Below are 281,657 nucleotides of genomic sequence, written 5' to 3'. Positions count from 1 at the left end.
AGGGATGGTTTACAACATTGGCCCTATTGGATGGAGGAAAATCTGTGAATTCCAATCATCCATGCCAACCCCATACCTCATGACCATTAGCACTGAGATTGGAAAACTCATAGACAAACTACATTATTTGCTGCAAATTTGGAAACTCAGATGATACTTAAGGACCTGAGAAACCAAATATTGTCTGTGGATTGGTACAGCCATGGAAGAGCATGTACGTCAAGATACCCCCAGGATCCACAGAAAGAGGCTGAATCTGGATCAGGAGAGACAAGCCCAGGCCCAGGTCATGAAATAAAAGCAGGATGGACTTGCTTTTGCTCCTTCTTGAATTTCAAAGACAGTGTCATTCAGAGATCCAATAAGCTCTCAAATGCCATTAACTAAGGAATCAAGCTGAACTGACTTGACCCAATGACCTGGTGTGTTGGCACGAGAGAGAGGAGAGGAGCTTAAGAAAGGCAGGTGATGGATAAAATGCAAGAAATACAGTTTCTTTCCCTTTTTAAATCAGAGTTTTTCTCAAATCCAGCCAGCTCAGCACTGGAGTTCTTTTTATTAGTAAGAAAGGAAGTGTAGGGACACCCAGCTGTCAGAGATGCTGTCTGGCCAGGACCAATCTTGGAGACAAGGAATTCAAGCCAATTTTGCTTTCTCTCCTTTCTTTCTTTACCTTGCACATTACATTGCCTTAGAGCTCACAAAGCAGCAAGGGGCCCTGGATTAGAAATTGACTTTTTCCCAGATACCCTTGTTCCAGGAATGTGGTCTGAGATTCTAATCCATTGACACCTTTTCAAGTATACTGATCTAGCTGGCAAAATACCGTACAATCACTATGGGAAAAGAATGAACTCTAATGATTAAAAAGAAACTTGGAACTTCAGGGTATACCTCCACAAGGGGGCATCTGTGTGTAAGGCAACGTAAAACTCTGAAGTTGACATTGGAACTCACTTGAAGAGCCCTGACCTGTAAAATGGGAAATGGAATAGATTAGTCATTTGTAGATATATATTTTCTTTTTTTTAAAAAAATCAATGGAACTGTTTCTTCGAATTTTAATTGGAAGCCTAAATAAATAAAAATAACTTAAAAAATGAATTGTTCTGTTTAAAAATTGGGCAAAAGTCTTGAATAGACATTTCCCAAGAGATGTTTCTAGTTTTCCAGTATTTTTAAGAAAACTGTTACGAAGATCTTTATGCAAAACTATTTGTTCACTTGACTGATCATTTTCTAAGATAGATTCCTAGCTGTGGAATTGCTGAGTCAAATGTTATGCAGATTTTAAACTTTTGACATAGTTTGCACACGGTCCTTCAGAAAAAAATTTTTTTTCATTTTATTGAGATGTAATTGACAAACAGCACAGTATATGTTTAAGGTGTACAGCGTAATGACTTGACTTATACATGTTGTGAAATGATTACCACAATAAGTTTAGTTAATATCCATCATCTTATCTAAATGCAAAAAAGAAAGAAAAGGTTATTTTCCTTGTGATGAGAACTTTTAGGATCTACTCACTTAACAACTTTTTTTTTAAATTGAGGTATAATTGTCATATAGCATTATATAGTTTCAGGTGTACAACATAATGATTTGATATTTGTATGCATTGTGAAATGATCGCCACAATAAGTCTAGTTAACATTTGTCACCATACATAGTTACGAATTTTTTTTCTTGTCATGAAAACTTTTAAGATCTACTGTCTTAGCAACTTTCAAATATGCAATACAGTGTTATTAACTGTAGTCACCATCCTGTACATTACATCACTAGGAATTATTTTTCTTTTAACTGGAAGTTCGTACCTTTTGATCCCCTTAACCCATTTCGCCCACCTGCCACCCACTGCCTCTGGCAACCACGAATCTGTTCTCTGTATCTATGAATTCATTTTTTGTCAATGTGTGTTTGTTTTGCTTTTTAGATTTCACATGTAAGTGAGATCATACAGTATTTGTCATTCTCTGTCTGACTTAGTTCACTTAGCATAATTCCCTCATGTTCCATCCATGTTATTGCAACTGTCAAGATTTCGTTCTTTTTTATGGTTGAATAACATTCCATTGTATACATATGTACCACACATTCTTTATTCATTGATCCACCGATGGATACTTAGGTTATTTCCACATCTTGGCTATTGTAAACAGTGCTGCAATGAACATGGGGGTGCATTTATCTTTTCGAGTTAGTGTTTTTGTTTTCTTTAGATAAATACCCAGAAGTGGAAATGCTGGATCATATAGTAGTCATATTTTTAGTGTTTTAAGGAAACTTTATATTGTTTTCCATGGTGGCTGCACCAATTTACATTCCCATCAACAGTGCATAAGTATTCTGTTTTCTCCACATCCTCGCCAACACTTAAATTACTTGTCTTTTTGATGATACCCATTCTAACAGGTATGAGGGGATATCTCATTGTGGTTTTGATTTGCATTTCCCTGATGGTTAGTGATGTTGAGCATCTTTTCATGTACCTGTTAGCCATCTGTATGGCTTCTTTGGAAGACGTCAACTTAGATCTTCTGCCCATTTTTTAATTGGATTGTGTGGAGGTTTTTTGCTGTTGAGTTGTATGAATTCTTTATGTCTTTTGAATACTAACCACTATCAGATGTATGATTTGTTAATATTTTCTCCCATTCAGCAGATTGCCTTTTCATTTTGTTGATGATTTCCTTTGCTGTGCAGAAGATTTTTAGTAAGACGTAGTCCCACTTATTTAGTTTTTCTTTTGTTACTTTTGCTTTTGGTGTCAGATTCAAAAAATCATAGCCAAGACTTATGTCAGGAAGCATACTGCCTATGTTTTCTTCAAGAAGTTTTATAGTTTCGGGTCTTACATTAAAGTCTTTAATCAATTTTGAGTTAATTTTTGTGTATGGTATAAGATAGTGGTCCAGTTTCATTCTTTTGCTTGTGGCTGTCCAGTTTTCCCAACACCATTTATTGAAGAGATTGTCCTCTCCCCATTATTTGTTGTAAGTTAATTGGCCATATATGCCTTGCTTATTTCTAGGCTCTCTGTTCTTTTCCATTGATCTATGTATCTTTTTTTGTGCCAGTATCATATGAATTTGATTACTATAGCTTTGTAATATAGTTTGAAATCAGGGAACATAATGCGTCCAGCAACTTTCAAAAATGCCATACAACAGTGCTGGCTATAGTCATTGTGTTGTATATCACATCTCTAGTACTTATTTATCTTAGGAAGTTTGTAACTTTTTAAAATAAATTTATATTTCCGTCAATATTTTATGAGATGTCCCTAATCCCAAAGTCTGCCCAACACATACTAAAGAGTAATTCTCTTTAATCCCTTTATAAATATGAGAGGCATAAAAAGTCTTTTAATGTTATTTAAGGAAATTTCTTAACATACAGATATTTTTAATTGTTATGAAGTTAAATCAAATTTTTACTTCATGTGTCAGATTTAGCACAAGATTAGGAAAATATTTACTTATTTCCTCTGTAAAATTTCAAATGCAAAATATAAAATTAAAACCTTCATTGACACCCCTCCACTCCCAGTTTCTTTCCTGGAAGTAACTACCATTGTCAATTTAGTATTCTTTCATGACATTCTTCACGTTTTATATTTAAATCTTTAAGCCATCCGGAATTTATTTTGTTATATATTTTAAATTAGGAAGCTTAGCCTCCCCCCAAAACACTCTGTGGGGTATAATACTAACCCATCTCCTACCCGTGGATCAGAAATGCCCATTTGCATCATATTTTAAATTCTCATACGTAGTCTAGTGGTTAAGATTCAGCGCTCTCACCACCGCTGCCATGCGGATTCATTTCTTGGTGAGGGAACCACACCACCTGTCTGTCTGTCAGTTATCATACTGTGGTGGCTGCATGTTGCTGTGATGCTGGAAGCTGTGCCACTGGTATTTCAAATAGCAGCAGAGTCACCCGTGGTGGACAGGCTTCAGCAGAGCTTCCAGATTGACAGACTGGGAGGAAGGACCTGGCCACCCACTTCTGAAAAAATTGGCCAGGAAAACTCTATGAATAGCAGCAGAGCGTTGTCTGATGTAGGGCCAGAGGTGAGAGGATGTGCAGAAAGACAAGGCAGAGTTCTGCTGTGCTGTACACAGGGTCACTAGGAGTTGGAATCAACTGAATGGCACTAACAAATTCTTATATTTGCTTGTATCTTTCTCTGGACATTAAATTCCATTCCTTCTTTGGATACAAATTCTGCTCCATTAATTAGGCTCTCATTCATTTACTTCCAATTTATATTGAGTGACCACTGTATGGCAGGCGTGGGGCTACTTCAGTGAAACAGACAGCCATCTCTCATCTCATGGAATTCCGTTGTATGTTCATATGGTTGTTTAAGATATAATTATGCAAACAATTACTTAAATACAAAATCATCAGTACTAAGAAGTAAGTATAGGGCACTAGGAGAATTAGTTTTCTTAGTAATACGAACATGATATTTTCTTTTTTTTAACTTCTTTTTTTATTTTATTGCAGTAACATTGGATTATAACATTAAATAGCTTTCAGATGTACATCATAATATATTTCAAATTCTGTGTAGATTACATCATGTTCACCACTCAAAAACTAATTATAGTCCATCACCTCTCATGTGAGCCTAATCACCCCTTTTGCCCTCTCCCCCCCGCCCCTTTGGTAACCACCAATCCAATCTCCATTACTATGTGTTTGTTTGTTGTTGTTTTTATCTTCTACTTATGAGTCAGATCATATGGTATTTGACTTTCTCCCTCTGACTTATTTCACTTAGCGTAATACCTTCAAGGTCCATCCATGTTGTCACAAAGGGCTGGATGTCATCAATATTGTTTTATGATATTTTATTTTGAATATTGCATATTATTGATATTTTATTATGATGATGATTAAACTTTATTTAATATTTTAACGCCTAGGAGAATAAGTCTTCCCTTATTAAGCTTTTTTCAGAAATGTTCTGGTTTATCATGAACATGAAAATGTTTGTTTATCATGTTTATTCTTTTTTTTAATGCGTTTTGGTGAGGAAGATTGGCCCTGAGTTAACATCTGTTGCCAATTTTCCTCTTTTTTAAAATTCTCCCTAAAGCCCCAGTACATAGTTGTATATCCTAGTTGTAGATCATTCTAGTTCTTCTATGTGGGATGCAGTCACAGCATGGCTTGATGAGCTGTGTATAGGTCCATGCCCAGGATCCAAACTGGTGAATCCCTGGCTGCCAAAGCAGAGTGCATGAATTTAACCATATGCCACTGGGCCAGCCACATGTTTATTCTTTCTTTTTGCCTAGACATTCTTACCTTCATTTTAAATGAAGGGTTATGTATCAGCCCAGGGCAGTGGTTTGCCAGGGTCTGGTTCTACAGCTCCTGGCAACCAACGATGTACATCTCTCCCCAAGTCCAATTCAGTGACATCACACGAGTAGCTTGAAATCATCCATGATGGGAATACTTACATCATGCAAACTTGCAACAAGCACAATCAGAGTTCCTTCTTCCCTTCTCAGAAAGCCAGTTTACCACCACACCACTGGCCCAGGGACATGTATAAACCTACTAAAATGTGTAGCTAAGGCTTGAGCTCAGGTCTTCTGACTAAAAATCTGTGAATTACTTAATTTCAGCAATTTCCAGAGGTCCCTCCTGGCTTATGGTTCCAGGCTATGAAAAACATAAGCATACAGAATCCATATCAGACACTGATCCCAAATAGTGTATGTATAAGCTGAATTTTAAAAAGTAATTTGAAAAACACATTAAAGTCTTACAAATACTCTATATATGAATTGGTCAATATTTTAACTTCTAGCACTCTATGCTGAGAAAATAATTCCCAAAATGGAAAAACATTTGTGGACATAGTTCATATTCAACTTTTAGTTGGGTCCTCAGGAGACAAAGAAGCAGATAGTAGGAGAGAGAGCTGGTTAATATGCAGGCGATCCTCTTCTAAATGTTAGATTATCTACTTTTGTGATGATTCCAGGTGTTTGGGGTCATTCACATGTATAATCCCTTTAATGGAGAGTCTATCAAAGAGAACTTTGTTTTGGAGAACACTAACTGAAGGGCATTTGTACAGCAGGAATGTAGACTCAGCATTATTTATAAATGAATCCTGAAATTGTTTTTCTCTGTTTACCATTGTCTCTGTTTTTATGTATATTTAAATGCTAACTGAATTAGAAAGTGTGTAGATGAGTCAAGTCAAATGGGAGCACTCAGGAAAAGCTTCCAGAATAAGGCAAAACATGTGGGCAGTGATTTCAGGAGAAGAGACAGATGGTTTAGCAGGGAAGAAAAGGGGAAGACTTTCCAGAATAGAGGGAAGACCTGGACTCCTCTCCTCCCACAGACACACCAGTGGTACAGCTAAACACAGAGCAATTATCTCAAAAGAAATTCAGAAACTAGCTGAGAGACTCCTACACATTGGGCAAATGGGAAATACTCTCCCTGAAATGGGTAGGAAAGGCTGAGCTACACTCTCACTATAAACCCCATCCCTGGCACAGCACCATATAATTGGGAGGGAACTCCCAACTCCCAGCTGCTCCCTGAGGAGCGAAGAGTTTGAACCTCACATTTAGTGCTCAAACTTTAAGACTCCCACCTGAGGGACAGGTTCCCCAAAACATTTATCTCTGAAAGTCAAGGAGGCTTGTGTCCAAGAGACCCATAAGACTATAGCAAACAAAGGAAGAGTTGTTAATAGCACAAGCAGTCATCATGGTCTTCCCGGAGGGTCACTGCAGAGGGAGCAGGAAAAATCGCCCATATCCCAGTCTTTCCCTGAAAGTGGTCTATCTGTAACTTTAAAAGCTGCCGCCTGAGGGTCAGGTTTCTAATTTAGAACGCATCTAGGGGTTGGCTTTGATCTTCCCCACAGACTGGGTAGCTGACAGACACCTCCCCTGCTGTCTCCCTGTAGCTTGCTCCAAGTCTCCAGTTTCTCCCTGAAAAACGCTTGTACACGTGCCTGCACCCAAGCTTTTGCAGCTGCTGCCTAAGAAGCGGGTCCCTGGTGCCTGACTCTGTTAGCCAACGTGGCTTCCATCCAGGAGTCCCACAGGACTGCACCAATCAAGAAGGAGCTTAATCAGCTATCCCCCAGGGCTGAGCACAGAGAGAACAGACAAAAGTGCCCATCTCCCAGTATTCCCCTAAAAAGACTTCATCTGCATACTTTAACAGCTGCGGCCTGAGCATCAGACTTCTAATTTATCACACATCTAGACGCTGGCTTTGATCTTCGTCAGGGACTGGGGATGCCAGTGGACACCTCCACCACCATCTCCCTGTAGCCTGCTTCAAGTTGTCAGTTTCTCCCTGAAAGGAGCTTATACATGTGTCTGCACTCCAGTTTTTTCAGCTGCCACCCAAGAGATGGGTTCTTGGATCACCTGGTTATGCTAGCCAACAGGACTTCCATTCATGAGTCCCATAAATCAGCAGAAATCAAAGAAGCAGTTCTTAATGGGTGCAAGAGCACCTGTCCCACAGCTACACACCTAGTCTCAGTACTGAAGGACAGGGCAAAACTGCCATCTCCCAGTTTCTCTCTGGAAGAGGCTTAACTACATACTTTCCCAGCTGCTGCCTGAGGGTCTGGCTTCCAATCAGCCTGCTTCTAGGCACTAAAGGTGACCCTCTACTTTGAGACACTGATGGGTCTTGGCACAACCTCAAAAACTAGGAGCTGCTAAGAGCAAAAACAGTGACCTGGACAATCACAAAGGTTTGAGAGACTACCAAGAGCTCAGGGTGGGCTGATTGATGAGGTTCATAACCTACATGAGACCACTGTGTCAAGACTGGGAGAGGTGGCTGTTTTATCTAACACACAGGAACCAATACAGAGAGTCAAGGGAAATGAAGAACACAGCAATCTGTTCCAAACAAAGGGATAAGATAAATCTCCAGAAACAGATCTTAATGAAATGGAGATAAGTGATTTACTTGATAGACCATCAAAATATTGCTCATAAAAATGCTAATTGTGATTAGAAGAGCAATGCATGAACAAAGTGGGAATTTCAACAAAGACATAGAAAATACAAAAAAAAAGTATAAGAAATCATAGAGCTGAACAAAACAATAACTCAACTGAAAAATTCAATAGAGGGGTTCAACAGCAGATTAGATCAAGTGGAAGAAAGGATCAGGGAACACAATGACAGGGCAGTGGAATTCATCAAGTCAGAGTAACAAAATGTAAAAAGAATGCAAAAGAGTAATGATAGCTTAAGGAACTTATTGGACACCATCAGATGGACCAATAAACACATTATTGGTATCCCAGAAGGAGAAGAGAAACAGAGGAAGGAAGCTTATTCAAAGAAATAATGGCTGAAAACTTCCCTAACCTGGGAAAAGAAACAGATATCCAGATCCAGGAATCCCAGAAAGTACTAATTAAGATAAAGCCAAATAGACCCACACCAAGTTGTATTATAATTAAATTGTCAAAAGTGAAAGACAAGGAGAGACTCTAAAAAGCAGCAAGAGAAAAACAACTTGTTATGTACAAGGGAACTCCTGTAAAACTATCAGCAGATTTTTCAGCACAAACTTTTCAGGACAGAAGGGAGTGGAATGATATAGTCAAAGTGCTGATAGAAAAAAGCTGCTAACCAAGAATACCTGGCACAGTTGTTCTTGAGAATTAAAGACAAAATAAAGAGTTATCCAGGCAAACAAAAGTTGAAACAGTTGATCACCACTAGCTCAGCCTTATAAGAAATGTTCAAGGGAATTCATCAAGCTGAAATGACAGAACACTAATTAGTAACATGGAAACACATGAAAGTATAAAACACTGGTCAAAGTAAGTAAACAGTTAAATTCAGAATACTCTAAGTTGTAATGATGGCAGGTAAGTCACTTACAAGTCTAGTATGAAGATTAAAAGAAAAAAGTATTAAAAATAACTACTACTACAATAATTTTTAAATGGTCAAGCAATATAAAAAGATGTAAATTATGACATCAAAAACATAAAATGTGATGGAGAGTGTAAAAATGTAGGGTTTTTTTTCTTTTTTAAGATTGGCACCTGGGCTAACAACAGTTGCCAATCTTTTTTTTTTTTCTGCCTTATCTCCCCAAACCCCCCAATACATAGTTGTGTATCTTAGTTGCAGGTCCTCCTTGTTGTGGGATGTGGGATGCCACCTCAACTTGGCCTGTCAAGGGGTGCCATGTCCACACCCAGGATCCGAACCCTGGGCCGCCGCAGCGGAGCGCGCGAACGTAACCACTCGGCCACAGAGCCAGCCCCTGTAGAGCTTTTATATACATTCAAAATTAAGTTATCAGCCTAAAATAGACAAATAATTATAAGATTTTTTTATATAAGCCTTATGGTAGCCACAAAGCAAAAACCTATGGCAGATACATAAAAATAAAGGAATCAAAGCATACCACTACAGAAAAATCATCAAATCACAAAGAAACTGAGCAAGAGAGGGAGAAAAGAGCTACAAAAGATCCAGAAAGCAATTAACATATGGAAATAGTAAGTCCATTCTAATCAATAACTACTTTAAATGTAAATGGATTAAATTTTCCAATCAAAAGACATCAAGTGGCTGAATGGATAAAAAAACACACACACAGAGCAAGATCCAACTATATGCTGCCTATAAGAGACTCATTTTAGCTTAAAGACACACACAGACTGAAAATGAAGGTATGGAAAAAGATGGTTCTTACAAATGGAAACAAAAGAGAGCTGGGGTAGCTATACTTACATCAGACAAAATAGACTTTAAGCCAAAAACTGTAACAAGAAAGAGACAAAGAAGGTCATTATATAATGATTTAAAAAATCACTTTATGAAGAGGGTGTAACAATTATAAATATTTGTGCACCCAACATAGGAGCACCTAAATATATAAAGCAAATATTAATAAATCCAAAAGGAGAAATAGACAGCAATAGAATAATAGTAGAGGATTCCAATATCCCACTTTTAACAATGGATAGATCATGCAAACAGAAAATCAATAAAGAAACATTGGACTTAAACTACACATGAACTGAAACACCCTAACAAACATATACAGAACCTTCCATCCAACAACACCAGAATACACATTATTCTTAAGTGCACATGGAACATTCTCCAGGACTGATCATATGTTAAGCCACAAAACAAGTGAGTAAATTTAAGAAGACTGAAAATATATCAAGCATCATTTCCAATGACATTGGTATGAAGCTAAACATTAATTATAAGAAGAAAAATATAAAATTCACAAATATGTGATTAAACAACATCCTCCTAAACAACATGTGGGCCAAAGATGACATCAAAAGAGACATCAAAAAATATCTTGAGACAAATAAAAATGGAACACAACATACTGAAAGTTATGAGATGCAGTGATTAGCAGACATTTATTCCTATCCAAAATGTCCATAAGACATTCGTTCCATAAGACATTTGGTCTATGCCACAAAGATTCTTGAGACTTGCAAGGCCATTTGGTCTTGCCAAAAATGTTTGTAAGACATTTGGTCCACATGAAAACATCCTTGATGTTTGGTCATGTTTGATCTTGTCCAAAACATCCATGGATACATTTGGGCCATGTCAAAAGGTCCTTGATATTTGGTCCTGTCCAAAACCATTTGGCATGGACCAAATATGATCATGGACATTTTAGACAGGACCAAATGTCAACGACCTTTTGGCATGGGCCAAATGTGTTATGGACCAAATGTCTTATATATCAAATTCTTATGGAGCAAATGTCTTATGAATATTTTGGGCAGGACCAAATGTCCTGCAATGGAGGCAGCAAGAGCAATTCTAAGAGGGAAGTTTATAGCAACAAAGGCCTACATTAAGAAAAAACTGAAATAAATAACCCAACTTTGCACCTCAGGGAACTAGATACTAGAAGAACAAACTAAGCCCAAAGTTAGGAGAAGGAAGGAAATAACAAAGATCAGAATGGAAATAAACAAAATAGAGAGTAAAAAGACACTAGAAAAGAACAGCAAAACTAAGCTCTTTTTTTTAAAAAAAAATAAACAAAATAGAAAAATCTTTAGGTAGGCTTACTGAGAAAAAAAATAGAAAGATCTCAAATAAATAAAGTTTTAAATCAAGGGACATTACAATTGATACCATACAAATACAAAATATTGTAAGAGACTACTATGAACAATTATATGCTAACAAGATGGAAAACCTAGAATGGATAAATTCCTAAAAACATACAACTTACAAAGACTAATCATGAAGAAATAGAAAATCTGAACAGAACAATTACTAGACCCAAAAAACAACAGCCCAAAACCAGATGGCTTCATTAGTGAATTCTACCAAACATTTAAAGAAAAACTAGCACCAATTATTCTCACACTTCCAAAAAAATAGAATAGGAAGGAACACTTCCAAAGCCATTTTTTGAGGCCAGGATTAGCGGCTACCAAAGCCAGAAGAGGACACTACAAGAAAATAAAAGTACAGGCCAATATCCCTGATGAACATAGATGCAAAAATCCCCAAGAAAATATTAGCAAACTGAATTCAACAGTACATCAAAAGGATCATACACCATGGTCAAGTGCTATTTATTCCAGGGATACAAGGATGGTTTAACACCCACAAATCAATCAGTGTAATACACCACATTGACAAAATGAAGGACAAAAATCATACGGTCATCTCAATAGATGCAGAAAAAGCATTCAACAAAATTCAACATGTTTTCATGATAAATACTCTTAACAAACTGGGAATAGAATAATATACCTCAACATTATAGTGATCATGTATGACAAGTCCACAGCTTACATCATACTCAATGGTAAAAAGCTGAAAGCTTTTCCTCTATGATCAAGAACAAACCAAGGATGCCAACTTTTGCCATTTTCAATCAAGGTAGCACTGGAATTTCTAGCCAGATCAATTATGTAAGAAAACGAAATAGAATTCACTCAAATTGGAAAGGAAGAAGCAAAACTGTCTCTATTCACATATGGCATGATATTATATATAAAAAATCTTAAAGAATCCACCAAAAACCATTAGAAATAATAAACAATTTCAGTAAAGCTGCAGGATACAAAATCAATGTACAAAAATCAGTTTTGTTTCTATACACTATTAGAAACTATTATAAAAAGAAAATAAGAAAATAATCCCATTTATAATAGCATTGAAAAGAATAAAATACATAGGAATAAATTTAACAAAGGCAGTAAAAGATCTATACCCTGAAAACTATAAGAAATTGATGAAAGAAATTGAGGAAGACAGAAGTAAATGAAAAGATATTCTATGCTAGTGGATTGGAAGAATTAATATTGTTAAAATGTTCCTACTACCCAAATCCATCTGCAGATTCAATGCAATCCTTATCAAAATTCCAATGATATTTGGAATTTCATAGGCACAGAAAAAAAGTCCAAAAATTTGTATGAAACGACAAAAGACACCAAATAGCCAAAGCAATTTTGAGAAAGAAGAACAAAGCTGCAGTCATCATATGTCCTGATTTCAAATTATATTATGAAACTATAGTAATCAAAGCAGTATGATATTGGCATAAATACAGACACACAGGTCAATGGAACATAATATAGAGACCAGAAATAAACCCACGCATATATGGTCAATTAATTTTTGACAAAGGAGCCAAGAATATACAAGGGAGAAATGATAGTCTCTTCAACATAGGATGCTGAGAATAATGGATTGCAACATACCAAAAAATCAAACTGGACCCCTGTCTTGTACCACTCACAAAAATCAACTCACAATAGATTAAAGACTTGAATGTAAGACTTGAAATCATAAAAGTCCTAGAAGAAAATATAGAAGGTAAGCTTCTTGACACTGGTCTTGGCAATTACATTTTTGGATTTGACACCAAAAGCAAAGATAACAAAAGTAAAAACGAACAAGTGGAACACATCCAACTAAAAGTTCTTCTCAGTAAGGAAACCATCAACAATATGAAAAGGCAGCCTATGGAATGGGAGAAAATATTTTCAAACCACATATCTAAGGAATTAATATCCAAAATACACCAGGAATTCATACACTTGAATAGCAAAACCCAAATACCTAATTAAAAAATGGTCAAAAGACCTGAGTAGGGGCTGGCCCCATGGCCAAGTGGTTAAGTTCACGTGCTCCACTTTGGTGGCCCAGGGTTCACTGGTTCAGATCCTGGGTGCAGACCTACACACTGCTCATCAGGCCATGTTGTGGCGGCATCCCATGTAGACGAACTAGAATGACCTACAACTAGGTTGTACAACAATGTACTGGGGTTTTGGGGAGAGAAAAAAAGAGGAAGATTGGCAACAGATGTTAGCTCAGGGTCAATCTTCCTCAAAAAGAAAAAAAAAAGACCTGAGTAGACATTTGTCCAAAGAAGACATACAAATGGCAAGCAAGTACATGATAGTGTGCTCAGCATAACTAATCATCAGGGAAATGCAAACCAAAACTACAGTGAGCTATCACCTCACACTTGTTAGGAAGGCTGTTTTCAAAAATACAAGCAAAAACAAATGCTGGTGAGGATTGGAGAAAAGGGAACCCTTGTGCACTGTTGGCGGGAATGTAAACTGGTACAGCCACTATGGAAAACAGTATGGAGGTTCCTCAAAAGATTAAAAATAGAGGGGCCGGCCTGGTGGCATAGAGGGTAAGTTCTCATGCTCTGCTTTGGTGGCCTGGGCTTTGCTGGTTTGGATCCTGGGTGCAAACCTACATACTGCTCATCAAGCCTCATTGTGGCAGACATCTCACATATAAAATAGAGGAAAATGGGCATGGATGTTAGCTCAGGGCCAATCTTCATAAAAAAAATTAAAAATAGAGGTACTATATGATACAGTAAACCCACCTCTGGCTATATATCTAAAGGAAATGAACCATCATCTTTAATAGATAGTGTTCATTTCAGCATTATTCACAATAACCAATATATAGAATAAGTGTCTGTCAATGGGTGAGTGGATCAAGAAAATATGGTATATATACATGCAATGGAATATTATTCATCCATAAAAAGGAAATCCTGCCATTTGCAACAATATGAATGAACCTGGAGGGCATAATGCTAAGTAGGCATTAAGCCATAAAGAGAAAGACAAATGCTGTGCATGGCGTACAGTATTACTTACATGTGGAACCTAAAAAAACAATGATAATGTTGTGGACAAGTAGAGTATCATGGTGGTTGCTAGAGACTGGGACTCAGGAAAATTGAGAGATCTATATTTACATCAAAGTTATAAGATGAATAAGTTCTGGGGAGCTAATGTATAGCATGGTGACTCTAGTTAATAACATGGTATTGTAATTGTATACTTGAAATTTGCTGAAAGTTGATCTTAAGTGTTCTCACCACAAACACAAAAAAGTTAACTATGTGAGGTGATGGGTGTGTTAATTAATGTGATCATGGTAATCATTTCACAATGTATCTGAGTATCAAATCATTACATTGTGCACTTTAAATAGATACAATTTTATTTATCAGTTATTTCTCAATAAAGCTGGAAAAAATGCTCATATCAGTTAGCCAATATATTAACTTCTGGCATGCTATGCTGAGAAAATAATCCAAGCAATTGAAAAATAATGTGTACATAGTTCATATCCAACTTTGATATGTTCCAACTACAGTGTTTTAATGTGACAAATTAGGAAAAGTAAAAATGTTCAGCCATAGAAGATTGGCAGGTGAATTATGATACATGCCCTCTGAGTAATAGTGTTCAGTCATTACAATTAATTTTATTAAGACTTCAGTATGGTAAATGCACATACAGTTTGGTAACAGCTATACAAAAAAGAAAACAAAAACCTAGGACTTGCAAAACAATACATATAATTTCTTCCCTAGGCATAAGGATGTTTGGTTACTTTCCCTCCTATTTGTTTTTAAATTTTCATTACATATTTCTTCAAAATGAAAATAACTATTTTATTTGTTTTTCATATCCAAGAGATAGGGGATATAGGTGCTGGGCAGAAGCTTTGAGTTTTAGAAAAGGCCAAAATTTTTTAAATATTTAGATATTTGATGAATTTTATATACTTACAATTGTCATTCAAATTTTCTATAAATAAAAAATAATTTGAGCAATGTCAGCATCATGGTGTAATAAGATGTCCCTTGTTTTTTGTACCCCCTCCAAACAAAAATAATTCAGGATCCATTCATGGACAAAAGTCCCTTTTTGGGAGTGGTGGGATCTAGTAGCATACACTAAGGGAACCAGGAGGAGTCTTGTCCACCTCTGCATTGGGTAATACACATATAGACCTCAATCCCACCTGTGGAACCTTCAGTGACCCATGAACCAGTCCCTGCCCCTCTTGGCTGCAGTCAAAGAGCCCCTGGGAAACACTGTCTTAGACAATCATCCTTTGATAAGAGAGCCTTTGTGGAAGTCCAGGTTTCCAGAGGAGAAGCTCTAGCACACCTGTTGGAGCAAAAAAAAAATATGAGTTTGGACATATTGGAGAGTGCAGTCAGTAAAGACTCCAGGAGGTGAATGCTACTTCAAATGTGAAGACAGCAATGCAAAATTTCAAGGAACATGAAAAATCAAGTCAACATGACATTACCAAATGATCACAATAATCTTATAATAACCTACCCTGAAGACATGGATATCTGCAATTTACCCAATGAATAATTTAAAAGAGTGGTTTTGAATTTGAAAGAGGAAACTTTGGAAAGAGAAAACCCAGTGACATACAAGAAAACACAGAAAGATAATTCAATGATATCAGGAAAACAAGAAATGAAAAAAATGAGAAGTTTAACAAAGAGATGGAAATCATAAAAAGGACAAAACAGAAATTCTGGAGTGAAGAATGAAATGGGGAGAAAAATGCAATAGAGAGCATTAACAGCAGAATGAATCAAGCAGAAAAAAGAATCTGTGGGATAGAAGACAGGAACTTAGAAATTATCCAGTCAGAGGAGAACAAAAGAAAAAGAATGAAAAAGAATGAAGTAAGTGTATGTGATCTGTGGGACCACTGAGTGAATCTATTTGTGAATTATTGGAGTTCCAGAAGGAGAAGAGAGGGAGAAGGGGGTAGAAAGCCTATTTAAAGAAATAATACTGAAAACTTCTCAAATCTGGAGAGAGATTTGGACATCCAAGCTCCTGAAGCTCATAGGTCACCAAACAAAATCAACTTAAAGAGATCTTCTCCAAGACACGTTATACTAAAACTGTGAAAAGCCAAAGTCAGAGAGAGAATCTTAAAAGCTGCAAGAGAAGAAAAATGTTTCTAATTTACAAGGGAAATCTCATACGTTTATCAGTGGATTCCTCAGTAGAAATCTGACGTGCCAGGAGAGATTGGGGTAATATATTCAAAGTACTAAAAGAGAAAAACTGCCAACCAAGAATACACTATCCAGCAAAGTTATCCTCCAGAAATGAAGGAGAGATAAAGACTTTCCAAGAAAAACCAAAGCTGGGGGAATTCATCACCACTAGACCTGCCTTACAAGAAACATGGAAAGGAGTTCTTCAAGCTGAAATAAAAGGACAATTAAAACTTGAACACATATGAAAATATACAACATGTTGGTAAAGGTGAGTATATAGTCAAATTCAGAATACTCTAATACTGTAATATAGTGGCATGTTAACCACTTAACTCAAGTATAAAGGTTTAAGGACAAGGGTATTAAAAATAATTACAGCTATAATAATTTGTTAATGAACACATAATATAACAATAGGTAAGTTGTGACATTAAAAACATAAAAGGGGGCAGTAAAAGTGTAGAGTTTTTGTCAAAGTTGTTATCAGCATAAAACAGACTGCTATATCTATAAGATGTTTTATATAAGCCTCATAGTAACTACAAAGCAAAAACCTGAAATATTCACAAAAGGCAAAGAGAAAGGAATTCAAAACATACAGAAAGTCATCAATTCACAAAGGAAGGCAGCAAGAGAGGAAGAAAGAAAGAAGGGAACTACAAAACAGCTAGAAAACAATTAATAAGATGGCATTAACAAGTCCTTACCAATCAATAATTACTCTAAATGTAAAGGGATTAGATTCTCCAACCAAAAGGCATAGTGTGGCAGGATGGAATTTTAAAAAGACTCAATTATATGCTGCCTCCAAGAGAATCACTTCAGCTTTGAAGACACACATAGGCTCAAAGTGAAAAGACGGAAAAAATATATTCCATCCAAAAGACACTGGAAGTAACTATACTCTTATCAGACAAAATAGACATAAGCCAAAAATGATAAGAAGAGACAAAGAAAGTCATTATATAAAGGAAAAGGGGTCAATTCATCAAGAAGATATAACATTAGAAAATATTTATGCACCTAACATAGGAACACCTAAATATATAAAGTAAATACTAACAGATTCTAAGGGAGAAATAAACAATGGTACAATAACAATAGAGAAATTCACTACCCCACTTTCAACAATGGACGGATCATTCAGACAGGAAATTAACGAGGAAACATTGGAGTTGTACAATACTTTAGAACAAGTGTATCAAACAAACATACATAGAACACTCCATCCAACAGCAGCAGAATACACATTCTCCTCAAGCACAAATGGAACATTCTCCAGAATAGATCATGATAGGTTACAAAAGAATTCTTAGCAAATTTACGGAGACTGAAATCATACCAAGTTTCTTTTCTGGCAACAATGGTATGAAACTACAAATTCTAACAAAAGGAAACCTGGGAAATTCACAAATATGTGGAAATTAAAGAATACGTTCCTGAACAACCAATGAGTCAAAGGAGATATCAAAAGGGAAGTAAAAAAATATTATGAAACAAATGAAAATGGAAACGCAACATACTAAAACCTATAGGAGGCAGCAAAAACAGTTCTGAGAGGAAGTTTATAGCAATAAACGCCTACATTAAGAAAAAAGATCTCAAATAAACAATGTAACTTTACATCTCAAGAAACTGGAAAAAGACCAAACTAAGCCCAAAGTTAGCAGGAGGATGGAAATAGCAAAGAGCAGAGCAGAAATAGTGAATTAAAGACCAGAAATATAATAGAAAGGATCAACAAAATTATGAGCTGGTGTTTAGAAAAGATAAACAAAATTGACGAAAGTTTAGCTAGACTAAGAAAAAAAGAGAGGAGACTTAGATATAATCAAAACTGAAAGAGGAGACATTACAACTGATGCCACAGAAATATAAAGGACCATAAGAGATAACTACGAACAATTACACACCAACAAATTGGATAACCTAGAGGAAATGGATAAATTCTTAGAAACATGCAACCTATCAAGACTGAATCATGAAGAGATAGAAAATCTAAACAGATCAATAATGATTAAGGAGGTTGAATCAGTAGTCAAAAATCTCCCAAATAGGAAAAGCCCAGGACCTGGTTAATTCACTGGTGATTTCTACCAAACATTTAAAAAGGAACTACTGTCAATCCTTTTCTAATTCTTCCAAAATATTTAAGAGCGAGGGGCTGGGGGCTAGAGGAAATGGGGACATATTAGTCAAAGGGTACAAACTTTCAGTTATAAACTGAATAAGTTTTGGAGACTACGTACAGCATGGTAATTATAGTTAACAATACTGTATTGTATACTTGAAAGTTGGTAGGAGAGTAGATCTTATATATTCTCACCACAAAAAAGAAAAAAGTAATTATGTGAGTTGATGGAAGTGTTAGCTAACACTATGGTGGTAATCTGTTCACAATATATAAGTGTATCATATAAACACGTTGTACATCTTACACTTAGACAATCTTATATGTCAATTATATCTCAATAAAACCGGAAAAAATAATTTTATACAAGAAAAAATTTAATTGATACTTTTATTGATTTAATTTAACTATATTCTATAAATAATGGTACATTTATACAATGGAATATTGTATAGCCATTCACATATACAGACACATGTACAACATTTAACAACACTGGGAAATGCTCATGATATAATGTGGAGTAAAAGAAAAAAATCATAATTGTATAGAGAGTACTATCTAAATAATTCTGTTTGAAAAGCACAAATAAAATCAGGCCAAGCTCATAAGGGTAAAGTTGTATAGAACAAAGATTGGACAGAAATATTTAAAAATATAATCTCTGGTTATCTCTAAATGGTGGTGTTATGAGTAACTTTTATTTTCTTCTACAGTCCTTCTGTATTTTCCAAATTGTTCATAAAGCATGTACATTATCCTTAAAATTAATGAAAAGATATTTTAAAAAATATTTTGCCTCTATAGAAAACAGTATGGTGGTTACCCAAAAAATTGAATATATGCTGCTAAGACTGATGTCAAAGAGCAGACTGCCTATGTTTTCATCTTGAAGTTTCATGGTTTTAGGTCTTGCTTTCAAGACTTTAATTCATTTTGAGGTAATTTTTGTGTGTGGTGTAAGATAATTTCATTCTTTACATGTGGCTGTCCAGTTTTCCCAACACCATTTATTGAAGAGACTTTCCTTTTTCCATTGTATGTTCTTGGCTCCTTTGTTGAAAATTAGTTGTTCGTAGATGTATGGGTTTATTTCTGTACTCTTGATTCCGTTCCATTGATCTGTGTATCTGTTTTTGTGCTAGTACCATGCTTTTTTGGTTGCAAGACCTTTGTAGTATATTTTGAAATCAGGCATTGTGATGCCTCTAGCTTTGTTCTTTTTTTCTCAAGATTCCTTTGGCTATTCGGGTTCTTTCATTGTTCCATATAAATTTTGGGATTCTTTGTTCTATTTCTGTGAAAATATTGTTGGAACTTTGATCAAGTACCATGTCTGACTGGACAAGGGAAACAGTAGAAAAAATGAGCAAACGGAACTACATCAAACTGAAAATGAAACCATCAAGACGAAAAGATAACCTAAAAATTGGGAGAAGCTATTTGCAAACCATATATCTAATAAGGGATTAATATCTAAAATATACAAAGAACCCATACATCTCAATTAAAAAAAAACCTAACAACCCAACTGAAAAATAGGCAAAAGGTTTGAACAGACATTTCTCCAAAGAAGATATACAGATGGCCAATAGGCACATGAAAAGGTGTTCAATATCATTAATTATCAGAAAAATGCAAATCAAAACTACAAGTGATATCACCTTACTCCCGTCAGAATGGCTATAATAACAAGACAGAAAACAGCAAGTGTTGGAAAGAATATGGAGAGAAGGAAACTCTCACATACTGCTGGTAGGACTGCAAACTGGTGCAGCCACTATGGAAAACAGTATGGGGATTCCTAAACACCTTAAGAATAGAACTATCATACCATCCAGCTATTCCACTGCTGAATATTTATCCAAAGAACATGAAAACACAAATGCGCAAAGATACGTGCACCCCTACGTTCGTCACAGCATTAGTCACAATAGCCAAGATTCAAGGGATGAATGGATAAAGAAGATGTGGTATATATATACACACACACACACAATAGAATACTACTCAGCCACAAGAAACAATGAAATCCGGCCATTTGTGACAACATGGATGGACCTTGAGGGTATTATGCTAAGCGAAGTAAGTCAGAGGGAGAAAGTCAAATACCATATGATCTCACTCATAAGTAGAAGATGATGACAATGACACACAAACACATAGAAACAGAGATTGGATTGGTGTTTATCAGAGGGGAAGTGGGGAGGGAGGAGGGCGAAAGGTTGTGTGGCACACGTGTGGTGATGGATTGTAATTAGTCTTTGAGTGGTGAACATGATGTAATCTACCTAGGAACTGAAATATAATGATATACACCCAAAATTTATATAATGTTATAAACCAATGTTATCACACAATAAAAATCAAATATAGTCATTTTACATATTACATATATTTTTTCTATAGTTTAACGACAGGGACGCATTCTGAGAAATGTATTGTTAGGTGACTTTGTCATTGTGCAAACAATAGAGAGTGTACTTACACAAACCGACCTGGTATAGCCTACTACACACCTAGGCTACATGGCACTAATCTTACAGGACCACCATTGTACACGTGGTCCATCGTTGACCAAAATGTCATTATGACTGTATAAACTTACCATATAATCCAGTAATTCCATTCTAGGTATATGCCCAAAAGAATTGAAAGCAGGGCCTCAGATGTTAGTACACCATGTGCATAGCAACATTATTCACCATAGTCAAAAAGTGGAAGCAACCCAAGTGTCTATCGATGTATGAATGGATAAACAAAATGTAATACATACCTACAATAGGATATTATTCAGCCTTTAAAGGGAAGGAAGTTCTGACAAATGTTACAACATGAATGAACCTTGAGGACATTATGCAAAGTGAAATAAGCCAGTCACAAAAGGACAAATACTATACGATTCCACTTATAAGAGGTACCTCGAATAGCTAAACTCACAGAGACAGAAAGTAAAATGGTGGTTACCAGGAACTGAGGGAGAGGGCAATGGGGAGTCAATCTTTAATGGGGACAGAGTTTCAGTTTTATAAGATGAAAAGAGTTCTGGAGATGGATGGTAGCGATGGTTGCATTGCCATATGAATGTACTTAATGTGACAGAACTGTACACTTAAAAATGGTTAAAATGGTAAATTTTATGTTATGTAGATTTTACCACAATTAAAAACAATATTTTCATGTTATTTGAATTAAAATCCAGGAGCTGGCCAGGTGGCATAGCAGTTAAGTTCAAGCACTCTGCTTCCATGGCTCTGGGTTTGCCGGTTCAGATACTGGGCACGGTGCTACACTCTGCTTATCAAGCCATGCTGTGGCAGGCATCCCACATGTAAAGTAGAGGAAGATGGGCACGGTTGTTAGCTCAGGGCTAATATTCCTCCAAAAAAAAAAATCCAGATAATGCTAGGGTCACAGATACAGTGATAAAGTTAGAAGGCAGTGGGCCTAATTGTGGAGGGCCTGGAAAGCCCAGCTGAGCTGTTAAGTAAGAGGAGCCATGGGCAAGAGCGGTGGAGAGAGCAGCACTACAGGAGAACTAGTGTGGCAGCCACGCTGGGGATGAACCGAGCAGGGGTAGCAGGAGAGGGGAAGGAAGCCAAAAGTTATCAGAAGCCTCTTACACCCTGGATGCTCTATGTCTGCCTCTATATTGGTGGAGATAAAGGCTAGGAGAAGTGACTTGCCCAGGGTCCCAGAGCTAGTAGGTGGCAGATCCCTGTCTTGAGCTCAGATGTCTAACTGCACATCTCTGCTCTTTTCTTCGTGCCATTCTACCTCCCTTTATTATAGGTGAAAGAAAGGAGGAAGAATGGTTGGAGGAGAGAAGAAGACAGAAGGACTGGGAAGAAAGTAGAAAAAGAAAGAAAAGGAATGCCAGGAGAAGATGAGATTCAAAACTGCAAAGAAGAATAAACTTTTAAATAAGGCCCTGAGTCTGCAATGAACTTTGGACAACTATGGTCTGTCAGCATGGTAACTGATTCAGAATTATTTTATGGGAGTTTAGCAACTCTATATGTAACTGGCTTAGAGCAGTTGCAGAGTTGTTAATTCTGAATGTTTATTACCCAGCATTCAATAAACAGCTTAATAAATCTAAAGAAATCCAATTTATGGGGATGGTTATGGCATGCTATTCAAATTCCAAGGAATTACAATAAAACCATGTCTATTGAGGGTAATGCAGTTTTCTTTTTAAGTTTGATATTGGAGGATGCTGGAACTTGACATCCCTTTGAGCTATTTTTGCCTGAGCCACAGGAGGCCAGGACAGGACAGAGGTCAGAAGCTATCTCTGGGTTGCTGTCTGCCAAGGCAATGGAGTGAGATGGGACACAGGCTTCACATTTTCCATGATGTTTAGGGATCTAGGTTCCTGGTGATGGTGACATTTCAGGGCTGCTTCGTTCCCTGTTCAAGGCTCAGCTCTGACCCTGGTGTGGTAGAGTACGCCATGGCCCATGTTGGGTGGGCTTTGGGCATCTTCTAGAAGGTGACTGATTTGGGAAGGAGTGATGGCTTCATTCTTCATAGCTCCTGTCAAGATCAGGGACTTCCCAGCTCACTTCCAGGAGCCCAATGCAGCCACACAGAGGGCGGTAGGTAGAATAGAAAGGAGACACACACACACACACACACTTCATGGTATTACTTATCCATTGGCCCGTGGATTTCCTCTTACTCCCTGACACTTTGTCTGCCATTGTCTCCCATTAGGGAAGCAACTGGTTGAAGGTGATACAAAGAGAGAGCAGAGAAAGAGAGACTCAAATGGGAAAGATACTGGCCTAAAAAAGAATGGATCTGTCAGTAGCCATCCTGTGGTGATGGCTCACATAGAAGAACAAGAAGGACCTAAAATCAGAATACACAACTATGTACTGGGGCTTTTGGGGAGAAAAAAAAGAGAGAGAGGAATATTGGCAACAGATGTTAGCTCAGGGCAAAACTTTCCCAGCCAAAAAAAAAAAAATATATATATATATATATAGATGAATAGACATTGACCAGTGAGAAAGTGGAGGAAAGGAACCCCAGGTTAAGGGAACAGAGAAGATGAAGGAGCCTAGAATGGCATTCATTCACCTGCATAATGCCAGGAATTGTTGGAGGCACTGGAGATACAGTAATAACTAGGATCAAGTCTCTGATTTCGTGGAGCTTACACACAAGCAGGTAGGGACAAGTTTTAAACAGTCAAACATAGAAATGAATAAGTTGGTCTTAGGAAATGGACAATCCTGTGTGCCTGAAGTGTGGGGTGCATGATGAGGAAAAACTGGGCATAAGCTTGAAAAGATTCAAACTTAAAAGATTGTGGAGGGTCTTTAGTGCAGCACTTAGGGGTTTGCATTTTGTCCTTTAGGGAGTGGGTAACTAACACAGATTTTTAGTGGAGCAACATTACTAGGCTTATGTTTTAGAACTAAAACCAAGTAAAGAATATATTAGTGGGAAAGAAACTGGATGCTGAGAAAGTGATTAGAATGTTATTACTATAATCTAAGAAAAAGATGATAAGAACGGATGTAGGTCCGTATCTGTGGGAATGAAGACAGAGAGAGATTTGAAAGGCATTTCAGAGGTACAAACAAGATCTGGAGACATGAGCAATGAACGAGAAAGAGGCAAAGATGATATGTTGACAGACTGAGTGACCTGGAAAATATTTACACCATTCTTGAAGATAAGGAATACGGGAGAAATAGGAGGTTAAAGGAACCCATGCAGTTGAATTTGAGAAGCCTATGGGACAGCTAGTAAGCTGATAATTAGAAATGTCAGCTAGGATCTCATCAGATAAGTCCAGGCTGGAGCTAGTGATTGGGGAATCTTCAGTCAAGATGTATAAATTGAAGCCACGAGAATGCATGAGGCCTCTTAGAAAAAGACTGAAGAACATTAAGCCACCCTGATGAAACTCATGCAGAAGGGGATAAGTGAAGAAATTTAGGATAAACGTCTCAGGGAGAATGATGTCCTAGAATCAAGGAAAGAAGTAAAAACATGAAGGGGTTTATAGGGCAAATGCTGCCTGAAGGCCAACCAAAAGCAGGAAAAAAGGAGGCTGTTTAATAGTTCAGCAATGAGAAGGCTGTTGGAGACTTTGAGTTAAGCCATTTTATTGATGTGATGGGAGCAGAATGTATTTTGTACAAGATTATCAGGAAACAAAATCCCAGAAAGTAGAGAAATGAAGCATAGAAAACACTCTGAAAGAGCATTCCAGCAAAGAAAGACTTGGAATAATTGGATCTTACAGTCATGACATTCATTCTTTCATTCAATAAATATTTTTCAAGCTCCTGACACATTCCAGGTACTGAGCTGGAAGTTATTGTAAGAGACCAGTAAGATATAATTCCCACCTTCAAGAGCAGAATAGATATTCTCAAGCGCACCTGGGATATTCTCCAGGATAGACCATATGTTAGGTCATAAGACCAGGCTCAATAAATTTAAAAGGTTTGAAATCATGCAAAGTATATTATCCATCCACAATGGGATAAAATTAGAATTTAATAGCAGAAGGAAATTTGAGAAATTCACAAATATGTGGAAATTAAAGAACACAATCCAAAATAACTGACTCAAAGAAGAAATCACGAGGAAAATTAGAAAATAGTTTGAGAACAATTAAAATGAAGACATAATTTTCTAAAACTTATGGCATACAGCAAAAGCAGTCTTAAGAGGAAAATTTGTAACTGTAAAGCACTATGTTAAAAAAAGAAGACAGATTTCAAAACAAAACCCTAAACTTCTACCTTAATTACTCTTAAAAAATAAGAGTAAACTAAATCCAAAGCAAGCAGAAAGATGGAAATAATAATGATTAGAATGGAAATAAATGAAATATAGAATAGAATAACAATATAGAAAATAAAATCAAAAGTTTGTTCTCCAAAAAAATCAACAAAATTGATTAATCTTTAACCAGATTGATTTTGAAAAAGACTCAAATTACTAAAATTAGGGGAAAATGGGGACACTACTATTGACCTTATAATAAACAGGATTGTAGGAGACTACTATGAACAACTGTAGGCCAACAAACTAAATGACGTAGATAAAATGCACATGTATCTAGAAAGATACACACTGACTCAAGAAGAAATAGCAAATCTTAATAGACCTATAACAAGTAAACAGTGAATTAGTAATCAAAAAACTGCCCATAAAGGAAAGCCCAGGACTAAGTGGCTTCACTGGTGAAATCTACCAAAGTTTTAAAGAAGAATTTGCACTAATCCTTTCACAAGCTCTTCCAAAAAATAGAGGGAAATTGGAACCCTCATAAATTATTGGTGGGAATGTAAAATGATGTGGTTTCTTTGGAAAAGAACTAGTTTGGCAATTTCTCAAAAGTTAAACAGAGTTAGCATATGATCCAGCAGTTACACTCCTAAGTATAGACCCCAGAGGAATGAAAACATATGTTTGCACATAAACTTGTATATGAACGTTCGTAGCAGCACTGTTCACAATACCCACAGGTGGAAGCAACCCAAATGTCCATCTCCTGATGAATGAATAAACATAATGGAATATTCATATCCATACTTTAGAATATACATACAATGGCATATCCATATCCATACCCATACAATGGACTATGGAGCCATAAAAAGAAGTGAAGTTTTGATACGTGCTACAACATGGATGGACCTCGAAAACATGTGAAGTGAACGAAGCAGACAAAAGGCCATATATTGTATGATTTCACTTATATAAAAAGTCAAGAATGGGAAAATCCATAGGGACAGAAAGCAGATTTGTGGTTGTCAGGGACTAGGGGAAGAGGACAATGAGGAGTGACTGGTGGTGGGTACGGTGTTTCTTCAGGGTGATGAATATGTTCTGGAATTAGATAGTGGTGATAGTTGAACAACCTTGTGAATATACTAAAAACCAATGAATTGTACACTTAAAAAGGTATATAGTATGCAAATTATATCTCAACAAATAATTTAGTTTATGCATTTTGGCAAAAAAGATATAACAAAGATAATAGACAAACAATAGATCCATTAAAATGTTTGTAATTCAGATGGTAGATGAAGGGCTAATTTCTCTATTGTGGAGAGAGGAATTACAAATTGACAAAAAGACTCAATCACAATAAATAGAACAAATTATATCAAAATACAATTCATAGAAGGGCATATGCAAATGACACAAAATACCCTCAATTCATGGATAGTCACAGAAGTCTAAATTAAAATAACAATGTGATATCTTTTTGCACCCATCAGACTGGCAAAAATTTAAAAAGGCTATCATATCTATTGCTGGCAGGGATGTGGGGAAGGAATAAAGGGTGATCTCATACATTGCTGGTTAGGATAGTGATATAGTTATAGCTCTTTTGGAAGCTAGCAAGCCACAATTATTAATATTCAAAGTACATATATCCTTTGACCTAGCAATCCCACTTCTATGAACGTAGCCTATATAAATAAAAAGAATCGTTTCTAAGGACATGGACACAGGTAAAACCATACATATATGTTTTTTTGCTGAATTGGTTATTGGTGTTTATAGATAAATATAAACTGAGTAGACTGTTACACCTATACTGTGGAATACTGTGTAACCACAAAAAAATACGAACTGGACAACTGCTAGAAGACTTACAGGAATTCTATGGGTTTTATTGGATGAGAAAAGAAAAATAAAGAAAAGTATGTATAATATAATCAATCCCTTTCTAATAAAAATAATTACAAAGAACAACATATGTATATATGCATATATTGAATACATAAATCTATATATGATTATACTTTTAATATGCCTATGAAAACAAAGGGGTAAAAGATCACTTTGGTGGTAGTGGTGGGGTAGTGGTGGGGAAGATACTTGAAAGGAAGCAAAAATGAATGGTACAGAGACCAGTTGGGAGGCTCCTGGGATAGTCCAGGAAAGACAAGATGAAGACCTTGACTAGAATAACGTCAGAGCCCAGAGGATTGAGGATCTCTCAAAAGTTCTGCTGGAACATCCTCTCTGGGGCTTTCTTTTGGAGTCCCTGCTTGCCTTTTCTCCTGCAGACTAGTGACAGGCCTGCTGGTTTCTTGCTCCACTGCCAACATCCATTCCTCCATCTTGGGTTCTGTTCTTTCCACGAGGCCAGTGCTGAATGAAAGCATCTTCACAGCTTCTCCCAACCCCTACTCTTGCCCCAGTTATTGTCTGAACAGGCCTTCACATCCTTCTGATAATCTCCATAAATTTGGACCATGGAATCCAAACAAAAACCAGACAGGGTCAATAAGACATCCAAAAATGATATCTTAACGGCCTTTTCCCGTTATTTATCCTTGGTCTATATGCATAATCAAGACATCCAGCTGTCGCTTTCCTTTACCTCTGTCTGCCCGCTGAATGTTTTCTGTATTCATCCTTCTAGGAGCCAATTCCACTCCTTTTTTCACTGCCTACAGCTTCTGAGTTCTCCCTCCTCCCTTCTATCCCAACTCCCTTTTCTTCAGACCTCTACTAGAGATTCTCGTGTTGGGGGTAGGTTAGTATATCAGAATCCTGAGGGGAAAGCTTTTCAAAATACACATGTCTGCCACTCTCTAGCCTGCTCCCCTCCTCTATGTGCCGTAGGTTCTGGAAAAATGAGCTCCTTTTTTTTGTGAGGAAGATTGGCCTCGAGCTAACATCTCTTGCCAAGCTTCCTCTATTTTATGTGGGATGCCACCACAGTGTGGCTTGACCAGTGGTACTAGGTTCATGGCTGGGATCTGAACCTGTGAACACTGGGTTGTGAAAGTGGAGCCTGCAGACTTCACTATGCCACTGGGCTGGCCCCATGAGCTTTTTTTTTCATGGTAATATTAAGATGGTATTCACTGTCTCCATTTTGCAGATTAGAAAACTAAGGACCAGTGAGATTAAGTGATATCCCTAGGCTCTTCTGACTCTAGAGCACATACTATTTTTATTGCAGTCCCAGCTTTGTAGGGGAATTCGCCAAGGGCTCTGAGGAGGTGACTTTTTCTTCTCAGAGGAACCCTTGGGAGTCTAATGCCCAATAGCTTGTTTTTTCGTTTTCACTTTTCTGCAAACAGTTGAACTTCTGATATGTGCCAGCCATTAGGGTAGGTGCTTGGAACTTGGAGTAAGGAAGGTGGAGGAGAGATATGGAAATATAAAGATGAACAAAAGAGAGCATCTGCCTTTGATGAGCTCACAGCAAGTGGGAGAGTAGATCAGTAAAAAGAGGCGCTTAGAATCAATGTGATCGTTACCTTTACAGGCTAGAGTAATTTGGGATTTAGCCTACCTGTGAAGGCTCCCAGTGAGAAGGTGTTTAAGATCCTCTTAAAGTAAATGGGTCTGTTTAGACTTACCTGTCTCTAAAAGAGAGTAATACTGTCCCTCTGTCTGAACTTGTAAAGCCTACCTCCTTTAAGCCCATTATGTTTCACCCCTAGCTTGGGAGCGACCTAAAGTAGAACAGTCTCCTATTTCCCCAAGATTTCTGAGGGCTCTACATGAACCAGGCTGCCATGAGCTTTTGCTAACAAGGTCTTCGAACACTTCCCAGCCTCAGGAAGACAAAACAAATGCACGAACAAACACCTGCAGCGGGTGAGCCTTTACAGTGTTTTTTAAGAAGTGAGTGTGATCTTATAGGAAAGAATAGAGGTGAAGAAAAAGGAAGAGAAGAGAGTTCTGAACAGACGGAGGAGTATGAGCAGAAACAAAAGCTCAAAATACTTTTTGCGTCATAGATCATGGACTATGGCGCTAGACCCCCTGGGTCTGAACCCCGGCTCTGCCAGCTCTGCCACTCCCTAGCTGTGTGGTCTTGGACCACTTATCCAGAAGGGCAGGACATTTCTGGTTCTGAAACAGAGAGAAATGTCGGGAGGTGCTGAAATTGTAGGTTGGTCCAGAATGTAAGTGATCTTACCTGAGTTTGGGCTTTAGTAGGGGGAAATTGGGAGCTAGAGCAGATTTTTTTTTTTTATTAAAGATTTTTTTTTTAATTTTTTCCTTTTTCTCCCCAAAGCCCCCCAGTACATAGTTGTACACTCTTCGTTGTGGGTCCTTCTAGTTGTAGCATGTGGGATGCTGCCTCAGCGTGGTTTGACGAGCAGTGCCATGTCCGCGCCCAGGATTCGAACCAACGAAACACTGGGCCGCCTGCAGCAGAGCGCACGGACTTAACCACTCGGCCACGGGGCCAGCCCCTAGAGCAGATTTTTAAGGTGAATGTTACAAGGTCAAAAAAATTATTTTTGATCATTTCTTCATGTCTCCCCGGTGGTTTTCCTACCTGGCAGGGATTTCCGTAAAGCATTTGAAGAATGCCTGTGAACGGAATCAGCTACAGAGCAATGGCAGAGAAACACACATCTGACACGCACTGAATTGCCTATCTCTTCAAAGCAGAGTGGAACCCCGAGAGGGAGGGAGGTACCCCAGGGTGAGAGAGTGGAAGGGGGACTGCAAAGGCAAACGCTTGTGCTGCTTCTGCCTTTCAGGACCAAGAACTTCTGAAACATCTGCTTTTCCTCTGTGCTTTCAACCTATAAAAACTGCCTCTTTGATCTAAAAGAAAAAGAACGAATTCAGCCTTTAGCTTAATGCTGTTGGCTAAGTATTTCAGAGAGGCTGCATGACTTAAGCATGAGCAGAGAACCAGGCATTGGAAGAAGCAGCTGTGGAAATAAAGGCAATCCACTTAACTTGCATGAATCACAGTGTTCTCCTCGGTAAAACAGGGGATGTAACCCTTGTCTCACATTCCTCCCGAGGAGGGGACACAGGAGGTCATGTAAGGCAAGTTTCTTCAGCAGATATCTGTTGACACATTAGTGACGCTTAACAAATCCCTGAAAACCACAACGGCATACCACAGTAAACACTGGATTAGCTCATGAGTCTGGGGTCCAGCGGATCTAGGCTTGGCTGCGCCTGACTGTGCTTGTCCAGGTGACTGTGCTCAGCCGAGGTCACCTGAATGGCTCTGCTGATATGAGCTGGGCTCCTTCATATGCCTGCGATTGGCTAGCTATTGCTGATTAGTATGGCATTGGGGCAACTGGGATGCCTGGTCTCTGTTCCACAGGGATGTTCTTCTAGTGGAGATGGCAGAGAGCAAGGATGCGTGGAAACACACAAGTGCTTTTCAACCTCTGCTTATGTCACATCTTCTAGTATCACGTTAACCAAAACAAATCACACGGTTAAGCCCAGCATCAGAGTGGGAGGGCATTGCAAAGTTACAATGGCACACGGCGAGGATGCAGGGAATGGTGAAGAATTGGGGCCATTTTTGTCATCTACCACAGCCTCCATAAAGTGCAAGCTATGCAAAAAACTGTAAGGTAATATCACTATCCAAAGGCAATTTGATCAGTGCATGCTTGTTGAATTGATTTACATGAGCATTGGCCTGTTTCAGACCTGATTATTTTCACAAGTTCTTCCAATTGCCCCACAGTTTTTCACAGCTAGAATAAAACTCCATTTACAAACTATCTGTAAATTTTTCTTGGACAGCTGAAGTTCTCTGCTTCTCTCCACCTGATATTATAGCATGTGTGTATGTGTGTGTGGAGGCAGAGGTGGATGTTAGCGGTGATTTTCTGTTTCCATTTAGCTTGAGTTATCAGCGATAACTTTAACTTGGCAGTTTCATCAGGGCTTTTTCTAAATGTGCTGACATTTCAATTAAATGTCAGTGGCATCATTCTGTTTACCAGCTGGAAGATTTGTAATAGGGAATATTGGTAGTGCCAGGGACTAGAGATTTCCATTTGGTGAAATGCCAGCCAATGTCTTTTGTCTCTACTATATACCCTAAGGGTCCTCCGCACACGTGTTTTGACAGACTCATTGTCCCTTCAAAATGTCCCTGGTGCTTTAGGTCAGGAATTTTCAAACTGTTCCCTGAATTCTAATGGGGGTGTGTCAGGGGTTAGGTTATTTATTTTTTGTTAGAACATGGAATAAAACTTCTTCTGCCCTCTCAGTTTAATTAAAGAATAGCCTGAAGTTTGCAGTGCAGGCAATTAAAAAGTTATGATTTACAATTACGCATTTATATATGTTAACCTTTTCATTGGAAGCAGCAAAAAGAAATAGTTATTCCAATCATGGACTGTGGGGCTAGACTGTCTAGGTTTGAACCCCAGCTCTGGCCACTCCCTAGCTGTGTCATGTTGGGCCACTTATCCAGGTCTCTGGGCCTCCAATTCCTCATGTGGGAATGATAATATTATCTGTTAGAGTTCTGAGGCTTAAATGAGTTAAAATGTTTGAAGCACTCAGAGTGGTGCTGAAGTATTAGTTATTATGCGTTATTAATACAATGCAACCAAAATAAAATACAGATATAAATCAGACACTCAAGCTTGATATAAAAAATGCAACTGTCACCAATGGTTCCTGGTTTAATCTTGTTTATCAAAACAACATTGGAGAAATACAACATAGAGAAGGACATGGCGACCCATATTATGAAGGAGTTTGACAAGAAGTGCAGCTCCACCTGGCACTGCTTTGTAGGGAGGAACTTCAGTAGTTAACGTGACACATGGAACCAAATCCTCCATCTACTTCCACCTGGGCCAAGTGTTCAAATCTGGTTAAAAGAATGGACTCTGACACACACCCAGTGGTCCATCCAAAACTAAGGACTGCAGCCTAAATGTTAAATACAAGAACCCAAAATCTATAGTGTTACCTAAGAGCACCCCTCGATCTCTGACCCTTTATTGTACTGTTTTGTGCAGAGGGCATTCCCTGTACCAGTTTGTTGTGGTTATAAAACAATTAGCAAAAAAGCTTACATTTGTATTTATTTTCTATTCCATACCTCTCTGCCCCATGTTTTTTTCCCTCAAAATCCATTTCTTTAAAAATCTTTTGGAGAAGCAAAAAACGTTTTTAATTATTGTCGTTATTGTCCGTGGTTGACTTTCTAAAAAGTAAATATTATTAATTAGAAATTATAAAGTAAAGACATAAGTTCCAGATGAGATTTCATTTATGGGAAAATAGATTCTGCTGCTTAAAAATTTTGAAAGCCACTGTTTTCAGCCATCCTACATGATTCTGTAATTCAGAATTATTCAGGGGCTTAAAAAGCAAATCAGATAAAGATCCAGCTTCCAACATATATGGCTCTGAAGGACAGATTCCAGGTTGGGTGTTTGAGCCTAGTACTGTGGAGCTGAAATCATTCCGCAATGGTTCCCACTAGCATATCCAGTTGAACCAAACAATTTGTAAGAGCATTTGGTGACAATAATCTTCTATGGAAAAAGTAATTGCCTTGTGTGCAGACCAGGGTCTGGAAACAGTCCTCTGAATGGTTGCTAACGCATGAGAGGCCGCTAAGGTATGTGTGGTTATTACCATCATTGCCGTTAGGCCTGGTTCTAATATTCTGGTTCAGCAGAATCCACAAATATGCAGGACTCCAAGGGGAGCCATGGCAGGTCCCTGCCTCTCCACTTCTGTCACCGTGTGGACACATCGGTGCAGATCAGTTTGATTCAAGTTGAGGAAGAGCCTGGTGGACCAGCAAGTCCAAACAGCAGTGGTCGGCCCCCTCCTGTGCCAGAATGCTACGTGCTGCCCTCACTCTCCCTGTGCTTGGAGAAAGCCCTGAATGACGTTGCTTCCTCATCAAGTGAGCAGCAAGGAGAGATACTCTAGTGGGAGTGCTACCAGCTACCAGTCATGCTCAACACAGCTCCCTACAGAGGCTAGAATCCTCCCCACTTTACAGATGGGCATACTGAAGTCTCAGTGACCCAGGAGGGCCCTGAACTAATGGTTTCTGACTCCAAGTCCATTGTGGTTTTTACTCTCCCAGCTACCCTTGGGGTCTACTTCAAGGATGAGCTGGCAAATACTGGAAACTTTAACTTATAAATTAATGCAAAGCTTGATTAACTCACATTATCACTCTTTTTGTTGTTATTGTTACAGGACCTTATTCAGCCATCTCCAGTTTTGCTCAATGCTCTATATGCCCAGGAAGCCTCAGAGAGATAGAATCTATTCTCTTTTAGCTATTTCCAGTGTGAGGAGCCAAATGCTCCCATGTCAAGGGCTCCTACTGCCATTTTAGTGACTTTATACTAATCTACAGAATAGAAACACTTTATTCTTAACATTTGTTATGGTTGACCATGTATGTTGTTTATACTTTTCACTGTAATATATATTGCTGTAATAAACATCTTTGCGCTTAATGCTGAAACATCTTTGTTGGTATACAGGTATGTAGCTTGTTTTTATACGTATTTTTTATAATGGCATGAAGAAAAGCTCAATTCTGAAAGTGAAGAAGGAGCACAAACTGGGCTGGGCTTGCTCAGCCACCTCCTTTGACTGAGTGGGGAAGGGGGTTGGTACTGGGAAGCTTGGTACTAAATTGTGGAGGGGTTTGAATGGCAAATGAAGGTATTTTCACTTTTTTTCTAGGAAAGGGGTTTTGCTAAAGAGGAAGGGAGGGTGATATGTACAAGCCAAGTGTGGGACTGTAAATCTGAGGTCAAAGGATAGAGTTGAATGGAGCAAAAAGACATGAGGCAGGGACAGAAGTCAGGCCCTCAGAGCTATGGTCGTTATGGCTATCTGGGTCCCTGTTTCCTTGTCCATGAAATGACCAGAAAGCTTAGAGTACAGAGGAAGAGTTCCAGCCTTGGAGCCAGATAGACCTTGATGTAAATTCTAGCTCAGCTACTTACCCCTCTGTAAAATGGAGAGAATTTTACATGCCCCATAGTAATCCTATGGTGTTGACTACAATTATGCTGTAGAGAACATGGTCCAGTGGTTGCCCAAGCTTGGATAAGCAGTAACTATTTCGTTCTCATCAATTTTATGGACTGGAGGTTGCTTAAGCTGTCTTCCAGCTCAGATGTGCTGTGGTTCTACTACGTGATGAAAAAACAATTTAGAAGAATGAAGGCCTAGAAATTAAATCACTTGCTAATGGATTCATGGTTTAATCTAAAAAAAGAAAAAAAAGAGTCCTCTCCTGGCAAGGATGCAAAGGAAAATAATAGTAAAGATCCAAACATTTAGCTGAGAAAAAATGATATTGACTAGAGAGGTTTTCTTTAAAGTGTGTTTAATTTACATCACTTGATGCTGTCTGGGCCTTACAGGTCAGTTTCTCCCAGTTCCCAGGAGAGGAATGGAACGACATGAGGAATATACCTTGAAATTCTTGGATGATAAAAAAGGATTAAAAATCAATAGCTTTTCTGCTTCAACTCTTTCAATTTTGTTTTCATCTCCCTTCTGTAGAAAGAAGCCCTGCTATTGAAGAATGACTGGTGTATTTTTGGTGTGTTTTATCAAGGGATATAGGAAAGTTTCTCCAAGTGCCATCGCCAACTGCAAACTTCCACTCCATCAATGTTTGGCAGAGGTCGTAGTGCTGGATCTTGGGGAAGATAAAATGCTAGAACTGTGCTGTTCAACATGGTAGCCATTAGTCACGAGAATTAAAAACTCAGCTCTTCAGTCATACTAGCCACATTCCAAGTGCTCAATAGCCACCTGTGACTAGTGGCTACTGTATTAGACAGTGCAGGTAAAGTATTTCCATTCTTATAGAAAGTTCTATTGGACAGCACTGGTCTAGAGACTAATTTGCTGATCCAGAATCTGAGTCTCCAAACATTAGAGAGCACAGAGGAATATTAGAGATTGTCTAGTCTTTCCCCAAACCACACTAGGAGGCAGAAGACCAAGTTCCAGTCCTATCTCTGCCATAACTTATACATTGTCTTGGTCTATCAACTAAGGATCACATGCCTTGGTTTTCTCATCTATAAAATGGATTTAATCATTCTTCAGTCTGTCCACTAATTATTTTTTGAATATCTACTAAGATTAGGCATTTTGCCACAGATGATGCACATGAAGACAGGTTCTGTTGGATTTCTAGCAGCATCCCTCAGAGCTGATTGAAACACAACAATGTATCACAGCAGGGAGAACCATCGAGATAATGTACACTGAGGCCTCCATTGGGCCTGGCACACAGAAGGGGCTCATTGTGCTAGCTGTGCTGTCAGAAGCCACAGGAGATAAAGAGGGCTTTTCATAGAACTGTTTTCAGGTTCTCCCTTCACATTTTGTTGGTCTTTTACACATTCTTGCAAGCTGAAAATGGCTGAGAGAAGAGATAGAGCAGGGATACAGAAGCTGTGTGTTTGGGCAAGGTGTGGCCTTAATTCCAGGCCACCTCCTCACCCTCCTGCTCCTGCCCAGGGAGGTCACAAGCTCTAGGAACCAATGGAAAGAAGCAGTCAGAGGGGCTCCCATTCTGCTCAGATGAACCTGGAGTACCTGCTCTGGAGGGAGAAGCTGCAGGAACTGCCTCCAATGTTCATCTTCACTCTATCGCGTCTTAGCCTTACTAGCATTGCCTATTTATAGGACATAGGCAAGGAGATAGATGGAGGAACTGAAGCCTAGACAGGATAGAAGACTCACTCACACTCACAGTTACTGGTACTCAGGTAGTACCAGTATGGGCCCTGAGGACCATGTTTCAGCTGCTAATTACTGTCTGTCCCTCCCTGCCCCCATCAGAGCTGTCTGTGTCTCCATCATGTGTATGTGTAGGTGAGGACACCTCAGCCCTGCAGCTCAGTGCTTCCAGAGAGTGTTCTGGGCTAGAGGAAAGGTGACTGGAGGTTGTGTCTCAGCCCTACCATCAACTTGGCTGTGTGTTGTTAGGCAAGGCGACCAACCTCTCAAGCTCATGCATCAATAAATGACCATGATGGCTGTGTCTTGTGTGTGGGTTCTAATAAGAACTAAAACTTGAAAGCTAAAAGGAAAGAGTATGCACAAATTAAAGCCCACGCAAGGGTATTCATATTTTTTGACTAGGCTGGGTACTTTGGAGATCTGCTGATGCCCAGTGCAACATCCCATGTAAAGAATTGAGGCTTCAGGAACATGGAGAAAAAGCAAAGAGCTAGGATGAAGCTCTCAAAGCCTTCCTCTATTGCTAGTCTGAAGCCTGCTCTAACACCCCAGCTTCCTTCTCTGGCCATCTATAGCCACAGAATCTCAGGGACAATCGGGTCCCAACTTTTACCTGTGATCAAATTCTCTAAACAGCATCTTTGTACATGGGTCATGTAGCCTGTATTTGGACACCACCAGTAACTGAGAGCTCACTACTTCCTAAGCCTGCACATTTCACCTTTGGGCAGTCCTAGCTGATAGAACAGAAGGATGAAAGGTTCTTTTGAGAGTTGTATAATTTACTGTTAATGACTTCCTGGATGACCAAGTTAAGGAGGATGCTGATGCTGTCCAGGCTCAGTGGTAGAATGATTGATCAGTTGGTCTGCCATTGGTATCAAAAGGAGAAGCTGTGGAACAGATGCAGCATATCTGCCCCCCAGTGCTAGAAGCACTTCTTTCTGTGAGTCAACTCTGCTTCTACCTAATGGTTCTTGTTTTTCCTTATAGTGGACATGGTTGGCGACCTTGACAAATATCAACCCATCTTTCTTCCTTCCCAACAGAGGCCAATATTTCTCAGGTTGCCACTCTTCCCTCATGAAATCTCAAGAGGAGCTGACCTGTAGCAGCTCCAACTTTGATCATGACTAGTCTTAAAGAACCAGAGTAATCTCATCTTCTGTACCACAATAATTAATTTAGAAATGAACACGTGATCCAATTCCAGCCAGCGAGATGTGATTGAAGATGTTTGCTGAGGGCTTCTAAGAGCTTTCTTCATTTTTCTGAGAGTTATGGGAAATCAGTTCTTGCTTTCCTATTAGACATGAACAAGAGAGCGTGTAGCCCTTGTTGCTACTGGTGGCCATCATGAGCACTCTAGAGTAACCAATTTAGGATAAGGCTGACACTGTGGGTAGCGGAGTGGAGGAATGGGAAGAACCTGAGACCTTGATTATATCATTGAGCCCCTGAATCAACCAGCCCTGAGGTCCATCTACCTCTGGACCTCTAGTTATGCAAACTAGTAAACGCTCTAGTTATTTAAACCTGTTGGACTAGGGTGTTCTGTTGTCTGCCCTAATTAATTCATCCTCCTTGAGCCTTGTAGATGTAACAAGTCTAATTCATCTTGGAATGTCTAGAGATGCTCCCGTGTCTTCTCTTCTCCAGGTTCAACTTCTTTGGTTCCTTCAATGTCCTCATATAGGAGAGCTAGAAGTAATTCAGTATTTTGGAGGCTTTCTTCTAAGAACATTCAAATTGTTTCAAGTAACTCTATAACAGCTGAGAACAGTTTCTGTTTTCCACATCTAGGCATCTGGCGAGGCCAGTAGAAAAGTGAGCACCAACTGTGTACTCTGCCCCCTTCCTCCTGACACAGCTCCAGGAATCCGTATGCTGCTAGTGGTCATACGGAATTTCTCTTTCCTCAGCTTGGCCGAGGCAACCACGTTCTTCCTGGCTTCTGGGTAAATAACTCATGTTCTCGTCACTGCGCGTCACAGATAGAGAGTTTTCAGTGGGGTTCAATGTAATTGCTACCATCTATCACTTTAATAGCCTAATGAAGGTGAGATGTAATTAGAAAGGGTGTCAGTGGAATATGGAGTTTGTTTTACAATTATCTATACAGCCGGGGGGACCATCAGCACAGAACATTGCCTTTTAAAAGCCCAAGAAACATGCGGCATAAATGTTCATCCCTGAATGACTTAAAGGGACCCATGGTCAAATTCTACTGTGTTTTCTCTTAGCTCCTTTGAATACTGATGCAGGCTTGTTTGCATCGGGCAAGAGGTGGCTCTGAAGAAAGCTGCAGTTTTTGTAAATCAAATCCTCATTTCCTATTGACGTACATTAACATTGCAGAGCTGTTTCTCTTCTCTTGTCATCTCCTGAGTGTCTTCGGCTGCCCCTTATTTGACGAGCAGTTAATGATTTCTAAACAAACATTATAATCATCCTGGACTTGCTAGTGGAAGGAACTCTGGTAGCATAACATTCCTCTTCTTCAAGTGAAGAATTTCTCCCTGAGGGTTTTTTTATTGCAGTGAAATACACATAACATAAAATTTACATTTTAAGTGTACAATTTAATGGCATTAAGTATATTCATAATGTTGCAAGACCATCACCACTATCTATTTCCAGAACTTTTCATCATCCCAAACACAAGCTCTGTACCCACAAGACAGTCACCCCATTTCCCCCTCCCCTCAGTCCCTGGTAACCTCCATGCTCCTTTCTGTCTCTGTGAATGTGACTACTCTAGGTACTTTATACAAGTGGAGTCACACAGTATTTGTCCTTTGATGTCTGGCTTTTCTCACTTAGCATAATGTCCTCAAAGTTCATCCATGTTGTAGCATGTATCCAAATTTCCTTCCTTTTCAAGGCTGAATAATACTCCATTGTAGGAATATACCACATTTTGTTTATCAGTTCCTCCATCAATGGACTCTTGAGTTGCTTCCACCTTTGGGATATTGTGAATAATGCTACTATGAACATGAGTATACGAATGTCTGTTTCAGTCCCTGCTTTTAATTCTTTTGGTTATATACCCAGAAGTGGAATTGCTGAATCATACTGTAATTCTATGTTTAACTTTTTGAGAAACTGTGATACTATTTTCTACAGCAGCTACATCATTTTATATTCCCACCAGCAATGCGTAAGAGTTCTAATTTGTCCACATTTTCACCTACACTTGTTATTTTCCATTTTTTGTTTGACAATAACCATCCTAATGGGTGTGAAGTGGTATCTCATTGTGTTTTTGATTTGCATTTCCCCCTGGGGTTTTAAATATCCAAATCCCTCAAGAGGAGTTTACCTGTCCTGGTACCCGGTGGTAGCAAGCCTCCAGGGGCAGAGCAGAATCTATGCCCAGGAGCCTCCCAGAGCCTCAGCTGCCTGGGATGTGAGCCAGGGATTTTCACTCCTCTGGAAGAGACAGGTTAAAGCACCAGATTTTATTCTAGTTGGGATGGGGCAGAGGGCCTTGGACCTGGGAATAAACAGAGATGGCCTTCATCACTATCTTGTCCATGGGTTGATCTTGGGTGAGTCATTCTACCTCTCCAAATTGCAGGTTTTTTTCATCTGTAAAGTGAGCACATCCTCTGCTCAGAATAGTTATGGAGTGTTAAATAATATAATGATGCACAAGTACCTGGCACAGTTTAGCACATGTCAGCCTGTCAATAAATATGATCCAACTAAAGAGTTATTCATGATTGTACCTTGGCTTCTATTGGGCTCAATTTGTCCCAATATGAACCTTATAAATCCCATGAGGGCACACAGACTAGTTCAGATATTCCTCTTGAATCCCCATAGCCTAGTACAGCCTCAGCCATATAGGACTCTCTATTAGTTGACTGACTCATTATTTGGACTGTAGCTTTCAACCTAAAACCAAAAGAGAACGAATGCCAGCTTCTAAGTCAGCAAGACTGGGAGGGGCAGTACAGGGCAAACAACCTCAGCAACATCAACAAAAGACCCTAGACCTCAACCAAAACAACAGTAGCTTACACATGGAGAGAACTCCATGGTCAAGACAGCATTTCCTATATATGATCATCTCCTCTAATTCTCACAACAGCCCCATGAAAAAGGGGTCATTCCCATTCTCATTAGGCAGATGAGCAAATCAAGGCTCAGGGAAGTTTAGGAACTTACCTAAGGTCCAGAATCCAGGAATTTGTGGTGTCTGGACTTGAACCTAGGTCTTCTGATGCCAGGTCCGGGGCTAGTCTGATGACCGTTCCTTCTAAGATTCTTGACTCACACGCATTCTAGATTCTGATCCGATGGTAGGAAGACAAGTAACAGAGATCAAGAGCTACAAGAGCCTTTTGTTTCATCTTTCTCACACCCAGAACTTCACCATCCAGGTAATTTACTGGATGGTCTGTTACATTTATGTATGATGGTTTGCTGAAATGGAACTGAGGAGTCTCCCTGGTACCACCTTTCATCTTCTCCCAAACATTCGTTCAACAAACATTTGTGAGAACTTAAGCTCAGGCCAGTTTCTCTAGCTTGACTGTGGAACAACCACCTTCCATAACCACCTTCTCTCTCCTGTCCACCACCCCAGTGCCCCGCTGCCTTGGTTTGAATGTGGTTTATCCCACAGGAAGAAATCAGTGGCAGACAGACCGCTGGATGGCTGACCCTTATTTAGAAGATACTGTCAGTGGGAAGAACATTGCCACCAGATAATGATCACTTGCTGCTAGATAAATGCCAGGGCCTGTCTCCTGATGGATGTTGTGTAAGAAAATAACAATTCCTCAGCGTAGCTCTGTTGGATTGCTGTGGTGCTCACCCTTGCTAAGGGGCACAGGCACCCTTTTGGGAACTGAGCCACTGGAGACCAAGAATTGCGTCAGTCTAACACCCGGTGATGAGACCAGGAGGCAGGGGAGGCTGAACGGGCAACAGGGAGGGAAGGACGAAGCTCCCCCTCCAACCTGCCATGTGACTTTGGGGTGCTGTCTTGATTTGACAGTGCCTCAGCTTCTCCAACCTCCACTGTAATGGCTGCCACGTGCCACACGAGGCTGTTTTAAGTATCTGGGAAACACTTGAAACCAACATTAGGACGTCAAAAGGCATTTCCAGCCCCGGTGAAGTGCCTACAGCAGCTCCATTTTCACAGCAAGGCCGGCAGCAGGGGCAGGAGAGTTGGAAGCAGAGACTATGGGGTCGGAGAGGGGCTGAAGGGGAGCTGGGAGGTGAGAGCTCCCTCAAGTGTGAGGAGATTGGTAATAAAGTAACTCTCACTATAACACAGCCCAGTGCTCCTTTCTGGAGAAAAAAACGCTGAATTTGGAGTCAGGTGGTTCTGGATTCAAATCCCAGCTCAGCCACCCGTTAGCTGCGTGATTGTGAGCCAGACAGTCCTGTTGAGTTTCAATTTCCTGCTGTTAAAATGGGAGCACGACTCTCTCCAAGCCTGAATTAGTGCCCTGTCCCCCCAGCTTTCCCCTTCTTCCCCGTTAGCTCTCCTCAGTCTGCACCGGAGTGAGCCTTGTCAAACACAGGTCACATCATGACATCCTGTACTTCACTTCCCCAATGGAGAGTGAAAGGCAAAGGCTTCACAATGGCTTACAAGGCCTCTCAGGACCAGGGTCCCTGTCGCCTCTCTGACCTCATCTCCTTCTACTCTGCTTATTCCACTCAGCCTCCCTGGCCCCTCCCTGCAGCTTGGTGCCTTTGCGCTGGCTGTTCCCTCTACCTGGAACACTCTTTGCCCAGATATTTGCATGACTCCCTCCCTCCCCCGACTCCCTCAAGTGTTTGCACAGAAATTTCCGTCTTAAGGAAACCTACCCTCACCATCATTTAAAAAGTTTAAGCTCACTCCCCTCTGACCTTCCCAATTTGTCTTATCTCCCTCTGTTTTTCTTTAGCAGATACCACCTTCAGCCATACTGGATACGTACTGTTAACTGCTTACACTATACATATTCATTGGGTTTATTGCCTGTCTCTCCTCACAAGAATGTTTGACTACAGAAGGGCAGGGATTTTTGCCATTTGTATTCGATGCTGTGTCCCCAGCACCCAAAAAAGTGCTTGGCACATAGTAGATGATCAATAAATATGTATCAAATGAAATGCGTGTTGAATTATGCCTATTTTTCAGGGCTTTCTGGAGGATTAGAAATAATAAATACCAGAAATAATAAATATAAAGCCTCCAGCACAGGACTTGGTCTTTGGGAGGTGTTCAAACATCTTTAGTCTGGGCATGCATGCAAGGGGTGGGGTGTGTGTAATGTGGAGTAGTGCAGTGGGGTGTGTGTGCGATGCCTCAAGCTCTGCCTACGTCACCGATCGACAAGCAAGACTTTCTGGGACCCATCTGGGACTACATACGTTAGCACAGAGGGACTTATAAATGCTCAAAATTACTCTTTGTGGAATGTATTATTATCATAATTCTCATTGGAGATGAAGTAAAAGTCTCATCAAAATAGAATATTTTGCTCAAAGTCATACAGCTTCTAATGGAGCCATTCCTCACACCCCAGTCCCCCACCCCCAGTAAGGGGAATAATTGCACTCATTTTTCACAATCAGTGGCTCACTTTTTAAAAAATGCTTCTTGTAGAAAAGTTCAAAAATAAGAGTATAAAGAAAATAAAAATCACCCATAATACCACCATCCAGAGCTAGGTATGATCAGAATTTTATTCTATTTCCTTTCAGGCTTTTATGCTATATATAAATTATAAATGAATAGGTTTATTTAATAAAAGTGGATTTATACTATAAATATTATAAATCAACTTGCTTTTTGTTAAAAAAAACCTACATTATGGATTTTTTTTATGTCACTTCATTTAGATCAACTTTATTCTTTTTAATGGCTGCGTAGTGTTCTATAATATGATGGACCATAATCTATTTAACGAACCTTCTATTAATAGAATTTAGTTTTTTTCCAGTTTTTCCCCCATTACAGATAATGCTTCAATGAGCATCCTTGTACTTATTACTATTTCTGTGGGGTCGAAACCTAGAGGTGGATGTTCTGGATTGAATGACATGCACATTTTAAATTTTGGTTATGGAATTTCATTGTCCACAGTGGTTCCCAGAAATTACCGGAGCCAATAAACCATATTTCTGTCCAAACTCATCATTTATGTGGCGTTTTTCCATACCATCTCTCTCTTGTCAATTTGAAGAGAAGGCAAACACTTTAGCCTGAGAACATTTTCCCCATTTTCTTAAATAATTAACCAATAATGCCCCATGGGCCACTAGGGTTTGACTAGGAAAGCTCCCCGTGTAAGTGGTATACTCTTTTGCTTAACAAGCATCCAATGTTTAGCATTAAATGCAATGTAAGCCATAAATTTCCTTCATGACTTTTATCCAATTGAAGAAGTTCCTTTCCCTAATTTGCTGGGTATTTTAATCATGAATGGGTGTTGAATTTTGTCAAATTCTTTTTCTGTATCTCTTGAAATGATAATATTATTTTTCTCCTTTATTTTGTTAATGTGGTGAAATACATTGATTTTCAAATGTTGAAACAACTTTGCATTCCTGGGACAAACTGCACTTAGTCAAGGTAAATTATCTTTTTTGGTGAATTTGATTTGCTATACAGTCATGTGTCGCTACCGACAGGGATATGTTCTGAGAAATGTGTCGTTAAGCAATTTTGTCATTGTGTGAACATCACAGAGTATACTTACACAAACCTAGATGGTATAGCCTACTACACACCTAGGCTATACAGTACTAATCTTATGGGACCACCGTTGTGTATATGGTCCATTATTGACTGAAATGTCATTGTGTGGCGTATGAATGTATTTTGTTTGTGATTTTTGTGTCTACATTCATGAGGGATATTCGCATGTAATTTTCTTTTCTGTAGAGGCTTTGTCAGATTTTTGTATCAGGTTTACAGTGACCTCACAAAATGTATAGGACATGTTCTCTCCTCTATTTTCTGAAAGCTTTTGTACAAGATCAGCATTAGGTGTTCCTTAATTTTGATAAAATTCAACAGTGAAACCATCTGGCTTTAGAAGGCAGACATCAATCACAACATTGCTCCCCTATATGTAATGTTTCATTTTCCTCTGGCTGCTTTCAAACTTTTCTTTCTATCTCTGATTTTCAGCAGTTTTACCACGCTGTGACTTGTGTGGTTTCTTTTTCTTCTTTGTATTTATTCAGCTTAAGATTCACTGAGCTTCGTGGATCTGTAAGTTTGTGTTTTTATCAAATTTGGGACATATTCAGCCATTATTTCTTCAAATATTTTTTCTGCCTCATTGTTTTTCTCCTTTATTGTATCCCATTTACACACATCAAGTTATGTTATGTTTTTGATTTACTGCTTGATGTTGTGCTATAGATTTCTGAAGCTCTCTTCATATTTTTCAATATTTTTCTCTCTATTCTTTAATATAGACAATTTCTATTAATTCATCTAATTAATCTAAACTTCAAGTTCACTGACCCTTTCTTGTGTCATCTTCAACCTAGTATTCAGCCGAACCAGTGAGTTTTTCATTTCAATTATCATATTCTTTCATTCTGGATATTCCTTTTTTATGGTCTTTTTTTCTCTGCTGAAGTTCCATATCTGTTCATTCATTATCTGTATATTTTCTTTTAACATCTTGTACATACTTACAACAACTATTTTAAAGTTCTTTTTTGCTATTCGAACAACTTGAATAAGTTTCTATTGCCTGATTTTTCTATTGAATATAGGTCACAGTTCCCATTTCTTCATGTCTAATAACCTTTAATCATATACCAGATATTGCGGATGACATGCTGTAGAAACTCTGACTTATTATCTTACTCTCTAGCATACTGAATTTTGATGTAGCAGGCACTTAACCTGGCTAAACTCAAATTCTAAACTCTGTTTTCCTGAATTGGGTATCAGTTCTTTTAACTTTCCAGCTGGGTTTCTTGGAGTCTCCCCAACACATGTATAATTCAAGGGTCAATTAAGAATTTGGGCAGAATTTATAAGAATATTTTGCGTTTCCCCTCTTTGTGGCTCCCTCCTCTCCAAGATTTCCCTCCTCATTTTCCATCTGTTCTGGCAGTCCTGAAATCTGTCCTTAGACTCCTTAAGCTTGTAAGACTATGGCTTCCTGGTTGAGTTATATTCCACGTGTTGTATATCCTAGATTGGAGGCCAAGGGGAGAAGCTATCAGGTGAAAAGCTGTATTAATGTGAATCTCATTAGCACAGTTCCCTTCTTTCAAGGGTTAATTGTCCAGTTTCTGCCTGCCTTTAATAATTTTCCAGTACCTTCAAGTGGCTTTTTGTTTGTTTACCTAGAGTTTATAATTCTACCTGCAGAATGATGAGTCTAAAACAAGCTACCTTACCATTACCAAAAGCAAACACCACTGGTATTTGTGTGTGTGAATTGCCTGTTTTCTATCTTCCACATTTTGCTATTGACATATTCATTTTTTCTTATTAAATTATAAACTGTTCCTTATGAGCTCATTTCTGCATCTGTTCTGTTCATAATCTATTTCAACTGGCTGGCAAAAGAGCTTCTGTTTCACACTCTTGAAACAGAATATAAACAATGGCCTAAGAGAACATTTACAAATGGATGAAGGACAAACATAAATATGGAATTAAAAATCACTCCAAGGTGGTATCTACCTACACACTATTATATAATCCTCTGCATTTAGAACTTGTAGTGTCCTCACTGCAGGCTATGCATGACACACTATTCCTGTCCTCAGACCAATTTGCTTAGGCTACTTTTCCTTCTGTAATGTTCTACTCACTGTTTGAACCCAAGGAGACTTTACCTACCATGGTGTATATAGAACAAAGATCACTGAATATGGAGTCAGGAGACCTGCGCTATAATCCAGGCTCTTCCATATTATAGTCAATTTATAAGAATCAGTTTCTCCACCTTTAAAATAGGCATAATAAAAGGGTATTGTGCTGTGGATAGAATGAAGGAGGTGAAAATGCTGAGCACGATGTGTGACACACAGGAAGAGCTTAAAAATGTCGAATCTGAATTCTTTCTTGACCTGTCCACAAATGAAGAACAGAGGTGAAGGCTTCTTGGCTGTGGGTGCTGCAGATGATACCATGGGGAGAGATGTGAATGCGGGTGGAGGTAGCAGTCCTGCACAGATAGACGAGAGAGAAGAGGGAGGGGGGAAGTTGGGACTGAATTCTTCTAACCACTAGAGTTTAGATTTGCTCTCTGGAGCAATAATAAATAGATACTGTGTTAACCCACTGAATTTCAGATGGTCTGTCATGCAGAATTATTGTAGAAAACAAACGCAGGTGACTTGATTAATATAATGCAGCTAGTAATGTGAAATTGGATTCAATTTCCAGCCTATCTTACCCATGATGCCAAGCATTTTCACAGACTTGAATGTAATTAACTGTGTACCTGGTTTATAAGAGGAGCACCATGAATCCTGATATCTGAATCTGAATCTTACTTACTTTGCAAACATCTTCCAGGGAGCCACACACAGGCGAGACTGGGGACTCTGGAAGGCAATCTCAGCCACAAGGCCATCATATTTCTCTGCATCTAGCTGAGCTGCCCTGGGTGAGGCTGCTACCTGGGGTGCTGGGTGAGAAATCCACTGAGACTGGAAGCCTAGAGCACCAGCTCTCCTCTCTACCTTCCGCAGCTGTCTGACCTGTAAGGCTCTGAGAGGCCTGTGTGGGATGGGCTATTAGTTTGCTTGCACTGCCATAACAGAATACCATAGATTCGCGGCTTAAACAACAGGATCTTATTTTCTCAGCGTTCTAGAGGCTGGAAGTCCAAGATCAAGGTGCCGTCAGGGTTGCTTTCTGCAGAAGCCACTCCTCCTGGCTTGGAGAGGACCACTTTGTCACTGTGTCCTCACACGGCGTTTCTTCTTTGTGTGTGTGTGCAGAAAGAGCGAGCTCTGGTATCCCTTCCTCTTCTTATAAGGCCACAGGCCCATCAGATTAAAGCCCCACCTTTATGACCTCGTTTAACCTTAGTGACCTCCTTACAGGCCCTATCTCCAAATACAGTCACATTGGGGATTAGGTCTTTAACATATAAATTTTGGGGGGGGGGGGCACAATTCAGTCCACAACAGATAGGAAAGTCAGAGCCATGAAATGAGGAGGAGAGGGTCAGAGAGGGCCAAAAAACAACAGACAGCTTCCTTGAGAAAGAGCACAGCAAACCACGGGCCCTGATGAACACGGCCGCCCAGTGCGTACACAGTTCTTCGGGCATGGGGCCAGTCAGTTCAGACACCATAGGGATTTGGTTTGTTCCAAGACACCAGCTATTCCTGCTGAGTGGAGATCAAAGCAGAGCTCTCTGTGGACCAGAGCGGGCCTGTGAGCCTGTGCTTTCTCAGGCAAAGAAAAAAATAGAGGGAGCTGGAGATCATCTTAAGGATCCCCAAAAATATCCAAAGGAGGTGATAACCAAGTTCCTCAGGTTCCAACAATAACCTGTGCAGGGCTGAGGACACATAACATCTGAAAACTCTGAAGAATGTGCACAGGCTTAGGGCGAACCTGATCCAGCTTCTGAAAATCCAAAATTAAAAACGAAAGGAAAAGTAAGGGCGTGATGCTCTCTACGGTCAGATTCTCCATAGGGCTCCTTTCAGCAAGAGCTCCCTACTGCCATTAAAATATTACTTGAGTTGCAAAATGCTAATTAGTCCTAACTTTTCCAGAATACATTTACTGCGAACCTAGCTACCCTGGTTTGACGCAGGTTTCATGTCCTCACATTTCTTTGAGCTTTTCTTTTCCGGCCCTGTGCTGGGCATTGCACTAGGCTCAGGGTTATCGAGGTGAAGACTCAGTGCCTGACCTCTAGGAGATGAGTGTTTACTGGAGGAGCTGGCCCTGTGCACAGCTGGCTGGAATGCAGTAATAAAAACGTACCCACGTAGTACACCGTTAATAAATTTTGGTTGAATGAAATGTTGAATGATGTGTAAGATAAAGAAAAGATTGGCGATGGTGATGTCAGTCAAGTTCTATGCCCAGGAGGGAGGGGCTGGATGCACCCTGGGGCCCCTTTAAATTGTCCTTGACTCATCAATCCTTATCTTCTACTCTGAACTGAATTAATTCTGACTAATAATCTCTTCCTCCCTCCAGAGGCTAAAATGGAAAATTCTTCATTGTTCTTGAAGGCTTTTAAATAATGTCTCAAGTACATTTAACATACTGGAGGGAAGGTTGGATCTAGGAAAGAATATGGATTTCAAGCATAGCAGACCTATGCTTGGAAATTGCTTTTATTGAAAAAAAAAGTTTTCTTGGGTAGTATGTAATTTTTGAGTGCAAGGGATATGCATTCACGCAAATTCCTCAAACTTTTGCCATGGTCAATGGCACCTCTTTGTGGGAAATCCAGAGAATGAGATTTTGTGTGAAATCTTTTGCACTCCTCATGTTATGAGTCTTCTCTGGAGTGTGCAGAATCATTAAATGCTCTTCCTGGCATTCTCTCCTCCTGGTTTCCAGGATTATGCCTCTGATTCTCTTTTTATTTTCTCTCTCAGTCTTTGCCAGCTCCACTCCCTCCTCCTGCCCCAACATTGGAACTCCTTGGGATTGTCTCACAGGATGATCTCACTGTCCTCAGGCACTGGTCTGTCACTTATATGCCAATGACTTCTACATCTGTTCTCGAGCTCTCCCCTCATCCTGGGGCTCCTGGTTCAAATTCCCATCCTCCTTAGATAACTCCTCTTGGATTCTTATTGTGCCTGAAATTAAATAGGTCTGAGAAAAAAACATTTACTTTTTCTCTCAACTCCCCGTTTACCTCATCCCTGACCTGGATTCCTTGTCTCAATTAATGATGTCACCACCAATTTGGGCATGCTGGAGCAAGCTTTGAAGCTTCTTGCCCCCTCATCTCTCACATACAGATAAAAGAAAATGCTATGGGTTGTCCTTGGGAATGTTTCTAATCTGTCTTCCTCTTCATATCTATTAGCTCTGCTCTCTTCAGACCCTCACATTTTTTTTCTCTTGCAAAAACATTGCAAAATCCCCAAATGAGTCTTCCTCCTCTCATCCTCCTTCTTTTTCAATCTCTCCTCAACATCCTGATCCATTTCCTTGCTGTCTTACTGTCTGGAACCTGCTGCTATGATCTTTGTCCTATTCCTGGCCAAATGAGTGGACTCTGGGGGCCACAGGACCGTCAGGTGGCTGGAACAATGCTCCCCCCTAGACCCCTGTGTACTGCGGATTCACTCCTTTACCCTGCCTGGGGAGGTGGGATGAGAGTGTGGCCCTCACCCTCTCTGGTCCAGGTGTGGCAGGGGCTGACAATAAAGCCTCCTTTGGTTTTTCTCATTCCCTCTGTAAGCTCCCACTTGATTGCAAGCAAAAAGCCAGCTCTTAGATCCAGCTTCAGAACTAGGAGTGAAAATTTCAAACATATATGGAAATAGAGAGAAAAAAGTGTCATAAACCCCAATGAACCATCACCCACCCAGCTTCAACAGTTTTTAACTCATGGCCCATCTCGATTCTTCTTTACTCCATGCAATCCACCTCTCCCCTCCCCGGGTTATTCTGAAGCAAATCCAAGACTCAGACGCTGTTTTTCAACACAGCGGAAGCACCAGGACACTAGCCCTTTGGTGAGTGATAGCTTTGGTGCCCACGTTCCTCTCGTCTCAGCACCTCTCCATGTGGCAGCTCTTGGGGACAGGACTCTACGAGGGGCTCTGGGACTCAGCTCTGCCTAATCATGGCTCGTGACCCTCTGCTCCACTGTCATCCATGGGTGACACCGCCCCCTGTCCTTAGGAGCTGAGGGGAGTAGTTGGGGCTACACTCCTGGCAGCCCTGCTCTGCGGCAGGTTCCTCACCCAGCTCTACATGGCCCTCTGCTGGAGGGATCTGAGGCAGCCAGCCAAACTACTCACTACCTCCCCAAGTGACTGTCCCACCCTCAGGATGCTCACCAGACTTCCAGCAAAGTTAGAATCCATTCTTGAGCTTGATGGAGGACCAAGGGAGAAGGAGCAGCCACACAAAAATGGGAAAGAACCCAGATTCTGGGGAGCTAAAGTAGAAAATGTGGTATCCAGGTTCCAGTGGAGTTTGGGGCAGGAACAAGGGTGACGAAGCCACAGGTGGCACAGCATAGGGATATTGTGTCCAGGCAGCTGGAGGAGAGGGGTCTCAGGCCAGAAATTGCAGTGGTTCGCTTCTCCAGGGCTTTAGCAATGCCTCTTTTGTAATCAAAAACATTTGCAGGGCTCTGGGCTCAAGATACAAATTTGCATATTGCTTTACATAAGTCAGCATATGGAGTTCACTCACCCCTAACACCAAGAAAGGGAAATTAAATTCAATTAGATTAATTAGTGCAACTGATTGCAAATTGTTTTCAGACCTAATATTAAGGGTGCTGCACGCAGCAAATACAGAATAGATTTTTTAATTGGGAGAAGGGGGAGGATGGGAGGGAGGCAGCTTGGGCAGCCCAGCCAGGTTTGCTAGAGAAGAGTGAGGGAGAGAATAGCCAGGGTGGGAGGAGGGCGCCTGTACTTCTCTGGGACCTTTGAGTCCCCCACCCCACCCCACCTCATGCATACAATTGTTCCAGATTGGGCAGAGGCTGACTTCCCTGGAAGATAAAGCTTAGGTTTAGGGTCACTCTCTGGCATGATGGATTCCAAGGCTCAATACCCAGTGTTACATTTGTAAGTTTTTAAGAGAGCCCCCCAGATTGTATAAGTTTTAGGTCCCTGACAACCTACGTCTGCTCCTGCTACTTTCCCGTCATTCCCCTTCTCCCTCCTTTGCTGGTTTGCTTCTGTCCTTTCCTGCCTTGTTTCTTGGAATTCAGGGTGGGAGGAAAGGGCTCCAGGGAAGAAAGGGCTTGGCGGGTAGGTGCTAGGGCAGCCCCTGCCTTTACCAGCCCTGCAAGTCTGCAGGCCCTGTGAGCACAGGCCTGGTCCCTGCTGAGCCAGTGCTGACTCCTGGCTGGGCACACATCGGCAGCCTCTGGTTCTCCCAGGGTCAGGACTCACCTGGCCCACTCTTATCAGGGGTCTGTCTGGGCTCAGGGAAGATCCTGTGCCTGGGACTCATCTGTTGGGGGCTGTCCCTCCCTGGCCTGCAAGGGCTGCTCAGTTTGAGGAGGATGAGCGGTTGCCTTAAGTCCTGTGCAGAGAGGACCCCCATGAAGAGGCCCAGCTCCCCTGGCTGGGGCCCCGACACCCTGTAAGCTCTTGCCCTGCTCCCTGGACTGCCAGTCCTGCCTGGCATTCTCCTGCCAACCCGGCTGATGACAGGAACTGTGACACTGCTATGCCTGGCCTCTTCCCCCCCGGCCCTTGCTCTCTCCCTTTCCCAAAGGCTTACGTCCCTGAAGTCTCAGCATGCCTAGGACTGAGTTGTTCTCAGTTTCGATGAAAAAGGACTTATCCACTTCCTTGATTTTTGCTTTCCAGGCTGGCCCCTTTGATGAGGTGGCAGAAGGCCAGGGCACTCCCTAAAGAGGTAAAGGGTCTGATCTGGGAGCCTCTACCCTACTTCCTTCCCACGCAGTTTCTCAACAAGATGCTATAGATGGGCTTTCTGCACGATGAGTCACAGCTGGTGGCACAGGAATTCCTGGATGGGTCAGCTGTGTCCCGGAGACTCTTCCGCCTGACTCAGGTTGGAAGGATTCATTCATTCGCCATTCACATATCACCTCCGGTACTAGGCCCTGTGCTGGTGTGAGATGATTCAGAGGTAGACCCATACAGCCCAGTGACGGGCGTTAAGACAAGACCAGAAATAACACGAGACAGAATAGGATAAGCCTTCAAGAGAGGCACAAACAGGTCCTAGGTTGTTCAGAGGTAGGGAAAGCATATCTGGGTGGGCAATCAAGAAAGACTTCAGAATGGAGACCATGCAAACTGGCCTTTCAGGCAGGGTAAGATGGCAACAGGCGGGGATGGAGAGAAGGGCCCACCATGGAGGGGCCAGAAGCAGTCACAGGATGAGGTGGCAGGAGTCTCACGCCCAGAATGTAGATCTTGGGTAGGGAAGAAGTTGACAAGTTTGAAAGGATTGTGGGCAAAAGGCAACCTAAGGGGAAATGGAAGAAGGAATAGCATAGGAAGGAAGTAGGGGAGGGTGGGAACATGAGGGTGGAGGAAAAGGCCTCTGCTCCTTTTCATAAATTCCCCTCCTTTCCTGCTGCTTCCAGCTGATGATGAAGAAAGAGGATGGATGACCTGGACTCACTGGCCCCAAAGCTTGGCTCGGCTTGGTGTGGGCTGAGGCCTCTATGCATGTTTCCTGCCAGCGGCTGGGGTTCCCCTCAGAACCCCCGAGTTCCTCAACTGGGCCTTGGGCATCTGAGGAGGAGCAGTGGCTCTCCGTTCAGGCAATGGCCTGTTCTGCCTCATGAAGAGTAGGCTCCTGACACTGCTAACCGCTTCTAATAAACCCCATGCTGGTGGGTGCAGCACCAGAGGTAATAATTGCTCTTCCTGGCTCCCTCAAACCGCAGTCAGGATTCTAAAGATGCATGAATCAGAGATGGCAGCCTGTAACAAAAGCTTTACCTCCAGCTGTTTTGTTCATTTTCTAAACAACAACAGAACATTCCCTCTTTTTCCACCCCTCCTGCTTGTTCCTTCGTGTTTGAGATCCATTATCAGTCAAATGCATTTGTCTAAACCTCTAGGCTTATACAGCTTGAGGGAGAGAGGCCAGAAATGCCCGAATCACAGGAAGCTGCCCTGTGTCCTATGGTCACTCGCGTTTGCCTCTCTTTGCTGCTGGTAACTTCCCACCTAGAAAGGGATCCTAGGTCCCTCTCTGCCTAGCTGGACACAGTCCATCTCCCCTGCTGGCTCTGCCTCTGACCCTCTTCCAGGGCTGTAGCTCGGGGAGACCTGGCCCTTTGTGCTGAGCCTTAGCATCAGGTGCCCTGGCTAATACCTGGACTTCTGCCTTGTGCCGAAGCCCTGGTCCTAGTGTTATTTATACCTCCGTTCATGACCTTAGAACCTGTCTTGGTCCCTGCTTGGTGCCATGGTTGTTTTAAGGTCCTAACTTCTTCTTTTTATTTTAAATTGAGATGAAATTCATATAACATAAAATTCACCATTTTAAAGTGAGCGATTCAGTGGCAATTATTACATTCATAATGTTGTAAAACCACTACTTCTATCTTGTTCCAAAACATTTTCATCACTCCAAAAGGAAACTCCATACCCATTAAGCAATTACTTTTCATCTTTTGCTCCTCCCAGTCCTTGGCAACCATGAGTCTGTTTCTGTCTCTACGGATTTGCCTACTTTGACTGTTTCATATAAACAGAATAACACATGATGGGACCTTTGTATATGGCTTCTTTCACTTAGCATAATATTTTTATGGTTCATCCACATTGTAGCATGTATCAGTACTTCATTCCTTTTTATATCAGAATACTATCCCATTGTATGTACATACCACATTTCGTTTATCCGTTCATCTGTTGGTGAACAATAGGATTGTTTCCACTTTGGCCTATTGTGAATAGTGCTGCTAAGAATATGCATGTGCGTATATTTGTTTGAATAGCTGTCTTCATTTCTTTTGGGTATATATCTGGGAGTGGCAAGGCTAGGTCATATGATAACTCCATGCTTAGCTTTGAGGAACCACCAAACTGTTTTCCGCAGTGACTGAACCATTTACCTTCCCACCAGCAATGTATGAGGGTTCCAATTTCTCCGCGTTCTTGTCCATACCTGTTTTCTGTTTTTTTATTTTTATTTTTTTTATTATAGCCATCCTAGTGGGTGTTAAGTGTTACCTCATTGTGGTTTTGATTTGCATTTTTCTAGTGATGTTTTTTGTAATGATGTTGAGCATCTTTTCTTGTCCTTATTGGCCATTTGTATGTCTTCTTTGGAGAAATATCTATTTAATTCTTTTGTCCATTTTTTAGTTGGGTTGTTTGTCCATTTATTGTTGAGTTGAAAAGAGTTCTTCATATATTCTGGATACCAGACTCTTATAAGATATATGATTTACAAATATTTTCTTCTACTCTATTTCTTTTCATTTTCTTGATAATGTCCTTTGATGAACAAAAGTTTTTAATTCTGATGTTTCCTGAGCTTTTGGTGTCATATCCAAGAAATCACTGACAAATCTGAGATCATAAAAATTTATCCTTTTCTTCTAAGAGTTTTATGGTTTTAGCCCTTATATTTAGGTTATTGATTCATTTTGAGTTAATTTTTGTATATGGTGTGAGGCAGGGATTCCTAACTTACTCTTAACTCCTGCTTTCAAGCACACCTCAGCTTGGGATCCACCTGGGGCCCAGTAGCCTGCTGGCAGTTGTCCCTGATGCCTACATTGATAAGTGTTCCTTGCCCTGGATTATCTGTTGGTCTAGGAAACCCCTCCATCCTGTGTCGGCCTCCATGATGTGGGTTGCTTGTCCAGACTGCTATTTCTTGCCCTGCACTGGACTCCACTAGACAGGACTTCCTGTCAGCCAACCAGCTAGATCTGTTCCCCCAGCTCCAGCCCGAACTCTGTCATGGGTCTAACCCAAGCCATCTCTCTCCCCTGAAACTGAGCTATCCTTCTGTTGCATCAGGCCATTCCAGCAGTATCCTGTGACAAAATCAAGTTTCATCAATATAGTGCCATTGCTAAGGGCATGGACTCTGGAACTGGGGACCAAATCCCAGCTCTTCCACTTATAACATGGGTGACTACAGAGAGCTGTTTAACCTTTTTGTGCCTCAGTTTCCTCATCTGTTAAAATGGGGATAATTATTACACTTACCTCACAGGGTTGATGTGGCAGTTAATAGGGTTAATACATAAAAAGTGTTAAGAAGAGTGCCCAGCACATGGTAAATCCTCCGTGAGTGTTAGGTCTTCTTAAAAATGTCTAAAAATACCACTGGTCCCTGGGAAGGGTATTACAACCAACCAGAACAACATTTTAGCATGGATGAGCTCATTGTTTTCCTAGGTCCAGGGATAGGAGGGGGTTACCTACCAGACCAAGGAGAACAATAAACTTCCTCATGCCAATGGCCATGGCCAACAACTAGACACAAGAAAGGAAGGAAAGAAGGAGGAGGTACAGGGCTCAAACCCAATCTTGCTGGTTGCAAAATTCTGTTAGTGCCTCCAAGTTAGATAAATCTACAGCAAATTCAGTCGCATGATATCTGTGATCTAATAAAAGCTACAGAAAGCAGGAAGTGATTTTGCTGAGTTGTCCAGGGTTATTCTATTTTTTCCCCCTGATTTGCCTGCGATTGAGCTCTGGGGGAGTCTTGTTATCCCTGATGTCATCACCATTGGTAGGTTTGTGTCCTGGTGCCAGAATCATGAAGGTCCCCCAGAGTTACCTGTAAAGAAACCTGGGAGGAGGACCCCTCCGTGCCACCACCCCCACGGCTGCGGCTGTGTTCTTTTCAGAGCTGCAGATGATTCATCCCTGGAGGGAGGTTAGCCACCTGGATTTATTGTCTGTCTGAACAGGCTCTGTGCAGTGAGACCAAATAAAAGGGAAAAAACAGAGCTGTCTCAGCAAAATCTGCTGAATCAGAATTAACAAGAAAATCTTGTAACTAATGATCAGAAATTAAAATGTACTCAGGAGCTGAGGTGTTTAACTGAATAGCAACGCTGTGGGTGATACTGTGCAGGAGAATGGAACTTTTTATAGCTCATATTCTGCTGTGGCAATTAAGGGTAGACTGTTCACAAGCTTATCTAGGTAGGGGGCTGGTCCCCCAACAACCTGGGGACCACTCCCGACAGGGACTCCTCCCCTCCCCCCAGCCCTCTGTGTCTCTCATCAAAGGTGCTCTACCTTCCCATAGCACCTCTCAGCTTACCATCTTTATCTCATTAGATGCTCATGACAGCCTCATGTAACAGTTGAAACAGCTTAATCCTACCTCCCTCCCTTTTACAGAGATGAACACTGAGGTGCAGAGAGGTTATGCCAGTCAGCAGTAGGGCTTGACCTACGATTCATGTTTTTGAATTTTTGGAAATTCCTGTACAATGACATCCTTGTAAACAAATAGATAAACTCTAGTTTAACTTTTCTGTTAACTTAGATTTTTCACATATTGTGTATTTAAAGGGCCACATACTGTAGCAAGCTGTCAAATATTGGAGCCTGCAGTGTAAAAACAGGGTTGTTTTCTATATTTTAAATGTTAAAAATAGCTTTCATTAGAATAAAAGTCAAATATTTTCTTGCTTGCCTAACTCTAAAAGCACTTAGAAAGTTTTACAAAGTCATTTAGATCTGGGGCTGCATCGAACCGTGAATGTTTTCAGTCTCTAAGTGAATGTCTCAGAAAGCTATAGGGACTCAAAAAGAAGGTGTAGAATGAAATGGGCCTTCAGGCTGGCCACACCACCTTGCCTTCCAGGCAGCTCTTGTGGCCACCGAATTACCAATATCACAATTAGCCACACTTCACCTACCAGAATAATAGACTCCCGCGAGGGAGGAGCCTGCAGGTCCACATGCGGAGGGGGAGACACTGTGGGATTGGATTTGAGTTTTAATGGCAGGCGTCTCCCTGGGGAGACAGAGAGGAGGCTGCTGCTCCCAGAGGGGAGAGCTGCGTTCTTCATTTACAGGAAGCAGCAGTGGGAGCTGGCTGAGAGGAGAAAAGAAGCCAGTCAGGAGCTGGGCCACTGGTCTTCCTTCTAGCACTTAGTAGTGCCTCATTTTCAACATCTCGAAAATGAGGATAATCATACCTCCCTTGTAGGGTTGTTGAAAGTCTCAAATAATAATGTAAATTATACACACACACACACACACACATATATATATATATATATGTACACACACACAAATACTTACATATGCAGTGCTCATCCTAGAGTAGGCATTCGATGATGACATATATGATTATTAGAAGGGAGAGTAATAGTAGTTGTACCTGTATTGCAATAGCAGGAGGCATTTGCTAAGTATTTCCTAGATTTGACTTCTCTCTCCTCTATGAATATACAAAAATATTCTTCCAATAAAAGTCATGCTGAAGTCCTATTTCAGTATGACACCTCCTGCAACGCCAGCCTGAAGTCATCACTTCCTCCTCCACGCTCTGTCTGCATCTCTCATTAGACCAAACATTGTAACACCCAATAGCCTCCTATCTATTTACAGGACCTGGGGCACAGGCAGATCCGGATGGTCCAGGCAGAGTAGGGCAAGACATCAGGACTTGGGTTTGTGAGTAGTGATATGTGGTAAGGGATCAGGACATAAGTCTTGGCAGGGGCATGTAAATCCATAAGGCCAGCCTGAGACCAGGAGGCCAGTGTGAGGACAGAGAAGAGTCAGGGTGGGAGGACCACAGCTGAGTAGTGGTGCAAAGCTTAAGGTCTGGGGTTGAGGCCCTGTCCAGCCAGGGCAGTGCACTGGCAGAAGTTCAAGTGGGCAGGTAGTTTGCACCAGGGACAGGTGGCCTGGGACATCAGAGCTCCAAATTTAGGCATTAATCATGAGAGACAAGGGTGTGCAGACCCCTGTGAACTAGTAGGTCACCAGAATAACTTAAGGGATTTTCTCAAAATACAGATTCCCAGGCTTCAGCTGCTGAAAGTCTGAAAGAGTAATCGGAGGCACTCTCGGAAGAGATACAGGCTTTCCTGTTCTGCGAGTGCACGTGCTTACCAGGTGATGACTGAGGAAGACCGCCTAATAGCAGTGACCTTGAAACTTAATTACAGACTTAATGAAGGTTACTAAGAAGCAGAAGGTCCTCAAGGCACATGAACCAGAAGCTTAAAAAGTGAGAGTGATGAGCTTACAAACACTTTGTGAAGAAAAATTTTATAAAGAAGGGCAAATACCACCTTGAAGATCAAAAAACCAAGGTCAAGTTACGTAAAAAGAAAAAGAAAGAAATCATTTTCTGAAGAAAGCTCCATGCAGAAACATCATCACCAGGACCCCAGGTTGTCTCCTCAGGACGCCCTGCATCGCATACTCCCTCTCAAACAGACCCACGACGAGTGGCAACGGCTGCGTGAGAGAGCACCGTTGGTGCGAATCAGGCAGTATTTGGATCATACATCCTATTGATTGAACCAATTTCTAGGTAATTTCCTCTACATTATAAGATGAGTCTCAGGCTCTAAGCTCAGGCCCACCCCCTGAGAGGCTGGGGCTGAGTGTGGGACCACTGTGAGGACATTAGGGTCAAGAGGCCTTGGTTTATCAAATGTATTTATTTCTTCTCCTTCATAGAAATGTGCTTACCGAAATGTGGTAGCCTTGGCTCTCTTCTTCTGCCTTCTATCCAGAAAGCCAAGCCTGGCATAAATCTCCCAGGTAGGAAACTGTTGGATTGTTCTCTAGAGAAACTAGAGGAACCAAGAGCAAACACTGACCAATATTGACAATTGGGATCATCCCGATGAAATGGCCAGATCACCTTTGATTACTCTCCGGTTCGGCTCACCAGGTGGCATGCCCTGCCCACACAAACAGAATTTCCAGACGTTTTAGTGTTTCATTCTTAAATATACCCTTATATCCATAGCTAATTGGAAATTTGAGGAAATCCTCCAACCTAAAAGACAGAGAACAAAGCAAGCCAACAAATCTAAAGAAAACTAGAGAATTTCATAAGGGAGTGCAAGGGGGAAAGAAAACATCTAATGATTAAAGAAATAGTATAAGAAAAATCTCCAGATGTGCAGGATACAAAAGTTTCTAAATAGATATTTGGAAATATCAGAAGACCAAGTACAAAGAGATGGTCCAAGGGCTTCCAGGGAGAAAAAAAAGAAGTAACAAACTAAAGAAAATGACTGCACTGACATCAGTGGAAGCTCAGGAGCAGCAGTGGAAGCTAGAAGGCAAGGAAACAATTTTTGGCAGACAATTTACCGTGTGTCCCTTGCATCTCTGAATGCCTTGTAAGAGAGGCACCAACTGCCTTTTGTCTTGGACTATCTTTTCAAGTATGTTTGCATAGTGAACAGCTTTGGAAGATGGAGATAGTGTTTCTCTCCAGAGCAAGAGGTATGTCCATTATAAAAGATTTGGGTTCTCTAAGCTTGGGGCTCCTCTCCTGTAACACAACCAATTGTTTCTTCAAGTGCCATTTGGCCCCCTTTATGTCCCCTAGGAGAATTGGGGTTGGGGAACTGGTGCAAAAAATGCTGATATTATGGCTTCTCTCATTGCCGTGAGTAATGAACTGTCCTTTATCTCTGACCCAGGAGTTCGTGTCTTCTACCAGCCTCCATGAAACTGGGGCAGGCCAGCTTGCCAGCTTGCAAGTAGGACACACCTCAGACTCTTCACAGTTCTTCACATTAATGCATTCAGAATTTTGAAGGAAAATGATTTTCACCTTAGAATTTCACATACAACCAAAGTAGAAAACAACTATGAAGTAGATATTTTTTACAATTCAAAAAATTTTACCTTTACAAATTCAAATTAAAAAAATTGACCTCCACTGTGTACCTATTCTTAGGAATGTACTCTAGGATGTTGTCTAGCAAAAACAAAAAAAAGGAAATAAAAAAATAAGAAGATATATGATCCAGGAAAGAGGAGACGTAAAACTAGAGATTGGAGAAGAAAATTCCCAGGATATCTGCTATGTAACGTGCTTCTATGCAACTGATAACATTGGGACATTTTAACAGAGAGCCTCTTGAGTGAGGACACTAAGGAAAGGAAAAAAAAGGAAAGAAAATGACGATTTGTTTGAGCTTATGAAAAGTATTATTATGACATGTTGGAAAATTTGGAGAGAAGTGTGAGAGATTCACAGAAAACCAGGGAAATGAAAAAAAATGAAGCAATTATTAATTCTAGGAAACACAAAAGATTGTACAAGAAAGGAGGTTGGTTGTAACTCACCATTCGGCTCAGTGTGTAAGTGCTGATTATTGATTTTGCCAAAAATTATTTTAGAAATATGTCACAGAGATAAAGGAGAGAAATGTGGGAAGTGGTGTGGAAAAACTAAGTCCTTATCTACCATGGCACGAAGTCAATAGATAATGTCTAAAACTGATATTTCAAGAAACAGCAGTATAATTTTAAATTATAGAGGTAAATGCCGGGGAAAGCCCTAGAAGGGTGAAGGATGGTTATCTCTGGGACGAGGGAGTGCGTATGGAATAGGGGGTTTCTGTAAACATTACTTCAAACAAGTATTACTTTGATAAAAACAATTAACAAATATAAATTTGAGCTTTTTAAAGACAAATATAGCTGGCACAGGCTTTTAGTGGGCTGAATCTCCCTTTTTTCAATCAAACTGGCCTAGTCATTATCATCTCAACACCTCAGCTTTTCTCATCATGAAGAGAAGACAGAATTTTTAAAATGTGTTACATTTTCAATTTCTTGGTAACACTATATATAACATCAGTCTCATGTTTTTCTTGATTAGATTTTTTAAAAGTTAAGCTTTCTTGAAAAAAGGAAAGAAAACAGAGACCTGGGATCAGGAGCTGAAAGAAGGGGTTCCAGCCCTGCCTGCCCCCCGTTCCTTACTGTGTGTCCTTGGACAAGTTACCGTGCTGCTCTGAAATACAGTTTCCTGCTCTGTAGAGGAGGAAAGCCACCCCTTCCTCACAGGGCAGTTCCAGGCAGGTCATGGGCATTTTATTTTCCTGCAGTCTCAGTAGACCCTGGCCACTTGCATGGAGAAGCCATCCACTAAGTATTGGCTTGATTTCGGCAAACCCAGAGTGATTTCTAAAGACATTTTAAAATAGAAGCAAGTGGCTGCTGTGATTTGGGTACAGGCCTGCCAAGAAGCTGGAATTGGACTAGAAGTGCTCTTTCAAAGTTCTGTTCGTGCTCCGTAGTCTAGGCTTTTCTTTCATTCTACCACAGGAATACAGAATTCAAGGCAACGCGCTTGGGCTGTTGCAATTAGAAAGAATAGATAGAGAAGAGGCTGAGGTAGTCAAACCTGTTTTCCCAGGAATGACTTTGTTTTAAAATGGAGAATTCCCACTTGGGCCACCCTGGATTCCCAGTAGATGCGAGGATTTAATCTTCAAGACACTGGAGCTTCTGGTTCTGGATCTGAACCGTGTCCTGTGGTTGGAACACATCTGCCCATCTTGCCTTCCTATGGGTTCCCCTTCCCAGGTGCCCCTTCCTTGGTCGGCTGTTACCCTAAAGCTGACTCAGTCTGGATGTCCCAAAGCCAATTGCGGCAGCAGAGGGCAGTCAGTGGTCATCCCTCTGGACTCTTGGCCGACTGCCCTGCCATTCTCAGATGGGCCAGTCCTGCTCAGGGTGGCTGGGTAACCTGAGGACAGCGGGGAGCTCCCTTCAGACAGTTCTGAATGCTCTGAAGTTCCTCTTCTATATATTGTCAATACCCCAGGGTCCCAGGGCAGAAGCACCCAATTCTCCATCACCAGACACTGGGTTTGAGAGTTTTTCACTTGCTTCATGATCCACCAGAAAGAATTCTTGGCAGTTAGAATGAACTATGGCTCGTTTGTGCTGCCCGAGTTGCAAAGGCCTGTTCTGGACAGAAAAATGTGTATGATGGTGGCCGGGCTGATTAGAAATGAGAGCAAATGGAGGAGCACCTTAGTGTGGAAAATCTGGTTCGGTCCACTCAGGATGGTTCAGTTCTCAAGCACTCTTTGAAGGCCAGACCCTGCTAGATGCAGCGTGGGTCCCATCCTTTGAGGAGCTTACAAAGAAATGGGGCCCGGAGGACAGACACGTAAACAGAGGAAGCACATGTCACGAAGTAATTGCTAGGGTAGCTATGTGGAGGGTGCTGTTCCCGCAGAAGGACATGGAGACACAAAGTGGTCCATGAGCACATTGTGAGGATACCACGGGGACACAGAGGGGACACCTAGCCTCTCTGCTCCCCTCCTATAGGGGATATAGAACTAGTTTCCCGGGGGATGGCTCAGCCTTCCTTTAGTCCCATGTTCTTCTCCAGCCTCAAAACAAATCGTGGGAAGTTCATAAAGACAATGCCTCCATTATATTCTAGCCAGGGTTGAGCCAGGTACTCATAAACAGCGTAGAGAAGCCAATGTGGGTTTCTTGGTCTGGAATTCTGCCCTCTCTTCCTCTTGTCCTGTCAGCCTCATGGCTCAGCCATCCCATTCTCTGTGAAGCTCCCCCATTCCCTCCTCTGGCCCCTTGTACTCAAGTGACCTTTATGAGAGCCATGACCACACCGATCACATCCGCCCTCCCACTCTGCTCTGTCCTCCTCTTCTCGCTCAACTCTCTCTCTAAAATAATACCTGCTTCTCCCCTCTGCTTGCTGTCCTTGAAGGCAAGGACCAGGTGCCCAGCTCCTGGCACAGTGCTGTCACAGAACAGGTGCCTAGTAAATATTTATTGCTTAGTGATTTGCATATACATTTGGGGGGCTGAATTGCCGTGTACTTTGTGAGGCAGCATGGTCACTGAGAAGAGGCAGACGGCCCTGTCACTTACCAGTCGGGCAACCTCGACCAGTTATTTAACTTCTCTGAGACTCAAGTTCCTCATCTGTAAAACTGTGAGGAACACCTTTCTCTTAGGAAGGTGGTTGGCATTCAATAAAGTAGTCAATGTAAAGCCCGTGGGCATGGAGTAGGCACACAACAATAGCTCACTAGATGCTGATTCTTTCTCCCTTCCGGACCTCACAAATGGCTGGTGGGTGAATGACTCTGAGGGTCAGCGTGGCTAACCAGGTGTTAAGGATGTAGAACTACTTAATTTTAAAAGTCAGCCCCTTAGAGAGTTTTGCACAAAGGACTTCACTGTATTTGTAGCATTTTATTTCCGGTGAGAACACAGTATTTGTTGTTTTGTCCTCCATGTGAGAAGTAGCACCGACTAGAGGTTATGAACCCAGAACTCTGGAGTGGACTTCTTGGACTTGAATCTTGCTTCTACTACCAGTGGTACGACTTTGGGCAAGTGACTTAACCTTCCCAGCCATCAAGTCACTCACTTGTAAGGTGGAGATACCAGTAGTCGCTGTTATGATATAGCTACTATTTTCATGAGGATTGACTAAGTTAAATTCTTTAAAGCTCTTAGAACAATGCTGAGCACAGAGTAAATATAAGTGGTTGCTATGTGCTTGCTCTTCTTTTGTGTGTCTAAAATGTTTTATAATTAAGTACTCAAGTCTGGTTATCAGATACTCAAATGGAACAGTTAAATGTGGGAAGATGAAGGCACTTGCTCAGCAGGCAGAGCAGGAGCCATCCAGCATTAAGGCCTTGTTCTCCACCTTGTTCCATCTCCTCCCCCCATTTCTCCTCTCCTCCCACATCCACCACCACCATCTCCCACAACCATTGTCTCCTTTCCACTCTGACTGATGGTGATATAGTTCAGGCCTCATAATCTTCTTTGGACTATTTCTGGAGTCTCTAACAGATCCCTCTTCACAGAATCTCACCTCCAAACCACCTTACTCCCTTCTACTCGATCCATCTTCCTCCTTTTACAGTCTGATCAATATTACTCCCTTGCTCCAACACCTTCAGTGGCTCACATATACTTAACCAATTAAGTTCAGAATCTTCTTCCTGGCATTCAAGGCCCCCTATCCGGCCTTACCTGAAGCCCACTCTCTTGTATGTGTTCTACACCTCAGGGTGGTTGACATGCTCCACAGTCCTCAAAAAGGCCCATCCTTTCCAGCTTCTGTGCCTTTGCTCAGGCTGTTCTTATCACCTAGGATGTGTCCCCATCTCCATCTTCTTGAAATCCCACTTCCCCCTTCAAGTTCATCCCACGTGGGGTCTTTCCTTCCTTTGAACCTCAGAGTTCTTTCTTGAACTTCTTTTCTTTCACAATGTTCTGTCTGAACTGCTCTGAGGCCTTAACATCCTCTTGCTCAGGCCCAAGCTTCCTAGAGAACCATCAGCGGATCTGGAACTCCTGCCCTGGTTTGGTGAGATAGATCAGACCCTACCTCCTGAGCAGAGGACCCCACCAGAAGGCAGCTGGAAGCCTAGGGAACTGGGTGCGGGCACCAAGCCGGATACCGTGTTCTGACAGGGGCTAGGGAAACCTCCAAAACCAAAATTCAGGCAGGTGCCAGGCTGACGAGTGAAGAGGGGGCAGAACTCAGCCATGAGAGGTCGACTCATGGGTTAGACAGGAGATTCAAACAGAGGGTAGGAAGCAGAGCCGGAGACGTTTCCTGGGTGTTGGGGTGTGACATGATTGCCCCCATAAGGGGGGAAGGAGCTTCTGGGGGTGCGGGCCAGGCTGGACTTCCTCTGCCAGGCCTCTGTTACTCGCATGCTTGTCCCCTGTTCTTGTCTATAACACCACAGATGCTGTGCAAGACGCTGTGCATGGCATGGCTTCCCCACTTGGCTCTGCACAGACCATGCACACGTGGTGGCTAGCACACAGCTGACAGACCCCATCAGCGTGTACAGGTGGGGAGTGAACACGAAGGCTGAGGGAGCACCAGGTGGGGCAAGTGGCAGAGAGCTGCAGGCGGCGAAGCGCCAAGAGCAGCGAGGGCCCGCCATTCTCCCCCCGTTCCTCACTGCTCTTTGCTGCTTGCTTCCTCTCCTGGACTCATCGCCCATCTGGAACCAAAAATCAGTGCTGCGGGGCTTTGGGTCCTCTACCACCCTGGCAACCCCACGGGGGAGTCTCAGGCCCCAGCCTGACCGCCGAGTGACCTCTGAGGATTGAAGCTCAGCCATTAACACTCCCAGGCCTGCCCTCTCCTCTGGAAACTGATGTTTAATTCTCACAATAAAATCACAACGAGGACAAACAGTTTTAGACATAATATGTGCCTGGCTCTGTGCTGAGAGCGTCACATGAAACATTTCATTTAATCTTGCAATAAAATTACGAGATAGGTAGACTATTAGCCTTAATTAGAGAGAAGGAAACTGAGTTCAGAGAAGTTAAGTAATTTGCCCTAGTCACACAACTAGGAACTGGAGAAGCCAGGATCTGAACCTAAACCCATGGGACTAACTACTGTGCTTTAGAGGAGCGTGCTGGTCAAAGAAAATGGGGAGACCAGGCTCAGGGGAGGGCTCCTTTCCTTACATCAGGGCAGGAGAAATTGGGATCCTATTCAGTTAGCGGGGAGGGGTTGGCAGAGGGGAGGCATGATCGCAGGGGTGAGAAGGGAGGCCGAGAATCAAGGCACAGGTGAGGGGTTGGCCTTGGAGGAGGCTGCTAGGGGTGGAGGACGGCGCTCATTCCACAAGCCTCAAACTCCTCCACCAGCGGAGGAGAAAGTTATTTTCAGTGAAAGGCAGGGGAGGAAGCTGGAGGAATCTGGGCTTGGGTGGAATGGAGTTCCATCTCCTCGCTGTGGGCACAGGCCCAAGGCACCTCCTCGAACTGGATAGGCCTGTGGAATAGAATAAAAGGCCCAGCCGAACTGGCTGCCTCCCTTGATCTCACACCTCAGTGCTGTGACGGAGAACAGCTTTGGAAAAGAGCTTTGTCTCTCTGCTGGCTCCTATTTAGCCTCTGGCTGTCAGCTCACCTTGTCACACCGCAGCGGGAGGAGGGCAGAGGAGGGAGGGAGGCGCAGTGCACACCCACACCCCATCCACTTGTCCTGCCGTCACCAATGGCTGTCATTTACCCCAGCATGTGGCCGGCCCAGAGAGGGCTGTGCTCTCGGAGGCTGGATTTCTCAGAAGGCCATCCGGTGCGCCTTCCACAGGGGGCTTGCCACTCCTGGCTGTGCTGGACAGTGAGCTACTGCAGCCTGTTAGCCTTAGCAGCAGGTGCAGGGATCCTGGGCTGCTCCTCCCTGCAGAGCGAAGCCAGGTCATATTGACTGGCTGAAATGAACGAGGTATCCGGCCTTGTCACATCACAGAAGATGCGTCTCTCACCCAAGGTTTTTTTTTTCCCCTCCTTTCTTTCTTCATTATGTTTGTAATTTTGTTTTATTATTTCCCATTGGAAAGCTGTGAAATGAAAATGATGCAATCGACTGCTGTGAAATAATGTCGTGCTCGAGTCCTTTTCCAATAAGCCCCGAGGTTTGCACTGTGACGGCTTCATTAAATTAGTCGGCTCCATGGCAAATGGAAAAGCGCTCGGAGCTTCGGATTTTGCTAATCTGAGTTGGGCTGCCTGAGACCTTAGACCACCAGGGAGCTCGGGAGGTTGGCTCTGCGTGCTGGGGAGAAGAGGCATTGGCATCGACCTCGTGCAACATCCCAGAGGTGCCATGTGTGCACAGCTGCTAGACGGCTCATGCAACCCTCAAACCTTCACCGTCTCCTCTGTGTGCCAGATGCTGCCCCAGGTGTTGTCACGCACCAAAGGAACGGATAGGTCAGGGCACTGTCTCTCTAGGGGCACAGTGGACAGCATGTGGAGTCGGGGAAGGGAGGGGTGCAGGTAAACTATGGACCACAGGTAAAAGGCGAGCCTGTCCTTGAAGGCCAGCCACAACTCAGAGTGCCAGATGCCAGTGAATATGCCTGAGATGCTTGCAGATGAAATGCAAGTGCTCCCGTCTACCCTCCCATCACCATCCCCCAGAGTTTATGAGAACAGATTCTCTGGTGCCGGGCTCTACTGCAGTATTAATGATCTCCATTACTGATAGTTCTTTCCAGTTAGCACTTGCAGTATTAAACTCCGTCATTATGAAGTAAAATATGCACGATCCCTAAATCTGTGTGTATTATAATGAGATTTCATTGTTATAAATTTGTCTTCTGGGTCCTTCATTTCTGCCTTTGCTGTCTTTTTAAGAGTCTAATGTCTGATCACTGTAGCCAGGAGGTAATTAGGAAGTGGTACTAAAGAATCACAGGCTTATTCTCTCACTCATTCACAGAAATTTATTGAATGTCTAAACTAAGATACAGCTAGTGGGAAAGACATTGGTGACAGCCAATTACAGCACTAAGGAATTTGGGTCTGACCTGACATGGAAGCCCCCTCCCCGACACACGTATAAGTATTGGATAAGATGCTATAAGACAATTTGAAATCACAGCTGCATTTGAAAGGAAGAAAGTGGGAAATTCCAGACTCCAAAAACAAGTGGGAATTCAAAGCCAGAGTGGTGAGTGAGAGCTGAAAGGGAATTGAGGTCAGAGATGTGGAATCAGGGCTGGGGTTTTAATCCCCAAGCAGAGGCAGAGATGAAGACCACAGCCTCACAGGTGGCTGGGGCCAGAAATGAGACCCGACATATAGCTGGGTGCTTAGAAGGGCTAGACAAGCCCCACCCACCAGCTGGGTGAGCGGTGATGGCATGGGAGCAGGACAACAATTTGGGTAGAGAAAAGATAATCTGTGAACGATCAAAATCCAAGCTTGTGCCAAGCATAGATGTGGGGTCCAAATTCACGTGACTTTCACAGTATGGAAACCACAATTGGAGAAATCAGTGGACAAGCTGGTTTGAAATCAATGGAACCCAACAGAGGCAAACTGAACCTTCCCCGAGGCATGCCTCCACAACCAGCACACCCTGGGTGCCCAGAGGAAACCCCCACTGAAGATGAGCTCACACAGAAAAATTACACAGCACATAAGGAAAGAAACTGACAAGAGAGCAAGTCTCAGATTCAACATGGCAACCGGCTTGGCACCTATGCTGACCCCAGAATTACCTAAAAACTCCCATTTCTGCCCATCCACTTAATACCATCATTCCTTCAACTCTAACCCAAACACTAGAGAGTGCCTGAAGCCCCTGCCTCTCTTCTTTCCAGTTCATAAATATAGATATGATGGATGTATAAATTCCTTTTCATTTAATTTGCATACCATACCATTAAGATACTTAGGAGCTCATACTGTTCACATCTGCTCACACTAGCCAAGTGTCATCCCGGGTGAGGGGGTTTCTGCCACACTCAGCCACTTCCTCACCTGGCAGTGTGGTGAGACTGCTCCAGGATGGTGACTCTCCAAGTTCATTTGGGGGTCTCAACCTTGTGAGCCCTTAAAATATGAAGAGTGCTGGTCCTTTTTGCTTTCATAGGCTGACATCATTTGACAACCGTTCACTTTCACCTCCAACTTACTGACCTACCAAGTGAATTCTCCCAGGTTCCTGAAATCTGGCATTCAAACTCAGTGATCAGAGTCGACTGAGCACTCTAATTCAGCATCTACCAAAAGACATGACTGCCAGGTGAAGCTTGGCCACACTCACTCTGCTGCGCAAAGGCAGGCCGCAGGCGTCCTAGACTGGAGCAGGTCACTGTCCTATCAGGGTACCATCAGCTTTGTCTCGAATTGGTGGAGGTTTGCAGCTGCTACTATTCTTGCTTTTAAATCACAAATTACTCTTGCTTTGGCTTCCTCACCATCAGCTTAGTGGATAGAGGGTGTTTGGATAACTACACAGTTGTAGGGATTCCTATTTGCAGCATCAGAGTTTTTAGCTTCTATTTTCCACTAAGGAGGACTTAAGACACATGCCCTGCAGCTCACGTCTGAACTGTCCGTATCTCCACTAGTAGACTGCCCTCCACATCCTTCACAGAGAGTCTTCATTATCCCCCCAAGGCCTTTCCCTGGTAAGAGGGATGTCAGTGGGATTGCTGAGCGTTGTCTCTTCTCCCACATCCAACGCAGCTGAGATAGAAAATGCTTTCCCCCCAGGGCATAGGCCTCCACTCCTGTGTCCCCCTTTCCTCGAGTGTTCAAGAGAGACATATGGCCGTCTACACTCTGTGACTTTATAGAGATAGCAAAATGTAAGTCAAGTCACTTTATCTTGGACAAGGAATAGCTTTTCCAATCATCCATTTAGGAAAACATTCATTGATGTACCTGGCCCAGTGCTGGGGATAAAGCAAGGCAAGAGACAGCTTTCCTGCTGCCAGGAACTCAGGGACACAGAGGGAGACAAGAGATGAGGACAGTACCAGCCCTGCTTTCAGTTATTTTAGTGTCGTGCCTGCTTCCTCTACTCAGGGGAAAGGGCACTGGTGAATCCATCTGTTGTTTCTTCTCTGCAAGGGCGGTTTAAACTCTGTGGACACAGAGCTTGAGGAGCCATCAGAACATCTTCTTCTATCGATGTTTTTTATCTATTGCTTGGCCGCTTCTCCTTTTCGGAGTGGGGAGTGAAACAGCCCCACAAAAGAGCCAAATCATAAGTAAAGAAGGCAAAAGGATTGCATAAACAAACACAACCACCCGAGGAGATTCTGGGCCTGTACGCATTCAGCCCTTACTTTCCACATCTGCAGTCAGCCACGGTAATGCATTTTATAATGATGAGCTTGAACAACGGCCCATCACTGAAGGCTCTCTGGATGAAGGGGAGCTGGACACCTGTTTAGGGTACAATAGCTACTGTGGTGGACGGATTCTAAAATGGCTCCCAATGATCCCCACCTTCTGGCATCAGCTCTCTTGTGTAATCCTCTCCCCTTGAGCATGGACGGAGCCAGGGACCTGCTTCTATCAAATAGAATATGGTCAAAGTGATGGGGATAACTGGTGAGATTAGGTTATACAAGACTGTGACCTCCACCTTGCTGGCACTTGTGCCTTCCCAGCTTGCTTGCTTTGGGGAAGCAGTCTGCTACGCTGGAGAGGCCTATGTGGCAAGGGTCTGAGGGTGACTTCTGATCAACAGCCTGTGAGGAACCAAATCCTGCCAACAACCACTGAGTGAGCTTGGAACCATTCCTCCCGGGTTGAACCGTGAGATGACTGCAGCCCGTGCCAACACCTTGACTGTCGCCTTTTAAGCTACCCTGAAGCAGGGGACCCAGTGAAGCTGTGCCTGGATTCTTGACCCATAGATCACAAATGTGTGTTGCTTTAAGCTGCTAAGTTTGGGAGTAATTTCTTACTCAGTAATAGATAACTAAGATTGTTACTAAACAGCAGATGGTGAACTAACCTTGGCAGAGAATAGACTGGCATGTTTTGGGAATTTAAACAATATGGACTGATTCTTCTCTTAAACCCTAGCTGATAAGAAAGGACAAACACAATACTCAGAGCACAGTGGGAATTTATTAGAGAAAATCCTGCGCTGACAGCCACAGACTATAAGGGCTCCCAGGGACATCAAGGGCAGTGATTCTAAGCAGCAAGGGGCGTCAGAATCAGCTGAGGAGCCTGGACCCAACCCTGGACCTACTGAAGCAGGGTCTCCACAGGTGGAACCTAGAGCCCTGAATAGATACCATTTGCCCCGATGAGATAGACTGTGCGTCCCGGGGTCAGGCCACTGATGTGCTCCTGCTCCCACACTTGATATAACAGGAAGCGAAGGGGCAGAGAAGTTATGTGCCTTTTTCAGGTCACACAGCCTGTTGGTGGCAGCTCAGGAGAAGAGCACAGGGCTGCCATCTCCTTGTCCTCTGCTTTGTCCACTCTGCCACAAGACCCCACCACCCCACATCCCCACTCAATGGAGAACCAGCCTAGCCCTGAGCTAACGAAAATAGAAATAAAGTAAGAGAGACACAGAGGAAACTTCTAAGGTTCCTTTATTGGTTTTGAAAACAACCTCCATTCTTCACCCCTCCATCTAGTCCTGGCCTAGAGAGAAGGAAGGCTTTTCTCTCTGGCCGCTTTGGTAAGAAAAAGAACAACATAAACACTTCCCATTAGAACTGTGTCTCTACATACCAAGCAGGGCTGGAACTTAATAGCATTGAGAACACGTGGGCTCTGTCTCTGAGCCCCACTTGGTTTGCCATCTTTTCCTCCATCCTCCCTGAGACAGCCGCTCCTGTGCTGGGGGGCTCTGCCTCCACCTCCCAGTCCAGGGCGTCTGCAGTAGTTGCGGGCTGCTCGCAGCCTGATTTCCAGTCTGCTTCAACAGGAGAAGCGCCACCCCCTGGCCCCCGCTGGTTCTGGCGTGGATCCTCAAGAGCTCACCATGTCCCAGTGCTGGCTCATAAGTGAGTTCTCACATGGGTTGACAACGACTTCCCTGCCATTCTCAGTGCCATCACCAAACATGTCCGTGTCTAGGCAGAGGTGGGACGCCACGTGCTCGATGCGGGAGCCAGCCATGGTCCATTGCTGAGAAGATGGAGAGGAGAGGGGATGAACCAGGATTCTCTGGCTAAGACCCCGGGTCCTATCAATAATATCAGGAGTTGCGGTGTAATCAGAAATGTTTATATCGTATGTCTAGGGTCACCCAGGGACTTGACTTCATGGTCTCATGGAGGAATAGAACTGCAACTAATTGCTTTGCTAGATATTATTGTTGTTTTTTTAAATAGGATAAAAAAAAGTAAAAGCAAAAATCAATATGTTTGCTATGAAAACTCATTAGAAGGCAATAACTTTCCAAGCAATAGGCCAGAAAACGTGAAGTAAGCGAGTCACAGGAGCAACCACAGAAATGATCTGCACTTGGTATTTGCACCGTCACAAAGAAGTGGGAGAGAGCTGGGGGATGGCGGGAGCAAGGAGGGCCATGAGGCAGGGGCAGAGGGGCTCCTGGGCAGCACCTGATGCCGTGAACCTCTGCTCCTTCAGCACACGAGGGGCCCCAGCAGAGAGGTGGGTCTCACGCTGCTGCTTCCCAGACTTCACCTCACATGACAAGGAGGAAGGGGATGGACACGTATTGGGGAACCACCGTTGACAAGGTACCATGGACCATCTCAGTTAATTGCTCTAAACAGCTACCTGTGTGGCGGGCATCATCAACCCCATTTTAGAGAGGAAGGAAAATGAAGCTCAGAGAGGTCCAGTAACCTGGGAGGGGTCACACAGTTAGTGGATCATAGAATGGGCATTTGAATCTTAGTCTAATGCCACTACTCAGTTGACAGGTAACTGAGTGCGCCAACACCTTGCTGCTGGAGAAACTGGGCACCTGGTGCATCCCGAGTGCTATGAACTTTGGTGGCCATCCTGCTAGAGCCCAAGGCCCCTGAAGGCAAAGGTCTGAGTCTTGCTCATCCTTGTGGCCCTGCAGGCTCTGTCCCAGTTCTCTCTTGTTCTGGGATCCCAGGTGGGCATCGACGCAAGACAGGACAGTACAAGATGCACATGCACACTAAGGTCTGACAAGGTCACTAGGCTTTTAGGGGGCAAGCTGACCACTGCTGCTGCGCCATGTGGGCAGCACTTCCTTCCCTCTCCCGACCACAAGGACCTCTTCCGAATTGACCCTTCCTCTTCTCTAGTTTCTCTCTCTCCCTGCACATGAGACTTAGACCTACACGGGCAGTCATGTTCTTGAAGGTGGCCATGCCCCAGGGCAGACCCAGTGAGCACTTACCTGTTTGTCATCTTCATTCTTGCAAAGGACAAGAACCACCGGGGCGCCAGGGAAAACGGTGATGACCGACAGGCACAGCTCCTCCTGTATGATCTGCTGGGTGTATGTGAAGGCCCATATCTGGAGGGAAAGAGGCCAGGAAGGGTCACATCGGGATCCTTGGAAGCCCCCACTGGTGGGACACTACTGTGCCTGCGTGGGATAATGAGGACAGCCGGTACAAAGCACCGGGGCTCCTAGCAGGACCTGACATCAACAAGGTCGCCCTAGAGAATGCTGCTCAAGAGCCAGAGACTCAGAGATCACACCCCCACTGAAACCTCTCTCCCCACACCCTGTGAAGGGGACTGGCCTGGGGAGTTCAGGCCGCCTCTGCGAGGCACTGAACAATTCAGGGCTTTGGGCAGGAGCCTAAACAACACAACAGCCACGCAGCGTGGTGTCCAATCTCTGTTTGGATTGGATTGGTGTCTGTACCCCACACCTGACATTTTAAGCAGCTACTTGGTAGGTCACCCCCAGCAGTCTCTAGAATGCCCCCTCTTCTTTGAAAAGGAGCCCAATTCAGCATCCTGAGAACACAAGAGTTAACGGCAGGAGGCAGACGGAGGGACAAAGGGAACGAGGAGGTGTTCTGAGGGAGGGAGAGGAAGAAGAGCGGAGAGGGAAGAAGAAAGTCATGAGAAATAAGTTATTCCCAGTGGGTGTGTGCACTCCAGCGCTTGGGTGTAACAGGTCATCTGGCCTCTGAGCTCCTGCGGAGAGAGCAGAAGTCAGATGGACAAGCAGAGTCCTGACGGTGAAAGAAAAGGGGCATCCTGAGAGGTTCATTATGGGAAAGGTTCCTCACACATTTCCTCAAAGGTGCCAGAGATCAGAGCAACCAACTGCTCCTGAAGAAGCCCAAACTACTTCGCAGTTCATAAATCAGGGGGGCGAAGGTGCTGGCCTAACAGTCGTCAAATGTGAACCTCCAAGAGGTTTCTCCCACCTTGGGAAATGGGGATAACCCCTGCCCTTTGCCTTCATCATGCGGCAAAGCAGATGATTCGTGAATTGGATGCCCCGAGCAGAGCTGCAGAGAGGACCCTGTTGAGGGCCGTATCTCTCCTCCCCTACTATATCCTTGCTGACCAGTTGACCCTCGGCCTCTGGACCAGGCCGCTCCTTGGCTACTTCTCCTTAGCTCAAGAAGGAAAAAGGGTGCCTTAGCTGGTCAGCCCCTGCTCTAGGACCATGTGTTCCGTAAGTCAACAGGGTCCATCTGCTCCTCATTTTGCTCCTTCCCTAGCTCATGGCAGCCACCTCTTGGCCCCAGGTCCTCACTTGACTTCGACTGTCCCCTGACATCTCCAATGTCTTTCTGTGACCTGGCTTGTTCCTCCTCCTCTCCCACAGGCTTGGGCCCTTCTGCTCTCCCCACCAGACCACCTAGATGCTGACAACTGCTTCTCCTGATCTGGGACCTTACCCTGTCCCTCACACCTGGATGGGGCCACCACCTAGTGGGAGCCACTGTCCCCTAGGGTTGTGTCGTGCCTGTGGATTCTTTTGTCCCTTTTCAAATTGCTGATGTTAGGGGAAGACCTAGACCAGAAAGTCCTCCCTGGGGAGTGGAGAGAAAAATAGAGACGAAAAAAGACTGGCTGTGCGATGAGAATTCTTGAAGCCTAGGGATGGGTACATGGGGGTTCTTTATACTCTTCCATCTATTTCTATCCCTATTTTAAAATTTTTCTAATAAAAAGTTATGAAACGTACTCCTTGGGACCTATCAAGGGGTTCTCTGGCCTTGTGCATGTGAGCATTCTCCACATGGATCTGCCTTCCTCCAGGAGAAGCTGGAAGGGGAGAGACCTTTGTGTGCACAGAGGCGATGCAATACCGTGATGGCCCTGCTACATAATGGTTAACGTTTATGGAGGATTATTACGTGCCAGGCACTGTTCTGGGAGCTTTATACAGAGTAATTTAATCTTCAAAAGACTCCTAATAGGTAGGTATTATTATTATCCCCATTTTACAGATGATGAAAGTAAGGCTCAAAGAGGTTATCCAAAGTCACGTAAGTGGCCCACTCTCTTCAATAGCTCTGCTAGTGCTGCTGCTGCCACCAGTCATGGCTGGCGCTGGCACCCTTCTATTCAAGTTTAATCACAGGGGCTGTCTGTCCCTGAGACGCCTCTTCCAGGTCGTCAATACTAAAACTATAGATCAGCTCCATCTGGACAGCAGAGAACTGGCAAGAGGTTCTTCTTCTTGGCCAGTTCCCAAGGACAACCCCTAGGAGGAGAGAAGCAGAGTCACCCCCCATGGTGGGGACTGGGGACAAGGCAGACCAGAGAGTAGGCCCCTTCCCTAACATGGGTGGGAACTGGGGCAAGAGAATGAATGGAGGCCCACACTCTGTGGACTCCACTCCAGACCAGGGGACACACACAGCACTGGCTTCCAGCCTGGGCCTGCCCCTCCTTCCTTCCCACTCCTCTCTCTCCCTGACTGTGAACTCCCAGCCTGCATATCCACATGTGGTCATTCCCTTCACGGTCCCCCTTGGGCCTAGGTATGTGCTAGGGACACAGTCCCACCTCAGGAGGAGGGACCCAGGGGTGAGATCCATGCAGGTCCTGAAATCAGGCTCCACCCATTCGGGTGGGGGCTCTTGGGTCCTAGACATCTGGAGTAGAAGGTGGGAGCGGATCCTGGGTGTGGGCCCCGAGGATTCCCTGCCCTCTGGCGGTGGGGAGAGAAGGGCCCAGGTTCAAGAGCAAGGCTGCCAGGGAGCTATTTGTCCAGGCCCATCGTACAACTGGCCTCAACTTTAGACATCTGCATCATCTGGAAATGAGGCTGAACATGTAGTCACTGATGTGGAAAGAAGACAAAGTTCATCCCTCTGTCTCGTTATCCGACCACACAGCTCGCAGTGAACCATGAATTAGCATGTTAAAAATAAACCCTGTAATTATCCTATGATCACCATAATACACTGGCTTTGTATTTTTTATGTTAAAAGCATTAACTGATTAAATATAAAAACTTAAAATATACCACCATTTCCGAAAGCCCATTTTGGCTTTTCTTCTTTTTTTTAATATTCTACGGGCTTCAAAGACTGGAAGTGCTGGGGGTGGGAGGGGAGAGGTAGTTCTTTTGACATCTGAGACACCCCCTCCACAAGGGCCTTTCGGGAAGGAATGCATGTGGTACACCCCAGGCTGGGGCTGGGGCTGAGGAAACCACCGCAAGACACCCAGGGGAGGATGTGCACACGCAGACGGGAATCGAAGCCCTTACGCTAAGCGGGCTTTCTGTTAGCTGGTGCTTTACTGGCATCAAAAGAATTCAGCCTCACAATTTCCCAGAGGAACACAGCTCTCTGGCCACATCTGCAAGAGAGGGGAGGAGGGAAGCAGAACACAGGAGTGAGTTGGGCAGGAAGCAAGGAGAGGTTTTCCGATTCCCATTCTGCGGCCTGTCAGACTTCCCAGAACGACCAGTGATGAATGGGTTTATTAAATGTATCCTGGAGTCAGAAATGGATTCAGGAAGGCAGCAGTGGTTGGTTAGGGTGACCTGGCCTCCATCGCTGAGCACTGGGCCACCTGCTGAGACTCCATCTGGGACACTGGCAAAGTCATAGCCCCTACTCCCAGTGTACACACACACAGCTATACCCATGAAAGGTAACCCAGAGGCCATTCTGGAGGTGGTGTGGGTGGCCTCGCCCCTCTGGGACAGGCTAGGAGGGGGCTGAGGAGGAGGGGGTCCACTCCTGGACCTCCAGCCCCTTTGTTCCTGCCCTGGAAGAGGTGAGCTGATGATGGGGAGGGGATGGTTCAGGCTGGACAGGCTTAAGGCATTTTGTGCTTAGAGGAAGTCACTGGAGGTAAGCACTGTGGGTGGGAGAAGGGAGTGGCCTGGCTTCAGGGGCAGGAGACTTCTCTCTAGTCAATGCCCATCTGGCTGCAGCTGTGAAAGCTTGGATGAATAGGGGCCACGGCACGCAGCCTGGGGCTTATTGTCTGGCACTGGATGGAGAAGCAGAGAGGAAAGATCTTCTTAAATGGAGATAAGTGAAGGAGCGAAGTTCTGAAAGAGGCAGGCAGGAGACGAAGTCGGGGTCCCGGCACAGGGGTTCACTTAGAATGGTCCAGAGCCACCTCTAGCAGGCAAGAAGCAATCAGCCCAGGGCAGTGGTTCTCAGTTGGGGTGATTTTGTCCCCCTCCACCTACCCAGGGGACATTTGGCAGTGTCTGGAGACATGTTTTTATTATTATGACTAGGTAGGTGGGGCCAGGGTTGCTGCTAAAATCCTTCAATGCACAGGACAGTCGCCACAGCAAGGGATTACCTGGTATTAAAGCCAATAGTGCTGAGGTTGAGAAACCCTCACCTAGTCTTAAGGACTTGGTCTCCAGGAGGCAGCAGGCCTGTGTCTGAACCCTGCTGTGGCATTACTCGTGTACGATCTCGGTAGCACTGGTCAGCTTCTCTAAGCCTCACTTACTCTGTCTGTGAAATGGGGGTGAGGAGGGGGTCACTGAGGTCAGTGGTACTCTGAGCAATGCCAGGAGCTGACCCGAGTTGACTGTGAATGTGGGACCTCCTTGGTGGGATGGGATCTGAGCCGAGAGCATTCAGGGCCACTGGCAGGCCTCGAACCTCTTAGACCACACTGGGCAATGCACTCATCCATTGAACACGCCCTTGAAGCCCTCTTCAGACAAGGTGTCTGGAATGAACGAGTGGCTGCAAGTGAAACCTTAGTTAGCTGATCTCTTGATGCAGCTGGATCCCTGAAGGATCACTCAGATGCACTGACTGGCCATGCCAGGGTCACCTCCATCAGCTGCGCAGACACAGACCTCAGCCACATCCTGGTGGAGGGCCTCTGACCAAAGGCGGCAGGGTGACCTGGCAGGCTCTGAGACACACTCCCCTCCTTCAACTGGGGCCTTCACTAGACTCACTTTTTGAGACTTTTCTTTCTTTCCAGTCCATCCTGTCCTTTCCTTCAAAGTTGTAGGAATATACTTACACATGAGATTAAATACCCACACCCAGCACATTTTTTGTAGAGTCCTGTTGACGGACTCCAGAGTGACTGCCGGGGCTGGAATCCTGGCTCACCTTCTCATTAACCCTGTGAACTTGGGTGACTTACTTAATTCTGTTCCTCAGTTCCCTCATATGTGAAATGAAGATAATATCAGTCCCTAGGAGGATAATGGTAAGGAACAAATGGGTTAATACATATGTGTGCCCAAAACGGTGCTGGCCACAGAGCGAGTGCTCAGTTACTGACTGCATGTTGACTATGATGATGGAGGAAGCCAATAGGAAGACAGATGGCCCTAGAGCTCTTCCTTTGGAAAACTGCCTTTGCTTTGCCTCCCAGGAGAGACGCTGGAGAGGCAGTTGTGATGGGCCATTCCCAAGGGTGTGTTGAGAAAGCTTGGGAAGGAGGGGTGGTATCAGGCATGGGAGGCGCTGTGCTGGCACCCTGTCCCACTGGTGGACCCACTTAGGGGTGCCAATGTGAGTCCAGGTTTGGGGGAAGAGCTTTTATCTTCATCTCACCCACCCAGGGTATCAGCTGCCTGCACGCATACTTCACAAGCCAGTGGCCTAAATTGCTAGGGACATAGGTAGAAGGACAGACTAAAAAGGTTTTAATTTACGTTTTTTCCCTTTCTTTAAATTGGGATAGCAACTAGATTGCTGCATCTGTCTTCCTTCTTTCTTTCACAGATATTTTTCTAGGGAATCCAACAAAGTTAAGAGGGAATTTGTTAACCTGGAGGCTGCTTGGGCTTCACACATTTACAAACTGATGATGTATTTCTCTCACATTCCACCCAAGGCATCAGTTTGCCGACATCTTCAATATATAGTCAGATTAAACATTTTGCTCCCAAGGTTGACAAGCCAGCCAAGAAAGGGATGTTAGGCAGAAGGATGAAGGATAGATGGGACAGGGAGTGGAGAGGGACATGAGCCAGCATCAGAGCCAGGGGACAGCTATAGTCTGATAGTCTCCTTTCAACAATGAGGACACCCATGTACCTGGGGACACACCAACTGGAGAGGACAAAGCCAAGTGGAAGCAGATCTCAGGGCTCCTGACCCCCATCCTCTGGTGCTCTTTCACCCCAGACATCTAGGACTCTGGAGCTCCCCACCCAAGTGGATGGAGCCTGATTTCAGGACCTGCATGGATCTCACCCTGGGTCCATCCTCCTGAGTGTAGACTGTGTCCCTAGCACACATCTAGGCCCAAGGGGGATTGTTTAGAGGGAGTGACCATGTGTGGATATGCAGGCTGGGAGTTCAGGGTGGGGGAGTGAGGAGTGGGAAGGAAGGAGGGGCAGGCCCAGGCTGGAAGCCAGTGCTGCGTGTGTCCCCTGGTCTGGAGTAGTGTCTGCAGAGTATAGGTCTCCATTTATTCTTTTGCCCCAGTTCCCACCCATGTTAGGGAAGGGGCCTACTCTCTGGTCTGCCCTGTCCCCAGTCCCCACCATGGGGGGTGACTCTGCTTCTCCCCTCCTAGGGGTTGTCTTTGGGAACTGGCCAAGAAGAAGAACCTCTTGCCAGCTCTCTGCTGTCTAGGTGCAGCTGATCTATAGTTTTAGTATTGATGACCTGGAAGAGGGGCCTCAGGGACAGACAGTCCCTGTGATTAAACTTGAATAGAAGGGCGCCAGCGCCAGCCATGACTGGCAGTAGCAGCAATAGCAGACTATTGTGTGGTGGCTAGATTGTCCAAATCCTGCCTCCATCACTCACTAGTATATGAGCTCGGATAATCTCTCTAGGCACTGGTGTCATCTGTGAAAGGAGGAGAACAGTAATACCTCCTTACCAGGGGGCTTGTGTCATTTCCTTGATGTGGCCTCTCAGAGACAGAGGAGGTGGAGCAGGAGAGAGGCTGAATGAGTCATGGGAAAGGGTGTGAGGGGCAGATGCGACTCTCTTTGCACAGACCAAGAGGCAGGACGAGGAGAGAGACATGGGAGGGGAGAAGTGGGGAGAAGAGGCAAAGCAGGGTTAAGAGGAGCGAGCCCTCCAACCCTGGGACGCATTAGCAGAGCGGTCAGGAGGCAGGAAGGCAGGACTGCGGGCTCATGCCAGAAGGATGAGAAAGGTAACACCAGTCAGTGCTACATGTGTGTATACTCCACACACAGATGTGTGCACACACACACGGGGATTATTCAAGCTGAGCGAGTTATGTGGATTTCTATCAGTCTAGGGTGGGTTTACCACCTTCAAAACACTTGGACATGCATCCCAGTCCCGCTGTTGGCTGCGCCCCCTCTAGAAGGGGGTTGTGTCTAACCCAGCCTAACCCCACCTTGCACCCCAGCCTGCAGCCTGCGGCCCGGGGCACCGTGGGCACTCGGTATTTTCTGCTCAGGCGGAACGATAATCTTTCTATCTCCAAGTGTTCTTCCATTAGCCTGAATTCACACTGCTGCTACACAAACCCAATTGTTCTCTCCAAAGCAGAGAGGAGCCACAGCTGGCACTACCATCTAGAAGAAACTCTGCTCACTTCAAGACTGTTACTATGATAACCTTTAGTTTCCCACAGATAATGGCTTTTTCCTCCTCTCTCTCACACTCCTGGAAGGTCACCTGGGATAGGCACTATTACCCTCTGGTCAAATAAATGCCTGGCAACCTCTCCCTAGGGCCAGGCTATTGGGGGACCAGAAAAGCCCCCGCTTTGTGGAGACAGACCAAGCGAGCTCCTGTCCCAGGGAAAAGGGAGGCGACAACATTCTGGCTCTTGGGACCCCCATGAATAGCACCCATACACAGAGTCAGAAGAGAGGGATGTGCGTCACCTACTCACATCTTACAAAATGCCATTTGAGCAAATTGTGTCACTTCCAGCCAGGCTGCCACACCTACAGCAAAATGGACACCTCTGCTTCCTCTGCCTTTTCTTGTCTGACTCAGGCAGCCCCCTCCCGTGTCCTGCTGGAGCAGAGAGTCGGCTCTTGAAAATGTCACAGCAAGGGCAGGCAGGTGGTGAGAAGCCTCAAACGCTGGGCCAACAGTGTGGATTTTTGTGGTAGACAATGGGGAGCCATTGAAGGCTATATTGAGATGAGGAACAATGTTTTGATGATTGCAGGTCAAATGGGGGATGAGGTGCAGGGACTGGAAGTTGTGGCCAGATTCTAACACAATGGTTCCCCACAGAGAGGTTTTGTGCCCTAGGGGCATTTGGCAAAGCCTGGAAACAGTTTGATTGTCCTGAGTGGTGTGTATGGGGGTGCTACTGGCATCTGGTGAGCAGAGGCCAGGGATGCTGCTAGACAGCCTATGAAGCGAGGACAGCCCCCACCACAAAGAATTATCCAGCCCAAAAAGTCAGGGGTGCTGAGGCTGAGGAATGCTGATCAGGCATGAAGAAGTGAATGCAGGGTCCCAAGAACGGCTATTCCGAGGGAAGAAGTGATGGGACTTGCAGAAGCGGGGGACACAGGAGAAAGAGGAGCCACAGCAGATGACAAGATTGGAACCATGGAGTCTGGGAGAAAGTGGCCACGTGGAGAGAAATAGTGGGGTGGGGAGAGGGCCGGGGTGTCTGCCATGTGCTGGTAGCTAACCGTTGGCTTGAATTACAGATGAGTTTGTTGTGGCTGTGGACTTGCTCCATCACCCAGCCTCAGCCCAACACCTGTGAATGCTATTTCCTGGGCCGCCCTCCCTCCCCTCCTTGATTTGGCCTATTTCCCTCATCTCTCAGGACGCAGCTCATTTTCAAGTCCTCTGGAAGGCTTCCCTGATTCTCATGCATATGTTGGATGACTCTCTTGGTGCTTCTATAGTGCCCTGGACAAAACTCTATCCAGGACTGAGATTCTATCAGAATGGCTGCTTACTTGCTTATTTCTGTGTTTGATCCCTCAAGGGGCCATGGAGGCCTGCAGCCTAGCTGTTCATCTCTGCACTTTCACCATTGGAGAAAATGTAGATGTTTGTTGAGTGAATTAATGAATGAATTCATGGATGGATGAAGATATAGAATTTGCGGCTCACCGAAACAGAGGAGGTTGCTAAAGCTGGACGCATGGATAAAATCTCCAAGAAACCAATTTTGGAGAAAAGAACAGCGACCTGAGAACCTTGGTGAATACTCATCATAAGGGTATGAGAGTGGAGGAGAAGAGCCAGCAAGAAAACAGAGATGGAAAGAGCAGGAGTGCAGGAGAATCAGGATCAAGCAGCATCATCAGAGCCAGGAAGAAAGGTACGAGATGGATGTGCTGTAATGCATCCAGCAGGCCAAGGGTTACAGAGATTGAGACAGGCTGTGAATGTGTCAGTGACCTTTACAAGAGCAGCTGCATCCTTAGAGGGGAGAACGCTGACCTGCAGAACACAGCGGTGTTATGCTGATGAATCAAGTAAGGCACAAGGAAACCTTTCTGAGAAAGGGCGACACAGTTCCTCCAGACCTGGGGAAGGCAGGAGAGAGCAGAGGTGGAGCCACAGGCCTGCTGAGGGCAGGACTGGGACAAATGAGGGCACCATCCAGAGCAGGGCTGGCGGACGACGGTGATGGTTTTACCAAATCTGACGTGACTACCTGGCAGTCATTGAAACCAGCAGGAGGCTCACAGAGCAGGCATTTCATCCTGCTTTTCTCCATTTGCATTTCATATTTGCTAGGAAGCTGTTCCCCCACCCTGCCTGACCCAGCCCACATTTACTGCCAGCAGGTTGGATACCAATGACGCCCTTCATTCAACTGCTAATTTAATGGCAATTTCCTATAGGCATGATGTTGCCTGCGAAGGTGTCTTTCAGAGAACTTCCATGCATCTGGCAACCCAGCAGAGTGAACCCAGTCCAGACTGAGGGTGCATCAAACTTCTCCAGCTCTGCAGCTGAGCTCTGGCTATAACTGGACACCTAATGTCATGTAGAAGCAGGTGATGGGGGCTGAGTCTACGCACACGTTCATATATCCCCAGCCAATTACTTACCTGGGACATTGTATCCTCGCCTTTGCTCTTGACACAGGGGCTTAACTTGACATTGGAGATCTTTTGGTTATCCTGCTTTTGAGACTCTAGGCACTTCTGCCTCTGTCGGATATTGCCCTTCTGGATGGACGAATCCTTGGGGATTCTAGAGGAAAGCCACAGGAGAGATGAGAATCTGCTGGTCTTTGGACTAGTAATACTAGCAGCTGGAGGGGTTGGGGCAGTGTTTTGAGAATGGCAGGGGTGTTTCACCCTGGGCTGTGTTATAAGAATTTGTGCTGCTGGGGGTGGGGTGCCACTAGGAACAAGGCCACCAGGAAAGACACAGGAGCCGCAAGAGTAGATGGAGCCTGGAACAGAGCTCTCAGGTCACCCCAGGGCTCAAACCCCAGAGGATGAGAAATACTGCTACTAGCTAACCATTCATCTCTGATGCTACTGATTAATATAATTCCTCTCTGGTTTCAGGGATAAGGGGAACCAACTGTTCTTCTCAGACCTGCATATCCTTAATAACTCTCATCTAGTTTGCTACAGGCTGTCTCCTCTCCAGACCAAGTCAGCCGAGGGCCCCTCCTTGCAGCCAGCAAAAGCTTGAATGGTAGAGTAGATACCTGAGTTCTGGGTAGACATTCTCCAGGTACCACTTGAAGCTCTGGCACAGCAGAGTGCTCCTTAGGTCCACTCTGCTGTCAATGCTAGGGATGACGGCGATGGGGGGAGATAAAAGATAAAACACAGATAAAGATTAAAAAAAACGAAGATAAAACACAGCTGTGTCAGAGACAAGTACCAGGCTGGGAACCAAAGAGCACAACCTGCTCCCATGTCTCTCTGGAGAGTGCTGGAGACATTAACCAAGAGAGATTTCTAGGGCTTCAGACAGAGCTATGGAAACACTTAGCAATATCTCACAACAGTGCCATAATGACACCAAGGACTTCGGCTTTTACTTGGAAATGGAATTTGGGTGTGTTTTTACTTTCCATTAAAAACCAAGCTACAAGAACATAAAGTGTGTTAATAATTCACTGTTGGGGCTTTGCCTACTTACTCACAAATCTCTCCTTGGATTTTGCAATTGAAATACCACCCCTGACTGCCCAAGCCTCAAAGAATCCTCTCCTTTGGCTGGTCCTGCCGCCTGGGCAGGTATCTGTTCATCAGATGTTTATTGAGTACCTACTATGTGCCAGGCATTGTGCCCAATGTGGGATATGATCGTGAGCTTTTGAGCAGTAGAGAAAGGTAATGAAACAAGAGACTCCAAGCCTACATAGACATGAGATGGACATGTGGGGGCTGTGGGAGAACCTCAGAGGTGCACCCTTGCTTGTTGGGTTTGTGGTGGTCAAGGTAGTGATGTCGGTGCTGGTATCTGGAAGGAAAAGTAGATGTTATCCAGACACACCAGAAAATGGGTGAGGTAGGGCCCCTGGGAAAGACAGGGGAATAGTGAAGAGAGATTAGTGCATGTGGAAAAGTGAGATGAGTCCTGTTGGCAGAGGCAGTGCTGCAGGAGGTTAGAATGTATGCATGTACGTATATGTGTGTGTGTGTATGTGTGTGTGTGTGTGTGTGTGTGTAGTTAGGAGGCAGTGGTGGAAACCCAGGTGCTCATCATGCTTTCAGGTAGGGAAATGAGTGTGCAAACAGAGAGAAATCACAGGTTTGAGTCCCTCTTCTTCTCTCCATCTGTACCACCAGCTCCTGCCTGAGTGCTATTTACACTTTGTCCTTCCTTGGCAACCATACAGAACTGGCCCCGCTCTGTCCAGCCTCACCTCCTTCCACCCTTGCCTAGTCCAAGTGCTCTCATGGCACTGGGATTTCTTATACAGCACCACCCACATTTCCTCCCCAGACTCTAAGTTCCATGGGGACAGCAATGATGTCACTGTTTTTAAACAATACTGAATGTTCAGTATTTAGCAAGGACCTGGGTGCTCAGCGCATGAATGAGGCAGTACCACTGGGACTTGGTGAGCGTTTGGATGTGCAAGGAGAGGAGGAAGGAGGAGTCAATGTTGACACCCAGATTTCTGACTTGGTAATAGGATGCAAGGAAGAGCGTCCACTGAGATGGGGAATATGGGATGAGGAGCAAAGTGGATGAGCTTAGTTAGGACTTGTTGAGTGAGAGGCGCCAGGGAGATATCCAGGCAGAGAGGTCCCGTTGATACTTGTATATAAGGGCCTGGAGCTCAGAGAAGAGGTCCAGGTTAGAGATAGAGATGCAGGTAACAGCAGTGTAGAAGTGGTGGTTGACGCCAGGGTGAATGGGTAGTAAGAAGAGGGATTATGACAGACTCTTGGGGAAGCCCAACATAAAAGGTGGGAAGAGGACACTGAGGCTGCAAACAGGACCGAGAAGGTGGAGCTTGAGCAGCAGGGCAAAAGCCAAGACCGTAGTTGTGGAAACATAGATATCAGAGATGCCCTGGAAGAGGGACAAGGAGGGAGAAGACATCCCAATGAAGTAACGGATGACGTAAAGGGGCCAAGGGAGTCACGCGTGAGCCAGGTGGGAGCGATTGCAGGAGACTGGGGGAAAGGCCGCACACACATCACATCACAGTCAGGGGAGGAGGGATGGGGAGGTGGAGCCGGAGACAGCGGATGCGGACAGCTGTTTCATGAAGCTTGGCTCTGATGGAGAAGACAGCGGTGTGGGTGATGAGCAACGTTGGACCGAAGGAGAGTTTTTGTAGTTTGTTTTCTTTCCTCCTCTTCCTTTTTTTATTTTTAAGATGTAAGACACTGAATCTGTTTAAAGGCAGATGGGAACCATGCAGTAGAGAGATTAGGGATCAGGAGGGAGTGTGGAGACATGTGGAGGGCAAAGTCCCGGAGAACACTGGTTCCCACAATGTCTGCACCTCAGAATCACCCAGGGGTGGGGGATGTCTGAAAAATTCTACTTCCCAGGCCTCACCCCAGACTAAATCAACTCTCTAGGGGTGAAGTAGGGGCATCGGTAGTTTGTGAAGCTCCCCGGGTGACTGCAATACGCAGGCTAGTCTGGGAACCATCACCCTAGAACCTTGCTCCTTGAATTCAGGTCCACAGAGCAGCGGCACAGCATCACCTGGGAGCTCATTAGAAATGCAGCCTTACTCAGCCAGCATCCATAGCTTAACAAGCTCCCTAGGGGATCTGTGTTCACATTAAAGTTTGAGAAGCCCTGAGCCTGGAGGAAGGGGGAGATGAAGCCAGACAGTGGGAACTCGATAAATGTTGATTTATGAATGAATGCAGGAATGAAAGGTGCATCCAGAGTACAGGTGGAGGGCTGGCCTGACACAGCAGGAAGCACACCTTGTTCTTGGAGATGAAAGAGACAGAGGAGGATGGTGCAGATATTGTATAGTGAAGTTTATAGGTGGGTCTGTCTTGGGAAGTTGAGGCCATCTATTTCATCCATAAAACAGAAGGTGTCATCTGCTGTGAGTGAAAGGAGGGGAGTGGCCTCAGAGGCTGGGGAGAGTTGAGAAGGTTTAAATGGCAAATGAGGGGGAGCACTGGCCAGGAAAATTGGCAGGACCAGTAGGCACACTGAGGGCCTCCTGGGACTGATGGCCATGCAGGGTTAGCAGCACCTGCTGATGTTTCCCAGAACAGCTCAGCAGCTGTGCACAGGGGAGGACAAAGGACAAAGTTGGGGTCATCCAGGGTAGAGGGAACTTTGCTTGGGGATGTTGATGGATGCACAACAGGGCAAAAGATCTGAGGACAACAACTTTTAAGCACTCTCTTCAAGCATAAGAGTGGAATCCAAGCTGGAGAGGAAAGTACGGAATAGAGGGGTGGATGGACATGGCCAGTGGACTGGGAGGTGATGAGGACTCAGAACAAATGCCTTACGAGGCTCTGGGTGAAAGAACTGGGGGGACAAATCACTTTGTCAGGGTCTGATTTAATCCTCCCAGCAGTGATGGGCTCGACCTGTGAAGTGCTGGCTGTAAAAAACACATCTGCTCAACAGCCTGACCAATGAATGACATTAGTATGACAAAGAACCATCGGTTCACCTCCAAAAAGATGAATGATAACATAAATGAAGTTGCCATCTTTCTCTCTTCAAATCAGCCCTGGGCTGGGGAATGCAGCATCATTTAGTTTTGGAATCAGACAGGTGTGGTTCAAGCCTCATCTCCCTCTTACAGTGACGTGATCTAGGGCAAGTAGCTTAACTTCTAGAGGCCTCAGTGGTCTCATCTGTAGAACAGGGGTAATTATACCCATTTCTCAGAGTTTGGGGAGGACTAATGAGATATCTTCTGTAATGGCATCTAGCACTTCATAAACACCCCTTCCCCTGTCCTCTTCCACCCCCGTGAGGCGGGAGCGCTGCTGTAGGGGACACTGTGTGATGCTGCTCTCCACAGGAAGGAGGAGAATTCAGGCTTGGCGGACTGAGAACTAGCAGGAGGGAACTCAGACCCGGAGGGACTAGGGCTGTTTAGTCCCACATCCTACCTTCCTGTAAAAAGCTAGAAATATTGGTCCATTGAACAAGGCACAGCCCCACCTAGTGAGTTGGTGGTCCAGATTGCCAGAGTCATTCTACCAGAGCTGCCTAAAGCTCTGCACCACCAGAACTGGGCCGGAGGAAGAAAGGGTGGGAAAGGAGAACAGCCCTAGTCTGGGCCCCGGAGGGGCTGAGAGGCTGGGGGGACTGGCTGACAGGCCTGTCAGGACACGCTCGCCTTGGGCCTATGAGCTGCAGCTCTTCTCAACTCTGCACAAATCAACCAGAAGGGACACTTACTTTCCAAACGGCCTCTCCAGGGCGAACGGCCGGGCAGCATAATAGTACTGCTTGTATTCATCCATCCACACTTCAACTGTCCGCTTGGTGTTCCTGTGGGGAGAGGGGGTGTCACGGAGGGGCTCTCTGAGAGGACCCATGATGCATCCAGTTAAAAAACACACACGTGAGCCAGTTGGCAGCACTACGGGGTGGGGCAACCAGGATCCAGTAACACTATTCTTCCCAGGGTGCTGAGCCCAGACAAGCCCTACGCCCTCTCCAAAGGGAACTTTACCCCAAGATACAGGATTTTAATAGTTATGACAAACTCTTCCCCAAAAGGTACAGACCAGAAAACTTACTCTAGAAACTAACAACTTCTGTAGCTCTTTTTAAAAAATTCTCAGTGAGAAAAGAGCCAGGAGAACCTGGCACATCCACGTGGTGCTAGAGACCAAGACGAAAGAGCGGGACCTGTGTTGGCCATCTCGCCTCTGACCACCCAGGCTGGTCCCCCAGGTGCTCCCCCTTACACAAGGGAAGTGTTAGGGTGCCAGCTCTCCAAGGGGAAAACCAATCACCGGGTCTTCCCGGCAGCTGTGCGAGCAGCTTGGTGCAGGTGTAAAGAATTAAGGAATCAAGCCATTTGTCCAACATTTTGCCAGCTCTCTTAAGTTTTTTAAATCAGGTATTTAAGTATCAGGTATTTGAGTCTGACCCCAAAGGTCACAGAAAGAGAGAGACAGACATGGAGGATGTCATTATTCAGCAGTCAGGGAGGCAGGGATATCAGGAAGAGCCCAGAGCAGAGACAGACGACGTGGGAAAACAGTCAGATGGCGGGAGCAGTGCGGGAGCAGCACCTGCCGAGGCGCACGTGAGCGAACTTGGGCTCTCACTGAAAAGGACGTGTTCCTCCACACTTCTGGTTCTGTTTGGAGCAGAGAGAATTGATAGAGGAGCATGGTGAGCCCTTCCAAGCTGGTGACATGAAATGACAGTCATGCACACAGCCTAGTTCTTGGTGCACTGAAGGCAGTTAACAGCATCCTGCTGGCTCCTTCCACTGGCCTGACCATCAGCAAACTGGAAGCTGCCTAGTAGATGGCTGTGCCACCTTTCTCTAACCACTGAATGACCCACTGGTGGCATGCAGGGAACCCACTGGCCAGGGCCCAGTCTCAAAGACAATGAATGTTCTGGATCCCAAGGCTCTGCCCTCTCATCCCAGCCTGGCTCCACTGCACATCACAGCCCCACGGCTGCCCTACCCCAGATGCCCCCAGCTCACCTTTCCCCAAGAGCAAAGCAGCCTGACCTTCGTTCCCACTGCTCCCGCCTGCTGGGCTTCTTCGTGCCCGACCCTTGCCACCACTGTGCTGTGACAGGTGTTGTTAACTCTCCTGCTCAGTCCCACACCTCCTCCCAGACCGCCGTGTCAGGACACGACCCACACCTGCTCATACGTGTGAAAACCGAGGACCAAAGAACTCAGAAGAGGAAAGCGACACCTCAAACGAAGGAAAACACCAAAAGAGGTGCATAGCTCCTCCCTCCCCAAAATAGACCTAATGATAGAAAAACAGGCAAAAGGGGAATAAATGGGTGAGTGAAGCTGTCAGAGGACAAGAGGATTAGCAAAAAGGAGAGAAGAAGCCAGAGGAAAAGATGAAAGAGAGAAAAAGGGATACACATGAATTATTTTTCAAGGAGAGGAGACAGGTTGAAAGAGAAGAAATCAAGCAAACGAGAGGGTGTACGAAGGAAGCAGGCAGGAGGAAGCAAGTGGGCACTGCTGGGTCGCTGAGTCCCTGGCACCTTCATCCTGTTCCCCAGGCAGGAGATGAGATGTTGCAGGGCCTGCCCAGCCTGGGCCCTGTCTATGTACCAGTGAGGCCCTGTGGCAGGCATGTGAGTTGTATCCACCTGTACCTCCCCATTCCCGGATCTTCCAAGGACCTTTCCGCTGGTGACTCAGCCTGAAGGCAGGAGCAACAGATCTTCTACAACTCAGAGGCAAAAACAGCCTCCTCTCCTTAACCCCAAACAACCCAAAACACCCCGAGCCCTGAGCCCTGGAGGATGGTGCTGCCCAGTGATTTGAAGCCCCGGAGGCCACATGTGGGGCCCCAGGGGAGTCAGTGGGGGAGATCAGCCTGGGAGCCGCCTGCCTAATGCCAGATTGGCATTAGGCAGAGCCCCAGGGAGCACGATGTGCATGTCCTGTCCATTCAGAAGGCTCAGGCAACCTACCGGAGAACCTAGGACAGCCACAACCCATCACCAGGAAGGCCCTCAGTTTTCTGCTGCCCCCACGGAGCCCCTGGAACGTGCACTTACTTTATATATGTGTTGGCGTTTCCATCTGGGAAGACATATGGGTGCTTCTTCCGGAAGACATGGCCCACTCGGCTGCAGGGGACAATCTCGAGGCTGCCCCCACACATCCACACTCTGAAGGAGATTTCTGCAAGACAGCAAGGCTCCCTTCATCACTTTGCACCCCTGGAAGGGAGGGGACACACGACAGCAGCTTCAAGGCACTAGGCCCGAGGAAGTGGCAAGGGCGTGCTACACCCAGCCTAGGGTGCTCCAGTCACAGCGTGTGCTCTGCTGGCTGGGCAACCTCAGTTTCCCCATCTGCCAATGGGGATGATAATAACTCACACTTGGGAATGTGGTAATGAGTTAATATGGAAACAGTGGCTGGCATGGAGGAGCACCTATCTAAATCAGCCCCTGTTCCATCCCCTCATGGAGGGACATATTCAGGGGCCAACATGGTGGGGGGCTCTGCTGCGATGCTTTAACCTGGAAAAAGGAACCTTGGGACAATGAGAGAGCTGCTTTTGGACACGTGGAAGATGGATTAGACTCGCTGGTATGACCCCAGTGGGTTAGAACCAGGACTGAGGAGAGAGAATTTCTATTCGAGAACATGGGAGAATTTTCAGACAGTCAAGAGCGAGATAGAAGTGGCTGAAATGGAGGTAGTGAGTTTCGCACTCTGACATGCTAGCAAAGGACATGGCCAGGATGCAACGAGGAGGATCAAGCTCCCAGGAGATACTTAGACAAGAAGTCCAGGAGAGCGCCTACCAAAACCCAGACTGCAATTCTACCAAAGGGCGCCTGAATCGTAGCCCAGGAGGAAGTTGGAGCATTAACCAAGAGCTGAGAGCAGCCACAGACAATGCTAGAAGCCTCAAAGATGTTGCTGGGGGTGCTCCCCTGGGCGGGGATTTTGCACACATACCCATTTCTTCCTGGTTGGCTGCTGCTGCAGGGACCTCAGAGAAGTGGGTGGGGTGCAGCAAGCAGAGGCCCCTGGGGCTGCTTACTGGCAGGCTTGAGGCAGTGGTGCTGGCCCAGAGGAAGCAGTGGAATACCAACAGGTTGGGGGGCATAGCTTATCATGGCCACTGTGTAGAATTGCCAGCACAGAGTGATAACAAAAAGCAGAATGACCGTAGGTAGTTTTATTATTGCTTTTAACCTCTCTAGACAGTGTACCCCCTTACTGCACCCAGGGCAGGCTGCCCTCCTGCACCCCACTGGGTCTGCCGCTGGTGGGAAAAGCCAGCTTCCTATCTGGGAATTCGTGCCCAAATTCTGCCCGGCCCATGCTTCTGTAGTCAAACTCAAGTATGAGGAAGACAGGCTGGGTCAGGAAAAATCCATGTCCGTGGGTAACTGCCCCTGGGAGGGACCACGTGGAAGTAGACCGGGTGTCCACACATGAGCAGGGAATGAGGCTATATTCCAGTACCTTCCCACCACATATGTGCCCTGCACCCTCCATCACCTTGGGCCCCATCTCGCTAGGTTTCTTCACCACCGGTCCTCTCTCTCATCCACTGCCCCTCCCACTTCCTGCTCTGCATCTCCCTTCATCCCAACTCTCAAAGAAGGTGCTTGGACCACAAATTCTTCATCCTGATCCTCACCTGCTTTCTCACTCACCTGTCCTTATCCACCCTTTACCTGTATCTTCCTGCCTCCTGCCATGTGTCCTTGGAAAGGCCAGTGAGTTGCAGGAAAGGCTTCCTTGACACCAACTCCACTGTTGCCACCTTCTCCACATCTCCCCTCTGCCTGCCCAGGTGCTGTCACGAATGGGCCACTGCTCATTCCCAGGAAACTCAGATTTCCCTGAGTGGGGACAATGTGTGCTCTAGGATGAAGAAAGTTCTTCTCAAGATTGCTACTGAATGATGACAAGAACAAGGGATGGGGGAGGAACGGGAAGAACTTGGCTTTGGGGTCAGCAGCCCCGAGCCTGCAGTAATCTACTAGCTGTGTCCCTGAGGAAACCTGCTGGAACTCCCTGAGGGTGGGTTTCCCCAGACGTCAAACGAAGATCATAAAAGCACTCCACAGGATTACTGTCGGCATCAAATGACATAGAATTCTGAGAATAACTGTGCAAACTCCAAGTGCAGTTAAAAGATCTGCAGCAGTTAGGACATTCCTCTGAAGCCAGTCACTAAGACACGAACACCAATGGCATCGCCCACTTCCAACTTCCCAGACGATTTACAGCCTTCTTTGGCTACAGGAGGCACTTGAAATTCGTGGATTCAACGCTCCAGATTTTGATTCTCTGTAAAGGTTCATGATACCTGGCAATCTGGCGTGTGACTGGGGCACTGATGAAATCGTGTGTGCCAGCCTGGTGTCTGTAGGAGTGAGCTTAGCCAACTGCCAGCACCCACCTCTCCAGCTTGCAGTGAGTGCACCAAGGGGCTGAAGAGGTGGTCCATGGAGTTATGTAGTACTTTTGCGCATTTAGGCTCAGGATGTCTTCCTTAACAGGTCTAAGGTCTACTGTGCCTCAATCAACTCCTCTCTGGGATCTCAAAACACAGTCTGCTCTAGTTCCCAAAAAGGAAAAACCTCTCATGTCTCAAAACCAGAGACGGAGGCCTTGCTTACTGATATAACCTACAAATTTTGTGCCAGCTTTCTTCCAAAAATATGCATACGTTTCAGCTATGGTCTCTTCCTTTCATGTATTCAAATGAGACATATGTCTCTCTTTATTTGCAAAGCGAATCCCTCCAACCTAGGCCTCAATCCCATCCCCCTACACTCCTGCAAACTGCTTCTTTCCTGTGCTCTCTTTGCCCAGCATTTTGCTTCTCTCTGAATCTACTGACCCCCCTCCCCTCTGCCCAGTCATGCACAGACCCCCCAACTTGGAAAGTAGTCACCTGAGCCTGCTCCTTCTCCACCTTCCTTCCAGTCTCCTGGCATTCTTCACCCCAAGGCTCTGTCTCTGAGTGTCTTCCTGACACTGCTTCTTCATCTGACCCCAACGTTCACTTGATGCCGAGGACTCACCTCCATGCCGCCAGCCCCAGCTCTGCTCCAGGCTCCAGCACCAACTTCCAATGGCTTCTTCATACTCAGTCGAGGAGCGCTGGGCACCATCAGAGGCATCAGTGCATCCTGCCCGCCTGTCAGCACCTCCCACAGCCGGCAGCAGCCTGCCTCCTCCCTCCACCTCGAAAACCACCCTTCCTCCTCCTCATTTTCCTGTGCCTGGTGCTTTAGCCTAAAACTTCAGAGTATCTCAGTTCTGCAAACATGAGCCATGGGACAAAAATGACCTCTTCATTAACTCCTGGGCAAGGCTTTGTTCGGTCCTCTCTCAGGTGAGAGCTGAGTTGTGCCAACAACCTGCTTGTGGTTGTGGATGTTCTTACTACACGATGCAGAAGTGGTTTTGATAGGACAACTGCCGGCGGGTAGCTTGCCATCGAAGCACCTCTCCCCAACTCCTAAACTCATGCTCTTGCCCTGATTCCACCCTCCCTCAGGAGTGAACACTCACCATCAGCCAGGACAGCTGTGGATACAGAGATACTGACTTCAGGGCACTCAGACCAACAAGAGACAAATCTATCGCCAGCTGTCACGTTTCTTCCTCATCCACTCATTCATCCAATCCTGACACAGGTCCATCTTAGTTCTCCTTCAGGCCAGCTGAGGCTCACAGCAGCCTGCCTTCTGAGATGTGGCAGGAGTTTCTCTCCTCTAGAGTTCAGACTGTCGTAACTGAGATGTTCAGAGACACGCGGGCTGACATACATTGCTGTGCTGCTGCCAGAGTCGAGGCAACCTGGGAAGTCTGTAGATCAGTGTAACGATTTACAGGTACTATAGTGTGGACTATTTAAAACAGACAGACAGGACACAGAGTTGCCCTTCCCTCATCTACACCACTGACTTCAGCAGAACTATGTGTCCAGGACTATAAGCCTGGCCCAGTGACTGGCAGATACCTGCTGAAGCCTTTGGAAAGTTTTGTAATCCTGAGGCCTGAGGCAGCGGGGGCTCGTACAGCAGAATTGCTGTAGACTGAGGTGTGAGGCAGCGAGCTTCCAGGTACAGCCCAGACCCTCCGCTCTCCAGGTCTGCAGCTCCTGCAAAGTCATCACTTTCTTAAGTGAAGGAGGATGGAGCAAAAAGATGATGTAGGGAGTTCGTAGGGGTGGTTCTTGCTGACTCAGCGCCCTCATAATCTCCCTGCTATGAATGTCATGCAGACTCAAATCCATTTTGAATTCTAGGCAGGGAGATGTGTAATTATTCCACCCTCATTGGGGGCACTGTTATCTTATTTTCTTTAAACTTCAGATTCACATTTGAGAGCAAATTGCCCTCTCCACCCTCCATTCTCACCTCTTCTGTCTCCTCATAGGCCACCACCCTTCATCAGAACCAATGTCTACCTGCAAAACCCATGACTGGTGGACAGGAATTCAGGGAAAATGAGAGAGCTTTCTCCCCAGGAACCAAATCACAGCAATTCATATGCCACTGCTTGGCCAGACTGGTCAAGATTCTAATTTCAGTTTATAGGCTGGTTTCTAAACAAAGGCAAAGGGAGCAGTAAAATGGGCTCCACGGGCTCCACTAAATGCAATGAGCCCTGTTTTAAATGAAGCCTCATATATTGTATAGACATATATTGCACACATAGCAGCATTATCCATTCCACCTTTGGGCAAGCTGAAACCTACTGAGGACAAAGGGAGTAGAGTGGACAGTGGTGGGCAGAGACATTCACCTGGCTGTTGTTATTTGTAAGTCTACACATAAATGTGGCGACAGGAAGCTTTCTTTTCAATAATGTTTAAGTTCTTAGTGCCTCCTGGGCCAGAAAGCTCTATTATTATTTTTTAATGAATGCATGAACTTGAGTAGAGATAATCTTATTGGCCCACAAGACAGCCTTGAGTCTGTAAGCAGAACTGTGTTTCACACACATCTAGGACAATCAGGCTGCATCCAGGCCCCCAACTTCTGACCGAGTAGTCACCACAGGCCCACCGTGGTCACCAAGGGACACACAACTGCAGATGCCAAGGTGTCACCCTTTATCCTTCCATCATCCCCATGGAAAAGGAACAACCAGTGTCCTCTCTGCTGGGACTCGATGAGACCTGGGGATGTTCGGGAGCAGCAGGAAGGGAGGGCCTCGAGGGACCTCACCTGGGCATGGAGATTAAGCAAAGTAGCCCAGACAAGGGACAGAGCAGTGGCCTGCTTCGCTTTGCTCTCCATCTGGGAGAAAAGATGACTTTTCATCAGACTTGGATGCTCTTCTCAGATGAGGCCATTGCCCTCATCTTGAGCCAAGGAGCATAGAAAGGGTGAGGCCGAAAGAGAAACTTGGAGGGATCAACTATTCCAGCATGTTGGATGTAGTCCTATTCTGACATGGCTCGTATGCAGCCTGAGGGGAAGCAGAGGCTCTGCACGTGGTCTAATCAATCTTCACAGCAGCCCCGTGATGTCGGGAGTGTAACCATTGCTATTGCTGCCATTACAAATTACCACACTGACCGAGTGTGGGGGTTGTTGGGCCCCCTGCTAAGGGTCTCACGAGGCCAAAATCAAGGTGTCAGCAGCATCATGTTCCTTTTGGGGGCTCTGAAGAAGAATCCACTTCCGAGCTCATTCAGGTTGTTTGCAGAACTCAGTTCCTCACGGTTGTGGGCCTGAGGGTCCCTTTCCTCACTGGCTGTAGGCCAAGAGCCTCTCTCAGCTACTTGCATGCTGCCCACTCCATCTTCAAACCAGCAGCGGCCAGTCCAGTTCCTCTCCTGCTGTGAATCTCTCCCACTTCTGCTCCATCTCTTCTGCCTCTGGCTGGAGAGAGTTCTCTGCTTTTAAGGGCTCATGTAATTATACTGGGCCTGCCTGGATACTCTCCCACCTTCAGGTCACTGATTTAGTAGCCTTAGTCCCATCTGCAAAGTACCTCTTGCCACATAAGGTAACATCCTGACAGGTTCTCGGTAACAAGCTGCTCTCCTTGACCCAACTGTAGTCAGGCTCCTGGAAGCCCTCTTCTCAACCAGGCCTCTACCTTGGCCCCTGTCCTTGTGAGGCCTGCATTGCCCAGTTTTAGCAAGAATCTTGTTAAGCCAGTTTGGAGAGAGTCCCTCATCCTTGATATCTGATGACGCTGGCAAGAATCCTTAGGTCAGTTTAGCAAGATTCCTCCACCCTTGATGTTCCCTCTCAGTGATCTTCCATCCACCAGCCCCCAACCCTGCTCCTTGGCTGAAAATCCCCACTTGCTCTTGTATTCAGAGTTGAGCCCCATCTGCCTCCACTATTGTGAGTCCTCACACTTATGATAGTCCTGAAAAGTCTTCCTTACCATTTTACCAAGTGTCAGAATAATTTTTTCTTTAACACCCGGATTAGGGGGTGGATATCTTTGGCGGGGGAAGGATTCTCCCTACCACAGGGATCATTGTCTCTACTTTAAAGACTTAGAAACAGGCTCAGTGAGGTGAAGTAATTTTCCCAAGGACACACAGCTAGTGACGACTACAGGATTCAAATTTAGGCCTGATTCCCCAGCCCATGTTCACACACACGCGCACACCAAGCCTGACACAGCCTGATGTCCCTGACCACATTCTGGGGTTGGGGGACAGTGGCTCCTCTCTGGGCCCCACTTCATCTCTCTTCTCAGCACTAGCTTTTGTATCTGCTCTGCTTTGGAAATCCCCTGTTATAAATCCAGGAATCCCATACTCACTCTTCATATATGTGCCAAAGCCTCCTTTTTGGAAATGTGCAGTCCCCATCCCACCACCACCACACACACACACACACACACACACACATACACACTGCTTACAGGGGCAACAGCTTCCTTCTATCTCTAACGACCAAAAGCTAAAAGTGAGATGCACTTCAAGTGAGTAGATGTGTTAGATATATTACACGTATCCTGTGTTATGCAAATTGGAGTTTAAGCATCCAATTTTAATGCAAAACAACTTCTGAAAAAAAAAGGCTAAAAGCCACATTTCCCTAAAGCCTGTTCCTATGCTGTACTGCAGATGTAATTATCAAAACTATTCAGCTCATCTCAGAAACACTTTGCTGGAACGATGGCCCCAGGGTCAGGCTGGGTGAGTGCCTGTGCGTGGGGCGGGCTTTCAGGCTGCCGCTGAAGCTGCTGCCAAGGCAGGAAAGCGGGATGGGCAGGGCCAGCGGGCCACTGAGGATGGTCATGGTCATGGTGGCCCTGGCCAGAGCCTTTTCCAACATCTCACAGATTTTTGTGCTGTGAAATAAAGCCAGTGCAACACAGGCAAACACGTCTAGAACACACAGAGATCCCATTTCATGGAAAGGAAAGGTACCTCTACCTGCCATTGTCCCTTTTCTCCGTTTAACGCAATAAGATCTAATTTAAGGGGAGCCTCATAGATTGGAGATATATTGCCCTTCCCACCCTGACTCCCCTTCCCAGGCAGTTTCTGGCTTTTGAACACACAGTTAGGAGCAGTTTCCACTGTTCCAGGCCTTGAGGTCAAGAAGTCGGATGAAGGTTCTTGCCCTGCTCCAGGTTTAGTAGGTGGAGGGCAGCAGGCGTGGAAGAATAAACACAAATACATAAGAGGGCTCTGTGTCAAGGTGGAGAGGAGAGCCAGGTGCTGAGGGGCACAGAGCAAGGGGGTGGGTGGGCAGAAGACAGTCAGGGAAGGTGTCCCAGGCCCCATAGAGGTGGCCCCAGAGCTGTGGTGGAATCAGTGCTTGGTGGAGAATGGAGGCCAGGTCATTGTGGAGGGTCCGCAAGTCCGGGCAGTGCAGGAGGTTCTGTCACTGCCTCTGCACTGAAGGCTGGAGAGGCGGACAAGGCCAAGGAGCGACCCAGCTGAGGAGCGTGGGCCTCGTCCTTAGGACAAGAAGCAGCCACTGGTAGGAGAGTGGGAGAGATCTGCATTTCAGAGAGGGTGCTGTGGCAGGAGTGTGGGATGAGGGCTTTGACAGGAGCAGAATAGAGGTGGAGGACCTTTCAGGAGAGTCCTGGGGTGGAAAGAGGCAGATGGATGGGAACCATGCTGAGGGAGTGGCTCTCCAGGACTTGGTGAGTTGGGGTGTTGGGGCGGCGGGGGGGGGCCCCTCCTGCTACCCCTGGAGAAGGAATTCCTTCACTCTGACATGCAGCTGCCTTCACCCCTCAGCACCACCGCTCCTCCACAGCTGAAGCATCCCTCTCCAGCCCTATCAACCCCCTGATCACCAGCCCATCCAGCACTGACTCTTCCAAATTCCCACCTTCACGTTCTCAGGTGCCTCGCTATCCTCACTTGCAGAATTGAAGCTGTCCACGTGATATAGCCACCATTGAAAAAGCACTGAATTTTCTGGCATATGAAATGCCAAGAAAAAAAAATCAGAAATGGCTTTCAAAGTGCTGGGAGCTGGCCATAACACGATGGAATGTTGGGACGGGTGAAAACAAAGTGTTCCCTGTGATAGCTGTCTGCAGCATTTTGTTGGTTTAAAATTTTGTGATGGATTGTAAAATGTCTCTCCCACACCTCCCCAGAAGCCCCTGCCTACTTCCCTAAGCCAAGTAGATGAGACGGCCACTTGATTTGAGTGGATGTATGTCAACATTGCAATAAAGAGAAGGTTCTGGTAGGTTGGACCAAAATGTGCTATCATTAAAAATAATTTGCTGCCTCAATCCAAATGTCACTGCCACATGGAGGAAGGACCACATCTACTCTGTGAGGTTCAAGAGGACAGAACACGTCCTGACAGACAGAAGCTGGAGGGAGATGGGCTTCAATTTAGAAGAATTTTCTAACTATTCAACACAAAAATTCTCAATGACAGAATGTGCTGAACTGTAAGCAGCAAATGCATCATCATAAGAAGCATTTGAGCAGCAATTGGATGGCTGCTGTCTATCAAATATGCTGCAGAAAGGATTCATTTGGGGGCTGGGAGGAAAGGCTAGAGCACATCACTAAGGATCCTGAGAAGTACTGTGCTCATCAGGACATCTGCTGGCTGCCCAGAAAGAGAGAAATCTCATCCCCATTGAGAAGGCCAAGGGTCTACCTGGCTCCAGGTTCTCTCAGGCTGATGCAGGCAGATCCAACATCAAACCCACCCCAAATAACCCCATCGCGTTCCAGGATTGGGTTCCGAGAAGGGCACTTGGTTTGGTTTATGGTTGTTGGGCTTTTCTGCTGTGTCTGATCCAGCCCCCAAATGGCAGGAGACAGACTTTTCTTTTTTTTTTTTTTTTTTTTTTTTCAAGATTTTATTTTTTCCTTTTTCTCCCCAAAGCCCCCCGGTACATAGTTGTGTATTCTTCGTTGTGGGTTCTTCTAGTTGTGGCATGTGGGACGCTGCCTCAGCGTGGTCCGATGAGCAGTGCCATGTCCGCGCCCAGGATTCGAACCAACGAAACACTGGGCCGCCTGCAGCGGAGCGCGCAAACTTAACCACTCGGCCACGGGGCCAGCCCCTGGAGACAGACTTTTCTGATGGATTCCTCCATGCTGCCCAGTTTGGGAGAACAGATGCTATGGGTCAGGCCAGCAGCCATAAATTTCCAGGAAATAACTCTTAGTGACTGAGGAAGAAAGCCATAAAATACTCCGGAGGGAGGGACAGGAGAAAACAATGGCAGAGGACAATGCACAGGATTACTGCTAAGTGCCAGGACGAGCCCCATGGATCATTCTCCTGGCTTGCGCCACTGCTCCAGAAGCCTGTGCCAAACACGCTCCCCAGTGCCCAGAGAGCCAAGGGGCCCCAACTCTCTGGGATTCTTCTTTTCCTGCGGTTTATTTAACAAAGAGTTACTGAAGCCTCCTTCATGGCAGGCACTATACTAAGCACCAGAGGGACAGCTGTGAACAAAATGGACCCAAATCCCTGTCTTGTGCAGCTTAACTTCTAGTCATCCCTTAGGTCTCACCTGCTAAAGGAAGGAACGGAAACTAACATTATTGTGCCCATATGCTGCCAGGATTTTTACAGACTTGCCTCACTGAGTTTTCACAACAACACCAAGAGGCACCCCTGCCTCAAACTTTTAATACCCAAGGAAGCTGGAGGGTCACTCAGCATCATCAGCTCAATGGAATGGGTTTCTGACTGCTCTTTCTCCCACAGCCGCAAACCACAGCCCTGCACCACTGTGGCCAGACCTAGCCATCTGTTTCCACAGTTTTGGAACCTGTAACCCAGCCTCTTCATCCCCAAGCCTTTCTCTGCACTAAGAGACAGGGCAAGACACCCCCAGGGTTTCTGTAGCAGTTGCCCCAGACCTTCCCCATTCACCTAGTGCTGAGCGCTATAGGCATAGAGCAGTCAACAGATGTTCTCCAGATGTCCACGGCGTTGCTGTCAATCCTGCTCCTCATTCTCCTTATCCTCATTCTCTTTCTACCTCCAAATTTCCAAGTTCAGTGCTCCTAGCTCAAGTCTCTTCTGGCCCTCACACTTGGGGTTCCTCCTTAGTCTTCCTGGCTTCTGCGTCTCAACTGTCCCCTAACAGTCTGCCTGGGCATGCTTCATTTGTCCTCAGCATCCATGTGGTCCATGGAGAAATCCCTTGTTACCTCTGCTCTCTCAGCAACCACTCCTCTGGTGCCCCACCCAGCCTTCCCTCAGAGGAGTGACTTACTCCTCATCTCCCCAGGCCTCATCCCAGGCGCATGCAGTCCAAGGACCCAGAGATCCCCCCCTCAGCCCCAGGACGCAGAGACAGTAACTCACCAAAGTTCTCCCCACCCCAGATGTCCATGTCCATGTCATATTTCCCCAGGTAATCGAACCAGGATTTGTTCATCACGAAGAGCCCTCCAGCTATGACTGGAGTCCTGTGCATTTGGAAGGAAAAGAGGATCAGTTAGGGCAGGAAGACCACTGTCACATTCTTTTTCCCTGGAAATTCAGAACTCAAGGCCATTTTCTTCCCATTTCTGCTCCTCTTCAGAAGGGCCAATACATTTTCTACTTTCCATTTATCTTGCAGAGAAGCTAAGTCACTCATCAGCACATCTCCTGTGGGGGCTGGGACTCTCTCAGAACCCCAGCTGTCCTGAGAGCCTGGGGAGCCTCCACTGGCCTCTCCCACAGGCCCTGCTCAGTGTAGCTCCCTTGGGAGCTCCACTCTTGGGAGTGGGGATGGTGGGCACTGAGTAGGCAGAGAAGGGCTGACAAGCACGTGTTAACAGTACATCCATTTCTTGAAGCTGGGCTCTCTCTCGCTCTTTTCCCCTCTGTAATGGATTTAGTTTTGTCCCCCTAAAAAATGTATTGGGGTCCTAACCCCAGTACCTCAGAATGTGACCTTATTTGGAGAGAGGTAATCAAGAGGTAATCAAGTTAAAATGAGGTCATTAGGGTGGACCCCAATCCAATATGACTAATCTTCATATAAAAAGGGGACATTTAGCCACAGAGGTAGACATGCATAGAGAGAAGAGCCATCTGCAAGCCAAGAGGAGAGGTCTGGCATAGCCCTCAGAAGGAACCAATCCTGCCAACACCTTGATTTGGACTTTCAGCCTCCAGAGCTGTGAGACAATATGTCTCTGTTGTTTAAGCCACTCAGTCTGTGGTACTTTGTTACAGCAGCCCTAGCAAACCAATATACCCTCATCTTCATTTTCTTTTCTTGGGGTCCCATCCAACCTCCCCCACCTTCAACTGCTGAGAGAAGCCGCTTGGAAAGAAAAGGGGTTACAGAGGAAGGCAGGCAAGGGTAGCAGAGTGCAACCAAATAACACGGTAAGTATAGGGATGTGAGTCTGTAAGAACCAATGGCTGGGGTAGGTGGGCAAGCCCTAAGGGCCCTGGCCCCTCATTCAGTGGGCCCAGAGGGTGAACGGAGTTTTCTCCTATGTCAAACAGTTAGTTGACGGGGAGCAGGTCAGAAGCCTTGGTCTCCTGCTGCCATGACACCCTGCTGTTCCCCAAGAACTAGCCTAATCTTGGGAAACTCTTGTTCTCTGATGAGCAGAGAAGAGAACCTGCCCTGAGAACCCCACCCCTGGGACAGAGAAGGGAAAAACCCAGAGGCAGCTGCACCACCACTACCTTTATCGTCAACTTGGCCCACTGCTTTGAGGTGTCTAGGCAGGCAGATGCTCTTCCCATACCATACTCACATCAGGTGCTGCCATTGGTGAGTGACCGAGGAGCTGCATGGTGCTAGGTATGGTAAGAAGGTTTTACTCTCCCTTTAGAAATAAAGGGAATTATCGAGAGTGCCATCTGGCTCCAGTCTCCCTCTTGGCATCACTCTAGATCACGAAGGCTAGAGGAAGGCGGAGGGGCTAGCAGGTAGATGAAACAGAGGTCCCACGGTAGAGATTTCTCAATCCCTACACCTCTTTCTGGAGCATCACCATTCAGCTCATCATAGCCCTTCGGTTCTCAATTTGAGGTAAGTGATTTCAAACATTTATATGTGGCAGGCCCCAGTGATGCAGAGATGCCCTTGAAGAGTTCAGGGAATCCCTAAGGTACTGGCTGGAGAAATCCCAGTTCAGTGACCTCTGTACTTCTTCAAGCACTTCCTATCCTCCTGACACCCGACCTGAGGCAGATATGATTTAGCTTGGAGATTCCCAACAAATCTGGGACGTGCTTACCATCCAATCTTAGGCAGGAACATCGAGGCCACACACTCTTGATGCTGAGACAAGAGGCTCCCCCACTAGGTGGACCCCTATGCTCTATTCTATGCTGAGCCCTCAGATAGGCCCCAAACCCCAGGCAGCCATCTTTCTACCATGTGCTGTGAGTCACAATGCGGAGTGGAAGAGAGAATGCAGATCGGGACAAAGCCATCTACAGAACTGCGAAAGCAACGCAGAGTTGATGCCACCATCATGTTCTTGCACAGAATAGAACAGAGTTGTTTGTTAACAAGTAGCAGTGGCCATGCCTTGATAGCAGCCTCCCCTTACAGCAATGGCTGACTCAACTTTCCTGGGCTCAATCCTGACATCCAAGAGCCAGGGGCTCTGCTCCTGCCCCTAAGGGACCATCTTTCCCTTGTCAGAGGCTCAAAATGGACCATGTGGGACCCTCCAATGTTTAGCAGGAAGCATAAGTACATCACGGCATCCGTGTGGGTGGAATACACTGGGCAAAATCCTCAGCACTGGCCTCTACCAGGCCCCCATCCCCTTAGCAGAAGTCTCCATGCAGACAGAAACCTCCTAAAATAAGGGCAAAAATAGAGCTGGCCTGGCAAAGCATTCTCTTGGTCTCTCCCCAATCTTTTGAGCATCTAATGTGGGATGACTCCTTATACCATGTGACAGTAGGAAGGATCAAACGGAGTCTGTCCATGCCACCCCTGCCCTGACTTACCTGATGGGTTCAGCAGGGTCCAGGCGCTGAGCCTTCTGCTCTGGGGAGAGCTGCTCCCATTGAAAGTGGAGGCTCCAGTCAAACCCTGGAACACAGCACCCACTCGGTTGATTTAGTCTCTCAGATCTATCTGCAGAGCTTGCTCATTCTGTCCCTTTGCTAGAAGTTCAAGAATGTGCCTAGTTTCCCAGGGAAGCTGGTCCCAGGGATAATGGGTCTCACTAGGTTGATCAGCAACAGGGCTGCAGACTTTACCTTTCCTTCTCTTTCTCTACCTCCTACTGCCTCTCTGGGCCTTCTCTCCCAGGTGAGTTAGAGAATAAAGGGCAGAGGATAAACCGTGAGATCAGACAGACCCCAAGAGGAGGGCCCAAGGAGGAAAAGATAGACAGTTATGGGATGTGTACCTTGGCCAGGAGCCTCGGGAAGGTGTAAGCAGGAGGTTTGTGAGGGGCTGAATCACCTCTAATCAGTCTTGGGGTGCGGACAGCACCAGCCCTGGGCAGAGAGCTGTGGTGGGCCTTGAGGAGAGTGTGGTGCCTACTGCTGAGGTACCAGAACAATCCAGGCCCCACAGAGCCAGGCGTCCCTGCTTTCCTCACATTCTCAGGTCCTGGAGTGAGTTCTGTGTTGAGCCAGAGCTGTGGGGGCTGGGAAGGTCCTGCCCACTCCCTGGGCCCTTCCATTCACAGTCTAAGTGATAAGGGTCACTCTGGAGCCACTGACACTGCAGGATGCAGGACTGGACGTTCCAGACAAACCACCAAGAGACTTTTCCTCACTTTCCGCCTTGAAAGCAATGACAAGGAGAAAAAGAAATTCCTTACTGGGGAGAAGGCGTTAGCCCCACTCACCCCCTCTGAGCTCTGTGGCCGACTCGATGTAGTTGAAGTTGTCCAGGTTGATGATATCAATCACAGGGCACACCACGCGCGTGTAATCCTGTAAAACAACAGACCCTGTGCTCAGTGTTCAGAGTCGAGGAGCCAGGCCGGGAATCAGGGGGCTTGGCAGAGTCTCGCCCTTCTAGTGCCAGAGACTGGTTTTGTGGCCTTGGCCAAGCACGTTCATCTCTGGATCTCAAATTTCTCATCTATAAACTGAGGGCACTGGATGCTGTGACCTCTCTAGTTCTGATGCCTAAAATACTAAGAGCCTTTCTCTGACCCCTGGGGGCCTTCTCAGCCTCAGTGGCCATCTAAGCATCGTGGAGACAAAGTGGAGGCTGGCTGGAGAGCACTGCACCCCAAAAGGTGAAATTAAGAAGAAAGGGGCTCTAGACGTCCTTCACCATCAGTGGGCTCTCAGGATACAGTCAGCCGGAAGGTGACCTCAAGCCTGTCCACCCAAGAAGCAAAGCCACACACCCACAGAGGGGACCTCTTGGAATTTCCAAATACTTTCATTCTGTGCTTGTGGTTCATAGGCAAGTTGATTAATAGCATCTCCAGAGATTCCTCACTTCAGTTGCCACCTGTGTACACACAAATCAGGGCCTCCAGCCCTGCCCTCCTTCCTCCCTGCCAGACTTGGATCCAGGATGCGATTGGCCACCTCCATGTGGATTTCACCCAGCCTTTTGGTGGCGGCTTCATCAGCGTCTTCCCAAACACGCTCCTTCCCCTCGGTCCCCTATTTCTGTGAACAGAACCATTGCATTTCCCGCTTCCTCCCAAGCCCTAAATTAAGAAGCTTCACCTCTGTCCATCACCCGGATCAATGCTGCCGATTCTAACTCTGAAACCACTCTTCTGAATGAATCCTGCCCTCCTTTCCCCCTCACACCTGGAGTACTGCAATGGACCCCTAGTCTTTCCCACCCCACCTCACCTTTTCCCTTTCATCCTACAGGCAGCTGACAAAGTTGTCTTTCTGAGACACAAATCTCACTCTGCAGCTCAACAGCTAAAAACTTGAATTGCCTGGAAGATAAGGTTCAAACTCCTTAGCCTGCCATCCAAGACCATAAAAAATAGGTCTGCATCCACTTTCTAGCCTCATTGCTTGCGACTTCCCCCAGGCCACCCTGTCTACAGGCATCAAAGTCCAGGGAACATTTTCAAAATCTGCAAGACAAATTCACCAGTTCTTGGGGCCCATCAAGGCATTGCATATATTTTAAAAATGTTCCCTAATTCTGAGTGAACACCCCTGTACCTGGCATGCCCTGGTGGGCAGTATAAACAAGCTGTGAACATGGAGACTGGATAGCCAAATGGGAATCAAGCAGGCTGGGAGAGCCAACAGGTCTGGGCAAACCAGGCAGGACCACTTTTCCAATCCTCTGCACCTACTACTCCTGGACAGCACAGGCAGGAACCCCCACCTCTCCTTACAGCCATTTAATTTCCTGGTTCAATTTCTCTCCCAAATGAGGCTGTCTTCTTATTTTAAGCTCAGATTCACAGAGTGCCTGCTTTTATGTTCACAGACTTAATTTGGCCCTCAGCCTCCACGTGTGACTCATCCTGACAGTGACAAGGTGCCTTGGAAGCCAACTGGACCACGTGGAAAGAAATGCTCATTTTCAATGCATTGCTTCTACCTCTGGGATGTGCACAGATGTTTCCTTCACAGTCAACACAGCACTTACCCAGCTGTCACAGTTCGCTGGGGCTCCTCTTCGCCATTGTCATCGTGTGTCTCTGTGTGTCTACACACTGCGCACATATATACAGTCCTCTACGTCAATACTTACCCATGGACACATCCCAAAGACATTCTTGTGACTTGACTTCTGAAATGTTCTCAGAAGTCCAGAGATGGACCTTCTGATAAAGTCCTCATTTTGCCTTTGCTTGCTGAGTTTCGGGGCCTCTGTAGCTTCACTAAGTCCTTATGCAGACCCTTGTGCAGTAAAGGATTAACCTTGCCCAAAGATATGTTTGGCCCTTGCCCAGCTTCTGGGAGGTAACTTCTAAGCCCTCAGAATGTCCTGCCTATAGGAGTGTCTCTGTTTACCTGGGAGCCTTGGGCTATACCAGAGAGTCTATGCTAACAATGTGATTTACAGCGAGGGCCCTGGGCCATGTGGTTCCAACTCAACTTGACCTCTGGAAGGGCGTGGAGACCATGGGGGTGATCAGCCATGTCTATATGACTGACCCCCCACAAAAACTCTGGACACCAAAGCTTGGGAGGCTTCCCTGTGTTGTGATACTCTACATGTGTTGCTATACATCCTTTCTGGGAGAAGTAAGTGCTGTCTGTACACCACGGGGAGAAGACAACTGGACACTCGTGCCTGGAACTCTCTCTATTTACCTTTTCCCGTTGCTGGTTTTGATTTGTGTCCTTTTGCTGTAATAAACAGTAACTATGTGTGTGACAGCTTTGCTAAATTCCGAGTCCTTCAAGTGAATTATTGAACCTGAGGGTGGCCTTTGGGACCCCCCAAAACTGCAATCCTAGGTTTTAAAAAACTTTCCTTAATATGAAAACCAAAATGCAAGATAAATTGCTGGTTGCCTACCTCAGCCACAGGCTTCCTCAGAAGCCACCATGGGCTCTGTCTCCAGGGTTGCAACAGGCTTTGGTGTACCCTCCCTATAAGTTCTGAGGGTTTCCTGTCACAACTCAGTTGTGGTATCTGCTTGAAGTCATGGAGACCAGACAGGTAGTGAGGGGTGTTTGGGGCTAAGTGCTGGATGGACCCATGACCTTGAAAAGGGGCTGCAGGAGACTTTATAAATGGCTCATTAAAGCCAGGACACAAACCTCTCTGAGTGACCCTGGGGGTCAGTATTTGCTCCACTTCTGTATCCCTCAGTCCCAGTCCAGAGCCTGGGGGGCAGCAGGTGTTCAATGGGCGTTGGCTAAGAGAGGGCGTCTATTAACTTCCTCTGAGGACACTGTGTCAATAGCTGGCAGCAAAGCAAGTGGGTCAACTACAGCTGAGAAAGATGGCCTCTCCTCCTATAGGCTTGAGGATAGAAGGACTTGCCAGCCATAAAGACACCCAGACCCATCACAGGTCCTCACCTGTGTGCCCCAGGAGGCTGTATCTTTCAGGCTAGGTCCACAGGTAGGCTCCAGGAGGCAGCTAGTGGAATCCCTGGCAGATCCAGGACTATACCTCTTCTCCCCTCCCCTACACAAATCCAGGTCCGAGCCCCGCCCCTCCACTGAGAGCCAACGGCTGTCAATCACCTCTGCATTCACACCTCTCCTTTCTCTACCCATTCAAATAATTAAAACCACATGTGAATGGGCAATCAAAAAGTTCCTAGAGAGGATCATTCACTTATTTCCTCAACCAGCATTCCTGAGCACCTACTCTGGGTTAGGAATTGTGGTGGTACCAAGATGAATAAGACCTCACAGTCTAAGGAGGGAGGTGGACAGGCAGTAGAGGATGACACTAGGCTCCCTAAGCAAGGTTAGAGGGAGGGGTGGGGGAGCAGGAGGGGGTCCTCGGGGAGGAGATGCTATGACAGGAGACCTGGTTCTAGTTCTGGGTCTACCATCCAGTGCACGTGACCTTAAGTAAATCAACACACACTGAGGAATTCTGTTTCTTCATCTGTAAAGTGAAGACAAATTATGATTTGCGAAACTGTCCTGCCTTTCTAACAGGCCTTTTGGAAGAAACAAAGCATGTGAGAGGGCTTTGAAGCATATGTTAGCCATGGTTTGTATCAATTTACCAAATGCTACAGCAATTCCAATTTCTTAAAATCTTTTTCCCTACTAAAGAAATATGTAGATAAGGAGGAGGAAAAAAGAAGCCTCTGCTAAAAGAATAAAAACCAACTTGGGGCTTGTTTCAAGTATCATCATGTAATTGAAGGGAAGGGAAATGGAGGAGATTTTCCATGTGGAAAACACCAGCTGAGAACAGTTTCTGCCGGCTCAAGCCCAGCCTCTTTCTTATCTCTTTCTATTTTTGAAAATCCCAAACTCCAATTACAGCTTAAGATTTCCACTTCCACTTACGATTAAATCACATTTTACTGTGAGAGAAGACACACATAACGACACGAGGTAACACAGGCTGACACGTGCCCACACTCCCTGTCCCGAAGGGGATGTCTATGTCTCAGCGTAACCAACCTTTATCAAGGGTCAGGGTCTGGTGAAAACCTCTGTAGCCCACGGAAGCTGCTGCAGCCCCCTGAGATGCAGAGTGCGACCACAGTTGGGGGTCTGTCTGACTCATCTTCTGATATAAAAGCTTTAAGTCAGACTGCGGTGGGGCCCTGGAGCTCAGCCTGGGAGGTTGAGCTCTATCTTGGGGCCCAATGACTCCCCTAGGAGGAGTGCTGGACCGCAGGCAGCACTCACATGCAGGGAGGAGGAGAAGGGGGCTCCCTGGACCTGGCCTGAGGCTGGCCAGAGAGGTGGAAACAGCATTTTTCAGAGATGGCTTCGGGGATGGAAAGGGCCTGGCAGGTTCCTTAAGGCTGCCCAAGGAAAGCAAAGCCCCCCTAACACATCCTGCAGGGACACACCAGCCTGGGCGAGCCGATAGGTCAAACACTGAATTACCACAGGACCCAGCAATTCCACTCTTTGGTCTATACCCCAAAGAACTGAAAGCAGGCACTCAAATGAAAACCTGTACACCAATGTGAGCGGCAGCACGTTATTCCTAAGAGTAAAAGAGTGGAAACAATCCAACTGTCCACCAGCAGATGAATGGATAACAAAACGTGGTATAGACTGTGATGTTGATGTTGTGATATAAGAAGAAATATGTATTTGGCTTTTGTTCCTGGTTCATGGCACAGAGCTTCTAAAACGCTTGTAATTTCCTGAATGATTGGGGTGAGAAGAGTGTCTTTTGTTATTCATAATAAGCCTCTTTCACTATACCTGAGTTTATGCTAATGAGGCGGCTCTTGGGGGATGGGGCTGGTACTGGAGGAACCAACCCTGTGATTGGAGGTTTGGAACTGTCAGCTCCAATGCTTACCCCCTCCCCTCCCCCTCCCCATTCTCCCCCGACTCCCAGAGAGAGGAGAGGGACGGGAGATTGAGTTCAGTCACCAATGGCCAATGATTTAATCAATCATGCCTACTCCAAGTGATGAAGGCTCCATAAAAACCCTACACCATGGGGTTTGGGGAGCTTCCAGGTTGGTGAACTAAGTGGGGTGTGGATTTGGCTTACGGCCCATTCCAACTCTCCCTCGAAACTGCCCAAAACAGGTGCTCAATAAATGTCAGTTACTTTAGGGGCAGGAAGTGAGCCTGCCTTCCTCCTATTCCAACCTTATCGCCTCCGCAAGCACTGCATCTCGTTTCTTATTATTATCATTTCCGAACACTGAGCACCATACTCTATGACCACAAGGAGGTGACTGGTGTCCCCACTGGGTTTTAACTATACCTAGAAAAGGAAACTGCGGGGCCAAAGGGACAATTCTTGCCAGGAATGATCCTAGCTGGCCATGCAGTCCAGAAAAGCTTCCTGGACTAGGGGAGATGTGGGCGAGGCCCTGAAGAGAACAGGGTTGTGCAGAGGAGGGGAAAGGCATCGGGGACAAGAAAAGCTTAGTCAGAGGTGGAGCAGTGGGAGTGTTGGCACGTTCAGGAAGAAGGAGCAGCCCAGCTTCGTCAGAGCGTTAGACTGGGGAGGCGGTGTGCTGTGGCCACAGGCCCTCCCCTCTCTCTGCGGCTGGGGAGCACCTAGGGAGGGGAGGATTTGGAAGGGCCCCAGGGCCAGGCAAAGCCCCTCAACTGAATAGTCTGTTCATAACCTACTATTTCTCAATCCAGACCTCTTCGCCGGGATTATGTCAAAAAGCAGGCAGACGGGATTTTCCTAAACAGCACTAAATGTAGGAGCCCTCCCCATCTCAGGGAAAGTGGTCATGAGATGGGTTCAACATCGAGGCCCACGTGTAAGAATGCTGTCAATCCACCGAGGTTCCCTCATTGGAATGAACAAAGTTGGTAAGGATTTCCTAGTCCTCTGAGCTCTTCACACACCTCAAGTCTTTCATCCTTTTAACACCATCATTTTGCAGGTAGGAGGGGAGTAGCTACCTCGAAGAGTGAGAAGGAAATAACCACAGCACAGGGAAGATGCTGTTGAGGAAACATTGAGGTTCCAGTGCTGATGGTACCAGCTAGGGAATATCAGCCCAAGTTACATAATCCCTTCCAGATGGTATCCTCATCTGCGAAATGGGTATGTGAAAAATACCCGGCCTTGTACTTCACAGAGCAGCTGCAGGAGTCAGTAACTCAGGGAGAAGGTGAACTGCACGGATGCTCATAACCGACCCTGTGTCTACAACATGCAGCGCCTCCTGTAGATCAGGACGGGGTGGATGGACTTCTGGGAGTACAAAATCAAGATGGGAAAAATTTAAATTTTTTTTTCACTTTCAAGAGGAGTAACTGAGACATGGAGAGAAGAAGCAGACAGACTTCCAGAGTAACTTAAAGGCAGACAGAGGCAAGGAATTCAGGTCTCTTAGGATCCAGCCCACCTGCCTTAGCCTTTGGGTGAGGGTGACATGTGGGTAGAGGTAAGACAGAGGTGTCAGGAATTAGGTGATGAGGCCTGGCTAATTCCACTGCCTTTTCACAACGACACTCATCAGGGATCCCTTTCTGGAACCTTCTAAAGTCTGGGAGAAATTGGTCTGGGCAGTTCTCCTGCCAGGAAGCTGCGTGTGTCATGTATCAGGTGCCTGCAGCACCCCCTGCAGGCCTGCTGTGGGTGACGGTATGGTACAGACAACGGGTCTGGGCCTTGCTCCACCACTGCCTGCTGTCTACCTCAGTCTCTTCATCTATAAAATGGGGACAGCAGTCTGTCCTGCCCACCTCCCAGAGGCACTTGGGGGCACAGGTGAGGTAATGAGCTTAGGAATCCTAGAGAAATTGGGGGGCAAGGAAGCCAGCCCTGCTCCTCAGTTGGCCTCACTCACCTCTTTGACTCTGTGCAGCAGGGGCTGGAGCCAGTCCCTGTTCACCTCACAGTGGCTGTCCATGAAAGTCAGAATGGCACCCTCGGCAAAATCAGCACCCCGAATCCGGGACCGGACCAGACCTGCAGTAGGGATAAATGGCCCAGTGGGTGCCCCTGTCACTCCATCATCCAGCAAGCCCATGGAGGAGCCACTCAGCATTCCCTCCACGCACCGAACACACACCCAAATGCACATACACCCCACCAGTCTGCCACATTGACATCCCCAGGTCCCACCCAGCCACACAGACCTACCTTGTCGGTTTTCATTGCGTAAGCATTTCACCTTGGGTAACTTGATGAGCTGATTGCAGTCATCAGCTGCAAAGACAAAAGATCACCTGGAGTGAGTGCCAGGGGATGGAGGTGAACCTGAAGTAGTAGGTAGTAGGTAGGTAAGAGTAGGCAGCCTCGCCTCCTGTCTCCACCCCCAACTGCGGAGCCCTGTCTAGACTCCAGGGTGTTTATGGGCTTTGGAAGGGGCTGAATGAACACTGCTATCAGTACACAATGTGGCCCAGTCTGTGCAAAGTGAGGGGCCTCTTTGGAGCAGGTCAATCACACAATGGCACCTGCATACTTGATGGAACACTTCTGGATGGGAAATCTTGGCATGGACACTGGGGACATTTCTCCTTTCTACAGGTCTTTCAAAGTCTGAGGTAAGAGTCCTATTCACTTTAGTGGGGTCTGGTAAAAAGCTTCCAGGAGGCCAGAGAATGGATGACATGAATTTTGGAGTTTCCTTTCAGATCATGGACCCATAATACAGGAGACCTTATTTGTTAAGGGATCTGTCCAGTGTGTTTTCCATCACAAGAGCTGCTTCAACTCTCCACCAGGCAGGGAAATATGCCAGGATAGACAAGAGACCCCATCTTGGGCATTCGCCCTGCGTTGTCCTCCAGCTTGCCCGCCTGCCTCATCACTTCTTTGGCTCACCAGTTCTTGGCTCTGAACTCCATATCGTGACCCCGCCATTTTGGTTTTGGCCCATTGGTTTACCAACCTTAGCCTCTCTGCTTCTCTGGACTCTACAGAGTGACTACACAGACTCATAGAGGCTTCCTTGGGGCCCAGGTACTATTCTAAGCACTTTGTGTTAACACATTTAAATCCTTATCTAAACTATATATAAAATAATTATTATCACCAATTTATAATCAAGGAAACTGAGGCACATCCAGGTTAATAATTTGCTCAAGGCACAGAGCTAGTAAGTAAGTAAGTAAGTGACAGGTCTAGGATTTGAAGCCAGGCAGTCTGGCTCCAGAGTCCATTCTGGGAATAACCACTGGGCTGTTCTGGTTCCAAGTGAATCTCACAGCACTCCCTCCTCCAGCCTCAGCACCAGGCTACCTCCCAGCAGGATGAGTGTCTCCCCACCTCCAAGCCCTTCCTCACCAGGGAGGGGCGATCAGATCATGGAGTCTCAGAATTCAGAGTCTGATCCTATCACTCTTGACCTGGTCCACTTAGGCATTACTTCCAAGGTTCTGAGGCTATGTCATAGGTGTAGATTTGTAGCCTTCCTACAGCAGACCCAAGCATGGTAGTGGCCTCTATGCCCAGCTTCCAGCATCAGCACTGGCGGAGACAAACTCTACTCTCTTGCAACTCGGAGCTGTCCCCAGTGGCCACTGCCTGCTTCCCCCCCTGGCTTATCACCAGGAAGAAGCAGTTTTCCCTGGATGTGGGTGACTGCCTGGGACCGGACCCAGGCTGCTGGCATGATGGCTCTCAGAGGAGATGTCAGAATCCCAATTACTTGAAGTCTAACGATGCTTTTACAATTATCATGCCTGTCAAACTGAACACACAGATGTTGGAAAACACCTGCATTCTTTTCCTGGGGAATGTGGATTTGGAGGGTGAATTTGTGTGGGACCCAGGTTCTTTGATAGAACAACTAGGAAATGGTGATGACCAGTGGGTTGGAAGGCAGCTGCTCACTGTGTCATGGCCAGGTGATGGGATATCCTGCAGGGGGTCCCAAACACAGAGCTCACCCAGTCGTGCCGTGGGGATGAAAGGTAGAGGGTATGTTAGGCTCAGCTCAGGCTGGCACATCACTACAGCACACGAGTCACGAATCTCTAGTGATGGGCACTGCTTCTGGGCTCTAGGTCCCAGTGTTGATCCTTTGAAGGCTCAGATCCTTTCCCATTTCCAGGAATGCAGGTTAGGGGGCAGTGACACACAAGCACGTGCACACGCATGCATGCACACATGCATACACACACCAACCCAATCAAGAATCTACTAAATTTACCTGCTTAGGTCCTCACAGCAGAGAACCCAAGAAATTATTTTTTAAATGTAAGGTTTATCTCCTTCTTGAGCCCCACATGGACACTCAAAGTCTTCCATACCTAGTACAAACCCAGGCTTTCGTCCCTCCCCTGAGAACCAGGGGGCTCGCCTCTCCTTGTTACGCAGGGGCTGGGAACAGACAGAGAGAGGGAGCGATGCTACTTACGGTCATTGCTGAAGTCATCCACTAATATGATTTCCTTGATCAGATTCATAGGGGTGCGGTTTAATACACTGTGAGATGAAAAGAGGAAAGATCGTTACGCTTCTAGTGGCAAAATACATGTACTAACCTGAGTTTTAAATAGACGCCACTGCCTTTGAGGAGTGAAAACTCAGAGCAACCAAAGTCACGTTGCTCACCCGTGAGCCACTGGGATACAACTCTGCCTCCTCTTGGTGAAGGCCTCCACCACCCACCTAGCACCTGGACAGAAACCCAGGGGTCCTCCTCAACGACCCTCCCCTCTCTGCAGCTCCACAGCAAATCAGGGACCAAGACTTGCTGCTTCTGCTTGAAAATGTCACGCCAGTCTTTTTCACCTCTTACACCTCCATCCTGGTTCAACCTCTTTGGCCCATTTTCTTGCAGGAGCCTGGACCTGCACCAGCCCGCTGTGGCCTCCAGAGTGAGCTTTCTAAAGCACAGATCTGATCTCTGATTGTGTGACTTTCCTTGCTAATGCAAATAAATGCATTGACCAAACCCCTACCATGGGTCTCCCCATCTACACCCCAAACCCTGAGCCTGCTCCTCCAGGCCTTCACCATCGGGAGCCAGCTCCCTTTTCCGAACTCCTCATGCCCAGCGCGTTACCTGGAGAAGTCCTGCTCATTCACAAGGAAGAGTCTGTTCTATGGCCGACGAAGCTTGAAATGCCGTCCTCGGCCACAAGGGCCAGTTCAAAGGTCACTTCCTCTCTAACAGCCTTCCAGCCTACTTAGTGAGAAGTAATCCCTTCCTTCTCTGGGACCCACAGCAGTTTGTATCAGAAGCTTCGCGTGGCTTTCATTGTTGTCTGACTCTGAGTGGGTTTTGCTGGCCCTTAGATGGTTATATCCCCGGGGCAGGGGCCTTGTTAAGTTACTCTCTGTGTTGCCAGAGTCCAAGAACAGCACCTTGACCCATAGCCATTTCCTCCAGGGATATTTAGCGTACACCTACTATGTGCTAGCACTGGGTATGTGATGAGGAACAAAGGAGACGTGAGGTCTGCCCTCCAGAAGCTTATGGTTTAGGAACTACTTACTACAAGCTGTGCAATCTTGGGCAAGTTACTTTACTGCTCTCTGCAGTAAAGTATTCTCATCTGTAAAATGGGGATAATAATAGTAGTACCCATTTCACAGGGCTGTTGGGAGAATTAAGGGAGAAAATGTATCCAAAGCATTTAGCACAATGTCTGCAACGAAGTAATAATTATTACTACTTTGTGTGTCAGTAATGATTTTTGAATCGACTTCATTACCCTCCTGTGCTGTGGATCTGTTCCCATGGGACAAGGCGGGGTTTGCGTGTTCACGCTGGCCCTCAGGCCTGACTGGGATGGCTCAATTCTGCTTCTCCTGAAGGCCCCAAACTACATGGTTCCTCAGAAACATTCCTGGGCCACAATGCCCCCTGTAGGACAGCCACAGCCATGGGAGTGGGCGAGGGGCTTCAGTTGGGTGCTGGCTGAGGTGCTGTGTGCGTCCCCCTCTCAGGAGGACCACTCTGAGCCCTGTTTCTGGTGAGCCGCCTTCCCCAGCAGGATGCAGAGACTCTCCAGGAGAACTCTGCCTAGAGCTACCTTTATTTATGAAGCCTTAATTCTCACCATGGCAACTAGTGTAAGGTGGAGGGAGGGACCTCCACCCGGAGCCCTGAGCCTCCATTGGGAGGTGGGGACAGGGAGGGGCAGGAGGTGGTGGGAGGGGATCCTCACCATGAAGTCCCAAAGAAAACACAGGCAAACCCACCAAGCAGCCCTCTAATCAGAGAGGGAGGGGAAGAGGGAGGCAGGAGGAGAGGGAAAAGCCGCTGGAAGAATACCCTCTAATGAGGTTTGATGAGGGCTGCAGCTTCTGCTTGCCAGTCCCCCAAATCTCTGCCGGCTCTTTGAAATTCAAGAGTTCTCTTCTGTGAACATCAAAAGGTAAATCGCGTGCAGCTCTGTGCTGGTTGAACTGAGAGATGATTAGCGAATAAAAAATGTCCAGGGTTTAAAAAAGAAAAAAAAGAAATCGTCAGCAGTAAGTGCTAATTAGACCATTTCCTGGTAACACCTGGCTTGTTTTTGCTCCTCTAATCAGAGCAATTGGAGTGATGGCGGGGGGCTCCTCAAAAGTGGCTAGGGGCTGGGGGGGCCTGAGGTGGGCAGGCGCACTGGGGTCCAGGGGTGGAAGGAAAAAGGGCAAGGTCAAGTCCAGTTCAGGGGGCCTGGCCTGGCCCAGATGGTCGCCCAGGCCTTCCCTGCTGCCCCAAACCTCATTTCCACCACCCAGAGCCTGGTTGCCCAGGCCTCCCTCCTTTGCCCTCACCAGCTTTTCTGCCAGGACACCTCACCAGCCACTCCATAGCAAAGCCAACCCTCCCTTTCCCCCAGGGCCCAGCTTAGCACATCCTTGTTCTTTGCTTCACCCCAACTGCGGCTGTCCCCTGCCTGTTCCTTACACCACCTTGGCCCACCTCACTGGCATATCCAGGTCAACCTTGCCCGGGAATTATTCCAGAACCAAGTCTCCTATACACAGCTCACCTCTCTGCCAGAGGGTGGCTGCGCAGGCAGTGCCTACATCTCCAGCTTTCCACCTGCTGCACCCTAACTGGGGGGCCCACGTGGAGCACCCCGAGAGGCGGTAGGTTATGGCAGTCTGGGAGGCCAGGTGGTCTCACCATCCACTAGCTGTGCAATCCTGAACCAGGCGCCGGGGCCGCTCCCAGCCTTCGTTTCCATCTGTAATTACATTTTCCTTGTAAAGGCAGGCGATATTAATACTTGACCTACTTCACGGGCTTTTGTGCGTATGAAATGAGGAAATGTATTTGAAATTGCTTTGTGAACTCCGCAGTGCTATGCGCAGACAGCATTTATCAAACGCTCCATAAATACCAGTTGAATGAAGACCTGAGGCCGGTTGATGAGTTGACACGTTCTGGAGTCAGACTGACTTGGGTTCAAGTACCGGATCTATCTGTATATCCTCATTAACTAGCTGGGGAGCTTCTGTTAAGTACTGAACCTTCAGCACCACAACTTCCTGAGCTGCATGAAAGGAGCTTAGCACCATGTCTGGCTCAGTGGCTGCTCTCTGAATCTGGGTGTTGATAATAATGATATTGGTTCTCACAGTGTGATCCCAGAGCCAGCAGCCTCAAGGTCACCTGGGGACTTGTTAGAAGTGCCAATTCTTGGGCCCCAGACTTACTCAGTTAGAATATCCGGGGATGGGACCCAAGAAACTGTGTTTTAAGAAGCCCTCCAGGAAATCCTGATGCCTGGTCAACTTTCAGACTACATTAGAACACTGCTGCCTATCTGGCTGGAGGAGCATCATGACACCTGTTGTCACCTGTACAGGCTCAGTCTGTGCCAGGCACTGTTTCAAGGCCTTTATCTACCTGAACTCATTTACTCTTCTCCATAATCATGCGAGGTAATTATTACCAACAGTCCTTGTTTTGCAGAAAGGAAAACTGAGGCAGAGAAGTGGAGGAGCTTTCCCAGGGACACACAGCTGATAAGGGCAGAGCCGGCAAATCTGGCCCCAGAGTGTAATTTCTTAACCCCCTTAACCTGAGACATTGCTCCTCTAAACATAGGGTTTTACAAAAAAAGTGACAGCAAGGAGACTCAGGGTATAAAGTGAGCAATCGTGCATGCACCAGAGGCCCCATAGGGCCACAGGATGCCCCAAGAGGACAGGGACAACCCTGGGTCTCACATATACACGGGGACCTGCTGCAACACCAGTCAAGGTAAACGACTCTTCAGGGCTTGTTTTCTCTCGCCTTAGATGAGAAAAGTCCCTAACTCATCAGGGTTGTGATTCACTCTCCCTCCCCCATCACACTCCCATCATGCCTCTGCCCAGCTCTGAGTGCCCCCCGCGTGTGTTCCACCCCCAGCCCCCAGCTAACCTGGGAGCTCAGGGGCAGAGCTGGCCAGAGGGGTGAAGGCCTGGCCAAGCGCTGGGTGGCAGGGCGGAGAGGAGCAGTCCGCCCCAGTTCAAAGAGCCTGGCGGCAAAGGCATCAGAATTCTAGAACGTTAAAGATGAAAGATATCTTAGAGAAGATCCTTTCATTGGTGACAAAAGAGAGAGAGCCCTCTCCGTGGCTGGTGATTTATTTGTGCCACAGTGTAGGGAGTGGAAGGAAGGTACGGAATCCCAAGGCAAATATGATACTTGGCAATGGAAGTTTCTGGAGGTAATCTTCCTTGCCTCCACCCTTAAAGTTCACTTCTACCTAGCCTGCTGTTGATGTAAATGCCCGTCTGTTCACACATGGCTCTCAGGCCCCCTGTCTGCTGTTTTTGTGCATCATACTTGGGTCTGAGCCCGCAGCCTGGCTTACATGGGAAGCTCCTGAGAGGCAGGAAACAGCTCCACGGGCTTTCTTGGCAAAGCACCCAGAAGAGTTTGGTGTATAGTCTGGCACGTCATGGATGCCTTCTAAAAATTATGGTGTTGATGGGCCCCAAGCCCCCTCCCAGCATGCAGGGCGCCGGGGCCTCAGGGGCAGCCCTCCATCAGGCCAGTGGACAGAGGCTGCACCCTGGGGCTGCACCCCTAGCTGCCCCCCAATTCTACCCAGGAAGGCAGAAACCCGAGTCCTGGCCCTTGTGCTTCCTAGCCCTGTGGCTCTGGGCCTCCATTCACCACGTGCACCCGGCCTCACAGGCCCTGGATGGGGCTCCAACTGAAGGGAGAGATGGAATGTGTTCTGTAGACCATAAAGCTCAGCATACATTTAACATATTAACATTATTATTATAAAGCATCATTATTACTATCATAAAGAGATGGAGGAGCAGCAGGAAGAGAAGGAGAAAGACGTCTTAGAGCTGAAAGGGATGAGTCTGAGGGCAGCAGCTGAAGTGCCCCTGAGAACATAAACACAGTGATAGGGAAGCACAAGGGGTCTGGGGTCTCCTTATTATATTACAATGCCCCCCAAATGTCTCAGTGTAATGTCTTACTTTGGGAAATGTGTTAGAACTTGAAACATGAAAGATATTTTTATCACTGTCTTTATAGATGTGGTTAATGACCAACCCAAGGTCACAAAGCTCAGAAGTGGCAAGGTAGGGACTTGAACCTGGGTCTTTCGACCCCAGGTGCAGTGCCCTTTTAAGGAGCCCATAGCCTCTGTTCCTTTGAGAGCTCACTAGCTGTGCAGATGTAGGGATGGCTAACATTGATCCAGCACTTTGTGCCAGCATGGTTCTCAGTCCTCTACCTGAATTAACCAAAGCAAGTCTGTGGAGTCAGCACGATTATTATTCCTATTTCCCTGATGGGGAAACTGAGCCATAGGGAGGTTAGGTAAGAGATGAGTAAGATGGGGTCCTTGCCCTAAAGGAGTTCACTGAGGATTGCATCCGGGAAAAATGCATTAAGTGCTGGAGTATAGATGTACAGAGGAGGAGCCCAGAGGAGCCCTAATGGGGTGTGAGGGTGGTTAAGGGGGATGGAGGTACATGGCATCAGAAGACTCCTTGAAGGAGGAGGAGAAGCCAGCCGGGAAGCCAAGGAGCCTGTCTGGGAGGCTATCATGTCCTCATGGAAACATGTGGCAGACACGCCCAGCCATGACCTTGTGCACTGGGGCTGTTGTCTGGCAACTTGGAATCAGCCACCTCTGCTCCACCATGTGCCTGCTCTGCCTTCAAGGTCCTAAAACTCCATTCTCCCTTCACCAGAAGAGACCCAGGTAAATGGGACCACCCCCCATCCCTGTTCTCCCACACATACCCACACAGGTTTACAAATCAGAAGGCACTTTATCAGTCTACTGTGAGACTCACAGTGACACCTGACAGTGACTTGGGACATTTTCTTGCAAGAGCTGAAGGCTTTTTGGGAAATCAAGTTTGAATCAGGCAGCTTGTGGGGTGAATGAAGAAACCAGGGCAGACAGGGCAAGCAGCTGGCAGAAGAAACCAGCCAGCCTGTCGCCAAGGACATCTGGGTGCAGACAGAGCTGCCCCATGGACAGGGGGAAATGCCAGGCTGAAGACTGCGTGTTTGGGCAGGCCCTCCCTTTTGTTTCTAAAAGATGAGCTGACCTTGCACAGTGGACATTCATCATGAGTGACAGGTGGCGCCGAAGACTTGGTGCCCACCGTTAGAGTGAGCCCATCACTGACTCCCTCCTGTCACCTGGAACTTCCCCACTTGTCCACAGCCATGTGGGTGTGGGAAGGAGAGAGGGAAGGTGTGGCTTGTTGATGGAAGTGACAAGAGATCTTGTGTGCTTAGTTGTACTCTCTTTGGCCCACATTTAATCTTACCTCCATCTCTGTGGGATCAGGCAACCATCTGATTGGGATGGGCTAGCAGATAGGGGACAAGCTGTAATGGGCCATGTGTCCCAGGGCCATGGAGGTGCCTCGGCCACTTTACTCCAGGGCTAGACCCTTGCTCTGGTGGAGGCATGGTTGGGCGCATCCTTGGTCCAACCCCTCCTCCAGGGATTCTGAATGCCACCACTGTGACTGGCTTTACCTTATTCAGGTTGCTGAGAAAAACTCTGAGGTCAGAGTGCGAGGGGTGGAACCTTGCTCACCATTGTTAGCTCAGCAACAATAGGCCTTAATTTAGTATCTCTGAGTAAGTTTTCTCAGTTGTAAAGTGGGCACAGCGGTGGCCTCTCAGCTGAGAGCACATGGGGACTTAGTGACTGGTGGCTGCCGTTACCACCATCCAAGATGCCAATGCTGCCGGAGACCTGAGTGAGGAAGGGCAGGCCAGATGGTGTTGGGGTGAGAGTGGGCACAGGGAGAGGGGCTCCAGAGGAGAGGAAGGAGCTCCCATGGGGAAGGAAGCCAAAACACCCAGGGTCTTCCGAGAACTGGGGTGAGGAATTCCTGGCCAAGTCTCCGGGCCGCGTCTGTGCTCTGAAGGGAGTTCTGCTGAGGGCTTCGCTGGGACTTTCGCATATCAAAAATCCACGCAGGCCACAGGCCATAGGTAGCAAGGACGTACGGGTTACACCAAGAGCATGGCCCTGACTAGGAGCTGAAGGTGGATGGAGAGGCCTGAGGGGGAACGGGGCTGGAACACAAGGTGATGGTTGAGAAAGCAAATGCGAGCCACTTGGGCTGCTCTGATTTGTACCATAGACCATAGCAGGTGTGTGGGAGCTGCGGCGAGGGAGGTGCTGGGATAGGCAGCACTCAGCAGACCTGAGTTCTAATCCCAGCCTGATGCTGGGGCAGGGTATCTACTTAGCCTCTCAGGGCCTCAGGGCCCTCGGCAGCTGTGAAAATTAGAACTCCTGTTCTGGAGGCAGTCTAGCACAGCGGTTAAGGGCAAGGGCTCTGGGGCCAGGTCCTCTATGAACCTCAGTGACCTTCCGTAAGTTACCTAACACCTTGGGCCTCTGTCTTTCCCCTAAGGAAACGGGATAACAGCTGCCCTCGTAGGAGTGTGAGGAGTGACTGAGTGCGGTGTGTTGAACAGCACCTGGCAGGCAGTTAGAATACCTGATATTCTTATTAAAGGGGTGGTCCCCCAGGGAGCAGATACCGCTTACCAAGTGCTGGGCCCGGTAGGGCTGACAGATGGGAAGGCTGTCTTACCTGCGGATGGTTCTGAGCAGGGTGGAGCGGGCCTCGTTGTGGAAGGTGATGATGATGCTGGTGGGAGGGAGGTCTGTGCAGTACACCAGTGTGGTGCATCTGGGGAAGGAAGCACAGGATGACAAGTAAGACCTTTGGGGGCAAAGCAGATCTAAAGGGCTGGAACCCAGGGCATCGTGGTGTCACCAGTACAGACGGATGCCTGGTGTCTGGTGGGGGCCGCCCCAGCTGCACAGCACTGGGTAAGACCCCAGGGCCTCACCCAGCCCTAAGGGAGGCAGGGAAGCTCCGAGAATGACTAAAGCTGAATTTCCCACCACCTTGGGGAAACTTGGGCTTGGAGCCAAATTAAGTTGCTATACAGAACACAAACGTGGATTTCTTGCTTGGCTGAGTTCGTGCACAGCGGTTCCTAGCAGCCGTGCAAACCCACCCCAAGACGGGTTCTGCTCCCCAGTCTGTGTCCAGCCCAGCCGGCAGAGGTCTCACCATGTTTTGGGCCAGCACCTCCAGCCCACCACACCATGCTGACCCAGACCTTCTGCCACACACACTGAAATCTGGCCTGTTTAAAGAGACAGAGCCTCAAACCCCGGCATGAGCACTAAACCCCATCTTGAAAAAGCATTCATTTCCACGTGCCCAGGATCATTTCGTATGACAATTACACCTGGGGTAATTTCAATTTAATACCTCACTGCAAGTGAAAATTGTAGCCTTCAGCCCGAAAATTACTATAATAATGAAAATAAACCCGCCAAGTGAGGCTAGTGCCACCAGGGGCTATCTCTGGGTAAATGCTTCCCCCTGTTTCTCGCTCTTTCAGGGGTTGTCCAATTATGGGGTGGGGTATTAAACGAGGAAGTAAATAACTGACGTTTGGTGAGTCCAATATTCCCTCTCTTCATTTTCCGATTTCTTCCTAGGCCTGAGGGTTTTAATTCGGGGTCCAGAGACTCAAGGATGGACTTCAAGGGGACTGTGAGCCCTCTGAATTTGCTTGCAAAGTTGTGTATGCAAATGTGCATTTTTTTTTTTCCATAGTTTTCACTAGATTCTCAAAGAAGTCTGTGGGCTAGAACACTTCAGAACCTCAATCCTAGGCCAATGGGCCTGATGTCTCTCTGGCCTCCCTGATAATTCTGATACTCTTTCCTACAAGAGCAAACACTGAAGAAGAGAGAGCTTATGCAGAGGAAGCTGGGCTACTGTGCTCAGAACCTGAGCACAGACTGGGCTTGGGTCACCCACAAGGAGCCAGGAATTAGGAAAGGAAGGTCCTGGGGGGAGAGATGGGGAAAGGTAAGTCATGACCTTCAGGCCTTCCTGTGCTCCCCTCATGGAGACAGCTTCTCATCACATGGTGTCAGCTCCACCTCCTAATAAAACCCTTCTGGATCCACCCCTCCTCCGTCATCCCCATGGGCCCGGCTCAGAGAGTCTTTACTCCTCTTGGGGATCCCTGTGGCAGCCTCCTGACCAGTCTTCCTGCCTCCACCCTCTGCCCCTGCCAGCCATGTCCTGTCTACCACACAGCTCTGCCCAGGTCTTCCTCTGGCTTGAAGCCCACAGTGGCTCCTGATGTAGAAAGTCCAAACTTCCTATTACAGCCTTTAAGACCTTTCACAAACTGTAGCCTCATGTGTTGCCATAACTCTCTGCCACTGTTCACACTATTACTTCTGCACGGAGCAACGTCCTTCCTCCTTTCCCGACCTGCGCTCCTACTCATCCTTCAAGAACCAGAGTGAACGTCCCCTCTGTTGTGAAGGCATTCCATAATCCTCCAGATAGGTAATGACCTCTCCTTTGGGTTCCCATAATTCTGTACATATCTCTCTTCTAGTGCCTCTCGAGGTAGGACTGTCTCCCCCACTTGACTATGAGTTTGTCTAGGGAAGGACTTGTCTATTTCCATATTCCTGGCACAGGAGTTAAGTAGATTAGATGCCCATTCATGGAGAAAGGGAGAACAAAAGTCAGGAAAGGCATTCCTAGGTCAGCTGAAGACTCAGCCTTTTAAGGTTTCAGAAGGTGCGGCAGCCAGCTTTGCAGACGGCTTCTAGTGATTCTCACCTACTGGTCCTCATGCTTTGTGCAGTTCTCTGTCCCACTGAATCAGGGCCAGCTCATATGACCAACTGAATATGATGGAAGTGACAGTGTGTGACTTCCAAGGCTAAACCATAAAAGCACTACAGGCTGTGCCTTGGCCACTTGGAGGGAAGCTAACTGCCACGCCGTGAGGACACAAGCAGCCCTGCGGAGAGATGCCCAAGTGCAGAGGAACTGAGCCTTCCTGCCCACAGCCAGCACCACCTTGCCCACTGTATGAATGAGCCACCCTGGTAGTAAGTCTGCCAGCTCCAGTCAAGCCTTCAGATGACAGCAGCTCCAGTGGCTCCAAGCCAGAACCACCTGGCCTAGATGCTCTGAGTTCCTGACCCCCAAAGACTACAAAGGCAATCAATGATTCCTGTTGTTTTAAGCCACTGAGTTCTGGGGGGGGATTTCTTGACCCTTAGATAACCATTATTAAAAGGGAAGGAAAATGCCTTGAAAAAGCCCTGGATTTGCCTGTCTGTGGACACAGACCTGAGTCTAAGTTGGGAGCAGTGGGGAGGGAGGCAGGCAGGTGACTGGTTGAGGTGGATTTGGGGGGACCTCAGTTCGTGTGCTGCAGGGTCCGTGAGGACATGGTGGGGCTTGGAGAAACCCAGGCAGAGGAGGAGGCAGCAGTGAGCAAGGTCAGCACCAAAAGGAATGAGGTGGGAGTCAGGGAGCGGGAGGATAATCCTTTGTCTCTTCACAGGAAGGTAACACAGCAGAGAGCTGAGCAGATCCTCCCTGTCTCCATCAGAGACGGGGAGAAAAGACAGCCTGAGCAGAGCAACTCAGAAGCCCCCGCTGCCAGTGCTCTGCCAAGGGCCAGGCTCTGGGCACCACCCTGGAGATAGCCTGCCCTTCCACATCCTGGGAGGCAATGGGACCTCAAATCCCAGGTTTTGTGATGTAAATTATTCAGGGGTAAGTTGGTGTGGGAGGTTGGTACTGGGAGTTATCTGCTTCGAGAGCTTTTGGAGACAGAGGCCACTTTTCCTGCCTTGGAGGCATCCAGCTGGGGAGGCAGGTGTATCAACACGCAATGACACAGCGGTGGGCGTGCACACACGTGCAGGGAGAGCGGAAAGGCAGGCGTAACTCCACCCGGGGTAGTGAAGAAGCCTTCACTGAAGAGGAGGTGCTGGATCTCACAGAGTGAGGTAGGGACAGATGGACAGAAATGGGGTACAGTGTTCCAGTCATGGCACGGTCTGGACCTGCCAGCTGAAAGCCAAGTGATACAGTTCATAGAGTACTCGCCAAGGGATCTGGACACCACTGACCAGCTGTGGGACTGTGGGCAAACCCCCTGCTTCTCTAGGCTGTGTCTGCTCATCTGTAGGACAAGGGTTGGGCCCAAGGCTCTCCCGCTAAAGGTTCTCACAGCATCAGTAATCAGAAGCTTTGATTGGAGCTGACACTCAGTAAGCATGGTTGATTTGAATGGAATGTTGCAAAGACCATTCAGCCTCTGAGGCTCAACTGTGTGGCTGGACATCTGAATTTACTTTTCTAAGCTTCAGTGAAGACAATAACTTTTAACTTGTAGATTTTCCCCCCTAGATATTACTGTGTTAGATAATAACAGATTGACAAATAGTAACTATCATTATTTTTATCATCAAGTTCAAATCTTCAGACTCCTCCTCCCATTGGGTGGAGCCAGATCTTGCATGGGCTTGAAAGGCATCTTTGGTGAGTGGTTCTGCCCTGAACAACAGTGGGTGAGGGGCATTGAGAGGCAAGAGGAGGAGAAGAGCGCAAAGAGCATAAGCACTGATGTTAGAAAAAGGAACTTGGGTTGCAATGTTGATTTCAATACTGGATCTGCTGAAAACTGGCTGTGTGCCTGTGGGCACGTCATTTACCTTCCCTGAGCCTCAGTGTTGTCACCTTAAAATGCAGACAAATGCCTTCCTTCCAGGTTTGTTGTGAAGACTGCAGATACTGCAGACAAAGGACCGGGTGTTTAATAGGTGCTGAGTAAATGGTAGCTAAAATTACTCTAATTACAGCCGTACAGTGGCTGCACCAGCCTCCATGCAATGGTCAGTGGTCATGGCCTAGACCCACAAACTCATAGTTCAGAGAAGGAGAAGTCTTGGAGAAGATCCAGTCTGACTTCCTAAACTGGGCAGAACTGGGCGGTATAAGGGGCATTGGGTGGAGCCTGGGTGGTTGTGCTCCTGGGCCTCAGCTCTCCAGGCTCTATGCCTAAAGGATAAAGGACAGGGGGCTCTTTCTGGAGGCTGAGCAGGAATCCCAGTGCCTCCCACATGCACAGGCTCAGGGAGGGCAGGCAGCAGGGCGGTGCCTCACACCTCAATGGCACAGGCGGCCCTGCTCATGGGACTTTTTGGTCTCTTCCTTCTGCCCCTGCTCATAGCTCACGGTGCCCGAACTCATCCTTTGTCTCATCTGACTCTCACAACAGCCTCTGAGAACCTCCACTCCACAGATGAGAATAACCGAGGCTCAGCCTCGCTCAACCTGATGAGTGATTCAGACAAGCTGAACCCGGGTCCTGGGACTTCTTGCTGTTATTTGTCCCTAGGGTCTCGCTGTGAACTCACCCTGGTTAAGGCACAGGAGCCTGTGGGGCTGCTGCTGGATAGGGCCACCTGCCCTCCAAAGTCCAGGGGGGCCACAGCCCCACTTAGGAATGACCACTGGGCGCTGCCAGCAACAAGGCCAAGGGGCTGAGAAAAATCCTTAAAACTGGACACCGTGGGGAGAGTCAGCTGACAGTGGGCTTTCTGTGAGAGGGATCTAAAAGATTAATCAAACAGCAAGATCTATTAGGGACACAAGGGGAATGAAAAAGGCTGCCAGCACTGAGATCTGGCGCCGGCAGACGGACGAGAAAGCATGTTTATAATTTATTGAAGATTCAGGGGTTTTACTGGAGAGAAGAGCTACTGAGCAGGAAAGATGGGCGTGGGGGTGGAACCAGGAGGAGGGGCGGAACCGCTGCCCTGTGGACAGACAGATCCAAGCCCGCCAGCCCGGGGCTGCTGTCCTGATTGCCACAGTGGCTCATGAATAACGCACGCTCCTCTGAGCTGATTTTCCATGTGTAGTTTTTCTTTTCTTAAAGGAGGATTCAACTAAGACTCTTGAGTTCTCCAAGTTCAGGTGGGTCTCAAAGCGCTTCCTGAACCATCAACTTCTTGAATGTTCAGTGCCATTTACCAGCCTAGGATGCTTCCAGAGGTGTTCTGAGATGCTAACCCCAGGGCACCAGGTGGGAGCTTCTCCCTCTTCGGTCTCTTTCCATCCTCCAGCAGCCAATCACTGCTCTCCTGCCCACCCCACTCCGCCCCCGCCCCCCTCCCCCGCACCTGAACATGTGCCAACTCGGGCATGTCAGAAACACACTAATCGAGGATCGCTGTCAGTTATCACAGAAATGTACTTCTGTGCACAGGCCTTTTATTCTACTGCACAAGCTCATTAAACTGGCAGCAGCATGTGGACCCGTGTGTCTACACTCAAACCACCACCCCAAGAAGCAGTTTCTACTGGGCTCTAGAATCCAGTAGTTACAGTGACCCGCCCAGAAGGGAGGGACAGGCTGCCTGCTGCTTCTGGGTAGTGACAGGAAGATGGGGAAACTTCTGGCAGAAGTGCCATAGGGACATCCTAACAGGTGCTCCCATTACAGCCCAGATGGAGCAGGAAAGGGGCAGTGAGGGTGTCATTTCAACAAGGCCCCAGAGGGGTGGTTAATGAACATCTATTCCTAAACAGAGAGCTTCAGTTCGACCTTTGAATCCTGCAGTGCCAGTGCACATGGCAGAGGGCAGACCCAAGCAGAGAGAATGAATGGGTTACCTTCTCTGTGTGTTCCATGTGCCTGAACTCTATAGACACAAAGGCCGCGGGAAACAGAAATAAGACATAAAGTGGGGGTGGGCCCAGTTTCCTGGGAGAATACTGTCTGTCCCCACAGGAGTGACACTCTGTGGATTCCCGGGTGCAGGTGTGTGGGGCACATTGTCCCTTCCCCACTCCCATCTCTCTCACTGTGTCATCCGCTTCAGCCCAGAAGAAAACTCGTGGAGACCACCGTCTCCTCCCCTCGTTTCCCCAGCCACCAACACCTGCTCAAAAACTCACGTGTGTGAGGAAGAAAAGGATGAAAGGGGAAAAGCTCTTGGCCCAGTGACCTTTCCAGAATGTCAGTTCCCCCAGGACAGGGACAGTGAACTTGCTGTCAGCTTTTAGAATCAAAGATTTTGTTTTCAGAGCTGAGATTACCTAATACATTCCCAGCTCAGTTCTATGTAAGGAAGCCTGCTCTCAGCTCTGAGGAAAAGGAAGTTGACTGAAAACTGTAAAATGCCAAGTCTAGGACTGGCCTTTAGGTTCAAACTCAACTGTTTAGAAGAGAAAAACACAAGCAGTCTAAAAAGTATGACAACTGTAAAATCAGAAATTCCTTTTAATCTCATTTCATGGGCAACACTGATACACTATAAGGCATGAAATTTTTATTTCATGTCAATTTCACATGCAGATTAATTTGCTCATTGACATAAACATATACTGTTCTCAACAGCCATTCTGAGTACTACAGAAATCCTGCATCACATAAAAGACACTTAAAATAATAGTGAGAACTGCGATTCCATTACACTGCCACGTTTTGAATTGCTGAACGTGTTATTAAGTTCATGTGTACTGGGTAGCATACTGGGAAGGGATAAGTGGGCCAGGGCAGTGAAGCGAACTGCTTAGAAACTAGGTTGGGCACTGTGGTGGGCAACTGATGGCCCCCAAGCCTCACCTCCTTGTGTAATCACCTCCCCTTGAGTGTGGGCTGAACCTGGTGATTTGCTTCTAAGGAACAGAATACAGCTAAAGTGATGGGATGTCACTTCTGTGATTAGGTTACAAATACTGTGACTTCCATCTTTTTGGCTCTCACGGTTTGGTGAAGCAAGCTGCCATGTTGGGGAGCCCCACGTGGCAAGGAACTGAGCGTGGCCACCAGTCAACAGTCCATGAGGAACTGCCAACAGCCACGTGAGGGAGCTCGGAAGAGGGTCCTCCCATAGTCATGCCCTGAGATGCCTGCAGCCCCAGCTGACACCCTGATTGCTGCCTGTGAGAGACCCTGAAGCAAAGGACCCACCCAGGCCATGCCTGAATTCCTGACTGGGAGATGAGAAACATTATCATTATTTTAAAACACTAAATTTCGTGGCAATTTGTTATGCTGTAATAGACAATGAATACAGGCATCCTTGGCTACCGAAAAAAACCCAAGTCTACCAGGGTTTCTCACTCCCCTGGAGTCCAAGGAAAATTCTCTTGGGTACTTGGTGGAAGAGCTCTGCACTTGCATTGTGGTTCTCCCCACATGGTGCTCCCAGAGCCCCCATAAGACCCTCATTCATGCTCTGGTGGCCTCTGTTCCACAAGATGATGCCGGGCATGGGATGCCTTGTAGCCCCTACATACAGAGGGAAGCTCTTCAGCAGTACCTTTGGGGGTTGTTCCACTCTTTACAGAGTCAGCTCCCTTAGGGGTTTTTAATATGAATCACAACACTTTGAAACTTATTTGAGTGACTCTCTTCTCACTTCTCCAATGGATGGTACATAACTAGTACCCTTCCACATGCAGAGAAGAAAAGTTAATTCATTTCAAACAATGGATGTTGTGGGGCTTTAAGGCTTAATTCACTTTCAGAAGTTCAGTTAAGAAAGGGTGACCTAGACAGTATCACAGATATTCCTCTGTTGCATGAACACAAGGCCATTTGGCACAGGACTTGGTCTCAGGGTGTGCCCATTTAGGCCAACAAACACATTCCCTTGTACCAACCACCATCATACTCTTGGTTGAATCTACCTGTCAGACAAGCTCAGGGTCTGTGCTTCACTCTTGCTCCTTGGAGGACCCTCTGGATTTCTTAGCCACCTACTTCCAGCAGCATCAGACTGCTCAGAAAACCTACACCTTGGCAATTCCAGGGCACTTCCACTGTTGGATTAATTGCAGGCTGTAGATCAGAGTGGTGATTCCAGAAGTCACTCTGCAATATAAGAATGCCCCATGGGGTCTTTCCTGACAAACTGGGAAGCTAACTGGGGAAGGAGGACACTATGACATAAGGGACCTTGTTGTCTGGAGTCCCACAAAGGCTCAGTCTCTGCTTCTGCTTTCTTTTGTAGCTCACAGAAGTGGGAAGGCCTTTCTTTTTTTGGCTCCCTACAAACCCCTGGGTTGCTGCAGCATTGGACTGAAGGGACCATAGAGATCATCTGGTTAGGCAGTCCCTGCACTGTGAGCTGGTGGACAGTAGCTCCAGGAGAAGTCTATGAATAAAGAAGTCTCTGTGAACGAAGTGTACAAGAGTCAAATAAGTTTGGCAAATGAGAAATACTGGAAAAATACTAGATCCCCTTTGTGGTGCCCCACCAATGCACAGGAACATGTTAAAAGTTCTGAGGCCTCTGCTGGCCTACTGTTTACCAAGCTTTGATCTCCAAAGCTGCCCCATCCCCACCCTTGCAGTCTTTCTTTTTTTCTAGCACACAATCCCTTGCATATAATGAAAACTCAAACATTTACTGGATATATATTGAATTAAGCCTACCATTTCACATCCTACCAAAAAGAATTCTGTGGGACACGGGTTTAAAAAACATTGGTTCCAGCTCCCTCCTTTTTTTTTAAAGAAGAGGAAATTGAGGCCCAGAACTGCGAATTGACCTGCCAAGTTCACTCTGCTAGTTAGTGGTCAAGCTAAGATCTCCTAGTTCTTGGCTATTGAACTTGCTGTTTCCTTAAGGCACTCAGGCTTGGGGGCCTCCTGTCAGATGGTACAGAGGGGCCCCAGGCCCCAATCCACATGGGCTTACTGGCCACTTCTGTAATTAAGTGACAATTTACCTCCTCCTCCCCTCAAAATACTCCCACCAAGGTCCCTATTAATTCTCTATGTTGCTAACTGCAATGGAAATTTTTCAGTCTTTATCTTACTTGTCATTTCTGTGGCACTTGACATTGAGGGTGACACATTTTATTAAACGTTTGGTCTTTGCCCTTGGCTTTGGTGAAATCACCCTAGCATGGCTCTCCACTTCTTAGGCTGTTTCCTCTTGGTTTTCCTTTTCTTTCTCCCATCTGAAATTCTGGTGTTCCTCCCCAAATTCTCTCCTAAGCCATCCTCTTGTCAATCTTCCTTCTCTTTGGATTATCTAACTTGTTTCCATTTTCCATCTCTTTGCTAATGACTGCCACCATAACCCTAATCCTGATGAGCATCTTCCCTTGGATGCCCCCATCAGCTGGTCTCTTCACCTGCCCTCTGCCTCCAGCACCCTGGCCAAGCCTGCTGACCCTTCCCTGTTCCCCAGCTCACCATCTACCGTGTGCCCAAACACAAAGATATTCTCGAATCCTACCTCTCCCTTCCCCATACCCAATCTATTCAAACCTAGTCCTGTCAATCCTTCCTACTTATCTCTCCACCTGGCTGCTTCTCTACATTCCCATCATCTCTTCCTTGGATTACTGCAGCAAGTTCCTAGCAGGCTTTATCCCCTTCCAATCTATTCTGCACATTGCAGCTAGAATGATCTTTCCAAACCGCAAGTCTTTAACACGTTTCAACACTGTCCAATTGCTCACAAAATAAAGTTGAAACTCCTAATCACAGTTTACCATCCTTACTGACCCGGCACCACTTCTGACTCCTCTCCATGCACATCCTCCAAGTTCCAGCCATGTTCTGCCTGACCTGTCTTTCTCCCTCTGGCCCTCCCACTGCCTCTCTCCCATATGTCTGAAATGCACACTCCTCTCTTCTAAAGCTTGGCTAATTTTTCCTTTTTTAACCTTGGTTTGGAAGTTACTTCCCCTAGGAAGCATTTCTTGATCTCCCAAGGCTTTTCCAAAGTGCTCCCCTAAGACGCCACATGCACCCCATCAATGTAATTTACTACCAAGCATTGTGAACTTACTTTTCCGTCTCCTCTATCGACTGTTAGCTACAATGAAGGCAAGGACTTATTTGTAGCTGAAACCTCAGTACTAGCATCATGGCTAAACACAGTAGATACATAATAAAGGTCTGAAGAATGAGAGGATGGATGAGTGGGGGAGGACGCAGGTGAGGCTTCCACGGGGGCAAAGCCAGAGGGGAAAATATCCCTTGCCAAGTTATGAGTGACACCAGTTCAAGAGAGCTGCAGCCCTGTAAGCTGAGTGAGGTGTCAAGTCAGTCATGCAGAGAAGAGAGACCAAACAAGTCACCAAAACTGAAGTTGGAGTATGAAGCCACGGTGGCGAGAACTGGGAGCCTAGGGTTAACGCTGTCCTGGGAGACACCTGGGACAGTCATCTGGTGCCTGTGGAGAGCTCTCACAGGGAACAGATTCTCTGTTGCACGGGAAGTACTCAGCTGTGTTTAAAGGCCGGGATGTTCCTTTTGTTTACCAAAGTCCCATGGATGATGAACAATGCTTCCTCGAGTGAGAGGCCAAAGACTGGATCTTACCTGATAGGATTGCCAGACTACAGCTCAGAAACTCTCTTCTCCTAGCTCTGCACTGTCCAATATGGTAGCCACTAGACACTTGTGGCTATTAAGCATTTGAAATTCTAGTCAGAATGGAGATATGCTGCCAAGTGTGAAATACACAAGATTTCAAAGGCTCCATATGGGAAAGATTGAAACATTTCTCAGTAATGTTTTTTACATTGCTTATGTGTCAAGATGATAATATTTGGCTATATTGGGTTAAATAAAATATATTATTAAAATTAATTCCAGTTGTTTCTTTTACTTTTTAAAATGTGACTGTTAGAAAATTTTAAATTACATCTGTGGCTCACATCTATTTCTGTTGGACACCGATGTCCTAGGTCATCACTGAGCTGTAGCTTGTATATAATCTAATTTAAAATTTCAACATTAGTGTCAGACAATGGTTTCTAGACGTTGGATTCTTTTGTATGAGTAAAATAAAACAACATAAATTATAGAGACTATTATTAGGTTTGCAACATTTTATTTTGCAGGAAAGAATATATTTAAAAAATCCCATCATCTAGCATCATTTTTTTTTTTTCATAAAAGGGTGTTTAAATACCAGAAAAGGCCCCAATCTCAGAATAATTAAAAGCCCTTTAAATTGTAAAATTTAGCTTTAAGAAAATCTCCTTCATGGTCTCCCCTCTCCCCCAACTCCATGGATCACATCTGCACAAGTTCACTAACTGACATCAGAGACTACAGTTCAAGGGTTTGTTCCCCTAAAGGAGGAGGAGCCTGTGTCTGACCACCCTCTGCTGGCAGCATGGACACTAAACACAAAGGACAGGATGTGTCCACTCTTGGCTCTGGAACCAGAAGCCCCAACTCTGTTCTTGGTGCTGCTGATACTAAGGAGTCGGTTGGTTTTTCCAGTCTCTGGTCCCAGAGCTCCTCCTGCCCTTCTGCTGCCTGTGCTGTCTCGTGCAACCTGGGCTCTCCTGACCTGGAGAATGCAGACCCCTCTGGCTGCATTTAGACTCCCTAGAAATGACCATTGCTCCACTCAGCACCAGGGCCCCTTTGCTTTTCCAGACCACTAATTTTGGTGGTCTCATTTTCACACTGACCAGTCCCTTTGGAGTGAGTGGGATGCTGAGGTTTGGTGGCAACCATGGGGAGGTGGCAGTGCCTTCTCTCCAGGAAGATCAGCAGCTCTCCGGAGGCTGCAAAGAGACTTCTCTTGGGACGCTGCCAGGATCTGTGCTAGTTGGTACCAAGCACCACCCAGATGGCAGCTGTGTGCGTGCATGTGTACGTGTGTGCACGTGTGAGTGTGTGGGTACGCGTGAACAGGGGGGAGTGTTCTCAAAAGGCAAATGGCAGAGTGTAGCTGGGACCAGGAAGTGTGGAGGTGGGCCAAGGCTTATTTTTGAAATGTTTCCTGAAAAAGATTCCTCACTGTCTGGGACTAAGGCCCCTTCAAGTCTTATTTTAGCTCTGCTTGAATCACGTTACACAATAGTAACAATAGATAACATTTACTGAACCCTCACTATGTCTCAGGTATTCTTCCCAGAGCTTTAAATCTGCACAATAATTCTTGGAGGCGGGTGATTCTTCCTCTCTCGTTGTGGAGGAGACTGTGAGGTCATGGTCAGTAAGCAGGAGAGCCTCGATGTAAAACCAGAAGGTCTGGCTTCCAACTCTGTGCTCTCACATGCTCCACAAAATGCCCTTTGATGGTCATCCGATTCACGGGCTCTCAAACCTTGATTTCATATTGGCCTTTTTCTCTACCTTTGGTCTTGAAGGCTGCATGCTGGAAAGTTCTAGAAAGATGGAAAATCATAAGTCTGGGCTGTCCCTCACCTGCTAAGGAACGATGTCTCCTCTTGATATTCCCTGAGCTATTTCCTGATATTTCTCAGTTTCCAGCTGAAGGGTCAGAGAAGAGACATTCCCTCCTTTTACTTAAAAGGGGAAAAGTTCCTTAAGTTGAAGCAGCTGAGATAAGACCTGTAGCCTAGAGACTCCAGGGATGTAGCCAGACTCAGCACACTGAGGTCAGGAATGGTCTGGTTGAGGGCCAAGTGTCCAACATCTCTTCTTCGCAGGGGACTCACAATGACGTGCCCCTCTGGATGGTCTGAGATGGGGAGGTAAAAAGCAAAGGCTTCCCACCCCTTCCTGCACCCTCCTAGCCAGTCAATCCATCCCTGAGTCAGTCCTGCACCAAATTCTGCCTCCATCCCTCTTTCTCTTCTTGCTCCCATCTGCCCAAGCCTGGCCCACACCCTTGCAATGGCCTCCTGATGGTTCTCGCCTGCAGACCCCGGCTCCATCTCATCGTTCCCCTTCCACTTAATCTTCCTAACACACTACTTCACACATATAACTCTCCCTACCTTCAGTAGTTACCTACAGCTAAACCTTGACTGCATCCCAGGGCCTCTCTCATCATGTTAACCCTCCAGCCCTGCCCCACAGCTCCCTTGCCTGGGCCTCTGGTCTGGCTAACCCAGTCCACTCACCTCCCTCAGCTGTGCCCTGCACCACAACCTCCAGACACCTCCCTCACTCTGCCATCTTCTTTGCTAGGGCTGCCTAAATTGTAACTGTTGTGCAATATTCAAGCCCCCGTCAGCTTCCTCCGTTGCACTTCTCAAGGGCTCCCTGCTGTTACTCCCCTTTATGCATGGCTGCATGGCCCCATCTTCTCTGTGGGCAGGGGCCACTTTTCTACTTTATGTTCCTTTGGGCAAGTTACTCAACCGACTGGAGTCAATTTCCTCATCTTGAAAACCAGGATCATAGCAAGGTTGTTGTGAGGCTTAACTGAGGAAACATATATAAGGTGCCTACCACATGTCAGGGGAATAGTTCGATCAATAAACGTTGGCTGATTATGGTCCTGGATTTATGTGCGAACACGGAGAATTCTTTGTTGAGTGAAGGTGGTTTTAAATTTTCCATGATTTGATTTTCTCCCTGTGTTCTGAGGATTCATTCCCACTCCTGCACTCCCAAACCCTGATGTTTTCAGCAGACAGTTTGAGAATGAATCCAGTGAGGTGCTCTTTCGAGTCTCTGTTCCTTCCACTGACGCTGATGAAGAGCCTGAGTGCCCGATATTGTGCTAGGCTCTGGAGGGAGATACAAAGATCAGTCAGCGCACCCGCCCCAAATTGCTCAAGGTCTCTGAGGGGAGACAGAAGGCAAACTGATGCTTGCAACTCAGGGTAATGGGTGCGGCTCACAGGTAAGCATGGGAATGAAGAGCAGTTGCAGAACTTAGCCTGAGATGTGTAAGATGTCAAACACAAGATGTCTTCCTGGAGAGGTGACCACCCCCTCCAACCTGGATTCCTGAAAGATGAAAGAGCATCCTGAGCAGAGAGAGCAACAAAGATGAGGAAGCGTGAACCCTCATTGCATGTGCAGTCAGGCAGCTGCAAGCCCCGGGCCTGGCTGGGTTGGACATGCCTTCAGGGCAGGAGTGAGCTGGTGGCACTGAAGGGGTAGATGAGGAGCAATGTCTCTGCATTTGGAAAGCTCTCTGGGAGGAGATGTGGAGGATGGACTGGTGTGGGGCCAGAGCCAAGTAGGAGGGCAGGGCAGCTGGGGGTACTGAAGTCGCCCAGGTAAGAGGGCACAGCAGCTGAGCATGGCAGCAAAGTCAGGGATCAAGGGCTCTGTAGGAGGCAGATTCAACAAAATGAGAGTAGGAGAGGAGGAGAACTCCAAGGATTTGGTCTTGGGTCAAAGGGTAAACAGTGGGGCCTGCCCCAAGACTGAACAGGTGGGAGCAAAGTGAGTGTTTGCTGTCTTGAGAGGTGGTTCAGGCAGGCTCAGTGAGGCTTGGGGTAAGGACTAAATGATGTGTCCATATGATGCATCAAGGAGGAGAGACACAGTGAAGCAGGGAAGCAAGAGAATGGATGTAATGGCGCCCGCTCTGGCTAGCTTCGGGGTCATCATGAGGGTCAGGGGAGGGCAGACATGAGAGTAGTCCAGACACGATAAGGTTCAGTCACATATAAGGGGCTCCTCTCGTTGCATCAGGGACACCAAGGATAACCATGAGGAGCACTTGCTGATCATGACCCTTGCTAACCCAGAGGGAACCCCGCTGGCTATGTGACCCCAGGTCCCCAGCAGAGCCCTTCTTCTGTCACATCACACATTCTTCAGTTCGTTTTCTAGCCTCCCTCGGGCCCGGTTGCTCGCATCGCTCCATCCTACTGTCTGTCACCGCGGCCGGCACGGGCGGCTTCCTTTCCACAGCTTCTCCCACCCACAGCTGTCATCTCCTCTCTGCTCTTTTCATCTCTTATCAAACACATTTTGTACTTTCTGGCCCCCGGCCCTTAAATCACTCCCTCTGCCGGCCTTGGCTTCTATCCTCAGTATTTTAAAAGTACAAATTTCACCAGACGTGGCATGGAAATTGCCTCATTGCTTATTTTGCGTTCCAGTTTTTAAAGTAAGTTTGACATTCAGGCGAGTTAAGCATCGGGCGCCGCGAGCCAAGGCTGAGGCAGGAAGCTCTCTGCAGAACTTCCCTGCCCGCGCCCCCTCCACCCCCGTGCCACCTTGCTTTTGGAGCGTACCCCAACTCAGAGGTGGGGGGCAGGGCGCTGAGCCAGGACTGTCCAAACTCATTCACGTCACCCCTTTCTCCTCCTTTGGAGCTGTCCCGCTCTCTGCCCTGCCTCTCCGACCTGCTTTTACTCACAACTGTGGAGCAGTGGAAATATCACAGGGCCTGCGCACTAATGCTGGTCCTGACACTAACGCCGGTTTGACTGCTCATCACCACAGCTAACAGTCACGAGTGCTGACTAGTTAAAGACTGCACTCAGCATTTGACATGGATGACAGATTTGCTCACCCTCACAGCAACGCTGCGTACCATTATTATCCCCATTTTACAGATGAGGAAACTAAGGCTCTGGGAGTTTAAATAATTCCCTGAGGAGGGCTAGGAGACCTAGCCCTGCCACTTAGTCAACCCGTTACCTTGCCTGGGCCTCAGTTTCCTCCCCTGTGAAATGACAATGACCCCTTCACCCAAAGGGCCACTGAGGATGTCGTGCGAAAGGGATGTGAGAGCACTTTGTAAAGTCTCATATAAATATGAGGTGTGATTATTCTTATTCTCAGGACTTCCTGCAAGCTTCATCCATTTATTTAGGAACTGCTTCCGGAGCCCGAGCCTCCTTGGGGTTCCTTAAGCCTGTTCTGCTCGCCCCGTTTCTCTCTGGCATTAGAGGCACGTGCACTACAGCACACCACGCCAATGGCTCTGTAAAGCACTGGGGGAAATGGCAACCCAACACAGTGCTCTGGGTTCCAACCCCTTATTCTAGACTGAAAAATGTGAGCAGGTCACCACTTTGGAGTCAAGCTGCCATCCACGTGATGTGCCAACTCCAGGAGCAAACAGCTCTGCTGTTGTTGTGTTTAATAGATCCTGGGGCCTTCAGAGAAGTGCAAAGACGGTGTCAAACCAGCTGACATTTGGATCTCAAGCTGGGAGGAGGTCTGGCAACCTACACTAAGTAGATGGCATGAGGGGGTGGGGGAGGCCAGTGCAGGGAGATGGACAAGGCAGCGCACAAAGGGACAGCACTAATGGTTCTGCAGGCCCTGGAGTCCTGGGAGGAAGGGAAGAGTGTGAGGGGAAAGATTAATCTGGGTCTGAGGGGGAGGGGAGATGCAGCTGAGCCGCAGGGAGTCATGCATCTGGAAATAGCCTCCAATCTGATTCAGTTCCTAGTCAGTTCCCACACCTTCTTACCGGCAGAAGTATTTTCAACCAGCACACAGAGCTGAAAGTGACCTTAACAACCATCTCTGAGCTACTTCTCACTTCTTACACGCGGGGAAATGGACACCCAAACAGCTGAAGGGCCAGGGGATATCTTATAAAGGACCCAGGTTTTCTCACACTCAGTCCAGTTGTTTTCCCCGGATTTTAACATGCTACCTTGAGATATGGGACAAAATGCCAAAAAGTAATCAGAAGGGGAGCAGGTAATTGAGGAAGGACTAAGAACCAGGTTTCATGTTTGGTTCTGGGGTAAAGGGCACAGAAAGATGAATAGAGAAGAGACAAAACGTTTGATCAGGTGGCCAACAAACATAAGAAAAGATGCTCCATTCCACAGATCAGTGGGAAAAGGCAAATTTAAAGCACAATAAATAGAATAAATAGCAGGACTCAGCTTCCAGAAACGCTAGAGTGAAAAAGGCAGACAACAGCATGTGATGGTAACAAAGATATGGAGCAACTAGAACTCTGATACACTGCTTGTGGGGGTGAAAACTGGTATATCCTGTCAATTTAAAAAGCAAATTTGCCTGTTATTTTATCTCAAAATGAGTTTATTTGGGAATAGCCAAAAAATCCCTGTAATTTGGGATGTGCGTGCTATGGTAAACCATAGGCAAATCCAGCAAACAAAGAAGGGGAGCTGCTTTTATAGAGAAAAGGGGGGAACAGGGGAAATCCATTGGGGGTTAGTAACAGTTCACGGCAGCAACAGCTTCTCATTGGCTGAGCTGCGGTGTTTCCCATTGGCTGGGCTGTTGCCAGGTGGGGAGAGAAATCTTCCTTCAGTAGTAGTGTTACTTCCCGTCCAAGATGCCAGCAACCATCTCTTTCTGTTTAGTGTAACTGATGACGTATGATAGTGCATGAGAGCTGCCCCTACAGGCCTTCCCAACTCCAATTTAGCTAAGGTTTCTTTTATTAATTTTCACAAACCACTTCCTTAGATGTTTGACAGTATCGACAAAAGCTTCCAGGGATACACCCTACAGAAACACATGCGAGTTCACCAAAAGAGAAATACCAGATTAATCATAGGAGTTCTGTCTATAAGAATCCCATACTGGAAAAACCCCAAGTGAGCATGAATAGTAGAATAGATATACAAATTGTAATATATTCATACAAGGGAATACTATGCAGCAATGAGATTGCATGAACTGCGTCTTGCAAAATGTGGCTGTACCTCATGCACATAACTTTGAGGGAAGCCAGACACATCAGAAGACATACTGTGTAATTCCATTTTTGTGAAGTTCAAAAACAAGCAATGCTAGTCTGCGGCATTTGAAGTTCAGACAGTGTTCCTCATGGTGGGGAGGGGGGGTGGGGGCACCAGGGTGGCTGTTGGCAAACTGAGGGTCTCGTCTTTGATCACAGTCCTGGATGCAGAAGAAGGGCATGTCCTCTTTGGAAATTTCTTCAAGCAGCACATGTCTGAAGTGTGAACGTTTCTGCATGTATGTGATACTTTGATACAAAGTTTATTTAGGAAAAGATGAAGAGAGATTCTGGTTTGGGGGCATATTTTGGTCTTGCAGGGATATTTCAAAAGCCACAGAACTCAAAGGATTCCATACAGCCCATGCAATAGGCAAGGACTGCAGTCAAACTCAGGGGGGCCTTCTCCTCCTCCTAGAGCTCCAGCCGTCCCAGCGCTCCCCATAGCACTGAAGAGAATACCTGGGAATGCAGAGTGCAAACCCAGGGCTCCTCCTCAGCCTTCTGCCTTCTTAAAGGTGCACACCCCAAAACGATTTTTTTTTAAAGTTAATTTAGAGGAGAGAGAAATGATACCACCTTCCCCTTGGTGTTACTGGCCCTGAGTGCATGGGCCAGGGCTTATTTTCAAAGCGAGCTTAAGGGATCGTTCTTCCCATGGGGAGTGATCCACAGATGAGAAGGCACTGGTGGCCTGTGGAGGGCACTAAGGCAGTTCCCAGTCACCCAGCTGGGGGTTTGCTCACTTGGGGCATCTAAGTTCCATGAGAGCAAGCTTTTGGATGGCTCGTTTACTGAAATTTTCCTTTCTAATTGTCTTGCACTCAACACTTTGCAGGATGAATTTTTCATGGCAAATATTTAATTCCAAATCAGTTTCCCATCCTGGGCACTGAACACACTTCTCTATCTCTTTCCACATCTCTCTCCATCACCTCATTCCTCAGGCAAAGCATAATAAAAGAGGCAAATTCAGGGGCCCAGCCTGGTGGCGCAGTGATTAAGTTCATGTGCTGAGCTTCAGTGGCCCAGGGTTCACAGGTTTGGATCCTGGGTGCGGACCTACACGCCACTCATCAGCCATGCTGTGATGGCGTCCCACATACAAAAATAGAGGCAGATTGGCACAGATGTTAGCTCAGGGCCAATCTTCCTCACCAAAAAATAAAAGACAAAAAATAAAAAGAGGTAAACTCAGAGAGGAAGAAGGGAAATCTTCTCTCAGAATAAGACCATTTAGTACCTTTCACAGCCACACAAGGTTCTTCCTGGGTTACCTGCCCCTTAGAATTTGACTTCAGTGACAGAACACCAGAAGAAACTATTGACTCCATTAGCTAATTGAAATATGTTATTTCTGTGGTGGGAAGGGCAGCATGCAAGGGATCAGGGGACCAGGAGAGGAAGGAATCCTGGCCATCCTCTATGGTCTTTCTTCCCATCTCACCCTGGGGAGAACCCATTCTGAGGCCCTGTAGCAGGGACTCAAACAGCTGCCAGGGTAGCAGACATAGTTCTCCCACAGAGCTACTTCCGGGATGTTTGGAAAGTCCTCCTGCTGTTCCCTTCAAAGCTCCCTGAATTCTGAGATGCTCTGGAGTGAAGTGTGCTCAGAGCCACTGTCAACAGGCTCACAAACTCCTGTATTGAAAAATGGTGCACAGGAGGGACCAGACCAAAGCAGATGGGGAGAGCTTGTTTGCAAAAGCTAAGTGTCTGTGATGGGTTTCCCCTCCCCTCCCCTCTGCCTTGATGTGGAATCACCAACTCTGTGCTGAGCTAGTGGAATAGCCTTGACTCTGAGGGAATATGAACATTTTTTATGCTTAGCTGTTCCAGCCGTAAAGATTTTTATCCTATTACTGCTAAGTGACGAGTACAAGGGGAGAAATGATGATGATGTTTGGCAGCCATTCCAACCGAGTAAATACAAGGAGGGAAAAATGCGATCCAAGACTGGGCCACTGCCCCTTCATTTCCCAGGATGAAAAGGAGCAAAGGAAAAATGTCTTCCTGGTGAGATGTATCGAAGTGTGGAATTTTCCCTCCAGGCAAGCGATGGGCATCCCACTGTTTGAACCATTTAGCACCGCACTGGACAAAGGCCGGGAGAATATGCCGAGGGGAACAATCGAACCCAGCTGGCTCAGGAGGAGGTGACCTAATGAGGCTTCCCAGCTCTCACTCCTTCCAGCCCACAGCTCACGGCCACAGTCCACCCTGCCACCTGCTCCCCTGCAGTCAAAGCAACCCCATAGTAAGTATTGCTAGGCAACACACCAGTGAAATATACATTTGCTTTATCAAAGTATTCCCCTCTTCTTGAGGGGTGTGCCTCCATTTAATGGCTTCTTGTCTGCCAGACGTTTTATGTGCTACTTGGATGATGGCAAATCCAGCTGTTGTCATCGGCGTGTGGTGACAGCGGTGGGGGTGGGACAACTGGAAAATGAGGACTATTTGTTAGACTAGTCAATGCTTTATAATCAGCAGAACTCCCCTGGGAAATCTCAGACTCATTCCAGCTAGACGCTGTCTCTTCCTTACAATGAAATAGTTATTGATGGCACACAACCCCCACCCCCTGAGACAGGTGCCACGTCTTATTCATCCTTATGACCCCACGGGACCTAGGCAGCGCCCTGGAAATTAAGGCTTTCATGGGTGTCCACAGAACTGTGGGCCTTAGGGGGAAAATTTGGGACTAGGATGCCCCGATGCAAGGGCAATGTTCTGTCCACACTGAGGCTGGGTGGAGAGTGGAGTGTATACCTGTGTATATATCTGGAGTGAGAAGACCAACCGCGGAAAAATGAACTGCTCTACAATTGAGTGGTGAGTCACGGAGTGATAAGGCTTCAAGGTTATCTAGCCTAACTACAGAGGAGAAAACAAAACCGAGAGAGGAGCAGGGACGTGCAGAAGGCCATTGTTGGTTACCTCGTCCCCATTCCTCTCACAGGGTCTGAACCAGGAATGAGGAGACTGAGCTGCAGCAAAGACGTGTAAATGGCAGCAGGTTTCACTCTCAAGATTGTGAAAATGTCAAACGTTATGGAAGGGGCGGGGTGGGCACGGGAAGGTTGTCAGCCCCTAAAGGTGAATGAGCAGGGGATCCATTTGAAATTGTAGACACTCTCCTTGCAAACCATCCTGGCTGTGGGCATCACTCACTGCCATGGACCCCATAAGCCTGGGAAAGCGGAGTTCAAAGCCGGGCTCAGCCTTATTTTCTCTTACTCCTTTCGCACTTATCCCACACTCCAAGTAAACCCGGCTGTCTCTCAAAACACCGTCAGCTCCATCGGGCAAAGGACCAAAAGAAAAACGGTGACTCTATGCTGTTCCAAACAGGGAAATTAAGCCCCCGTCCTCTCTGGGTTTTCTTCTATCATGTGACACCACACTATGACTTGCTTCTCAGGGGTTCCACACTGCCAGCGCATTTGGCATTTCTATCGGCCTGCTGGGTGAACACTTCCACAGGCCTCCTCCTGTCTCCCTCCTCACCCGCCTGCGGCACGTCTGGATTCCTAAGCCATTCACCCATGCCCGCCCTCTCGGCAGCGCTTGCTCTAATGCTTGGCTAATAGTTCTCTGTCTCAGGCACTGTCCAAACGCCTCCTATAAATCAGAATCCAATTACGGTGGTGAGAAAATTGGAAGCAAATTTAATAAGCGCAGACCCCTCCCACATGCTGTCTCTTCTCTTTTCAGTAATGAGAACTCTTTAAGGGAAAACGCCTTTTTCCTTTAACTGAGGATGTTCTCCTGACCCCTCATCTGAAGCCCCTGAGGATGGAAATATAACGAAAAGGGGGCTTCTTCCAGCTCCTCTTTTCCTCTTTGCACATAAGGCAGATGGAAGAGAGTAGTCAACTGTCTTTCCAGTCTTACATTTTCTTTCATTTGTTCAACAACGTTTACTGAATTCCTACCACACACCAGGCACTGTAGTAGACGCCATCAAAGACTGCTCCCCCTAGAGGTCAAGTGGTGCCATAACTAGCTGAACCTTAGCTACAAGGCATCAGGGGAACATAAAGGTGGACCAGGCGATGAAGCCTGAATCAGTGGGGTCGGGTCCCACAAGGGAACCAGGAGTTCAGCATGGGGCATGGCCACCGGTAAAGGAGTGGTCCTGCAGTAGGAGATTCTTGGTTAAAGTGATTCCGACTGCCAGCAGGATGGCAGCATATAGATCCTGTGGTTGAAGGAACTGGGAGAAGAGGGAGGGGCAGGGATGAGCCAGAGAAGCCAAAAGTCTCCACAGGGCCTGAGACAGAAGTCCTGTCACCTGAACAGAGGGAGAGCGTGCAGCATGTAGGCAGGAAGCTGGCCTTATTCCAGGGCCTCTACTTTCTACTCAAGCCCTGAGGCCTTCTGCTGGGCCACCCCACTGTGGGCTTCATCTAGTCCACAAAAGCAAGCTGCAAGTGCATGCTGATGCCCTGTGGTTTTCAAACTTGAGTGGGCATCAGAATCACCTATAGTGCTTGTCAAGACACAGACCGCTGGCTCCCACCCCCAGTGTCCCTGATTCAGTAGTTCGGGGTTGAAGCTTCAGAATCTGCATTTCAAACAAGTTCCCAAGTGAGGATGGTGCTGCTGGTCTGAGGTTTGGGGAACCACACTTTGAGAACCGTTGTTCCAAGCACTTGCTGTTCAAAGAGGGATCCCTGGCTGGGCAGTATCAGCCTCACTTGGTAGCTTGTTAGAAATCAGAATCTCAGGCTGAATCAGAGGTTAACCAGATCCTCAGATGATTTGATTGCCTATTTAAGTTTGAAAAACACTTACCTAGAGCAGCAGTTCTTAATCCTGGCTGCTTGTTAGAATCAACTGGGGAGCTCAGAAAAGAGATACTTCAGCTGGTCAGAGTCTGGTTATCAACATTTTTAAAAAGCTCCCCAAGTGATTCTTCCGGGATGGCTGGACTGAGAACTGCTGAGGCTCATCCTCATGCAACACACTCCACGTCCATAGGGGTTGGAATCTACCATGCTCACTTTTCTAGCATCGATCTTAACCTTGAAACCCACCACTGTTCCTGCCTGCCCCAGCACTACTCCTGACAACTTAGTCATCTTCCTAATGCCCCTTCCTCATACTGGTGTTCAGCTGCATCTTTTGTTTGAGCGTCTTTAGTTTTCTCAGGAGAGTCCTCCCCTTCTATTCCAGGCTCTGCAGTGTCAGCCTGGCCATATTATTACCCTGTAATAATAACAATGGACATTTTTGGACAATTTACTATGGCGTAGGGAAGTACTTTACATATATTTTATTTGATCCTCACAAAGGCTGCATTAGGTAGGTATCATTATTGTTATTTGTATCCTGATTTTTCAGAAGAGGAGACTACAGTTCAGAGAATCCAGGAAATGGTGACTTCACTCAGCTAGTGAGCAGCATAGCCAGGACTGGAGGCGGGTGATCCGGTCCCAGAGGCTATACCCTTAACCCCTGGGCTGCACTGACTTCTGCTTGATTCCCCCTTACAGGAAGACTTGGCCTTGTCCTGTCGCTAGGAGTGGGAACGCATGTTTATGTTTCACCCTTGAGAACCTGGGTAACAGGGGGCTTGCTTTACAGCAGGGTTCTCATCACAATTTTGTCCCGCAGGGGACATTTGGCAAAGTCTGGAGACACTTTTTAGTTACAACGTGGAGGGGGCTACTGGCATCTAGTGGGTAGAGGCCAGAGAGGCTGCTAAACATCCTACAGTGCACAGGACAGCCCTACCACCAAGAATTATCCAGGCCAAAATGCCAGTTCTTGTGGAGATTCCGTGGTCTACAGCATGTAGGTCACCAGCAGCCCAGCTGTTCGGCGCTGGGCAGGCAGGGCCCAAGAATGGGTCCCAGGGCTCTGTCAGCCAGGCAGGCAAGCCCCAGGCGTTGCATCAGGATGATGTTAGGATATAGCCGGGAGGCTGGAATCAGAGGATTAAGGGACTTAGTTGGTGACTTCAACTTCATGAACAGAGATTCCCTGGGAGGCGAGGGCTGGAAGTAGGAGATCCTGTAGGGGACTGTTTGAGAGAAGAATACTGGGCCTTGCTGGCGGTCTCTGGAACTCTCATTACTACAAGGGCTATATGGTCACAGGGTCAGCCCAGTACCAAACTCAGCCTGGAGATGGTTGATTCGATTGGTGGCTTCTCACTGCTGGCCTGGGGCCTTGCACATAGTAGGTGCTTAATCCCCCTGCCATGGCTACCTGGTCTCATGTGCTTGCCCTCAGTCTCAATCCCCTGTCCTTTCCCCTTCCTGTTCATTCAGATTAGGATCCATAAACCTGAAATTCTCTGAGTAACACAATCCTAGCTCCCACAGGGCAAGGTTGAGGCCCTGAGGCAGACATATGGCTGACACACTTTTCCTTTTTTTCTTGCCAAAGGGTGTCTGGATTCTGTCTAAATCCTCTCTTCCCTGCTTGCTGCAATCCCAGCAGATCACACTTACTTAACAGATGGAACACACTGGGCTAGGTGCAGAGCCTGGAACTGGACCTGGTGAACTTGGATCCTTGGGGACAGGCTCAGTTCTTTATCCGCGACCATCGTATATATAGGCCCTTGTAAACCTCTTTCATTTCTGCCTCTCAGATCATAGAATAGGATGCACACAATTAGTGCTGCTCAGGGTATCCCTGCCTGCTCAGTGAATTCCCCAAGGCCTCCCTTCTGCAGGCGGGAGCATTCAGAGGCGTCTCTCTGAGAGCTCTTACCCAGATGCACCAGCTCCTTTCCTGGCCAGGAGATGTCCTCTGTCCCTCTGGACGACCTCAGTAACTAGACTCAGGACAAGGGAGGGACCACCTGCCCGAGACCCAGTGGGGCTTCTGAGCCTCTGCCTCCTCCCTCTTCCCTGTTCTCCTATATGGAGTCTCTGCTCAGGGAAATAAAATCACCCAACATCTAAATAAAGTTCTACCAGGTGCCAAGGACCAGGATAAGTGCAGGAGAATTTTAATAGGAATAATGCAAGACTCCGACTTTAGAAAGCTTACAGGCTAGCAGCAGGGAGTGTTCTAGGTATAGGCTGTCCCCTGGGTCTCTGGGTGTAGGGGACCTCCAGGCCCTGCTGCTAAGGAAGAGTCCTGTGGGTACCTTGAGGGGACAGTTAAGTTTGCAGACTGTCAGAGTTAGAAGAAGCCACAGATATCATCTAGCTCATCGCCCTAGCTTTATCCACAGGGAAACCAGGACTCCAGCCCCTTCACGAGACACATGCTGTATAAGCCAAGGTTTCTGAGCTGTACAGCCTAGGTGGGGAAACTGAGTCCACCAGCCTTCACATATTGCCAACTTAAGCAACACCAGATTGACCAGCCTCATGAGTCATGAAAATTCTTACTACCCTGCTCCCCAACATCCACAATTTGGTGCCCGTGGATGGAAACTAATATAGAAAGCTAAGAAGTGAACACCAGTCCTACAGCCTTCAAGCCCCAAGCAAGCCAGCCCACTACTTCGGTGTGGTGCAAAGTCCACTTCCTGATGCAGACAGGCACGCATCCTCATGGGCCTTTGGCACACCTGGGCCTCCAAGCTTGGAGGCTAGCAGGCCAGGAGGGAGGAGCTGGGGTTGAGGCTCACCTGCTTACTACTCAGGCCTCACCAGGAAGTGAAGGGCTGGCATGACTCTAGGAAGGATTTGTAATTAAAAAAGTGCCTTCACAAAGACTGTTTTTGCTGTGAAGCAAAGCTTTCTACATTGTGCCAGGCCTGGTCTCTACAACCCACCTGCAGGTGTGGCCTCACCAAGGGGATGGCAGGACAGAGGCTGTGTGGCAGAACAGCGGCGCAACAGAATGGGCTGCTGTGAAGCTGACAGCGGACCCAATGGCAAGAGAAGAGGCCCCTCTGGCTTCTCTTCTCATGTGGCAAAATATGCCTGGGCTGTCAGATCAAGGACCTCTCCCAGTAACAGAAGAGACTACCAATCTGACTTCCCAGGGGTCTGTCCCTCCTGCCCTCCTTCAGTTTGAAAGCCAGGCCAGGCCATGGGAATCTGCCAGGGACAAACAGGCTCTGGCTGTCGGGTTTTTAGTGCTCCATGATTCCTTGGCAGATGTCACCCAGGGTGACCAGTGGGTGAGCGGGGCAAGGTGCAGGTGAAGGAGGCCTCGCACCCTCTCCACGGGGGCGCTCTGGGATGGCTCACAGCAAAATGCAGCACAGACAGGGTAAATTACCACATCATAAACCCTTTAGCATCCAACTGGCAACAAATGGTTTACCTGCCCCAGTTCTTGGCACTGGGCACTGCATGCATCAAGCCTGCTGTTGATCTGTCATGACAGCAGGGAGGGGAAAGGAGTAACGGAGAAGGAGAAAGTACCTTAAATGGCGAGTATCAGGGACAGCCCGATTGCTGGAGATCCGCTCGCTCTCCCGCTGGTTGAAAGCATACAGCTTATAGGGATCATCGCCAACGCGCCACTTTTTGGCATTCAGATACCGCCGCTCATCAAACTGGTCCCACTGGTCATCCCAGTCAGGCTCTGAAATCTGTGTGAACAAACAGGAAGTCTGTGAGAATGGCTCCTGGCCCTCCATTAGCCCCCTCTGTCTGTTGGTGTAACCGCAGAGACCAGCCTTATTCTGGTATGGTTTAGCTCAAAGATGGACACAGAGGTAGGATGTCAATAAAACCATCGGCAACAATAAAAACAAACAGAACAAGGGCAATCAAGGCAGCCACCACTTTACTGCTCACTGTATTCCAGGTGCTGTGCTGGGACCTTTCCTCACGTGACCTCGTGTCACTCTTACAGTAGTTCTATGAGAGGGATATTGCTCACATTCCCATTATGCAGACAAGGAAACAGTTTCACTAGTCTAAGTACCTTGCTCAAGATCCCACAATTAGGAAGTGGCAGGGCCAGGACTTGTATTCTAGCATCCCCACCCAGAGGCCACCTCTCCAGGGTAATTTGAGAACAGCCGGAGGAAAAGTGCCAGCACAGTAGCATAGTAGGTACACAATGACTGTCATTCCTTCCTCTGCCATAGGAAGGCAGCATCACGAAGTGGGCGATCCATCTATAATGGTGTGCTACCCACTAGACAGACATCCAGTGTGTTCCTTTCTTCCCCCAACCAAGGAATCTGCAATTATTAAGAAGCATCAATGGGGGAGCAAGTGATAACCCTCACCACATGTGGAGACAGCACTTTAGAGCATACAAGGTGGTTTCTGTATTCATGGTCTCAATTCATCCTCCCTAAACCCTCTGTGCTGAGTTGGGAAGACAAGGTTTCAGAAAGGTTACTGACTTGTCTGAGGTTGCACGGGTGGACAGTGGCAGAACCCAGAGCAGAGCTCAGTCTCTGGGGCCCTCCAGTGCATTCCCACAGCAAAGAAGGTGAAAGGATGTACACAGGGAGGGGATGCCCAGAGCCCAGGCTGCCTCATCTGCCCACCCACGCCAGCTCCACAGCCAACACTCTCCATACAGCCAGCAGGAGGTGCGGACTTCAGGGGCTCAGCAAGCCGGATGCTTCCGTTCATGGCCATGGCCTAGTGGATGCGAGCACTGTCATCCTAGGGGAGAGCCAGTCTGTCTCCAAGAAAGCTCAGACCTTTTAGGTTCATCAAAGCCAAAAGAACACTGCATCTCTGGGAAGAACCTATTGACCAGGCTCTGACCTGGAATGTGAGGGCTGGGGCCCTGGGGCTGGCATTGTCACCAAGGATGACATGCTCATCCATGTGTTACTGACCCTAGTCGCTTTGCAAGTATCTAAAGCTGCCTGGTTACCACCCATCCCATCACTGACCAGGATGCCCTTCTGCTCTTAGGGAACCTCACAGGAAGGCACAGAGCAGGCCCTGCAGACAGCAGTGCGGGTGCTCAGCCCACAGAGGCAAGGTAAGGTAAAAGGGGCCGCTTGCCAGTGTGCACATTTGTTCAGGAACCATTCGATCTTATCTGGTAATTGATCTCTCTCTCTCTCTCTCTCTCTCTCTCTTATCTCCTTTTGAAACAGCATTCTCCTGCTAATAGCACAAAATGAAGCTTTGGAAACCAGCGATTTTTATCCAATAATTGATTTTATTAATGTCCTGTGATACTGCTGCTACACAGGGGGAATATGGGGGGGGGTGTGAAACTCCCAGCCAGTGCTGTACAACATCACAGCCTGACAGCTGTCACCTGTGCTTAGAAGATCACGGCAGGGTGACCCTGACATCCCATTCTCCAGGAAAGGGTCATGGGGCCGTGAGCCATCTCCTGCTGGCTCATTTCCAATTTAATTCATTGCAATTCTCTAAATAAGTTGGGAGCCCTACAGTGCTCTGTGCTACAGAGGGGAGATGTGGAGACGGAAGGTCCCTGCCCTTGAGGGGACTGCCGTGTTGCAGAGAGACACGTGAAGATACTCACAACACCTCTAACAGAGGAGTGAAGGAAATGGGAGCAGCTTCCTGGAAGAAGGGTCAAATGAGTTAGAGCTGAAGGATGAGCAGGGATTTTACTTTGCTTAAGGGGAGACTGGGAGGGGAAATACGCGTGTCCTGAAAATCCAGATAAGAGGTAGGAAGGCTGGAAGAGGAGAATCTGTTCAGGAAATGGGTAGCTCACAGATGGGGAGGCCAGAGTGTGGACTGTAAGAGAGCATGAATGAAAGAGGACTCCAGAATGCAGCTGAGTCTGTACGAAGCAGGTCATGGGGAAAATGTCTCTGGCCACAAGTGTAGGAGGGAGTGGAGGGAAGAGAGCTGCCGCAAGGAGACTAATTGAGATGTGACCTCAGTAATCTAATCTCCTGGGAAGAGAAGCCTGAGCTGAGGCCTGCTGGGTCCAGCCATCACTAGAGAAGCAGGTGGAGGGGCAGTCACCTGTGGAGAGGCACAGGGGCTGGTGAGAGGGCAGGTAACCAATCCCTTGGCCTCATCCCAAGCCCCTACTCTCTAGTTACACCAGACAGGGCACAGGGCCAAGAGGGCATGAGGTGGGGTGACCTGCTTGGCCTGGCAATCACCAGCCTAAAGGGTAGTTAAGCATCCCTGGCCTCCCTGGCAGGATCTGCCTCCCTGGAGATGGTGCATGAGAACTCAGTGGGATGCAGGACTCCAGAAAGCCTAGAGCCAGAGCCGCAGCCAGGTTGGCGAGAGAAACCATGTGAACAGTCAGCGGAGGGCATCCTTGGAGGGGATGGCTCCCTGAGATGGTCATGTGCACAGAGCTGGTTCACACTCTGGTGCACTGAGATCCACGGGGATGAACTCCCAGCACCGGGAGCTTGCCTCTCTATCATAGCTGGATGTATTAAATAATGATGACGCTGTGTTTAAAATACTAGCACTACCATGTGAATAGCAATTTCTATTTCACAAAGCAGCTTGCGCATATTGTCGTAGGATCCACACGCAACCCCATTTGTACAGGGAAGGACGTGGCTTAGGTTAGATGGTTTGCCCATGTGCGACAGCTAGTAAGAGATGGGATCACCGAAGGGATCCTCTCAGAGCCTCCCAGCGCCATGGTCTGCTCTGCCCTACGAGGGACAGAAACAAGGGGTGTCTCCTCTGCTGAGGATGAGTGTGCAAAGACCCCCCCTGAGGAGAGGAGTGAGGGACATGCCCACAGGAAGGGCCAGGCACTCTTGCCCTGCTTGCCCCTGAATTGAGTGGCTATGTCCCTCCCAGGATTTCTGAAGGGTCACTGACTGCCGGATGCATTCAGAACTAATTTGGAGTTGGCTTCCAAGCTCTTCCACTCACGAGTCCCCACGTCCAGCCTCTAAGGGTCCAGAGCACTGTATGTTGGACCCAGGCTTTGGATTCCTGGCTTCCTGGCTCATGTGAAGATCCGGGAACGCTTCATTCAGAACATGCACTTTCACCTCTCCAAACTTTCCTCGCCCCTACCTCACTTTCTGACCAGAGTTTCTTCAATCTAGAGTGAGTGTGTTTCAAACAATAAGTACCATGCCACAAACAGAAAACAAAGACAATCTTTTAAACAGAAAATATCTGAGTAAATGAGCCAAACTCCTGGCCCAGCCCAGTGCTTAAATAATCTGGCACCAAAGATGAAAGCTCAAAAGCACATCTGTTAAGTTTGCTTAATTTCTTTCCTCCCACCATGCTTCCATGAGAAATCTTGAATTCCCTTCCCTCCATCCTTTCCTGGCCTGTTTTCTCTCACTCCAGTTTCAAGCTGGTTATTTGGCTCAGGAATCATGGGTGGAGTTTCCCCTTCTGTTAGGTTTTGAAGCTGCCTCTATTTCCCACTGATGTTTTTTCCCTCCTCCCTTATTTTCCCCAGCTTGGTACTACTAAATCTCTTTCATTGTCCTAATTCTCTTCTTTTCACCAGATTTAAGAAAATCTCTATTCCTTGATAAATCTTCTATCCTACTCTGAACTGCGCCTGATCCTTAAAAGAACTTGTCAGACTTACCCTATAACAAAACAGCTAACACCTTGGGGGGCACCTAACATAAATATTTACATTTAATCCTCACGATAAAGACATCAATATTACCATTCCCATTTTCTTTTTTTTCCTGAGGAAGATTCGCCCTGAGCTAACATCTGTTGCCAATCTTCCTCTATTTTGTAAGTGGGTCACCACCACAGCATGGCTGCTGATGAGTGGTGTAGGTCTGTGCCTGGGAACTAAACCAGGGCCGCTGAAGCAGAGCATGCTGAACTTAATCACTAGGCACTGGGGCTGGCCCTACCATTCCCATTTTATACCCGGGGAAACCGAGGCACAGAGAGATTGAGTAACTTGCTAATTGTCACACAGGTAGTACATGGTAGAGCCAGGATTTGAATCCAGGTAGCCTGGCTCTAGCTCCTATGCTTATAACCATTAGGTGCCACACCTTATCACAGCCTCAGTGCCATTTTCTTGGGTCATCTTCAAAGACTATGTGTTTCCCGTTAATTGTTCTCAGTCAACTTCTTTCTCTGCTTTTTTGAGGGATCTTCTTCCCTCAAAGGATTTCTGTGCCCACTTTCACCGTCACCCCAACTGCTCTTCATTCTCCCTTCTGGCAGTCATTCTCTTCCCAGCAGCAGGCTTGTTCCTGACAGCCAGGGCAAGAGAAGGTGGAACTCTGCAGGCAGATTCCTGTAGAAAGGTGGGAATGCACTCGGCAAACACACGGGAGAAGGTCAGAATTGAAAAAAATGAGATAACATTGTTTAACGATGATATAACAGATCTATCCATCCAATGTTTGAAATTCCAGCACAACATTCATAATGTTATGTGGAAATAACAGCATAATGTCCAGTGGACATTGCTCCTGGATCCAGCCAGGGACACAGAAGTCTCAAGTAGCTGGCTCCAAGCTTCAAAGGACTGTGACTTCTAGAAGTCTCCTTCTAATATTGAACCAGAATCTGTCTCTTGGTAATATCGCCCTTTGGGGTCTGGTTTTATCCCCAGGGTTATCTGATACAAATCTAATCTTTCTCACACTTTTCAGATATTTAGTGGCAACTATGGTGTCTCTCACGTCTTCTAGCCCCTCGTACCATCATATGAGATTTACAACTCAGGAGAATTGACAGAGGAGTGCCAAACATCTACTAAAGGGTCAAGTAGAACAAGACCAACTGAAGTCAGATGGAGTTCATCTAGGAAGAAACACTGGAAACTCTTCCAACATGTGGCACGAGAAGGGAGACATTACTCACGATAGAGTCTAACTTTTATATCCAGGTTTCCTGGACAGAAGATGTTGGGTGGGAATGCTGCGCCTGTGATAATGTCTGATATTTACTGGGCACACAAAATTCACCACCACACTCCCCTTGTCAGAACCTCAGAGGGAAGTAGGGGACCTCAAATTATTTCTAGCCCTTAGACACCTAAGATAAATAGAAAATTGTATCCCCAGTTTCCAAAGGGGAAACTGAGGCACAGGAAGCTAAATGATTTGCCCAAGTTCACACAGCTGGGAAGTGTCTGTCTCAAAGCCCCAGAGACCCAATTTCTAGGCCAGCTGTGCGGCTCTGGAGTTCTCATCTACATGCATCCAGGCTGCTTCCAGGACCACACCCCCTGCTTCCCAGCACCACACCCAGGGCCCCAGCTTTCCACCCACTGGATGCTTCTGCTTCTAGCACTATGGCAGACCAGATACTCATAGGGTCCATCATGCTAAACTACAACTAGATCCTGCATAGATAACAACAAATGTGTTTTTTCAAGAATTGCTGGGCTTTCTAGAAGGAAAATCTTCAATGTGAGGAGGGGGTAAGGCCAGGAAAAAATACAGGGTGCTACAACCAGAGCTGGGATAGCTGAATGGTAAGCAAAGACAAATGTGAGGCTGCCCTGAGGGTAAAGGTCATCGAGAAATATCTCCCCAAAAGTGGAGAAAATGAACCTGAGTCTCCTGTAATTAAGGCCAAGAAGGAGAACCAAATGGCTCCAGATCAGTTATCCCTAGCTTGCACCAGGAGCAAGTGTAAATCCTATCTGGAGGACAGCATCTCCAATTTAGACCCTTAGGGTTCCCACAGAGCTTGCCGAAAGATGAAATCACAATAAAAAATGGCCAGACACACAGGGAAATAACTCACTATAAGTGAGAGTCAGTAGAAACTATAAAAGACAGATTTAGATCCTCCAAGGACTTCAGACACAGGAAATACAGATACAAAATGAAGCATAACTGTAGATAAAATGGTTAAAATCTGGAATAAAAAATTAGCAAGAAACAAAATTTCTTTGAAAAAGAACCAACCAGAACTTTCTGAAACGAAAAAGTATAATAAAGATTACAAGTCAATACCAAACAGGCCAATCAGAAATGTTTGTAATCTGCAAAGCATTTTCATTGGAATATCTCGTTTGTATTACCCCTGTGAAGGAGGCAGGCCAGTTATATTGTTCCCATTCCGCAGATGAGAAAACTAAGGCTCAAGAAAGCAAAGGAGCTCGCTCAAGACCACAGAGATAGTGAGTTTGCTACTGAGACTCTAACCCAGGACTTTTGACCTCAAAGTTGTGCTCCTTCCACACGCCGAGATCTTTCACTCATCCACAGGGTCACCATTTTCCCCCTGCTGGGCAATCACAAGAATGCAGAAGGGTCTGCTGACTCCTGTAATGTCCTACTGTCCACCTAGCTTGGGAGTGACTTTATTTTTCCAAGGGCAAGTCAAGAGAGTAAAGAGGACAGCTTAATCCCTCATCACACTAATACTGCTGTGTGAGTCCTACCCAGAGTGAACAGCTGGGAAAGGAAGGGTTGGTCGAACAGACTCCCCACAGCATGCAGAACAGCCTCAAATCCAGGAGTGGCGAGCCAGCCCTTTGCTCACCTGGGCTCATGACAAAGGAAAGAGCTGGAAAATCCTCTCCCCTCATCTAGGGACAGCACATCAATTATGGATTATTAGATAAGATCTTCATTTTAATATCTCCACCATGTATTATCACCTCTTCCTCTCACTGGAATTCTGTCTTGGGAGTTATTTAACTGATGTGCAGAAATCTAAATTTAATTTATTATGATCTAACTCACTTTAGAAGCCAAATTGCTCTGCACTGGAGAAGGATCAAGTCAATATCCCACTTGGCTTTCTATTTATCTTCCGTAGGGTTTTGTCTCCTTCTTTTTAGTATTCATTTTATCTCGGGTGCTGGTAATAAATTTAAATTTTCCTCAGAATTAGGCAATTGCTCCTTCAATGTTGTAGTTTAATGGTTAGTATTAATTATATGAAAGTCACTCCTTGAAGAGTCTGATAGATGGAATGCACATATAATTGAGGGGGAAAGGGCTATTTCTCAGACCAAATGAGGTAGCACATAATTCAGCAGGGATAAGTTTATTCTTCTATTGTATCTCCTTCTGTCTCTCTTCTCCACTATCCTTCTCACCCAAGAGCCACGTGCCTAGAAAATGGGTCTTCTGGGAGCTGCTCACTGTGGCTTCTCTGAGCTGCTAGGGGGTCTGACAGCCTGGACCTCACGCCCAGATGCCTCTCTATTGCTGGCTCCTTTCTCCATCTGGTTTCAGTCCCACTTAGTCTTTGACAACAAGAGCTACCACCCCCTAGCCCTCTCCTTCAACATACACATTCACCACCTATATCCCACTTGTACACCACACACGAATACAGCTTTGGGGGGTGCTTCAAGCTTTCTGGAAGAAGTTTTGATAATCATTATAATTGCCTGAAAGCTCCAACTGTGAAATATAATGTGATTAACAGAATGGACAGAAGCCCAACTTTTGTTTCTGGAATAGAAAAAAAGAAACTCACATAATTTGGATCCTATATGGAGATTAATTTGCTCACTAATTAGCATGAGAGGGAGGTGCCAGGAAAATAGAAGTCAGCGTGACTGGGGAAGGCGGCCTGGCTCCCCTGCACGTGCCAGGGTGCGTGAGCTCTAATGCTGATGTGTCTGCTCCCTTCCCATCCAAAGTCCTATGAATTCCACCACCAAAGCCTAAACCCAGAGCTGCTTTATGGAGAGAGTCATCTCAAATTGCTTGCTGCTTGCAAGAACAAGAACACCTCCCAACTGCTGGTGGGCATGAGGACTGAGAGAAAGCTGGCCCCACCCACACCATTTATTTCTGCATCCTCTTCTTTGTGTTCAAAGACTGGAGCAGTAAGCAGATAATTGGAACCTGAGAAGCCTCTGTCCTTTCCAAATCTGAAACCCAGAGAGCAATATCTCAAGCAAGGAGGGAGTCGGGTACCCACACAAGGCTCAGGAGAAAGAGGATTTCGTGGACTGGATGGTGCAACAGGAGGGTGGATTTGTTAACCAGGAGCCCAATGCTGGAGGAAAGCATGCCCAGTGCCCAGGAGAGACCCAGGAGAGATTTAGAAAGAACTAGAAGTGGCCTCAGGAAGACAGGCCTCTAGCTGGACAGAGCTAGACATTGAAAAGCATTGTCTCCAGTGTGGACAGTTGAGCTGTCTTGGGTGCAGTGTCCCCTCGTCAGACTGAGGGCAGGTCTGCAAAGGTGAGGCTACAGCCTCTCCCAGGGCAGGGCATGAGAGAAGGGGAGGCCAATTCCTCTGGGGTGGCCCAACAATGTAGCCAGAGTGGCCTCCAGCAGGATAGAGATGGGACCTCCGTGGTCAGAGGCTCACCCAACTGGAAGCCACTTCTAGAAGGGGGAAAAAAAAACCCCACTAAAAACAAGATTTGGATTTCTCAGTGACTGAAGAGGTCTCCCTCCAAAAGTCAGACTCCTCTCCCCTCCTTCGCCTGCACAGGGCCAGGAAATCATTTAAGTCATCATCAGAAAGCTCTTTAGCCTCCAGGAATAGCTATGGAGGCTGGCAATTTTCAAGAGCCCCTAGGGAATGAAGGTACCTCGTGGGGGTCACAAAAGAACATGTCTTCAGGGTCAGTGAGAACAGAAATACGAGTGAATATCTTGTAGGTACCACACAATACCTGGTAGTTACATGGCTTAAACCTCCCTTTGGGTAAAACAAAATATGCCCATGGGCTGAATGTGGCCTGCAGGCCACCAAATTGTGGTCCCTGGGACAGTAATGGAATAAAAGGAAAAGGGTAAAGAAAGATAAAGGAAGGAAGAAGGAAACAAAGGGAATGGTGCTCACACTATGTGTCAGGCTTTTGTGGCTTTTTTTCTCCTTCAAGAGGCCCTTGGTACATTTCCACACAATTTCACCTAGAAGAAATCCAGCTGCAAGAGTGTTTGTGTGCAGGAAGGTGGAGATGGGCAGAGAAGGGGAAACACAGCAGCAGGGATGATCCTGTAATTCTTCTCCACAGTCCCCTCGATGCCGTGAGACAACTTGAGTCAGGAAAGCCGGTCTCGAGCCTGGCTCTGCTCTGCACGTCCTTTCAACTACTTGTGGTCAGTTTCTTCCTCCCTCCCAAGGGCAACACTAATCTTTACCCCACACGTTTTTACAGAATTAGATCTCAGAAATGATATAAGACATGAAAAATTGCTTGGCAAAACATAATGCATATGTAACATATTATTATCGTCAACATTGCTGCGGTCACTATTATTTGTTTTGTGGACTGAATGGTAATGGAGAGAAAATGCAATTTACAGTCATCCAATTTATGTTTAGCTTCTTCCTTCCCCGGGGCAGAAACAGGGTCTTTGACAGTATCCACAGGCGACTGGATGCATCCCCTTACTGTCTGGCTGCGGTGAAAGCAATAGGTTATTATCAACACTGATAGTTCCTGGGACTCAGCAGGCCTTTTCTACTCAAAATCACCTTCTCAAACATGGGTTTGAGCACAGTGCTATGCAAATGATAAGACAAGAAAACTACTTTAAGAAGCAAAGTACGTAAGGTTATCACCAGCTTAGAAGGCTAGAAATTGAGCTTTATGTGGCCTCTGTGCTAGCTCCCTTTTTATGCATGTGGGGAGGGGGCCTGAGGCCAGCACAGAAGCTGTGCTGGGAGATTGTGGAAGAGACCTGGGGATCTCAGAGGTGGGGTCAGAAGCCTGAACCTGCTTGAGACCCCAAGTATCCCATTAGGCCAAGGAGTCTGGATGTCAGGGCTCCCTGCTCAACTTCTGGCCCCTCTCCTCCAAGGACTCATCAGCCCTGGAGGGTCTTCTCCACACCTCCTGAGACCTGGCTTCCAAGGGCTGGAACGGCCAGTCCTACAGTGACACTCACAAGGAATGTGTTTAGCAAGGTTTGCAGGCAAAGATGGCCTTGGAGAAATCAAGATGGAGACGGCTGTGGGAAGCCAGGGAAAAGGGCCAACTTGAAAAAGTGATCACTTCTCACTCTGGGCACCATCACTCAGAACAATAACCACAACGAATAGTTTTGTAGTGTTTACTCTCTGCCAGGCTGTGTCCTAAAAATGTCACTCACTGAATACTCAGAACAAACCTGAAGCAGGTGCCGTTAGGAACCCTAGTTTACTGAAGGGGATCTAAGGTTTGAGGAGCTGAAGGGACTCAACTAGTAAGTGGACGTGCTGGGATTAAACCCAGGTAGGGGGGCTCCACCATGTCCTTAACCAGGACCTGCAATGGCAGAGGGTCATGGGTGAAACGAGGCTTCCAAACCCTGCACCTGCCTATAGAGGAGGAAGGAAGGAGGTGGGAGGGGGCACCAGCTAGAAGCTTAGCTGTACACTTTCTGCCAAGGTTATCCTGGAAACATCCTCCCTAATCCACATGCCAAAAGGTGCTAAACTGGAATCTGGCTAGAAAGAGAGTTTCAGAGTCAACTGTCCCTAGGCCCTGTCATTCATTCCCCAAAGGAGACATTAGCAAGAAGCCTCAGCTCTTGGCTGCAGAGAATTTGTTCCTTCTCTTCTACGCCTCGGAGGTGCAGGCCAGATCTCCCCAGATACCACGTGCAGCGCGGCCTGGAGCTTAGCGCATTTTCTATCCGCTCTGTAAATAAGGTGACATCCAGATACCCTCTAGCTCCCTCAAAACTAGGTCAGCTGCTGAATATGTAGGTGTGGGGTTGGAGGGAATGACTTTGAAACGATGTTATCTCACAGGACTCCATGGGGACTGCTGGCTGGCTTTTAATGAAAGGGGCTCCTTTTATGTCAAAAGCAGACCCAGAGTACTCAGATGTCACGCCAGCTGAATCTGGATGGGGGTGGGATGCCCAACTCAGCCAAGGGCAAATTTAGTGCTGCAGGCGACATGGCAAGTGATAATGGCAGTGAGCCGAAAAAGTGGGAGAAATCCTTATGAGCCTGTCCTAAATACTGACCATCTTTACAAAACAGCAGGAGTCTCCTCTATGGCATCTTGCATGAATGATAAACAAGGGATTTATAATGCACTTGCTTATGTAAATAAACCCACAGCGGCATTTCCCTCGCCTTAGGAAGCACCGATAATTGCTCCCCAAATGACATGCTAGTCACCAGCCATTCTCGTCCATTCATTACAGCACCTGTGGCAGGATCCCTTCGGCAGGTTAATCCTGAACTGTGATAGGGATGTGAAGTGCCAGAGTGATATTTAAAACATCTACACTCTAATTCAAATTTTTTCTTTTTAAAGAGTAGCACCTGGGCAAACATCTGTTGCCAATCTTCTTTCTTTTTTTGTTTCCTCTTATCCCCAAAGCCCCCCAGTACATAGTTGTATATTTTTAGTTGCGGGTCCTTCTAGTTGCGGCATGTGGGATGCTGCCTCAGCATGGCCTGATGAGTGGTGTCATGTCCGCACCCAGGATCCGAACTCGTGAAACCCTGGGCTGCAGAAGTGGAGCGCATGAACTTAACCACTAGGCTACGGGGCCGGCCCCTAATTCAACTTCTCTTAATGCACTGTGGCTTTCTCTTTGCTTCTTCAGAATTAGGTGTCCTCTGACTTTAATCACATCCAGGACTATATGGGAATCCAGATTTGCAGTTCAGATACCTTGGGAAGAGATTAATCACTTCTCTAGAGCTGTTTTGGTTTATGTTTTACTTCATTAAGAGCAGTCACTACAAGATTCCTTAAGTAATCCATTTCTTTAGTGCATTAAAATTAGGTTCTGGTGATAAAGGACATTCAGTATCTGAACTTTTCCAGAGCTCTCTTCTGGGAAATGAGGTTCAAACTATCAAAGGCCCAATTGCCCGGAGCGTTTCCGCCCACCTACCTTCACCCTCTACTCGCAGCAGCCAGCATCCAAAGCTCTCCAGCCCCCAGCCCCTGGGCAGGGCACTTCCCTCCTGCACTGTGTTATGCTGTGAGAGTGACCACTTTGTCTCAGGTTCCAGCTCTTCTTTCCAAGAGGACAGAGTCAAAGCCAACGGCATGAATCTGCCCCTCAGATTTTCCAACACCATCCTCTTTCTTCAGTTTCCCAAGGACCAGATTCTCTCCGAGGGCCCTCCCATCATCAGGACCCTCTGCCTGGGGGTGGTATCCTCTTGTCTCATTCACTAAGTGACTCAGCGCCGGGTTCCCACAGGCCTGGCCATCTTTGGCCCCAGCAAAGAGCCTTTCCCAGCACAGTAAACATTAAGGCTTTCCAGGCAGCCAAGACGACTGTACCTTCTGGTCTGCCTCTGAAAGCAAGGCTGGGCAAAGAGGCAGTCAAGTTGGGGGTGGCTGGAGGGTGCAGTGTGTACAGAAAGTAGGTCATTAGTGGTAAAGACTACAATTTTCAAGAAGTTGTTAATGCTTTGTTTATTTGGATTTCTCCAAATGCGACATTTTAATGGCATCATAATTGTGTGATTACAGTACAGTCAACACCACTCAGGGAGAAAAGGCAACAGGGACTCAGGCAACCTGCTGAGGGAGGCAGCTCCCTGCATGAGCAGCCAAGGGGACTGTCTCAGTCCTGCTCAGGCCAGAATGCCTGACAAGCATGAGCAGTGGCTCCCCAGAGGATCTGGCGCTAGACAGGGACCATGGGTTTCCAGGAAACTTGCACCCAGCCTAGCCCTGGGACAGAATCAATGCCCAAGGCAACAGGAGGGGAGATGAGGGCAATTACCCCTCACCCTGGAGGCCACCGATAACAGCATTGTCATTCACTTCTTCATTCACTTTATGCATGTGTGAATTCATTCACTTATTCATTATTTCTTGAGTTCTTACTGTAATCTGAGGGAAAAGGTCAATGGATATTCAGAAATGAAAGAACAAATTAAGTAAGAAGGAGAGAGTGGCAAGGAAAAGGATCCCACATTGATGGGCACCTATCAATCCCTATCTCTTGGCTTCCAGGAGCCCTCTCTTTTGGGCTTTCCCTCAAACTTCGGCCTCTCCTCCATCTCCCTTGCTGGCTTCTCCTCCTCCCTGCCTTCTAAATGTTGGCATTGCACATGGATTTAATCCTGGTCCCTCCTCTCTTCTCATTACATGCTCACTACAGGTGACTTCTTCCATTCCTGTGTCTTCAAAACCTTCTAAAGATGGATAATTCCCAATATGTCTTTCCAGCCCAGATCTCTTCTCTGAGCTCCACATCTATATTAAACAAATGCCTACTTGACAGGCCTGCTTGGGTGTCTCACAAGCCTCTCACTCTAAGTAGGTTCCAAATGGAACTCTTGATCTTCCCATCACAACTGGGGCCTCCAGCAGTCCTTCACATGTGGGGAAATGGCACCACCATCCATGCAGTCACTCAACCAGGAATGTGAGAGTCATCCTTGACACTTCACTTGAATCCCGACACACATATCTAACCCATCACCACATCCTGTTGATTCTACCTCGAAAATTTGTCTGCCTCCATCCACCCACCCTCCCCTATCTGTACACCCATGCCCAACCACCACTGACTCCTTCCTGGAAAACTAATAGCAATAGGCCCCAACTCCATACTTCTACTCTTGGCCCCGATAATCCATTTTCCAGAGTCACCTCCTTAAAAATGACACCTGCTCCCGTTCTAGCTCAAAACCCCTCCCATGACTCCACTGCACTCAGAATACTGTCCTATCTCCACCATGGCCCTCCAGGCCCTGCTCCATGTGGCCCTACAAATTATCCAGCCTCATCCCAGTCTCTCTCCCTCCTTGTTCATTATGCTCTGGCCATACTGGCCTCTCTTCAGCTTGTAAAACAAGATAAGCTCTTTCCCATCTGTTATGAGCTGAATTGTGTGCCTCCAAGATTCATCTGTTGAAGTCTCCGGTACCTTCGAATATGCCCCACATATGGAGACAGGGCCTTTAAGGAAGTAACTATGGTTAAATGAGGTCATATGTGTGGGCTCTAATCCATGTGATGGTATTTGCAAACAGGAACTTTAAAGAGGTGATTAAGTAAAAATGAAGCCATCAGAGTAGAACCCTAATTCCATATGACTGGTGTCCTTATAGAAAGAGGTAGAGACACCTTGGATGCCCCTGCACAGAGAATAGCCCATGTGAGGACATAGCGACAAGGCAGCCATCCGCAAGTCAAGGAAAGAGGCTTCAGGAGAAACCAACACTGCCGACCCTTTGATCTTGGTCTTCAGGCCTCCATAACTTCGAGAAAATAAATTCCTGCTGTTTAAGCCACCCAGTCTGTGGTACTTTATTATGGCAGCCTGAGCAAACTAATTCACCATCTCCGGCCTCCATGCCTGTTGTGCTGTCTTCCTGGAATATTCTTCATCTGATTAACTACTCAGCCCTCAGCTCTCACACGAACTGTTACATCTTTAAGGAGGCCTTTCATGAATCTCTAGGCTGCCTCAAGTCCCTCCTTATACTCTCCTAGAACCTTGTATATCTCCTTCACAGAAACTGGAAGTCCCAGCCTATACCAGAGAACTTCATCAAATTACATACTTCATGTCTGCCTCTCTGACTAGTCCAGAACCTTCTCAAGAGCAGGACCGATGTCTGTTTCACTCACCACAGGTCTCACTGGAACAGTTCCTGGCACATGGTAGATTCTCAAATATCTGTTGAATAAATGACTCAACTGATGTTAATTATCTCACTTAATCCTCTTAAAAGCCCCAGGATTTGGATGTCACTATCCCCATGTCATTTACAAGCAGAGGCTAGGGGAGGAGAAATAAATAAGCCCAAGGAAGTAGCAGGCCTGGGAGTCAAACCAGAACCATCAGCCTACAAAGAACCAGTAATGGCCCCATCAACCCAGAGAAGGGAAGACCAGCAAGGACTGGGCCATCAGAGAACACTGCAGGGAGGAGGCACGTCTTGGCCTGGGCCTGTAGGGATGGACCAGACTGAAACAGGAGTCCAAACTGGAGGGAGGCAGGGGCAGAGTGGATGCCCAAAAGAGCTGAGTTTGCCATCTCTCTCCTTCAGTTCCTCTCTCTGTGACCTCGGGCAAGTGATTAACTTCTCCCTCTCACTGAGAGCACCACAGCTGCCTATTCTGTAAAGTCATCACACTGCTTTATGAACTAACGGACTAATACAAGTAAAGCATTGAGCAGTCAATAAATTGTAGCTACAACTTTATTTGTTAGTAAAGTGAAGACAATTGTGTATGTCTACAGGACAGGAAGTGATCTCAACAGTAAGGCAGCGAGGAGACATGGATAGAGCCAGGAGACCTGGCTTTTACATCTGCCTCTGCCACTACCTTGTATCCTGGGGTAAATCACTTCTGCTTGCTGGGTCTCTGGTTAGTTTCCCCACCTACCAAATGTAGGGGTAACATAGAGCAGGCATTCTTAACCATTTTGAGGCGATGTGATGGAAGCCATGGCCCTTCTCCCCAGAGAAATGTTCTTGTAGACCCAGATCCAAATTTCTGCTTTCAGTATCAAGGACCTAGGGCCACCATGGAACCCCAGGAGGCACATGGCTGTAAGAGAAGTGGGTGCCTCCCTGAAAAGATGGGCTCACAATGGCAGACCTGCCTGGCAGGGAAGAAATCAATGATGTCCTCCTTCTGACCCTCCCAGCTGCCCTTTAGGGGGCTGATAGCCAGTTCTCCAACTCTGCCAGCCTCTGCCCATCCCATGGTAAGCACAGTAATGAGGCCTGCTATGCAGAGGGATCCCGTAATTGGTCCCTGTTCTGTGCTGTCCTGGAAAAAGACAACAGCCTTGAGATATATTATCCAGACGTGCAGTCCCCACCTGGCTGCCATCTAGGCAGCCCTAGAAAACATCTCCAGAGGTCCATGAGGGAGCACTGGGAGGAAAAGCAGGGTGTTCTTAAGCTGCTTCCCAGAAGCTGAGGGTGTTTGAAATGGGGCAGGGATAAAGAAGGGTGGGGGTGTCAGCCCATTTCAGGAACCTTGCTACTCCTTGGTGCCCAGCTCTGAGTACAAAAGATATTTCCTTGGCCTCTTTACAGAGCTGACCAACAGACATGCTCTCGGGATTTAAGTCTTTAGAGCTGTATTTATTTTTCACATTGCTGCTGTAATGACTTTTCTGAAATACAGTTGGATCCCATTGACAGAATAAAGGCCAAGTTCCTTACCATGGCTTCGAAGTCCTTCGCTGGACTTCGGCCTCATCTGGCTTACTCTCGCTCCCCACACACTGGCATCCTTACGTTAAACTGCCACCACCAGCGCTGGAAGTAAGTTGAGAAAATCTGGTCCCTGCAACCTAAAAGTGTCCCCTCCTCTTAGGTCATGGCATTTACTATAATTACCTGTCTTTTGGGCCTTCCTCCCTGAAACTGCATATGCCTTAGAGGTGGGAGCGTGGGTTTTCTCTCTGAATCCCCGAATCTGTACAGAGGCTGGGTGTCCTGATGAAGACCGCCCACAGCCTCAGGCCAGCTCTCCCTCTCCACCCTCACCCTGGCCGAGGCTCTCAGGCTGCAGAAAAGCAGACGGAACGCAGAACTCACACTCTGCCTTGTGGAGGAAATGAATAGGCTCAGACATGCCGCGAAAGGGTCAAGAACTGACTTGCCCTAAATCAGGGTTGGTAGGTGAGGCAGGATGAATACAAACCTTACGGCAATGAATGCAAACATGTCACTAGGGAAAAAAAAAAAACAAAGACAAAGAAATAGAGCACCGTGTGAAAAAACTTAAAAATAGCACCACACATACACATAAAACAAAAACCTCTGTCTGACAGAAAACCTAACCTAAGGAACATGCTTTGTATTACACAACAACTTAAGAACATGAATTTAATAAAACAAGAGCTAAAAGATTAGATGATAAAACAAAGAAATGAAATGAAGAGTCATAAAGTTGAGAACCACAAAACACTTTTGCAGAACCAGTAAATAAAGGAAGAAATTCCAAGAAGCAGAGCAGACACAGCAGAAAATCTAATTATTGACACCAACCAAGGTTCCAGTCCTGGTCCGCCACCCACCGGCAGTGGGCCCTTAGGTGAGTCACTGTGGCTGCAGAGGAGAAAGGCTTCCATTACTAAAGCAATCAGGAGAGAGAAGAAACATGGAGAAACAACAAAGGGGACCCAGCACCCAAAAACTGGTGAACCTGAAGCAGAGACACAGGTGGAACACACAGAAAAGTATTTATCTTCTTTTCAAAAAGAGCTCCTGAAACGAATAAAGAATGAAATCTACACATCACAAGAGCTTGCCATGTTCCGTGAAAAATTGACAGAACAATTGATACGAAGACATTTCCTAGTTTAGGTATTGAACTTGGAAAATTGAGACAGAAATCATCAAGCGTCCAGGCAGAACTAACAAGTCACCTGCCAAAGGGAAAACATTTGCTGACTTCAAACCTCCCCATGGCCACCCTCATTGTCAGAAGACAACGAGGAAATACCCACAGAGGCTAACTCCAAGCATGACCCAGAGCATCCTAACCTGCTGGAGTGTTGTTCAAGTGTGAAAGGCGGGAGACCAACATTCTCACCATCAGAGAACTCAGGGCTTACAGCACCTCTGAGCCCATTTTGAAGAATCTACTAGACAACAACACCCAGCCAATGAAGAGATGGTTCGGGATGAAAAGCCCCAGAATGGAGTATAGGACCCAGTAGAGCACTGAATTTACTTAATTATGAAATTAAAACTAAACAGCTATGGGAATGGTCATAAAACTTACTACTTATGTGATTTGGAGTAAGCTACTTAACCTATTCAAGCCTCAGTTCCCTAACCTGTAAAATGGAGAGAATCATGCCTATCTTACAAGGTGTAAATATTAAGAGGGGCTGGCCCCGTGGCCGAGTGTTAAGTTCACGCACTCTGCTTCTGCGGCCCAGGATTTTGCTGGTTCGAATCCTGGGCTTGGACATGGCAGTGCTCATCAGGCCATGCTGAGGTGGCGTCCCACATAGGACAACCAGAGGCACTTACAACCAGAATATACAACTATGTACTGGGGAGGTTTTGGGGAGAAGAAGAAGAAAAAAAGATTAAATGAACATATCATAGGTAAAAAGCAGTGACTTGCACATAATAACTGTTCACTAAGAGGTGAAGGTGACGAAAGATGAGGATGAAAATGAGAATGAAAGTCACCATTCCAACTCTTCCCACCAGAAAAAAAAGACAAGAGGAGGAACCACTGCTCTGGGTCTGGACAGCTCCCAGTGGAGACTGTGGGCCTTCGCAAAGGTCCCTGTCCCAGTGCTCCACATCAGAGGAGGGAGAAGCCTGCCCCGCAGAAAGACATGGGCCCACAGTTTCCAACCAGGCAGAGAACAGCCCCCTTTCCTCAGGACAGAGGTAGGGAAGTTGAAGACTGAATGGGAAGCAAGATTTCACCTCCTGTGAAGCACAGGGTGCAAGGTGGTGTGGCTCTGGCTTACTTGCCAGCGGGCACCTCCTCCTGATGGCCTGGAGGGGATCTCTCTAGGACCAGCCGTGAGGAATGCAGCATCACAGGGAACACCTCACACATAGGTCAGGAAGCCAAGGTCCAGACTCAGCACTGGCATCCACTTATTCCTCTTAACCTCTCTGCATCTATTTCCTCATCTGTGAGATACGAGGGTGGCAGTCATGATCTCTGAAGTCCTCTGGGTCTACCATAGGTGTGCAGTACAGAGTTCTGAGCGGGCTGCATCCCTAACATGAAGTCGTTGTGGCCACAATTAATTCAACAAGCAAACTAAAGGAAAGAGGGAGAAAGGCAAAGGGAACATGAGATTGAAGTGTAAATTAGCAGGTGAGGGGATGAGGAAAGGAAGCAGGCAAGGAAGAGAGCTCTGCACCCTATGACAGAACCCATGATTTTCAAGTGCCCTGCTGGCTCCCTGCCAGTGAGAGCTGAGCGCTGCCCTCAACCTGCGTGTAGCACCCCAAATTCCACTCCTGACAAGAGGACTGCAGAAAGACGTTAACTCCGCCTTATAGAAAGGGTCCACAAAATGGCATAAAAACTGCATCCATCTACCCAAAAATCAGTAGGCTAAAGTTTGAGAAGAAACAGGATATTTGCATAGTCTCAAAGGATATCCCTCCAAGATTTTTATTAACTACAAAGGGGAGAAATGGTAATTTTACAATGGAGAAACCTGGCAGGCACCACCTTAGCCAAGTGATCAAGTTTAACCCACAGTAATGACATATAGATATCACGTGTCTTGCACATAGAAATGACACACAGAAAAGGCTCAACATCACTTCTGGAGCATTCTTGCCAAAAGCACATAACCTCACTCTAATCTGGAGAAAACATCAGACAGACCCAACTGAGAGACATTCTACAAAATAACTGACTCGTATACTTCAAAGTGTCAAGGTCACTAAAGACAAGGAAAGACAGAGAAACTGTCACAAATTGGAAGAGACTAGGGAAACCTAATAATTAAAGCCAACGTGGGATCCAGAATTGGATCCCAGGAGAGACAAAGGATGTTAGTGGAAAAACTGGCAAAGTTTTAAAACGTAGTTTAGTAAATAGTATTGTACCAGTGTTAATTTCCTGGTTTTGATCAATATACTATCGTTATATAAAATGTTAATATTAGGAAAAGCTGGGTGAAGGGTATACGAGGATTCTCTGTATTGTCTTTGCAACTTTTCTATAAATCTAAAATCATTTCAAAATAAAAAGTTCTTTTTTAAAAAAAAAAACAACAAAACATGTATCTTTCCAAATCCACAGACTACTGAGCTCCCTAAAACTAACTGTCCTCAATGAAGCATAACCATGATGCACACGGGTCCTGAAGTCAGATGTCATGGGTTCAAAGCCCAACTCAGATACTTACTTGCTATGTGACCCTTGAAAAATTACTTAAACTCTTTGTGCCTCAGTTTCCTTATTGGTAAAATGAGATCAGAACAACAGGTCCACAGAGAGGCTATAAGGTGCATTGGATGCTGCTAGTGTCTCACCTTGATCCTCTTCATAGGCTCAGTGCATTTATCCCCTTGGCTGCTAATGACCTAGTAACTCAAAGCTGTCTCCTTCTCCAGATAATTCACTCCATTGAGTAGGAGCCTGGTAAGGACCCCTTCTGGGAGTGACCAAAGGTCAATAACCAACTGACACCGGGCACAAAAGGCCAGCCCTCTTGCCTCAAAGTGGGACCAACTCTGTAACAATTCATAATCCAGGGCTCCCTGTGGCACCAGGCCAAAGCTAGTCTCCAGTTGACACTACATCCTTGCTAGCTTTTAAGCCCTGCCCCATCCTGCTTCCCTCACACCCCTTCTTCCGGAAGCACTCCCCAAGTAAACAACTTTCTCAAGAATCCATATCTCAGACTCTCCTTCCAAGATCAGACTGTAAGAAGGTGGATGACTTGCTGGCCAGATGGCCATAAGGACCTCAACACTGGTGGCTGGTGTAATAAGCTGTGGCAGCGCTATTTTCAACACACCTGTGGTGAACTGGATAGATACAGACAAAAGGACAGGCCCTGGCTTGTGCAATGCCATTGGTGTTTGAGAAGTTCGATGGAAACAGTACCTACATAAACTACGGAATTAGGTAGTTGCTGCTAAGTGGCACTGGAGAGAAAAGCCAGTCCTTTTTCAAAAAGGTAACCATAGCCAGGTCTTTTGAGGGCTATTGATTACAGGGTCTAATTTGTTATTGACACCTTGAAACTCAACGTGCCATCACAGTTCCCCTGCTGGATTAGAGGCAAAGAGGGGTCAGCTAATAAATGGAGTCCTGGCCCAGATTAGTCTCACAGTGGGCTGACTGGACCCACAGACCCACGTGGTGGTCATTTCCCTAGTTCTTGAATGTGAAACTGCAAGGACATACTTAGCAGAAGTACCACAGTGGTTCTTTGACCTGTGGTATAAGAGCTATTGTGGTAGGTAAGGACAAGTGGAAGACCCTGAAATCTCATTCCCCGGGGGAATTAGTGCCACCCATAAAACTTTAAAAAATGCCAAGATAGTGATGCCTATCATAAGCTCATTTAAATCACCATTCTGGCCCATGCAACACTGGACGGAGTATGGCAGATGATAATGGGCTACCACAAAACTAAGCAGGTAGTAGGCACAATCGAAGCTGCTGTGCCAGATGTGGTATCTTTGCTAGAGCAGACTGACACAGCCTTGGATTAGTGATCTGCAGCTACTGACCTGGTGAATGCCTTTTTTTCAATACCCCTCAAGGAGGATCAGAAGTTCACTTCCACATGGGATGGACAACAATATACATTCACAAGTTTGTGCCAAGGCTGTGTTAACTCTCCTCTTCTCTGTTAACAATATCATCTAAAAGAACCTGGACTATCTGGACATACCTCAGAACACTGAACTAGTCCACTATATTGGTGCCATCATGTTAACCAAGCGAGATGAGTAGAATTGGCAAGTATCTTGGAAACCTTGGTAAGATACACGTGCTCCCAAAGGTGGGAGATATGCCCTGTAATGATCAATGATTCAAGGGCTTGACCTTGGGCTGAAGTTTTAGGGGCCCAGTGACCTGGGGAATGTTGGGGCATCTCCTCCAAAGTAAAAGATGTTATTGCACCTGCACCTTCTCCACTATAAAAGACACATAGCTCTTGGTAGGCGTCCTAGGTTTTGGAATCAGCATGTTCTATTCTTGGGAATACTGTTCCTACCCATTTCAGGAAGCATCAAATGCTGCTACTTTTAAAAGAGATCCAGAGCAGAAAAGGGATCTGCAGTAAGTCTAGGCTGCAGGACAAGGAGCCCTGACATTTAGGGCACACAACTTGGCAGATCCCATAGTACTAGAGGTGTCTGCAGTGGAGAAAAATGCCATACTGTAGCTTCTGGAAAGGCCCAATAGGGGAGCTGCAACATAGAACTCTAGGGGTATGTAGCAAGGTTACATACGCTGTTTGAGGCAGAGAACTATACACCAGGACACGCTACTGGGTCCTGGTAGAAACAGAACTTTAAAACATACACCCCTTAGGCCTGGGATGTCAAGTAAAAAGGGACATGGAAAAAAATCTAACTGTGGAATATTAAACACTGATGTACTTAGAACTATTAAAAATAAACTAGATAGCGTCATACCTACCAAGTCATAAGCTTGAGTAGGCCTGGGAGCAAGCCATTATTAAGTGGAACTGGAACATCCAGAATTAGGCTTGAGCATGTCCAGAGAACACAAGAAAGCTGCACAAACAGGTGTCCCAGACACCCCCCTCCTCGTCACTTACAGCTATTGCACTAATATCTCTTACTCAGCTCACAACTATGGCCTCAGCGGGAAGGGCTCTGGGTTCCCTATGACAGAGTAGGAAAATGTCTGAGCTTTGCTCACAGGTTAGTTGTGCAAACCACAAATGGACTGTTATTGCACTACAGCCACACTCAGATGTGACTGAGTAGAATGGTGATAAGGGAAAATCCTCCCAGGGTAGAGTTTCAGACAGTGCACCTAGTCATCCACCTTGTGTGGACAGAGAAGTGGCCCAAGGTAAGGATATACATGGACTAACAAGCAGTGGTAAATGGCTGAGCTGGTTGCTCAAGGGCCTGGAAGGAGCAAGATAAAAAGACTGGAGAGAAGGAGGTCTGGGTTAGAAGCATGTGAGGGCTTTATGGAAGCTGGCACAACACGTGAGGATCTCTGTATAACAAGTTAATGCCCACCAAAGAACATCCATGGCAGAACAGGCAGTGGCCAGGATGGCTCCTCAGAAGTCAGCCAGCCTCTGTCCTCAGCCACCCTAGTGCTTTCACAATTGGCTCATCGATGAAGTAGTCATGGAGGCAAAGATAGAGGCTATGCATGGGCATAGCAGCATGGGCTCCCTCTCACCAAGTCTGACCCAGCCACTGCGACAGCCACATGTCCAACTTCCCAACAACAGAGGCCAGTGCTGAGCCCAGTACAGCACCACCCACTGAGGAGACCAACCAGCCATTGTGTGCAAGTGGCTTACACTGGATCCTTCCATAATGGCAAAAGCAGCGATTCATCCTTCCTAGATTAACACATATTCCAGGTATGTGTTCGCATTTCTTGACAGTAGAGCCTCAGCTAGTACCACTGTTTGAGGGCTCCCAGAAAGTCTGACCTATCAGCAGGGGATTCCCTATAACGTTGTCTTGTACCAAGGGGCTCAGTTTATGTCACAGGGGGTAAAGAAGTGGGTACAAGACTACAGATCCACTGGTCCCAAAACATACCATGCCGTCCTAAAGCTGCCAGCTTACTAGAGTGTTGCTGAGGCACCAGCACAGAGATGATGCTCTGAGAGGACAGGACACCATCCCTCAGGGAGCTGCCATACACCAAGGGCCAGCGTGTGGTGCTTTACATTCAACAGGTGGAATTCAAGGGGCTGGGTTCCCATCCATCACTCCCACACTTAGGGAATTTATGGTTTTCTCCACAATTGAGGCTTTTTGAGTCTAGAGCCCCTGGGACCCACAGAGGGGACACTTCTACCTCTCAGTCCCACCTAAGGGGACAGAGTTCTCCTAAACTTAAAGCTATGGCTGCCACCTCTTCAGGTTCGGTTCCTCTTGCCAAGAGGGAGGGTAACTGCGGTGAGATGAGAAGGTGGAGCTGCCGCATAATGGGGGTGGGGAATAATATGCTTGGCACTCAGGAGATGCCCTGGAGCATCTCTTGGCACACCCAGACTCAGCCATAACTGTAAATAGGCAGCTACTGCAACCACTGATTGACAGGGGCATAGTAACCAGGGCCTCAAGGATGAAGGTCTGGATCACCCCCCTGGGCAAGCCACCTAGACCAGACCTCGGTGCAGTGGAGGCAGAGAGGCATCTAGAGTGGGTGGTGGAGAAGCAGACAATGAGAATCAGGTACAGCCCTGGAACCACCACAGCAGCAGGAGCTCTAGTTTGTTCTACTCGCCCTCTCCATACAAGTTCCCCTAAAAAACTGTGACCAACCAGAATCCAAGAGCTGTACTGGAATGGAACATGGTCTGTACTGGATGGAGTGGTGAACTATGGTGGGTGCTGTTGTGGTCCCACCCAGATCCCTTTCTCTGCACCTGTATACTCTCCCCCAGCTCCTGAGAGTGAGGGCTACCAACTTCTCACAGCTGCCCTCTTCTGCAGAGAACTGCCCTCCACTGAGTAGGACCTGCATCCTGGGAGGTTACAGCCCCAAGCCTGGGCAGTGGCAATCTTTGCTCCAGGGCTCCCCGTGGGACCAGGCCAAAGCTAGTCTCCAAGACCACTGCCTTGCGTGGCATCTTCCTCTGCCCTGCCCTGCTTCCCTCACTCTCCTCTCCTGGGAGTACTCTCAGTTACATCACTTTCACGAGCTCTGACTCTGTGGATCGCGATCTAAGACACAAGGTCACACCTGTAAAGTTTAGAATAGTGCCTGGCACGCAGCAATTTCTCAGCAGGTGTTAGCTGTCATCCTTACAACGTGCCAGGCTCTGTGCTGGGGGCATTCTACTCACTACTCACTGACTCCTCCTAGCAACCCTGCAGTGTGAATAACAGGATGACGGTTTCATGGATGAGCAAAGACTCAGAGCTAGCTGTGGCCGACTTCCAACTTGAACCTCAGTCTGTCGGGCCCACGGTCATTCTGTTAATGTCATTTCTGTGTCACATATCAATTCTGTCTCATTTTCATAAAGGTTCCAGAGACTCTAATCTCCTTCTATCCCCATGGCCCTCAGCAGGGATGACCTGACCCCTGGTACCTTGCAAGCCAGAACTTTTCCTCCTGTGCCCCATAGGGCCTGCTAGGAGTGACAGCACACCCTCAGCATCCACCTCCTACCTTCCTTTCCTCCATCCATCGCAAGCATTTCTGACAGACCCTAGCAATGTGAATTCTCCTAACTCTATTACGACCTTAATGACATCTGAATTTACTGTAAATAATATACATCACACAGTATCCATTTGTATAAATATTTAAATTTCCTGAGGAAACACAAGATTTTTATTTTTATTTCTAGGGGACCTAGGTTCTTGGACAGACTGATGAGGAAAAGGTTTAAAGACTGGAATCTTCTGCCCCAGGTACCGAGTCAGAGGTGAGTGAGAGGGGAGCAAAATGAATAACACTTTCACAGCACCCAGAGGGCCCACTCTGCAGGGAGAGGATCCTGGGTCTCGCCGTCCATAGAGACCACCTAGGAAAGACCCGGAACGCCCAGTCCCTCTCACCTAGGACTCTGCCAGCGCAGCTGCACTCGGCAATGGAAGGGCTGAGAAAGAGGGCACTTGATGAAATGAAAAGGCAACCAATTTAAAAGAGATTAAGCAGGGAAAAGGCGATTTAATGATCAGCTTTTGCCACCGTGAACTAACTGAACCCACTGGCATGGAGACTAATGGTTTAATATGTTGTTAAACAAGGGGGAGACGGCTGTGTGAGTAATAAGGCATCTGGAGTTACAGCGACAAGGGTAAAATTACCCTCCCGCTGGCCCATGGCCTCGGGGCAGCACTCCACTCATTTCCTGACTGAGGTCAGGGCCACAATCCAGCGGCTTCACAGTCCCAGGAGACGCAATCTTCCTGAGAAGAAAAGGGGCCTGGAGACATGTGAAAGGAAGAAAGCCTCGGAGGGCAAGAGGAAGGGGGTGAGGTGGGCAGCTCGTGCATCAGGGCCCACGGTCCCCAGGCCCGCAGAGACCCACCTGTGCCGGTGGAAAGGGGCCATCCCAGCTCAGGCACCAGGGAGCAGCAGCAGCTTCCAGGGACTTGGGAGGAATAACTTGCCACATATTGTTCATTCTTGTGAAACCGTGTAGAGGGGTGGGCTTTTTTTTCTATTTTTAAAGGTATTTGAGGTAAATGACATCTGGAACAGTGAGGGCTCCTGGGGACAGATGGACAGAGTGAGTGGTAAGGAGATTTGTGCAGGTTCTTTGGGATGTGAGAGCATGATGCCAGGGATGATGACAATAAAACACACAGTTTGACTCAGCACATAGCCCTCATGACCTCATGGCCTTTCATTGCGATCTCTGTGGTTGTGTGGTGCACCCCTATACCTCACTAGACCCTGCAGCGCAGACAGATTCTCTGTGAGGGGTCATTAAATGAGTGCGTGAACGAGTGACCATGGGCCCCTCACAAATGACAATATGACAGGGGCTGGAGATGGGCGAGTTAGGTGTCTGCAGGTAGTATGCTTAATGCTTTATTGGGCATCATCTCACATAACCCTCAGAACAATGCCATGAGGTAGGAAAGATTAGCTATGCCCCCAAGGCCACATGCTGGTAGAAGGCAGCCAGGCTTAAATGCAGGCGTCCTAAGTCACCACCCCACGTGCTGGGAGGGATTTGAGAATTTCTTGACATCAGAGCTTACTTTGAGTGGGTTTTGCTTTAACTTTCATTTGTAAAACACCCTTCCTTCTGGAACTGCAGAGCCTAGTGTCTGACGCCTCTTGCCAACACACTGTCATTTGGGAGGGGCCCAGAGTCACTCGTTCACTCATTTAAAGACCACTCACTGGGAATCTGTCTTGCCCTGCAGGGCCCGGGCTAGGCAGAGGGCCACAGGGGTAAACTACACAGCCACGCAACCTAGTCCTGTATCAGGAGCCCGCAGGCCACAATGGAAGGTCATGAGTGTCATGGCACTGTAGGCCCAGGGGAGACAGGGTTCCTTGCCAGGGTAAGCAGTTGGCCAGCACCCCAGCTCTGGCCTGGAGCCCTGACCCTATTGAGAATGGCAGCTTGGAGGAGAGGAAAGAATACTGGAGTCTAGTTCCATCTCTGCGTGACCCCAAAAGACCAAGCTTGAAGCCTCCATTTGCCCCTCTGTAAAATGGGAATCATGATACCTGAGCTGCCTGCGTCATAGGGTCATTGTGGGAACTAAGTAAAAGGCTGCACGTAAAAGTGCCTGGACACCCTCACAGCTCTCTACAAATATAAGGGATTAGTATGGTGCCAGAATTTAAGTATAGAATTGTGCTGGGGGGGAGGGCGGTGACAGGCGCTCAGTCTACCCTGTGAACAGCATCGCTGAGTGCTAATTGATCAGGGGTTTGGGGACACACATGTTAGACAGATGTGCTTTGCTGCTATAACACAGCAAAGCAGTGTTGGGTCATTATCCAGGACATGAAAATAGATTCAATCTATAGAACTGAACAGTTTAATTGCGTTCATTAAAAAGGGACTGAACCTAAAGTGAACCTAAAGTGAGAGCTGATTTGTCTATAAATGTTCCATCAAAAACACGGGCTACAGTTTTTAGCACCTTCATGTGGGTCAATGACACCCCACAAAACAGAGAGGCTTAGAAAGAAGCAGGAGACCATCAGCAGCCCCTGCCCTCCCCCCATCAGAGGCTGTCAGAGCACCCTCTCTGGGCAGCACAAGGCAGAGGGGTGGGCAGTTCCCAAGTGTGCCTGGAGTTCAAGGTGGCCTCAGGGATCACATAAGGATCGTCTTATCTACAGGCCCAAGGCACCTGGCACACTGGGGAAGCTAGTTAATTCTCTACTCCTCAAAAGTCATGCTGGGCCTAAGAATGGCCCTCCCAGACCCACTTCTCCTGCACCCTCGGGAGGTAGGGGGGAATGTATTGCTGGTGGGAACAACCTACCTCTGTCTTGTCCTAATCTGCCTCTGGGCTCCCAAACATCGTACAGCTTATAGGGACCATTTGGGACAAGGCAGCCCCACCTGCTGATCCAGAATTCATCTAGCTCATTCCTGCTCTGGGTGAGCCAGCGGGGAGAAACCGGCTTTCCAGCAGCCTGCACATTTCTGAAAAGCCAATTACATGCTTATTACTCCTCTCCAGGAATGAAACCCACGTCCCACGTGGCCAGCCCCCTTCCCCAGCACACACTGGCTTATCTCAGCCATGCGGTCCCTCTGCCAGCCACTGCTGTCAGAAATGTATAGCTGGGCTCTTAATCACCTGCCAATGGGCCTGGAGGGAAGGCAGGAGCCTAAATACCCATCCTAGAGCAAAGAGAGATGCACACAAGAGCTGGAAGAGCCAGCAGGCACTGCATGGATGGGCCGGTTTGCAGGTGAGGAAGTGACACTCCAAGGGCCATGTGAAACTGGGGTCACTAAAGGGCACCAAGGGAAGAGGAGGTTTTGGAGGAGGTCTGGGGGCCTCTCTCTCACCTCTGTGGGCCAAATGCAGCCTGCCACCTGCTCTGATTAATAAAGTTTCATGGAAACACAGCTACACCCACTGGTTCACACACTGCCTGTGGCTGCCTTCTCATTACAACAGCAGAGCTGAGCCCACGTGGCCCACAAAGCCTAAAATATTTAATATCTTGCCCTTTAGAGAAAATGTTTGCCGACCCCTGGGGTAGCAGAAAGAGCATGGGAGCTGGAGGCTGGAAGTCAGGAGACGAGATTAAACGTGTACTCTGTCCTGAGCTGGCTGTGTGCCTTGGGTAGGTTTCTTCAACCCTCTACAGATAGTTTTTCTCATCTGTAAAATGACGATATAATATCTACTTTACAGAGCTGTGGTCATAATTAGTAAAAATGAGATAAGCTGTGTGAACAGTGAAGGCCTCGAAGGCAGATGCATCAAAGAGTAATTAGATAGAAGAGAGATTCTCTCTTCCTCTGTGGTTCTGAAATATATCTATGCATCCTACTCTTCATGGGCTAGAACACTTTTGGAGATCCTGCGTGTGTTTTGCAAATATGTGTATAGATGGGAAGCGTGGATCAGAAAGGGGAGGAAAGGAAAAAGGGAGAGCTGTTCGTTAACATCGACTTGATTTTCTCAGGAGAAATACTGATAAGCGGACAAATCAAAGCCTTTTTTTTTTTTAATATGGACACAACCATACCCAAAATGTGGCCACATTACCTGCAGGGGATGGTGGGATGCTGGGCCCCATCATAAAACCTGGCCTCGGGTCAGCCTCCCCTGGATCTTGACTCCGTTCTTGGCCCTATAGTGCTGGAATAAGGCCACTTTTTACCAACATCCTACCTTCCTCAAAGTCAGAATATCATCCCACAGGGGGCCTCCAATTGCATGTACCACTTCTACAAAACAGTGTCTTCACACTTAGCACGTGTGTTAGGAACTAAGGAGGTGCTGCTGGGGCCCCAAGACAAGTGGGAAACAATTCCTGCTCAAGGTGCTTACAGCTCCTGTGGGAAGAGGGGGCAAGCAGGGCCAGGTAAGGACCTTTAGCATCCCTAAGCACAGAGGAAATTATAATCCTAAATAAAAACAAGATGCCACATTAAAGCACAAGACTTTCAGGTATACTGAAATGGACAGAGGTTCTTTGTAGCTTTTCTAATACCAAAATTCTGGGTCAGTTCGCAGGAGCTGAATTCCGCTCTGACTCCCCCACCACAGGTGGCCCTGCTGTGCTGTGGCCCTCAGCGTGCACTCTACCAGCTTCGAGAGGAAGTCCGCACTGACAAGAAGTGCTCTGGAGAGCCTAAGCAAAGGGCAGAGACGGTCAGGAGGGACCACTTCCAGGAGGGGTCTTGTGGGAATGCTACATGTGGGGGCACATTTGAGACAGGCGTTGAAGAACAGGCAAAATTCCAACAGATTGAGACATGGGAGAAAGTTTTCTAAGATATCTAAGGATCTGGCCAAACACACGCATGGGGGTAAAAAAAAAAACCAAGGCGTATTTAAAGGAATGGTAAAAATTTAAATTTTCCCTGGAGTAAAGGTTCTGGTGGATGAAAAATAATTCTAATAAGGTAGAATGTGGAAGGCCTTAACTACCAAGTGTGTTATTTCTATCTCATCCCCTCTTGCCTCTTTAAGGAATTCCTTCCTGTAATTACCCTCTCCGTCTCGCACCATCACATCTCCTCTCTCTGCTGGATCATTTCCATCAGCACACAAATATTTCCCATCTTTAAAAAACCCTCCCTTGACCCCAGATCCCGCTCCAGCAAACATCCAGGTTCTTGGCTTTCCTTTATAGAAAAAGAATCCTGTCTTCACTGTCTCCTCCCCTTGAGCCCCACACCATCAGGTTTTTACCCCTATGTCTCCAATGAAATGGCCCCTATAGAGGTCATCCATAATTTATGAATGGTCTTTATGAAGGTCATCCACGATCTATGAATGGCCCTTATGGAGGCTATCCATGATCTATGAATGGGTTTATGGAGGTCATCTATGATCTATGAATGGTCCTGATGGAGGTTATCCATGATCTATGAATGGTCCTTATGAGGGTCACCCACAATTTATGAATGGCCCCTAAGAAGGTCATCCATGATCAATGAATGGCCCTTATGGAGGTCATCTATGATTTATGAATGGCCTTATGGAGGTCATCCATGACTTACACACGGCTAAATCCAATTGACAATTCTCAATTCTCTCATGCTTGATCCCGCAGCATCATTGCACAGTAGCTCAACCTTCCCACTGGGACACTTTCCTCCTTTGCCTCTGGGACATCACTCTCTTCTGGTTTTCCTCTCACCTCTCTGGCCACCCCTTCTCAGTCTCTTTCTCCCTTCTAAGCACTGACATGCTCCTGGTTCTGCACCCAGGCATCTTCTCTTCTGTATCCACACACATGCCCTGCATGATCTCATCTAGTCCCAAGGAATTCAACACAGAGATGACTCCTAAATTTATACCTTTACCTCAACCTCTCTCCCTCTTCATATCCAACTGCTTACTCAGCGTCTCCATTTTAAGGTCCAAAATATATCCTGAACATATGTCCCCAACTGAAGTCTTGATTAGCCCTCTAAACCTTCTCCTCTAAGCCTTCCCTGTCTCCATAAGGGGCAAATCCATCCTTTCCATTTCTCCAGCCTTCAATGTAAGCATTACCTTCAACTCCTCTCTGTGTCACTCCCCACATCCTTTCTGCGGCAAACTTGAAATACATCCCAAGTGACCTGTCAGCGCCTCCACCATTATCACCTAAGCCGAAGCCAATGTCATCTCTCATGTGAACTCTAACTGGCCTCCTTCTTTCTTCCCTTTCTCCCTAGAGGTTATTCTCCATACAGCAATCAACAAGAGTGGTCCTTTAAACACATAAGTCAGATCATCGCGGACTTCTGCCCAAAACCTTCTCCTGGCCGCACATCTCACTCAGGAACAAAGTCCTTACAATGGACCAAAGACCCCATGTGTTCTTATCTCTACTGCTCTCTCCTCACTCACTACATTCCAGTCATACTGGGATCTTGGCTATTCCTCCACCATGCCTGCCAAGGACCCACTTCAGGGCCTTTGCACTTGCTCTCCCTTCCACCTGGAATGCCTTTCCTCCAGATATCTGCATGGCTCACTCCTGCCTGCTCAGATCTCATCTCACCTCTTCAGAGGACTTGCTCAACCGCACTTCCACTTATTCTGTTCTATTTTTCCTCATAGCATTCATCAGCACCATATAGATTATGTATCTATTTTCTTTCTATCTCCTCTCACTAGAATGTAAGCCCCATGAAGGCAGGAACTCCACTGGGCATCTCTAACCCCCAGTCCAGAGCCTGACACATAGTCCTACTCAATAAATATTTGCTGACTAAATGCCAGGCTCCAGAGTATGGATTTTATTTGGAAAAACAATGGGGAGGCACTGACAACTTCTGAGGAGAATGACCCCACACAGCAGTTTCTAGGACAATCTCCCCGACAGTGATGGCAGGCTGGTGAACCTGTAGAAAAAGCCGTAGACTGGAAGCCAAAATACCCGTCATGTGGCTCAGCTCTCACCTGGACACTCTGTGTGCAGAAGGCTAGTCACTTCATCAATTTGGGCCAAGCTTTTTTTTTTTTTCTTTTTTTTTTCATTCCATGATAATAAGGAAACTAGCTAACATTGATTTGAGTATTTATAGTGGGTTAAATATTTTACATGGGTCACTTCATTTAGTCATTTTCATAACTCTAAGATGTAGGTATTACTATTATACCTATTTCAGAGGTGGGAAAACTGAGGCACAAAGGTTTATGATAATGTTAGGAAGTTGACATCCCAGACCCCAACGCAGGAGGTCTGACCCCACAGCTTGCGTTCCTTCTCACTGCATTCTGCTTGCCAGCAAGTGGGGGCTGGATCCATGATCTGCAAGGCACCCATCACTAACATTCTATAAAAAGGAGAGAGAGAGACAGGCGGAGACAGACACAGGGAGCCATGATGGAGAAACAGAGAAGGTGAGTGAGCAAAGGAAGCAAGCGTGCAGGTGTGAGGCTGAAAGAGACCAACCAGAGAATGACCAGACAGGGCTGGATGTGAGACAGGGAGTGGAGAACCATAGTACTAGAGTGGTGAGAAAACACTCACAGGCATCTTGGCCAACTGGACATGGGTGGAGGGAGGAAGAAGAGACCAGGGTTGAGGTCAGTTCCGAGAGCTCTAAGCTGGGGGAACAAGGTTGAAGGGGTCTGTACCACAGGAGAGAAGTGGAGGTGAGACAGTGAGTGTATTAGTCAGGGTTCTCCAGAGAAACAGAAACAAGAGGAGAGAGAACAAGTGAAAGAGAGAGAGAGAAAAATTTTAAGGAATTGGCTCCAACAATAGTTGATACAGTCTTGAGTCTGAAGGCTGGAAATTCAGGCAGTCTTAAAAAGAATGCCTTCTTCTAGAAACCTCATTCCTTGCTCTTAAACCCTTCAACTGATTGGATGAGGCCCATCCACATTATGGAGGGTAATCTGCTGGACTCAGAGTCTGCTGATTTAAATGTTAATCTTTATGCAAAGTCTACTGATTTAAATGTTGATCACATGTTTAAAATACCTTCACAGCAACATCTAGACTGGTGCTGACAAAATAACTGGGCCCCATAGCCTCACCCAGCTGACACATAGCATTAGCATCACCGTGAGCTTGTCCTCAGGTGTGCTGAGCGTACAGTGTTGACTGTAGACCCAGGTGGAATGTTGGGCGCTTTCCGGAAGACATTTCTCTCCAGTAAGGGGCCGGACCACTGGCTTTTCTGCAGGAGGTTTGCAAAGGTCAGAGTATCCATCTTGATTCCCCCTTTCCTCTTATTACTTTGCCAGGTCCCTGAGGCCTTGTAGAAGCTTTTTTCTTCTACTATTACGGCTGTTGTTATTATCCTTCTTAATCTCGGCAGGAGGATGCCCTGGCTGGCTTCCAAGAAGGAGAATTACTTTCTGTCTCCCTTACACTCTCCTGTTGCTTTTAATTAGATGCAGAGTATCTTGTCTTCTCTCCCCAGACAGACGCCAGAGAGTGGCCTGTGATGGTTTAAGTGGCCACTCTCCCCTGGCTCAGAGATGAACGAGGCCTAGAATGAGGTCATTCTTGCCACTACATGGAGACGTCTACTTCTAAGGAGATTCCTGAGGTCTCTGTGCTTATTGCATATCAGAAGAGGGGCTGCCACAAGAATCACAATGGGTTCTAGTCTTGCCTCTGCCACTAATGTGCCAGGTGACTACCTTTATCGATCTCTAGTCTTGAGTTTCCACACAGACCTGGCTCATCTCTAAGGTGTTTTCCCGCTCTATCATTCGACTATGCCATCATGGCTTGTTATTTCCGTCATGCTCATATACAAAGAAAGGGGTCTGGCTTGAGTCAGCGTGTGTGACTATGTGTCCAAGGACTTAAGGGCACAGATGGGAACTGAACCCAGGACCCTCAATTTCGGGTCCAGAGCCCTGTCCTCTCCAGTCTTCCCCATGCTTCTCACTTTTGTGAGCGAAACCCAAGGTAAGACATACATTTCACGCTGTGACCAGTGCACCTGCACAGCACATACACCTACAAGCCCAACAGAGACTAACATTTTATGAATGAAACTCTCCCTTTCTGTTTGTAATGCTTTCTCATTCTGTCCCATGCCTTTAAAAAATTACAATTCACTGATGCATCATAATCCATATTAAAAAATACTCTAGTGGGGTTGGCCAGTGGCATAGTGGTTAAGTTCGCATGCTCTGCTTCAGACACCCAAGGTTCACAGGTTTGGATCCTGGGTGCAGACCTGCATACGGCTCATCGGGCCATGCTGTGGCAGCATCGCATACAAAGTAGAGGAAGATTGGCACAGATGCTAGCTCAGGGCCAATCTTCCTCACCAAAACAAGATAAAATAAAATTTTAAAAACCCCAAAAACCTCTGGTCCACCTGACACTGTCCAGGCACAGTGAAGAACTGGGACACGCACGTGCTCTCCCAGGGGCTTAAAGACAGGCTCTGCTCTCAGAATTTTCTGACTCTGAGAAGTCACAGGGCCCAGGAAGAGATGGAATCTTCCACCTCGGGGGTCCTAGCACAGTCCACATAGACACCATACTAAAGGCGTCATGAATGAGATCAGCCAAGCTGGCAACTCTAGGAAGAAAGCTGGTACCTGGACACCAGGGGTTAATAGTAGCCTGTCCCCAGCATGCCTTTTTGGATTGGTTATGGTATTAGCTGCCCATTATCTGTGCTTCTATCACCACAATTTCATGTGCCCACCCTTAATAGGAATCTAAATGAAATTCAAATCCACCATCGTGTACCCATATAAACCGTACACCTCCATAAACAATAGTTTTTGCCTCTGGAAGGCTTTAGGCAACAATTGCTGCCTGGGGGACATGACATGCTATTCGGGCCATGGTGTGCGCGTATGTATGTGCGCAAGTGCATGCATGCTGGAGGCAGGAGGCTGCAGCAGTGGCATCTTCCTCAGGTTAAAGAGGTTTGCTGAGCCCATTGCTTGTGAGAATATGCAGTGAGGTGCATGATGCATATGAATATGCTTGTAACCCAAACCCCTTCTTTAGTGTTTAATGTTCTCATTAATAATTCTCCTCGTTCTCGTTGTTACCAGCACGAACTTTTTCTCATCTTCCTTGTGCTCCTCAGTGCCAAAGTCTGACCCCTCACCCACGAGGTTGCCCAGGGAGACAGTATGAGAGCGCTTGGCCACTCTGACGGGGGCAAATTATTACCATGTCCTTTATTGGCCAGCACGTATCTTGCCAAGGGCTCCACCTACTACAGGCACCTCACTTCTCTAAGATAATGGTCCTATACCCCCAGGACAGCACAGGCTGAAGCTGCCACGAGCCCCCAGTCTCCCTCCTCCTCCTCCTCACCTCACCTTGGAGCCAGATCCGAACTCTCAGCCCATCCAGGGCCACCTCTGGGCTGAACACGCCAGAGCCCCTAATTTACCCCTGCTGGATGATGATGCCGACATTCAGGGTGACTGCCCGCAGCCAGGCCCAGTTAACGGGCCATCTCCATCCAGGTTAGAGCCTCCACTGTCTGTCCTTCTCCCCAGCATCTCCCAAACATAATAGTCTGTGTCAGAAATACTGCTCCTGTATTATAAATATGCAAAGCTTGGGAGGCAGCAGGCAACGGGGATAAAACACCAGGGATTATTTACGAGTCTCCAACTCGCACGCTGGGGCTTTATTTGCTTAATGAATGGCCAGGGCCAGCCATCAGCCCAGGGATTTATTTCTCACTGGGAGCAGAAGACACTAGGATGTGGAGACGTAAAAATGACAAATTCTCCAACTTAGCCAAGGTGGTATTTCATTGCCACGATGTCTAGCGGGGAAGGGAAGGTGAGGAGACCGGAAGGACGGCTCACATGCTAAGTAGCAACGGCTGAGCGGAGCTTACAGTTGAGGGATTGGGCATGTTAAAAAAAAAACCAAAAAAACAAAAACAAAAGTGCTGCTTTCCAGAATGAAGGCTGAGGGCTAGGAATGAGGGCATTTGTTAGCAGTACAATGCTCTTACTACCCTCAGCTCTGCTGGGTGCTCCCTGAGCTCCCATTTATCGAAATGCCCCATCCAAGAAAATTCTATGTGTGTAGAGGGAAGAGTATTGGCTGAGAAGAGTAGAGGCTTGGATCTGACTTTCTATTCAGCAACTCGCTAACAGTGTGACCTTGACGGAGTCACTTCAACCCTCTGGATCTGTTTTGTCATTTGTAAAATGAAGGCTTAGAGAAGCTCTGTGACCCAAACAAAGAATGGAAGTCAGGAACAGCCAGCCTGCCTATCACACACACTCTGCCGCTTCCACCTCCACATTCACTGTCACAGATGCCACTGCACCACCTCTGCCACCACCATCACCCCCACTGCCTCCACCATCATCACGTCCAAATGCCTTGTCTTCACCACCAACACCCAACTGTCTGGCCCTGTACAGAGCCAGTCTCACACGGGGCGGCAGTGGTGCTTATGTCCCCTATTGGTGAAGCCATCTGGGCAAAGACTGATCATTGTCTCCTTGAATCTTTCTCCACTTCATCCTTCTGGTAACAGAACCCCTGAGTTTTCGCTGGGCATGACCATCCAGCTAGTGACTTTACTTCCCAGCCCGCCTTGCAGCCAGATGGAACTTCATAACGACTGGAAGGTGAGTTGAAGTCATGTGTACAACAAATAGGTCACAACCTTTAAAAAGGAAATTGACTATGCCTCACTCTTTTCTTCCCCCTTACCCTGGGCTGGGACATGGATTTGCTGCTGGTGGCCAGTCTCAGCCATGTGGACAAGGGCAATGTTCTAAGGCATAGAGGAGCAATGAGGCAGACTCAGGCTCTTCACATGACCTCATGTTGCAGGGCACTACCCATCCTGGACCACCTTTGGACCGTTTAGAGAGAAAAGAAGAAGCTTCTACCTTGGTTGAACCCCTATAATTTTTGGTATCTTTGCTACAGCAGCTTAGCGCATATCCTAACTAATATACCTCCCACTGTCCTTCCAGGAGGAGAGAGGCCTTCTCTGCTCGGTGCAGCCACAGCACATCATCTCTGTGATAGCATATCATATATACTTATTTGGCTATTACATGTGAGTCTTCTAGAAAGTAAGCAGCTGGAGAGCAGGCCCTGTGTTAACTTCATTCTGATATCACTAGAGCCGAAAAAGTGTTTACCATGTAGTAAATACTCACAAAATTATAGTTAAATGAATGAATAAATTCCCTATCAGACCCTCCCATGAAGTTTTCAAGGTTCCTAATTACTGAAGAACTATGCCAGGAATCAGTTATGTATGGAATGACCTGACCATTTTTAGTTTTCGGAACAGTGCAAGAGGAAGCAGTGGGCATCCAGTCCTTAACTGACATGCTGGGAATGAAGGCAATAAGATTTCTGGAGACTGCTGCCACTCCTAATGGCCAGAGTAAGAAATGTTCTGTGACGTGGCAGCATCTGTCCACTCACCTCCTAGGAATCACACAAATCTGGGGCTGGATACCACGGTTGGACAGAAGAAGAGAAAAAAAAAGTGTTTGTATCAGAAACCACTCCAGGTATTTTTAGGAAGAGGGATTTAATAGAGGCACTGAGAAGCTTATAAAATTGTTGAAAAGGCTGAGGGAGTAAAAGTTACGGAAGTCAGTACTAGTGTTTAGGAAATCAGAAAACGCAGGAATTGTAAGAGACTGCCACCAATGGTCTCAGCTGCATACAGCACAGAGTGGGTGACACCTCTGTCACCATTCATGGGAGGACACCCAGAAGGGCTGGCAAAACCTCACGTCTACCATCTGCTGAGGTCCATGAGCCTTCCCATTGAGCCGTTGGAGCAGCAATGGCTTCTGCTTCTTTCCTATCCTGCAAATTTCAGGCAAATGCTTCTTGTTGATGGAATCTTTATCACCAGAGTCTGAGAAATGTAGTTTGCAGGAAGAGTCAAGAAGGACAGAGATGGTGCTGAGCACCAACAGTCGATATCCATCACAGCCTGGATTTAGATAGGGTTTAAGGTGCAGATCCATCAGCAACTCTTTTCTTGAGATGCCTATTTCTGTATTTTGGATTCACTAGGTGCTGAAAGATCTTGATTTTCCCACTTTCAGGCCAAAAAAGTCACTAATATTCAAGCATCACGAGAAAGCATGTGCACCCCCCAACCCCAACCAGCCAGTTCCTATTGTACAACTCTTGTATGAGAATGAAGTTTCCAGTAATGGAGATCACTCTGTGTTCAGAGATTTTAATGTCATAACCTTTAAGTGACTACAAATCCTTTCTCAAAATTGCAGACATCTCAAGTCCTGTCCTGACACCATGAGATCACTTAACGGGGGAAATGTCTGGATGGTTGTAGGAGTGCCATCAGGTGACCCTAGGGTACAAGCAACTCCAGATTTGGGGAGCTCGTCCCCTTGCTCCCTACCTAACATGACCTCAAGTGGGTGACTAGAAACATTTATTAAAGAAAGCACATCACTTGGACACATTTTAACTCTCGGATTACTGGACCATCATTTTCAACAGTTACTCTTAGATGCCATGCTAACATCACAAGTGGTAATGAGGAAATCATATCTAGACTCACTAAAGTGATTGAAATCTTACTTTTGATCCAGTCTACCTTTGTATTGCGCTGAAAACTATTGATTAGCCTCTCATCTACCAATGCCACCTGCACTTTCTCCTACTTTACTTACCACTTCCTCCCTCCCAACTCACCAAGTTAAGGAAACCGAGTCCTGAGTCCTCAGTTACAGCTTGTTTGCACCCATTCACATTAGGATCCCTCCAGACAAGATTGTATGGAGAAAAAAGAAGTCTTTAAATGCCCTGCCTAAGCCTTGAAAATAGCTGCCACCCTTAGAATCCCATGAGGAAATGTGGCTTTGGGCACAGGATCTTGGCTACACTTCCATTTTGCAAGGAGAGGCAGAGGCTCCCCTTCCTGGACACACCCGGTAGAGGAGCAGGCCACGGCTGGACACACGATACTGGGGTAACATGTTCTCTCCCCCTTACCTCTCCTGTTTGGAGCCTCTGTCTCTGGCATTGCTGAGCTGTGCCCTGCTCCCTCTGCCTGCTCCTCTGGGAACTCCTGGTAGGTGCCACATTCATCTGTACTTGGATGGAGGCATCTTTGTCGTTCAGAAAGGCCATGCTGAAACCATGGAGGGATTTTGGGAGAAATACCCAGGTGCCAGACTCATGGTACAAAGGAGTCCCTGAGGCCTGTGGTAATGAGGCCAGCTCCCCCAGCTGGGTGAGCAATCAGGGGCTTAGGCCAAAAGCCCTAACCTGTGAAAGAGTGATTTTTCTCAGAAAGTCCTCTGTGCCCGTGGTCCTAGGGAACAGGTGGTTATGGCTGGCTGAGGACTCATCCACTCACGATACCTCCAGCCACCAATATCCCAGAACTGCCATGAGGGTGGGGGGTGGCTCCAGAATGTCCTGAACAGCAACTAAAGGCAGGGCAATTTCCATTTCCAGGCTGCAAGAAACAGACGAAGCAGGCAGTTCAAGGTAGGTGGCATTGGCTTTTGCTGCTTTTACTTCTCCGGGAGCTTCCAAGGTCAAGCATATTAAGAAGAATCCTGGGGCTGTGAAATGACTGGAGCAGCCTGGAGGTCTGTGCAAGCAAGCGCACAACTTGATTCTGCAACCTTCCTGCCAAGGTAGCTGTTGAGAACATCCCCCATCACCACCTCCATCCCTCAGTTTTCTCTTTCCAAGCCCAGGAAGCCCCTCCTCAGCACAGATCAGCAGCACTGCTGAGCAATTAAGGTCAGATTAACCTCCCATAGATCTGCCCTGAAGAGAAGATGCGCCCTGCACTCGGAAGCCAGGAAGCCCTGCCTCAGGCTGCACTTTGCTCAGTGCTGGAAAAACAGCTGGGCTCTGTAAGAGAAGGAGCTGGGAAAAGCTGCATCTCACGTCCTACGGGGACCCCTGGGTCAATCAGCTCCAAAGCAGCCCTGAGCTGGGGGGGACCTGGAGTCACATCGCACCCCAAGTTTGGCGTCATAGTGTGATCAGTAAACATCCTTGGATGGGGAACAGACGGGGCATCATCTGGCTGGTGCTGCGGGTAAGAGAGCAGATGGCAGTGAAAGACTCAGGTCTCCCAAATGAGCTCTGTAGGCTCAGTGGCTGCTTGTCTCAGGCCGAGTTACTGAAAGGTAGATGAGCTCTTGAGGCGCCGGCGTCTCTCTGCCTTGCTGGGCATTTCCCTCCTGCTTCCATGGACAGGTGTTCCCACCTATCTACCACATGTGTATGGGTCCTACTTGCAAAACCCAATGCACCAGCGGCAGGGACAAGATGGGGTCCCTGTCCTCCCTGGTGGTCTCCCTGATGACTCTAACATGTCTAACAGCAGAACCACAACAGTTTCTATTTCAAAATAAAGAACCATGAAATCTCAACACAAGACTGAAATTGTCCCAATTCTCTCTTCCAAGGCCAATCATTTAAAATGACCGCTCTATGTTGTTGCCTCCCTTCCCTTACTCAAGACTCTCCAGCTGCCTTCTGATGCTGCTTTTGCTTCCTTCGTTTGCTAAGGAAACTCCTGGGTGTGGTTCACAGACACTCCCTCATCCCCAGACCCGCTTGCTTCTCTCTTTCACATCTCAGGGTAACAGCGAGCTACAACAGTTCCCAGTTCCTGGTTCCTTCCCACCAACCTTACCTTGGCCCCTTAACAATCTCCACGTCTTCACTGGCTGAGTCCTCGTCCACCCGACTTCCCATTCCACTCCTTTCTCCACTCCTCTCCCTGAGATAGGCAGGGCATGCCCAAATGTTAGTTCTGAAACTAATTTCTCCAGAATTCTCTCCCACGTTTCCAACTGCCCACTCAACATTTCCACTTGGATGTTCTCACGATTGAAAATGCACATCAGAAACGGAACTCATCATGAAAACAGCAAATGAACCCTGGTACTTGTCAAGAGCTAGAGCATTCACAAGTGGATTTACACCTGTTTTACACCCATTTTCCCGTTTAAATCATACCAAGAAATCCTGAAATGTAGACCAGCAAGCATTGCTCTTCTCATTTCATAGATGAGGGAACTGAGGGCTCAGAACTGCTTAAGATCAAATAGCTAGTAAATTATGGAACCAAGACAAAACTCAGTTTTTCTCCTTTCTTCCTTCTCAGATCAAAGATCCAAAGAGCCATCAAACCCTGTGAAGCCTTCTTCCCTTCCTGATTGCTTCTGTACTGAACCGGCCCTTACACTGCCACGACTCTACCCTAGCCTCTTGTCCCGAGTTGCCTGGATTATTGCAGTGGCCTCACACATTCTTTAGCTGCTGTAATGCACTGAACACTGACACCAAATAAACCTTTAGAGCATTTATTTCACATTGTTACTCTTCTAGGAGAGGTCTCAAGGACTCCGCCCAGCCCGTTCTTCAAAACAGGGCTGATCCAGCCCCAGGCCCTTCACACCATGGCCCCACCTTCCTCATCCTCCTCCTTGGCAGCTTTGCCTGGAAAGTTCCCCTGAGCTCCTCGGGGCTATTCCAGCCACTGACTTTTGATCTTCTTCTAGTCTTTTGATTGTTTTTCTCTTCTCTATTTGATTTATTTCTGCTCTAATCTCTATTAATTTCCTTCCTTCTGTTTGATCTGCTTTTTCTAATTTCTTAACGTGGAAATTTAGGTTATTGATTTGAGATCTTTCTTCTTTTTATCTACAGGCATGTACAACCATAAATTTCCCTCTAAGCAATGATTTAGCAGCATCCCATAAGTTTTGGTAGGTTCTGTTTTCATTTTCAGGCTTCTCAACATATTTTCTAGTCTCCCTGTGATTTCTTCTTTAATCCATTAGTTATTTAGGAGTCTGTTGTTTAATTTCCATATATTTGTTGATTTCCCAAATTTCCTTCTGTAATTGATTTCCAGTTTCACTCTACTGTGTTTGGTGAAACTGTTTTGTATGATTTCAATCCTTTTAAACTTATTGAGGTTGTTTTATGGCCTGACAAATGGTCTCCCTTGGAGAATGTCCCGTGTGCACTTGAGAAGAACATGAGTTCTGCTGTTATTGGGGAATTGTTCTAGAGACGTCTGTTGAGTATAGTTGGTTTATAGTGTTCAAGCATTCTACTTCCTTGTTGGTCACCTGCTGAGTTTTTCTATCCATTATTGAAAGTAGGGGATTGAAGTCTGCAACTAGTAATGTTGAATTGTCTATTTTTTCCTTCAATTCTGTTACTGCTTCACAAATTTTGGTGCTCTGCTGTTAGGTGATTACATGCTTATATTTGTTAGGTTTTTCTGATAAATTGACACTTTTATCATTTTAAAATGTTGTTTTTGGTCTCCAATAAAAATTTTGTCTTGTCTGATATTAGTATAGCTCCTTTTGGTTATTGTTTGCATGTTGTATTAACCATTCATTTACTTCCAACCTATTTGTGTCTTTGAATCTAATCCACTTACTCCCAACCTATTTGTGTCTTTGAATCTAAAATGTGTCTCTTACAGACAGCATATAGTTGGATCATGTTTCTTTTAAATGCATTTTACCAATCTCTGCCTTTTTCTTTTTTTTTTTTTTTTTTTGCTGAGGAAGATTTGCCCTGAGCTAACACCTGTGCCAATCTTCCTCTATTTTCTCTATGTGGGTTGCCACCATAGCATGGCCACCAATGAGTGGTATAGGTCTGTGCCCAGGAACTGAACTCAGGCCACCAAAGTAGAGCACATCAAATTTAACCACTAGGCCAGGGGGCTGGCCCCTACTGATCTCTGCCTTTTGATTGGAGTGTTTCGTCTATTTAAATACAATGTAATTACTGATAAGGTAGGATTTATGTCTGTCATTTTGCTATTTGTTTTCTATATGTCTGATGTCTTTGTTCCTCTATTTCTCTGTTACTGCCTTCTTTTATGTTAAACGTTTTCTAGTGTACCATTTTTATTCCCTATTGTTTCTTTTGTGTGTATGTGAGTGTGTGTGTATGCGTTTTAGTGGGTTCTCTGGAGATTACAATTAACATCTTAATTTATAACAATCAGATAAATACCAACTTATTTTCAATAGTATATAAAAACTTTGCTCCAATATAGCTCCATTCCTTCCCTCCTACTTTATACTATTATTGTCATACAAATTACATCTTTATGCATTATAAGCCTATCAACACAGTTTTATAATTATTGCTTTGCATAGTTGTCTTTTAAATCAGACAGGAAAAGAAAGGAGTAACAAATAAAAATACTCTTACACTGTAGTAACTTTTATTACTGATCTTTATTTCTTTGTGTGGATTCGAGTTTCTGTCTACTGTTCTCTCATTTCAGCCTGAGAGACTCTCTTTAGTATTTCTTATAGGACAAGTCTTTTAACAACAAATTCTCTCAGTTTTTGTTTATCTGAGAATATCTCAATTTCTCCTTCACTTTTGAAAGGTGGCTTTTACTGAAGATAAAATGCTAGGTTGACAATCTTTCTCTTTCAACATTTTGAATATTTCATACCACTGACTTCTGGCCTCCAAGCCTTCTGATGAGAAATTAGCTGTTAATCTCATTGAGGATCCCTTGTGTGTGACAAGTCTCTTCTCTCTTGCTGCTGTCAAGATTCTCTGTCTTTGACTTCTGACAGTTTGATGACAATGTGTCTGGGTGTGGATTTCTTCGAGTTTATTCTACTTGGAATTCATTGAGCTTCTTGGACGTGTAGATTAATTTTTTCATAAATTTGGGAGGTTTTTGGACATTATTTCTTCAAACATTCTTTCTGCCACTTTCTTTTTCTTCTCGCCTTCTGGGATTCCTATTATGCACATGTTGGTATGCTTTATGGTGTCTCACAGGTCTCTGACGTTCCGTCCATTCTTCTTCATTCTCTTTTCATCCTGTTCCTCAGACTGGATAATCTCAATTGACCTATTTTTAAGTTCACTGATTCTTTCTTCTGCCAACCCAAATATGCTCTTGAGCTTCTCTAGTGAATTTTTCATTTCAGTTATTACATTTTTCAACTCCAGAATGTCTATTTGGTTATTTTACATATATATAATTTCTAACTTTTTATTGATATTCTCTACTTAATGAAACAATAGCCTCACACTTTCCTTTGATTCTCATATGTCCCCTAAGTCACTGATGGACCCTCAGGCCTATTTCCTTAGTCCTGTCACGTATGAGGTGGAGAAAGGTCCACCTTGGAGGAACTCTTTTCTCATTTAGCTCCACATTATTCCTGAATCACAGGAGGGTAATGTACATGATCATGTTACAGATATAAAATAGAGGAAAAAAACAAACATATTAATTCAAAAATGATTTATTTAACACTTGTTAAATGCCAGGCACCATTCTTGGCACTGGTGATTCAACGATGAATACAGAGTCTCAGCCCCTATAGTCAAAGAGATTTCAGCAGAAGGAAGAAATGCCTAAGGCCATCAACAGGCAAAGGAAACATCAGGAACAGAACCTATTTGTCCAGATGCCATACTTTCCTGTCACTTATGATCTTTAGTAGATGTTTATTTCACTCTTTGCTCTGCTTAGGCTATGATGCAGTGGTGCTATCAATAAGATCTGGCCATATTTAGGAGCCTGAACAGGAGATAAAGATAGCAAAAGAAGAGACTGACATTTGTGGTCAATGCTCCTATGTAGAGGCTTCCAGGCATGCTTATCCATAATCACAAGTAGTTATCAAGAAGCACAAATTACAAGAAACAGACACTTTCATGCAATACTATAGACGGCTTTGCTTGTCACCCCCGTTATAAAGCTTCACGTGAGAAATTTATTTTAGAACCAAGTAATAGAAAAAGCTTTGCTTCTCTTGAGAAACTGATGGTTTCTCCCTTTCTGGTAATAGAGTTTTGAAACCACATCTCCCTTTTCACTTTGGCTACTAGGAAGCTTAGAGCTAAATGTGAAGCTTAACTACAGCAATTATAGTTACTGAAACATTGAGTTCTTTCCTTCCTGGTCTTGACTATCTATATTTTCCCTGGTCCAAATTCTTTATTTCTATTTTTATATTCTCGTGAATTTATGATGTGTACTGAGCATAAATCACTTTATTAAGTTATGTGACAGGAAAATCATTCAGATATTCTTTTTTTTTTGCAATACTGAAAAAGACCTAAAAACAAAAAAGTATTTTCCCTCTCTCCTCTGAGAATCTTGTGTCTCCTCATCTCAGAGGTTGTTATCATGTGTGTGGCTAAAAACAGAAGCTGCTGGGAGCCAAGAAGACAGTCTCACCCAGTCTTGAAGGGGTAGTAGACCAACTCAAGGGTGAGTGGAAGTTCTGAGAATGTCCCCTGAGGCTGAGATGGGGCTTGGTTTCTGGAGGTGCCATGAGCGGCAGAAATCGGGGCTCTCTTCCTTGCAGTGCCCTGCAGCTATCGGGGGATCTCAGAGGACACCTGATGCTTCCAGCCTGGGCCCTCGAGCTCTCTTAACACAGAAGCAGAGGAGCCACTGGCCAACGGCTCACATGGGCTAGGATGCGACCAACACGGACAGCCCACAAAGGGAGCCTTCCCCAATTCTCCTGAACTGATGAGAATCCTGAGGCTTTCGTATAATCCTTAGGGAGTGGTGGGGGGTGAGGGGCTCTCAAATGACAGATTGAATTTCCTGCCAGCCCAGCAGGTGGAAGCTTGGCTCTGATTAAATTTGATTTAGAAAAATAAAGAAATGTGACATTTCTTGCTCTCTACTGTTGTTGCCTGAAATTCATACTCACTACATGGGATATAAATAAATGAATGAGTAAATAAACAGACCAGGGGCCAGAGTGCCTAGGATGAATTCCCAATTTGCTGTGTTTCCACCATTAGGGTCGTACAACCTTGAAACACAAGGGCTAATGGAGAACTTGGCACTTAGCACAATAAACACCATCTGTGGGGACTTTATGGTAAGGGATGGAGTTAAAAAAGCCAAAGATAGTGCCAGACTTCATAAAACTTACAATTTAATGTGGGCGGCACATTCTAACAATAAACATTAATGAGAAAGGACAGCCATACAGTCGTGTGGCATATTTTTACTACACACTCACTACACATAAGGCACAAAAGAGAAAGGTAAGGATTAAGACAGCACCCAGCAGGTAGGAAGCATACAGCTTGGGAGGAAGATGTGAGAGGCAGAATCACAATACTCTGGAAGAGGGACACATGCTGTCAAAAGGATTTGCATAACGTGGTATGGAAGGAGAGGTCATTTCAGCCTGAAGAAAGAGAAGTCTTCAAAGAGGAAGGGGTGTTTGGCATGGATTTTGAAAACGGAAAGGACTTTAGCAGAGTAAGGTATCCTGAGGGGCACTGCAGGCCAGGGGTGATGACGGGGTGAGCCCACACCTGCTCACGCTCAGGGACACGGGGTTGCAGTAAATGCTTCCTCACGGATACGCCTCATGGTGCATGAGGGTGAATGGATAAGTGGTGGTGAGAAGACTTGAAAGGTGCATGCAGGTCAGTCACAGACGGGGTTTTGGAGACCGTGCTCAGGTGTTTAGATTGTAAGATATAGGCAAGGTGGTGTGGAGTTTACAGATCTTTGAGCAGAGAAGGGTCCTGATAAGAAGGATGCTTTTGGCAGTTTACTTGAATAGCTGAATGTGGGATGCTGCATTAGAGAACAAGGATAAAGTGTTACAGGGAGAAGGATTAAGAAGTCCATTAAAATGCCTTGGGCACTTGAACTATAAGAGAGGCAGAGGGTCATGGAAAGAATGTGGGAGATGCAAGAGAGTTCACAGATGTGAAGTGAGGAGCTGGGGGGAGAGGGAGAATGAGGATAGATATGAAGGGAAGACTGAGGTCTCAGGCCTGGGTGAAACAGGGAGTACAGGAAGAGGAGGATTTAGGAGGAAAATGACGAGTTCAGGTGAGAATGAATGGAGCCTGAGGTCCCAGTGTGGGCCCTCTGATGAGATGCTTAGCAGGCACCTCAACTACAGAGACATTATATAAGTGTGCACTCAGTTTTATACGTTTATAACCTGATCTTTCAAAACTGGTAAATTAATGGAGATCCATAGTCATCTAACAAAAGGATTCTTCACCTTAAAAAAGCATTAATAATAGGGTACTTTAAATAGTTAGCTCCCCTGGTGAATATAAAACAGGCTTTAACATTTTTTTGGAAAGGTGACTTACACTTCTCTTTTCAAAAACTCATCTGTTGTGTTAAGTAAAGCATATCTATGTATGAATATGGAATGAACTGGGAGTCTTCAGCCACATAAAATTAATCAAGGTGGACATCATGAAGGAGGCAATGAATTTTAAAGAGAATACTGAAAGGGTGGCATTTGAATTGGTGAAGAACAAAGATTGAGGCCTCAAAAAAAGGGGGGTGGGACTGTAGTTTCACTGGGATGGTTAGCCTCCCATGTTCTCCCCACTCCTCTTCCATCCCAGAGATGGGTCCAGTGGCGCTGGCTGGGACGTGGGGATTCCAGCTCCACCCATGGCCTTCTTCATCTCTGTAGATGGCAACTCCACCTATCCATCTGTTGAGGTGAAAACTCTAGGGTATCCCTCACTCGCTTCCTCTTTCTTACCCTCTGTATCCAATCCATCAGGAAATCCTGGTGGCTCTCCCTTTGAAACATACCCAGTTATCTGCCTCTTCTCGCCAACCCCACTGCTGCTTCATCCAAGCCATCGTCTTGGGCCTAGGTTATTTCAATAACCTCCTGATAGGTCTCACCGCTTCTGCCCTCGTCTTCCTCAAGTCTATTTCCAACACAACAGCTCGAATGGTCCTTTTCTCAAAACCCTCCAATGGCTCTCCATTTCCTTCTGAATCTAAGCCAAGGTCCTTCTCCTGGTTTACAAGGCCCCACATGATATGACTCTCTTACCTGTCCCACCTCATCTCCTACTTCTGCCCTCTCCCCTCACGCCAGCCCACTCCACTCTGGCCATGCCAGCCCCTTGCTGTCCTTCAAGCACTCCAAGCAGCTGCCTACCTGGAGCCTTTGCAGTTGTTCTTTGCTTTGCTGGAAAGCCCTTCCCCCAGACAACTGCAAAACTAAAACCCCACCTCCTTCCCGTCTGCACTCAAACCCTGCTTCCGCACTCTCGCCCCTGTGACACGGCCACCTGCTGCCTGCCGCTCCGCAGTATTCCTAGTCCCTCTCCTTGCTCTCCTGTCCCTTTGCTGCATAGCACTTATTTCCTTCTGACATACGATCTACTTTCCTTATTGATTATGCTTATTATTTACTGGCTATCTTCCCCTGCTAAAACAAAAGCTCCATTAGCATTCTTTATGTTTTCTTTTGTACCTAGCCCACTGTAGCTATTCGATAAATAACATAGGAAGGAGTCAATGAATGAATGAGTGAAGAAGAGAAAAACGATGTAAACAAACAAGGGGAAAAACCACAACTCAACAACTTCTGCCAAAAACGCTGCCCTTGGAGACGGAAGGGGAAGGATCCAGTCACTGCGGGGCCACAGTCTGGTTTGCGGGGCTCTGGACAAGGCATTAAAGCTCTCTGGGATCCTCCACCTTCCCAGAAAGGGACGGGCCAGGTGGTTTTTTTAGTGCCTTCCAAAAATTATTTAATTCATTCAACAAATACATATTAAGGACCTACTACATGGTAGGTCCTGTGCATATAAAAATTAATAAGATAACACACCACACTGGTCCCTTCCCACAGTTCATAGAGAGCAATCTGTAAACAAACACTATAATACAATTCACTATCAGATGTCTCTAGGAGACATAACAGTGATGGAATCAGTGGAGGGCATGGGCCTGCTAGGTGACAGGGTGCCGCCTTGCATCTTGGAAAGCAGCGCCAGAAGGACCCACCCTCTGTGAATGCTGTCAGGTTTCCTGACTGCCAACCTCATGTACCGCCCTCTCTAACAACATAGCAAAGGACTAGCAACTTATTATAAGACCATTTAATCATGCAAAGATCAATTTTTTCATGTAATTGTTTCTTCATGTTCCCATTAGTAAGCCTTTCAAAGCCACACAGTGTTGTGAAAAGTCAGCCCTTTCGTCCTGACACATCAGAATTCCTAGAAATATTTGGAAGGACTCGGCAGGAAAATAACGCACTGCCCATTTCATCTAGCAACGGTGTTGTGCTTGCAAACTCAACACACTGCCCTCTTAAAATAAACACAATGCATAGAGCTTGCTTTCTTCCAAAAACCCAAGGTTCACATTCAAGTCAAGTAATGTTTTCCTCTTTTGCATTCCAGATTATTATCATTTACTGACAACACCACCATTTTCATCAGGACATTGATTTATTAGGTATCCTGTGCCTAGGATGTAATTCAGAGCATGATAAACAGATGTGTGGTCTCTGCACTCTAGAAACTTGTACTTCGATACTGCATATTAACAGTGCACAAACCAGAAAGGATTCTTCTAGAAATTACATACTGTCTATACTCTATCCCAAGTGTATCAGATCCATCAAATGTACTGGAAATTCAAACCAATACAGGAACTCACTATCTAGAAAACCTTCAGAAAGGACTTCGAGATGGAGGGTGGGGAGGCAGATGTAAGGAGTCATTTGCATATTGGGAAGAGAAGAATGACCAGGTTGCTCAGGGAGAGTGTTACGGGACCACTGAAATATTTGAGAAGCACCCATGATCTGGGGTGTTTAGGAAGATGAGAAAACTGGCCTAAAACTTGAATTTTGAAGCCCTAGCTATGAGGGGGCCATTTCTACATCCCAGCATCCAAGGACTGGCTGAGATTTAACAACAACCAAAGTGCCACGCTGAGCTCAGACTTGCCAATGAGGAAGCATTAGTTTCTAAAGTCCACACATCTGAGTTATCAGGTGCATTCACTGCCCGTTAACCCAGGATGAAATTCTTTTCCACTTCTTGCACAAAATACAAGCATGAATCCAGGAGGAACTCCCATGATCTCTCCTCCATTTTGGTAAGAAGCTTGTAACTGGCCATTCCTCCCTGTTCCCTGTGGTTATCAGGAAAGTCAGAGTAAAACATTAAACTTTCCGACAGAAACCACATGAGACTTGCAGTCATCTGTTTCTGCTCTCCACTTCCCACCCTTCTTTACCTCCATCTCTATTCTGTATTATCATCATGTTGTTATTGCTGCATATGCCCCTCCAATCCTTTGTGCAACAAACCAGAGAATAATAATAATAACACACCGATAATAATCATGTTAAACTTTTACTGAGCAAGTGAAGTTATGAGCAGTCATTGGGCTAAGCTTTTCATGGAACATTTTATTTAATCCTCACAGGATTTCAGTGAGGTAGGTGCTATTATTATCTACATTTTAAGCATTTAAAAAAAAATGAGAGTAGAGGAAGTTGAAATAATGTGCCCAAGCAGCAGAGACCAGGTTTGAATCTAAACAGACTGACTCTGGAGTCCATTCTCTTAGAGCCCCTACACATATATACACCCAGGCATAAAATACTTTACAGGGCATTATTTGGACTGCTGCTATATCACAGCTGGTGAATGTGGTATGGAAACTGATGATAGCTACCTGGCTTCTGAACACCACTTTACAGTAGGGGTTAACTGTTGGCCCACAAGCCAAATTTGTCCCTTAGATATGCATTATGGGAAGCCTGGGCTAGCTATTTTTTTCTAATCGAATCTAATTTTGCTCTCCAGCTCTCCACAGCTCCCACCATTCTTCACTGTCCAGCTCACTCATTTATGTCACGCATTTCAAGTTCACAGACCTTGCTTTAGAATTTTCAAGATATTCTCCCATCTCTCACCTCACTTGGTCTTTGAAATGTTTCTGGAAGGGAGACAAGACCAAAATCAGAATCCCTTTTTGCAAATGAAGAAACTAAGGCACATGGAAGTTGAGCCCCTCGTTTGGGCTCAGATGCTAGGAAGGGGTGTGGCTGGAAACAGATTCCATTCGGGTCTTCTGCTTCCTTCTATGGGGCTAAATCTCACAGCATCTATCACCCTCCCCGGTGGAACCCTGAAAACACAGGGTGCACAGTGCCAGCCATCAGCAAGGGAATGAGCACTTCTCCAGGAGAAAACAGAGAAGAGACTGATGGGCAGGAGGCTGAGCTGTGGGCTTCAGGCTGCTGAGGGGAGGAGCCAAGAGGCCGAGCTTGCAGCCCCCTGCTCCACTGCCCCCAATCAGACCCCGCAGGAGCCCCTTACCCTCCTTCTGCTGCTCCTTACCTGATCACTTTACTATAAGACAGGGTGTCCCAGTAGCCCAGGTTCCCATTTGTGGCCACTCTCTGGCCTCTAACAGCTTTGGAATTGGGTCTTCCCAAGGACTCTTCTCTGAGATCTGATGAGCACCACAGGTAATGTTTCCACCTTTGTAAATCTACAAACAAGGGGCAGGAAGGCCCAAGGTGCTCTCCAGTCTCCCTTCCACCTCCAAATTCATAAAAACCTGGGCTAGCGACCTTGAAAGTTCCTTTCTAGAAGAGGAAGGTGGCCTCGAGCCAGGGGTCCCAAATCTGGCTGCATGACAGGATCACCTGGGAGAGATTTTTCAAAATGCAGATTCCAGGGCCATTCACCCAGACATACTGAATCATAAACTCATCGAGATGTCCTGGAATCTGCACGTGGACCATCTCTGCAGATGAGCCTCCTGCCTTAAGGGGCCAAAGTTGTGATGGAGTTTTGTTACCAGCCACAACCAGAAAGAGGACACATACAGACGGAGACATGCTGTGGGAACTGAAGCATGCCCACCCACCTTCATTGCTGGGCTCGTTTTCAGTGCCGGTATCCAACGTATACTGGAGAGTGTTGGCTCACAGCCAAGCACCAGCCCCTTAGGAGTCCAGCTCAGGGTCCATAATAGGTAGATTTAGGACATTTTAATCCAAAGCTGCCAAGCGTGCGAGATGCCTCTAAACATCCTAGAGCCAGCTGCCAGCTCAATGGGAAAAATGGCGCAGACACAAGGGCCATGAAACCACCTGCACTGGGCCCAGCAGGGCACGCTCAGAGTCTGGGATAACCTCATCACCCCCAAGAAGGACTCCCGGGTGTATGTGCTACCTGACCCAGGTGGGAGGATACACGGCAGGAAACCCTTATTGGTCTGTTTTTCTTGCTTTCTATTAGGAACTACAGGCTTGGGGCCATCTGGCTCTATGGCTTTTGGCTATGGGACAAGGGAATGCCCAAATGTGACTGGAAGCAGCCACTTCTCCCCAACAAGGACCATGATAAGGGAGAAAGGCAGAGGGAAGATAGGGCTCTGCTTCTTTGTTAGCAGATAGCCCTAATGGTAGCAGGACTGCAAGTCCTGGCCCAGAAGCCTAAGGCTTGGGGAGGACCTTGCTTTGCCTCCACCCAATTCCAAAACCGACTACTCCCCAGCCTCTGGAAGCTAAAGCAATGAAGGCCAGATTCTCAGGAGCATAAATAAAGGAGAGAGAGTGCCAGAGAGGACTGGCTCCTGGGATAGCCACCCTGGCTCCTGCCTGCCTGCCTTCCCAGCACCTGCACCCTTCTGGGGAGTTCTGCCATTGTTCCCCATGCTGAGCTGCCCACCACGAGGCGCGCTCTCATCCTCTCTCCCTCCACGAACCGAGAGCTCTGCATGGACTCCTTCACTCTATGTGCTGCTATCGATCTCGATCTTGGGCCAGGTCTGCTCTCTGCCAAGACCCCAGAGAAGCCCCTCAGGCCCTTGCAATCAGGACTGAACTCGACCCCCTAACATTCGCCAGAATTCAGGGCCCTCCCCCTGACCCGCTCATTCCCACCAGGACCCTGTCACTGGACAAATGCTCCTTCCAGCCCATAGGCCCCCCTTCCTTCCTTCCCTCTCTTCCTCTCACCCCACCTGGCCAGCCTTGCCTCATGAATGAGAACGGAGGAGTGAAGGCCATTAGAAATCTCTAATGTGATCCTTGCAAATCCTGCAAGCTCCCATAAAGGGTATTTTGTCCAACTAGCTTTCTGTGGTGCAACATAGTCATCCACTTGCTTGCTTTCTTGACAGCCCTCATGTGCTCTACCCCAGGAGTCTGTCTGTCCACTTAGGTGTCATCTGCCTTGGCACTTAGGGTCTATGTCTTCAGCTCATTTTCAGGTATCACATGCAAACCCGCACTTATTAAACACTCCAAGTAGAAATGGTTGTCACTCAAGGCTACAAAGAAAGAAGACCCAAGGTTCCTTAGAAATCTCCAAAATCCAAAGGCTCCTGAATGCTCCAAGTCAGGGCTGAGCTGGCTCTGCTGCTTGGCTCCCAGGTGACCAGGGGACAGCCAGGCCAGCGCGGCACGGGCCTTGGGAGCCTTTGAACATCACTGGCAGCTCACTTCCCTGCCCTCGGGTCATGCAGAATCCAAGAACTGGCGGGGGCGGTGGTGGCAGGCATGGGGGGCGGTGAGTGGGGACAGAGAAGGGGTGAGGGGGTGCGGGGCAGGGGAGGTGCGCAGGCTGAGAGGAAAGAGAGGAAGCCGCAGGGCAAAGCAGGGAGGACCAAAGCAGATGGGTGCCCTGCTCAGACTGGCGTTCAGGGAGGAAACAGAACTGCAGACCTCGGGGTCTATAAAACCCAGCTCCTCTTCATTCGAGATTCTGCTCAGACCTCCTTCACTGATTCCCTTCTGACTTCACATTAAACTTTACTACAGCGCACAGCTTGTAAATGGCATCAAAACAATTTACTATAGCCTCTGTATGCCTTGGTTTAAATAATAAACATTTTTATTTCACTCTTCTGTGAAATGAAAGTCTTGCGGGGGGGGCAAAGTATAGAAAAGTAGAAGTGGGACTGAGAGGTGGGACAGAAGAAGCAGGAAATACCTGCGACCCGCAGTGATGTGGGAGCCCCACTCTCTAGCCACAAGGAGCTCTCTCGTTTCACTGTCCTGGGCCATGCGTTGAGCATCATGCTACTCACTCAAGACAAGAACACCAGGTTCTACGGGCGAGAAGCTGTGTTGATGGGCACAGCTCATTGGGGTTCCAGTAGGGCGCAGACATGACAGGCTCAGGATGTGGTCCACAGCCCGGCATAGACACCCACAAAGGGCAGAGGCCAGAGAGTAAAACTGAGGAGGAAGAGGCCAAGGGGAGAACCATTTTGGAATGAGGTTTGTGAGGGGACATTCAGGGGATAGAGCTGAGCAGGAGCCCAGCAAGGTCCTAGGGAATGTGAGGTGGCAGGGAGCCTGGCTCCCAACTGGGGGCCCTAAGGGCACTGGTGGCCAGGGCCCCACCCCAGGAAGCAGCAGAAGCCAATCACGTCTGGGATATTCTCGCTGGAGGCCAGCACTAAAACTCCTTAAGTGGAAATCATTCAAGCTCCCAGGCCTCCTGCTAAACCTGAAGTGTCAGCAACTAGCCAGCTTGTTACTTTAACTAATGCCCTTCTATTTTCTGCAGAGTAAACAACTTGATCCCATTAGATGTTGTAAAATATTTACCAAGCGGCCAGGGTGGCTTCCTTCCTCCCAGTGTGCAAGATGGAAGAAAGCTCCGGTTAGGCCTCTGAACAAAGATCAACAGACATCACCATGAGCATTCACCCGAGGCATGCAGACTGGGGAGGGAGCGGGGAGAATGGGAAAGCAGCAGGGAGCAGGAGCAAGTGGCCACCAGACAGAGCCTCTGGAAAAGGAGAGGAGCAGTAATGCAAGTGGCATCGGGACTGGATCCTGGAATGGAAGAACGAGAACTAGAATAGCCAAATAAAGTGTGGGGTTGAGTTAACAGTAATGTACTCATGTGGTTTCTTAACCGTGACAAATGTTCCTTGCAATGTAAGATGCTAACATTAGGGGACCTGGGTGAGGGGTATGCAGGAACTCTCTGGGCTATCTTCACAATTTTTCTGTGAATCTCAAATTATTCTAAACTAAAGAGTTTACTGGGGCTGGCCCCGTGGCCGAGTGGTTAAGTTCGCGCGCTGCGCTGCAGGCGGCCCAGTGTTTCGTTAGTTCGAATCCTGGGCGCGGACATGGCACTGCTCATCAGACCACGCTGAGGCAGCGTCCCACATGCCACAACTAGAAGAACCCACAACGAAGAATACACAACTATATACCGGGGGGCTTTGGGGACAAAAAGGAAAAAATAAAATCTTAAAAAAAATAAAATAAAATAAAAAAAAAAAAGAGTTTACTACATAAAAAAGTGTATGCGTAGCCCTTTTGGAGGCCAACAGCGACAGGGACCCTTGCTGCGTCGGACCTTACCCCAGAGAGAGCCTGCAAGTCACAGGCAGTTTGTAACTGAGGAGGAGAAGGGCAAAGAGGAAAAGGAGAAGGAAGGTCTTCCCACGGAGATGGAAGGAAGGAATCAGGCAGGAAGATGCTGCAGAGAAACCACTGTCGTTGCCAGAAAAGGTCCCTGGATGGAGGCAGCGAAATGAACTGGGTAGAAAGCCTCACACCATGCAGAATTCTCATGCCACGTGGAATGTTCTCGGCTCTTATCAGGCAGCCCATCCCTAGAATCCTTTTGAAGCTGCCTCCAGTGGTCTCATAGAAAACCCTCTATCAGGTAGCGCATGTTTGGCATTCTCATCGCAGGCCCAAGATGGAGTGAGTAACCTCTCTGGCCAGGGAGAGGGAAGCTGGCAGCGACCTCCCCCCACTGGAAGGAGCTCTGGGCTTTTCCAGTTCTCCTCTCTTGCATCAGCCTTTGCTGGCCTCCGCCTAAGCCCCACCCTAGCCCTCTCCAGGGCAGGTGCAGTGGATTAGGTGAATATGACCAGTGTGGTGTGTACCTCCTGCTCTCCTGAGTGCCTGGCCTGTTCCTACCCCCTGCTGAATTTCTGCTCTGAACATAGGTAGTCACACCCTTCTTTGGGTCTCTTCTCATCTGAGGCAAGAGCAGAGTTTCCCAATTGTCAGAATGAGGTAGAGGGAAAGTGTAACGGTTAATTTTATGTGTCAGCTGGGCTAGCCTATGGTGCCCAGTTGGTCAAACAGCCATCTAGATGTTGCTCTGAAGGTATTTTTTATGTGATCAACATTTAAATCAGTAGACTTTGAATGAAGATTAACTTTTAACTCAACAGACTGAGTCAAGCAGATTACCCTCCATAATAGATGGAGGGCCTCATCCAATCAGTTGAAGGCCTTAAGAGCAAAGAGTAAGATTTAATGAAGAAGAAAGAATTCTCTTCAAGACGGCAACATAGAAACCTGCCTGAGTTTCCATCCTGCCTGGCCTGCCCTATGGATTTCGAACTCAAGACTGCAACATAAGCTTTTACTGAATTTCCAGTCCTGCAGATTTTGGACTTGCCAGTCCCCATGATCACATGAGCCAATGCCTTAAAATCAATCTAGATAGACGGCGAGATGGAGATAGAGATAGACCTAGAGACAGAGATAGAGGTAGACACACACACACTGGCTCTGCTTCTCTGAGGACCCTGACTAATACAAGAAAAGCAGAGGGTCCAGAACATCAAGGCAGGGTCCAAGGCACCTGCTCCATTCACTGTCCTGTCGATGTCCCTCTGTGGGTTTAGAGATGTGACATCTCATCACTGGGGCTTCCACAGCTTTATCGCTCAGTCACTGAAATAAAGAGTTCATATTGATTGTCTTAAGAGGATGTCTTTCCCTGTACTCAAAAGTGACAGTAAGTGACAAACATTTCAGAAATAGCTTAGTGGACATTCCCCCCACTGCCTCTCATTTTCAACTCAAAAATAACAACACATCACTCAACTTCTCACTCCCCCGTCACGTGTACCCTGGGCTGACAGAATTTCGTTGGTGAGGAGAACAAATGTGCCACCTGCCAAGAAGATAGACTCATTGAGGTGCCGAGTTATCCACGAGGGTGCAACAGAACCCCCTCATCAGGACAGGCTGCTAATTCTTTCAAGTTGTCCTTCTGCCTGCAATTCTCTCAGCATCAAGGAAAGGAGTAGCACCCACGAAGCTGCCCAGGGGCTCTAGGCTGACCCAGGAGTCCACAGATCTGGGTTACGTCCTCAGTACCGCACACAACACTGAGTTGCTCCTATCCCTGTGCTCCTGTGAGCCTCGGGTCCCTCGCTCTGTTAAGCAGAGAATGCTCACCTGACAGAAACGTTGGTGACACATACAGTTGGGTCAATGACATCCTAGAGATCACATCCTAGGTGTCACTAGAGGACATGCTCAAGGTCAAACAACAGAGCATGAAGTTGAGTATTTTCACTCTGAATATTTTTTCAAGGAGGGGTAGCAAAGAGCAGCAGCCTGCTCTTCACAGAAGCCTAATGTCCTGGGAGGCAGCAGGGCATCCTTCCTCTACTCACCAGATACCCCTTCCCTCTGCTTCAGTCCCAGGCACTCTGGCTCCTTCCCTCAGCTCAGCTGCTGACCTGGAGGAACGTGCTCTGGGAGGTGGAAAAGAAACACCAGCTCCATCAGCCTCGACTGGAGAGGACCAGCCAGGCAGCAGATGCTTTAGAAATTGGTGGCCTCTTTGGGACCTTCTGCCTTTTTCCTTCAAATTAGGGTTGCCAGATTTAGCAAATAAAAATATGAGATGCCCAATTAAATTTGAATTTCAGATCAACTACAAATACAACTCATGGAATATTTGGGTCATACTTAAAAAAAAATTCATTGTTTCTCTGAAATTCAAATATAACTGGGCATCCTGTATCTTATCTGGCATCCCTACTTCCAATGGAGGAGAGCCTCGAGAGCTTCAGAGTCAAGCCCTGCTTGGTCACCAGCCTGCAGGCCTCTCGTCGCAGTTCCTAACAGCTGGGGCCACTCACTCAGCCCAGACTCAACCCTAAGTTGAAGAAGGAGGGGTGGAACCAGCTGCAGACACACAGCGCAGCAGAGCCCCAGTGCCCCCAACCAGCCTCACTTGGCCCTGAGCCCTAATATTGTGATCCACTTCTTGTACCCGCATAGCTGTGCTAATGTTCCGCCTGGCACCTCGTTGAGGCCTGGGGACCTGCCTGATAATATCAAGCCCTTTGCCCGACCTTGGTCTAGTGACTAAACCCTGGCATAATGGGTGGAGGGCCCTGACTGCCGGGACAGTTGGCCACTTCATCTTGAGGACCACCATCCTTGCTGGTGGATCTGTGACGGCACACAACTGCAGCCCCTGGACCCTGCACCAGTTGCAAGGATAAACTCGCCCACTAGCACCCACAGCTGGGTGAGCTCTCCACCCAGGAGAGGGGGACTCTTCAGCCCATCTTCCCTCACCTGCCCTCTCACGCACTCCCATCCTGTTGGTCTCCAATTCTGATGGCCATGGGTTGGATCTTAGCCAGGTCTGGTTTCTGAGCAAGATCACCCTTCAAATTAAGACCCACAAAAATGCATCTAGGGATCTTTCCACACTAGAAATCCCATTGCTTCCCCTAAGGCACCTGTTCCATTTGTGGCCTGAATCCAAAAGCTTCTGATTAGACTGGCTTCTTAGCAATCCTGGCATCCACGCTTTCTCAGCAAGAGACATAGCAGGGCGTTAATATTCTACTAAGGGCTAACCCTTTGCTTCTCGTGCCAGTTTTCAGACTATAGTGTTCAAGGGACCAGCAAATGAGATCAAGGTTGGGAAGGCCCCTCATACCAGTTCTTGCCCATCTCTGAGCCCCTGTCACTGCTTGGCAGGAACCCCACCATACCATAGTCCGGCAAGGCCTGAGGAGAGTGCAAATCAGCACCGTTCATGCCCTCATGCCTTCACCTACCTGCTGAATTTACGTCAGGCCGCCCCTGTGCCAGGTGCTGCATTAGGCTCTGTGGATACAGAAGGACCAAGTCAGTGCCCCTGCCTCCAAGGAGATCATACATTATTTAGGGAGAGAGACAGAAAACAGGCCACTTCAAGGAGGTATGACAAATGCTTCAATGTCCTGGGGTGAGCTGTCTACTTAATGGCTTTTCTGATTTTTTTTTAATGGTTTGAGATAAGATTGAAGTCACATTTACATCTGTGTGAACTTGCTCTGGCCATTCTGTCAACGTGACCAAAGAGAACCTTGGTGTGGCTGGCTCCTTCTTGTCATTCCAGTCTCACCTTAAATGTCCCCTCCCCTGAGAAGCTTTCCCAAATGCGTTATCTAAAGTGGCCCCTGTCACTCTACCTCCTGTCATCCTGTTTTATTTTTATTACGGCATTTATCATGGCCTGGCCTCTGCTTATCTATCCACCTGTCCTCACCTACAGTAGATTCCTGTCTGTCTCCTTCAATGCTACACCCGCAGCACCCAGCAGTGCCTGCAGCACCCAGCAGTGCCTGCTTCGCCGAGTTTACGGCACAAATGAATCAACAAATGAACGGAGAGAAAGGACAACAACCCAGTGGTTCTCGACGTCCAGGGGTCCGTGAATGTAATAACAGGGCACTGCGAGCTATTTTAACCTATTCCAAAGCCTAACAGATTTCATCTGTTTGCCTACCCTTGATAAAGCTCCACAGGGGAAATAAAATGTCACATTTCTTTGCCTTTGACTAAAATGATATCGACTCAGTTTGTATTACTGGCTCCCATGCTAGTCAGAGACTCTGATTAGTAAATATATTTTGGTTATTAAAAGTGGGAAAACAAAAGCATCATAACATCAGAGCTATTTACATAGTGGCTAACATTGTCGATGCAAATAATCTATATCCAATCAATAAATCAAAATTGAGGTGAGTTTATTATGAGCCAAATGTGAAGGCCATATAGCCCAGGAGAGTCCTTCCACAAAGGAACGGAGCACTCCAAAGAAGTAGGTGTGTACAGAGGGATTATATACCCTCAAAGAGCATGCATCACACATGATTGAAATGCCCCTTTTACAATAGTCAGGAGATTGCCCTGTCAGCACAGCGATTGATGGACACAGCAGGTAGTAGGTCTGCTGTCTTGGTGGGCACAGCAGGAAGCAGGTCTGTTGTCTCCAGCTGGGTGGTTACAGGTGAGCTGGATGATCACAGGTGAGCGCAGCAAGCAACTCCTAGTCTAGGAAGAGACGCTTATCCTTAAGGAAATGCTAATACGGGGGAAGTTGCACCTTTATCTTAAGGGCATTTGTTCTTGCCTATGGGACACAGGAAATGCTTAAAGCAGATATACAATGCACGGCTCCAAGGACACATCAGGCCCTTTTGGAAAAAAAATAAGGTTAGGCCAAATCAGCTTTACACCAAATGGCTTCCTCATATACTCCAATATAACTTATTGCTTGCCATTTTTATCAACATCTTTCAAGATAGGAGAGCACGGAGGAAAATAAAAAGTGCTAAAGCATTCTCGTGCTGGAGGAGAGACAGGGAATTCCTGCCTATTTTCTGGGTGGCAAGACTGAGGCTCGAGGCCACACAGAGCCACAAGCTGGGAAGCCAAGCCAGAGTTCTGCCCATTAAACTATCTGAGCAAAGGAGGATGAGGCTTTGCTGAGAAAATATTGCTCATAAAAGAAATCATGCTCTGGAAAGGGAGTAATTTAAATGAAAGCTGAAATTATTATTCGCAGCACAAATACTGTGTATCTTCAGGCTCACTGGTATCAAATGGATCAGCCATATAACACTGGCAACCTTCGGAAGGGCTAATGAAAATTTGGAAAGTGTACACCCATTAGCAAGGCACCAGCAAACTGCTTTTCATTATTTTAATATCTTCAAAAGCATGAATGACATGGGCACTTATCCCCTGGAAGCTGACCTTTGAATAGCACTTTAAATGCTTGGACTAAAGGTGCTGGATAAACCACAGCCCAGCCGTATCATTTCACTCCATCAACTGACCGGCCTTTGCAATGCAAAATTTCAGGGTGGAAATAGAACAGCCTGGGTCAGCTGAGACTCCAGCTGCCAGAGGCCAAAGGGGCCATCATTCCATTACCTGTTCTCTGAGTCCTGACATGCCCCTGCCACCTGAGGGTCACCCATCCGTGCTGTGCTGGGTCCTGGGAGGGGCCTCCTGTTATAACGAGAGGGCTTCGAGAAGACTTGCTGAATGGGGAACAGGCTCCCCCCTGGCCAGCCCCTGGCTATCAGTGGCCACTTGAAGGACTACACAGTGGATCTGTTATTTCTCCTGCCTTCCAGAGCAGCAGGGGAAGAGATTCTGCCGGTACAGTGACTGGCTGCTTTATTTCTCTTAGGAAAAGTCGCCCAGCCAGAGAGGACAGCAAAGAGCCGCAGCCTAGCCTGACCAGAGGACCTCTAGTCTTGCCAGACTGAGCGAGACCTGTGGGCACAGTGTGAAAAGCCATGATTCTCCTCGCTTGCATGCTTTCATCCAAACAGAATGTAGCTTGGTTTAGAAATTAGATGTGTTCTTGAAAATTCAACTATAATTCTGAACTTCAGGTCAAATTAAAAGCCCCAGGGCATAGGCAATCTAAAGCAGTGGTTCTGTGTCTCGGACATGAGTGTGCCCCCAAATCACTCAAGTAGCTCATAAAATGCAGATTCCCAAGCGCCACTCCCAAAATTCTGAATCAGTAGGTCTGGGGTAGGGTCTTGGGAGTCCACATTTTAATAAGCTTCCCAAGTGATTCGGAGGTCTGCATGCCTTCAACAGATCCCACTGTGAGGAAACTCCAGGCTGAACGTGATGGTCTGGTTTATTCTTGTCTGCTTGGTCAGTTCAGGCTCATCTGTCCCCACTCTCCTTTCTCAGGATGCTTGTCTCAGACGTGGGATCCTGAGAAAGGATCAGCAGGTAGGTCAGTAAATCCAGAGGCAGAAAGAGCCAGAAACATCCCAGGGACACTCCCGAAGCTTGGTCCAGGGGTCTCTACCTTGGGACCTGGGGAGCGACTGGCCAGGCCTATGACCAGACCTTCGAGGCAAGACCCGCCACAATCCAGTGCCTATGGTTGCAACAACATAGGGATCAAGGCCATCCAGTCCAGGGGTTCTGAAACTCGTGTGTGTGTGTGTGCATGCACGCACTGTGGGGAAGCCCCTCTCATAACAATGCTTGCAAATGCACAAAATAAAATGCAGACTATTATGAAGGAAACAAATTACACTCAAATTCAAGTTTTTCAAACTGTTGTTTTCACCTTGGTAGAGTAATATATGTGTTTCTTTAGGAACGCATTCAACAACAGGATCTAGCAGTGGTCTAATCACTGCTGTGATTTCGAGGTAGTAACAAGATGAAAAAAACATTTCAAAACACCTGTAGCAGCTGCACTGTGTAAGTGCAAAGCTGGGGCCAAGCTAGGACACCCAGCTTAGCCGCTGAAGCTCGGGGCCTGGCTCCTGTCCCAAAGGAGAGGTAACAGCCCTCTTTACAATCAACAGGAAGAACAGTCAGCAGGTGCTTCATTTTTTCCCATTGAGCCTTAGGTCATCACGTGACCGCCACACCCCACCTGAGGGCCTGGGGAACACCCATTCAGCTTAGTGAGGTGGTGGTGAGCCCTGATTTTGACGTCACAGCCTCGGGTTTGCATCCTGGTTATTCTCTGTTTGCCCCCAGACATACTCTCTCTCACCTTTTCCACCCTGCTCTGCACCTCGGGAGCTGACCACTACAAAGCCTTCCTCCGCGTGGGCTCCAACAAACAGCTCCATCCTGCTCCACTAACACTCTCTCTCCCCTGGGCCCCAACCCTAGGGGATAACTGCTTCCTGCTGCTGCTGGTCCTTGAGGGGTTGCCTGTCCCCTGCTGGCTCCCTTACCCCTGTCCACAGATCTTTAAAAAGCCCCTTCAATAAGATCCCCTCAGCCACACACTGTGTATGCCAGTTGTTTCTTGCCAGAGCCTCACTGATAAAACCACTCCCCGGCAATGTGACCTTGAGCAAGTTACCCCACCTCTCTGAGCCTCCTAATCTGTGGGAAAGGGAACTGCAGTGCCTACCTCATCAAAGGGGGGCTGTGGGGATCCAGTGGGACAATGTGTGTATAAGGCTCAGCAGGGTCCCTGGCCCATGGAAGCCCTTGGTGAGTCACCTTTCGTTTCAGAGCTGGCAATGAGCTCCAAGGACAGGTTACTCTGCAGCTTATTCTTGGTAAACAGACCTGGTATATCCCTTGTCCAGAATCATGTTAGGGGAGGTCTTTGGTGGCACAAAGTGCCCAGAGGCCTCTTGCCCTCTGGAAGCACTCAGCAGCCAGAGGGGCATTCCCAGCAGGAGAAAGGAGGTAGTCAGGCTGGCCCCAGGGTGCCATCTGGCCTAGGGGACGACACCCTCTAGATTTCCTCTTCATCTCCCTCCTCTTTCCCACTTCAGCAATGAATCCCCACCCTGACAGGTGTGCAGAGCTTTCATAGACTGTGTCCCATCTGGTCATCACAGCACAATGAAGTGGGCCTTACTACACTACTTATTTTTTGGATGAGACAAAGCTCAGAGATATTGTCAGACAGGAGACTTGTCTAAAGTCATACGTGTACTCAGTACCAGAACCAGGCCTAGTGCCCACATTTTCTAAACAACGTCTCAAATTCTTTCCCAACAGAAAGACCTAAGATAGCAGATAAAAATGACTTAATAAAACCCTCCCCTTCAGCAGTCAAGGCTGGAAAGACAGGCGTTTCTGCTGAGGAACAGAAATGGCATCGAAGAAATGTGGTCACCTGTCTACTTGTCTTTGAGCGTTTATGTTTTTTTGTGTAATTCAGTGAAAATAATTTCAGAAAAAGCAGAGAGATAAAAGAAACATCTTATGTTTAAGTAAAAGTTGGAGAGTTGAAGATCTTAACCTCTTTATTTCCCAAGGGACATTTTCTTAACATTTGTTTTAAAGGGCAGTGAGCTAGCCCAGTGGCTTTGCCCTCTTCCTCACCTATCCAGCATTAAGGGCAAAAACAATGCTAGTTTTCTTTGAATTAAAAGCAGAAATCGCAGCCCATTTCTTTTTGGAACAGAAACAGTCTAACATTTTATGCACGTGTCCTAAAATATTACTTGTCCTGAATAAATACTATCAGAAATTCAATTTAACATACGATTTCTTGGTAATGCTAAATTAAATTTCCCCTCGCTTTCAACGAGAATTTCCGACTCTCCTTCAATCGTCAGGATGGACACCAGCCCGAGCTCTTTCCCCTCCTCAACCCTCAAAATGCTTCATGGTCACTAATTCCTACAACATACCTGAGGAGAAGGTGACTAGCATTAGCTCTACTTCACAGATGAAGAACCCAGGGGCAGAAAGCTTCAATGGCTTGCACAAGAGTGACAAGGAAACCAGTGTACCAGCCAGAACTAGAACCAAGGAGGGGCCAGGTCAGGGGTTTTCCTACCAGGCTAGGAAGAATCTCTTATGACTACTCGACTTTGCCAGATTGTCTTTCTCCGCCCACCATAAAGCAGTCACTCAGGTCTCTGCTGCGCCAACAATCCACACGAGACCCCCCCGGCACACACACTTACCACCCAGGGCCTCCTATTTAACCTAAATAGGGTCAGCGTCCAACGGGTCCCACTTTTGCTGAGAGAAAGCCCGTCAGTGGAGGGAAGGAGGTGATTATACACTCCTGAGCTTAATAGGGGAAAGCAAATGCATTCCGAATAAATTGAATCCGCCTTCACAGAGCACGAGGAACCTGTTCATAAAACATTTGCTAACCATTAACTACAGTCCTGCTATTAAATGCTGCTAATAGCAGCTCCTCAAAACTGTGCCTCACCAGCCTAGCTGCACCTTTAATGGGCAGGCGGCTGTCAACGTGACACCTGGGGCCCTGCCGCAGCCCAGCCGGGGTGATATGTTTAAGTTAAACAGCTCTCCTGATTAGTTTCGGTGCTTTGGGCCCAGCGGGCCACCTCTCTCCAAGGGAAGCCGGTGCAGGCCAGGAAGACAGCCAGTTCCGCAGAACCACCTGGCTCTGCTTTCGTCCTGCGTCTTGACTGCACTCTGCCCAGCCAGGAGTTTTCTAGGGAAGCCCCAGAGCACACAGGGTGATCGGCAGCATTCTAGGGCCACAGGGCGGATCTCTGAGAAACAGGCAGCTGCTGCAGGGACTGCAGACTTTCTCCCCAGCAGGGTCTTAAGAGAAGGCAGGCCTTCCTCTGGCTCTTCCTTCTGCATTTCTTCTCATCTTCCCTTCTTTCTCAAGTGTTGGTGTTTCTCTTTCCCCTCTTCAAGAGACCCCTGATGGCTCATCCACACCCAGGCAGTCAGCCATCACCCATATACCAAGGGTCCCAAACTCCACCAGACCTCCCTCCCGAGCTACAGACTCCCTACTGGGTGTCTCATGTGGATATCCCATAGACACTTCAAACTCAACGCAGCTACAGCCTTATCTCCCCCTCCCACATCCAAGATGCTCTTCTTCCACCCAACTCCAATCTCAATAGCAAGTTCCTTTCTCCATCCAGTTTCTCAAACCAAACATCTGGCCTCTTCCTTAATTTCTTTCTCAACCCTCACATCCACTGACGGGTTTGTTAATTCCACTTCCAAATATCTCTGGCATCCACCTCCTTCCTCTCTCCCATTTTAAATGAAATCATCCTTACTCCCAAGGACATCATTACTCCCCCTTTCTCCTCACTCCAACGTGCATCCTCTAAAATGCCATCAGTGTAGTCTTCGTAATTACCAGCCCTGGTGGTCTAGTGGTTAAGATCCTGCTTTCTCACCATGGCGGCTCGGCATTCATTTCCCGGTCAGGGAACCACACCACCCCTCTGTCAGTTGCCACACTATAGCAGCTGCGTGTTGCTGTGATGCTGAAAGCTATGTCACAACAGTATTTCAAATACCAGCAGGGTCACCCATGGTGAACAGGTTTCAGGAGACCGTCCAGATTAAGACAGACTAGGCAGAAGGGCCTGGCTACCCACTTCCAAAAAAATTGGCCATGAAAACCCTGTGAATAGCCACAGAGCACTGTCTGATATAGTGCCGGAAGGTGAGAGCATGGCGCAAAAAGACCTGGCAGGGTTCCACTCTGCTGAACACAAGGGCTGCTAAGGAGTCGAAAATCAACTTGACCAACAAAATTTTCCTAAAATTGAGTAATAACCATAAATTTCCCCTCCTGGAAACAAACTCTTCCTCCTGTAGCTTATATGTCCTTTCCCTTTGGGACCCAAACTCTCTGGCCAGTCACACCAGCAGGAACTTTCCCCAACAACCCTGATTCTCCAGCTACCCCAGACGACTGTGCAACCTTAAGAGCACCAGCATCTCAATGGCTGCAAGTGTTTGCTCATGCTAATTCCCCTGCCTAGAATGTTCTTTCCTTATCCCTTATCCTTTAAGCCCTGTTCCCCGGCCCTCTCAGCATAAAGTCTTGCGACTCCATCTACACCTGCCTCTCTTCTGAGTTCTCATCACTCCATCTTATAACCCTGGCATCTGCCCCCAGGTGCCACTGTCACCACCCACACTGAACCATCCTTGAAGACAGGATCATAGTTTAAGTTTATTCATACGCCCAGCATTTAATACAGTGCCTGAACCAAATGCTTTCAATAAAATCTTGAAAATGACCTGAATTCCTGCCTGGCAGTACTTAAAAATCATTTTGCCTGGATGGGAAAGATTTGAAAAGACAATTCTACAGGAGGAGACCTCCAAGATGAGAATTTCATTCTCATTGCATCCTTACTGGGCAATGAGTCATCTTTTACAGATAGCAAGAGGAGAAACTGCCTGGCTCACACCAGCGCCACCAGAACTCAGAGTGGATGTCACATCTACACTGGAGGGGAGTGGCTCTCTCCCCCAACAACCTGCTGCAAACACTTGATTTTAGTGGGAAAAGAGACTGCATCTCACCTGGGTACACATCTGCCTGTACGCTCCTAATGGGTATGAGGACACAAATCAAACCTACAATAGTGTCTCTGCCACCACAGCTTTTGCTGGCTCCCTGGAGACTCTAGACACAGGCACAAAACGGAGAGGAGAATAATGTAAGATAGTCAATTTCTAGAATATTAGAGCTAGAGAAAACCTCCAGGGCCAAGTCCTCCAGTGCTTTCCTGACCTCCCTCAGAGCCCCAGGTCCTGTGGTGATGCAGAGAGAAGAATGGGGCAGTAGAGTCTGTCCCAAATGCTGGTCCCCCCAAACCAGAGCTCCAATTACATCCAGTTCATATCTAAGACCTGGCACAGATTTCAATCAAACTAAAAGGATTCCACTGGGGGAAATATTTGAAAGTTAATGTCTATTCTAGTTCCCTAGGTCATTCAACAAGCTCATAGAACAGCAAAACAGTATGTTTATAGGTCAAAATATACGGCACAGGGGATACTGATTTCTACTGGGCTGGCAGACATTAGACGGTCCTTTTGGATCTTGCCAGACACTCCTACACCTTGAGATCTGAAGCCTGGGGGGACTCTTACATCTCCTTCCCCAGGCCCCATTGGATTCTCTCTGCCTCTGGAGGGCAGCCCTTTCCTGCAAAGGCCTCTGGCTCATTCCTGTCAAAGGAAAAAGACACGCTCCTTGTGTCAGGTGTCCATGCAGCCTATGCTGCCGGGTCCTGCACCAGCCCTGCCCAGGACTAGGCTGCAGCCATGAACATTCTCCAGTTCGACACTATTAACTGGTATGGCCTCTTAGAAAGGGCTCTGCTCTAAACGATGGGGAAAGGTAAGTAGGACTGGGGAAGAAGGACAAAGGATATTTTTGAAAACTACAGAGCCAAGTCCTCTCCTGGGAGGTATTCCTAGGAATACTTTTCCCTTGTCTATATGGATCTCCAGAATAAACAGGGCCAAGAAGGGAGAGAGCAATGAAAACTGTCTGCACAGTTAAAGAGATTCATCTCCTCTGTCATCACAGCTGATTAAGTGCTCACACTTTCAGGCTGGCTGCGCTTCTCCTCCGGGCATGAAAAGTGCAGGCAATGGAGGAGTGACTGGAAGCAAGCCCCAAACCCACCTTTCCTTTCCAGATCATCCCTGAAACCCTCCCCGCTCTGGACTCCCATAGAATTTGCAGTCCATGCATCCATCTCGGTCCTTTATCATCCCCTCTTTTGTTTTATTATTTTAACTATTAGATGGATGCTTTAAGTCCCAAGGCCTTGAGGACAGAGATGCTGTCTGACGTTTTACCCTCTGTCTTCAAGCCTCTTCTTTCCTCTCTTCTTCCCATAAGGAAGGCTGAGATGCCTGAGGGAAAAGCATTGCTGTGAGTCAGTCCAAACCCCTCCCTTCTATTTCATAGCTGTGAGAACTTAGGCAAGTCAATCACTCACTCTGGCTGCATTTTCTGCATCGGAAAAATGGGAAGAATACCTTTCAGGAAAGAGGTAAGAATTAAGGCAAAGTAGATGCTCTAAATAAGACACACAGCTCAATGCCTGAGAAATCCTAGTAGACAAGATGCAAGAGCAAACTGGCAGAGAGCTGGGTAGGGTCAGACAAAACCAGTAAGGGGCCAGGAGGAAGGCCTGGGATGAACAAATGCAACTGCACACCTTCCAACCCCGTCAACTTGTAAGGGCCCCTCCTGAGTCTCAGACTGACAGGTCCCACTCACCACAAGGGACTTAAAAACTGATGTGTGAATTGAAGCATTGTGAAAGGAATCACATTCAAATTGCACTGGGGATCTCCTGCTTTGAGAAAGACTACAACAAACCCTCCTTCGAGTCCTCCCTAGATGTCCAACAAATCTCCCCTGGGGGCCTTGGGAAAGCAGAATAGCAGAAGGCATGAGGCAGACTTGGGTTTGAATTCCAGCTTTGATACATTCATGCCAGATATCCCCACAAACTGCCCGAAAACCCAACCCATGGGATGGCAGTAGAGCACAATGGCCAGAGCATAGGCCTTCAACTCAGGATTCAAATCCCTGCCCCAGCCTCCCCTTAGCTGTGTGACCTAGGGCAAGTGGCTCAACTTCTCTGAGCCTTACTTTCCTTATCTTGCTCGCAGGGTTGATATGTGGGAGAGAGGAGACAATAGCTGCAAGGCGCCAAGCCCAGAGTAGGATACCACCTGACAGGTGCCCCCTTCCCAGGACCCCATTTCCCCTTTTTCATCAACCTGGAGGTCCCACTCTGGGCGGGCCCCCTGTTAGATGCTTTTCATCAGCTCCTTAGCTAAGCCGTTTTTAGGCTACTCCAAGGGCCAGAGCACTACCATCACAGGGAGACAGAGGGAGAATTCAGAACACCCTTCCCGCTGTACAGTACCCAGGAGCCGGTCAGGAGCTGGAGGGAGGCTGTGGCTTCGACAGCAGCTGTTATCAAGGCTCTGCCCTGAGAACTCCTAGTGGCCAGGGGGCAGTGGGAGACGTAGTGTCCAGCCACTTTTAAGGGTCTTGATTTGCTTGTGAGAGAGAAACAAGGGCTTATTTATGTCCTTGGGGCCAAGCCAGCAGGGAGGGGGCCGGGCGGTGCAGGGAAGCCTTTAATTTGAGCTCTTCCCCTCAGAAATGCTGACACGGGTCGGACAGGAACTACATCTCAGCCAAAACATCATCATCCCAACCATCCTGGTGGAAACATAAAAATCGACTGCAAATATTGGTTTCTGTGAAGAGCCAGAGTGCAGAGCAGCCTGTGGCTCAGCTGCAGGTGGGCAGGGAGCCGCCCTGCCCCTGCCACCGATGCCTGCTCGCAGCTGCCGGGCCCTCCCCAGGCCAGCCTTCCCCCGGTGCCACACAGTGCAAGCCCCCCAGGCTGGGCCACTCTCTAGAATCACGAAAGAGAAATCAGAAATCAGAATCAGAATTGGAAAACAGAAAGAGAAAGGGAAGCTGTCCAGGGTGCTTAAAACCCAATTCCTAGGCCCAGGTGGGCTGAGAATGGGGGAGGCTGAGAGGGGCACCTGCCACACACCCAGCTTGCCCACATCCTTGCTCAGGGTAATTGGACACCAGCCCTTCCCCACTTGGGGGACACCCACCCAGCAACACCAGTAATGCAGTGGGACGGTGCTGGCCCCCCACTCACCAAGCATCTCCTCTTCCTGCCCCAGCAGTAGTGGCATCATTGCTCCCTCAGGGACTATATTATCTGCTATGACTCTTCCTCTCGCCAGCCCCAGGGCCAGCAGAGGGCCCTGGCCCTCTCACTCAGTCACTAGGCCTCCCTGGCCTTGATCCCCTCATTTGTCACTTGGGAGAGGGCAGATGAGGTGAGCAGGGAGATTCCCTCCAGACTCGTTCCGTGCTGAGAAGAGGAAGAGCAGCAGGGCCCTCAGACCTTGCAGCCACACAGAGAGTCCACAGGCAGGAGCAGGCAGCCCCACTGGGGACAAGGAGAAGGGGCAGAGGCCCACGCAGGGGTGAGTGCAGAGGTGCAGAATCAGGAGGTCGGGCTTTCTTTACCGCATCCTAGGGACTTTACAGACAATTGAGCTTCTCCCCAAGAGCCCTCCTCCCAGTAGGCTTCGTGATGGGCAGACAGCACATGCGCTCAGGAAAGCAGGGCGTCTGCAGGTGATTGGACCTGTTGTGAAACTGGACAGAGTCCCAGCTCTGCCCCTAGTGCCTCTGAGACTGAGGTTGCGTTCCATGCCTCAGTTTACCCAGCTTCAAAGACAGGGGAGCCTACCCCTATTGCAAAGGGAGGACTTAGGCACCCGAGTCTATTCCTTTAATAAAAATGATCCTTTGTACCGATGCAGTGCTCTGCTTCCAGTACTATCAGCTCGCTTAATTTTCATTAATGTTTTGTGATGTGAGCATGTCTCACCCCATTTTTCAGACAAGGACTAGAGCTCAGAAGTGCTTGGTGACTTGCTCAAAGTCACCCTGTGGCTGAGCCAAATCCAGGTGGTCTGCACAGACACAGCAGTACTGTTTCCATGGGCTACAGTCTAGGGGAGTTGCACACAGAAAGGCTGGGGACACAGTCCCTCCACCCCAAGTCTTCTCTGCCCTCCTGTGGGGGTGGATGCTCCCCATCTGCATCAGCACCAAAGTTCAGGAGCCTCCGCTTCCCATCCTGCCTTCAGCTCTTCCCAGAAAGGGACTCCAAATCATTCCCCAAAGTGGAACCTCTGGTCACAACCGTGGGCCCCTGCAGGCGTCTGTGTTCTGGCTGATTGTGAAGGAAGACAAACGGCTGCACCCCAAGAAAGGTCCCTAATCAATGGCAAACTCACTTAAACAGTACCAAAGGTACAGAGCTACCTCCGTTCCTCTCCCGACCCCAGAGGATCCAAATTAGAGGCAGGACAACCACCCAGCACACAGCCACTCATCACCTGCCCCTGGCAGCCCAGGACAGCAAAGGGGCCCCTGAGTGTTCAAGATGACACTGGATTATTCATGAAAAAGTGGGAACAACCCAAATGTCTACCAGCTGATGAATGGGTGAACAAAATGAGCTACATCCATATGAGGGAATATTATTTGCTAATTAAAAGGAATGAAGTACTGATTATTCATGCTACAACATGGATGGACCTTAAAAACATTATGCTAACTGCAAGAAGCCAGTTACAACAGGCTGCATATTGTATGATTCCATTTACATGAAATGTCCAGAATAGGCAATTCCATAGAGACAGAAAGTGGATTAGTGGTTGCCTTGGGCTGGGCGGGGGACATGGGGAATGAATGCTAATGGGTACAGGGTTTCTTTTGGGAGATGCAGATGCCCTAAAGATGGTTGTATGACCCTGTGTACACCCTGAAACCAAAGATCCGTATACTTTATATGGGTGGATTTTATGGTATATAAATTATATCTCAATAAAACTATTCTTAGAAAAAATAAGAAGATGCGAGGATCTTGGCCCTTTATCTTCCTTTTTGGAAAGGGACAGGGAAAAGGTCAATATCTCAGAAACACCAGTAAACACTTTCATCATTATTTGCCACAAGACCACATAAGAAAAGCAAGAAGGTCTGTGTGTATCCGAGCATGTTTGTCTGGGGACAGGTTAGACAGCCTGTGTCTGCCCTATAAGTGTCATACCTAGCATTTATTGCATCCTAGCTCTGTCCTAAGCACCTTGCTTGGGTTCCCTCATTTATTCTTTACAATAGGCCTCTGAAGTAAATGTCTTTATTATCCCCACTTTACAAAGGAGGAAATGGACTCTCCGGGAGGTGAAATGTGACACGTCGCCAGAAGACTGGCATATCCCCAGTGCTGGCGCTGCAATGAGAACCCGGGTGGTCTGTCTCCAGAACCTTCCCTCTTCCTGACCCTGGGAGAGTTCACTGGAGGCAATCGGGGGTCATGCCGACCTGCAGGAACAGGGCTGGAGTTTCCTGGAGGCTGACCCCAGCAGTAGAAACTGAACTCGCAATAGGAAGATGTTTTTCTTCCTGAGAGGCCTTGGGCAACAAGGAGATGGATTTCCTTTTAAATGACTGTCCACTGTTGTGTGTGATAGCTCTTTGGTTTTATCTAATCCTCTTCAGTTCACGTTACTGCTGTCATTTGTCTCCCTCATCCCGATGGGGTGATGAACTGTCTTCTCCGTGAGAAGCAGGCACTGTGACAGGGAGGAAGGAAATCCATCAACGCTGGCCCCAACCCGGTGAAAGAAAGGAGAATGGCTTAATCAACCAACCAACAGCAAAGCCACAGTGTTTCCTCCATCCACCTACTCCTCCCCTCTGAGGTCCGCAAAGCATCCTCCAAGAACCTCTGGGAAGAAAGAGACAAACTGTGAGCCATCCCCTGAGTGAAGTCCTAGGAAGTCCCTGCTGCCACACAGCAGGACATACAGTTTAATCCCAAGTGCAAAGCCCTCTTCCCCAGGTTAACCAGGGACTGCTCCACACATCCACCCATTCACCAAGCACCCGTCATAAATTCAGTTTGGACCCAGCACTTGTCCAGCATCCTAAAAGAAGCCCATAAACAAACCCAAGAGATCAGTTTGGGTGTCATAAAGGGGACCGTTTCCTCAGAAGACCGAAGGCACCTAGAAATGGCAACACCATGCTGGCCTTGCCCACGCTGTTCTGTCCTCAGAAACAGATACCCACAGACCCCCGGGTGGGCACCTGACTCGAAGGCCATCTTCTCCCACCTGCCCATTTTACACTGAATTTAAACAAGCTTGCAGTTAGGCTCCAAACATCCTGTGATTCATCCATTTTCTACCAGCCCAAAACACGCTCAGCAGCAATTTATCAGTGTGCTCGAGGGGAGGCGGCTGACAGTCACGAGCCAGTGCAGCCCCAACAAGCAATGCTGTGAAGCACACTCCTAATTTTAATTTGAAATTCTACAGCCTGCAATCTGAATTTTTTTCAGGTACATCCAAATTCCAGTGTGTAGCGAATGCTCAAATCATTGAGGTGGTGGTGCAATCCAAGATCCTTTGTCCAACCACAAAAATGCAGATTTGGAAGTTTAGGTAACTTGACTTTGAAGGGATGGGGAGAGGCGGGCCCTGCTCGGAGCTGGGCACTAGCCTTGCAGGAGCCATAGGGCTGCCTTTATTGGCAGAGAGATGCCCAGGCCCTCCTTGGACTTGGAGAAATGTAGAACTAGGGTCAACCAAGGGTGACCATCATGATTCTGGGTTCCTCCTGGACTTGACCTTCTGCAACTATTTCTTGAACAAAGTCCAGAGGACACCAGAGCATAATGGAGAGCCAGTGGCTTTGAGGACAGCCACTCAGACCTGAAATAAGGGTGGACAGAGAAGCTTGGTTCAGAAACTGGCATCAAGTGATATCGTCTCCCTCACTTCAGCCATTCCAGCTCCTTTCCCTTCCCACCCAAGCAGGGAGGGGTCCACACAGCCAGACCCAAAACAGCAGCACTGCCACAGTGGTCGAGGCACTGTAGCTTCTGACTGTGTGTCCCCAGCCAGCCTCTCCTACCTTATACGTTTATGTGGCTCACATAATCTCAGGAATCTGACCCATAGCTTCTCAGCTGCTCGCCAGCCCTCATCCTTCTCACCTGACCCGGAGTGTCTGAGCCTCCCTTCCTCTCATGCTTGCCCTCCTCTGAACTCTGGTATCTCTCTGTTCCTTTAGACCTCTCAGTGGGTTTCTAGCCTCTGAGGCAGGACTGGCTACATAATTGGTAGGGTCCAGTACAAAACAAAAGTGCAGACTCCTTGTTCAAAAATCATTCAGAATTTCATGATGGCAACAGCAGACATGAGACCACGCACAGTGCCCTGGGCAAGTACATGAGCCGCATGCCCAGGAAGCTGGCCATGCTCTGGGGACTGCCCCGACACAGAGGTCGGGACGGAGGTGCTGGTTAGAGATATCTCCCAGGGGACAGCGAGGACTGCAGTGTGGGGACCACCATGTGTGGGAGAAAGGAGAAGAGGGAATCACGGAGGGATCAGAAAGGGAGGCATGATAGAGACATGCGGAAGAACAGATGAACCCAGGGCAGAAAGGAGCATTTCAGGATGGGAGGACTGAAGGTACAGTCTCCAACCTGCACTACACAGAGGGGATGGGGAGAGGGAGGAGGAGCAGTGGGGGGCCTCAGGCTGGGAAGAGCTCATTCCACCTCCCTCACTTCCAGTCTCCTTCCTACACACACACACACACAGACACACACACACACACACACACACACGTCAATACATGATTTCCCTTTCCTGCCCCATTCTCTTTTTCTTTGCCCCTTCGTTGCTCTCTCCCCTCTTTAATCCTCACCTTCCTCTAGTCTCCTGGTCTGCCCTCCCTTCGTCTTCTTTCTGCTCTGCTTCTTTCCTTCTCTCTTTTCCTTTCCATTTCACAATCCCTTGTTTTGATTTGCTTGGAAAATCCTGCCCTTCTTTGCTTCTCCCTTGCTGGACTCACAGACCCAGAGACTCGGACTCCTGGAGCTGAAGGAGACCTAGGGGACATCCAGTCCCACTACAAACTGGCACGTGCGTCCCTCCAACAGCATCCCTCCTCTCAGTGGATGGGGACAAAGGGACTTCCCTCTCAGCCCTCTAGATGGGGCACGAGGGTGAGGCAAGCTACGTATAGCAAGACACCATGCAGAACTGTGCCACCAGACTGGAGCCCAGTGCTCCTGCTATGACCTCTGCCCTGTGATGGGCGTGCTAATCATCTATGTGTCTTATTGGAGCCCGACATTCTCAATACATAATGATAAACTCACTTTTGCACTTAAATAGGTCAGTATTGGGTACATGGAAGAAGATGTGGGTGTAAGGAAAACACTCAAATTCAGAGGAAATACCAGGAACCACAGGGGTCAGGCAATCTTTGCTGGGAAAACCCCTTCCCCAATTGCTTAAGTGATGGCAGCCAGTGGTCACCCAGAAACAGTGTCTATGGGCTTCGGATCTGGAGTCAAACAGCCATGGCTCCAGCACTAACCAGCTGTAGGATCTTAAAATAGTTAACTACTCTGTGCTCCAGAGTCCTCATGAGCCAAACAGGAATATTAACAGGATTCACTCAGTGGGGTTTTTACCAGGTTTAGATAACACAAATACCTCTGCCTTGTGCCTGGCATATTACATGCACTCAAAATATGTCCATTATAAAGATGGGACTTAAATAAATGTGTTTGTTGCAGGCAGCTATGCGCAGGGGTTGGTGTGAGCACAGGGGATACAGTGGTCAAGAAAACCGACAAAGACTTACCCCCTTGGAGCCCGCATTCCAGTGGAGGAGGCAGACGGATCACAGATAAGTTATCTCTGCTATGAAGAACAATAAAGCAAATTCAGGGATAGAGAGCAAGGGAGGAGCAACATCTGCGGTGGAACCCCGCTTTCCATGGCCACACGGGGCCCTCTGCCTTACACCAGGGTGCCGACTTCTCTACCTGTTTGTTATTTGAGCCCTGGGTTCTCTGCACATAATAATAATCAATTAGGGTTTACGTTGCAAGCAGCTGCCTGTGAGTTGGGCACCTAGAAGAGGCAAATGTGGGTGAGGAATGACACGGAGGTGCAGGGGAAGTAGATAAGGGAGGGCCAGAGGTCACTGCAGAGGATGTGGGGCTGACCGAGATTTCAGCTCCTAGTAGACTGAGCAGAGGACACAGCCTGGGAGTCAGCCCTGGATCCAGCTTTCAGTTGTGTGACCTTAGAGAAGTCCCTTGAACCCCCCAAGTCTTCGGTCCCTTATCTGTGAAACAAAGCTGCAAGGGACAGCTGCAGTGAGCATTACTGACAGCACACATGGAGAGCTGGGCACATAACAGAGGTTCCACCATCCCCACACATCCTTCACATGCAAATGTGTCTCACGCATCTTTGAGCTTTCATCCCTACCCACCTAGAAGCTGCTCCAAAAAGGTTTGTTGATTGATCTGGAAACAATCAGAAATAATCTCTGGGTCCTGGAGACACAGCTTTGAAAAGTGTTTCTTGACTGATTCAGAATGTGTGTCACAGCTGGCTCTCGCAGCACTTTCGAGAAAGAGAGATGAACCTCCGGGAGAGGTTAGGCTGGACTGTGCCCAATCCTGAGAGTGACAGCATGTTTACAAGAGCTATTAGGGGCTGCTACTCCTCACAGGCTTACAGAATGATTTGCTCCACCTGGACTGGCAGGCTGCTCCTTTGCTTCTCACTGTTGAATTGATTATTGAACCACAAATATCCCATTTGAATAACATGATTTAACTTCCAAGCAGGCAGGAAGTTCAAAATCCATAGCAGAAAGACCCCACCCTGATGTTGGGTTCTGCAACTCTAGAACATTCTACACACCCGTTCATGAGTTAGAGAAATCTTTCTAAAGCACCCTACAAACGACTCTGATAGCCAGCCACGAGTTCCACAAGACCAGAGACTGCATCTGTCTCTTCACCAGGGAATTCTCTGTGCCTAGTCCAAGTGCCTGGAGCTCAATAAATACTTAGTGAATGAATGAATCGACCTGTCTATCTATCTGTCCAGAAGCTGTCTTAACTGGAGCATACTCCTGTCACCAACAGACCTGGAAACCACAGCGTAGAAAGAACAGTTGAAAGAACCAGAGAAAGGAGTAGAGCAGGTGCAGGCAGGGACATGATGCTGCCCACATATCTTCAGAGGACTGTCCTGCTTAAGGCTCCCATTTACTGAGCACCCACTACAGTCAGGCACCGTGCAACACAATCCTTCTAACAAGTCTTCAAGGTATATTCTGTTACTCACATTTTCTATATGAGCAAAGGGAGACTCAGAGAAGTTCAATAACTGCCCCAAGAGCACATAGCTCCTGAGTGACAGGTGACGCTGCAAACTCATGGTCTGTCCACAGCTCCCCACTTTCGAACCAACTCTGCTCCTATGAATACTCCATCTCCACTTCTCCCCTGAGCCCACCATCCTCTGACAACCCCCTTTCTGTGAGAGGACCATTGAGCAGCAAACAGTGGGAGGGGATGGGTCCTGGAGAGATGACCACTGCAGGATGAGATCACCACATCTCCATGTGATGAGCACTGTTGAAGCACCAATGCAAATGCAAAAGAAGTACTAGATGAGTGTGTGTACATATACACAGATTTACATGGACATGTAGACAGAGTGGCCTCAAGAAACTCATTACCGATTTGTGAAAATAGGAAACAATGAATAATGCAAAAATATTGCCTTACTGATTTGGACAGTAAGAACCATAAGCAAGGTAACTATACGATTTGTCATCCAAACTGGAACACTCTTAAGCATGAAAGGAGGCACTGCTAATAACTGTGCTGGGACAAGAGCTATAAATGGGACTGGCCAAGGTGAACCAGGACATAAGGTCACCTATGGTAGGTAGATGGTCACAAGCCCCAGCCGAACTTACTCAGACTCAGCTATATCCTATACAAACGCTGACTTCTGCACAGTGCCACCCTAACCCTGTGACATCAGCACTAATGATTACTGTTGTTACTGTATTATTATAGTAACAATCCTTATAATAGCTGCAGCTTCTATTGATCAGATACACCAGACACTGCTCTGAGCCATTGCAAACATCATCTCATTTGATTCTCACAATGATAAGACGTGGCATTGCTAGACCCATTTTACAGATAGTAAAACAGACTACAAAGACTTCAGGTGAAGTGACACGCCCAATGGCCACAACAGCGAGGACTCAAAACTCCGGCTGTCTGAATTTAAAGGGCCTCATCTTACTTACAGGCAAATAAAGGTTCTCCCTTTATTTATTCTCACCCATATTCCTCAAGGATGCTCCAAAATCCAATATACCCCACCACCTTTCACCACCCACAGCTCGGCTCCTGTCAGCTCAGGCAACTACTTTCTCTCCATTTTAGCATTGGTCTCCCTCTTTAACATATGTCCTTCTTTTTTCTTCAATTTTTTCAGGAAATATTTTTTCCTTCAAAGTATTTCTTTCTCTGTCTCCATTCCTGTTACAAACCTCCAAAGGCACCAGCTCATCTTGTTTGATAAGCCTAAGAGTTCCTTTATGAAGGTAAATGAAAGCCCAAGTTATAAAATAAAATTAAAAATAGTAAACAGTTATATCATCCAATAGTGATACTGAAAGTACCCAGAAATCCCCTTTCACAATCTCCAGAAATCTTTACTTACCTCCTTACCTGTCTTTAATTAAACGGACTTTTCCCTGAGTACCAGGAAAATACACACACTTCTCACCAATTCCATCACCTTTGTGTTTCATCCCATAATTAGCAGGGTAGCCACATCCCTGCCTATTTTCCATAGCACGAGCATTGCATTTCAGTCACAGTCAAGGTTGAAAGGCTAAAGTGGACTAGCCAAGGAACCTGATGAAGATTTATCATGTTGTGTCCAAGGGGAAATGTGTACTTGGTCATGCGTGAAGCCGTGGATGCGGGATGGGACAGACCAGGGCAGCCCAGAAGTGGGGGCAGGCTGGAAGAAAACAGCTCAAGCTGGGAGCTGCAGACATTGCCATGCAGTGTCAGAGATGACAACGCAGAAGAGAAAGCCAAGGGGGAGGGGCAATCTTGAGACAAGACTGGCTCCAGTGGAGACCGAGCTGGTTCTGAAATGAGGAGACTGGAAAAAAGGCCAGGCCCAATTATATTCATTAGTCAATAGGAAAAACAGTATCGGGTGTAAGGTACGGCAAGGGAAGTTCAGGCTTATTAGAAGGAAAAAACTTAAGTGGTAATGATCCTACTGGACAATGTTCAGAGTTTCTGGGAGGCTTGGAAAATGGAATTAGGTTGGATAACATTAGAAAATCATAAGTTCACCTGGTCTGCCCAGACCTGGTCTTAATCAGCCCTTCCCCTATTAAAGGAACACAGAATGATAAGGAAATCTTGTTTTAAAGTTTACCAGAAAATTGAGTCCAACTAAACGATTTTTGAATAAAGGGTCTAAGTCTGAATTTCTCATCAAAGCAATGCTGTAAGCCTTTGGCCTGCTGAAGGCTTCTCTTCCCACTGCCTGGACCCCAACCAAGTCAGCCCCACTCAGTCTGCACTGAGCTTGGCTGATGTGAGCTTTTGTGGGCCTAGCCCCACAGGAGGGGCAGAACCAGGGAGCTCTCAGGCCCTGGCTCCTGGGGGCCATGCTGCCCACTCAGGACAGAGTGTTCACTCATGGCAAAGGTTCAGATGCTGGACAGCATGGTAAGACCACCAAGATAAGCCACAGGGAACAGCACAGGCACGCAAGGCCTGGGACAAGATACAGGCCTGGGAGAACTTGGGTGTGGAGAGAGAGCAGGGCAAAGCACAGTTGGGTTGCAGACCACAAGAGCACAGGGCTGCAAACTCAGGCAGGCTCCTTTGGGTCTGCTGCAGCAGGAAGCTCGTAGGCAGGTCCCCTGCTGCACAAGCCCATCTCAGGGCCTGGGAGGAAGTGCAGGGGAGCTACGCAGCGGGGCTGGGGTTGGGTTTGGAGTGAGGCAGGTGGGCCCAGACCTCAGCTGCAGACCATTTTCAATTAGAGAAAACAAAGCAATAAGAAATGGAAATGAATGCCATGATATGTGGCTCAGGTGGCCATGCCTTTGGGAAACCAGCTTATCTGAACCCAGAGCCAAAGCCCAGCCTCCACATAAGGAGGGAAGATGGAGGGATGGGAAGACATGCTCCTCCAATTAGAAATCTACACATCTAGGGATAATTAGCTTCTAGGCGAGACTCCATCAACCAGCAAAGTGGCTGTGTCAGCATGAGGTTCCCACAGGCTTCCTCAGTCATGCAGGGTCCAGATCTCCGGTTCTGGGCACAGTGAGGTTCATGTCACACAGCCCCCATCACGACTACTCCTTCTGGTGGTCACCCCGACACCGGGCCCTTTTGGTGCTCTGGGGAAGACCAGGCTGGGCACTCAGGGCCCTGCTCCAGCCTCCAGCAGTCTTGGATTTGGCCAGTCCCCTGTGACCTGGAGCCACACCAGTTGTCTTAGGCTGGCATGAGCTCAGTGAGCATCAGAATCCCTTCTCGAAGGGCTGCAGTGGTGCACATTAACGAAAACGGTGCATGGGGCAAAATCAGAGCTGACCAAAATGATATTTTTTTTCTGATGAAACAGAACACAGACAAGTAGAATATATACTGAAAATACAACTCGTGTGTCTGGCCACCTGTAAGGTGGATCGTGTATGTTACCCAACACCTTAGAAACAGCCTGAGAAACCAAACAAAACACATTACCCTGAATAATAAGGAGAATAGAACTGCCAGATAAAATACAGCACACCCAGTTAAGTTTTTAGTATAAGTGTGTCCCATGCAATGTTTGGGACACACTTATACTAAAAAAGTTTGTGCTGTTTATCTGAAATTCCTGTTTACCTGGGTGTCTTCTATTTTCATTCGCTAACTCTGCCATCCCTACCAGAGAACCCTGTGGTGTCCACTCCACAGCTAGACTCTCGGTGCAGCTCTATGACGGTCCAGCAAAGGACAGCTATAAACGACCAAAAGTGAGATGTTTGTATACAGAGAACAGCTAAAATCATTACCTTCCAGAAGAGGAAGACCAAGAGGAGAAATTACCTAAATCCAGTTATGATTTATTACAGGAAACACCCTGTTATGAGAGACCCAGAGTACATGGTTTCTCATCCCAGGCTTGTGACATGGGCAAGTCACTTAATTTTTATGTTAGTTTGAAGACTGGACTAGGAAATCAGGGTGTTCTTTCCAATCCTAAAGTGTTATGATTCTGTTCAATTAGAACTATATGAACAGGGTGAAAACAAGTGTATTTATGCTCTAAGTCGTAGAAAAAAAAAACGAGAGGGCCTCTGTTTCAGCTTGAGACATGTAGGTGCTTTTTTCTTTTTTTAACATATCCATCACCTCACATAGTTACCTGTGTGTGTGTGTGTGTGTGTGTGTGTGTGTGTGTGTGTGTGAATAATTAAGACCTACCCTCTTAGCAAATTTCAAGTATATAATGCAGTATTATCAACTACAGTCATCATGCTGTACATTAGATTTCCAGAATTTATTCATCCTTCATAACTGAAACTTTGCACCCTTTGACCAACATCTCCCCAACTGTCACCGGCCCCAGCCCCTGGTAATCACCATTCTACTCTCTGCTTCTATGAGTTTGACTATTTTAGATTCCATATTTAAGTGAAATGATGCAGTATTTCTCCTCCTGTGTCTAGCTTATTTCACTTAGCAAAATGTCCTCCAGGTTCTACCATGTTGTGACAAATGGCAGGATTTCCTTCTTTTTTATAGCTGCATAATATTTCATTACACCACATCTTCTTTATCCATTCATCTATCGACAGACACTTGATTTCCCAGCAGGCAGAGAAAGTATGTGGCTGTGTTCTAAGAGATGATGCCACAGTTGAAGCCAGAAACAGGATCAGAAAAGATAGAGGTAAACCCATAAACCCAAGTAAGTTATTTGGACCTCTAACACCGTATGGGGTCCATTCTGCAGCTGACAAAAGGGAAGAAAAGTAGCCTTTCCATAAGACAGCCCCATCTCAGACTGCATCTGATTCCAAATGTGTGTCTTAAAATGTTTTGTTGTTGTGAAAATACTTTCTTAAAATCACATCCACTGATCCCCATGAAAAGAATCTGTTTCAGATAGGTAAAGATCAATTCATTACAAATGATGCTGATAAGGCTTTATGAAGGTCACCCGACAGCTGGCAGAAGTCAAGCACATGGCTTCTCAACAATGACGAAGGAGTATCAAGTTTGTGTGATCACAGCTATTTCTTCTCTACACATACAAGACTGTCTTCCAAAGAAGACTAATTCAGTCTAAATTTAAACATCCTTTGGGAATTACATAAGTAGAAAAGCTTACCTTTCTTTTCTAATATGTAAATAGGCAGAAAGGAAAGGTAAAGACTGAGTTAACTCCAAAATGTAATATTATAAGTGTTTTGGGTTGGATCTGTCCAAAACAGTCTAATTCGTCTCAGCAAAAACACATTTTTACATTTACAACAAAAAACAGTTAAACATTCAAAAGTGCACATGCTTATTTTGTTGGGAAAATTATACACATTTGTTTGATTAGCTTTGGTAAATAAAATAACCAAGTCATCACTCAAGACAGACGTGGCTGCAAAATTGATTCAATGAAATGTCAAAATAAATCACGGCTTAAAAATGCATGGTATGTAACTTCTAAAAATGAAAACCACATCTATCTCTGTCAGAGTTGTGAAGACTGTGCATTAAAATTATATCAAAAACGAATGCATTTTTGAAGGGAAAATATTGATTTAATCGACTCTTCCTGACTAGTGATTCAAATCATGATTTGAAACAATTTGATTTTAATGGAGCCCACCCTATCCAAAGTCATTTATAATGCCTTTGGAGTGTATGATGTTATTTTCAGTGGTCTATTTGTCTCCCTAGTTATAGGATGCTCAGATTGATATGAAAGGGCTGGGTTCCCAGGCCACATTAACAGAGGCTTCTGCAAACTTACACCAGTTGCAGATAATCCCAGTTAGCACAACCAAGCATCAACTATGAGTACTAAGTGACCCAGCAGGCATGGGTCCAGGCAGCTGTGTGGGATGAAGAGTGCAGGTGTGAAGGCCAAGCCTCAACAATAGAAGTTCAAGCGCGGCACTCCAGGCTTTTGTAGAATTCTGAGACAGAGGTCAGGAAGAAGGCTGACCTTGGTCACAGGGTATTGTAGTACTCAGCAGGTCTCGGCCCCAGGAGAGGCTGAGAGCCAGAGATCAGGACAACCAGAGGCTTGGAGGAAACCAGCTTTTAGAACCAGAGGATTAAAGGAGCCCTGCAGGAGGCGGACCTGATGCTGAAAATATGAGTTAGAAGGTCAGGGAAATAGAGTCGTGCAGGAGTTGACCAGACGAATCAATTGTAACCTGTCTCAGCTTCCTGAAGGGGATTATTGACCTCCCAAAGACTTAGAATGTGTGGCACCGGTCAACCTGGTACATGGGAAGTGCCCAATATTAGTTATTACTGATGATGATGATGATGATGATGAATGTTCTCAGCTAGTGTAACCAACTGTCCAGTTTGCCCAGGACTAACGGGTTTCCCAAGATGTGGGACATTCGGTGCTAAAACTAGGAAGAGCCAGCCAAACCAGGATGGTTGGTCCTTCTCTCCCTGCACTGTGTCCAGAATGATCACAGAGCCTGGGATGGGACAGAAGCTACAGGTGGGCTCAAGAGCCTTTCACTGCGGGTAACAGAGGGAGGGAGAGTCGGGAGCCAGGTACCACATCTTCCTGGGGCTTAGACTGAGTTTTCTTATTTGAGGATCATGGTCTGGCTTTTCCCTTCAAGGCACCTGGTGAAGGGAACATAGTGAATCGATGATCGTTAATGAGCTGCCCAGTCTAATCATTTCTTCCCGTCGGTTCCAGTTAAATAAAACAGAACCGAGGGTGGGGGGAGGGTGAGGGAGAAGGCTTTGGCTGTGCCTGGGATCACTGAGTTTCAGCTGGTCTCCCCACCCTTCACCAGGTTTTAACCTCTACCCAGTGCCTCACTGCACAAGCCTGGCAGGTGGTAGGCACTCCACCCACATGCAGGGCATCTGAATAAGCTGAGCGGTGGGGCTGGGATTCCGATGAGCTGCCTCCTTGGATGTGTCTCTATGGAAAGGCCTGGAAGCTTGTCTGGGAGTTACTCTCAGGGAGCTACAGTTCAGCGGGCAGGCCCTGCTCCCCCATGTTAGGTGGCTGGGGCCCACGGCCTTCCCTATGACCCTGTCACCGGACCCCAAGCGAGACCCAAGGAAAGGACAATTACACACCCTTGGGTTCTTATTCCCTCACCTGCTGCTGCTGAATCTTAAAACAGTGGATGCAAGGAGGGCCCAGAGAACTCTTGGTGAGAGGATGTTGTTGGGGGAAGCTGCCAGGGACCCCTCGGTTCCCTGAGGATTTAGGGATGGATTTAGGAACAGGGTTTCTAGAAGCTGCAGACACATACCATAGTAGGGAGGAAGTGCACTGAATTCAGGGTCAGAACCTGCATGTTTATCACCCTCCAAATTCAGCCTTAGCTAACACATGCTGATCGGGCACTGGGAGCAGCCACGGTGCAAGTCACTTTCTCAGATTTTGCCCTCATTTAATCTTCAACATAAAACTCCAAAATAAGCATTATTATGCCCCATTTTTTTTAATAAGGAAACATTCTCAGAGAGATGGAATCTAAGGCTAAGAGAGTTGAGCAGTTCAAGACAAGGAAGCTACTTAGGTGGTTTGGCGTGTTGGCTGAAGCTGAAGCAGTTGATTCTGGAACCCTGAAGAAGTGGGTCAGGACAGGGGTTGGGAACATGCACTGAACTGATGATGGCTGATGCAAGAAACCAGGAACCTCAAGGCAAGAAGAAGAGTCTTCTTTGGCTAGCTGTTCAGTGTGGCATTTGAAGCCCCGTTGTTGATGCATCCGGCTCATCCACGTTTCTTAAGAACTTCAATGCTCTGACCTGATGTTTGGCTTGCCTGGGTCATGGGGGCGAGGGGCATCCTCCTTGGAGACACGCTGAGGTCGGGCAGTGAAGGAGAGGCATGAATTCGGACACCCCACACATCAGGATTGGAATATTGGCTCTGCTCCTTGGTAACTAAGCAGCCTTAAGCAAGTTACTTAACCTCCCTGAAGCTCAGTCTCTCCATCCATAACCAGGCTCACCCATAGTTGGTGTGAGTGTTAAAGACAGTATGTGTGACACGCTTAGTATAAGCATTGCATGGGGTACAGTGTAGTCCTCCCTACATGGGAAATGTTATTTGGAGCAAACATTTGCTAACCTGCCAGGGTGCCAGGCTCACAAGCCAAACAGAAGCTATCCTACTCCCCTAGTCATGCATGTAACCACACCAGACTGACTGGTCTAACGAGGAGCCTTGACATGGAGTCTCCATTCATTTCTTCTCGTCTTCCAGGTATCCAGAAAGGCAGGCCAGGATCTCCTAGGCACATTTACTACTAGGAACATCAGGGCACTCCAAGGCCATCAGGACCATCAGAATGGCTTCCAGAGAGAAAGAGGAGCCAGTGCTCAAGTAGGACCTTCACGGCCTCAAAAAGATGCTCCAAGAACAGCCACAATTGAGTTCAACTCCAAGCCAAGAGATGATGATGAGGGAGCCTTAACCACAGAAAGGCAGCAGGGAATGGGGCAGAAGGCACACTCGCGGAGGTGGGGAAGCCAGCTTCTGCAGCTCCCTGGCCTGGGCACCGAAGTACTCACCCGGAAGACCCATGTCCACACTGGCTCCCGCCACCTCTGTACACTTTCCCGTTCTCCCTGCCTGTCATCACTGCCCTCCTTCTAGGGGCTCGTTAGAAGTCACTCCATTCCCTTTCCGTCACCCCTCAGCTCTCTTGTGCTCTCTTTTATTTGGGGGGGAGAAGGATTGGCCCTGAGCTAACATCTGTTGCCAATCTTCCCTTTTTGCTAGAGGAAGATTGTCCCTGAGCTAACATCCATGCCAGTCCCCCTCCATTTTGTCTGTGGGATGCCACCACAGCATGACTTGATAAGTAGTGTATGTCCATGTCCAGGATCCGAACCTATGAACCCGGCTTGCCAAAGTGGAGTGCACCAAACTTAACCACTATGCCACCGGGCTGGCACCACTCTCTCTTGTGCTCTCTTGATGCTTCTCTAACTGAAATGCTCAGTTCTGCCCACGTGTGACACTTGCTCTGCCACCGTCACCCCCAACCCTGGCCATAAGGTCTCACTACATCCCAAGATGTCTGGACTGGGGGCACATTCTATTACAGGCTACACAGAACTGCTAGCTCTTCAGCTCTTACACCTGCTACTAGCCTCCAAGTCACAGCCTTTTAACCCCACAAATCAGCTCAGGCCCATGGACGTGGGACGGCCCCGCAGAAGCAGGCACCTTCAGTGCGTCTGCCTCCCACTGTGCTCTAAATCACCAGGCTGTATAGCTCTCCAGGCCCCTGACCTTTCCTTTCCAACCCCCTCCAGGCCTTTCTACTGCTGAAGATTCTGACCTTGAACAAGTACCTTCATCCCTCTGGAGCTGTGTTTACAGCTATAAAGATAGAAGTTATATGAATTATGTTAGTAGGTGAGATTAAAAGGCCTATGAATTTAGCAATACCTTCAAATGAATTTGTATTTTATTCATTACAACACCATCACATGAAAAACAGTAGTACCATTATGAGTGAGATTTATTATTTAGTTCTCCAATAGTGAAGCAATGATTGGTGCACTATGGAGTCTTGGACCCGGGGTAATAATTCCACAGTCCCCCAGGGGTCTGCAGCCTGTAGGCTGGCAAACAGTTGACTAGACAATCTCCAAGGGCATTTCAAGGTCATTCATTCAACAAATATTTACCGAGTGCCTGCTAGGAGCCATGGGAAGTGCCTATATCTCTTAGTTAGGGAGACAGAAAACATCCAAGAGAACAAATAAAAGAATGACCACTTAGCATAACTGGTAGGAGACAGAAGACTGACATGAAAAACGAGGCAGCATGGAGAGTGTGGCCTCCGTTAGGGAGAATGGTTCAGGAAGGCTTCTTCAGCGTAGTAACATTTGACCGTATGACCTACAGTACAAGAAGATATCAGCCATGGAAAGGCGTGTGGTGGGGAGCAGGAGGGCAGAAAGCATTCTAGGCAGAAGAAACAGGCTTCAAAAGGCTCTGAGGCAGGTACCAACCTAGTCTGTTTAGGACCTTTACGGCTGAGGGTGGGGACATAGAGGGGTAACTTATAGAGGGAAAAGTGATTTCATTCGGCTGTATTCAGTTTGGGGTTATGGCATCCAAATGGCAATGTGAAGACAGCTGAATAGAAGAGGAGGCTAAAACTCAGATCCCTGTGCTAGAGACGTACACTCAGGATTCATCAACATAGAGAAGATATTTCAAACCCTGCCAACAGCGATGGGGTTTAGAGAAAGAAGAGAAAAGAAGGTGAGTTCTAGACCAAGTCCTGAGGAACACCTCCACTGAGCCGGAGGAGAGGAGAAGAAAGAGATGGGGAGGAGCAGTCCAAGAGGAGGGGGGAAAACCAGGAGCAGGTGAAGTCGTAAAATCCAAGACAGAAAGGAATTCCAGAAGGCAGAAGTGGCCTACTGGGTGCAATGATCCTGAGAAATGGAGAAAGTAAGATGTGGACGGAAGCACATCCATTGCCTTCAACAATATGGATGATGTTGGTGACCTGGACAAGAGTGGCCTGGGTAGAGTAGTTGTAGCAGAAACCACTGGAGTGAGATGAAGAGAGAATGAGAGGTGAGGAATTGGGGACATTATGTGTAGTCAACCCCATCTAGAAGTCTGACTATCAAGATAAACAGAGCAGCACTGAAGATGGACGAATATGGTGTATTATTGCTCAGCAAGTATTCACTCCCTCTCCCTCAATCTCCACGAGAGGGGTGTATTTCTCACCCCACTGATGTTGGACTTGGACATCTGACCTGATCTGGCCATGAGATGTGCAGATACGCCCTGAACAAGGGCTTGAAATGAGCTGGCCTCAATGGGCTTGCTCTCTTTGGCTCCTGCCTTTCTCCAGGAGAAGAACATTCCTTGGGTAGCCTGCAGATGAGGAAGATGAATGACATGTGGCTAGGCTAGAACACAACGTACAACTTAGAGCCCAGCTTAAATCTGCAGAACCCTAGCCAACCCACAGGCCTATGAGCAAAAACACAAATGTTTGTTGTATGCCCCTGAGATGCTGTGGTTGTGTGTTATGCAGCATTATTATGGATACAATGGACGAATACAAGGGGGAATGTGTAGTCAGATAAGGTTATTTTTAAGATACAATTATGTTTGTATACAAATGGGAAAATGATCTACTGACATGAAAGAGGATTGCGATGCCTGGGAGAGACGAGATGGTTTTAGAAGGGCAACATCTATGTGAAGAGCAAGGGGCGACGGGATCCTGAGGACAAGTAGGGGAGTTGGCCGTAGATAAGATGAGGGGGTGCATCCTCCCCTGTAACAAGAGGGGACAAGGTGGGTGTAGATGCCAGAAGTAAGTTTAAAAGTCTGGTAGAGGAAAGATGAGGAGTTTAGATTGGATGGACTCGAACTTCTCAAGGAATGATGAGGCAAGGTCATCGAGGTCATTGGTGGTGGTGAAGGGGTGCCTTTTTGCCAGCTGTCTGCCCTTCCTTAAACGTCTTTCTAATTTTCTCCACTGATTTAAATTCTAATACGCCTGCTTTCTCCTTGAAAGTCTTTGCTAACTACCCATGCCTACCATGACCCCTCCCTTTTCCTAAGCGACTGTAATCTCGACCTCAGTCCAATACTTGATTAGCCTTCTCCTTGTTTGATGCAGGACTTACGCATCCCTTCCCTCTGCTGGACTTGAGATTGATGAGACATGGGGGCCATGCTGTCTGCATCTTTTGAATCCCCCACAATACCAATGACATAGTGACGGTCATGCTGAGGAGGCTTAATAATTATTTGTTAACTGCCTCAAGAAGAAAAAGTATTTGTCTGTCACTGTTGCCTCTTCTAGAATAGCCAACTTGGACCAAAACAAATCAGGCAAGACCAGCTGTTAAGAGTTAGCCATCAGAACTATTGTTTTTGGAGACAGACATGTTCTTCTGGTTTGTGGTTATTTTTTTCTCACTTATTATGCCAACTTCCCTGAAGCCTGATCTGTTTCCTTTTCTTGACTGCTTCAAAAATTCTTTCATCAATCCTGGCGTGGATGCACTGACATCTTCCCTGGGAAAACAGAAGGGTTATTTTCCAGATGTTCTTTAATGCCATTGCTTAGAGGGCTTTCCATTTTATTTTTAATGAAACAAAAAACGCCAGATCTGACAGGTGATGCTAGGGAACCTGTATTTCACGCAAGGGGTCCCAGAAATAACAAGCAGCCAGCATGCTCCCTCCATCCCAGCTATGTGGATCTTATTGATACCTGAAACAGAGCAGAGGGAGGGAGCTCCCGAGGGTCTTCCCAGCCTAAGCCAGGGAGGCTGAGTGTACCTTGAAGTCTTAGTTCAAGGAACCTGACAGTTTCAGAAGGTCCTGCACTGCCATCTTCAACATCCACCAGTTATATGTGAAGAAAGCGGGACTGGTCCAGAGAACACTTGCTTGGCAACAGGGCTGCCACAGGCAAACTTGTGAGGCAGGTGAGGGCACTCACCTTCCATCCCCTCAGGGGCCCTGATCCACCCTCCCAAGTTGGTGATCAGCATTTCCAGAGGCCAGAATGATGAAGCCAACCCACCCCTCCTCCTCTGTTGGAGCACAGTGTCCCTCAAGAAGCCCTCCAGTCCACGGCAGGCCTGGGTGAGGGTCCCCTTTTCTGAGCTTCCAGGAGCACCCTACTCTCCCCGTCTAGCCAAGCACTGACAATGACATTAGGTATTTCTCTCACTAGACTCTGAACTCTCTAGTCTGGAGATATATCTTGCTCACTTGTATTTTCTCCTCTAGCAGGTGTGCTAGGCACAAGTGAATGCTCAGTAAATGGTTTGTTTCACTCTAACAACATAGGTAGGCAGAGAGAACTTGACCCATCTGGGATAAGCCTCAACTCTGCCTGAACTGTGGAGGCTGAGGCAGTCACTTCCTCTTTAAGGGACTTCCTCCTCATCTCTGAAGGTAGATATTAAAATATCTACCTCATAGGTACTGTAAGGACTGAATTAAAAAATGCATGTTTTATAAACTGGTGAGTGTTTTACAAAGGTAAGTCATTAGTACTAATTCATACTAAAGTTATACAGGCTATATTATCTTTCCCAAAATTATTTTCACTTTGTCACAGACTATTTGACCTCCCTTGCCGTCTTCTGTGGAGAGCAATGTTTTTCTTCTTCAGCAGTGGTGGTATTTCAGGCATGGGCAAAAGGAATTGTATTTGTTTTGACTGAGGAGGTGCTCAGTGCCCTTAATTACAGAATACAGACCAGAGGTTAGCAAACTACAACCCACTGCCCAAATCTGACCCACCACCTATTTTTGTATGACAGGTGAGCTAACAATAGTTTTTACATTTTTAAATGGTTGGGAAAAAAGTCAAAAGAAGAGTATTTTGTGATCCATGAAAATTACATAAAATTCAAATTACAGTGTCCATAAATAAAGATTTATGGAAACGCAGCCATGTTTACTTGTTTACAAGTGTCTGTGGCTGCTTTCATGCTACACCAGCAGAGCTAAGTAGCTGCAACAGAGAACCTATGGCCTATAAGGCCCAATTATTTACTAATTGTTTTTTTTTTTTTATGAAAAAGTTTGCCAACTCCTGATACAGACCGTCTTTCTACTTGCCCTCAGGCTACTCACAGAAAAAGATCTAGAATGAGTCAAGATTCGGTTTTGGGAATTCCACTTTAAGAGAGACAGAGACAAAGGGGTCCTATTCAAGAGGGCAACCAGGAATGTGCTGGGACTCAGACATGAGCCACAGGAAGAATGGTTAAAGATAATTAAGGAGGTGCCTTCAATTATCCAAAGAGCTGTCATGAAGAAGGAAAATAAGGATCCTTCTCTGTGGCTGCAAGGAGTAGGCTTAGGACTGAAGACCCGTTTCAGCTCAAGATAAAGAAGCGTCCTGGCTGGCTGAGCTGTCTCAGGCAGTGAGTTCCCCATCACCACATATATTCAAAGCAATGAATGTTCAACATCGTGAATATGAAATGTAGTCATCAAGGACCAGTGTCTGGCCATGTCTTAGAATACTACTCATCTTGCAAAGACCTCCTTAACTACAACACAAGCATCCACAGGGTAGGATGTTCCTGGAAGCCAGGTTGGTATGTGATTTAACCATGGTTTATTGGACCAGGAGCAGCTCCTGTCTGGGGCTGGGCCCACTGGGGTTGCTTACCTTAGAACCTGAGAGCAGATCAGGGTGGGGACAAGAGAGAGGACAAGGGTGCTCTGTGTGACTAGGAGTGTAACCTTTCCACCCAGCATGTGGGATGAGGAGCAGAGAAGGTTGGTCTGCTAGGAAAGAAGAATATAGCAGATATATGGAGAGGAGGAGATGAATGAGATGGAGAAAGAGTTCTCCTGGAGCTCCCAACAGTCTTGCGGTCCCAGGCTCCGAACTCTTCAATGAGGCCTGGGTTCCACCATCACCCTTCTGGATCACTACATGAGTCTCACTCTGCAGAAGCCAGCCTGAGATGGATTCTCTGACTTACAGCTCAAATGACTTTAAGAAATGTAGTTTTGGGAAAAGGAGACTCAAACCTTGACAGCCTATCCAGTCTCTCCCAGTACTGGGGATCTAAGATCCCTTTAGCCAAACGGGAGAAGAGGCCATGCCACCTGTAGAAGCAGTGCCTGAGGAGTCTGGGGCTGCACATCCTGACCAGGGACCACAGATGTGGTCTGTCAATTCCCACACACCATGCTTGTGTCTCTCCTCTTTAGGAAGAGGATAACATGAATCCATCACACTACTCTGCTGCAAAGAATAATGAACAGCACCGTTAACAAATGACAAGCGCTACGTTTCTTATTATCTATCATGTATACATCACTTTATTTCTGTAGCATCCACCAGGTGTTGAATGCAAATGGACTGAAAAACACTTTTGCAGACTTACAGCCTCCTATAAAGAAAAACATCCGTGAGCACAGAATAGCAGAGCTCAGATTCCAAGTCCTAGACTGAACTGCCCTGAGAAGGATTGGGAGGCTCCTCTCAAGCATGTTGATTAGCTGGAAACCCACTGAATCCAGGTCATTCACATTTGTTTTGGTGCAATAAGATCGACCCCAGCCATAAGTTTGGACCTTGCCCCATTTGAAGACCACAGCTATGTGTATCATCAGAGAGCCATAGAAACTAGACAAGGGCAATATGTGGCTAGCTGCCCTCCATCACTCTCTTTGCTCTGGCAGTAGGATGGCCTCGGTCCTTTGATCCATTTTATTCCACATCCCAGACTTCACCCTTCCCCAGGTGTCTCTCAGTTTCTTCTCTGCTCTTTTCTTTTGGCTTATGGAGAATGCCAGTTCATGATTAATTAATTTTCCCAAAGAATGTGAGGCTGCTCTTGAGACTGGAAGGCACAGACTGCATTTGGTTCAGGAACAATGCCCCCTACAGAGACTCACTGGAGGGGGTGTGCTGGATGGAGGGCAAGGAATGGAGTAGGAGGAACTGGCCTCTGGTTCTATTTCTGCCTAATGACATTGAGCCCCATGGAGGTCATTTCTCCTCTCTGGCCTTTGTGGCTCATCTGTCCAAAGAGCAGATTGGACTGGGAAAGAGGCCAGAGCCACAAGGTAGGATTGTCAAGATCAAAATGAGAAGGAAGCCAGGAGCTGATAAAAAAGAACCCCAGGCAAATGTCAAGTCCAGGATGGAATCAGTGAGCACATTCTAGCTGAGTCACTAAGAGTGCAAATAATGTGCTGAGTTAAAGAGGTACCAAAAGCAGAGGTGAGTCATAAAAGCAACAATGGGAATGGGAACAGTAAGAGAGGTGGCAAAACCTAGAGATGACGACATCCTGGTGGACTACATCCTGGTGCAGATTTGTGGTGGGATAGCTTAATGTCACCAACACAAATACGAGGTGGGGTGACCACTAGGCTACCACCTAGCTCCCAGAGTCTATGAATTTCAACCTTTCTTGAGATGTGCTAACACAGGGGCATTATCCCCAAAACAGAAAATTACAAGCTAAGTATCTGACCAGCATAGCTTCTGCATGAAGCCTAGAGCTAATTGGGACCCGGGGGAAATCATCCTAAAAAAGTGCATATGCCAAAGTCTCTACTTACATTTATACAAAAATGGTCTCTGCCTCAACTTCCTACGTTCTACTTTCCCACTAAGACGTTCTTTGGTCCCGAAAAAGTCAACCTACCTACTCATCAGGACAAGTAATGATTACACCAGGTCATCAAAAAATAAATTTTACAACTCTTGACTCTCCGTGGGCAGAATGCAGACTAGCTAAAAAGAGAGGAAATTTATTTCCAAGACCAGCTATTTAATATCCTCATCTTTTCCAGGCTATCTCCCATAGTAGTTGTTGGATATATTCGACACATCACCTCCTTTCTCTGGAAAAAGTTCCCAAAGTAGCTGAGACTTATGACTTAGGAAAAGTTTCTCTACCTTTCTGTGCCTAGTTTTCTCATCTATAAAATGCAAGAAATGGCACCTGTATTCATTTTCTATGGCTGCTGTAACAAATTACCACAAACTTACTGGCTTGAAACCACATAAGTTTATTATCCTACAGTTTTGCAGGCCAGAAGTCCAACAGGAGTCTCAGGGAGCTAGAATCAAGGTGTCGGCAAGGGTGCGTTCCTTCTGCAGGCTCTCGGGGAGAACAGGTTTCCTCCCCTTTTCCACCTTCTAGAGCCCACCTCTATTCCTTGGCTTGTGTTCTCTTTTCCTCCATCTCCATTTTCAAAGCCAGCAATGCTGCTGTCAGAGTCCTTTCACCCAGAATCACTCTGACCTCCTCTTCTGCCTCCTTCTACTTTTAAGGACTCTTGTAATTACAAGGGACTCACTTGAGTAATCCAAGATAATCTCTTTATGGTCAACTGATTAGCAACTTAATTCCCCTTTGTCTTGTAACCTAACATACTCACAGTTTCCAGGAATTAGGACTTGGAATTGGGGGTGAGGGGCCTTATTTTACCTACCACAGTACCTGTCTCAGAGTGGCCGGGAAAGAATTTCCTTTACTAGCTAAGCAAAGAACCCTGGCCAAGCCTCTTGTCATTTTGGTTTCCTCCTCTAAAATCAAGGGCATAAGTCTAAGAAGATCTTTAAGAGTTATAACTTTATGGGGATAAAACAATTAATCAATAATAGATTAGCTTCTGCCTTATGCATTAGTTTTCGAAGCACTTGTCTATGATTTGTCTTAATCTTCGCATCAATACTATATTAATCTTCCCATCAATATATAAGGGAAGATACTGCTATTATCCCCACTTTGTAGAAGCGTAATCTGAGAGTAAGAAGTTAAATGATTCACCCAAGATCACACAATTAACAAATGACAGTCCTGGTTTCAAATTCGAGTCTTCTGATACCATAAGCCCTACAGTAAAAACCTGTTCTGAATACCATGGAAGTGTACACAAAGGGAAGCTAGTAACTACCAGCACCACCACCACCACCATTCAGCCAAAATACAGCATGATCTAAGTGGAGAGATGTGGTGATGGCAGACACTGGCCTCTAAAGATCACTCAGGACTCCGGGTGCCCCACTTTGGATTCCTGTCCTCTGGTCATGTGCAACTGAAGTATCTTCCTAAAACCATGTTCCTCCGTTCTTGCCGTCAGACTACATCTCATCAGCATAGTACTTGTTCTAAACCAAGGAGAAATAGTTATGAGCCTCTAGCTGGGGAAGGACTGGGGGAGAGTCTCACGCACTCTGTGCAGTGCTGGGTGTTCTCAAGGCCCTCCCGCTTGAGTGAGACCGTATAACAAACCACAGTTACGGAAGCTTCCCCCCATGCTCCTGAGTCGAGTCCAATGGAAGGGAAACATGACAGTGAAGACGTTTTCTAGGAAACAAGGAGAGGCAAGAGAAAGATTACCCGAAAGCCTTTGAGGTGCAGCAGGCCTTTGTTCTCTTTTGGCCCCTAGTGTCCATTGTCACATCAATGTCTTTGGGGACAATCTTTCTCTCCACTCTCAGACCATGTGCTTGCTCCATCCTCCACTCTCCACTCCAAGGGCGGCGAATTAACTCCTTCTACAAGTAGTTATCGAGCACATAATACGTGCTTTAGGCATGGGAGATATCAGAGAAGACAAGCCAGACGAGGCTCTGCTGTCATGGAGCTACCAAATAAACACATGAGCAGAAAAAAAACAACAAAAGAATTTTCAAGAGTGTTTTGGGCTAAGAGAAAATAAAATAGGGTCTTTGTTATAGACAGGGACGAAGGGTGTTATGTAGACTTTTCAGTTATGTTAGCAATTCTTCTTTTGTTTAAGCCCATTTGAAAAGGGTTTCCTGTCGTTCACACGCAAGCATCCTAACACAGGTGGCACTCACCCCTCAATACTGAGCCTCCCTAATACTGTCCACAGTGTAACACTGTACTGCCGGGGCCAAGACCTTTGTGATTATGGGAAATGGGCAATGGGAAAAAACCCTGAGCTGGCACGTTCCAGCTCGGCACCTCAGGTTCTAGTTCTTGATCAGCACTGACTAGCCGAGTACCTTCCACTTGGGTTGGAATATTTCCTCACCAGTGAAATGGGGTGCTTTCACGAGTTAATCTCAATGATCCCTTCCACTTCCACCATTTTATGTCCTGTGCTCTATATGGTCAGAGCTGTTCAGACTTACATTATAATTGGGAACTGAGTCATCTCAAGCTGGTATCAATCACCATGGTATGTCTCTATTAAGAAGCTGCAAAACAAGCATCTATCACTTGATTCAGATCCATACCAAATTGTCAGGGGAGATGCAAAATGCACACTCAGCAAATGCACTGCATTCTGCAAACAAACACTCCAGGGCCTAATAAAAGTTAGCGATTCGAGATGATGCTGATTTTACCTGAAAAACTCACCGTGGATGCCGAGGAGCTCTGCCTCTCTCCTTCACGGCTTATTAAGGGGGGAAAGGCTTTGGCAAATTGCATTTGTTTGGAGTAGAAGCATTTGTACCCTTTTCTGTAAGTAGGGGATGTGGGGGTGTGCATCATCTTGTGACATAAATATACAAGTCAATATGTCCGAATCCTGTCAGTATAATAAGCTCTTTTTAAAAATGAATGCACATACATAGTTTTAATGTGATTTTTTTATGAGGTAAGGTTGAGCATATCTTTTAACACATTTAGGACTATTTATATTTCTTTTTCTGTGAATTACCTGGTTATATCCTTTGCCTATTTTTTCCGTTGGGTGTGAAATTCTTTCTCTTATTGACTCTTTGGAGCTCTTTATCTATTAAGGTGACAAGTCCTTTGACATTTGTCTCTTCAGTTTACTGTATGTAGATTCTTTTTGCTATTTGGGTGATTTTGCTGGGGTTTTTTTCTTGCGATTTTTATCTAGTCAAGTATATCAGATTTTTCTTTTCTGGCTTCTGGATTTAAATCTTGGTTAGAGAACCCTCATCTGTATTTTCTTCTGGCACGTTTATAGTTTTGTTTTTACATTTAAATCTTATTTTCTTTTTGCATTTTATGCTGGTGTATAGACAGTGTGAGGTATGGATCCACTTTCATTTGTCTCCCATTGGGCTACCAGTTATCCCAATAGCACGTATTTAAATTTTTCCTCCAGTGATTTGAGATGTCACCTTTAACAAATACTAAATGATTATATGCATTGGAGTCTATTGCTTGACTATACTTCTAACTATTAACTGTTCTTTTTAACTCTCTGCATGTGCCTATAACACTCAGTTTTAATTAATGAGGCACTATAGTAAGTTCTAATATCTAGTAGGACCAGTCCTCCCACATTATTTTTCTTTTTCAGAATTTTCCTGACTATTCTTTATTTTTCTATGTGAACTTTAAAACAAAATTACCTAATTTTTTACAAAAGGACCTACTGGTACTTTTATTTAGAATGTATCAAATTTATAAATTAAAGAGAAAGACATCTATTGTTTTTCTGTCCATGAACATTGCATGTCTCTCCATTCGCTCAAAGCTCCTTTTGTATCCTTCAGTAGTGTTTTTAAATCCTCTTTTATATCTTATATATCTTTTCACTAAGTTTATTATTAGTTTATTTATATTTTTTGTTGTTATTGTAACTGAGGGCTTTTCCTCCTGTGTATATCCTGTTCAATGTCTGTTTATAAGAAAGGTATTGATTTCTGTTTACTAATTTTTGTACATTGTTACTTTACGGGATTCTTTGATTGTCTGAAATAGTTTTCCAGTGATTTCTCTTATGTTCTTCAACCATACAAGTACAATAGCTGCAGCTAGTGACCATCACCACCTCTCCATTTCTCTCTTCTAATTTTCTTCTCTTGTTTAATTGCATTGGTAACTATCACCAGTACAATGAGGAATAATAGTACCAATAGTGTAGACCCTTGTTCTTTAGTGAGAATTCCTTTAACGTTCCCCCATTAAGCATGATGGTGGCTTTTTGTCTGAGATAGATGTATTTTTCACACGTTAAGAAAGTATCTAGAGGTTCCTGTTTTCTTCTATTTTAAAAAATAAAACACGATGATGGGGCTGGCCCAGTGGCAGCAGTTAAGTTCGCACATTCCACTTCAGTGGACCGGGGTTCACCAGTTTGGATCCTGGGTGTGGACATGGCAGCGCTTGGAAAGACATGCTGTGTCAGGCATCCCACATATAAAGTAGAGGAAGATGGGCATGGATGTTAGCTCAGGGCCAGTCTTCCTCAGCAAAAAGAGGAGGATTGGCAGCAGATGTTAGCTCAGGGCTAGTCTTCCTCAAAAAAAATTAAAAAAAAAAAAAAATGATCATTGAAGTTTCTGAAAGGCCTTTTCAGCATCTATGAAAATAATCACATCATTTTCCTGATGATGTTCACTAGTGTAGAACTATACCAGCATTCCAGGAATAAAACCCTCTTGATTATGATGCATCAGTCTCCAAACGTATTGCTGAAATTATTTTCCTAATTTTTCAGGATTTTTGAATAGCTATGCATAAGTGGGATTAGTCTTTAGTTTTCTATTTGTGCCTTCTTAGTCAGCTTTTGGTAACTATTTCTATGGGAACATATTGGAATTGTCTGTCCCTTGTAAGTGACAGAATTTTCCCTGTAAAACTATCTGGACTGGTGCTTTCTTCTTTGGGGTAGTTTTGTTTTTGCTTTTGTTTTTTTAAAATGTCTGCCTTGGAGATTTTGGATTCTTTCCTGGGATCAGTTGAGTAAATTTTATTTCTTAGAAAATAATCTAGTTCGTTCAGGATTTCAAATGTATTTGCATAGAATTGAGCAAAGTAGTCTCTTGTGATTCCTTTAATTTCCTGTTTCTGTCATTATTTCCCACATATCATATCTTATTTTATGTATCTGCACTCGCTCCCACATTCTCTTGATTAAGTTAACTGGTAGTTATCGATTTCATTGCTGTTTTTTTCCTCAAAACCAGCTTTGAAATTGATTTCAACTGTTTCGTTTTCTAACATTAGCTTTTACTTTTATCTATTTCTTCCTTCTGCTTTCCCTCTGTTATACTCCATTTTATTCTGTTATAGCTCCTCGACTTAGTTGATTAATTCATGTGTCATCGTTCTTTTGTGTAGAGTTAAGGCCATCATTTTTCCTCTGAGTACTGCTTTAGCTGTATCACATCTGCTCTGATATTTAGTGTTTTTATTGTCATTTTCCAGAAAATCTGCACTTTCAGTTTTTATTTTCCTCTTTGAGTCATGCATTGAGTGTTTTGTTTTGATTTGATTTTACCTTTCAATCAGAGAATACTGCTTGTATTTTTTTTCTCCCTTTTGGGATTTACTCAGGCTATCTTTGTCCCATAATAGATGGCCAACATTTGTGAATGTTTTATGGACCACTGAAAGAGGCATTCTCTTCATTTAGTCTACAGGGCTTGCTATTTATCAGTCAGATCTACTTTATTACTTATTAATTGGGTCCTCAATATTGATTTTTATTCTCATCCAGTTGTCTAAAGACTGAAACATGAAAATAAAAGTGATCTGTTACTAGTGTGCTTTGGTCTATCCCTCCTTGCATCTGCTGAACGTTTTCAAAATTTTTGCTATGTTTTTTTCCATTGTGATATGTACATTTTAGCATTATGAAGTTCCCTTCTTTCTCTCATTTAATGCATTTTACCCTGAATTATACTTTGGCTGATGCAACCTTGCGATTACTACATTTTTTTCTATATTTACTTTTCATTACTTTTCATTAAAGCATTTTCCTGGTGTTCCTTTACTCCTTATTTCTGCCTTTTCAACCTTTCTGTGTCACTTTCCCTTAGAGGCATCTCTATAAACAACAAAGAATTGAGTTATTTTGGATCCAATATGAAAATCTTTCTAAAAAGGTGAATTAAACTCATTTACACTTAGCAATATGACAAATGGCTTTGTTCCTAGTTCTCATTTTATATCATGTTTTCTGGTTTCTTGGCATTATTTTTGGTCTTTTATGATTGTACTGTGTGATTCTGTCCTCTGTGATTCTTCTTGGAAGGTTCATGTTTTTATTCTAGTGGTTGCATTCATAACTGCAACATTATATAACAATCTTAACCTACATCTTTAGATATGATTAATTAATCCTATACTACGAGCAAAGACAAAATTGGTATATTTCCTCTTCTTTCCCTTCACTTTCCTTTCCACAAAGGCATAGCAAAGGCATAGTTGGGGTGGGGAAAGAAACACAGACACATGTTCCAGGATGCGTTACGAAAGTGCACGGAGACAATAACACAGTGTCAGCTGTACACAGGGAGATGACAAACACTTTACATAGCCCCTGGGCACCACTTACTCTGGCTATGATGCATCTCTTCCACCACCTGATTGTAGTCAATAATATTATCTTTCTGAATGTTTACCACTTATTGTTAAATATAATTATGCTTATATGACTTCATGTGTCAGCTCTAAATTATATCCTTGGACTCCCTGCTATTACAGAACAAGACATTCAGAAGACAGAACGAGACATTCAGAGGACTTACTATTTTTCCCCTTCCTCTTCCAATATTTGTTGGTTGTGTCATTTCTACATCATCAGGACACAGAACACTTACATTCTCCTCTGTTGCTCACATCCTGATATTGGTTTTAGTCTTAGTTTAGTTTGACAGTTGGAAACATTCACCATGCATCCTCAGTCTTCTCATCGTTGGCTGAAGTTCATGCTCTACCAGTTTGCTAAGGAAGGGCTCCTGGGAACAATATTCCCTGAGTTATCACATACTCAACACTATCTTTATACTTAAAAGACGGCTAGTATGGATATAAATCTTTGGCTCTCTTTCCTGGCTTATCCTGTAGATGTTTCACTGTCTTCTGGGCATTGAATGTTGTTGCAGAGGAAACCAGCGCCAACCTGATATTTTCTTCCTTGTGCCTGGATTTCTTTGCCCAGACTCCCAATGAATTCTTTCTTTCTTTCTTTTTATTTATTGTTCTTTCTCATGATCCTTTTTATTAATTTTGAAGTAATTTCAAGCCTAAGAATAAGCTGTAAGAATAGTACAAATTCTTATACTCCCTCTACACAAATTCCCTAGATGATGATATTTCACTGTATTTTCTCCAATTGGAGAAAGAAAGAGATATTTTTCTTTTCACATGTCGTCTATCATCTCTAAATATTCCAATGAATGTCTCCCTTCTCCATTAGAACTGACTATAGGAGAAGACAGGGACCCTTTTCCTATATAACTGCCATCTAACCCTCCTAGTCAAAAAATCAACACTGATACAGCACAGACCCGACCTGCAGACCCATTCAAATTTCTCCAACTGTCCCAATAATGTCTCCTTTCCCTTCCCAGTCCAGGATCCTATCCACCAAAATGTATTGCATTTAATTGTTTTGTCTCATCAGTCTCCTCCAATTTGGAACAGTTTCTCAGTCTTTCTCTGTTTCTCAAGTCCTTAAAAGTCTCAAAGAGGTGTAGGCCTTTCATTCCTTAGGATCTGGGTCCATCTGATGTTTCCTCATGACCAGACACAAGCCATGCATTCTTGGCAGGACTACAATAGAAATGATGCTGTCTCTCAGTACATCACATCCAGGGTCACCCTAGGTCAAACCATCCCACCATAGTGATGTTAACTTTGATCATCTGGCCAAGCTTGTGTCTGCCAGGTTTCACCACTGACAAGTCACCATGTTTCCACTGTATCTGACTAAAATTTTGTGGAAAGCTATTCCAATCTTGTGCCAATATACTGATCCTTATAAAACCTCCATTCACAAGACTCAGCATCCACTGACAACTCCTGCCTGTATCAAGTACCACTGCAATGGTTGCCAAGTGGTGAATATCTATTTCTATCATTTCTTCTACATTTATCAGTTGGCACTCTACCATAAGGAAGAGTTTTCCCTTCTCCCCAACTTACTTACTTATCCATTTATCTATATATTTATTGATTGACTTATTCGTTAATTCATTTATAACACTATAAACTCATGGACACATTTTATGTAATAGCTTGTAATCTGATAGTCATCATTTATTTTGACACTCATATTATCCTCAATTTGGCCAATGGAAACTCCTTCATGCTGGCTTCTGTGTCCTTTTTACATGTTCTAATCTTTTCTTGACTTTCTGGCAAAATCAAGTATTTCAGGTTCATTTTTTGCCCTTTTTTTGCCCCAACCCTTAAATCAGTCATTTCTCTGAGAAGCCCCAGGAACTTTTTGTGGAGGACGGTATTTAGAAATCAAGATCTGAGTATTCAGTGTGCATACACTGCTAATGCAGTTCCACTGCTTCCAGATCATCTCAGCAGAAAGAGTCCGGAAATATATGTGTATATACACACTGATACTTCTAATTCCAATATAACCCTCCAGGTTCTCTCTAGCCTTCTCTTCCCTCTTTCCATATTTATAAATCTCTTCTCAAACAGCAAAAAACATAGGTCCTCTTATCCTTTCCATATTTATTTACTTGCTCAATAAATTAAACTATTTGCCCCCTGTAACTAATCTCCCAATCATTCTAGCTACCTTTTGTGCCTGTGACCTCCACATCCACCCTCTACCCTGCTGTGGAGGGGAGGGGAAGATGAGGAAAGGGAAAGGCGATGGGAGGAGAGAAATTATTCCCTATCTTTAATGCCTAAAACTTTCCATGGCTATATCTTGGTGTTAAGTGTTTTGGGTAATTTTCCCCAACACTCAAGTTTGTGTTCTTTCAACATTTAGATTTAAGTCTTCCTTTATATCATGAAGGCTTTCCTAATTAATATTTTAAATATTTGTTCTATTCAATTATTTTGTGTTTTCCTTTAAGGACTAAAATTACACTTAGGTTGGATTTCCATTGCCTGTCTTCCATGTCTATCACTTTCTCTCTAATCTTTATCAATGCTTCTCTTTTTTATTGACCTTTCTCATTTCTACTGTCTATGTTCCACACTGTATTTCCCAATGTCTATTATCCCTTGAGATTCTTCCAACTTTATCTTCATTTCTGAGATAGATTTGCCTTTTTTCTCCTATTTCCTCCTTGAGTTCTGATAGCTCATGTTTCTCCACTTCTTACCATCTTGTCATCCCTTCCAGAACTCTTGCTTCTGCTTTGTAGGGGGACCAGGATAGCCTTTCATTATTAAAAAAAAAAAAAAAAAAAGCTCTCTTGGAGCTGGCCTGGTGGTGCAGCAGTTAAGTTCACACATTCCGCTTCGACAGCCCAGGGTTCATCGGTTCAGATCCTGGGTGTGGACCTACAGCGCCACTTGTCAAGCCATGCTGTGGTAAGTGTCCCACAGATAAAGTAGAGGAATATGGGCACAGATGTTAGCTCAGGGCTAATCTTCCTCAAAAACAAAAACAAAAAACACAAAATACACAAACACACACAAAAAATCTCTTTGTGGGAAGGGGTAATGACTGGGAGGAGGCACAGGGAGACTTCTGGGATGCTGAAATGCTCTCGATCTTGATCGGGGTGGTGGTTACACAAGTGTACATGTATGTGAAAGTTTGTAAAGCAAAAAAAACACTTGCGTGCTTTACTGTATGTATGTTATACCTCAAGAAAAATGTTAAGGAAGGAAGTAAAGAAGGAGGGAGGGAAAGAGGACGTTTTCCTGCTCTCACAGACATTACTTCCTGCAAATAGGTCTTTTGGAGGATCTTTTGCATTAACCCACCTCCTCTGCTTCTCTGAAGCAAAACGGGCTCAGAAGGCACCTTCCTTCAGTTCTGGTCATGCCAGTCCCTGTCCAATGTCTGCAAATAAGGGATATAGCTGGGTCTCTTCAAGCTGCCCCTACACCTCCAGGACACTTACGTTGCTGGCACTCTCTGCCATCTGCTGCCCTGAGGCCCTCCTGCCACTCATCTAACCTCTTCACATCCCCAAGTGGCCTCTCCCAATCCCAGCTGCTCATGGCAGCCCTTGCAAGGATTCTTCAAACTCCACAGATGCTATCTAACCTCTCATTCTGATGAAGACGACATTTTTGTTTGTTTTATTTTTTAATTGTTCTTCTTGTTGCTTTTGTGTAATATCCAAGAGAAGAAAGCAGAAGAGGTTGTCTTGCACAAACAACCATGTCACGCTGGAAGCCCCGTTTGCCTATGAGCCTACTGGCTCACCCCAACATTTCAAACCAGTCACCCCTTGAGCCCCAGTCCCCTGTTAGCAGAATTGGCAGAAGGAACTGCTATCCTTCTCCTAGCTCCTTCTGAAGACGAGAGCAAAGTAGAGTATGGAGGACATGCACAGACATAGGGTAAGTCTCAGTGCTGTTGGGAAGAGTTTCCTGAACATCAAGACACATAGCGCTTTCCATGGTGCTGATCATTTCACTTCTCACCCTGGTTCTCCCTTAGCACCTGCTATTCTATAGACCACCAGCCAGTAAACAGCTGGTTCTTTAGGATGAGAATCATACCCCACCCCTCAGACTCTCACCACCTCCCCAACACCACCCACACTCACACCCAAAGACGTAGCAGATTCTTCAAAATACCAATTTGCTGGCTGCCCTGTCTTATTTCTCTTGCTGGCTGCAAAAGTAGCAGTAGAAATGTGCCACTACTTGGCACCAACCTCCTGGCTGTGAGCAAACACAGGCTCCCTCAGCCAGGCAGTGTGATTCAGGAAATACCAAACCCAGACTCCTGCCTCTGATGCCACGTGACCCCGAAGTTTCAGGCTACAGATGGGCAACATCAAATCACCAAGGCCCCCAGACTCTGCCATCACCACATCAGTCACAAATATCGCCCTAACTAATAGAAGTGGCAGATGGGAACATAAATTCTTCAAAAGCAATTCGCTTGCCAAGGACTAAGGAACATATGAGTGAAGTGTGAACAGTAAATTTTTCCAAGTTCAGAAGGCTGGACACGTCACCCACTCAACTATACAAACAGGCTCTAGAAGACCCAACCTAGTTTTCCATCCAGCTGAAAATGTTTCTGGGTGACTTATAGGCAAACACAAAGGTTAGTTCTCTCTTTCCTCTGCTACCTCTTCAAGGAAGGCCCACAACTACCAGAGGAAAACTCGAGACAGGCAAAAAACACTAGCAAGAGCATTGGGCTCTCAGCTTTTCCAAACGAATGAAGATAAAAACAATCCTTTGACACAATACTCCTTTGAAATCATATGCCCTCTTTCAGAAGGCTCTGCAGAATGGAAAGAGTTTCCTTGGCAAATGAGCACTCTGCAAGTGTTAATCATTTGCATGCTCTGTGCTGGTTTTCGTGGCTGGAGGGTCCAGCAGGCACCCAGCACTCCTGTCAGCAGTTCCCAGCTCCCTACTGAGCTTTGCATTTTACAGTGGCAAACACAGCCAGCTTGGACTAGGGGCCAAGAGGCCAGGTTCCAGATGAGTTCCACCACAAACCAACTGAGTACTCTTGAGAAAGTAACTTCCTCTCCCTCATCTCGGCATCCTCAGATGATGAAGAGAAAGCGAGTCTGGTAAACTCAAAGGCTCCCTGCCTCAACAAGTGAAGATTTTGGTTTACCCCCCTGAGCCTGGCTGTTATCTCATTCCCAGATCCCATACCCCTAACACCACATGGGAAGGCCTTGTGCTTTGTGAATCAGCCATCGCTTCACTCAGGCCTGGAATGCAGCTGTTACTGTGGCAAAACGCAGTCATCACTTCAAAACCAACGGCAATAGCAAATGACAGAGAAAATAAAATTCAGCAAACTCTTACAGCAAAACCAAGCCAGCAGATGAAAGAGTGGAGGAAGTTACTGCCTAAGTAACATTTCTCTAAATTGCCTACCGTTTGCCTCTCCACAAGAAACAGATAACAGAAGGAAGCCACCTATTGAGTCGGAAAATGCATCAACCCTTGTTCTCAGATGAATTCAGGCTGCTAATAGTGCTGATACTTTCAGAAAACCAAAGGCAAGGAATCTCAGGCTTAAAAGGAGCCTGTCAGAACGTGAAATGATGCCCTTTCTCCTTCCTTGAAAGTATAAACTGGTTTGGCTCGAATTACTTCTAATTAGGATGCAGTGAAAATGAAATACACATAAACACACATACACAGCGACGCATACAGGAACTAGCCCCTCCGTCCTACGGCAGTGCGGACAGATTGTAATGGACGCGAGGCAGTACAATCATTAAACATCTCTCCAGCTTATTTGCGCGCAGTGTGTCTCAATAATGTGTTATGAGGTGTGTTTGTAATTGGCTACTGCTGATAGTGGTCCTTGAAAGGGAAATGGAGTGTGTCTAAATGCAGACAAAGCTACTTAGCGCGCCAGGACAAGATGAGATGCTCCTCACAAGGTCCAAATGGGATACTCAGGGCTTCTTCCACCCATAGCTTGGGAGAGAGAAAAAGGAATAATCTGTCTCAATTTTCTCAGCTCCAGAAACAATATTTATAAAATAGAAGGTGATTTCAGAGCTCATTTATTTTCCTGGTTCACAGTCCCCACTCTCTGCTGACATCATTTTCTAACCAATTTTATTTCCAACAATAGCAGGAACAGCCTCAATTCTGCTTGAAATCGTTAAAAACAAATCCATTCTTTCCTTGTCCATGAGTCCCATCTTTCAAAGAAAAAATAGTTTAATTTCTACATTGCCTTTCTTTGAAACAATGTTCCAGGTTTCTGAGTAGCCCGACTAGATCCTTCTTTCTCCCTTTCTTGCCTCCTAACTCCCTGTATTCTTCACAAATGCAAGAAGCACACAGATTCCTCCTGATCCCCATTTCTAGGCACTGTATTCACTGGCTAATCAAGTCAAAGGCTGCCTACCTGTAGTGATTCCAAGGGCCACGTCTTCTAAACACGAGGCATCTTAGAAATTGAACAGGCCGAGGATTTAAAAAGTCGTAAAAAGAAAGAACCCTGTTTCTTACCCAGAAGGCAGTCTTTAACGAGCAAAATCAAAGCCTAACAGGAGCTACCAAGCATGGCGCTGGCTTCATGAAAACCGTGGACGTGTGCTAGCAGAGGGGACAATTAGCACTGTCTCCTTGGAGCGCTAGTGGAGGGAAAGACAACACACGGGCTGGGTGCCGGCCACCCCTCGCTGCGTCCTTCCCCTGACCTCCCAGTGGAACGACCACAGGAAAGAAGACACATGTTGTACTTAGGGGAGCCATGCAAACCCTGGCAAGTGACACACTTTTTTCTAAGTGCTCAGAAAACCATCTATTCTAAAATTGGGGGGAATTAATGTCAAGCTGATTGGTCTTTTTCTCTAAGTGGGAAAAACTGACTGTGAGACTTATATCAACTCTCACATAGGCACTAGATTCATGCGAAAAAATCTTAAAGTCAGATTTTCCAGTATAACTCAACCTGACTCAGGCGGTTAGGGGAAAAGGCAGGAACTTGGACGCTAACTCCAACTCCCTGAATGATGTGGGGTCAGGTACTTTAGTCTTCCGTCATTTATGTATCCCATCTCTAAGACAGGGCTAGACAAATCGTCTCTTACCCCGTGGTCTTCCAGCAGAGTCAGAGTATTTAAAATAGCAGGCATTCCAGAACCTCAAACACAGCAAGCCGGAGTGAGACAGAAAATACAACACTGCCTCCTGCTTCTGCTCTGAAGCCCCAGGGAAGCGGCCAGGCTGTGGATGGGGACATGCCCCCGCTGAGATGCCTGGCATGCAGACCCACAGGATTCTGCATTTGCGAGCCCCAAGGACACCAGGATGGGGGCACCCCGGGGGCCTTACCTGCAAGACTTCACAGGCCTCCAGGGCAAAGGGCCGGGGCTGCCACTTCTATTCCCACAATGTTGAGGTCAGCACTGGACACAGTAGATATTTGCTAAACATTTGTCGAATTTAATTTGTTCACTGAATCAACAGCAGGAAAGTCCCTGTCTGCTTGTCCCCCAGGCCAGTTTGGCTGGGACTGCTTTCCTGTAAGCCCCCCGTGCGGCTTTCATCTAGGACTTCAAACTACAACCCACCAAACCAAAAATAAACTGTAAATAAACTACTGCAAACTGCCCGAAGCTCACCCCTGAGCCTACCCTCTGGAGAATCCTGGCTCCATCACTGTGACAGGTGCTCCATGAGTGGTTTTTTTTTGCCTTTTAAAATGACGTGAGAGCTACAGGTAAATAGACAGTTGCTTGAAACTTTTTTCAGATGAAGGTCCTTATCTGGTTTTAATCACTTTTTCTACACAAGATGAGTTTCAATTTAATCCTTTCCTACTTTTACTACGTCTATTTTGCTTCTTCCTCATCATATCTTATTTACGTTTTAATTTTTTAAATAGGCCACCAGCACCGTTACCAACAGGACAGTCTCACAGACCGCTGTCACCTCCAAAGACGGGGCTGGGCGCCTTCTCTCCACACAGCTCTGTGTATTTGCTTCTTCATTTTCTTCTTTGTACACCTCCTTGTTCCACAGAGAACCTGAGCTCCCATTTCAGTCGCCAACTGCATAAGAGACTGTCCTTACGAGATGGCCAATGGTTACACACCTGCCCATTCAGAAGTATCCTCTGAAATGCTCCCCCCGCTGACAGCACTACGCAGCCCCAGGTGCAGAAAAGCAATCCTACTGCTGTTTCTTTCTCACTCTGAGCACTGTCTGTGCAAATCCCAGACAAAAACCTGTGTGCTTCAATGACACTCTCACATCTGAGTTGGGCCTCCTGGCCAGTCCATAAAGACCTTCTACAGGCACTAATTGGCATGAGACCTTGAATAAGTCATTCAGCTTCTCAGTCTCATTCTTCATGTAAACTGTGAAAAATGCTGCCTAACACAGAGTGTTGGGCGAAGATTAAATGAGATATATGGGACAGCACAAGGCACAATTTTTTGTGTGCAACAGATATTTAATAAATTTTGAAAAAGATGAGGATCTTATAAATTCTTTGTGAGTTACTCTTTGTAATGTGTCATAGTCTTCAAAGAAAAATGGCCAACATTCATGAACGAGGTCATATTCCGGTTCTCCTCACTTGAAAGGACATCTGATAACATCTTGACCAACCAATTTCCCGGCGATTCAGGGTCCACTTGGCACCCTGTCAACTCTGTAGAACAAGATCCGATATCATTCTCACTGTCCCACAACACCACTGAGCCTGTCCCTGATTTACTTCAAACCTTCTCCTTCTTGCCATCCCCAAATTCTTCACTTCGATCCTCAGTCTGCGCCAAATCCTCCTTTTTCTGGTTAGAGAATGTCATCACCATAAGCTTCTGGAACTCTTACTTTGCAATAGGTGGAACCTAGAAATCCGCAAGTGACCCCATAAGGAAGTAATTTCAGTCTAGATGAGTTAGGCTGATCCAGTGGTGTTATTATACGCAGCTACTATAAAATCACAGTAACACTTCCCAATGAATAGAAATTCTCTCAAAACTAAAGCAAAACCCCTCTCCTAGAAGGCAGCAAGATACAAAAGTAAATGCAAAGAATTAATCTTATCTTCCTGCTAGAACTTAATTGCTCTACAAAGAAACCTCAATTTTAAAACAGAATTTGCTGGGAAGTTTCTGAAAATTCACTGTTGAAAATTCAGAAACTGAGGAAGAAGTTTTGGACGACGTGCCTCTGCTGACAAGCGGAGTTGTCACTCTCAGCCCCAATCCAACTCCAGCTTTACTCTCTTGAGCCTGGCAGCCGCTGAGACCAGCACACAGGTGTGGTCTGGAGTATGTGAGAGAGATCTCAGGGCCTGCGGAGCTAGAGGGAGAAAGCTGATGCAAGATTGGAAGAGAGCCTGGAGAACAGCAGCAGAGAGGCCTGGAGCAAGACCAGAGTTCTCAAACCCTGCGCACAGCTTGGCCCAGAGGGAGACGAACCCCTGGGAGGAAGGCAGCTCCAGCTGGCATGAGTGTTCTGAAGGGGCCTCCTGTCTCCCTGGCCCAGAGGAAGGGTTGGGAAGCTGAAAAGGCCTGCCGAGGCTGCTCTAGCCTGGAGCTAGGGTAGCCCAGGGGGTCCTCCTGGTGTCTCAGGGAACTGACAACCTGCCACGTGGAACCACTCCAAAGTACAGGAGCCAAGACTGCAACAGTATCACCACTCTGCTGATCTCACCTGAAGGCAGCAGACAGCTGGTACTGAGCCTCATCTGGTAGACAAAGGAAAAAAGCTACTCACAGGCAGGACCAGAAGCCTGAGATGAACAAGCAAAACACTTAGAAGGGGAGGCTGTTGATGAAACAGAGCTGCTGGAGGAGGCAAAGGGAAATGCAAACGAAAATAACAACAGCACTTGATATTCAATTAAAGCACACACACAAAAAGACCTTCCGGAACTAAAATCATGATTTTCAAACTGAAAAGCTCATCAGATGAGTTGATGAAAGGGATGGTTGCTGTAGAGACCTGAAATAGTGGCTCAGAAGACTAAGTGGAGAAAAATGTGACAAGAGAGCAGAAATACAAAGAAATAAAAATCAGGGGCAAAAAGATATGTGAAGAACAGATCCATCCTGAAGACCTAATTTGTGAAGGACAGTAATCCCAGAAAGAGAAAAAGGGACAAACAAAGAATAGACAAGAATTAAACCAACGAAAGTAGAAAATTTCAGGCTGGCTCAGTGGTGTAGTGGCTAAGGTCATGTGCTCTGCTTCAGCGGCCTGGGGTTCATGGGTTCGGATCCTGTTCACGGACCTACACTGCTCATCAAGTCATGCTGTGGTGGCATCCCATGTACAAAATAGAGGAAGATCAGCACATGTTAGCTCAGGAACAATCTTCCTCAAGCAAAAAGAGGAAGATTGGCAACAGATGTTAGCTCAGGGCCAATCTTCCTCACCAAAAAAAGAAAGAAAGAAAGAAAGAAAGAAAATTTCTCTGACCTGGAGAAAGACCTGAGTCTGCCATTGGAACTGAGCTCCTCACAGGAGTCATAGGAAAAGACATACCTCAAGGTGTGTTCCTAAGCTCAAAGGATAAGAAGAAAATCTCACAAGTCCCCAAACAGAAAGAACAGGTACCTTACAAAGGAAAGGTAATTAGACTCCAAGTAAACCTGCCATCTGCAAAGCTGGAATACAGAAGACAATGAAAAACCATCCACAGAACACCAGACACGCAGCCAGATGTTAACCACCTGTCCAATTTGCAGAATGTTTGCAGATACACAAGGATTCATAGAAAATATAACAAACATACCCCATCTGAGGAAAATGCTCAGATCAAAACGTGAGTGAATTCAAACAGAAATCTTGAGATGGATGAGACGAAGAGAAGAGAAAACAGGGGTGAGAGATGAACCTTGTGATTTGCGCAGTTAAACCTAAATAGATGGTATTAAAGTGCTGGAAATATGTAATGTAAGTGACAAATAAGAGCACTTGAAAGAAAAGAGGCATTCTTCAAAGAAGAATGACATTTAGCTCTAGAAGTGTTAAATAATCTTAGCAAAATCTAGAAATTAGAGGTGGTAGAAGGTGGAGTGAGTAAAAGTCTTCTAAGTTGCATCAGCCTTCACTGTAAGGAAGGAGAAGTACTCCTGAAAGGCTCATTTATTAGGTTGATAATGAATGGGGGAGTAAAACATCTTGGCAGGGAAAACTCGTTGATAACCTATTTTTATAGAAATATGTATTGGAATGTCCTCAAAAGGAAGGTAACAGTCAGTGTTGATGGTACAGTAAGAGGTCCAAATTAACAAAAGAAAGAGGTGTTGAAATAGTAATTGGCCAAACTAGCAAAAATCATAAAAAGGAGAAAGATAAAGGAAAATAAATAGCAAATTTTCCACATATCAATTATTTCACTAACTATAAAAAGCTGAATATTTCTATTAAAATACAAACATTATCAGATTGGATTGAAAAATAAAAATAGGCATTCGAGTTTATAGAGAACTATAGGTTATTTGCAAGAAACGTACTTTAAGTAATAAAGAAACGTTGAAAATTAACAGAAGGACAAATGCAAATGAAAATAATATTAATATTAGATAAAGTAAAAGGTAAGGTACAATCTGACTAAACAGATTCCAATGGAAAAGTCAATCGGACTAGACAATTTCAGAGCTGAGTTTTACGTGGCCATTAAAGAACAGACATGTCAAAGTTATTAAACAATTCCCACATGTTTAAAAAAAAAACCTCTGTAATTCATTTTATGGAAGCAGTATACTCTTAAATCTAAACTCAGAGAGAGTACAAAAAACCCTCTACAAATCAACTGAATTCATAAATATAGATGTTAAAATTCCAAATAAATACCAACAAATAAAATCTAGGAGCACATGTAAAAACAAACTATAACTATACAGGTTCCTTCTAGGAATGCAAGGATGGTTCAAAATAAGGAAATAATAATTCACTGCATCAATAAAGAGAAAAATTATATGATTTAATCAAAATATGATAAAGATCTAAAACCACTTCTAATAAAAACTTGAAGTAAAACAGAAAAAGGAAACTACTAAAATAAGAATATTTAATAAAAGTAGATAGTAAATAGTGAAACAACTACATCCATTTGCATCAAAATCAAGAAAGAGTCCTGGATGGCAGTGGTATTTCATTTTGAATGTTCTCACAAATGTGACAAAACAAGATAATGAAATAATCAGGATAAATATTCAAAAAGGAGAGATAAATTTAACTCATTTTGATAATAATATGGTTTTATACCTAGGAAATCCAATGGACTAATTAAGAAGAAGCAACCACTGGATTTAATAAGAAAATTTTAGTCAAAAGTACGATATTGGCATAGTGACAGAAAAATAAGTCAATAGAACAGAACAAAACAAAGTTCCCAGAACTAAAACCCAACGAGTATGGGAAATAAATATATGATATAGGTAGAATTTCAGTTAACTGAGGAAAAGATGGTTTCTTTAATTAACTATATTGACACAGATAACTATCTGTTTGGAAGAAAATGGAGTTAAATCCCTACCTCAAACTAGACACAAAAATAAAATCCAGATGGACTTAAAGATTTAAAAGTTTTTTTAGAAGTCATATAGAAGAGGAAATTTAGGATGTTCTATATATAATGTAGGAGTTAGGAAGATCTCTTTAATAAGAGAGGACTTGTTAGCGATTTTTAAAAAGACTTATTTAACTATATAAAAGCAAGCAAAAAATTATACAGCAATAGGGCCAGCCCCATGGCCAAGTGGTTAAGTTGGCGCATTCTGATTCGGCGGCCTGGGGTTTCACCGGTTCGGATCCTGGGCGCTGACATGGCACCGCTTGTCAGGCCATGCTGAGGTGGTGTCCCACACAGCAAAACCAGAGGCACTCACAACTAGAACATACAACTATGTACTGGCTGACTTCGGGGAGAAGAAAACGAAAAAAGATCAGCAACAGTTGTTAGCTCAGGTGCCAATCTTTAAAAAAAAAAAAATTATATGGCAATATATACCATAAACAAGTCAACAGTGTAACAATTGATTAGAAAAAACCCTGCAATACATATGGCCAATAAAGAGCTATTTATACCATACAAAGAACTCATAATTGACAACAAAAAGATAAACAGCCCAGTGGAAAAATGAGCAGAGGCTCTGAATAGACACTTCATAGAAGAGCAGATCCTTAAGCGCAATAAACATGAGGACATGCTCAACCTCTCTGACGGTCAGAGAAATATAGTTACAATAAGATTCCATTTTATAACCTTTAGATTGGCAAAATGAAAATTACAACATTTACAAAAAGGGGATGCTGGGGAAAGAATACTCTCACTCTTTGCTAGTAGAAATGTGGATTACTACACTGTTTTTAAAAGCAATCTTAATATATCCATTAATATAAAAATTAGACTCCCTTTGACTCAAAATCTATCCTATAGAAGTTAAAGCAGCAACATGTAAGAATATGCGTGCACAGACATTTACTGCAGCACTGCGTGCGGTGACAAGAGACAAGGTGGATACCCATCAAAAGCAAATGCTTGAATAAAATAAGAGACATCTATCCTGTAGAATATTATGCAGTCATTAAAAATAATGAGCTAACTGACCCAAGGATTTCTAGGACGTATGGTTAAATGAAGAGTAAGATGCAAAGTATATATAATATGATCAATTTCTCTCTCTCTCCTTTTTAATAATGACCAAAACAGATCTGTAAATGTTTATATACGTTTACATAGTGATTACAGGGTGCACAGTGAAAGCTATGGAAGTTTACATACCTAGGTTGATAGGTTGCTTATCTAAAAGTGAGGGGAGTGGCGAGTGGAGGGAGTTAGGGAGAAAATAAATCTAAATCAATCAATTAATTAACAAGCAGCAATGAGAAATGCTGAGTAGAAAACACCCATTTATGTAAATCACTCATTTTGATGTTCTAAGATTGTTTTCAATATATACCTTGTTTTAAACAAAATAGGATCCTGCTATGGATACAATTTTGAATCCCACTTTATTCTTTTTAACTTAATCTTTTAAAAACTTTATCAGGAGTATACTTCCCCATCTACTGTGTTAGGTCCTTTCCTAGTCTAGCTTCCCAAGAAGATAATTTGGAGAGATGCACAGTGGATCAGCCACACATCTCAGTTAACACCAGCGGGCCATCAGACTTTGGGCTATCTCACATACACAAGAAGAAGAAAATCTTCCAGGCCCTTATCCTGATCCATCCTCCTGATAACTCCAGCTGGGATGTCTTCATATGTCAATTCCTCCAACTAATGTGCATGGGCTCGGGCCTTCTGGACTCAGATAACCAGCATGCCCCTCAGATGACATGACTAGGTGACTTTCAGCCACAGCCCTGGCAAGGCCTCGTTGAAGGGGAATGTAGACAGGCATGATGCCTTCTCCACAGGGCCTATCTCTAAAAGCAGCTACACAAATTAAAGATGAAAATAGGCAGTCAAAAAAAGCCAGAATCAACCTTGAAATAAAGAACATACACAGCAACCCTCATTTACGCCAAAGGGATAAGAGAAAGGGAATGCCAAATTCAAATTTCACTGAATTGCCCCTTTAAGAGCAATTAGCGTCCTCTGAGCAGTTAAAACACTTAAAGCCCAAAAATTTACTGAACAAAGTCCCCAGTGAATAGACTATAATATTCCCAACTGGGGAGATCTGTTTACTTTCAGACACACTTGCATCTTAGAACAAAAATAAGTAAATGCCTTTATTGTCAAATTTGTCCACACTCTGGCCCACGCCTGGTTTCCACTGACCTCTAGTCACTCTTGCTGAGTCCTGCCACCTCGAAAGACCCCCCTCATCCCTGCCGCCTACAAACTCCATCTCTCTAAATTCCTACAGAATTCACCTCTTGCTCTACAGGAAGACAGCCTAGATTTGCTACTGTCCTGGATTGTGTTGGTTGTGTCCCCTCAACTGCACTGTAACATACTGTAGGTGTGGTAGGACAATGTATTGGGATATTTGTCTTTATCTGTGCTTACTGGATTCTACCCCCTCACTCCCACCCCAGCCCTGCTACTAACCTCTGTATGTTAACCCAGACCCAACCAAGAGGGAAAGCTCCCTTACTTCCAGGGAGGTGGTACGCAAAAGCTGGTCTCCAATGAAAGAATAAGTAGCCCAGAGGGTGATGCAAAAAGGCAATTCCTCCAGCTTGGAAAGACCATGGAGGCAGCCAGTCCCGAGTGGTGTGTGCCCCAGTGAGTGCCAAGGTCCAAGAGGAATGACTCTGTGGTGCCTTTAAGGAGGTGGGACCCTGGACACAGGGGCTCCCAGCATCACAAGCAACCCACGAGCCTGAAAGGAGCAGAATGACAAGGGCTTGGTCAATGATGTTACCGCTGTGACCACAATGTTGGGAAGATTCGAGGCTCTTCCCCTATTCCTAGGCATCGAGGAAACCTCCTGGATCCTTGTGAAGCTGAAAGTAGAAGAGGACTCTCCACCCGACCTGGAGGAATGGGAACTTAGAATCAAACGGAATTCAATATGTAGAGAAATGCGGCACCAATTATAGACCTTGGTTTGGGAAGCACAATTCACAGATTAACACTGGCTTTTTGTGAGCAAGAGTTCGTCTTTATCTAATGCAGCGCTTCTCACACTTTAATTGCAGAGGAACCACCTGGGGGTCTTGTTAAGACGCAAGTTTCAAGTCAGTAGGTGTGGAGTGGCCTGAGATTCTGGTATTTCTAAAAAACTTCCAGGTGATGCCAACACCCTTCGCCCATGAACCACACTTTGAGAAGCAAAAGTCTAGGGCAAGGGTTAGCAAACCTCTTCTATAAATGGCCAGTAAAAATGTTAGCTATCATACACCATCTAGTCTCTATCACAACTATTCGGTTCTGTCCTTGTCGGGTGAAAGCAGCTGCAGACAGTATGAACAGGAATGAGTGTGACTGTGTTCCAACAGAGCTTTATTTATGGACTGAAATTTGAATTTCGTATAATTTTCATGTGTTCACAAAATATTATTTTTCTTTTAATTTTTTTCCAACTATTAAAAATGTAAAAAAAAGCCATTCTTGGCTCACAGGCCATCCATAAATAGTGGGGGAACGGGGGACTGGATTTGGCCCAAGGTCAACCCTGGTCTAGGTTGCCCAAAACAGTAGGGAACCCACGATAGCACCCCTGGCTGATTAAATTAAAGTGGGTTGCTCAGTGAGCCTATTTTCTCTCCTGAAGCTGGTTTTCCTTTCCCGTTATCCTTCCACTAGTGCTAGGCTTTTGAAACAGCAGACACTTTGGGGACAAGTGGATCTTGGCAAATGTACTTCTTCAAAAATCACTGAAATGACTTTAAAAGACAGCTCTAAATCCTTCTTCTAATAAGAGGCCCTGTGGAATAACAGGTTCCTGTTTTAGCAAAACAGCTTTCGGGATGAGATTCAACTTCAACTACAGTTTTCTGAGCTAACAGAGGAGTGACATGATCAGGGGAAGAAATTCAACCTTGCAGAACCACTCCTAGTAAATGCAAATCAGTCGTCTCAAACATTTATCCCATGAACCCGCGTAAAGATTCTCAGCATCCCCTCGCCTCACTTTGTACTTTGACTCCAAAGAGAGAAAAGACTTCTATCCATATCGATCTTGCAGTCCCTTTCACCACTAAACAGCCATCCTAGCGACACAGTTCTATTTTTCCAGGAATAAAGCAATGCATCTTCAAGTCCAAGAGGGAGACAGAGTTCTCCCAGAACACAAGAGGCAGAAGAGGCCAGAGGCCAGCAGAGAGCCACTGATCCACACTCCACCACTCCCTCAGAGTTCGCCCTGGGCAAGGAGGGCAGAACCCTGGCTCAGGCATCTCCTGCACAGGGCTTCCCACACAGCAAAGCCCATGTGGGTTAGCTGGATGAAGTGATGAGCTGGACCCAGTGGCCAGGTACAGGGGCATTTACCCACTGTCTCTCCATATTTGATACACCTGTCTCCCCACACTGGCTAGGCACTCAAAGGGAGAAACTCCTTCAAGGAGCTCACTGTCTTTCTTACTGGCCAATGACCCCAGTGACACGGCTCCAGCATCACAAAGACATGTCTTAGCTCCACCATTTATTAGATCTGTTGACTTGTGCAAGTCATTGGACATTTATGAACCTCAAGTTCCTCATTGGTAAGAAAAAGATCATCAATACATCATCCAGAGATAACACTGATGAGAACATTTTAACAACCTGCACGGCTCAGACACTGTTTAATTAGAAAGCCAGCCTTAAACATCCAGTATGACTGTACTGGAAGCTCTAGCTAACTCTCAGCTGCCTACCTCGTGGCACGGCTGTAAAGAATGAATGCCTTAACACAGATAAAGCATCTAGCATTTCTCCCAAAAGGCAGTCACATGCCCCTCTCCCCACGGAAACCTCTCCGTTACACAGAGACTCCTGGCAATAATGGTGGCCGCAAATAAGTCCCATCTCCAGGGCTTCCTGCAGGACACCAACAGTCCCTTGCATGACTTATCAAGGGCATGGCCAGAGATGCCCCCTGGGTCCTACTGGAGCCGGCTTCTCTCTCCAGACAACTCAGGGAGCTCCTGAGGGCTCTTCCAGATGGTCCTACCCAAGAACTCATAGCCACCCCAGGCAGGAAGACAGCTGGATCTCACACTGCTGGGAACACACAGGCAGCCTACGTGGAGGAAGATGGCTGATTTTGGGGGGAGGGACAGGAGGTGCAGGCACCTGAAGTGCCCAAATGCCATCCCATTCTCCTTGAATCCAGGTTAACGAGGACCAAACCTCAAAGCACCACCAAAAAAAGAACAACGTGGTCATTTTCTCAGCAACTAACTCCAGCACTGATTTCACAGGGAAAATCCTACGATCGCTTACCCCTCACAAAGACTGTGCCCAAGGAAAAGACCTGGGTCATGCTCTGGAATAGCCCTGACTTCTTCCCTGAGAAGCCCTAACACACTTCATAGGGCCTGACACGTGGCAGTAATACATGTCAGCTCTTTCACCCCCCTTTTGAGACTGGAAGGAAACAAGAAAACGACTTGATTACAGCTCAATAAACAAATATGCTTATGACAGGGGAACATGGGAAATCTTGGCACAGAAAAAGAAGAAAGGAAATTGCACATTATAAAAAGGAACATGCATTAAAAAGCAAAATAAAAATATCATAAATGCAGCTTATTTATGGTGAATAGCAGGTATTTGTTTTTGGTGCTAATAATCTAATTAGCAGTCAATCCAATGCATCCTTTATCCTCAGCTGATCCATAATTACTGCTCCATGCTGAGTATTTTCCCGGCACATGATAGCTTTCAACTCCTCAGCACAAACAACCAAATAATTGGTGCTATTATGCTGGATTCGGGACTACTCTCCGAAGGGTGATGTGGAAAGTGTTTAGCCATTCACTCTGGCCTTTGTATTTTCTGCATCTGTGGATCAATTTCTCACTGTTCCCTCTTTAATCAGTCTGGAGGTATGCTAAAGCACCCTAACACTCTCCAGAATGTGAGACCTTGGAGACTGCCTTTTCTAAAGTTTAACCCTGGGAACAGAAGCATTCCCAGTTGTCTAGGAGAAAAGTATTCATCAGGGACATCAAATAGTGCTGAAAGCCCAACATATTTCTCTCTGAAAATATTGTAAAGTTTTCTCTTTGAATATTGTTTTAAAATGACTTGTCCTGGAAGAGATAGCTTCTGATATAAAACTGTTTCATTCAACAGCTTCTGGTTTAAACAAGATGTGTGTGATTCTGGGAAGCAGAACAAAGGCGGGATCGAAAGGCTGGTTGCTAAGAGGAAAATATACTCAAGTCATCTCTTTCAAGAGACCAGATTCAATGCGACTGTGCCAGGAGAGAAGGAAGCGTGGGGTGGGCATGGTGAAGTGGAAGGAGAGTGGGCTCTGGAGCCAGACAGTTCTGGTTTGGAATCTAGCTCCCACCCCTAGGAGCAGCATGACCTTGGGATAGTCACTTAACTTCTCCCAGCTTTGATGTTGCTCGTCTGAAAAATGAAGTGAATAATGCCACCACACAGGGTTGTTAGGAAGAATAGACAGCTGACACAGGAAGCACCTGGCAATTAGTAGGGGCTCAGATTGTTGATTTTCTGGGTTTTTTTCCTGGATGCAAAAAAAATAGAAGCTGGTTTTCTACAAGCCAGTAGCTTGTGCCATATTCCATTCTCTGCAATTAAGCCACCACCTCTTACCAATAAGCACAGGTGGATTTCAGCCCGGAGTCACTGTGATGCAGCTAGATTAGTCCAAGTCTTCCTCAGGGTTTCTACCATCCTGCAGGTCCTCCTGCTGCCCCTGCCCTCCCCTAGGACCCTCTCCCATCTTCCTATGATCCAGCAACTAAAAGGTTATCACTCAGCACATACTTGCACTTTGGTCGGCTGGTGCCAGCACCACACCAGTTGTTAAATGTCTCCCTGTATATAAGAGGGAGAAAGATTTGGGAAACTGGATAGACATATCAAGGCCTTTCTCCGAAGACTCTCTTTCTTGTTGAGTTGCCCTAGGTTAACATCTGTTGCCAATCTTCCTGTTTTTTTGTTGTTTTTTTTCCCTCCCCAAAGCCACAGTACATGGTTGTATATCCTAGTTATAAGTCGTGCTAGTTCTCCTGTGAGCCACTGCCACAGCATGGCAACTCACAGACGGGTGGCTTGGTTTCGAGACGTAATAGCAAACCCAGGCCGCCCAAGCAGTGAGTGTCAAACTCTAACCACGAAGCCGTCAGGGCTGGCTGTCTCCAAAGACTCTTATTCAGGAAATAGAAACCAGTGGCTATAAAAAACGAAAACTGCTACACTCTAACCCCAAATGAGGTGCTAAAACCTAGAGTCAGAAGCCACACAGTTCAGATTTTCCTTTTGAACTTTTTATTAAAGTGGAACATACAAGCAGAAAAGAGCTTGCATTCAATGAATTTTCACAAAGTGAACACACTTGAGTAACAAGCACCCAGATTAAGAAACTGAATAGTACCAGTTCGCCCCAAATGCCCCCTGTCCCCTTTTAGTCACTAACCCCCACCAAGGGTCACCACAAAACTGACTTTCAACACCACAGATTAGATTTGCCTATTCTTGTACTTTATATAAACGGGATCCCACAGCCTGTGGGCCAAATCTGGCCCACCACCTGTTTTACTGCACCCTGCAAAGTAAGAATGGATCTCACATTTATAAATATTTGCAAATAATACCAGAAGAAGAATATTTCATGAGATGTGAAAAATATATGAAATTCAAATTTCAGTGTCCATAAATAAAGTTTTGTTGGAATATAGCCACTCATTCGTTTACATGTTGTCTTTCACTCTACAACAGGAGAGTTGAGTAGTTACGACAGAAACTGTATAACCCAAAAAAACAAAAATACTGTCTGGTCCTTTACAGAAAAAGTTTGCCAACACCAATTTGAGTGCATGACATTCATTGAAATACCTATGCATTTCTGTTGGGTTTATGGCTAGGAGTGAATTGCAGGGTCATAGGTATATACACATACTTCAACTTTAGAAGACACTGCCAAGAAGTCTTCCAAAATACATGCTCAGCTTTAAGAGAAAAGCTAAAACCTGGAGCAGAATCTATAATCTCAGTTTTAAGGGAGGCAGGGAGAATGACAGGGAGTTAATCTGACCCAGAATTGAGCAAATGAGTAGAAAACCATCAGGGTCTCTGAGTGGGGAGGGAAAATATCAGTTATCTAGATTTACATTTCTTTTCGTTCTTACTTCATGCACACATTTAAAAAATATAGCTCCCTTAATGTTGTCATGCTCAGTACAAGTGGACAACAGTGAAAAAAGTCATGTTTCTGCTGGAGATCTGGCAGCTAACAAAAGCACCACTGTGAGCCCTCTGCTAGTTTACCCGAATTGCAGACAAAATATCCAGGAAGACATCTGCAGCCTCCTGATTTTATGCTTTCGTAAGTTTAAGCATACACATGGGCAGCAACTACATCATCAATGGGCCTTCAAGGTGGAACAGCAAAACACAGGCAGGGCGCCCTCTGCCTTCCAGAAGGGAAGGTCTCAGGTGATGCTGGGTATCTTCCAAAGGCACTTCCCTGGAGCCATTCCCCCACACACCTGCCTTGCATTTCAAATAGGATGTATTAGGTTCTTTCAAATGACACTTTTCCTCTTAGAGGGGAATTGCTTCTGATTGTTTAAGGACCATATTCATCACGAAAGGGATTCAAATCAACAGTTTCTGTCTTAATTGCACAATCCTGCTGACTTGTGAGTTGAGCAGCCTTGTGAATGACAGCAGAGCCTCATTGCCTGCTGTCAAACCCCAGTGAGGGCTCACACAAGGACAGAGCCAGTGCCCACCACGGGACCGAGGGGGCTGGAGAGCCTCTCTCCACTTCTCCGGAGACCCCAAGTCTGCCACTGCAGCCCAGCATCTTCACACAGCAGAAGGCAGTGTCCTGGGCAACATTTCTGTAGGGCTTGTGGGTGAGTTAAACTTGGCCCATCCTGGAAGAAAACCTGACGTCCCCTGGCCTTGTAAAGATGGCTCCCATGTATAGGTCCCTTGATCCGCTCCTCAGTTTCCTTCTGAATGCAGAAAAGCAACGCTATATAGCCATTTCTCATCAAGAGCACTAGCTTTTTGTCCATATGAAAATATACATCTCGTATATACATATATAAAATAGATTTCATTTCCAGGAAAAGGAAGCTAACCAGAAGTTGAGCACGGCCATAATACAAACAGCACGTGCTTTATTCTCAAAAGAGCGAGTTCCAGGCCACTTAGTGGTTAGATGAGCTTGCCAAAAGCCTCCTCCCCCTTAAAACCTCAGCTTCATCATACTTCAGGAAAGGAGAATAATAAAAACATCCACTTCACAGGGTTGCAGTAAAGATCAAATGAGGCATTTGTGAACAAAAACGCTTTGTAAACTGTAAAACATCACATGAAGTCATGCAGGAAAGAAGTTACTTCTTATCTTCCCGTTCCCAATTCACCTTTAATTAGTCAAGACTTTCAGCCAGTTCCTCTTTTGATGAAGACCACCGACCCACCATAAGGACTTTAGTCAATTCAGTACCCAGCTGGCAGCCATCAACTGGCCATCGATTAACAGCCAATTATCTGGGTGGCTTAATTAATCTGTGGACCACGTGGTCTGATCTCCTCGAGATCCTAGAAAACAATGAGCCTGAAATACAGGCGCCAGCTAATTTTTCAATGGCCATCAAGGAATTTGGCGTCCATTATGCCCGCATGTTGCAGCTGCGAGTGACGGGCGCATAAATATTGATTGGACCAGTCTCCCTATGGCTGGGGGGAAAAATAAATGATTAGAGTGCTCTCAGAGGAACACAAGAAGCTCCATAAATCTTCAGCTCACACCACCAGGAAGAGAATCCTAATTTCCAAATCTCAGTGACGACAGAGAAAAGGGACAGTTAGCTGTTTTGGAGGGAGCTTGTCAAGACAGGGCAGTCATACCAGTCCTACAGATGTCTCTTCCCACTCTCTCCTGGTCTCGAATGAGATGCAAATTGGGTTTAAACAACAGGATCATTAGAAAGGAGGCAGCTGGGTGGTTGTTCTCTCCCTGGGCATTCAAATCCAATGGCAGGCACATGTGAGTTGCCTCTCTGCCCTGCATTTCCTTGAAAGATCTCTGTAGTGCTAACAGTTAAGAAGACAAGTGACACGAAGAGAATTTAATTATTTTTTTTAAGTGCCTAATCTCGTCTCCAGGAAATGGTATGCAGAAGAAACTTTGCACTTGAAATCGGCATTGTCCAGGAGGCAGCAGGTCAGATGGCTCCTTCATTCCTGCCATAAGGGTTCGTGCTGCCATAAAGGTGTCCAAGCAGAACGGCTCAGGGTGGTCCAGAGCGGCAACTTCCCTCTTCCAGAAAGAACTGTCTTTGCATCCAGAGCGGTCCCCGTATCTCCAGTGACCAGCAAGGCAGGCTGCTCCTGACCTTGGAGCCCCAGGGAAGTACTGGGCTCTTTTGCCGCCAGACTTCTCCCTGGAGCTCCTGACCAAGTACCCTGGGGCTCTCTGCTCTAGGCCTCATGAGCTTGAAGGCAGGAGGGGAACAGGGGGGCGATGGAAGAGGGAAAGCAAAGCAGGAAGAAAGAGGACTCCCCGGGTGGCACATAAATTTCTCACACAGAGGAGATCTCTTCCTCATTCTCCCCTATCAGCTTCCTAGTGTTCATTAGGTCCTGTGATGGCAGCAGCCGCTGCCAAATGCAAAGACTGCTGCCCCAGAAGGTCATATCAGGCCGTTTATTCTGAAATACCAAAATACCAGAGCCAGCAAATTTCAGGAGCTTCTGCAGAATTCCCCAGGGTACCAGAGTGCATGTGTGGGTGTGTGTGTGCGCGCGCGTGTGTGTTCTTCAGTATCCCAAAGGGGTTCTCTCTTAATCAGCTCAACATCTGAGGACTCGAACACTGATTTATTTTTTTGGTTAATCTAGTGTTTCTGGTAAAATAATTAAAAGATAAGTAATAGACACAGAGTTTCTGTGGTATAATTATTTATAGCCATAAGGTCTCACTTCAAAGTTATTCACAAGGAACCCGAAACAGCTCAGACTGCTGACAAAGTGAGTGAGAGACAGGCAGTGTTATAGCATGCTGCTCCCATTCCACAGGTGAGGAGACTGAGCCCAGAAGAGAGGAATCAGAATTATCCCTGGCACTGCCAAGGGTAGAAAGAGATGTCCAGGCTGCCATATGTATAAGAAAAACCAGAAGGTGAAACCACACTCGGTTATGACATGATGGGAGCAACCAAGAGGGGGTCAGGCTCTCTATCCCTTGACTCCAGTGAGCAATGAGTCTCTGAGGTCCATGCCAGGAGGAAGGCTGACCTCCCAGCTCAGGGTCACTGCAGGCAAGTGGGAAGACTCAGCACCAGCTGTAGAGGGCATAGGGCACGTCCAGACTCACTTCCCTGAACAGACGGCAGGTCTGTAATGGTGGTCTCTGGGGTGGAATGTGCAAACGCCATGGCAGGGTTCACAGACGCCCCCTAAGAGCAGAGGGGGAATCTGTCTCTGCTTTCTAATTCAGATTGTTTTCCAAAAATGCACTGGGGACTTTGAGATGCTCTGGAAGAGTGACAAAACTGCCAACGTTAGAAACCAAACAAGGGCACAGCAACACTTCTTCAAAATGTGTTCCTGGGTGCCTGATCATGGATGCGATTATTTTGGAAATTCGGAATGGGGGAGGTGTGGGAAAAGATGCAGGCAAAGGAGGTGATGAGATAGCATGTGAAATAGGCTGTGTGGAAATTCTGGGCCGTAGGCACCAGTCAACAGGCAGCCTCATTCTGTCCCTCTTCGGTTTATAAATGACCGCTGATGAGTGGAAATTAACACTTTTAAATGATACAAACAGACTAGCAACCTTGAAAACGCGTCACCTCTGACAGGCGGGGAGGCTTGTGACAGGGACATTAATTTCTCTTTCCTTCCTGGTTTTGCTCCTCTGTCTTCCCTGATGTGAGCAGATATATATCGTTCTGTGCCTCCAGGAAGGTCTGAGGCAGGGATCCCTGGGCTGTTTCCACAAGCACCAAGCCACTCAGGGGAACAAGGGTTTAGGGGGAGAGAGAGCTCCCCGGGCTGACTCAAAGAGATTCCCTTAGAACAGATCTCGGGTCCCTGGGGCAGGGCCTCCCTCCTGAACCTGGGGGCAAGTGCTGGCTGGGAAAGCAAGCTAGGCCACAGGTACAACCCAGGGCGGGCCAAAAATGACCCAGGGCAGAGAAATTCCCATCAGCCTGATGGGATTAGACAGGGTGGGAGAGGGGGTAGAGCTCAGAGTTTAAAAAACAAAAAGCTTCTTGGTCTCTAGAAAACAAAAACGTGCTATTTCTCGAATACTTGAGGTTCCACCTGCTACTCTCCTATTCCCCAGCCTCTCTCAGCAGCCGCTGCTGGCCCACCTGGCGACACCATCCCCACACCTGCTCCAGGAGCTGCCTTAGAGGGGAAAACAGCACAGAGCCCAGGACAGGCACCACACACACAGAAGCCAAGGAAAGGATGACCATTCCTCTGATAATGGGCTACTTCTGGTCTTGCCAGAGTCAAAATTCCCTGGACAGAGTCCAGTGTGTGCACACTGAACATCAGTAGATTAATACGATTGCTCTCTAAAATTCATGATTTTTTTTTAATGGGAGAAATTATCTACTAAGTGGAGAATAAAACAGTGTCTTAGACTCAAGGCATTTGTAGTATGCAAATATTACAGAAAGACAAGCTCTTTTCTAACCGTGTTTGCTCTATTTCTCCTACAGCACAAACACATTTACATGGGCCCGAGGCACTTTATTCGGAGGCTTTACTTTTCCAACATCTTCCTCAGAAAGTACCCTCAGGCCTCAAATGCTTTTGCTTTTACTAAACTTTAAACGCCTGGACTAAATTTAGTTTCTTGGAAATAAGAAACAAATTTGCTGATTCTTTTTTTAATTCTATCAGTTGTATAATTCCCCAAATGACAAACAAATGATAGCAGAGAGAGGAAATGAAGACATTTTTCAGATACTTTTTAATGGTATAGTATTTATCTCTAAAATACAGTTTGATTTAAGACATCAAACTTGTTCCATGATTTTCAATTAGGAATTAGAGCTTTGCTGAATTTGGGGTTGAGGGGCCCGGTACAAGAATCGAATCAACATTAAAAAGTCAAACATAAAGAAATCCTCTTGAGCTAATAATAGAACCAGCTCTTCTTGAAACTAAGAAGAAAAATCCAATTAATTTTCTTAAACTAGCCGTGCACCATGCCTTCTCCCTATCATGTGGATGGTGACCAGGCACAGGTTTTATTTTGTATCAGGCCCATTTTGAAGATCCTATGGCTAGGTGAATGAGGATGTTTCCTAACACTGTGAGGAAAGGAGAATAAGGGCCCGGGAGCCCAGAGCTAGAAGCTGCAGCAGACCCCAGGGAAGGCAATCTGCTGTATGGAATCTAAAATTTGGGAAGTCCCCAGCCCAGGATCCCTGGCCACAGCTCTCTCCTCTCCGGGCCCTCCACCATTCCCAACTTCTCTAAATATTTTTAAGGGAAGGGAATCCACTGCTATTGCTTTGGAAAATAAGCTGACCCCCTCCCCCACACTGGGAAGAAGCCCAGGCAGGGTGAAAATTTCCCCAAGCCTTCGGCACGTCCAAGGAAAGAGCTCTCCCCATGACCATGCATGAGCATTTCCTAGGAAAACCTAGGATACTGAACTCACTCAAAGACTGAATTTTTCCTTATAATAGACAAACGTCCCATCTGAATTCTTACCATCGGAATTTTCCTCAACCTACCCTTGAGGAAACAATCTCTGCCCTGGCAAATGATTCCTAAACCAATGGTGCTGCAACCTCCCAATGAGGCTGCAACCCCTGATCCGACCCTCCCCACCAGGGTGCACTCTGTCCAGCCAGAGGAGCTTCCTCTGCCTCCTATGGCCTCCTCCGAGGGCAGAGCAGAATTTCCCTCTGAGATGGTTCCCCCACAAATTCCACCAACCCTCCTGGAGCTCTCCAAAGGCCAGCATCTGGGGATGAGCCATGGAAGTGCTGGAAAGTAGGCGGGCAGCGTGCATCTGTAAACATCCCTAACCTACCCCCATCACCCACGAGTGCAGACCCAGGAGTCCATGCAGCACAGTGACACAGAAGGAGCATGTGCGTGGGCAGTTCCCAGAACGAGCCCATTCCATTTTTGACCCTGATCCTGCCACTTAATAACAGCCTTCTTATCTTAGGCCAATTGTTTAACTTCATTACTCAATCGTATCTACATAAAGTATTATCTGCCTTACGTGGTTGTCGTGGAGATTAAGTGAGCTAATATATCTGAAACGAGTCTGTGAATTTGTAAAGCACTATATACATGCTAGCTATTGTTATTTCACATGACTGCACACAAGGCTGGTCCACCAGGAATTCAAGAAGAATGAAATCGCTTGGCCAAATTTACACGGACCCAACCAAACTGCAAAAAAATCAACAGAATTGGTATTCTTCATCCAGCTCCCAAATGCTGTCCATCAACAGGCCGCTTCAGACTCACATGGAGCCTCTGTAAAGATACTGATTCTAGGACCTTCTCCCAGACCCGCAGGATCATAATCTCTGCAATAAACCCCAAAACTCACATGTTAAACAAGCTTTCCAGGTGATTCTGACATGCAGTCAGGTTTGGGAACCAACAACTGCACTCCTTCGGACAGGGAGTGCAAATTTCCTACCTAGATCAGTCATGGGAATAAAATGTTCTGGTGCTGAGAAAGGACCTCTCTTTGTCTCCCCACCTCTCTCCTCAAATACACATACACTAAGATACAGAGGGTTGCTCATCCACCAGACACAAATACATCCACCAATACACACCACACATATATGCGGACACACAAAGTCACACGTACAGGTGAAAAACTGGAAGGAGAAACATACTAACAAAAAGAAGGGTGCCTAATAATGAGGCATCAAGATTTTTAAAATCTTTAGGATTTATGCTTATAAAAGATACAGAAAATGGGGGAAACACGGGAGAAGATGTTAAGACAGAGCAAGCAGTCAAAGAAGCCCCCATCTTCCATGACTGCACAGTAGCGTGTCCGGCCGGCCAATATTAGACCACCGCCCCCACCCTGCCCCACTACTCATTTGTTTGTAATTCTGCTCAACCAGGAACTTGTGAGAGGCCCCAAACGGCAGGGACATGGTGTGCTCATCACAGCAGCCCCAACACGAGCACAGAGCCTGGCATCCAGCTGCGTTCGATAAATGTGTTCAGCACACACCAGGAAGAGAAGCGGCAGGTAAGGAGGAAGGATACAGTGCACGAAGAAGGGAACCGATCTCTTGTCCCAGGTCCCTGGGTGAGGCTGAGAATAAGTAAGCTTAAGGTAATGAAGTTCAGTGCAAAACAGACAGAGATCATGTCCCTGCAGGCGTCATTAACTGCATCACAAGGAGCAGAACCACCCAGGGGAAAAGAAAAGCTCTCCAGATCTACCGGCAGGTCTGAGGTGAGTGAGAAAATTGATCCAGTGTGATATAGGCTGTTTGAAGTCACCAGTCTGCCCTCGCCACTCCTCTGCTTAGTATCCCCTCCAAAGCCCCCTAGCATCCAGAAAGTCCTACCCAACATGACCCTTATACACCTCCCCAGCCTCATCTTTGTCATTGGCCACATGCCATATTCTCAAATTATGCCAAACTCACACAACGTGCTGTGTCATTGCTCTGAGCCTGTTTGGTACAGTTAACCTCTACCTGGAATGTCCTCCCTACCTATTGGCAAAGCTCCTCTTCATCCTTCTCAACTCAGTTCTGTTATGTCCTCCTCCTCCAGGAAGTCCCCAGACTCCTGTGATACCTAGTGCCCTGAGCCGTCTTGGCCCTCAGCACACTGTATGGTCCACTGCAGGTCTCAGGAAATGCTTGTGGAGCTCAACCGAGCAGCGGCAAGATTCCAAAACATATGAGCCAGAAGACTGAGTTAAAAAGGGATCCAACAAGCAACTTGATCTAGTGGAAAGATCCTGAACATCGGAGGTTGGGGTTCAGATCAGTAGAGCGATGGGAGGCAAATTACTTAAAGACTGAATCTGCTTCCTAATCCATGTAATAAGGATAATACCACCCAACCCATACAACTAAGGAAGGAGCACCACTGCAGACCGGCACAGGCGCTCTGTACTGTACTCACTGGGATACTGCCCCCCCCACCCCCATATTTTTCAGTCTCCAGCTGGGACCATGAGCCCCTCCAAGGCCTTTTCCTTGTCCCTGGAAGACTGCTCTGGACCCAATGCATAAATGTTGCCTGGCTGGTCAGGAAACCCCCAGAGGCCTCCTTGAGCGTCCCACCGCCAAGTCTCATTTCCCATTTCCCCAACTCCCACCAATACCAAGGAGTCTGTTTCCACAGGCTCTTTAGTGGTGTTCGGGGCACATTCAACTTCCAATGCAGCTGAAGGGCTCGGGGACAATTAAAAAGCAGAGGTGGGCCCCAGCAGCAGCTGCCCAGGAGGCTGCAGGGCGCTCGCCCGCGACGCACACGCGCGCGCGGCGCACCCCGGGCCTCGGGCCTCCGCTTGCCGGGCCTGGCAGCTGCGGGAAGGAAGGAGGTCAGCGCAGCCGCCAGACTTTTCGGGGGCGCCAGCACCGGCCGGCCCTGCCACCGGACCCAACCACCGGCGACTCTGTCGCGGCGTCCACAGACCGCTACCCACCGAGTGGCTCATCTGCAGCGCCCCCTCCGCCCCGGGACCCTGGCGCGTTGCCCAAGTTGATAGCCCCGCTCTGTCCGCGCGCGCGCGCGCGCGCGGGCCCACCACACACACCCACTCCCACTTAAACACATCGCGGGGCCAGAGATGCCCCGAGCTTTTTAAAATTTAGAAATATCACACTGTAGCCGCAGCCGGCACTCCGTTACCTGCTCGCAGCACCCAGACCCCCGACCTGGCTTCCTAGGAGCCCGCAAACCCGGCACGCGGGCTGTGCGCCCTCCTGCAAACCGCTGCCCCGCGCCCGGCGCGCCGCCGAACCCCGTACCTTGGGGGTCTGCACTTCAGGTTCCGCGGGCACCTCCAACTTATTCTTGGTTACCCAGAACAACAGTAGTCCGATAATCCAGAGCACCCCGAAGATCAGCAGCGCCAGGCGGCGAGGCAGGCACCGCATGGTCCCCTTTGCTTTCTCCTCTCCCAGAGCTACGCCCCTGGGGCACCCCCTGGCGGTCAGGGTCGGCGGGGCAGGAGTCTCAGAGAGCGCCTCGCTCTGGGAAGCGCCAGCCCCGGGATCTGGGTGGAGGGCCGGCGGGATCCTGCAGGGCTCCGCGCCCGCTTCGGAGAGAAGCGAGCAGGGGTAGGGGGCGCAGGGCGCCCCGAGGCGTGGCAGGGAAAAGCCGAAGGGCAGTCAAGCTGGATGCCCGCTCCAGCCGGAGAAGCACGGTGGCGGCCGAGATGCTCCCCGCGCCGCCGTTGCCACCGCCAGGGAAACTGACTCGAGCTGCGAGAAGGGAGGAATCCGAGGCTGTGCCCGGCACCCCGGGAGGAACATGAGGGAGGAGGGAGAGGAGGGAGAGAAGGGGGAGGGTGGGCCCAACAGACAGACCTACTCTGAGGCAGCCCGGGCGGGAGCAAGCGGTGCTCTGAGAGGGGTTGCTACCGCCGCCCGCCGACCGAGGCGCACGGTGCTGTTCTTGGCCTGCCCGCGCCGAGCCCTGGGCGCCGCTCCGGGGCCACCCTGGGTTGGGGCGGGAACGGTGCATCAGCGAGGCCCGCCACCACCAGCTGCGGGTTGGAACCGAGGAGCCAGCCCGCGCCAGGAGGAGCTGTGCCTGGGAGGACTTTCCCGCTCACCGCTGGGGGCTGCACGTGGCGCTCACACCCGGCTCCAGCCCTGCATGCACTCTCCCTCCGGCTGGGCTTTGGAACCGTGCTGCCCCAACCGCCATTCGCTCCCCTGGCCAAGGCCGAATTCAGGCACCTCCCCAGGGTGTTTCTCTGCCTGCCTGCAGGTGCCTGGCAACTTTTTCTGCTTAATGGAACGCTGAGCTGGTCTAAATTTAACTTTAAAGAATTCCTTTTAAAAATTAAGGCTCAATTATCTCCTTTAAGGGTTTTCTCTCCCTATAAGCATCAGGGCTCTGTGCTTGCAAGAAAGGGGGTACAAAGTTGGGCCAACCACACGGGGTTCTTGGAAAGTGACCCTGGGCAGACGGTACTGGGGCAGAAGGTTATATCTTTCAATAGTCCCTTTTCCCAAATGCCTTTGGGAAGCGCATCCTCCTCCCTCTTGCAGACTAAAACTGCTTGCATCTAGAGGCAGAGAAAATTCCGAATTGGATTCCCATGTAGGCCTCAGCTAGGCTGGAATAATGGTGATACCACTGGACTAGGGGTTCCTGACCCAGCTCAGCCACTCTAGCTCTGTGAATCATGGGCAAGGCCTTTACCTTCCCCCCAACCTTAGATTCCTCATCTGTAAAATGGAGACGATAATACCTCCTCTGACAAGTGAATGAATAGTATGCAAGCTGAATGCAAGGTGCTGGTGTTATCTGATGATCTGATAGCTCAAAGAAGGGAGGAAAAAAACCTTGCTCTGCCTGGGCAACGGTGGCTGCAGGAACGGTGCCATTTTAATATATGCTTATCTCATCAAGTTTCTTGGGGAGGTGAAAATGATGCACCTACTACTGTAGCCTCCATCCTCCCTGCCTCTCTTGCCCCATAGAGCACAGCATAGGGGAAACCCCCATACCCTACAGGAGGTGGGGCAGCTGTAAAGCAGGGCTCTGGAATTCATTCTCCCGTGAGATGGAGCCTCCAAGAAGTGGAATCAGGAATGGAGGAATCTCTGAAAGCCCCCTGTATTTGCTACCTTGTTTTTCAGCCACAGGGCAGTCCTGTCTCACAGCCCCAAAGAGTTCTTGGCTAGGCTTAGATAAGAAGTTTTTGGTTCAGAACAGAGATGAAAATCAAACAAGCCCACAAAAGCTGAGCACTCTTGCCAGGCCATCTCAAGATTCGGCTGAGTTCTCAGGCCGTCACGCAGAACCCTGGGGATGGTCCAGGATTTGCCTGTATTAGAACTCTATACACTGAAAGGTTGGGGTGGCCTCCCAGCCACCACTTTGGCCGGGCAAAGGTCCAGGTACATCGTGGTCATGGGAGGGGTTGGAGGAGCAGCATGAGAACCCACCTCTGCAGCATCTTTAGCTCCCTGGATCTCTTTCAGGAGCCTCACCCTGGACCTGCAGGCCTGGGCCTGCAAAGTGTTCTGCGGCAGGCTCTGCAGGGGACCCCCAGGCAAGCCGCTGAGATGCTGTCAGTTCCACGCAGGAGCTGCAGCACCGTAGCCCATTGCTCAGCGCTTTGTGAGGCTGCTTCTGAGTAACAGATGGCAGACAGTTACACAACACCACCGCCAAGCTTTTGAGATGGTGCAGCACCACACTGCCTGCTGCTGTGCTGCTGAGGTGGTTGACTCTAACCGTTTGGCATCTGGAGAAATTGAGGCCCTGGGTTTCCCATGGCAGCCTTATGCAGGGCCTGCATTGCCGGGAGAGCAAGGATTTCCTTCCCAGATGCTTGCCTCTTGAATCACTATTTTGTCCTCCACTCAAGTGGAGAAGATTCCCTGGGCCTATGGAAGCTGTCAAGGAAATCCAGTTTTGCCAGGAGTCATTGCCTGATGCAGCCAAAAGGCATATTAGTCTGGATTGTCAAGCCAGAAACTGTCATTAGGATTGAAAGAGATTTCAGATGGGACTTCAAACGTCTGGAAACCAGTTGAGTCTCCACGCAGGGCCCAGCCCTGTAAGTCTCTCCTAGGACCCAGCATATTCAGGGGTCCCCCAGGCTCTGGCGGATGTTTAAAACTTTAATAACCAGCTTAAGTAATGCAGAGCACAGTTGATCCCAGTGGGGGATTAGCTATCGTTAGCGATTAATCCAAGTTACTTTTTTCTCATCACAGCCTATATGGGGAGGAAAAGCTCCCTGCAAAAGATTTAACATGGCAGGAAGTAAGAAAAATAAGTACACTCTGAATTAGCAATATCCTGGTGCCCTAAACTGGGTCTACATCTCTGGTCTTGATGTTCTAGAGCAAGTTCCTCATTTTCCTGGGCCTCAATTTCCCCATCCGTAATGGCATGCCCTCTCGAAGACCCTTGCAGCTCACACATATAGGGTTCTAACCTTCTGTGTCCCTGAAGTAGGTCTCTTTTTGCCACTCCTGTGGTTGGCAAGTCGTATAAGCTCTTGTCTCCTCGCAGCCGAAGACATTACAGAGTAAATCGGGTATTGGAGCAGATGGGAGTCATTCATGTTAGTATAAAAACTATGGAATAAAACCCATTATAGCCCCCAGAAAGCTGTGTAAAGCAGCATATGGAGCAAAAGTAAGCTGGAAACACGAGGAAGCTGTGAAGTCCAATGCATATGCTCTCTGGCCGCTTTTGCTGTGGGTTTTCACACTTTTCTTGGTTTCCTTTAACTGTCCTCCTGTCACTCTCGCTCAGCTCACTGAAGAGGCTGCGGCCTTTTGTTCCTTTTGGATCAGATTACCCGCATCCCTCCTCTCTGCCCACTGCGTGACTTCAGTGAGAGTGCTGGTGTGCACGTGTGTCTTCCATCTGCATGCTTATTGGACATGCCACCACCAGCGAGATGCCCTCTGTGCCAACCTAATGAGATTTCACACACAGAGGCCAAGGTGGCGTTCTGTTGAGGTCTTTACTCTTCTGGGCCATAGGGAAAGGTAACCAGTAGCAGGGCAGATTGTAGCACAGCAATGATATGAGACACACTTACGCTGGCCCAGCATTGGTAGGGGGCCCCCGCAGCAAAAGGAGCAGCACCACGAATTCAAACATATCTGTCTTTATTCCGCTGTCGTACAGATACAAGTCTTCGGGCCGACCCCTGCAGTCTGCTATTCAAGTTCTCCAACTGTAAATAATACATCAGCCCTCTTTTCCTCTGTGTTCTTCTCCCTCTTCCTTGCCACTATAGATTCTGTCAAAACCACATGTCCCGGGTCTCCTGCAAGGCCTTTTTATAAAGTGAGTGATAGAATAGTTTAGGCTGCATGGTAAATGAGAATAGCTATTACCAGCCTTCTTACCTTCTCTCTCTGCCACATTGGTGCATCTTTGTCAAAAGAATAAAGCCGGCTGGCTTTTCCTCCTTTGATGAGTAGATGGGTGGATTCATCTAAGGGATCTGAAAGTCACCTTTCTAGATCTTTCTCTGTTAGTTAAACAACTCCTTTCAGCATCCTACTACCCTCAATCCCTCCTCCCTTTCTTATTCTTTTTTTTTTTTTTATGTACCACTGTATAATTTGCTCCCTGTAAAGGGATTTATATCTTTGCATTTCAAAAGCCTGCTTCTTTCTTTCATTATTCGGAATGCCCCCAAACTTCCTTTGTTCCTCACCCAAATGCCAAGAGTGAGACTTACTATTGCTACAATGATATGTCTTTGCTGGTCATGGAAGGTGGTTTGATCTTCAGTGATGGTGTCCTGCAGTGACCTGAGCCATGGACCACCCCCTCCCCCCCATAGGAAATGCAAAGGTCTAGTAGCATGAAGGGGCGACCCAATTAGCTTAAAGAAAAGTGGAGGGAAATTCTTTAACTTGAATTACCTGGAAGGGTCTCTGAAAGAGGAGAGCACAAGCAGAAGAAGAAATGGAGGGATCCAAAGGCAGATGGCATTTATTCCCCAGATCCCAAATTTCAGACAGCCAAGTCTGACAGCACCTGCATCATCTCTGAGAGTCAAAGATAGTCCTTCTTGGTAAGCTTAAGCTTAGAGGCATCTGTGAGTTAGAAGAGGGCAGAAGAGTTCAAATCCTGGAAGGAACAGAACGGTGGCGTGCCCCTCCAATCTGGCAGGAACTTCAATAGTGAGAGGAGCCAAGCATGCCCCAGGGATGGAAATGGGACAAATCTGGTTCCCAGGACAACCTCCAGTGGCCAATGGCAGATGTTATAATCAAGTCATTAGTGGATGTTGCATATTGAGCAGGGTAACCACATGCCCTAGTTTTCTTGGGACACTCCTGGTTTATTCCTATTCTCTTGGCATAATTATTAATAGTGCCTCCTTTGAGTTTTAAGAAATTCCTATTTTAGACAGTAAATTAGATAACCACACTAATGGATAGGAGGACTTACAATGATGTTGCTAAAAGGAAGATTGATTTTCTTAGGTGACTAAAAATGTGGGTCTTTGCTGTTAAAGTTCTTTTGTGTCTGTGCTGAGTTTGGGATAGCCCAATTGTTCATGTGGGGCACTATTTTGTATAAATGATATTCAAGACGTTTATTCAAAGAAGAGACAATGTGGACAAATTGAGCTAGCTTTAAATAGAAAATAATTGTGTTGCCCACATCAGTCAATGTCTGCCTGATCCCATCCACCTAACTGAAGGCATTTTTCCCACCTAGCAGCTCGCACATCCCAGGAAGCAGCCAAGTTCCTGGCACAGATGTCTCTTCGGAGGGCAGGATGTTCCTGACATCTGTCTCTAATTATCCCTCCAACCATCTCTTCTTTTCACCCACATGCCTTGCAGGCCATGAAAGTAACATGAATGAGTGAAATGGGGTCAAGAACACAAGAGCCTAAGCACAATGATGACAATGGAACTGACATTCAACCTTCGTGTTGAGGACACCATAGGGATTGGTGGGGTCCATGTAGGATTGAGAAGGAGGCAGTTCCAACCAATCATTGCCAACGTAGATAAAGTGGTACCTGAGTTTTCCAACTTC

At 46.4% G+C, this 281,657-nt stretch overlaps 1 protein-coding gene across 1 annotated transcript; it reads right to left on the bottom strand.

The window, feature by feature from the left end:
• Positions 1-70,450: 70,450 nt before the first annotated feature.
• On the bottom strand, positions 70,451-276,724 carry GALNT14 (polypeptide N-acetylgalactosaminyltransferase 14). The gene is made up of 15 exons (XM_008514756.2): positions 275,918-276,724; positions 146,673-146,842; positions 120,680-120,778; positions 113,061-113,128; positions 110,837-110,902; positions 110,541-110,662; positions 103,512-103,599; positions 102,658-102,742; positions 100,048-100,151; positions 89,326-89,452; positions 87,004-87,096; positions 82,847-82,930; positions 82,233-82,377; positions 72,225-72,344; positions 70,451-71,008 (listed from the first exon to the last, which is right to left on the bottom strand). The coding sequence occupies exons 1-15, from the start codon at positions 276,044-276,046 to the stop codon at positions 70,850-70,852; spliced, it is 1,659 nt and encodes a 552-aa protein (XP_008512978.1). The 5' UTR covers positions 276,047-276,724; the 3' UTR covers positions 70,451-70,849.
• Between the last annotated feature and the right edge of the window lie 4,933 nt (positions 276,725-281,657).

The sequence above is a fragment of the Equus przewalskii genome, chromosome 14, assembly GCF_037783145.1.
Source record: "Equus przewalskii isolate Varuska chromosome 14, EquPr2, whole genome shotgun sequence".
Classification (NCBI taxonomy): domain Eukaryota; kingdom Metazoa; phylum Chordata; class Mammalia; order Perissodactyla; family Equidae; genus Equus; species Equus przewalskii.
The sequence above is the reverse complement of the archived record's forward strand: the minus strand, read 5'-3'. Positions and strand labels throughout refer to the sequence as shown.

Bases quoted from the DNA above. Each gene is read 5' to 3' on its own strand.
- GALNT14 (XM_008514756.2), bottom strand. From the start codon at position 276,046: ATGCGGTGCCTGCCTCGCCGCCTGGCGCTGCTGATCTTCGGGGTGCTC. The intron at 100,152-102,657 runs GTAAGTCAGGGC...CCAAATGCACAG, and splicing joins GACCCTGCTGAACCCATCAG to GACTCCAGTCATAGCTGGAG. The intron at 87,097-89,325 runs GTAAGTGCACGT...CTCTCCCCACAG, and splicing joins AACGCCAACACATATATAAA to GAACACCAAGCGGACAGTTG.